The 230,454-nt window shown below is 32.5% G+C and overlaps 26 protein-coding genes, 2 long non-coding RNA genes and 7 pseudogenes across 48 annotated transcripts; 16 read left to right on the top strand and 19 right to left on the bottom strand.

Moving 5' to 3' along the window:
- The first annotated feature begins 9,597 nt into the window (after positions 1–9,597).
- LOC148213414 (GATA transcription factor 18-like) lies at positions 9,598–10,893 on the top strand. Its single transcript, XM_088125484.1, has 2 exons — positions 9,598–10,132; positions 10,241–10,893. The coding sequence occupies exons 1-2, from the start codon at positions 9,716–9,718 to the stop codon at positions 10,484–10,486; spliced, it is 663 nt and encodes a 220-aa protein (XP_087981610.1). The 5' UTR covers positions 9,598–9,715; the 3' UTR covers positions 10,487–10,893.
- Positions 10,894–12,609: 1,716 nt separating this feature from the next.
- Positions 12,610–13,842, top strand: LOC111005358 (DNA-3-methyladenine glycosylase 1-like). The gene has a single exon (XM_022276828.2). It carries the CDS (start codon positions 12,801–12,803, stop codon positions 13,728–13,730), a length of 930 nt encoding a protein of 309 aa, XP_022132520.1. The 5' UTR covers positions 12,610–12,800; the 3' UTR covers positions 13,731–13,842.
- A 9,227-nt stretch (positions 13,843–23,069) lies between these two features.
- HB24 (homeobox protein 24) lies at positions 23,070–24,278 on the top strand. The gene has a single exon (XM_088124602.1). The coding sequence runs from the start codon at positions 23,070–23,072 to the stop codon at positions 24,054–24,056; it is 987 nt and encodes a 328-aa protein (XP_087980728.1). The 3' UTR covers positions 24,057–24,278.
- A 3,860-nt stretch (positions 24,279–28,138) lies between these two features.
- On the bottom strand, positions 28,139–33,111 carry LOC111005578 (AAA-type ATPase family protein). 2 transcript variants are annotated; one of them, XM_088124593.1, is made up of 9 exons: positions 32,232–33,111; positions 31,905–32,145; positions 31,575–31,670; positions 31,233–31,343; positions 30,819–31,128; positions 30,368–30,458; positions 29,708–30,050; positions 29,178–29,326; positions 28,139–28,920 (listed from the first exon to the last, which is right to left on the bottom strand). In XM_088124593.1, exons 3-9 carry the CDS (start codon positions 31,656–31,658, stop codon positions 28,410–28,412), a joined length of 1,599 nt encoding a protein of 532 aa, XP_087980719.1. In that variant the 5' UTR covers positions 31,659–31,670; positions 31,905–32,145; positions 32,232–33,111; the 3' UTR covers positions 28,139–28,409. The 2 variants fall into 2 exon arrangements, with proteins under 2 accessions (XP_087980719.1, XP_022132820.1); XM_022277128.2 differs by having other exon boundaries at positions 31,905–33,111.
- A 149-nt stretch (positions 33,112–33,260) lies between these two features.
- TLP2 (tubby like protein 2) lies at positions 33,261–36,147 on the bottom strand. 2 transcript variants are annotated; one of them, XM_088124597.1, is made up of 6 exons: positions 35,762–36,147; positions 35,388–35,510; positions 34,879–35,265; positions 34,716–34,803; positions 34,210–34,339; positions 33,261–34,120 (listed from the first exon to the last, which is right to left on the bottom strand). In XM_088124597.1, the coding sequence occupies exons 3-6, from the start codon at positions 35,239–35,241 to the stop codon at positions 33,454–33,456; spliced, it is 1,248 nt and encodes a 415-aa protein (XP_087980723.1). In that variant the 5' UTR covers positions 35,242–35,265; positions 35,388–35,510; positions 35,762–36,147; the 3' UTR covers positions 33,261–33,453. The 2 variants fall into 2 exon arrangements, with proteins under 2 accessions (XP_087980723.1, XP_022133110.1); XM_022277418.2 differs by lacking the exon at positions 35,388–35,510 and having other exon boundaries at positions 35,762–36,146.
- A 5,656-nt stretch (positions 36,148–41,803) lies between these two features.
- Positions 41,804–44,286, bottom strand: LOC111005281 (Tetratricopeptide repeat (TPR)-like superfamily protein). The gene is made up of 3 exons (XM_022276730.2): positions 43,171–44,286; positions 42,321–42,970; positions 41,804–42,238 (listed from the first exon to the last, which is right to left on the bottom strand). The coding sequence occupies exons 1-3, from the start codon at positions 44,089–44,091 to the stop codon at positions 41,959–41,961; spliced, it is 1,851 nt and encodes a 616-aa protein (XP_022132422.1). The 5' UTR covers positions 44,092–44,286; the 3' UTR covers positions 41,804–41,958.
- Positions 44,287–47,638: 3,352 nt separating this feature from the next.
- On the bottom strand, positions 47,639–49,153 carry SYP112 (syntaxin of plants 112). Its single transcript, XM_022277429.2, has 2 exons — positions 48,740–49,153; positions 47,639–48,661 (listed from the first exon to the last, which is right to left on the bottom strand). Exon 2 carries the CDS (start codon positions 48,656–48,658, stop codon positions 47,744–47,746), a length of 915 nt encoding a protein of 304 aa, XP_022133121.1. The 5' UTR covers positions 48,659–48,661; positions 48,740–49,153; the 3' UTR covers positions 47,639–47,743.
- Positions 49,154–50,663: 1,510 nt separating this feature from the next.
- On the bottom strand, positions 50,664–53,180 carry LOC111005983 (alpha/beta-Hydrolases superfamily protein). Its single transcript, XM_022277714.2, has 4 exons — positions 52,311–53,180; positions 52,108–52,210; positions 51,347–51,555; positions 50,664–51,232 (listed from the first exon to the last, which is right to left on the bottom strand). Exons 1-4 carry the CDS (start codon positions 52,991–52,993, stop codon positions 50,980–50,982), a joined length of 1,248 nt encoding a protein of 415 aa, XP_022133406.1. The 5' UTR covers positions 52,994–53,180; the 3' UTR covers positions 50,664–50,979.
- Positions 53,181–58,768: 5,588 nt separating this feature from the next.
- LOC111005686 (uncharacterized) lies at positions 58,769–62,912 on the top strand. Its single transcript, XM_022277287.2, has 12 exons — positions 58,769–59,172; positions 59,302–60,607; positions 60,719–60,829; positions 60,932–60,964; positions 61,072–61,249; positions 61,335–61,516; positions 61,639–61,775; positions 61,861–61,956; positions 62,078–62,147; positions 62,244–62,318; positions 62,411–62,462; positions 62,556–62,912. The coding sequence occupies exons 1-12, from the start codon at positions 59,099–59,101 to the stop codon at positions 62,618–62,620; spliced, it is 2,379 nt and encodes a 792-aa protein (XP_022132979.1). The 5' UTR covers positions 58,769–59,098; the 3' UTR covers positions 62,621–62,912.
- Positions 62,913–64,150: 1,238 nt separating this feature from the next.
- Positions 64,151–67,455, top strand: PPA2 (pyrophosphorylase 2). Of its 3 annotated transcripts, none has more exons than XM_022277501.2 (9): positions 64,151–64,383; positions 65,110–65,257; positions 65,423–65,451; positions 65,800–65,865; positions 66,356–66,463; positions 66,552–66,617; positions 66,802–66,922; positions 67,027–67,108; positions 67,198–67,455. In XM_022277501.2, the coding sequence occupies exons 2-9, from the start codon at positions 65,128–65,130 to the stop codon at positions 67,238–67,240; spliced, it is 645 nt and encodes a 214-aa protein (XP_022133193.1). In that variant the 5' UTR covers positions 64,151–64,383; positions 65,110–65,127; the 3' UTR covers positions 67,241–67,455. The 3 variants fall into 3 exon arrangements, with proteins under 3 accessions (XP_022133193.1, XP_022133192.1, XP_022133191.1); XM_022277500.1 differs by having other exon boundaries at positions 64,154–64,383; positions 65,122–65,257; XM_022277499.2 differs by lacking the exon at positions 64,151–64,383 and adding an exon at positions 64,410–64,745 and having other exon boundaries at positions 65,122–65,257.
- A 5,115-nt stretch (positions 67,456–72,570) lies between these two features.
- Positions 72,571–78,943, top strand: LOC111005402 (uncharacterized). The gene is made up of 8 exons (XM_022276882.2): positions 72,571–73,121; positions 73,538–76,973; positions 77,057–77,132; positions 77,262–77,344; positions 77,428–77,493; positions 77,581–77,670; positions 78,248–78,424; positions 78,710–78,943. The coding sequence occupies exons 1-8, from the start codon at positions 72,724–72,726 to the stop codon at positions 78,743–78,745; spliced, it is 4,362 nt and encodes a 1,453-aa protein (XP_022132574.1). The 5' UTR covers positions 72,571–72,723; the 3' UTR covers positions 78,746–78,943.
- On the top strand, positions 78,768–80,039 carry LOC111005403 (uncharacterized). The gene has a single exon (XM_022276883.2). It carries the CDS (start codon positions 79,494–79,496, stop codon positions 79,845–79,847), a length of 354 nt encoding a protein of 117 aa, XP_022132575.1. The 5' UTR covers positions 78,768–79,493; the 3' UTR covers positions 79,848–80,039.
- A 3,340-nt stretch (positions 80,040–83,379) lies between these two features.
- On the top strand, positions 83,380–87,792 carry LOC111005741 (netrin receptor DCC). The gene is made up of 4 exons (XM_022277362.2): positions 83,380–83,647; positions 84,228–85,000; positions 85,408–85,842; positions 87,231–87,792. Exons 2-4 carry the CDS (start codon positions 84,232–84,234, stop codon positions 87,407–87,409), a joined length of 1,383 nt encoding a protein of 460 aa, XP_022133054.1. The 5' UTR covers positions 83,380–83,647; positions 84,228–84,231; the 3' UTR covers positions 87,410–87,792.
- A 1,599-nt stretch (positions 87,793–89,391) lies between these two features.
- LOC111005758 (uncharacterized) lies at positions 89,392–103,139 on the top strand. 10 transcript variants are annotated; one of them, XR_015792736.1, is made up of 10 exons: positions 89,392–89,749; positions 90,461–90,547; positions 92,155–92,301; positions 92,444–92,509; positions 92,586–92,650; positions 93,588–93,968; positions 96,491–96,568; positions 97,867–97,899; positions 98,000–98,121; positions 102,999–103,139. It is a non-coding gene; the product is annotated as an uncharacterized LOC111005758 (long non-coding RNA). The 10 variants fall into 10 exon arrangements; XR_015792735.1 differs by having other exon boundaries at positions 102,982–103,122; XR_015792744.1 differs by lacking the exon at positions 97,867–97,899.
- On the bottom strand, positions 103,046–104,440 carry LOC148213415 (uncharacterized). The gene is made up of 2 exons (XR_015792768.1): positions 104,300–104,440; positions 103,046–104,216 (listed from the first exon to the last, which is right to left on the bottom strand). It is a non-coding gene; the product is annotated as an uncharacterized LOC148213415 (long non-coding RNA).
- MAN7 (Glycosyl hydrolase superfamily protein) lies at positions 103,150–105,332 on the top strand. Its single transcript, XM_022276932.2, has 5 exons — positions 103,150–103,658; positions 103,735–103,929; positions 104,040–104,162; positions 104,319–104,524; positions 104,642–105,332. The coding sequence occupies exons 1-5, from the start codon at positions 103,356–103,358 to the stop codon at positions 105,069–105,071; spliced, it is 1,257 nt and encodes a 418-aa protein (XP_022132624.1). The 5' UTR covers positions 103,150–103,355; the 3' UTR covers positions 105,072–105,332.
- Positions 105,333–106,632: 1,300 nt separating this feature from the next.
- LOC111005296 (lipid phosphate phosphatase epsilon 1, chloroplastic) lies at positions 106,633–109,393 on the bottom strand. Its single transcript, XM_022276747.2, has 4 exons — positions 108,832–109,393; positions 108,241–108,466; positions 107,329–107,402; positions 106,633–106,944 (listed from the first exon to the last, which is right to left on the bottom strand). Exons 1-4 carry the CDS (start codon positions 109,201–109,203, stop codon positions 106,717–106,719), a joined length of 900 nt encoding a protein of 299 aa, XP_022132439.1. The 5' UTR covers positions 109,204–109,393; the 3' UTR covers positions 106,633–106,716.
- Positions 109,394–112,528: 3,135 nt separating this feature from the next.
- Positions 112,529–114,534, top strand: LOC148213416 (uncharacterized). Its single transcript, XM_088125450.1, has one exon. The coding sequence runs from the start codon at positions 113,489–113,491 to the stop codon at positions 114,188–114,190; it is 702 nt and encodes a 233-aa protein (XP_087981576.1). The 5' UTR covers positions 112,529–113,488; the 3' UTR covers positions 114,191–114,534.
- A 946-nt stretch (positions 114,535–115,480) lies between these two features.
- LOC111005262 (S-adenosyl-methionine 4-1-methyl-2-pyrrolidinyl-3-oxobutanic acid methyltransferase) lies at positions 115,481–117,948 on the bottom strand. The gene is made up of 4 exons (XM_022276699.2): positions 117,800–117,948; positions 116,654–117,055; positions 116,045–116,299; positions 115,481–115,974 (listed from the first exon to the last, which is right to left on the bottom strand). Exons 1-4 carry the CDS (start codon positions 117,857–117,859, stop codon positions 115,606–115,608), a joined length of 1,086 nt encoding a protein of 361 aa, XP_022132391.1. The 5' UTR covers positions 117,860–117,948; the 3' UTR covers positions 115,481–115,605.
- A 4,437-nt stretch (positions 117,949–122,385) lies between these two features.
- Positions 122,386–129,742, bottom strand: LOC111005473 (S-adenosyl-methionine 4-1-methyl-2-pyrrolidinyl-3-oxobutanic acid methyltransferase-like; annotated as a pseudogene).
- Positions 129,743–133,085: 3,343 nt separating this feature from the next.
- LOC111005472 (S-adenosyl-methionine 4-1-methyl-2-pyrrolidinyl-3-oxobutanic acid methyltransferase-like) lies at positions 133,086–135,326 on the bottom strand (annotated as a pseudogene).
- Positions 135,327–137,902: 2,576 nt separating this feature from the next.
- LOC111005817 (S-adenosyl-methionine 4-1-methyl-2-pyrrolidinyl-3-oxobutanic acid methyltransferase-like) lies at positions 137,903–140,851 on the bottom strand. Its single transcript, XM_022277451.2, has 4 exons — positions 140,752–140,851; positions 139,593–139,997; positions 139,241–139,495; positions 137,903–138,435 (listed from the first exon to the last, which is right to left on the bottom strand). Exons 1-4 carry the CDS (start codon positions 140,818–140,820, stop codon positions 138,070–138,072), a joined length of 1,095 nt encoding a protein of 364 aa, XP_022133143.1. The 5' UTR covers positions 140,821–140,851; the 3' UTR covers positions 137,903–138,069.
- Positions 140,852–142,470: 1,619 nt separating this feature from the next.
- Positions 142,471–144,099, top strand: LOC111005471 (salicylate carboxymethyltransferase-like; annotated as a pseudogene).
- An 837-nt stretch (positions 144,100–144,936) lies between these two features.
- LOC111005805 (S-adenosyl-methionine 4-1-methyl-2-pyrrolidinyl-3-oxobutanic acid methyltransferase-like) lies at positions 144,937–146,783 on the bottom strand. 4 transcript variants are annotated; one of them, XM_088124269.1, is made up of 4 exons: positions 146,656–146,783; positions 145,965–146,379; positions 145,587–145,841; positions 144,937–145,497 (listed from the first exon to the last, which is right to left on the bottom strand). In XM_088124269.1, the coding sequence occupies exons 1-4, from the start codon at positions 146,712–146,714 to the stop codon at positions 145,132–145,134; spliced, it is 1,095 nt and encodes a 364-aa protein (XP_087980395.1). In that variant the 5' UTR covers positions 146,715–146,783; the 3' UTR covers positions 144,937–145,131. The 4 variants fall into 4 exon arrangements, 3 of the variants coding, with proteins under 3 accessions (XP_087980395.1, XP_022133132.1, XP_087980383.1); XM_022277440.2 differs by having other exon boundaries at positions 145,965–146,351; positions 146,625–146,783; XM_088124257.1 differs by having other exon boundaries at positions 145,965–146,365; positions 146,646–146,777.
- Positions 146,784–150,809: 4,026 nt separating this feature from the next.
- On the bottom strand, positions 150,810–155,136 carry LOC111005869 (S-adenosyl-L-methionine:benzoic acid/salicylic acid carboxyl methyltransferase 3-like; annotated as a pseudogene).
- Positions 155,137–156,037: 901 nt separating this feature from the next.
- LOC111005930 (S-adenosyl-methionine 4-1-methyl-2-pyrrolidinyl-3-oxobutanic acid methyltransferase-like) lies at positions 156,038–157,651 on the bottom strand. Its single transcript, XM_022277630.2, has 4 exons — positions 157,537–157,651; positions 157,021–157,431; positions 156,552–156,806; positions 156,038–156,436 (listed from the first exon to the last, which is right to left on the bottom strand). Exons 1-4 carry the CDS (start codon positions 157,594–157,596, stop codon positions 156,080–156,082), a joined length of 1,083 nt encoding a protein of 360 aa, XP_022133322.1. The 5' UTR covers positions 157,597–157,651; the 3' UTR covers positions 156,038–156,079.
- Positions 157,652–168,065: 10,414 nt separating this feature from the next.
- On the bottom strand, positions 168,066–170,306 carry LOC148213417 (S-adenosyl-methionine 4-1-methyl-2-pyrrolidinyl-3-oxobutanic acid methyltransferase-like; annotated as a pseudogene).
- A 2,666-nt stretch (positions 170,307–172,972) lies between these two features.
- LOC148213418 (S-adenosyl-methionine 4-1-methyl-2-pyrrolidinyl-3-oxobutanic acid methyltransferase-like) lies at positions 172,973–175,830 on the bottom strand. Its single transcript, XM_088124965.1, has 4 exons — positions 175,731–175,830; positions 174,572–174,976; positions 174,220–174,474; positions 172,973–173,415 (listed from the first exon to the last, which is right to left on the bottom strand). Exons 1-4 carry the CDS (start codon positions 175,797–175,799, stop codon positions 173,050–173,052), a joined length of 1,095 nt encoding a protein of 364 aa, XP_087981091.1. The 5' UTR covers positions 175,800–175,830; the 3' UTR covers positions 172,973–173,049.
- A 1,619-nt stretch (positions 175,831–177,449) lies between these two features.
- On the top strand, positions 177,450–179,076 carry LOC148213419 (salicylate carboxymethyltransferase-like; annotated as a pseudogene).
- Positions 179,077–179,913: 837 nt separating this feature from the next.
- LOC148213420 (S-adenosyl-methionine 4-1-methyl-2-pyrrolidinyl-3-oxobutanic acid methyltransferase-like) lies at positions 179,914–181,758 on the bottom strand. 4 transcript variants are annotated; one of them, XM_088124250.1, is made up of 4 exons: positions 181,633–181,758; positions 180,942–181,356; positions 180,564–180,818; positions 179,914–180,474 (listed from the first exon to the last, which is right to left on the bottom strand). In XM_088124250.1, exons 1-4 carry the CDS (start codon positions 181,689–181,691, stop codon positions 180,109–180,111), a joined length of 1,095 nt encoding a protein of 364 aa, XP_087980376.1. In that variant the 5' UTR covers positions 181,692–181,758; the 3' UTR covers positions 179,914–180,108. The 4 variants fall into 4 exon arrangements, 3 of the variants coding, with proteins under 3 accessions (XP_087980376.1, XP_087980374.1, XP_087980370.1); XM_088124248.1 differs by having other exon boundaries at positions 180,942–181,328; positions 181,602–181,758; XM_088124244.1 differs by having other exon boundaries at positions 180,942–181,342; positions 181,623–181,754.
- Positions 181,759–185,784: 4,026 nt separating this feature from the next.
- On the bottom strand, positions 185,785–190,110 carry LOC148213421 (S-adenosyl-L-methionine:benzoic acid/salicylic acid carboxyl methyltransferase 3-like; annotated as a pseudogene).
- A 901-nt stretch (positions 190,111–191,011) lies between these two features.
- On the bottom strand, positions 191,012–192,625 carry LOC148213422 (S-adenosyl-methionine 4-1-methyl-2-pyrrolidinyl-3-oxobutanic acid methyltransferase-like). The gene is made up of 4 exons (XM_088118554.1): positions 192,511–192,625; positions 191,995–192,405; positions 191,526–191,780; positions 191,012–191,410 (listed from the first exon to the last, which is right to left on the bottom strand). The coding sequence occupies exons 1-4, from the start codon at positions 192,568–192,570 to the stop codon at positions 191,054–191,056; spliced, it is 1,083 nt and encodes a 360-aa protein (XP_087974680.1). The 5' UTR covers positions 192,571–192,625; the 3' UTR covers positions 191,012–191,053.
- Positions 192,626–200,952: 8,327 nt separating this feature from the next.
- LOC111005783 (S-adenosyl-methionine 4-1-methyl-2-pyrrolidinyl-3-oxobutanic acid methyltransferase) lies at positions 200,953–202,707 on the top strand. 2 transcript variants are annotated; one of them, XM_088127955.1, is made up of 3 exons: positions 200,953–201,112; positions 201,231–201,893; positions 202,117–202,707. In XM_088127955.1, exons 1-3 carry the CDS (start codon positions 201,038–201,040, stop codon positions 202,480–202,482), a joined length of 1,104 nt encoding a protein of 367 aa, XP_087984081.1. In that variant the 5' UTR covers positions 200,953–201,037; the 3' UTR covers positions 202,483–202,707. The 2 variants fall into 2 exon arrangements, with proteins under 2 accessions (XP_087984081.1, XP_087984084.1); XM_088127958.1 differs by having other exon boundaries at positions 201,231–201,704.
- Positions 202,708–213,613: 10,906 nt separating this feature from the next.
- On the top strand, positions 213,614–215,945 carry LOC111005311 (S-adenosyl-methionine 4-1-methyl-2-pyrrolidinyl-3-oxobutanic acid methyltransferase). The gene is made up of 3 exons (XM_022276768.2): positions 213,614–213,760; positions 214,219–214,881; positions 215,437–215,945. Exons 1-3 carry the CDS (start codon positions 213,617–213,619, stop codon positions 215,794–215,796), a joined length of 1,167 nt encoding a protein of 388 aa, XP_022132460.2. The 5' UTR covers positions 213,614–213,616; the 3' UTR covers positions 215,797–215,945.
- Positions 215,946–222,176: 6,231 nt separating this feature from the next.
- LOC111005489 (heavy metal-associated isoprenylated plant protein 43-like) lies at positions 222,177–222,966 on the top strand. Its single transcript, XM_022276999.2, has 2 exons — positions 222,177–222,339; positions 222,455–222,966. Exons 1-2 carry the CDS (start codon positions 222,255–222,257, stop codon positions 222,754–222,756), a joined length of 387 nt encoding a protein of 128 aa, XP_022132691.1. The 5' UTR covers positions 222,177–222,254; the 3' UTR covers positions 222,757–222,966.
- The last annotated feature ends 7,488 nt before the right edge of the window (positions 222,967–230,454 follow it).

Raw genomic sequence — 230,454 nt, forward strand, 5'->3', positions numbered from 1 at the left:
CGTCAACTATATAATTGAAAATTGTTAAAACAAAATTTTTAAATAATAAAAGATTAAAACATATATTCAACTTTTTTTTATTCAACCTTACCCTTTTAAAATGTTAAACTTTATTAATATTCATAGGTTTCATCTAAAAATCAATTAGCTATGAAAGGACTAGTCCATGTCTCGAATCCCATTTTTGGACCGATTGCTCGTTTGAACGTTTTTGGACTCTGATACCATAAAGAAGACGGTAGACGAAATAATCTGTACAATTGGAGAATAGAATCTTCAATAATAGAGAAAATGAAGAAAAGCTCATAATATAAAGTAAATGAGCCTCTACACGTGAAGCTAGAGTATTTGTTAGAAAATAACAAACTATTACACATAAGAAATAAAGAAGAATAGATCCAGAAAAGATGAGAATAAATAACATTCTATCAAACTTGAAAAAGAATGTTTAAGTTTTATAAAACAGAAAAATACGTATATCAAAATACAGCTTCTTGAATATAAACAATAAACTTACCTAAGTTGAAATTTAAGTTCAAATAACTCTTATCCATATAATCTCTCGTACTCACAGAAATATATTAAATGTAAATCATACCATAGTACTAATTTATGATGAGTAGTAAAGATCATGACACTATTTGATGTTCGAAATATTTATAAATACTTTTAAATTCAATTATTCACTCAAGATACTTCATGTCATGACTATAAAATTATATAAAAAAGGTAAGTATTTTCTAGACTATTGAACATGTTTATGTCAACATCGATGTTGAATTATAAGTACACATATGAAGCAACCATTTATTGTAAAAGTTTATTAAAATATTTAACCTTAAAAGTATATTTTACTTATTATCATCCTTTTGCATTTAATTATTTAAATTTATAATAAATTAAATTTGATTGAAACACTTTCTATGACATATTTAAGAAAATCGTATGAGAATATTAAAACATGCTACTAATGTGATCATTATTGAGTTATATTATGATATTATGATTGATACATTTAAATGGTATTAAATATTTTTAATAATACAAGTCATTACTCTTTCATTTAAGGTAGGAGGTTTAATCCTCATCTCCATATTTATTGTACTAAAAAAATATTTTTAATTGTAATGTACTTGAATTAGTATTAAAAAACTAATTTTTTTGTCGCTCACATTAATAAATATGAGATTAGCTTTAAATAAAAAATATCTTAAAATCAATCTGCTATTTTTAAATTTTTTTTCTCTCGCAAATTTAATATATAAAGGAAACAACTCGATTAAAATGAGAGTAGAGTGAAATTCAAAAAACTTGACGATAAAAAAACATTTTACTAATCCAATTCACAAGCTATTGGTTGAGTTTAGTTAAAAACTTGCTTCATCCAAAAAGAAAAAAAAAAGGGTTAAAAAGTTAAAAACTTGCTTTAATTAAGTTTAGTTCGAATAAATGGAACCTTAATCTATTATATGTTAGTTCGAGGTTCATCCGGAGGATTACACGTACACACCTTCACAAGGCTTTTTTTTATTTATTTAATTTAATTCAACAAACATTTGGGATTCAAAATTCAAATAAATGATAGTCTGGTCAGATGATAGATACCTTAAGCTATACTTATATTACATATTCCCCGAGTCTCTATAAAGAGTTTTTTTTTTTTTATCTTTTGTACTTTTAAATTTGTAAATACAATTTTATCCATAAACTTCGGTACGTAACGATATAGTCTCTTTAGTTTAAATTTTGTAACGATGTAGTCTCAATCATGAAGAATCTCGTCAGGATGAAGAAATATTGATTTTTATAATATAACAATTTAATCCTTGTAGTTCACAAACACGTTTGATCCATAAAGAGTCTTGATCAATTTACTATGTAAGCAACTTGATTGTATCTTAAGAATAATTTACTTGGTAGGGATTAAATTACTATCAATTATAAACTATAGGGACTAAAATTGTTACATATTTTTTGGGCAACGAAACAACCTTCCACGCGTCAGCATGTCATAGGTTGGAAGATATCTTGTCATTATTGTAGTCCGAAGTATAATTTATCCACTCTATGTGTCCAATATATAGATTACTTATCAACTCAACACTCAAAGTTAGCTTGGGTGATACTTCTGGCCAAGCAGCCAAGCTGATGAATGCACGTCACAATGTTCGACCTTCATAAATGAGGTCGAACCGACAAATATGTCATACAAGCTTCGACCTTCTTAAACGGTTGAGTCAAAATGCAAAAGATTGCGCCTAACCACTCATTATATCAATCCGACAACACACTTCAGATTAAACGGACTTGCTTCGCATGTTAGGTAAGTATTCTATTCCTCACCATGAGAGCAATAAATTAGCCATATACTAACTTAAACGTCATAGACTTGTTTCTTAGGTCACATAGAAAGATAAACCACATTTTTACCCGACCTATTAGAAGCTATTAGAATCGTGCTGAAACATATACTAAAATTTAAAGATTAATAAATTGTTACATCAATGTACAAGCAAATAGTATTCTTTAACCAATAATTTATGTTGAGTACATTAAAATGGTCCATAATCTTTTTAAGTACTTCGCAATTCTCCCTTAATTTTCACTTGTGTTAAGATTCATTAATATATATATAAAATCGTTATATCATAATGATTGTAGTATTCATATGTTTAGATATGTATACATGTCATTTGGAATAATGAATTTTCTTCATGGATGCAGGTCAATTTTATGTGTCAACAACAACATCAAAGTGACATGTCTTCGTATCTAAAGATGTTAATAAAACAATAATTTAAATTACAAACTAATATTCTCTCACTACATTAAAGTTAACCTTTGAAGATTTTAAAAGATTAAGAACTAAAATGAGAATGGCTTAAACACAATTGAAAATTAAAAAAAAAAAAAAGATTTATCAAGTCCAAAATAATTTTCTTTTATAGGATTTTAGTTTAACATAAAATTGAGATGCTTATATAATTATTGTCAAATATTTTTAAATGAGTAAATAGATGCTTTAGAGAATTTCACCATTATTTCTTTATAATTTATATGACTAGGAACAAGCAAAATTCAAACAAATTCAATCCATATTTTTTAGGGGCACTTGCAAATATGGCAAAAAATTTTAGTAAAATAAGCAAAATAGCAATCATATTTAGTTTTTTCAAATATAGCAATTTTTTCAGAAAAAACGGAGGTCCAGTTGTAAAATTACAAATTCACCCTTTAATATATCTGATATATATCTGTAATATATTTGACTACTGATATATATCTTTGATATACCACTGATATAATAATGATATACAATTGATTTATTTATGATATAACCATGATTATCTACTCAACTTCTAACATGTATTACCACTGATATACGTATGATAACTATTGATTTACCATGCTAATACAATACATATATATGTGATATATATATATTTGATATGTCTCTAATTTACCGTTGATATACAAATGATATACTATTCATATAACTATGGTATCTACTGATATAACTTTTTATATGATTTACCACTAATAAAACACTGATATATATTTAATATGCTTCTAATTTACCACTTATATACCTCCGATATAACCATTATATCTACTAATATAACTATTATATATGTGTTATATATATATATATATATATATATATATATATTTTGATATCATGTGTGTTGATATCATACTATTATATCCAATATCTTTTTCAGATGAAAACAATGATGCAAAATTTTTTATTTTTTATTTTTGAAATATAAAGTTATTATATAAAAGGCTTATGTGGACCATGCATGTCCAAAAAGACAAGTTAACATTTTGATGTACTTTATAAATTTAAACTGTTGATATTCCTTATATTTAGTATCTAATTAATATTAATATTGAATAAATAGTAGTGATATAGTAATCAACATTATTGATAATTTTAGTATATTAATCAACCAATTGAAATGATAAACTATAATTTAAACAGCTGATATATCACTAAAAATTAAACATTTGATATATCTTATATTTAGTATATCAGTTGTAAATATATTTATTATATCAATTGGAAATATATTTAGTATATCATAAATTAGAAGTACATCACATATATATATTATATGTATAATATGTACATTAATTTGATGTACCAGTGGTATATTTGATAATGTATATCATGGTATATCTGATACTGTATATTAGGGGTACATCGAATGTATATCGAAAGTATATCAGAGTTACATCGGATGTACATTAGATATAGATTTGATGTATATCATATACAAATTTACATAATATGTATATCAGATATAGATTTGATGTATGATAGACATTATATGTATATTATATATAAATTGGATGTATATCAGATATAGATATACATCAGATATATATTAGATATCATAAGGGTAAAATTGGAATAATAAAAAATCCGAAAATAATCTAATTAAGATTAATGTTATCAATTATCCTGTTTTTTATCATTAGATTGGATAAGTCATGATTTGTTTCATAATCTAATTAAGATTAATGTTTCAGCCCAATAAATCTAAAATTAAATAATTAAAATCAATCCGAACATTATTTCGGAAACAAGATACCTATTATCATCGTAAAAATAATGGTTAATTCCCCACCCCAGACATCGTTGAGCTCGCATATTCCATCCGAGATGTCATTGTCTAGAAACTGAATTAATTATTCCTTCATCTGATCAACTGTTTTTTGTTTTTTTGGTCCCTTTAACATTCCTTCTGAAAACTAAATAAAGAGAAGATAAAAGCTGGGCGATCTTAACACAACGAAGTCTTTGGATTCAAGTCTTAGTCAAAAAAGGCAATGGGAGATCTCAGCATTTTTCTTTTACCCTTCAAATCTTGGAGAACACATTACTTGAATATTAAGCAACTCAACTCTCAACCCGTTTATGATTGCCTCCCTAACCTATAAAGACTGCAAATCAGGCCTTAATCAAATCATATAAATTAGCCTAAGATTTGTCTAAATAATTAGTACAATATTCTTTACAATTTTTTTAGAATAGCACAGCCTTTACATATGTTCTTTCTTACAAATTTGTGGTAGGATATAAACTTAATCGATTCGTATGTATATAATACAACACGTTATTTAAGAAAAACTTATCGATTTTTTATAGTATATAGGTTACACCGGTGGAGTGGTGGAAAATCAATGACTCATTGGTGACGCTTATATTTCTGGTTTCTTCTTTTCCTTCTTGATTTTTAATAAAGAAAAATATAATTACATTTAGTAAGTATTTTTATGTTCTTTATTCGTTTTATTAAAAAAAAGTAACTATTATATTAAATTTTAAATTAAAAAAAAAAGTAAACATTTTACATGAAAATTAATTCTTTTAATTAAATATTCAAAATTTTTATGTCATTGTTGCTTTTAAATATTTAATATTAAAAATTATAAAACATTAATTTTATTTATGTTTTGGGAAAAAATTAAAAACGAGAACCAGAAACAAGAAAACTTGATTTTTTTTCTTTCTGAAATTTCTATACAATTTTGAAAACGTTTCTCTGAAAAAGAGAAATAATAAACATTAATAATTGCTAACTGCTTAAGTTTCTTAATAAAAACGAGAAACGAAAACGTTACCAAGTGAGCTTCAAATTACTCTAGTGTAAACATATGTTTAGCATACTTCTTCCAATTAAAAATATTTAAACAAAATACTCAAAATTCCGAAATCAAACTTTAAAAATGTCACTAGCCAAAATATATACCAAGTCAAGTAGCTAATAAAAGAGAGAAAATATTAAACTATCAATACCCAAAAAGAAGAGTCACAAAAACCAGCACTCTCAAATTAACAAAACACAGCCTACCTAGTTAGCCACTATTAACCTCACTAATCATTCAAGTTTAAAGATTAAGGAGACAAATACTCACTAACCATTCAACTCTTTAGGAAGCAAACCCCCCTTAAATTAATTAATTAAGTTACATGATCAATATGAAGAAATCCCATCACCATAAAAATAATAATAATAATAATAATAATAATAATAAAATGGTAAAGGAGGAGTATGAGGTTTTTGTAACAAGTTTATCCAAATCCAAAACCAAAAGGCACTGTGAGACAATGAGAGGGAGAGAGAATATCAGAGCCCAATTTAATTGGGTGACTTTACAGAAGACAAAGCGAAGTGTTGCACACATAACATAAAATAAATAAATAAATAAAAATATATGAGAGAGTGATGACAAAATTGCGTTATAAACTTACAAACTTTGGCAGGCGGCTTGTTCGGGGTTATACCTACAAACTCCCTTTTCAAACTCACAATATCCCATTTCTCAATTACCAAAAAACTTACGAAACCTCTTTATCTTTTTGCCCTCCACCCACTCCAAAAACTATCATTATTTATATATTTTAAAAAAAAATAGTACTAAGTACGATAATATAGATACTGCTGTCATTTATTGTATCATGTCAACTGTCATCCTCGTGTTGATAAATTTTTATTATAAGATAGGTATTTTTTTCGTAGGAGTGGTTCGGAAAAAGTCCGATGTGTGGAAGTATATATTGTGATGGTAGAATTAGAAGGAGGAAGCAATGATTAGTATTAGTGTGTGGTGGCTATGGGTTTTGTTATTACTTTAAGATAAGTCGGAAAAAGAAGATCCAGTCAACGTACGGCAGAATCGCCCCGAAGCCAGGCGGCCCGACTAACAAAGCTTCCCACACAGACATTCCAGTTGTGCATTTGTTGCTTTTGAGGAACAAAGAATAATATCGTGTTCTGTTCGTTTTAAAGTTACCCCCCTTCCCCTCCCAATTTCCATTATATTATATCTTCTTCTTCTTCTTTTTCCTTTCTTCTTTTTCTCTTCCTCCTATTTTTACCCTACATATGTTGGATTTGTACGGTATGCAAATAAAATTGTATGTCTTGAAAAATAGAGTGACCATGATATATAAATATGGATAAATTATCTCAATTGGTATGAGACAGTTTAGATGAAACATAAAATAAAACTGTGAGTGTTATGCCCAAAACGAATAATGTCATGTCATTGTGGAGATACTTGGAGTACCGTTATTCTTAACAACATATTACGTCTCTTTGGAGTTTGGAATTCCAATCTAATAAAGAATCGATCAAAGTCTCACATTGATTAAATAAGGGTAAGATAATGAATATACATGTGAAAGACAATCTTTCAATTGGTATGAAGATTAATACCAAACTAGATAATATAATATGGAAATATGGAAATGCGGAGAATTCGATATCTCTAATACCATCTCTTTTATTTTTATCTTTTCATCTCATGCTCCATATATTATATATATCTTCCCAAGTCTATCATTTTTACTCTTCGTTTTTTGCATGCATGCAATACCATGTATTCCACGTGCCCCACTTCCTCCCTACTGCATTGGAAACATTAATCCTCAACTCCAACAACTTCTCTCCACTACTCTGTTTTCCATGCAAAATATTACACATTTCAATAAATATTTGTGTTATTATTGCGTGTTTTCATCCATATATACGTTGTTAACGAGGGCCATCAATTGAGTATCCTTCTAAATCGCGAGACATTGTTTGATACAAATGAAACCCCATATAAATTATTTTACATTTATCCAAAATATTAAGCTTTTTCCTTTCAGGATGTTTGAGAAAATGATGCCAGACTTAATTTTACAACATTATATAATTATTTACAAAAGAAAATTCATAAGGTAAATAAAAGAGGTAGGTAGGTAACAACACAAATTTTTCCAATTTATAATTATCTAGAGTTTAAGGTTACAATTTCAACCTTAATAGGCTCTCCTAACAAAATGCCAAAATCTTATTAGATGCAAAATTACAAATTCAACGACTTCTATATCGATGTTTAATTTAACATTTTATCCACTTATCTAAATGGAAGGAGATTGGTTGCCATGAGTAGTTAGGCTGATGTGGCACTTTTTTATGGTGTCTGGATTGAGCTAATCGAAGTTTGTTTGTCGTGTCTCGTAGTCTTAGAAAGCTTGGATGAAGAGAGAGAAAAACAAAGAAGAGAGCATCTTTTGTGGTAGAGAGAGAGAGGAGATCATCAATCTCAAGATGATCTGATTATATGATCTTTCGATCTGCTTCAGTTTCTCTCTCTAGATGGATTTGTGCATATTTATTATTCATTTATTTAAATGTGAGAAAAAAGAAAATGGGGCCCAAGAGAGTTTGGTCGGGGTTGGCCATGATGATTCATGATTTCTTGTATGGGATTTGGGGAGGTTTTTATTTTTCACAGTTTTTTAAGCTGTGTGTGTATGTGTGTTTTTTTTAATAATTTTTTTCCATTACTTTGAGTTTGTAATAATATATGTTTGGACGCTTTTCCTTTTTTCGAGCTTGTATCTTTGACCCAGAATCTCTCTCTCTTACAGTCCACAAAATTAAAGGAAAAAAAAAAAATAATACCACAGAGACAAACAGTCCTTTGCTTTCATGATTGGCTCAGTATCGCAAGTATCGCATCTCCCCATTATAAGCCCTTCTCTCTCTCTCTCTCTCTCTCTCTCTCTCTCTCTCTCTCTTCTCTCTTCCACCATTTTTCAGTTTCAAACGTTAAGAATATTAATCTGAATGAAGAAAATCACGTGACAAAAGAGCCCTCTCCCACTCCCAAGTTTCGTTTCGTGTTGTGGAAGGCCAAGCCTAGGCCTACGCTAGATTAGTAATCGAAACGACATCGTTTTAATGTTTTCCTTTTTGGTCGTTTTTTGTTTTTTCCCAATCTAGATTTGATCTTGCCTTGTAGTAGCAGCCAAAGGCAAAGAAAAAATCAAGAGATGTTGAGGAATTGTATAGTAAGTGTGTGTATTTGGTTTGACTCTCATTTTTTGCCTTAACCACCTCGTGATCGGAGAAGGCAATATCCATTGAAGACTGTTCCCCCACTTTCACTTTTGACCTACCAATTGGCTCTCTCCCATTCTAATTAATTATACTCAATAAAATCTCATTTCCAATAATCATCTCACTCTATTGTATGACATCCCGTGTTGTTTGAATTCTTTATTGTCGTGTCCTCTCTATTTATATTCTTTTTCAGTTGTTGGATCTTGTTATACCCAACTGTAACATACTATTTCAAATAGTAATAGAGGAAAAAAACAACTATATCTTATTTGTAAAAAAATTAACTACGGTGAATTTGTAAGTGAATAAATAAAGAAGAGAAGAGGGGGTAAAAAGTGGGTTGGGAGAATTAGTGAAAACAACACATAAAATGGTGACACAAGGGGAGTTGCAGGGTAGCAATCAAAAGAAGCACACAAGGCCTTTATTCGAACCCTACAACTACAACCACATTGACTGAATCAGACTGACAAGACCAGACGAATTCAGACATCGTTTTCATTATTTCTCTCTCTGGAAGAACATGAATGTCGGGCCCACCCCTGTCTTTGAATTAAAACAAAGTACTCCGTATATTCTTCATTCCGACAACGTGGACTGATTTTGCTGAAGTGGCCTTCTCTTTTGCCTCTCCACTTCAAGCTTATAAAAACCTCTCCCATTCTCCTCCCTATTCTCCAACTTCCAATTCTTCACAACTCACACAGCTCTCTCTATCTCCCCTTCCAAAAACTTACTTCAAAAAAACACTTCATTTTTAGTTTTTTTTTTTAATCTTTGCTGTCTACCAAATACATATAGAAACGTAAATGATGCAGCGGTGCGGCAGCTACCAATGCTACTCCGCCGGCGAGTGTTCTTGCGGGGCGTTCTACGGGCAGCAAGGCAGCTACTACTCCATGCCGGCCTATAACGGTAATTACTACGATTCGGAAAATTACTCCTTCGAGTCATCTTCTCCTGTCGACTGCACGCTCTCTCTTGGAACGCCGTCCACTCGTATGACGGAGTACGACGAGAAGCGCCGCGAGGAACAGCAGTCGGCTAATTCCATTTCCAACTTTGGCTGGGACTTGCCTCGAGGCAAACACGGCCCGTCTTCCAAAAGTGGCCGCCGTGGTGCTGATAAATCTGCTGCCAATGGGGATCAAATGTTCGCTCGCCACTGTGCCAATTGCGACACTACCACTACGCCCCTCTGGCGCAATGGCCCTAGTGGTCCCAAGGTAATTGACCCACCCACGCAACCTATTTTAAACTGAAATTAGATTGGATTGAATTTAAAAGCTTAAGCTCACGGATTACGGGACATGGTGTTTTTTTTATTTATGCAGTCTTTGTGCAATGCGTGTGGGATTCGATACAAGAAGGAAGAGAGAAAAGCAGCGAACTCGGGGCAGCAGGCGAGTTCGATGTATAGGAACGAGGCCAGCTCATGGCTTCCCCACCATTCTCACAGCCAGAGAACGCCGCGATACCCGCACGGCATTACCAACGATATCAATCCCGGCGTCGCCTTTCTCTCATGGAGCCTCAATGACTCGGAGCAACCTCAGCTTTACTACGACTTCACAAGTTAAAATCATCATTCAAACAAAAACAAAAAAGGAATTTTTTTTTTTCTTCTTCTTCTTCTTTGCTCTCTTTCAAGCAAACTACGATGGCCAGTGGGGCAATGTGGGGGAGTTTTTTTTTTTTCGTTTTTTTCTTTTGTTATTAATATTCACTTTCTTTTTATACCGGGAGAGAGAAAAGAGAAAGAAAGCCACGCCATATTATAATGTTTGTTGAGGGATTTTTAAAAGAGGGCAGAGACGGTTTTATGGAAATACTGTCTCCTTCACAGAATCCAATCCACGATGATCATCAGTTTTTCTTTTTTTTTTTCTTCTCCCTTTCAGATTTTTTGGCTGCTGCTTAATGTTCCATTATACGTCAATGTTTGTGAAAATCGAAATATTGAAATTTTATATATATCTTTTCGTCACCTCTTTCTCTCTCTTCTTTCTCTTTCTTCATTCCCAATGGAATAGTATAGTACACTTAAATTTTGCTCTCCTTCTCCCTTGCATGCTTTCTTCTTCGTTAAGTGTCCATGTCTTATATTGTATTTAATTAGTTCATTAATCATCACTCAAACTGGTATTTTTTCAACTAATTAAAAACATGATGTGGATAAAGAAGTTAATTTGTGGGGTAGACCTTCTCTGCTAAGCTTGCTGCATGACCTGATCATTATATCAGCCCAACTTGCCTGTCTTGGACTAGGCAGGTGGGTCACTACTAGATTTGAATATTCTCTTTTAAAGGTAGATCGGAAATCGAGTTAGTACGTCTGGACTAATCTCACGAAATAAATGGATAGTCATATAAAACATTCGGTGTCGAGGAATTTGTGAGATTTTATATCATAGGTTAGTGGCTCTTAGTCCATCACTATAGGATAGTGAAAATTTTATAATTTGATAGAGATTATGACATGAATTTATAAGGATAGTGGTACGATGGGGTATCTCTCTTCCCATAGATGAACAAGTAGCTTATTATTGCCAAACCAAGATAAAGAAACGAAAAAGGAGTCAATAGTAGTAATGCTCCAAAAAAAACATACTTGTATTGGACTAATTGATAAAAGAAAAATAATTATAAATCACTAACTTTAACTATGCTCACATGCTCATATTGACGTATATGAATGAGTTGTAAAACTTATAAAAATAAATTCTTTCATCAAAATCTATTTTCATCTGGAATGAAATTGATACAAGAGATATCAATTCTATTGAAACATATGACAAAAACTAAGAATTGGGTATCATTTCTATATTTTGCAAAACATGTCATTTAGACACAACAAAATCCACAAACCACAAAACTAAAATTTATAATTACCTCTTAAGAAGCAAACCCAATACGACTTTATCATTGGTAAATATAAGAACGTGGTATTTATAAAAAAATATTCTATCGTGACTATTTTCTTTCTTTTTTTTTTTACTGATTATATCAATGTGGTCACATTCTTGAAAAAAGGAGAAAAAATGTGATCCTTATTTAGACAAATCATACAACTATTGAGATAGAAAAATATCAAAATCTATGAGGGAATATGTGTACCCCGCACCAACTGAAAATAAAAAAAAGGGGAAAAACTTCCATATAAGGAAAAGAATATTGATCGTTGTATGATTCAATTTCTGATTTGATAGGGTTTTTAAAAAAAATTATTTGATAGGAATTATTGAACAATTTAAAATCTCATATTTGAGATTCATATGAAAAATGACAAAAGTCTCATAAATGACCAAAAAAGCAATAAAAAGATGGATGCTAAAAATATGTGTCGAAAACTTGTAATTCAAGCCGGTGTTAAAAACAAATCAAATCTTATTGTGATGTCTTTTTAAAAAATTAAAACAAAAATCTTATTGTGATGTATATTTTAGGAGAAACTAAACCGTATAAAAACTTGGAAATAAGTCCAATATTCCAGACCAACAATAATAATAAAAAAACAAAGAAAAGTTTAAGTTATTTGTTTGTATTTCAATGTAGTTTTAAAGCAAATTTTAATTAAAGATCGTTCCTCCTAAATTTCGATCCTGATAGACCAATTTTGATGCATTGATTTTATGAATTTATAAATGTATTCTAAAATTTGTGCATGAACTTGAAGTTTATTAAACTCCTAATTTTTAAATGGAAGAGAAAAGTAAAAACCCAAATCATAAGAAAGCAAATTGTAGATAGCCAGTCAAAGGAAAAAACAAATGGAGTTTGACTGAATATTATAATCATTATGCAGTCGTGCAGCGCAAGATTTGAGTTGCTGACGTAGACGACATCACCTCAGCCAATGACAACGCGACATCTTTACTTCACTCCCCCTGAATCATGATTCAAAACCTAGCTTTTGCCCTCAAATCGTTCACCGCCGCCATGGCCTCCGCTTCAAATCTATCGCCTCCGATGTCCAAAAGAACCCGCCTGAAATCGAAATCTCAATCTCTATTACAGTCCCAGTCTGAAACGCTGGAGATTCCGTTTCGATCCACAAAAATACGGAAGATGACGGTCAAACCACCAATCGCCGGCGAGAATGACCCAACCCGATCAGTTCTGAACCCGGCCTATCCCGTCAAATCGTTATCGTCTACGGATGAAATCTGTACGGCGATCGATCACTTACGCCGATCGGACCCTCTCCTGATAAATCTGTTAGATTCGTGCGAAACCCCCAAATTCAAATCGAATCCCCCATTCCTAGCCCTAACGAAGAGCATTCTGTACCAACAGCTCGCTACAAAGGCCGCCGAATCAATCTACAATCGGTTCGCCGCGCTGTGCGGCGGCGAGGCGGCGGTGGTCCCGGGCGCCGTGCTGGGGCTGTCGGCGCAGCAGCTGCGGGTAATTGGAGTTTCGGGGCGGAAAGCGAGCTACCTCCATGACCTAGCGGGGAAATTCGTGGAGGGGATTTTGACGGAATCTTCGATTCTGGAGATGGACGACGAGACTCTGGTGAGGACGTTGACGGCGGTGAAGGGAATCGGCGTTTGGTCGGTGCAAATGTTCATGATTTTCAGTCTGCATCGGCCGGACGTGCTGCCGGTGGGCGATCTCGGCGTCAGAAAAGGCGTGCAGCGGCTGTACGGACTGAAGGAGTTGCCGAAGCCAGTGGAGATGGAGAAACTGTGCGACAAATGGAAGCCGTATAGGTCGATGGGCGCTTGGTACATGTGGAGGCTAATGGAACTGAAGGAGATCGTGAGTAAAGGTCGCGATTTATCAGGTAAATCGGAAACCAGAGGTGGTGTTGTACTGTAACTTGAATTGTTCTAGTGGTGGGCCTAATTTGCAATTGTGTAATTTTGAGAACTCAACTCTAAACAAAGAGTACTTCCAATTATTTAAATAACGAAGTATGGTTTAATTTCAATTCGAGCATTATTATCTAAGTTTAATTCTCATTGAACTAAAAAAAATGTTTAATAGTCATTTGTGTATAGATTTTGGTTCAAGAAATATGAAAGAATTTGTACAAGGAGCCTATTATCGAAAAGAGATAAAGTTTTCAGAATTTTTACTTTTAGATTTCTGGGTTAGAATTTTATTTTAATTCTGATTTTACCTTTATTTTTTGCATTTATTATTTGGATTTTTTTGAAATATAAAATATTTAATTTCATAAATTGTTATCATAATCTTTTATTTACTGTGGCCCCTTACTAATTTTCAATACAAATGTCTTTATTCACTCGTTCAAAACTTTAATTTACTCCATCAAAAAATTGATTTTATCTTAAGGACAATTCAAAATCACATAAACATCTTTTGAGTCTCAATAAACATATATCTGCATATTCAAAATCACAGTATATATTCACTTATATATCCGCATATATATATTCAAAATCACTATAGGATATATTCACAATTCCGCATATATATAACTTGAGTTATAAGATATATCATAATCAAATCACTATATTATATATACTCACATATACAATACTTCGAACAAAATCAGAAATTGAAAATATCCGTTGGAATGAAAGAAAAATGGAGGCGGCCGGAGATGAAGGTAGATAGAAGTTGGCGGGAGACGAAGACTTTCAAAAATGACCGAGATGGATTCTATGGATATATTAGTAATTTGTGTTATAGGTAGTATCTAAGGATTTTCATGACAAGTGTAAATTCTATACTTTTCCATCGTTTTACGTAAATAGATCATCCACGTACAAATTCCGAAAAATAGATAGAAAAATGGGTTTTGGGTGTTAATGGGTGGCGGCCCAACCCAGATGCGGAGGCCCATTAAGGTCCGTAGTGGAGATGAACCGGCCCAGAAAGGCACGTATGTTGAGTAGTGGTGGGAAACGAATTTTGTGGAGAAGAGAGAGAAAGTGGGAAGAGAGATAAAAAGGACAAAGAAGCCTGGCCGTGGCCGACAGCTACGTACGAAACCGGCACCAACATTTAGCGGTGAATAAATAAATACGAAAACGTGAATAATGAATAAAATAGTGTTGATTTATCACTACCCATCTTTACGTTAATTATTATTGAAAATTTGCAATTTATTATTTTTATTCAAACACCAAAATATTTTTCGAACGTAAAAAAGAAACAAATATTCAATATTCTGCCGCTGTGTATTAGAAATTGGATGAGTTGGTTGACTAACTCCTCATTGTGGAGCTTCCACTCTCCTTACCATGCTCCTTTTTATGAGAGAGATTCCCATCAAATCTATTATCTTTAAAAAAAAAAATAATAATAAATAAACCATTCCATTTCACATCATCAAATTACCAATTTATTCAATTTATCATCAAATACGGACATGACATATAGGTTAAATTACAAAAGTATATTCATAAATGTTATTTTATGTTTGAAAAATATCTCTTTCATTGCAATTATTATTGATCTTTCACAAACCTTTAAAAAATATATTATTTTAATATTTTAAACTGAAAGTTGACCTTGCAAAATCTAAAAAGATGTGATAATTAATGTCCCAATTTTTGGTTAAAAGTTTTATTTATCCAATGTCAAGAGAGTTTAGTTCACCATTGCCTACCCAATTTTGTCATAATTCTCCTTTTAAATATATTTCATTTCTTTTCAAACTTAATCCACTCAAGCTTCCATATTAACTGTGACATTGTTTTAGATTCAATCACATTAACTCTCGTTTCGAATATAAACGAATGTTTGCTCAAATGATATTTTTGAAATATTTATGAAATAGTAAAGACAGTATTTAAATTTAAAAAGCATAGATGTATTTTTATGACGGGAACAAAGTTCAAGAAGATTTTTGTAATTTAACCTAATAAATATTTGTGATTCTTTTTTTTCCGTAAAACTTTTGATGACATCAATATTACTATTAAATATTTAAATCATGAAGTATAATACCATAACTCGATTCGTTACACATCTAATCTAAAGTTCTAATCTTCATCCCACGTTATTAAGATTAGCATCCCACGTTATTGAAGGAGACGTAGCTGTGCTCAGGTGGCTGAGATGCTGTGGCGCCACCGGCACTGCCGCAGGGAAGGCGGAGGCAGTGGAGGCGCTGGAATGAGTATGATGGTTATGGGAGAGTGAGCCCAATAACTGTAGATTTAGTTGTCTGAAAGTTGGACCAAAAGCCCAAAAACCGTACGAATTGGGCCCTATTTTGTGGCCTCCACTTTCGTGTCTGGTTCTGTCCTTTTTCTGTTCTCACTTCTCACATACAACCACTTCACTCTTTCCTCTCTACCTAATTCCAAACCCTCATTTTCCTCTCCCAAATTTCCCTAAATAAATAAACTGAACTTTTTTCCCCCTTTTTTCTTGGTTGTCTTTTAAGGTTGAACAAATTTTTAAATAGGTTTTAAAATACCATTTTATTGTAATTTCGATATTTATTTATTTTGATTTCCATATTTTTTTTAAAAAATTGGTTTTTCTTTTTTGCCAAAACGAGCATAGTTAACAGTACTTGACATATATCTACACCCAGGAGGTTGTTAGTTCGATCCCTCACCCCCACATGTTATATTAAAAAAAATTGGTTTATTTTAGTCACTGTAGTACTTTTGAAAAATTCGTTTTGGTCTTTGTAACTTTAAGTTACCATGTTGGTCATGCAAAATTTTCACACAAATTTTATACACAATAAAAATATTTGAATACACGCTTATAACTAACGTAAAAAAAGTAGCGACGAAAGTATTATGTCAAAATTGTAATAAAAAGAAATAAGATGAATATGTAAATGAGATGACTCAAATATTTTTTTTAAAAAAATATAAAAACCAAAACGAATACATTTATAAATCAAAAGTACATTTTAAAAATGGAGATCAAAATAATAAAAAAAATTAATACGACACGTTGGAGAGGTAATTCGTGAATTAAATTATGTTTACTTTAGCTATCAAAATAAAAAATTATTATCGAAGATATACGATTGAAAAATAATATTTAAAGGTTTGAAATATTTGAAAAATGAATGGGATGGGATGGGAGGTTTAGATGTGAAGTCATGTTGGGAAATGGAGGTGGGGCTGGGCTTTTGCCACGTAAGCATTTGAATTTTAAAATTGGTTACTTGGGAATTGTTCCCTGCGGCAACCGGACGCGTGGTCCCTTTGGATAACTTAAAATATTAACTTCGAATTATTAATTATTTAATAATCATAATAAAAATATGATAATATTAATGGATGAAATTTTATGTCTGATTTGAAACTTTTTCTTTGACTTGGAGTTTCAGACAATGAATGAAGATATTAGCCGCGTGCCGCTGCCGTTCCATCAAATTGACTGCGGTCAATTTTTTTTGACAATTTTACGACTTAATGTGTACTTTTTTTTAAATTAAATAATCTCAAATAATTTCGAACAATCTAATTGGTTTGAAAATGTTAACCGTAGAAATTATTTATTTTATCCGACAACTTTATACTTGGCTGATTGATCAATTTTGAAGTGACCTGTCTAGTCGGTTTTTATTTCTTCAAAGAAATTATTTGAATTTGAGTATACAAATTCAGTTATAGAATATAGAACTCAAACATAACCAAAGAAATCATCTACTCATTCGAATTCGCATGTCTTAAAAAAGACGAGGTTTACTTCTCTTGAAAGCTTCATATTTATAACAAAATTGCAAGCAAGGCATCAAAATTATCAACACAAATTACTCAAAAATGGACAATGATTTGGCTCCTAAATAAAAATATATAAAAAAAAGGAAGACAAGAAGGTAAGAACCCACAAAGCTTTGTAAGAATAGGCCATTTGGAACCACTTTGCGGCTGTCATTTCAATCTTCTAAATTGATTCAATTGGCAACATTTGAAAGCTACTGATCTCAGCTCTCACTTTCACAACCGATAAAAATTTTTAACCTTAAAAATTAGGTGAACCGGAAAAAAAAAATAGAAAACTTTTTGAGTACCAAAACAAGTCATCAGAAGATTAAGTGAATTGAATCACAAGTCATCACCCACAGAACAGGGAGTAAAAAAAAAAGAGATAAACCCAATGGAAAATAATTAACCACATCTCTAAAAGTGCGGCGGTAGAATTTTTTTTTTAATACAAATGTTGGAGGAGGGGATTTGAACTCACAACTTCTTAGTTTTAGATATATATCAATTACCGCTGAGCTATACTCGTTCGGCGGTGGAATTAGATTGAATTAGTTGGTGCTTTATTTAAATAATCAAATATTTAATGATACATCACTATCACCCTCATCAGCCCAGCAACCCTAAAAAGTCTCAACTTCCCAACACTTGTTAATATTTTATAAGCTCAGTTAGGCAAGGTCGAAAATACCCTCCCGATCCTCCCAGAATGGGGAGGGTATGATCGGGTTTTCGCAGTGAATTAGCAACCTACACAGACAGTGGAGTTGTGGCTGCTGCATCTTAATTAGGAGTGGGGCTTCTATCAGCTATCAATGGGTTTAATTTTATTGTGACATTGTTGTTTGTATCCCAAAAACTTTTATGAGAATTTCTCCACTTTTGAATCATTTTCTTGTCATTAACATTAATAATTTTTGTCGTTCAGTGATCCAAAGATGAAGATATGGAAGTATGTGGGTTATTTGTCCTCTACTATTTTTAGATATTGGAAGATATGAAATCATGATTCATCGGTTAAAAAATCTTTGTCACTTTGTCCAATCGTGTAACAAATGGTTCCTGAATTTTAAAATTATTTTGTTCATCCAATTACAACATTAGAACATATATATCAAGAAAATCAAGCCTACCAATGAACGAATGGCATCCTTGAAAGCTGCAGTAGTGGTTTCCTCAGTCACATTATCCTTCATCGTCAAATTGGGGCTTGGTGTGTGAGAGCTGCACCTCGTCCTTGACCCTAATACTATGTCACCTTATGGTGCTGCTAAATGCATCCAACAAATCATGGATTGAACTGTCAAATTACTATCATATAGTTTTGAATTGGCTAAATTTACTAGATGAAGAAAAGCATACTCGAATCAGACATCCGCCACAAGGTAAACTACTGCCTCTCTCATACTAGACAGATTCTACCATAGAGGCCTAATAAAATAATGTAATATGTCCTCTCTAATTACTTTTATACTCAATTCCCTAAGCTTGGGCCATAGTTGAAGTTGCCTAGTAAAATAAATATAAAGGATAAAAGAGAAAATTCAACTACCAGGAAAAAAAAAAAACACAACTTGGCTCTTAAAAAAAAAAAATCCTACATATATTTTTTTTTCATACAATTACAATTACTTATAAGGAGAGACCTCCGAACCCGGACTTCAAGACTTCTTTGAATCTAAGAAAGATAAAAGTTAATCAGCCAATAATAAATGTAATACCTAATAATAAGAAATAATAAGGTCAAAATATTAACATTTAATTCTCTAGAACTAATCTGTACTGAAAAAAAAAACCTGTAACTAATCACTTAACTACTAAGGTGGTTAACTAATCACAATTATTCTTTTTAATACCAATTAATTACAATTATTTGCTAATCTAATCAGTTAGTGATTGCTGACAACCATTAACTTATAAAAGCATAGTTCCTTGAGGGAAATACCACCTAACAATTTTTTTTTAATTTCTCGAAATCGATACCGTATAGTTTATGCTAGTAGACCCCTATAACCGGAGTTCATTACTCAACACTGTGACCAGTGCAAAACTCGAATATAAGAGACCTCATAGTAAGACTTCATGTCCTAGGAGATACCAATTGTGTAACATTTATATTAATTAGCTAATTCAAACATAATCTAATTGATTAAGACATATTTCCTCTAACTATTTAATCTAAGCATAGTTCAATTGGTCGAAGCCTCAAAATTCCCATCTCCACATGATGTTGAAGTCAAAAGAAAAATATATATAGTAACTAAGAAGGGGGTGATAGAGAAGTATAAAATCAATTAGTTAATATCCAAAGAATTGCTTAATTCAAGTTAGATAATAACAATTAACTCAACAAAATAAATTCATTACCATTAATGATTACCTAATTTAGATTAACTAACAGATAAATAACTAACCATCCATTTTATTTGGACTAATTAATTAAAATAAATTGTTATTGGCAATATCTTAAATTTATTCCAACCATTAATTAGCAGTAGCCGATTGATTACCACTAATTAATTTTTTATTATTTAGTATTTGTTTCCACGCGCACACATTCAAAATGTTGCTTATTTGAAATACTAATTGAGAAAAACTGCAAACTGGCATAAAAGAGCAACCGCTAAATTATAATATCTCTAATATTATAGTCTAGAGTATTTTTCTGTAGAATATAAGAAATCTGACCAAACTTCAATCATCAAATATTGATAACTCAATAATGAAACTAGTTTATTAAACACTTGGTGATCACTAAATACATCATATCTTTTAAAGCTTATATGCACAAAGAAGACGTATTCTTATGTGAACTGTCTTTTCTGCCATAAAGCTGCACATTAGAAATTCGTTTGACAATGCTAGATAAAAATATTAATTTAAAATTTTCCACCTAAATAAATTCCCATCTTTACTCAGGTTTTAACCTTTAAATTTCAATTTCGTAAAATTGAATTCTAAAATTAAATAAATGATCAAATTAATATATTCTCAAAACAAAATTAAAATATTACTCATAAATTAATCAATGAATCACACAAAAAATTCAAGAAATCAAACACTCAAACCTAAGTATGGGTCCATTTCTTGCACCCCTTTTTATTTTAACAATTACCCCCACATGTAAATATATTAACCTAACCACACAATCAAATAAGTAAAAGAATATCCTCAAATTCAACAATAAAATGCCCAAACCCAACCAAAACACACTGTAGCCATAAAAATAATTTCGTTGAACCACGACTAAGTAGTTGAAGATATAGTACTGAAACAAAAGAAGTTGAAGATATTAATTTCTACACGTACTCAAGCTTAGGGTTTCATTCAATACAGTTAAAAAGTTAAAATAAAAGAAGGAACGATTTTAGAATGAGTAATTTTAGCAAAATAATTTTAATAGACAATTGATTGTAACCATACTAAAATTTTCCTTCCAAGCCTTAAAGTTAAAATTGGTTCGTTATGACAAAGTGCACCAATAAAAATTTTAACTTTCCCCAAATAATTCTCAAATATCTCATAGGCATGCAAACAGTACAGGGAAATTGATTTTGAAAACAGTTTTATTTTTGTTTTATTTTTCTTATTCTTTTAATAAACTAAAATCCAATGAAAGTAAGTGTGAGTAATTGCTTTAAAACTTATTTTCTTGGGCCTTTCTGCCGTCGAATTGACTTTTTAGAGTAATAGAAGTCCTTCACATGTAAAGCACACACCTGTGAATAGTAATAAGGTAAATAAACAATAACCAACATTTATTTACCCAAGCAACTACCAATAGTAATAGTACAAGCCATTCAATCATTCATCCTTCTGAAAAAAGGGTGGTCATTCATTCATATTATTAAAAAAAGCAATTATAAAGACAAATATTTCAAAAAAAAAAAAAGAAAGAAAAAAAATCTACACAAGCAACTCCATCCTTCATGTTCACTTCACAGTAACCAGAAAATTTCCCAAGAAAGGCGGAGCAACAAATCTGTTTAAAGTTGACGCTAGAACCAGAACAAAAACAAAATCAAACTTCACTTGTCTGTACAAAGAAATCAGTGAAATTGAATAGGTTGAGGTCTGGTCAAGTTCAGAGAAGTAATGGTTGAAAGACTGGGGCGTGGTTAAAGATAAACACATAGGCCTGTCTAGAATTTAGGCATAGAGAGAGAGAGATGGAAAGTGGGGTGGACCAAATAAAGGTAGTATAATGAAGAGAGAGAGGAAAGGGTCAAAAACCACAGTGTGTGTTGTACAAATTGGCGTGCAGTGTTAGATATCCACCAAATGCCCCAAAAGTTAGCGTTTGATATAAATGGTAAAGAGTGGAGACATGGCAAAGTCTTCTGTTCTGTTGGGGGATGAGTGGAGTTGCAGAAACATAAAGAGAGACCCAGAGCCAGAGCCCAGAGCCAGCCTTGATGAAAGAGAGAGAATCTGACACTACAAATACAAGTGGACCAGCCCTCCCTTCACTTTAACCCCCCTCCCTCTCCTCTCCTCTCTCTCTCTCTCTTTTGGTTATTTTGTTTGCTAATCATCCTTTATTAACAGGTATTGTCAATGAGTCTGAAACCATATTAATCCTTTGGAGGGATTTGAAGATCAGATCAGATTTTTCTATCTTTTGGCAGGGAGATTCCAGGCAAGAAAGCAGCGGAGTGTTAAAAGTCTAGTCAGAAAACCAACTTGGTTTTCCTGGCCTTTATTTGTCTCTAATTCCTCCTATCTCTTGGCTGTCTTGCAATATTTGAAGAGTTGAACGCATATTTATTAGGGGAGTGGGTTTAGGGTTTCAGAAAGGTGCCCAGAAAGGCAATTATTAGAAACAGGACCAAAGGCGCAGGGTGTGGGAGATGACTAACATGACCTTGTCGGTTGTTCTGATGGACTAGTCCCCCCCCTTCTGCACTCATCACTTTATTCTCCTCCTGCGGCTTCCGATCTTGGGTTTGGGCGGGTGGTAGGAAACACAAAACCCTCTCTTTCCCTTTCCTTTTATAACTCTCTTTCTTCTTATTGCATCGGCTCCCACCCTCCATATGTTCACTATTGCCGTTTTCCTGCTGCTTCTTCACTTACTTACTGCATATTTCTTCATATTCCACGCCCCCAATTAATCAAGGTAAGATTTTGATACCAGAAGCTGGTAGGTCCCTCTCTTTCTCTCTCTCTCTCTTTCACTAGATTTTGATATTCAAACATTATGCTCTAATAGATGTTGGAAATTTATCCTCTTTAGCCTTCCCGTCCCCAGTAATCCATTTATTTCCTGTTACCCAACAGTTCGTAGCACTTGTGAGTGATGGAGGCTGCAAAGAAAACACCAGAAATTAGCCCTACTAGCTAATTAAGATCATGATAAAGAGAGCTTAGGGTTGATAAGTCATGGAAGATCCTAATGAATCTGTCTATTGGAAATAGAAGGGTAGTGATGTGGAAGGTTTAGGTTTTTGTAACCAAAAGTAGCCTAGCTAAGATTTAATTAATTACCTTTTGAAGATCAGATATAATGGCGATGAGAGGTGAAGATGAGGATATAGGAACTCCTTCCCCTTTGTGTTATAATGCATCATCAAATAGGGAATCTTCAACCAAACTTCCTAATTCTGATCCACATCTAACAACTGCTGATAGAAGAAGAGATCACACAGTCCCCCAGCTTCATTTCCCTCATCACCAGAATCAAAACCATCACAAATTGAGTCTGCATCATTATTTACACAAACACACAAGAGACCATCCTGAACCAACCCCAGATCTACTCCAGACCTCCGCTACTGCCTCACCATCTGCAGTTACTCAGCCAATTGCTATCAGCAGACCGATATCTAAAGCCCCACTTGGAGCAGTTGCAAGTGATAACAGTGTTCCTTCATTGGTTCGGTACCAAGAATGTTTGAAGAACCACGCAGCAAGTACTGGAGGCCATGTCCTTGATGGCTGTGGCGAGTTCATGCCCGGTGGAGAAGATGGAACACCCGAGGCCTTGAAGTGCGCAGCCTGTGAATGCCATCGGAACTTTCACCGGAAGGAGACGAAAGACGAGCACACGACGCATGCTTTACCCAGTGGCTTTTTCATCTCCAACTCCATCAGAAACAATAGCCATGTCACGGATAGGACACCCATTCCACTCTCCCATCATCATCAATTGCCTGCAGTTCCAATTTCATCAATGATGATGGCATTTGGGGGAAGCAATGGAGCACCGGACGAGTCTTCCAGTGAAGATCTGACCATGTATCACCAGTGTAACAATGGATCCCGGGACCTGTTCAGTCAGCAGCCACAACTTATGAAGAAACGATTCCGGACAAAGTTCACCCAGGGACAGAAGGACAAGATGGTAGAGTTTGCTGAGAAATTGGGGTGGAAGATACAGAAACATGATGAACTGGAAGTGCAACAGTTCTGCGCTGAGGTTGGCGTAAGGAGGCAAGTTTTCAAGGTTTGGATGCACAACAACAAGCAAGCCATGAAGAAGAAACAAATGTAAGAACGTATTAAAAAGTTTTTCCTTTTCTACCTCAAACCCATTTCGTGAAATAATGCATCATCAATGTTGACTAAGTTCTGAGAAGATAGATTTACCTAGTCATTAGAGCAAGTGCGTGTGCACGGCCCAATATTATTGGGCACTGAAAGAAAGAGTGAGGGAGCCAATATTCAATCTTCAGTTCTTGAATGAATATGTATCTCATACCACTTTGGCGTGTTACCTGAGTGTTTTAAGCACTAATATTATCAAAAGCAACCCAGCACGTGGACTCTCCTTCCCAAATCGAAGCCAATAAAACTCTTAACAGGAGAAAAGTGAAAGGGATGGCCGGCATTAAAGATTGGTCCTAAGTTCATTGTACAAGAATCACGGTAGACTGTTGGATTCACAGCCATCACTATTGCGATTCTTCCGTAGGATTTCTGTGGCTAGAGTGTGGATAGACTGATGTTGTTGTTGTTGTGTTTTTTTTTTTTTTGTTTCTTTTTGTCATTATCTACAATCTTATTTAACCACGAGAAAAGTGGTGGAGGAGAGGTGAAAAACCCTCATCAAAGAAGCTCTCATTTCGTTGGAAACCTACAATTCAAGAAGTACACTATATGAGAGTGTCTTTTCACAAAAACCAGATATAATTAACGTAGTTCACTCCATTTCCATGTATAAGTGCCCAGTTGCCCTAGAAACTGATGAGAAATAATGCTGAAGTGATAATTTAAATTTTCGGATGGAGTGTGTATACACGAATTAGCTTTTCCTAACCAAATATGAGAAATCAAATATGTTCATCAATAGATTAATTTGGCCGTCTCTTCTTCAGACTACAAATTTGCCAATCTATTACATAAACCTAAATTCGTCCTTCATGTTAAAATGCTAACTTAAGTAATGAATCTATAGACCAAATTACACATAAGTTTCCATTACTTGGCACAACTTGAACTCCAATTTTTCAACCTTAGACTTTTACTTCATCTGAATTTCTTGATTATAATCGTGAACCAAACGTTCACTTCACATTACGGTCTAAAACCATCGTGATCTTTTTAAAAATACATTTAATACTGAAGGTTGTAAATTCGCTACTGAAGCTAATTTGGAAATTGGGATTCGTCTGAAATGGTACCTTGGCTCTCTATCTAAGAGAGAGAGAGAGAGAGAGAGAGAGAGAGAGAGAGACAAGAAGAAGAAGAAGAAGAAGAAGAAGAAGAGAGATCTGCGAAATTTAAGGTTCTGGTTAATAGGTGAGCCCAGACTAGTGGCAAACTAGGTGTAGACAGTTAACATAAAATTGATAAGAAAGAAGCTCTTAAATTTTTTCCGAGAACTGAACGCAGGAATATGTTTGGTAGAAAATTGAGGGAAAAGATATGTTCTTCTGTCTTTAGTATTCAATGAAATAGAAGGCTACAGCTTCTTCACATGTCTGCCTTATACACGGTATGTTCTGCAAAGAGTGTCTTTAACGTGAAGTATAATTGAAATGAACAGTATACTATTTGATCTGTACCACCTCCAACAATACAAAATGAATTTTGAAGCATAAAAAATGATAATATTGATAAAAATTTTAATCGTGTTAACGAATTCATTGGGAATTAAAAGGGCAGAATAGTTACCTTTTTTATTACGTCAATGAACTGTCTGAAAAGCATGGTCAGATATAAGATCTGCAGATGACAAGCTTTTGAATGTCTTCCACTGTCTCCAACTATGGCGATTGGCGATGCGCCATATTAGTTTCCTACAAAATCGCAGTTCAATGTCTTAATACACGCATCCTAGACCAACAAGATCCAGTTGGGACTAACAACATTCTTTCTCCTATCTAACTAAAAAGGAAAGAGAAAGGAAATTTCAACTTCCCAAGCTAAGCAGTCAGCATTTAATAACATAAACTTCTAAATCTCTCTACTACCATTTCTGGTCACGTGAAAGCAATGAAAACTAGTTTCTAATGGGTTAATGCCGTTCGTTACCTACTTCGTCTCCTCGATCTTGCAGCAGTCAAATAAATTCATTCCCTCAGATCACAGATGCAAGGTTTCTAAACCAATAATTAATAATGGGAAAAAAAGCTTACTTGAAAAGTAACTGGGAAAAAAAATGTCTCCGCCTGGTAAGAACCCGGGAGGCCTCTCATTATATATATACAAGTTCCCCATCTTTCGTTCTTAGAATTTCCGCCCATAATCTGCCTCCAGGATCAGAAGCGACTAAAATTTTCGGCAGAGAGTGGTTAATATTTTATACTATTTATCATAAGCATGAATGAAAGAAGCGAGCTTATCATTTGTGGAATGGATTGTGGGTTCAAAAGAAATGGGAGATGCTTCAACTTTACCATGCGCCAGCGGCCACTACTTCTGACAAGCACCCATAATGCCAACTTCAGCTTTATTAGAAGTCATTCTGACCCTTTTTAGAGCATACTTGTTTGAATTTTTATGTCTTTTCAAAAGAAGTTCACACCAGCAGCAGCTGCCGTTCCGACTTTTATTCCAAACTGTCCTCACTGCGGCGGCAGAATTCTCAGCTTTATTATGTCCACCGCCACCGTATAACGAGACTACTGAGCCCCTCCCTCTCCAATCTGCTTTCGGAACCAATAGAAAGCGACAAAAGTAAAAAGATAAATATCCCCAACGGGCAAAATTAAAAAATAATAATAAATAAAGCTACTCGGACCTAAAAATTTCCATTTACCTGTAGCAGTTCAGGAGCCTAAGGTTTATATTTTTTTAATCTTTTCTGCAGCAAAAGTTGATCAAATCACTAATCATAACTTCCAAAACCTAATTCAAAAATTGGAGTGAGAAGATAAATGCCCAAATCAAGAACAACAACCCTACCCACTCTATTTTCAGATTTTTTGATATCTTAAAACCCTAGTTAATGGACAAGGATTATTATATTGTCAGTTCCCCGAATAATATGATAAACTTGATAGATCTCAATTTCCAACGATTCTTGATCCAATAGCCCTAAAGTTCTAAAATATCGTTTGGTACTTAGTAAAGGAATGCGGCATGTATATCTCTCATACGCATGGCTGGAAGCCTTGAACAATACAGAGATCGAAGGATATATGATAAAATAATCAAGTACTTTCCTTGAGCTTTCATTATAATGTACTGCATTAATCAATAATAATCTTCTTTTAGAGCACATGCACAATTCGAAGAGTGCCTTTTTCACTTTTGGTGCCAAAAAAAGGCACGAGAAATCGATCAACGACGAAAAGAAAAACGAAGAAGTACAGAAAGAGTTACCGAGAATAGACGAAGAATTTCGTCGAAGAGCATTTTGAGAATCTCGATCGGAGAAAAAATGCTCACGTTTCTCTCTCTCAGGACGATCGTGCATGGCCGTCGTCTGCATGCTTCGACCTCAGCGGCGGAAATTTTCTCACTCCTTCCCTCCGATTTTCCACCGCCTGCTCAGTCTCCACCGGCGACGATTCTTCTCTCACTGTTCCGCCACCGACAGCGGGCAGAATCGAAGCGCTTCTGGTCAGAAAAAAAGTTTCACAGAAAAAACGAAAATTCTTTAGAAGCGGCGGAGATTCCAAACCACTTCCCGCGTCTGCGTTCGTTGGCGTTTTCTGTTTCGAGAGAGAGAAGAAGAAGAAGAAAAAATTAAAGAAAAAAGCGAAAGGCAGTTTCAAACCGAGACGAAAACGTGGCGAATATTTGACACAATCGAAAGCGGGCACTGGGCCACCGGATCGCCACGTGTCACCACACACGGCAGCAACCGCCCTCCATCGTCTCAGCTCGTCGCTCCACGTTAGCAACGGCGATCCGTTACCGAAAACTTCCTAAAAAGTGAAACAGTTCTGCCGTTGATCGTAATTGTGACCGGTAAGTTATCGGAACGGCAGAGCGCCGGCAATCTGTTCCGACAATACGTAAACTTGCTCGTCCTTGATCGGCTCAAGGTACGATCGAGGACACTGAACTGAATTTTTCACTGTAAAATTTTATTTTCTTCCCCATGAGACGTAAAATAAATTAAGTAAATACGTGTTCAATGTTCGAGATAAAAAGCTGGGAAAAAAAAGTGAAAGTGCAAAAAGATGCCGCAACGACCTGTGAATCGGCAGATGGTATTATCATCATCTGCGGGAGCTTCTTAAGAATCTTTATTGTAAAAAAAAAAAGAATTATAAATCAAATTCTTGCCTCAATGGGCCTGGGCCTGAAAGCCCACTGGCCCAATATCCTAATTTTAACCCATGAACTCTGGGCAACTGATTGAATATTTAACTACAGAATCGCAAGTAAAAAGTTTGGACAAAACTACATCTCTTCGCTGCAAGTGACGCGTTACAATGGACAAATACTTCAGCTAAGCAGGGTGACCACCTTCAGCAGCAAGTTTTAATCTTTGGTGATGCTCAGTTACTTTATAATCAACTATTTCCATCAACAATGTGGAGTCCAAAACACAGTCCGGCCGCCCATAAACAGCGGCCTGAACGCTTGCCATGAGCTTTGCGATCTCACGGCCGGAGAATCCTTCGGTCTTTCGGGCGGCATCTCTGAGCACATCGTCGGTTATGTCTCTCATGATTATTTGTTGGGGGCTTTTCCTGATTGAGAACACTCGCTTGGATGTGGCCTCATTTTGATTGCTTAGGTACTTGTTTAGGTAAAGCTTTAGCAGTTTGAAGCGCTCTTCCTCGCCGGGGATTGGGAACTCGATCACTTCATCCATTCGGTCAGTTACAGCACTGTCGAGATCACCTGGTCTGTTTGTCGCAAGTACAAGAACTATGTCTCTCGACTGGTCACCCGTTCGGAACAGCAATGCGTTTAGAGCACTTCGCTGAGCTTCGCTCATCCGGGTACTGTTGCGCCTGCATTGAGACAAACCAAACTGAGCTTTATAAAACGACTCCATGAAGATGATTCCTCTTAAAATATACTGCCAAAGGCATACAGATACCCACATTTCAGCTAAAAATGTACTACTTGCATTATAATCCTACACTACAAAAAATTAAAATTTGGAAAACATGCCGAGGAAAATAAAATTCAAAGACTTCTCAACAGGATACATTTTACAAGCTGCTTTTTTTTTTCTTTTTCTTGGGAGGAGGGAGAGGGGACTTACTCGCAGAGAAAAGCATCTGCCTCATCGATGAAAAGCAGTAAGCCTTTCCTTGAATTTTTAGCCCAGTCAAAAATTTGGTGAATTTTTGTAACGGCTTGAGGGCCCAAGGGTGCAACGTCTCCTCCAGTCATCATGGCATAATCCAAACCCTATGAAAACAAAAGGAATTAGGGATCAAAACGAACAACAAGATGAGTAACATTCAACCAACTGATCCTCATCATTTTATGGCAGGACACAGTTTTTGGATTACAACTGCTATGGCTGAATGATATCATATCATAGCTCTAAAACTATCAAGAAGAAACATATTCTATCGAACTTTTCAAAGTCTGGACTCATAGAACATGTAAGAATACAGATGCCTCAAAAATTTTATCCACATTTTGTTCGATAGGAAGTTGTTACTATTTGGTATTTACATAAAGAGAAATGTACACTGACCACTTTCAGAAGTCCCAAAACCAAGTGCACACATTTGTAATGGCAAAATAAGTGGAAACTAATCAAGGCATTGGTTAACATCTTACTGATTTTCGAGCTATCTCCCTTGCAACCATAGTTTTACCAGTTCCAGGAGGTCCATAAAATAGCATATTACGGAAGGGTGCCTCATGAGCTTTGGTGTTTGCAGTAGCTCTAGCAAGTTGTTCGATTCTCCATTTTAGTGAAGGATGGAGGACAATATTCCCAAGACCATTTTTATTTACTGTGAGAGCTGCAGCCCCAGCTCCAGTAGAAAATGCAACAGCTTTATTCTTTACCCAGGGTATTATCTTGGAACCTGGAATTCTTGAAACAGAGGATTCTCTAATAAGTGATGGCTGCCCCAATAACCGATTAACATAACCCCAGATAACTCGAGCACCTTCCCTGTAAGCCAGGTGGGAAAAGAAGGGGAAATGATTAGATGGCATATTGGGCTAAAATCGGTGAGGTAAAATAAGAACTAAAAATCACAGATTTGTATGTGGATCATGTGTAAATGGTTACATCTTGCAGGACAAGTGGTTGCTTTTTCACTTTTACACCTCTCTGGTGATAGAAGGGATGTAAGAAGTTTGTCAGGTCATTAGCAGATCATTATCGAGTTGAGGCTTGTGAAGGTGAAGGACCTAAAATTTAAATGCAATTATTCTACGATATACCTTACTACAAGGTATAATGTGATGAACTCATGAAACTATCACCTGGTAGTGTAAACTCCCGCAGCTAATGCAGTAGCTCCACCGACCGTCAAAACCAACTTATTGCGATCAGTCAGTAAAATCCTTACACCCCCTGCACGATTTAGTTAGGAGTAAATATATAAGGTATTTTGTGTGTCAACTAACGTCAAATATAAGATCAAACTAATACAGAAAAAAACATGTTAATCTATTACTTTCATATTGGACGTCCCAAAGCTTCTTGATGCCTCAAACTACATAAACTTTAAGGTATCCAGCGGGAAATGATAATTATCTGGAAAAACGTTCCTAAACTAGAATGTAGAAAAAGGAAAGAAACATTCATCTCTCTAAAAAATGGAGCCTCTAACGTCAACTTCAGAATTAGAACACAATAATCTGGTCAGTTATATTAAATTGTCTCCAATACCATGAACCCATCACGTGCTTATCAATTAAAATTTAATCAGACCTTCAATATGACTAAAAGTCGTGTTAATTGCAGCAAGCCACTTTTCTTTCTCGCCACTAATTCGTTCCATCAGCATTCTTCGGTTATGGTCTTCAGTCAGTTTTGCTTCATGTGCCCGACCCTCAGCTTCTGCCATAGCCTTCACTCTAATGGTTTCCCGCTCTATTTCAGCTCTCTCTTTCTCAGTCTGGCGTTGTTGTGCTTGTATCTGCTCCTCAGTTACTTGTCTTGCTTGTTCTTTTCTTATAGATGATTGTTCTTGCATTCCAACTAACTCAACATTATGTCGCCTTTGAGCTTCATGATCAGTCTGAAAAGAATAAGGAGACATCAATAACGAAACACTTACATGCAGAATCAAATCCTTTTATTCTAAAAATCCATTTTCTGGCCAATAAACAAAAACTAAACCACCTGCATTCTTTTTCTGGCTAGCTCATCTTCATAGCGCAGCATTTGTGCCTTTGCCTGTGCTTGCTGTTGAATTAAATTTCTTTGTTCTTCAGCCAGTTTCCGTTGTCTCTCCTGCCAATGGAAAAAAATAGAGTAAGGCCAAACAAGAATAACAACATAAAAACATATCGACCGTAGGAGGCTAACTTGTTCAAGTAGCTTATTATTTGCAAACCAATAATAAGTTCAGAGATTGTGGAGAATCAAATAAAAAAAAGCAACCACATTTGCAGTTTATGCCAGGAAGAAAGGCAAAAAAATTCTTGAATTGTTAGATATGTGATAACATAGATAAGAACCTACAATATCAACTTGAGCTTGAATGACTTCGTAATGGGTCTTTTCAGCGGCCACCTCAGCAAGACGCGTTTGTTCCTGCCTTTTCATCAGCTCAAAAACCTAACCCAGAAAGAACACAGTTAAAAGCAATGGAAAGTAAAGAAGTTGGATTTCACACCATACAACATGGAAAAACAAAATTTCATTGAAGACTCCCGTTATAGATACCAGAGCATGAAAATCATAATATAACACTTGATCAAGACCTCAAATATTCTTTCCATCTCTTCTTCAACTATCTGTCATAAAATCAACCAGAGAATGGGACAAATGAAGCAAGAAATGAAGTAGCACCTGCTTAGCATTGGGGGAACTATTGATTTCTCGGAGAGCTTTAGCACCCCTCTCCAATGCTTCAGCATCAAATCCGGACTTACTCGGCTCCTCAACCACAGGTTTAGCGTCTGAATTATCGTCAGAAGACTTCTCCTCCTGAGGAGACGAGAAAGGCGAGAACCGAAATGGAGAGTCGGCGTAGGCGTGGTTGGCGATCGTGGGCAAGGACGCCGCAGCCGCAGCTACGCAGGCGGATAATCTGGAGGAAGCCATATCTTCAGGAAATAGAAGCTCTGAAAATTCCGCTCAAATAAACTACTGTTAATGAAACCGTTTCAACGTCACCAGAACAGAAGAGTTGTCTTCGTCTTCTTGATCAAGCAAGAACATGGAATTAGAAATCGCGAGGCCAAGGTTTAAGCCTCCGTCTTCTTCCAGTTGCAGAGCCATAGGGTTTAAGGAAGAAAGGGCCAGACGGGTCGAAATGGGTTGCCCATAACCAAGGCCCAACAGAAGATCAATAGACTTCTTTTTATTAATAACAAAAATAAACATTCTAAAAAAATATTAAAAATAAAGATCAATACACTTCTTTTTTATTGTTCTATTTCGACTTGAATATTTACTTATTATTCTATTTCGTCTTGAATTTTTAAAGCTTTCAATGTTTCAACAGCTATAGATAATCAAAGCTTCTTTCTCTTCATCTATCAATTTCCTTTGCCACCTTAATTTGAGAAAATTTTCTCATTTCGAATTTGCTTGGAAGCAGAAATAAAGTAACAAAATAATAAAAGTATCAAAATAATTCTTTTTAATTCAATAACCAAAATAGAGATGTGATTGTTGACCTATCAAACTGGTTTTTTTTCTTAAGTTCAAGAACAAAAGTTATATAAACCCAATAATTATTGGACTAAAATAGAATAAACTTTAACATTCAAAAATAAAAGAGAATAAATACAAAAGTTAAAAACTAAAACGAGTATTTTCTTTTTCCTCAAGCCGAGTGGAGATTTAAAGCTTCCATTTAAAGAGGATCATTAATGGACGCCCTCGATATTAAATAAATAAAACTGGATAGCTTCCAAGCGACATAGATTTTTTTCCTTTTATTTTTTATTTTTAATTTCTTCTCTCTCAAAAGTGGAAATTGCTATTTTCTCACATAGTCTCTAATTTTAATATGCTGTAAAAGAGGAAGATTATCAACCTATCCGAGCATAATCTAACTAATAACTGCCTCGGATTGTAGATTCTCTACTCCAATATTTGATTTTCAATTCTGAAAAAGTAAAGTTTGCTTAGCTTGGGAGAAATTTAAGATTATAAATTAAACAAAAAGAAAAAAAAAAAACCCTGCTACCAAACAAGTTAGAAAAATAGTATTAGCTAAATTATAAGCCTTTCCAATGATGGACGGCTGCAAAGCAAAATGGAAAATATAGATGAGAAATGAAGTTTCAGTAACAAGGAGATGGGGAAAATATAGAACAATCTCTAATAATTAACATATACCAGAAACACATCTGGAGGGCCGAAAGGGAACTGCAACACAGAAGGATTGCTATTCACATGCTGGTTTGGTGTCGAAGCTGCTCAAGCAGATCACGAATGCTTGGAAGGTGGAGAGCGGGTAGCGATAATCCATCGTGAAGATGTCCTTCCCAATTTTCCCAAACTGCAATATTATCTTCTCTTGCTCTTCAACTGACATATTGAGGGCTGGATCTACATCGGCCACAAGTTGAAAATTCTTTACAGAAGCCACAGTCACACGCCCTCTGAAGTTCAAGCACCAACATTGAAGCTGTTCATGCCATCTAGGAGCCTTGTTCTTGAGAACCAAGGATTCTCCCAATTCTTGAACTGGTGCCCCTGAAATGCTTGTGGAACTGAAATCCGTGTCTGGCTCCTTCCCCTTGGAACCCGGTAGAGGGGGGTGATGGTCATCGAAACAGGATGTGAACGATGTTGGTGTTGGTGCACTTCTTCCCTGTTGAATGCAAGATGCAGGGATTGAGTGCATAACACAGTGCATTCTTCTGGGCCCTCTAGTCCGTAGAACATTAAGCTCGTAAGAGATTGCTCCTATAGTGTAGTTACAAGCTGACATTCTTGGAGACACTTGTTTCGCATGAAACCTACGATTCGATTGGTTATTTGGTTGTGATGCTGCGAGAACTGGTGGTTGGCTATCATACATGGTGAACTTTGTGCCAAAAAAGTTGGACCTACAAGATTTCGTCAAATCAAACATTAAAACTTCAATAATGATGTAATCGGTAAACAATAATAGTAGGATCAAGAAGGAGACGCTTGCCTTAATTTGCCAACATAGGTACTGCAGGCCCAAGAAAAATCATCCGCTACCAGAGATATAACAAAATCTGTACCTGTAGCCCTTCTTATTCTCTTGGCCGCTAATAACAGTTTATCACTTTCATTCTCCGCTGTCAATTCAATGAGATTATTATTAAGCGAAAACCACATAAAAACTCGAGATAGTTTGTTAATGCATTAAAAATAAGACATATTTTCCCATAAGCAGGGGGATTAAACTGGGAAGTATCAGAAAGCAGTAAATGAAGTCCAAACTAATGAACTTATCCAAAGATTTTGCCAAGCTAGCTTCTCTTTCATAATATATAACTCAGAAGCATGCATTTATACGATGCTAATCATATTAAAATATCAACAACAGGAAGAAAATCCAAAAACTATGATCAGCCATGGTGTGGTATATCATATATGGACCATCTCATCCATAACCTTGTTTTTTTTAAGGTTTATCAGGAATCCAAGTAGGAAACAGGGAACATCACCTACAAGGCACGAGTCCGGAGTATAGAAGATAGGTTGAAGTTGGTCTGTGCCTTCTAACATAGCACTGAATCGGAGAGTCCCGAGGTCCCGGCTTTTCAAAAGCACCAGAAAAAGAGTTAGCTGTAGCACAAACTTCTCAAAAAGAGGAACTGGACACACTCTCTACCTGTTTCAGTGAAATGGGAAACGTGAGCCTCCCACACTGCTCAGGAGTTTTGACAACCTCCTTTGTAATGTTCCTCCATGACCTGCACACTGAAGCACAAAAAACGACAACAGCCCGAGCAGGCCACGAGGTTTCGCTCTCTTCTACTCTTTGGATTATGTCCAAAAGCAACTCAGGAGGCAAGTTCGACCACTGCCCTTGTTGAATTGCTTCAGGCTGGGGAGGCTGAGGCAGCACTTCATCAGGTGCAATATGTGACCTCGTGCGACTTCGCCAGTTCCTCCCTTCTCCCCCTCGCTTCGGTTTGATCCCAAGTCCATCTTTCATCTCCCTTAGTTCGCGAACAAAGCTTTTGAACGACATATTTGTGTGGCATGTCAATCCTTCCTGTCCAAATTCAACCACAGCCCACTCAAATTAACAAACCAGTACGCAAAGGGAGATCAATTTAAAGCCAAACAAACAGATCAAGAGAAGATTATGTGCTTAATGTCACGGTATATAATTACAATTGGCAAGTGTCATAGTAAAGATTCGTTTTCGGAATATGATATCATAGCAGCAGATACTTCGTATCCTTCCACGTTGCTGAGTAAGAAACCAATAGACTGAGCATCATTCCAGCACCTCTCCTTATCAAAATTAAAAAAAAAAAACAGAGACAACACATATCTTTATTCTCGTCATCAGTGACCACAAAACCAAAAAAAAAAATCTTTGCAATTTGATTAGCCTTTCTCATCCATTTTCAAGCAATACCCAAGATTCCCTATCTAACAAATTTGCCAACTAAAGACCTCATATAGGCCAGGCTTCAGAAATCCAGAGAAACAGAAAACACAAACAAGAACTGAAATGCAGTTAGAAAGATAGAGGAATCAACCTGCCAAAAAATGGTAAAGATCAAGGAAATCCAGGGGAAAGAATCAGCTTAAATCCAACCAACCCCAGTGAGGAAATCATCGGAAAAAACCGGGATCACGAGACGATGTGAAATAAAACTAAGGAAACGATACGATACTCATCAGTCGGACATTAAATCCAGAAAATAGCACCATGAACAATGAGTAGACGACGGCGATTCCAAAACATAAACAATGGGCGGCTTCGAAGTTGAAACACCACAGCGCTAACAAGAAATCCACAGCTTTGTTGGTGTTCAGAAATTGATGGATCCAGGCTAGTTTTGTTTCCTTAAAAAAATTGGTTATATAAAATGCTGATGAGAAGAAGAAGATTGACGTAAAATCGACTGAGGAGCGAATCTAGGGCCCGATCGATCACTCTTACTATCCCCAACCACACCGCCTTTAGGACACGTGTTACCCAAGTTTTGGATTTTCTGATTTTCAATCGTCTATTCCCTTTTTCTTAGATTTGCTTTTTTTATTTATTAAAAAAAATTATACAAAAATACGTCTCGATTCTTTAAAAGTTTTAATTATACCTTTAACTCTGAAATTATTTCAAAAATACCATTCTGCGTACATACGCAGGGTGATAGGTAGTTTTAATTATGCCCTTTAATTTTGAGTTATGTTTTAATTATACTTCTGTGGTTTAAAAAGTCTTATCCAAAAGTTGTTTAAAAAAATAACTTTATTAGTAGTATTATCATAAAATAATGATGAAAATCTGACAGGTCAGTGAGTCGTAAAAAAGTTGAAGCGTCTTAATCACATTAGAAATATGGAAAAATAATTTTAGGAGTTGAAAGGAAAATCATTGTTTCTCCTCTTGCGATCAAAAGCTTTGGGAGAAAACAAAAATTTGTAAGGGACAACCAAACCACAAATGACAAATGAAATATGAAATCTTTAATCTTCCCACAATTAATTGATAAAACCTAGGGCTAAAGAAAACAAAAACAACTTAATCTAAGAATCACTAAGTTGCTTGATAATTAAAGTTCTTACTTGAGAGTGGTCTTCCCAGCAAAGTTCTCTTTTTAATTTTTTTATGTGGTTTTATATTTTTACCATATAATTGTACTGTACATGTGTAGATAATTTTTACAACTTACCGTCAGGTCATTTTTTTATTTTTTTTCAATGAAAAGTTGACAAAATAGAATATTTAAAAAATACATGTACTTGGTAACATGTATTTGATAACATATTTGAAAGTTAAATTTCAATTAAAAAATTGTTCAAACATCTATTTAGTAATATCCTCTCTAAACTAGTTACCAACTAAAATATTGAATTCAATCTAAATAATGTTAATAATTTATTGACATTCTTATTATACATTTTGTGGAATTATTATTTTATAATATATTAGATAATTTATATTACTATATTACTATATTTATATATTTTAATTAAAAAATAATTTATAACATGACATGAAATAATATAGTTATAAAAAATATATATATGTGTTTTCAATTTAATTCAACTTCAAATTTAAAATATGAAAATACTGAAACATAAAAAAAAATATGTTATTTTCCAAAATTTTACTTTTTAAATCACAGAGTCTCAAAACATCAAGTAAATAATTACGGAATCCACGAGTCTAGTAAATTTGAAAATAAAAAAAAAATAGAATTTGGACTGAATATCAAACAGTTCATGAACAGTTTTTAAAATTGCGATTTGAAACTTTGAAGCAACCCCAAAGTTGGCTCGTTTTGAATAATTTAAACCTTTAAAAAAAATGCCAAAACAGTCCAAACAGACTCAAAAATTATTTTTCCCCTTCCAAGGAAGAAGAAGCCGCTTATTTTCTGGAAGGATCTCTTGACGTAATATGGATTCTTTTTTCGTTGAAAATAATGATTTATTTATTTTAAAGAAATGCTTTCACTTGACACTTGACAAGTGACAGAACCTTCGTGGAAAGGAGTAGGAGATATTTTAATTGACTTATTCACGTGTCCATCACGTGAACTTTTATTCAGCGAAATTTCAAAAATCTTATGGTAAAATCACGATTTACGTTTAGTTTTAATTTTGATTTTTATAATTAGTTAAATCTCTCTCCATCAGTTTTACTCATTAAAATTTCTATTTATTTTTCTTCTATTTTTTACTAAATTTTAAAGCCTAATACTAATTACTAACTAACACAGTTATCTAAATAAAAAAATAAAAACTTACTCCCATTCATTTAATACAATAATAGCTTACTATAACAAAAATAATTTATAAGATATAACAAAATTATGAGACTAAATTCAAACTTTTAAAATTATTGAAATTAAAATAAAATTAAGCTCGAGCCAATGTGGACAAAATTACAACTTTTACAATTATAAAAAACAAAATAGTTATTAAGCAAAATTTACTTGCGATGAGTTAATTTGTTTGAACATGAGTTTTCAATAAATAATTAATAATAAGAAATAATTGTCAGCACCTCGTCCTAGATGAAACAAAGACTAAGATAAAAATTGTATCAAATATCTTATAAATGAATAAATTTATCCTAATCCATCAACTTAAATTTTTGAATTTATTAGTGGTTTAATAATATTTAATAAATTGAGACTAATAAGAGATTTGAAAATAAGTCCAGCATTTAAACGAGGATTCTTGTGGGAAAAGTACCACACACCCAGCATTGTGTTTATCTTTATTATTCATTTTAGTGTCACTGTCATGACATATTTTGTTAGAAAATAATATGCTAATGGGTCCATTTTCATTAGAAGGCTGCTAATGAAAATGAATCAGCATGCAAACCGCCATGTCATCAAATTGGCCATCAAGATATACTGTCTTTTGTTTTTCAATTTATTTTGTAGGCTAAATATTCATATTATTGTCTTTAAATTTAAAATGTCTTTTAAATTTTGTCTGGAACTGTCACATACATTCTTTGGAAATTGGATTTTTTTATAATACTTTTGTTTTAAGTTTTAAGATTTTTAAAGCCATGTTTGTTATTAATATATACATTTAAACTAAGTTTCAAAGCTAAAAAAAAAAATTGTTATTGGTCTTTAATTTAGTTAAGATTTCAAAATATTTAAAAAAAAAAACGTAAAATGAAAGATTAATCATCCAAAAAAATAAAAGATCAATTAAAGGAATGGTTAGCAAATTCATTTAATTTTTAAAAACATAACATTTAGATCAAAACAAAACCTTGAAAATATTATTAGACTAATTACTTTTAGAATATTACATCACAATTCAAATAAGATGTGAGAATTCAACCTACCACCATTTTATAGAAAAAAGTTTTTAAGATTTTTTTTTTTTTGATAAATGAAAAGAAAAAAAAAACTAAGACTTTGTTTAAATGAATTTTAAGAATTGGTTTAAGATCATTTAAATTGGTTGTCATAATTACAAATTTGTCATATAACAAAATATTGTATAAATATGATATACCATTCTATATATACAGAATTGGGATATATGATCTCAAACATTTTATTTGAGTTTGGGCTTAAAATTATGTCATATTTACAGTAATATCGAGTTTATCCTCTTATGATTGTTGTTATTTAGTGAGTGAGAGAGACGTGGACGTGGACAAGCAGGGCCCTCAATGGTGAGTACAGCTAAGAAAGAAGTGGTGAGAAAACCAATATTTTTTTTCCTTTTAAGTTCAAAACCAATCCGACGTGGAGCCAGCAAGGATGCCTGTTTTCGATAACGTCCACAGGAATATATTTCTAACCTTCATTATTTTGGGTTATGTATAATATAATGCCATTTTATCATCATTAGAATCATATGTATATAGTACAATAATAACTAAATAGTTTTTATTTTTTAAATAGTATTATTTTAAAGAATAACCAATAATACTCACCTTAACATTTTTTTTTAAAGATAAATACATGTCCAAGTTTAGCACATTAATATTCATACTCAAAACCACATTAGTTACTTGTTAAAAAAAAATTGAAAATTTGAGTCAAAATAGAATAATCTAGAAAGTTTAGATTTTTTTAGTTCAATAAATGTAGGGGTGGATGATCTAACCTCAACGTTAATTAATAATTAATAATGGACCTTTGATAACCTTCTATATATTAATGGAAAGCAATTAAACAATTTGGGAATAAAAATGAGAAGGGCTTTCGATTGATTTGTCCCAGATTTAGAAGGGTGGCTAAATTAAAGTTAGTGGGAAGAAATCGCCAAAGAAAAAGGATGCAAAGAGAAACAGCCTGGGCAGTGGGTGTGGAGAGGGAGACCAATAATAAAAATCCAAAATCCAACTACATAAACAGCACCAATAATCAATAATGGATGAATGAAATCAGGAGCAGTTCGAAATAGAAGGCAAGTTCAGCACTCCCAACTCAAACACCCAAAAGCACTTCTTCACCGAACCTCACTCGTTTGGTGACGTTTTCATTCTTAATTTTTAATAGAAAAAAAGAGAGAGAATTGTATGGCCTCCAGCACTCCTAAATTCAATAATAATAAAACAATATTTTTATTTGTGTTTTTGAAACAAATGGGAAAAAAAACTAGAAACAAAAAATTTGTTTTTGTTGTTTCGAAAATTTATATATAATGTTAAAAATAATTCTAAAAAATAAGAAACAACAAATATAAATAGTTGTTAAATGCTTAAATTTCTTAACAAATCATAAACGTTACCAAACGGGTCTTTAAATTTCAACAATTTTACTTCTTCCTACCATTTTAATTCTAAAATCTAACCGAAAATAGAGTTGTATTCTACCTTTTCATTGTTTACGATATATTTTGGTAGTATATTTGGAATATTAAAACACTAAAAATATACCGATGTTTCCCATCAAAATGCAGTCGAAAAGTTGTTTTTGGAAATATAATTTCACTAGATTTAGTGAATAAGATACCAAACGAACTCATGAGGTGCAAAGATGGGTAATAGTCATAGACTCATATTCTCCTCAAAAACTTATTATATTTATTAAGGAGATTTTTTAAATTTGTGAGATTATTGGTAATGGGAAAGATCAAAGATGGCAACAGGTTGGTTGGTCATTTCAAGGGTCAATTATACTAAAATTATATGCATGCTAAAGAAGATCCGCGTGGATTGGTATATTACATCGAATCAAGAATTGGCAGCTACTGTTACATCTTTTTGATGGATTAGGTTTTTCTTTCCTTTCTTTTTTTTTCTTTCAAATGAAGTCTGATAGAGGATTCTGGACAAGGTGATGCGTTCGCTTTAGATTTGAAGTGGATATTCAGTCGGTCTCAAGCTTAAGTTGATGTTCTGCTATCACTCTCAAACTTAAGTTGATACTTAGTTAAAAATTTTGTACTTTGGAGACGAATAGACCCACCTTTTATAGGAGAACGTTATTGGGAAGCGTCGTCAGCCATTCTAGCACCTCGTATCACGTGTCAGCGGATTTTACGCATGTGGCATCTGCATTTCTCATGTCCGTGTCGAGCTAGGCTTTTCATCGGACTAGTCATATAGGTGACTTTGCATGTCACACCTCATTCTTGATCTATTCGAGTATGGTCCAACACATGTTTTTAGATGAAGTGGTACGTGTGGCAGGTTCTGATCCTACCTACCACATAAGTAATTTGATCAAGTTACTCATCAAAATTATGTCTTAATTTTTTTATTGGTCGTTGATGGTAATATGTAGTTGTAAGTATAGAGCCACGTTAGGATTCTAGAGCTTAATTATAAAATAAGCTTCAGTCTACTTTGAAGTTGAAAGAAGAGTATCCAAAATTAACTATAGCTTATTTTAACTTGTTCTTTCTTTTCTCTCTTATAGAGTAGTTTTCAAGTTTGGGCCTTATGTTGTTGAGAAACAGAGGAAAAAAGAAATATTTTTATGATTTATATATCTTTGAACTTTTCTTTGATTTGCTTTATGCTTGAAGGGAGCTTAGATTTAGCTACCTTAAGGTCCCCAACATGAAAATTTCTCAACATTTCCAAAGGTATCTTAAGAACTTTTCTTGGCAGAAGCATGTCTTAATAAGTTGAAAGGAAATGAGATTGAACATTGCGACTATAAATCATTTAATATTAACAAGAATACATAATATGTTATATTACACATTCTGAAGTTAGAATTTGATTGTGCATAAACAATCTTTGAAAGTGACAAAAGAATATCATCAACATGGACATATAAATCTTGCCCCTCTACCAGTAATCTCTGCAAGAACATCTCCCATCTCTAAAATGGTGGAAACGAACTCTATCCCGCATTACAATGTCTCTTTTATAGATCCTAGATACGAGCTTCGCAACGTCATGGCAATCTCCACATACCCTTAGATTCTTAACAACTCGAATCGTCGTTCCTGGTTTCATATTGATCAATCCGAATGCAATCGCCAGCTTCTCACTGTGCTGCGCCATCACTGTCTCTTTCTCATCATTCTCAAGATCAAGCCATAAATCTTTAGTCACAGGTTTGTACCTGTTAAAGAATATGATAAAATTTCAAATATACCATAACTTATCGATGTAAGTTTTTGAATTCAATGGTGATTTTAGAATACCCTTCTTTGCGTAATCTCTCTGCAACCTGGTTCAACTTCTGGTGAATCTGCTTCATCTGTGGATGATCTTGATGCCCAGCTAGAAATTCATGAACAACGCCATCTAAAGTTATCAAACTCTTTCCCGGAGGAATTAGGACCCTCAGCTTCTTCATCTTCAACCTCAATTCAGCTGCTTCTTTCCATTTACCTTCTGCAGCCAAGATGGTTGCCAATTGAATGTACCGCCCGCTGTGATCTGAATCAACTTCCACCAAATGGGTTCCAATTTGGCCAGCAAGAAAAAAATCCCCATGAATCTGACAAGCCTTCAGTAGAGCTCCCCATATCACAGCATTCGGTTTCATCGGCATCATCTCGATCAACTCCTTCGCTTCCTGCAACAGCCCGGCTCGACCCAGAAGATCAACCATGCACCCGTAATGCTCAATACATGGACTCAAGTTATAGAGACTTTTCATGCTCTTGAATAAAGATTTTCCCTCTTCAACCAATCCTCCGTAGCTGCAGGCCGTCAGAATTGCAGTGAAAGTGATGGAATTTGGTCTTGTTCCTTCTCTCTGCATTTTGTTGAACCATTCCAGTGCTTCCACTCCACGCCCATTAATAGCAAAACCTTCAATCATGGCCGTCCATACATGGACATCTTTCTAACAGGGATTTAATAAAAAAAACATAGAGTTATCATCTCAGGTTGTTTTTAAATATGGTTGGTAGCATATTCAGAAATTATATCTCGATTTAAGAAGTTGCTGAAACTGTGTTCAGTACTCTTCACTTAATAAGCTCACCAACCAAATATCCACTAAGTGTAAGAACAATAAACTGATGCTGAATCTGAATTGCATACCAAAGAGGCCTTCAACTCCGCAAAAACCTGCAAGGCTTCTTCCAAGTCGCCGCATTTTACGTACATATTTACTAGAGCACAGGCAATGACTCGATCAAGATGGACTCCATTGTTGAGTACATAGAAATGGAGCCATCTTCCTTGCTCCAACGCTCCAAGATTTGCACAAGCAGTGAGCATACTCGCAACAGCAACCGCATCAAGTTCAAATCCCGCCCTCTGCATTTCGCAGCAAAGTTCCAAAGCTTCCACGCCCAGTCCTGCCTCAACTAGCCCCGAGATCATCGACGTCCACGAGACAACATTCTTCAACGGCATCTCCAAGAAAACCCCATACGCTGATTTTACGTCCCCAAATTTGATATACCCATCAACCATCGTGTTCCAAGAAACGACATCTCGTTCAGGAATATGATCAAACAGTTGGCGTGCATACTGAATGTCACCACATAACGTATAAGCACGAATCAGAGAATTCATGGCGAAAACATCCGACCCAAATCCCAATTTCACAATCAGTCCGTGGACCTGAAGGGCCTCCCCCATGGCAGACAAATCGCGGCACGATTTGAGCAAGAAAGGGAAGGTGTGAGAATTGGGCGGCACGGAAGAAGAAAGCATCTGACAATATAAGAGAAACGCTATTTTTGGTTCGTTACTGTCTGAGTACGCTCTAATGATGGCGTTCCACATGAAAGTGGTGGGCCTGGTGATTCCATTGAAAACCATTTGCGCGTAATGGAGATTTCCGAAATGAGGTGTGCTGCAGAGCGTTAGAAGCTTGGTGGCTAATTTGGGGTCTGTGGCCGTCTCTGTCTTGATCATTTGAGCGTGGATCTGCTTCAGGTGCTTCATGGTGGAACAGTTTTCGAGCAGAGACATGGTCTGAGCCCATGGTGATTCTGCTGTTAGCGTGAACATGACAATAGATTCTCATAAGTTTTCGAAATATTGGTGTTCCTCTGGTTTGAAATCCTTGTTCCTCTCGGAAAATTCTGTATGGACCACCACTATCCTACTTTATCTTGTTCATGGCCTTCAAACTTTTTAAACAATTTCCATAAGAAAGAAGGAAAGAAGAAAACTGACATTTGCTGACATAAGAAAGAAGGAAAGAAGAAAACTGGCCATTTCCTTAAGCTACAGGTCTTTTTAAGTTTTTTAATTATCTTTTTCAAAACACAAGATTTGTAGGCGGCATCACCTTCATACCAAATGACCCTCACTATCCTCCACTAATATTTTAGACTTCCCTCCTGATTTCATCTCTCTACCTCCATCTCCCTTTTTTCCAGATTTTTTTTCCTTATCTTTTTTATTATTCTCTTTTCCTCCTCAGCAAAGTTTTTTTTCTCATTCTCTCTAAAATTTTCTTGGAGTTTCTCTTTTCCTTCTTCCATACATTCTTCCATTTTTTCTAATTACTATTATTCCCTTTCTTCTTTATTAACCACAAAAAGCAATTTATTTTAAAAAAAACGGCTAAATCTTTCAGCTTTTTTTTTAAACCAGCAGCCTCATGGTTCCTGTGACTTCGCTGACGACCGCTGCATCAAAGCCGATGAAGGAAGTCATTCGCCAAAGAAAGAAGCTCAGTGGGAGAGGAATGAGGGAGGAGATAAAGAGAGATAACGAGGGTGAGCGAGAGAGCGAGAGAGCGAGATCGAGGGTGAGCGACAGAGAGATCGAGGGTGAGCGACAGAGAGATCGAGGGAATCTAAAAATAATATTTTTAATGAGATTGTTTGGAATCTAAAAATAATATTTTTAATGAGATTGTTTTTTTTATAGTATCTAAAAATTAATTTTGAATTAATGTTTATCAAATCAAATTAATTTTGAGAAAAAGGAATTTTAATATTAATTCAAATTGTTTCCCGAAATCTCTCATCAATCCCCTTAGTTTTAATTATAATTGAATTTCAAATCCCCCAATTTTACTTTTCCAATCCCCAATTTTGCTTTCTAATTAAAAAAGAGATTTTGGGAAAAATTTGAATTAAATTTCAATTTCGAATACTTTCTTTTTGTAATTAGATTTTAAATTGATATTTTGATTTGATTAAATTTTAAATTAGGAATGAAAGAGATGAAAGCAAAAGGAGGGGTTTTTAATTCAATCCTAATTAAAACTACGTTCAGAGATTTAATGAGATTGAGAATAGATTTCGGGAAACAAATTTGAATTAATATTGAGATAGTATTTTTAGATTCCCTCAATTCTCGCTCAACCTCGCTCCCTCTCGCTCAACCTCGCTCCCTCATTCCTCTTCCACTGATCTTCTTTCTTCGGCGAACGACCTCCTTCGTCGGCTTTGATGCATCCATAGTCAGTCACGGGAATCATGGAGGAAAAAAAATTACTTAAAATAGAGAAAGAGGGAAGATGGAAAAGAGAAACTCCAAGAAAATTTAGGGAGAATGAGAAAAAAAAAATTACGATAAGAAAACAGAGAGGAGGAAAAAAAATCTGGAAAAAGAGAGAGATGGAGGTAGAGAGAGGAAATAAGGAGGTAAGTCTAAAATATTAGTGGGGGAGAGAGAAGAGAGATAGAGTCTGGAAGAGAAAAAAAAAAGCAAGGAGGGACATGGAAGGTGATTTGTGTGATGACTAGAAAATTTGTGTTTTGAGAAGAACGATTAAAAAATTTAAGAGACCCTTACAAAAGGCTTATTTTGTAAAAAAAGATCAGTATTAGACCAAAACACATTTCAAAACAACATTAAAATGTTTAAATCTGAATACAAAATCGATAAATATTTAAATATTCTTTTTAAAATTAATGGTTTATTTATAGAAACGAATTAACACATATTTCAAAAGAACGTTAAAATCCGACCACAAAATCGATAAGTATTTAAATATTCTTTTTTAAAATAATGGTTTATTTATAGTAACGAATTAACATATGTAGTTATCTGGGGTGCGGATAAAAAAAGGCTTTTTTTTTTTGGTGAAGAGCGCTTATCATTTGGGAATGAAAATCCAGAACGTCTATGTGGCTCATTCGTCTTCTAATCTGAGTATACAATAAAATGTGCTGTGTGTTTTGCCGGACCTATATTTTCTGGGAGTGTAAGGTAATTAAACGGATCTGGAATTTTTTGCTAAATTCTAATGTTGGATTTTTTAACATTGACAGAAGAAGCTGTAACATGGAGGACTATTGGGCGTGGATTTTAGACAACTCAATTAAGTACGAATTGGAAGTGTTTCTGCTCGGGTCGTAGGTGATTTGGAGTCACAAAAATAACATCATTTTTAAAGGAGAACAACACAATTTTGCAATTTTGTTAGAGCAGACAAAAAAATATATTTTAGAGAACAACACGAAAACAAGAGACTCCTATGATACAAGACAAATCATATTTCAGAGTAGTGTATTAAAGGGAGTGTCAAGATGGATACCTCCTCCCCTCCATACCTAGGCGCTGAACGTTGATGCTTTTTGGTCAGTAGTTCATTAGATGGGCGTTCTCGGCTGGGTGCTTCAGAACTGGGAGGGCGCTATTATTCTTACGGGGAACAAATTAGTGGACGACCCTAGTAGCATCAAGGCATTGGAAGCCATGGCCGTTCTTGAAGGGCTTCGAGCGAATAACTATCTTGTGACTTTTTCAATCCGAGTGGAATCTCATTCTGCGGAGGTGGTATCGCTCTTGAGATGAGAAGATATCGATTTGACAGAAATTTTCTGGGCTGTTAATGAAATTCGTTATTCGCAAGATTCTGGTGGGATTTGTGATTTTGTAAAGGTTGATCCGTTGCGAATTACTTGTCCATCACCTTGCAAATATTTTCGGTTGATTAATGAAGTATTTTTCTCTAAAAAAAAAAAATTTCTAAACCTAACCACAAAACTAAACGGATAAGTAGTTAAATATTCCTTTTAAAAAATAATGGTTTATTTAGAGTAATGGTTAACACAAAATTTTAAAAGAACATGAAAATGTCTGAACTTGACCACAAAGCCAAATAAAATAGCATTTATACTATCAAATAAAATATCCAAACCTAGCTAAAAATGCAAATTAATAGGACTAAGAAAGCTCATACGTCTTTTTCAAAAAAAAATAATAATAATAATAATAATAAATAAATAAATCTCATACCATGTAGTCTTATCTAGTCAAGATAATACTCAAGAAGAGATACTCATGTGACTACCCACAAGACTTTCTAAAATACAAATATAAAATTCCATTGGATAGCAATTTCATTTTTAGTATGATGTTCCTAACATTTATGATTATTTTCTCACCGTTTTTTTTTTTCAATTAGTCAAACTCTATACCGTGCTTTTCAACTAAGTTATAAGTCAATGTTTTTCGATTCTTTAGTCTCTAGTAGAGGCATCAATACCAACTTAGTTAGTTCGCTCTTTATTTGACTACATATCTTAATTTGCTAGTTTCTCAATTTGATGGGAAGGCTTTTCTTCCTTGGAATCTTGTGATTAAGTTGAAGTTATTTCACAATATTCAATCTTTTGTATTATAAGTAAAGAAAAACCAAAAACAACGTGGTGACCACAAAATTCTCAATTTATGAGTTGAAGTCTGAGAGAGAATTCTAAGAAACCAACATAGCAATGATGCAAACAAGCAATATAACGAAAATCACACCCCAAACCCAATACACCCATTTCTTGTTCTTCCTCTTCATCTGATTCGCATAGTAAAGGCTGCAAGTTCCGCCATTGATGAGCTTCCCACCTCTCGCCACATTCTCTTCAATATCCTCCATCTTCTCCCCCTGACTCTCCACCAAAATCGCCATGTCCAGAAACACCTGGTGAAGCTTATTCAAACTCTTCTCAATATCCATCACCGACTCGTGCCTGACTCGCTCCCCCAACTCGGACTCTGTTCTTAATTTTCCCCCAAACGATTCCAGTTTCACACTCCCGGACATTATCTTCTCCATCACTTCTTCGCTCGGCTGCTCCCCGATCGCCGCGAAATATCTTCTCCTCAGATCCTCCTTGTGGTCCGCCACCACTTTCTCCCGCAACAACTGGAAATCGTTCATCATCTCTCGGAGTTTCACTCTCAATCCGCTCGTGACGGAGCTTCTCGTCCGATCGACGGTGGTGCCTTCGCCGTACGCGACGGAGATCAGGCGGTTCGCGGCGTTGGATTGGTCGAGAGAGGCCAATTTCTCTCTGAGCAGTTTTGCCCTTCGGAGGATCGAGACCATATCGGAGTCGATTCGGTCTCTCAGGCCGCGGAGGATTTTGGCGTTGTGAGTCGATTTCGCCTCTTCGTTCAGTTTCCGAAGATCGGTTAAGAGATTGGTGGTCTCTTCCATTTCGGTCTTGATTTCGTCGACTTGTCGGAAAAACAGAGACAGGTTCTGTTCTTCTGTAGGGTTGAGTTCTTGGCCGCCGGATTCAATGTCGAAGCCAGCGGCGGAGTCTCCGTCCCTCTGCGCCTGCTTCTTCAATTCCACATAACTTAAGAACGATTTCGTCATCAAATCGTTCATCTTCTGCAAAAAGAATACTGTTCTTGAGAACATTCAAGATTCCATTCCAAAAGATTTGAGGCACAAACAAAGAGAACGTACCTCGTGTGTGGGGGATGATTAGCCGGAGCAAATACGAGGAAGAAACTCTAGGGTTTGGAAATTTGAGATTTGAGAAGAGAGCGAGGGATGGTGATGGAGATTTGAGAGTAAATTTGGTGAGAGGGTTTAAAAATGGGATTGAAATTTGAAATTTGGTTTTACAATGGTGAAGTAGAAGTAGCCGTTGTTGTTTGGGAAGACAGTTACTCCACCATGATCGATCGGGCGGTTACGGCAGACGTGCACTGCAGCCGGGAGATTAAAACGACGACCACACTGCCACTCTCAAATTTATTTTCAATTTAATTTTTCTTTTTAAGAATTGTTTTGGAATTAATTCAAACTTGAATTATAAATTGAGTCCATGAATTATTTAACTTGTCTTATAATTGTAATATGGTTTTTCAAACAAAAAAAAAGAAAAAAAAAAAACATAATTCAATCAAGTACTCAAATTCTATTGTAATTCAACCTTCAGGCGAAAATTCAAATCTCCGATAAATGTGTCTTAATCAATTTAAGTGGATTGTTATTACAATAACTTGGATACTATCCTGAAAAACAAGGTTAAAATTTCAAAACTTTAGTTTGTTTGAAAAGTTTTGAAAAAATATGTTTCATTTACTATTTTTCTAGAGCAATTATTTGAAAATTGATCATTATTTTTTTTGAACTGATAGAAGTTTCTATATATATATATATATTATTTTTGTTGACTATTTTTTAAACCACGACAATTCAAGAATATTTTATGAATAAGACATTTATTATTATCTCAAAAGTTAAAAGGTTGGATCTCACTATGTAATTTGTTTTTTTTAGTACAACAAATGCGAGGGTAGAAGTTTGAACCTACAACTTTCAAGAGAATGAGCAAGATACCTTAACCGATAAACTATGCTTATATTGGACAGCCCTACCATTTTTGAAATAAAGGAAAAAAATGTATTTTTTAAATCATAATTTGTGACAAATTTCATGACGTAGCTACCATTTCAATTCTTTAAAATGAGGTCTAACAAAACAATTTTTGAAAATAAATTTTAGAACGAGTTTGAAAATAAATTTTTTTAGTACAAATTTGAAAATAATTTAGCAAACAGTGCATAATTAGTTAATTTTGAGACAACCCAAATGAAATGGTTAAATATTATACTTACAAATTTAATTTAAAATCATCATTAAATTCTTATAGTTGGTGTATTTTCTTTAAATCAATTGAGTTATATTCAAATTTGCATGGTTGATGGGTGTATTTCGAATTCTATTTTGTATCAATTTTTCCTATTAGAAAACATGTAAGACGTTATTAAACTTTGTCACAACCATTCAATTTTAAAAGATTATTTTATATATTAATTCTGTTATTCTCTTTTTAACCTCGTATATCTCATTTAAGTCTATTTGTAATAGTCGTCATTTCAATCTTTTCCGTGGGTAAAATTTTGGTTGTTTTGTTTTTGTGATATTTGCAAATCCAGATTGTTGTTACTCTATTTACAATCAATTTGACTTACTTGACCATATATGCAAGCGTCCAAATGAATAAATAAATAAAATCTTTAAAATTGAAATGAACTCCATTAGAAAAAGATAGCACTTTTCAAATGATTCATTCAACTAAATTAAAAGTACATGATATTTTTTTCGTGATTTAAATAGTGAAAATAATCAACAATCACTTTATATGAAAAATATATATACTAATTCTTGACATAGAGTATAGATAGTTTATTCAATTAGAGTAACAACTTTATTCTATTTTTCAATACTTGTATGTATTGAAAATGAAAAATATTAGCCAAAACGAACCTAGTTTAACGGTAATTGGTATATACCTCCACCTCTGAGGCGCTAATTGGTCTACATATAGATTTAGATTTTGTGATCTAACATTAAAATTTTAACACATAGGTGATAGAAATGCATAAAGAGAAGTATTTTTTATGTTATTTAAGAAAATAATAAACTGTCGAATTTTTTCAGTGATATATCAGTATTTCTAAACCAAGTATTGTTGTTTGAAAAATAACCTCTGAAATTGGGCGTCTCTTCTCACCCCTATTATGGAGCTTCCTGTTATGGAGCTTTAGCTGATCCATTTATTTGAACCCTGACGTTGAACCTAAAAAAAAAAAAAAACAAGAAAAGTTAATTATTTCCCTAATGAAGTGATCTCACTCCTTCCGGATCTTCATCCAAACACTCCCTCATCTGGATTTATGGAAAATCCACAGCAACTATGCAGAAAAAGACTCGTTCAAGAACTTGTGAAGCTGCGATGAGTATATATCAGGGTATGCTCTGTAATGGTCAACATGTGGCGAAGAACCGAAGTTGTATGACAAAACCTTCCTTCCTGTCTTCTTCCTCTTCTCGATAAGTAGCTCGATCGACTCGAATGGCACAACTTTGTCCCCTGCGCTGTACAGATAAAGCTCAGGATACAAGGGCTGGTTCTCTGTAAGAACTGAAACAAGCTTCTTCAATCTCCTGCAAGGAAATGGTCAGTTCTCAACAATTGATATGTATCGATATAATATGAGTATGGCCGTTTGATCTTCACATGAATATGGATCGATTTCTAGAAATAATCAGATAACTTACTCGTCGACATATGGCAACTTCAGAGCGACTGAGAAAAACTTCTCCAGTGTTGATAGAGTAAAGGTTTCCAATACAAGAGGTTTCTTGTCTATAGTTTTGGGCTCACTCACTTCTTTTTGTGCTTCCTTAATTTCCTCTCCATTAACCATAGTAGATGCAGACGAACTATTTTTCTTGAGAATGGCTGCAGAAAATCCAGCTGCCCAAACCTGCGAGGGTCGTCAAGATGATATCAGCATCTCTCTTCCACTTTGAATGGGAATAAAAAATGGAAAGAAAAACAGATTGGATAAGAGCAAGCAAGAAATTATCTTATTGCTATGGAGGTTCAGAAACATTTAAAACAAAATATAACAATGTAAGTTATCTAACTGGTTGTCTGCATATGTTCCCATAGTTTATGGCATCAAAAATATAACCAAGATTTGTGGTTCGCAGCTATTTAGAAGCCTTGGAAAACTGAGCGAAGAACAAAACTTCAAGGTATACAATGACTACATTCTGATATAAACAATTTTGGATCCAAAGAAAGAAAGAGAGAGAGAGCATCAAAGTGACAGATTGAAATTGAGATTCATATTTTAGTAACCAGTTCCTACTATACTTTTAACAAATGGGTTTCTTCATTATGATGTAAACTACTGTGATGAATGAAAGTTCCTTGATATGCTGATGTTTGACCCAGTAAACAATTTAGAACTCTTCAGATCAAATATATTATCGTGCAGCAGAGTTCCAAAATTTCTATAGCTATCAGTTACCTGAGGATTCAATGGCTCACCTCCTCCAGAATCAACAATGCACCCTTTGATCTTCTCTAACAAATCCTTCCGCCCCAGCAAAATTTCAAGAATGGATCCATATCTGAAAGAAGAAGAACCAAACAAAGTTAATTCTAGGTCGAAATTGAAGTCTCAGAAGGAATTCCAATAGGATACCGATAACATAATTCAATTCAACCTACACAAACCATCCCGTGTTGCTAAAAGTGTGGAAAATCAGGCACCGATCTTTATCACTCTCCTTCCCGTCCGATAACCAAGAAATGAGCTCCTCCGCCAAATCCGAAATCCGCTGCTCAACTCTCCGACTCAACGCGAACCAAAGAAACTCTCTCGGATCAACCACAAACGTCAGGGCGTTGATACCCCTAGCATTGTACCACTCCACGTACCTCCTCAGATGCTTAGTCTTCGCCCCGAGCCAACCTAGCAACACGACGGTTGCCGCTCGCTTTTCGCCCCCCAAAACCCCCACGTTTCCACCGATTGCACTCTCCGAAGCTCGATTCCATGTCCAGGCGCTGCCGTTTGGGTCGGATAGAGACGAATTGAAATGATTAGGCGCGAATTGAGAGCCTAGAGATTGTAATGAGGGAAGAGAAGAGAGAAAATCAGAAGGGCTGGAGCCGAGAGAAGAGGAAGAAGATCCAAAGGGCGAGGAGCAGCCGTGAGAAAGATTGATTGAGAGCGAGATTTTGGAAACCGATCCGTTTTGAGGAGTGGGAGGGAAATAGGTTGAAGATTGCCGGAAAATTGCGCTCCGATTGGATTCGGAAGATGAAAGGAGGCGCGAAGGAGGAAGTGTGTTGGAGAAGAGGCGGCGATTGAGAACATAGGGGCGGAATGCCCTGACCGGAGCTTCCATGGTGGAACTTCCGGTAACAAATTTGAGAAGATTAAGTGCTCCTCCAAATTTTCCGGCCAACGACACGGCCAGTTTCCGAAATTTCTGGCCGGAGTCGGGAGAGAGAATTTCCCGGAAAAGCCAGATTGAGTGCCCGAAGCTCGAAGGGTTTTTTTTTCTCACTCTTGTGACGTGTCACCTATGTTATTAAAATTCAATCTTTAATTTCGTCAATTATGATTGTAGGTTGAAATGTTGGATAATTAATTAGTTAGGTTAAAATACTATTTTATTAAGTATTTACTTTTGGATTAATTAGCTTTTATTAATTTATTAAATTGTGTTTTAAAAATTAATTAGTTATTTGTCTTCTTTTTTTTTTAAGGTTAATTGGCCACTTTTAATATTTTACCAGTAATGACACAAATGAAATTTCATAATAAAACTTTAAAATTTGGCTCCTGTATTTTACTTTTGCAAAAACTGATGCTTCTCAATATGTGCTAAGTAAACAACTTAACGCGTATTTTTAAAATTTTTACGTTTTTTTCCTAAAAGTAGTAGGCATAAAATGAAAGAAAATTTTGTTTTGATTTCTTAGTTGAGTCATGAAGAAATATATTAACAAAGAAAAAATGCAAGTGTGTCATCTTCGAGCTCTTATTTATGTAATTAAATATTTTCTATAAATACACTTATTAAAATTACATGGAAAAAAACTAAAAGATGAAGTTTATACCAAATAATCTCACTAAAATATAAGAAAATGCAAGACATTAACTAAAGGATAAAAATATACCAAATTAAAAAATAAGGCTCATGTTTTGGTAGGAAAAAATAATAAAGAAGGTAAGAAATAGCTCTTTATATAGCTGTAGAAAATAAAAAAAAAATTACAAATTTTTGAAATTTTATTATTAATTATAATTAAAAATAATGCATAACTTTTTTTTAATTAATTTATAGAAACAACAAACAAAATCTCACGTGGTCAAATTTTGACATTATTGAATAATAACAACAACAAAATAACCCTGCATTGTTATCCAATAAATAACCCATTTTTTTAATGATTATGAGAAGATTAATTTGAGAGAAAATTGATGAGACAAAATCCCGAAGAGGGAGGGTTTGTTAGTTGGAGTATTTCGAGAGATCAAGAAATTTATATTTTAATGTTAAAATTGTGTTCAAAATAATAGTAAAAAAAATTATAATAAAATAGTAAAATTAGCATAAAAATTGTACCCCTTTGTTACTCAATAATTAACTAATTTTTATGATTATGAGAAGATTCATTTTTTTAGAAATTTGATGAGACAAAATAGTAGAGAGAGTGTGAGTTGGAGGAGTACTATATAAGAGATAGATTTATGCTCCAATTACAAAATTGACTTCAAAATAATGATGAAGAAATTTATAATAAAAAGATAAAATTGATATAAAAAATTTATCCTATTCTATTATATATGATTTGCAGCTTTTTGAATATTATCTTAATAATATAACTTTATTTCCTGCGTCATTGAACTAAGAAGGGTTTTAGCTTCATCATAATTAAGTTTGCTGCATCAATTATCTTTGGTCCTCAATTAAAAAACAAAAAAACAAACGTTGGTTATGGTCCCTCTATTATCGATTAATATTCATTCAAAATAAGAAAAAGAAAAAGAATATATATATATATATATATATATATATATATATATCACTATATTTTCAACCAAGGGATATTGAATTATGTTCGTGCCATTGATAATAATTAATGGTGATACATTGATTAGATTATAAGAGAAGAGATTCATCAAAAAAATTTAAAAATGAAGTATTATCCATGGGATGTGTTTGGGAGTGATGATAGAATTAGTGGTTTTGAAAAAAGAGATTTTAGAGTAATTGATTTTCCAAAATTACTGATACTTTAAAAATAAATTTAAAATGATTTTAAGTTTTCCTAAAATCAATTCTCTAGTTCGCAATGAAAAAGTAAGTGATTTTGACATCACTGAAACACACCCTTAATCTATTTGATACATTGTCAACTTATAAGTAATCTCACGGATTTTAAGAGTAGAGTGTCATATATGCATAATTAAAAATTAGTTACTTCATTGAGATAGACCTTCTTTTAAATTTCAAAGATATATTAGATGCAAACTTTAAATATAGTAGATGTATTGTATAACTTCTTTTTTTTCCCTTTTATAAACACTTAGACATTTTTTTATTTGAAAAATTTATTAAATACAAATTATTTATAACCAACGAACATAACTGAGCGGTAATTATCATATATCTCCAATTAAAAAATGTGAGTTCGATCCCACTTCACATATTGTACTAAAAAATATGCAAATTATTTAAGTACAGAACCAAACATCCACGAAGGCGTAAATTAAAATTCAGATATATTAAGTAATTGTAAAGAATTAATCTTGACCACGAATATCTGACGATTTATCTTTTGAGAAAATAATTAAAAGATTTGTCTAAAAATAAGAGAAGACTTGGTTTACGTAGGAAGACCATGCATGTTCCTTTGAATCTTTTGGCCAATTTAATAAACTTGACTCTTTCAAATTGCAGCTTAATTATAGTTTCAACGTGATTCTTATAACTTTAAATATAATGTTTATGGTTAGAGCTTCATTTTAACTAATACTTACCATTTTAAAGTTTACAATTTAATATCATATAATTTAGTTAAACTTCACCAATCGTTTTTATCTTTGTCATTATAAATTGAGACTCTTTCAATGTACATGTGACAATGAGTTGATGTTTTCTTAAATTTTTTTTTTTTTTTTAGCTAACTTTGTTAATGGACTATATTAGAATTTTTTGTGAAGTAAAATATATCAAAGAAATTGGTTAGCTTTTTAGACAGGTAAAAGGACAACTTTATAGGTTTAAATCAAACCATATACATCAAATTAGAGTCAAAACGAACATTGCTCAACAGTAATTAACATATACTTAGTTAGAGGTCGTTGAGTTCGGTCGCCACATGATCTGTTGCAGTAAAAGTTAAACTAAAGTTCTAATACATTCAAGAAAAAAAAAGGTTACCGGTGCCTAGTTCAATAACTTTCACTTCTTTTGTCTGCGCTGATAGAAGCCAAAACGCGTGCCCACGCGTTTTGGTTCGACTCTTTTTCGCCTATTTATATCAGATTCTCACTCGGTTTTAATTTCATTTTTTTCTTCAATTCTCAGCCAAAGCCTCTCGGTCTTCCGCCATTGCCCGTTGCCCCAAAATGGCCGCCGTGTCTTCTCTTGCTCCTCGCCGGATTCCAAAACGCGGCCAAATCCTCCGCCGTGTTGTTAAAAAGTTGTTCTTCATCTTTCTCTGTTCCGTCGACCGGAATTCTCCTCCACCGCCCTGACGAACAGATTATTTCTCACTCTGAGGTTCAAAGTGCCGTCTTCTGCCTTCTCTGATTTTTAATTCATGTGGTTAAATTATCGCTTTGCTCCAAGCCTAGTTTTTACCCTTTAAAAAGTTCGATAAATTTTTAAACTCCGCATTTTTTTTCATGAATTATTTGAAAATTTTCAAAGTTTGTAGTACTTTTTTATTTTCTTATATTATTTTATTGTATTCCCAAATTGTACGTTCACTTCTTTTGTTTTCTTTTACATGTAATGTTGAAGAAGCTGAGTTGATTAATTAGTAAAATATATTTTGAAATCATATGGTGTTTGATACAGTCGGAAAACTATAAAGATTATATTTTCTTAGAAAATCACATAAAAGAAAAAAGTGGAGTATGATAGTGCTGTTGATCTAGTTTCCACGTTGACCAACCGTCGTTTTCATTAAAAAGAAATAATACCATTAAGGTTTACATCATACCACAATCATAATCCATAAAGAAAAATAATTATCTCCATTTAGTGACGAGATAATCCTCAATTATTGGAGAGATTTTGTCTATTGTAATTGCTATCTTATTATTAATAGTTGCAAATTAGATTAAAAAAACACCTTTTATTGTGTGAGCATTTCATTTACATAAAGTTACTTTGGTATGAATTTATGTTATTAATTAGTTAACAAAGGCAGGATAGATAATTAAACTATCCATAGTTGATTTTATTTAATGAACTATGTTTCGGTTGATGATTTTTTTAGTTAGATTTGGTTGCATGTTTTTTTTTATTGAATTTAGACATCTTTATTACAAAATTATAACTTTTTTTTTTTACTTGGCTATGGTTTAGTTTAGACGTTTTTTTTTTCTAGTTTTTTTTTTTAATGAATTATATATTTTCTATACGTTTGAGGTTTAATTCAATTCAGATAAAAGTTGATTCGGTACAGATAAAGGGTAAATTTGGTTTTTCGTTTTAAGACTAAACTATCAAAGTTGACGACCAAGGGATTAGAAAAAATGTTCCAATTTTATTTTTTAGTTTATTACTTTATTTTAAGTTAAAAAAAATATACAACCAGTTCTATCGTTTGGGCCACTTTCATTGCAAGTGAGGATATTTTGGTTTGGTAGCTAAGCTTTTTATGATAATTTTTTTTCCGGAAATAAAAAATAAAACAAAACCTAAATGACAAATTCCACCACGTGCCAAAAAGATTTAGTGCAATTTGCTAGTGACAAATTGACAAGTATTATTTTGGATTGTTTTTAAAAGTTACTTTCGAAAAGTACTGTGTGAAATGTGCATTACTTCAACATATATTAATTTCTTTATTTTAATGGTGAAATTTTTTTATTTACCACCTCTACTCTTTTTACGATTTATGATTTAAACTTCCCACATTTAAAGACGCATTGTGATAATAATTTGATTTAAAAAATATATATTTATTTACTAATACTTTTTTGTTTTATATAAATAATTTTTTAAAATATTAATCAAATATTAAAAATTTAAGAATAGTTTGTAAAGTATTGTTATTAAATTTTGAAATTTCGCTCAGTTTTGAAACCAATACTTGTTTTGTTTACTTTAGGCTATCCCAATGTCATTAAATGGGTCTGGATTTATTTGGAGTAAAACTTCAATAATATCAATTTAACATTGTTCCATGAGTTAAAAGATGTATATATATTATATTGAAAAGTTATAGGTTCCAATCGTACATTCTCGCATTTTATATATATATATATATATAAAAAAAAAACCCAATGCCCTCTTTGATAAATAAAGGTTCAAATTGATTTTTTAAATTTTTATAATGAGAAAATTGCACCTTGTAAAAATTAACCATTCAAAAAGAAAGTAAGAGAGAAGAGAGGAATTAACTCATCAAATATTAGGGTTAAAACATAATTTTACCTCTTTCAAATAATGGTATGTTTGAATTCTCATGTATATTATATGTAAGGTTTTTTAGTAATGAGAATGATACGGATAGGTTAAACATTCCACCTGTAGAGAATAAATAAGATGTATTAACTACTGGATTATGCTCTATCGATATATATATTTATAACGTAAAATAATAGATCCACAACTTTTAATATGTGATTGATACCGTTTTAAACTTTAAAAAGTGTCCAATAAATATTCTATCAACTCTGTATTAAATATTATTGAACATAATTTGTGTGTTTAAATATTTTTGTTTGGGATGGCAAGAAATATAAACAAAATCCCGTTGGTAAGAGGAAGAGGCAATCACGGTATATAGCCTTTTAAAGGCAAAAGCAAAGTTACGAGTTTTATATCAACGTTACCATTTAACATATATCTCCGGTTAAAACATGATGGGTCCAATCTCAATCATAAAGAAAACTGAATAATACGTTTCTTAAAATTAAAAAATAAAAAAGGTACCGCTGTCAGAAAGAAAGAAAAAAGAGAAAAAACAGGATATCAAGTGGAGCGAGAAGATGAAACACCATGAACGCCTGGAGTAGAAGAAGGCTTTACGACTGTTCTCCGTTCATTACCAATGGCCGCCATTATTTCTGTGCACAACTCTCTCGTAGAGCTCGAACTTTGCCGTATTTCACATTCTGCAGCCGCAGCCACCATGGCCAAGGAGGATAAAGACAATATCTGGAGATATCGGCAAAGACAAAGCCTAACACCTTCCTTTCTCGAAGCCCGTCTTAGAAATTTCAGGAAAACACACAGCAAATTTGATAGCTGTTTGTAATCATGCACCAGTTTCCCTATTTTGTCTTCTCCGGTTCCAAGAATTATTGTCATCGTCGCCATCGACGAATAACATAGTAAGCATCGATTTCTTGGACTCGAGCATCCATACAATTTTGCAGGAGTTGAATTTCACTTCAAATACCATTCTCTTTGTTCCCCTCATCTTTCTTCTATAATTTTTGTTTTTTGCATCGCTCATTCAGTGGCACGAGATTCTTATATTTCCCAATTGCTCAAATCGTTCGGCGAAGACCGCGACGCTCTGAATTAGGGTTTCGCATCGCTCATGCAATTCGCCCGAGTCAAATGAGTCCAGCTTTGAACCTAATGAAGCAGAGGAAGGATGGATATGAACCGTCTGATACAGAGACAGAATGGCAAGAAAGCCCTTGGAATGACCCTAAGGAGAAGAAAATTGTCCTGGATTACGATAATCGACGAACAGGGTCGGCAGTATCCAAGAAATTCAGTGCGGCGGCGAATGTTTCTCCTCCTGGTTTAAGAAGGAACGGTGGCAGAACACCTTACAGGCCAGCCAAAGACGACAGTGCTCTTGTGATGCTTCAGAGAAACATCAGCCCCATGTCGAGAGCAGAAAGAAGAAGACACGAATCTCCATTTAAAGCGGCGGCAGAGGACATCGGAAGATCTAGCATGAGGGCAAGAAAAGATGAAAAGTTGACTTATACTCATGGAGGTAACAAAATTAGTCAAAAACCAAGCTACAATAGGCGATCAGCGACTGCTCCAAGGTTGAGGATGAGGGATGAACAACCGAATACTGTTAATAATTTATCTCAAAGAAGGGAGAGAGCAGCTCCATCCTTGCAGGTGAACTACTCCATACAGCAGCAAAGGGATGTTTCCCAGGTGAACTCTATGTCAGTTGGGGAGATGAATGAAATGATTGCAGATGGGAGGATTTATGGAGGTCCCACTTTTAATGAACCGGTGGTTGAAAGCACGGGGTCGATCTCACCGGGTGATATATTCTTTTCACGGGATAGCTTGGCCATTGGAATGAATAACAATGTCTCAGCAAAGAGAAATGCCTTCTTGAACTACACAAGTCCAAAGCCTAAATTCATGTCTAAAAAGAATGGTGATACTTATAATCAAGTAAATGCTAATGTCGACCTCAATGGTAGAGGGATTTCATCTTCTGGAACTACCACGACCAATAGTGCTGCTGTAAGTAGAGAAAATAGTTATAGAATTAGCACTGAAAGTAGTAAGATCAGTGATGTGAGTGGAAGGACGAGTGAAAGTACAAGAAGGTTTATAGCCAGTAGAAGAAAGAAGAAGAATGAGTTGTGGTTTTCATGTATGAGGAACGGGACTTGCAGGACAACAAAATCGCCTGAAAAACGACCACTCGATGAAGCTTCATTCATTGAAAAGGCTAATGTTGTCGAATACTTGAGACCCTTCTGGGCGGATCAGCATCAACCGGTTTCCTTAAATGGGTTCACTTTCCATAAGCATGAGGCCCAACTTCTCAAGCAATTAGTAAGTTTTCTCAGGCAGGATGGATTCTTTAATTTACTCCTGCACACTTCAACTAGATCCCATACTTGTGCATAGTTTTGTTTTTACACTTAGATTTCAATATATTGTTAGGTTTCACAAGACAGTTTTCCCCACATTCTGATCAAGGGTCCACACGGATCTGGCAAACGACTGCTAATGATGGCTCTTCTACGTGAGATATATGGTGATTCATGTTCGAATGTATGTCTTCCATTGTTGCAACTGCTGTAGGACATTAGAAAAATCTTCTTTCTTTGACACGGGCATTGATTGAGTTGGTTGCCTCATTGTGTATCTTTTCAGGTTTCTCATGATTTGCGGTATTTCCAGATCCAGGTAACTATGAATATATAGTATAATATTGGACACGTTCTTTCTCATTATAATGAGCAGAAAGTTTAAACAGAAAGCAAGTCTCGGAGCTCATTGTGGTATCATAACAGGAAAGAAAGGCGACGCAAGTTGTTGTTCCATTAACATCAAGTGCTCACCATGTGGAACTTAATTTAAGCTCAGAAGTAAATGTTAAATATGCTTTGCTGGGATTGGCCAAAGAAATAGGCAGCGAGTATTCGATTAATGTGGAAGCAAGAAATGTCAATCCGAAGGCAAATTTCAAAGGTCCACTTTCAAGATGATTTTTATGATGAAACTTAATGAACTCATAAACCTAACACTGATCTGACTTCGATATTCTTAATTCCAGTGATAGTTCTTTTAGATGTAGACAAAGCATCTGAGGATACTCAACACTTGCTTAGGTGGATTATGGATGGCTATAAGGATGCCTGCAAAGTGGTACTCTGCTGCGAAGACGACACAGGCATCCTTGAATCGGTGATAAGCCGTTGCAAAGTTATCAAAATTAACCCTCCGGTAAATCATGAAGTAAGCACTATCTTGTTTCTGGTCTCCATTACTTCTCAGCGTGCTCCAATATGATAGAAGATTGATGTTTTGAAATTATCATGTTAAATTCATTGTTTTTGGGCTATTCTCCAACTTCCCAGATCATGGAGTTACTAATCCAAATAGCAGAGAAGGAAGAATTTGACCTGCCCATGAACTTTGCTTCTAAGATTGCTAGTAAAGCAAAGCAGGACCTGAGAAAAGCAATCATGGCACTTGAAGCATGCAAGGCACACAAGTTAGAGTTTGACACAACAGCATTTAAGTACTCAAATAGACCTTTTCCATCATCCTTAAGAACTAATAAAATTTCCCTTTTACAGTTATCCATTTGCTGATGACCAGCCAATCCCTATTGGATGGGAAGAGCCCGTGGTAGAACTTGCAGCACAAATTCTCGAAGATCCATCAAATTCAAGGTAACTCTATTTTCCTTATTGGTATATGTGGTTGGGGAAGGTGAAACAAGCTGAACTTTGAGATTATTCTCTAGCAAACTCTCTATTTGGGGTATCTCTAACTCTCCTATGTTATTATCAGATTACATCTAGTAAAAGAAAAGATTCAGAAGCTTCTCCTTGATTCGGTTCATCCGAAACTAATTCTCCAGGTTCTGCATTTAGCACGTCTGTTGTTGGGTTTTTTCGTAAAACATCCATACTACTATCTTCTGAATAAGAGTTGTGTCCCTGTCCCCAATTTGCAGAAGTTTGTGGAACAATTTCTGAAAAGAATTGAGCTGAGGTCAAGGAGGGAACTTTATTACTGGCATGCTTATTATGTTAGTTCAATCTGCTTCACTTTTTCCATTTTCTTTTCCTACTCAAGACATTGTTTGGCAAGTTTGATAACTGGGGGCTGTATCATTTGCAGAACAAAAAACTCCCAACTGAGACTGGAACAAGTGCTTTACCCAAATTGGAAGGTAAATTATAATTATATATTTTATTATTGTCAAACTTACAACATACAAAATCTGACAAAACTCGTTCAAGTTTTGACAAATTTATTCATGCAGAATTTGTAGCGAAGTTCATGAGCATGTACAGGAAGAGCTCCACCAACTTCGTTTATGATCGATAAAAATGTTGATATTGATGCAAACTTTTGAAAGGTTTACTGTAATTCACATGATTGTGTTGCAGAAAAAGGAGGAAGAAAGGAAACCACAATTTGATAATGATAAAACTTAGATGCTTTAATGGTAAGGATGTATTTCCTTTGTACCACCCCCACCACTGAAAAAAATTGATCATTGAAAGATGGACATATGAAAGAAGAGAGAAAGTAGAATAAATGGCTATCAATTTTTTAGTGGCTGTAATTCGGAAGATACCTATTTTTCCGATGACCACTTAAATATTATCATTTTCTACCTCATCGGCTTACAATAATTATTTTCCATTGTTATGATTTTCTTCAAAATAAATAACAATCATGATATGGACTTGTCAATTAATTTATACATTTCTTACATGAAAAAAAAAGACAAGAATAACTGAAGTTCATTTATATGTAACAGTAATTATTTTTACTTGATATCATTTTAAAGAGAGAGACAATAATTTGAATTGTGTTGTATGTATGTATTCTAAACTATTAATGTTAATTAAAGATAATTTTTTAGTACAACATATGGAGGTGAAGAATCGAAGTCACAATCTCATGGTTGGAGATATATGTTAATTATCGTCAAGTTATGTTCATTTTGGCCATTACGATTGGCTTGTTTAGCAAATTTTAGGTTCTGGTATCGTATAGTTATGAAAAAATAAAATGAAATAAATTGAGGATTTGAAGTATTCAAAATTATTGTAATGTGATTTAACTAATTTTATATCAATAGTTTACTTCACCCGGTTAAAAATATATTTAGTTGATGCATTTTCATTAAATATTCTAAATTTTATAAATAGTTGTTTGGAGTTTAAATTTTATAACAATTTAATCACTAAAATTTTAGTATATATCGATTTAATTCTTGTAGTCTACAATTTTTTTAATAATTTAATTCTTATAATGGCAAAATCTGTTAGGTTGTACAGTAAGCTTATTATATAGAAACCTAAAAAACTAGTTATTGTAACTAAATTATTACAAAATTTAAAGATTGAATCATTACCGTTTTAGTTAATTAAGGGTTCCTTCAGTCAATACAAACCGTTTACGGGACCAAATATATTAATCTAAATAATAAAATTTAAAATATTAAACTGAACGGTCGAGATTTTAGAAAATTAGTCCACCCTTTATTGAACCGACGAAATTATTATTTTCTTTTGAAAAGTGACAAAAATTATTTACAAAAAAACAAAAGCAAATAAATATGCCTCGGATACCAGTGGATATACCACTGGCCGCCCACGGAGCGCATCAACCCCAAGCAGGACAGAATCAGGTACGTTGATGTGACGTGTACTCGTTCTTCCGTGGCAAGATTCTATTGGTTGGCAGACAGATTCAGTGCAGCCAAGGAACAAAGACGTAATGCTTTGTGCTACGTGGAGAGATCCTATTGGGCCTTCATCGTCCATCCGTACCCCCACCCCCACAATTACGTTACTCAGATCCTCTCGCAGTTCTTCCAAAAATTCCAAATTGGAAGACTGAAAACAGAGCTTTGACACGAGTCTTCATCCTCGACCGTGGGATTGACTCCGGTAATATCCAACGACCAAGATTGACTCTGCGGCTTCGCCCATCGCCCTCCCAAAATTCTCTCCTCCTCCTGTTTCCGAATAGAATCTGTTTTGCCACTATATTTGCTGTGCTCCCATCGCTTTTGTGTGTCCGAAAATTGAATTCAAGCTTAATCTCGACGCAGCTACTGCTCTGCTAGTAACTGAGTGAGTTTTTTTCCTCTAATCGTTCAATGTTTCTGATGTTTCTCCCTTCACTCTGTTTTCTTTCATTTGTTTCGGAGCTATTTCTGATTGTATTGTAATTTGTAAGCTGTAGCGATTCAGTGCATGCCCTCTGTGCCAAACCCATTTCGCCTCATTCTGTATTTGGAGGAACTGATATTCTTTCTTTCTGTTTTCCTTTGTGGGTTTAATTTGACTCGGTTACTGTGCTTCGGCGCTGCTGTGGTTTAGTGTTTACTCTATCTTTATGTTTCGCATGTGGGTTATGAGCTTCAATGCTTGAGCCCATGGGGAAGAAAAACAGAGCTCATGTATCTCGGGAAGGGGGAGGACAGAAAAGAAGGGTAGTTTCTGCTTTTGTCCATTTCTTATGTACTTTTTTCCTTCTCCAACTGGGCAATATATTCCCGACTGGGAAGAACTTTCTTGAGTATTCCAGTTCCCGTTTCTTCCAGATTTGTCTGCTTTTTCCTCTTCTATATATAATTGCACATCCTTTTGCGTATATGATACTGGTCTGCTTTCGTTGGATTTAATTTTATTGTAATTTGTTAGGATTTGATTAGTTGGGAATAATTTCATAACCTTTATGTTCCTCTCTGATTTTTTGGTTGTGGTGTTTTTTTTTCTCTTTCCATCTTTCCATTTCAATGACTCAAACTTGTATTGTCTAGTAACAAAATCAAAATCATCTTCACATATACGAAGCTATTGTGCCAGGTGAATATGGAAAACACTGGTGGAGAAGGAAACTCCGCAAATATAGGGTTCCCTAGGATTAGTCTCAATGAAAGAATTCTTTCTTCGATGTCCCGAAGATCTGTTGCTGCTCACCCTTGGCACGACTTGGAGATTGGTATGTGAACCTTTTTTTTTCCTTTTAAATGATAGTCTGCTACTGAATGTATGTGGTCTTTTAGCTTTGTATCCTACATGCTTAAAGTTATCTAATTCTTGAGGTTGTCTGTATCATATATCTGCATTACATCTTGAGTAATAATGGTCAATTTTGTGATTTCAGGACCGGGTGCACCGACGATTTTCAATTGTGTAAGGTTTTTGGGTTTACTTAAGGCTTACACCGCTAATTGTCAAAAAAATTTCAAAGAAATTTTGTTGGAAGGTGTCAAAGAGATTGGTTCTTTGAGCTAATTGTTCAGAGAAGGAAACGGTATCTGCATGCATTCTCAATAGTTCATGGAAATAGGACATTCTTCTGTTTCATTAAGGGAGTTCCCAACTAGATTTTATCCGCTCTTTTTTTTCCCCCTTTCAAATATAGTTGATGGGAAAATGGCAATTGACTTGAGGTTTATAAAATGAGTAGTCTATTATATTAATATATATTCTATCACTTTCAAATCCAAACTCCATCTGAGTATTGCTATTATGTGACAGGTTGTCGAAATTAGCAAAGGCAGCAAAGTCAAATATGAGCTTGACAAGGCCAGTGGCCTTATAAAAGTGTGATGACCAACCCTTTTACTGTTCTTTTCTTTTATACTGAATCTATGCAGCAATGTTACAAAAGAAGTATTATAAAACTTGCGTGGTTACATTGTTTCGAGTTCTTGAGTATGATGGTCTCTCATTTAGAAGTTTGAGGGAAGTATAGATGTCTTCAATTTTTCTTCTAATGAAGAAATTTCCAAAAATCTTTGATCTTTGCATATATAGAATGATAGTCTGATTCATAACACCATAGATCACACCCTTGAGGCTTGTTGCTTGGATATTAACTCTTCTTGACTATCAAATATTTTAATTTGTAATTAGTCTCATGATTGTATTTGGCAATTATGCACAATGGGGTATATTGACATTCTTGCATTCTAATTTAATTCAATTTTTCCTTACTGCAGTCATGTTATGTTATCATATCATATATGTATACTTTGTCGATTTGTTATAGAGAAGAATGAAGATGACTGATATATAAAATTTGTGAAAATAGGTAGACCGCGTTCTTTACTCATCAGTTGTTTACCCACACAATTACGGTTTCATCCCACGTACGATTTGTGAAGACAGTGATCCTATGGACGTTCTGGTACTGATGCAGGTAGCATCCAATGAAGTCAAGTGCATTGTCTCTTTGTACAACTTCTTATCTTTGTTGACTGTTGTTCTTCTCTTTGTATTTGGTGCAGGAGCCTGTGCTACCTGGATCTTTCCTCCGAGCTCGTGCGATTGGATTGATGCCCATGATTGATCAAGTATATATATAACCCTTTTTTCTTAAATCAGTTCATGATTTTTTATGTTCGACGAAACAACTATCTTCCAACAACGGCACCGTGTTTCTTCTGCTTTCTCTACCCATGATTTCTTTTCCCCTCTTACCTACACATGATTTAGTCTTTAGAGGGGATGCTTACTATAGCATTTACCATCCTGCAGGGAGAAAGGGATGACAAAATCATAGCAGTATGTGCCGATGACCCTGAGTTTCGCCACTATAAGGACATCAAGGAGATTCCCCCACACCGGCTGGCTGAAATTCGCCGATTCTTTGAGGACTGTATCCACTTCAATGCATTTTCTTTAGAATCTCTATCACTTTTTCTTCATACTTGTGTTTGTTTCACATGCTGTTTTTCCTTGACATCCCTTGAACCTAAAAAGACAAGAAGAACGAGAACAAGAAAGTCGATGTCGAAGACTTTCTTCCAGCTGAGGCCGCCATTGATGCTATCAAGTACTCCATGTAAGCCCCCATGTTTCTTTTCTGATTGGCAAAGTTTGAGGACTTACATTTCCTTTCCATTTAAACTCACTCATGATTTCCATTTGTAGGGACTTGTATGCTGCCTATATAGTTGAAAGCTTGAGGCAGTAAGTTTTTTCTTTTTCAATGCAATAAGAGACTGGCTGTTAAGCACCAATTAGCAGCATAATTAATGAGGCTTCTGGGTTACTTATAAACTTGTTGCCTCATCCTTAACCCTTCAACTGTCAATTTTTTACTTCTAAAGATGTATAAGTGGAAGACTTGTGTATACTGCCTTTCCATATGCAATATATTTTATCCAAATTGAAGCTTGTTCTGTTTTATGAGCTGTGTCATAATATTGGTTTTTGAAGATTTGTCTATAAATAATGGATAGAGACTAAAGATGGGGATATGATAATTTTAATATTAAAGACTAGATTTTGTCATCTTTATGTGGGTTCTTTTTAGGGATATTAACCTATGATTAAAGGGTCATTGTCTCTAGATCAGCTTTGAAAAGAAAAGGGCTCTGTGTGTAATAACTGATCACCAAATGTCAAACTTGTCAGAAAAAATGATTGAGTTGAATGTCAAGATCACTTCATCTAAGGAATTTGAGGGAAAATGTTGATATTATTGTTTACCAAATTCAGATAAGCTATTTTTAGTTTTATTAGAGTTTATCAAACACCAATTTTTTTTAGATTTTACCCATTCATCATGATATCAACATAGAAAATCTCATAATCCAACTAGGGATGTACAGACACAACCTTGAAAAGGGATTTGGTCGATCAAAAGACGTCGATTTGTCGATTTTATAGACAGTTAAGTCGGAGTCGTGTAAAGTTAGTTGATTGGAGTAGCTGGAATGAAGCTTTCAACTAACTTATTAAATAAATAAATAAATGTGACTATTGTTCGTGTTGAGTCATAAATAGTATTCCGAAAATGAAGTTTGAAAAGTGCTTAATTAATATATATTTTTTAATACTTACTTAATATATAATTTTTAATACTTTTTCGGAAGACGAAGGGGCAATTGCCGAGAAAGAAAACTACACAATAGCTAAACGGGGCATGGTGGCCCTAGATAAATCTGTCATCAGCAATGGATATAACCCTCCAGGAGGTTTTTCACAAATATGAACCCCAAGAGGGCGTCGACAGGCTCTGATAGCTAACCAGTCTGCATAGTAATTGGCCTCTCTATAGATATGCTTAATCGAAACATTCCAATTCTGATCCATCAGCTGTTTTTTTAATACTTTGATACTCATTAAATATAAAATGTAATTACCAACATGAACATAGCTCAGCCGTAATTGATATGCACTCTCTCCTCTCCTCTTCGTTGAACCATACCCAACTATCTTCGACCAAGTAAAATTGAATGATCAATTTGTAGTGTCGACTGGAGTCCAAAACTGACACCAACCGACCAATATCCAGCCCTAATTCAAACTCTTACAACCTCACTTCCTCGTAATCTTCTCTTTAGAAAACGTGCTAATTTCGAATATTTCAACAACCAAAAAAAAAAATCAGAATCAACCCATTGTCATGCTATAAGTGGGCCTCAATTCGGCCCAATTGTGGGATTTGGACAATATCCGTCGGTGGCAGACTTTGTCCAGTGGCCCAACAAAAAACACACAAAAAAAAAGTCAGTTTCAAGCTTGTTCCAATGATTATTGCACCTTTAATCCCAACACAGCCTGCTATTTTTTTTTTTTTTATGCTGCTATTATTTGAATTAATCATTCCACATTAAAAAAAAAAACTTAATAATGTTATCCTCTTCATCTTTAAGCAACCACCTTCTTCCCCAATCCAATATATAATTTTTATATTACATCATAATACCAAATTTACAAAATGATGTAATATTTGGAAGATATACATGGTTATTGGACAGCTCAAAAACAACCAAATCCCATTCAATTCCATGATTGGGGAAGCTGACAAGATTGGATTAAGATTGAATTGACTATAATTTTCAAGTTAATTAAACCATAAATAATTTTTTAAAAATACATACTACAAAAGTAGCCGAACTGAGCTTGCATATATGGACAGGTTAAAGCTGCAGCATAAGTTTGACCAGTTTTCTTTGAAATTTCAAAATCCTCTCTTTGCCTCTTCCTCCCACTCATTCTATTTAATTCCATTTGTGGGCCCAAATCAAATTCTCTCCCTACTCTCTCTTTTTTTTTTTATTCTTCTGCATTATCTTAAAAATAGTACTAATGTAATTATTGAGCTACGTGATACATAAAAAATTTAAATGTCGATAAAAGGTAAGGTCTAAATTTTATATAATATATTAAATTAACAAATAAACCTATCTCGTTTTCAAATAAGTTTAAAATTCTCATTACTAATATCATATCCATCTGAGTGATATTTTATTTATTTTTTCTTACATCTTGTCGCTTGTTTTACGATATAATAAAATGTTGATTCACTCTTTGTGTCGATGTTATGAAAACGTCAAGAACAATGATATAGTTTATTTGATTCTAGATGTATGAGATTACATCTTTAGAATTGAAAAATTAATTAAATTCATGTGGTTAAGAAATGAATGATGACACATTCAGCTTTAGGCTAAGATGTGATTGTCATAAAGTGGCCAACAAACACAAGGGCCCATCATCCCATGTAGCATATAGCTCAGCTTCATGTCTCCTCTCTCACTTTTTGCTTTTTTTTTCTCTCTCTCTTTTTGGAATTATTTTTTGGTGGGTGATTTGAATGAAGCTTGTACAAAACAAAAGCTACAAGATTTTCAAAAATTCCATGGCCATGTATGGGTGTTTTGTCTTTGTAGAATGTATACATCTGCCATCAATTTTATGATATGGGAATTGTGCTTCAATGGGAAGCTTATAATAATACAACTTCCAACTCAAGGAACATTTTTTTTTTTATTTGAAAACATTGCCAATTTAAATAAGGATGAAAAATTGAACCTGCCCATGAGTTATGGTTTAAATAGGAGAGATTCTTCAAAATGCATATATTTAATTCAAATTCATTTTTGTCCTTTTAGCACACAATTGTCGATTTGTACACAATTTGATAAATAAGATATTTCCATACTATTATTTTATTTCTCGAAATCAATGTTGTGTGGTTTACGCTAGTAGATTCTTATACATGAGTTCGTTGTCTATACCGACCGCTGCAATGTAACCAGTGTAGGATTTGAACTTGAGATTTTAAGGAAAGTAGTACCTCAAAATCCCTATTACTCAGAAGAAATCCATTCCTATGATTGGTGATTTGATTTCTCACACCATTTATGTTTTTTTTTCTCTCCGCACTCTTTGTTGTTATATGCAATTATTTTTTATTTTTTCGGTTGATTATCTATTCACAAACAGCCCACAAGTTAACAAATTCAAAAACATTATAAACTAAAAGACATGTGTTTTCAATATAATATCATTGTATTGCATTGATAGGATTCTCACCCTAAAAAGATGCAAACATTGGGAGATTGACCAATTTTTATAATGCAATTTTGCTGAAGGGCTTCTCTTTAAAAGAATAAACATTGAAATTAAAGGTAGAAGAGTGATGAACACTTTAGGGAAATTTTGGATATATAGAGAATTAAAGGAGAGAGATTATATGGAAAAGTAATTAAAAGAAAAGAATAAGATAGTGTCAGTTGTGTAATGTGTGTTTGGTAAGTAATTAAAAACTAAAGATTTCTATGATTCCTTCCACATTAATAAAATATATTATTGTTCACAAACTTTTTCCTTCACTCCATAGTTTCATCAAAAGTGAGATTTCCCCACTCTCTTCACAATATAATATATACCAAAGTTCTGGTCATTCTTTCTTCTTCTTCATATTATCTTATTCTGAATCTCTTATGATTCTATTTGGTTTTGCCTTTTCATTTTATATGCTTTTGTACTTTCACCCATGGTGTTTGATTATGGTCTCCATTATTTAAGAGCGTATTATTCATAAATTTTCGAAGCTTAAAATGTCATTTTAGGTTCTATAACCTCTGTTTGGATTTATTTTGGATTATTTCCTTTTAACTTTGGTACATTATAGTTCGTTTTGGCCCTTTCATTTTATTTGTTATCATATTTTTTCAATTACAATTTCAACACGATACTTATATTTATTGAAATGTAACTATAACTTTATATTAAATGATTTTTTTTGTTGTTTGTAGAACTTGTGTTAAAATTTTGCAAACACGGATCGAAATTTAATTTAAAAAAATTAAAGATGATTCATTTATTGGCTTGTTCATATTCTAGCTTGGTTAAGCTAAGATTTTCAATGTTAGAAATTCAATCTAAATTATAGAGATTAAATTATTAAGGGTCCGTTTGGTAACGTTTCCCGTTATTGTTCTCGTTTTTAATTTTATTAAGGAACTTAAACATTTGACAACTATTTGTATCTGTTGTTTCTCATTTTTTTAAAATATTCTCGTAATTGTATAGAAATTTTAGAAACAATAACAAATTAATTGTTTATTGCTCTCATTTCCAATTTTTTCCAAAACATAAATAAAAACAATGGTTTGTCGTTATTGAACCTATGGATGTTGGGGCCATGAAATTCTATTATTTTTTTATTAAAAATGAGAAACATAAACAATAAACCAAAACGCCACCAAATGGATCCTAAAAAAACCAAAATGTTACGAAGAGCCAAAATACATGTATTTTTATTTTTCACAAAACGTTTGAATCAGTATATAGCACTAAGTCATAATTCAAACAATAAAAATAAACAAATAGACGTTATTTTTCAAGTCAAAGCGAATATAATTAAGCAATAATTAACATATATCTCAAATCAAGAGATCGGGAATTTGGATTAAAAAAAAACATTATTTTCAACGTAATCTCTCTCTATATATATATTTTGACAGCAATAAAGCGGTAGTTTTAGGATATTGATATGTGAGAGAGAGAGAGAGCGAAATGAAAATGATTGGGCATCTTATCAGAACCTTAGGCATTCAAATTTGTCTCCATTTTGGTTTCTTATCAATTATTTGATATTGTGAAATTGATTGATCAAAATTGGGTAATAAAATATATTAAAATCCAAAATGGAATGGAAGTAACTAATTTGTAATTTTGTATTTTATGGACGTAAATGGATCACAGTTGGGAGTGGTTAAGCTACAGATTTTGTCCTCGTCTTCTATCCTGACCGGTTTACCCGCTCCCCCGTTTCCTTCATATTCCCGTCTCCTCTCTTACCTTCTTCTGCGTCTCCGGGACCAGCCGGTCTCCGGTTCTCTCTGTAGCAATTAGCATTAATATTTTCAGTTTCGGTTTCTTAAACAAATATCCACAGATGCCATTTCCGCAATATTCCAGTTTTCACAAGCCCTTTCTCGTCATTCTACATTTTATTTTCTTTTTAAAAAAATAAAAGAATTTTTGTTTCCTTTTTCCTTCGTCGTCGTCTCGTCTCGTCTTGCATCACAGTGGCTCTGGTTGTCTGCAGAGTGAGAAAGCGAGAGGGAAGGAGCCACGAGGAGTGAGAAAAAGGGGAACAGCGAGCGCTATATACCACGCTTGTCGAAGAACTGAGACCTAGAAAGCTACATTTTCATGGACAATCTCTCCCATTCTCGCCTCCCCAACAGGGGTTCTACCTCCGTTTCTAAGAACATCTGCAATGGCAGTAATGGCGGTGGCGCTTTTGTACCTCACACTATCTACGACGACGTGTATGGAGGTCCTCCCAAGTTTGGGGTCTCTGCTTTGTCTCCTCGCTTCGAAGACTACGGTGAGATTTTCGGCAGCTTCCACGCCCTCCGCGCTTCCTCTATTCCGATTCTTGATCTTCCTGCTGTCGATGAAACCGAGGTCTTCTTCGACGCGCGGAGCTCAGCATTCGACTATGCGGACGTTTTTGGAGGCTTCGATGGTCTAGATTTTGCGATTTCTTACGAGGAGCTCATTGCCCCGTCCAAGGGCGTTGATGATGGTTCTTCCGACGAAGCTTGGTACGACTGCGTTTATGTTCTGCCGTAAACTTATCGGCTTTTGTTGCTTTTGTTCGCTGATTTCTGTCACATATGTTGAAATTGACCGTATCTTAATTACATTTTGTTGCGCATTCTTCTTTAGCTCGGTTTTGAGAAAAATATTCATTTTTTTGGGCATTAGTTGTGGTTACCATTTTGAAACGTCCCTTTTTTTTTTTTTTTGGTTCGAAGTGCGGGCCGTCGAAGGTGAATATGATGGTATGTTGACTCCTGAGTAATAGTGTCAATAGTGATAGGTGCCTAATGGGCTGGGTTTCCTAGTCTGAATACTATGAGAAAATTCGTCTATGAGTAGATTGTGATCTTGATAATTGACCTAATGATGCTAGAACTTTGATGGTAGAACGCGGTTGTCTTGCTTTTGTCATTCACAGGACTCCAGCTGGAACTGAATCTTTGTCAGACTGTTCGGATCATTCTGGAAATTCTCAGTGCATATCAAATGGAGACTCTAATCAGTCATTTAGTGAAAGCACTGAGTTTTGCATTTCGTATAACAAGGTTAACCGAGAAGGAAATGGAAATATATCAAATGGGAAGACACATGTAACCCAGTTGGAGATGCTTCCTGGATTCTCATACCTGGTTGATGAAGCACAGCCCTCAGCGATGGGTACAGTTGATGATCCATCACTGCAGACCAATGATGATAGCTATCTCAATATAGATTTTAGTACTGGAAAGGTGAGGGGCAAACATCCAAGGAACTCTATGCCACCCCCACTAGACAGTAATGGCTGTGGACAATCATTCAAGGATAACCTTATTTCTCATAATGGACATGGCAGAGGTGTTTGTCGACCTTACGAGGATTTCATAACTGTATCTGAAATAAGTCTTAGAACGGAGCCCTCTCAAGTGCCCCCACCTTCTCGTCCACCTCCTATGTTTGCTGCCCAAAATGGGGACTGCACTAAAATGACTTTGAATTGTAGGGAAGCTGCTTCTGAAGTGATATTGGATGGCCCTTCTCTTCCTTTGTTTGATGTGGAGGTAGATTCTAGCTCATCTGCAGCAGCCTCTGCTGCAGCTATGAAAGAAGCCATGGAAAAAGCTCAAGCACAGTTGCAAAATGCAAAAGATTTGTGGGAGAGGAAGAAGGAAGGGGTCCATGGACGGATGAGATTGGATGCAAAAAATGATATGAGGGATAAAGAAGGACATTTAACTAAGATTCCAAATCGATGTAAGAATTTGACCAATGAAAAGGTGCAGGGTATTGGTGAAATTCATGACCATGAAATGAAAGTGCCTGCTAGAGAGGAGAGGCAAAAGGATGTGAAGGCAACTGAAGTTTGTTCAACGCCATATGGAGGAGATGAATTTCTAACAGTTGCTGAAAAGTATTTACCAAATAGAAGTGGGAGTAGATTCCTTGCGTCGGACAATTATGGTTGCTGTAGTGAATGGAAAGAAGCCACTGAGTTTTTTGTATTGGCAGGAGCAGATATGCCCGAAAAGGAATTTGAATCAGTGAACAATGATGAGATTTCCAATTTTGTGATTGGACAAATGGGAGCAGAGACCAGCACCGAAGCATGGGAGAACGAGAAAAATAAAGACAAGCTAGGGAAACCATTCCATAAGGCTCATCTTGTGAACGATGAGGTGAAGAATCTGGAGAATATAGTCCTTGGAAAGGAGAAAGATAAGATTAAACCAAAACCAAGTAAAAATGAAACCAGGCAAAGAGAGGTGGTGAAATTAAAAATTCCGCAAGGTGTTTTCGATCTTGAAGCAAATGATAAGAAATTTGGAGTTGCTCAAGAGTTCGTGGAAGTAAAAAGGCCAATGTCTGGTGCTAGTAAACTAGAGAAACTTGAAAAGCCTATTGAGTTTAAACAACTGGAAAGTGAGTTAAGAGTTGAGCAACCTGTTTCACCAAAGGATATTGACGAAAAAAAGAAAAATGCTGTTAAAGGAAAGGAAAAGGAAAATATTTTTAAGGAATCTCATAGAAAAGAAAATAATGAAAATAAAATGGAAGAAACCATTGGGAATGAGAAAAAAGAGAAACTACGGACAGAGACTTCTGAAAGGGAAAAACTTGAGCAAAAAATGAGGATGGTATTCGAGCAACAAGAAAATAAGGAAAGACTGAATATGGCTCTTGAGGAGGAAGAAGACTTGAAGGAACGGATGGCTGGTGAAAGGCAACTGGAAGGAGTTCATGAGATGGAAGATCATGAGAAAAAAGAGAATGAGGCTGTCAAAGTTGGATTAAGTGAGAGATTTAAATTAGCTCATGAGACAGAAGTTGACGTCAAATGGTTAAAAGATTTTCAGTACAGAGAAGAATGTGAAAAAGGAGTTGAGGATTTATTTCAGCGGGTGAACATAGAAGGCATGCCAAGAGATGTGGGTAAGTGCAAAGAGACTCAGATGTTGGTTAAAGATTCTCAAGAGAACGCAGAGCTCAAGGGTACAAGTATGGTGCATGATGAAATAGAGAGATTGGACAGACAGAAAGTAAATCCAACAATAGGAACTCAAGCGTATATGGAAGTGGAGGATTTGGGGATATCTACTGCTGCATTTCAAATGGATGATGACGAGAACCACTTACCCACAATACTTGATTTTTCAACGGGAGTATCTCTAGAATTTGCTGTTGTAGATGAAAGTGGAGAGAGAGAGGCTAAAGTTATTATAAATGAAAGTTCATCAGAAAGTGGTGGAATTGAAAATCTGCAATTTAACAAAGATTCTTGTGCATCGAGTTTGTTCCAGGCTGAGGTAGAACATCATAAAGTTCCAGTTAAAATGGAAGATGCAAATATTCCACTTCCTTTAGATGAATGGACCAAAAAATCAGGGAAAGAAACAAGCTTTCAACCCAAACCTGACTATACACAAGAAGAAGTAACTAATTTGGAAGATGCAGTTTCATCTGAAAACTCAACAAGCATGGATGAGGGGGAGAATGAAATTGAAGAGAATGAACTTAAGATGGAAGATATGAAAACATCACTTCCCCTAGATAGAAGTGATGAGAAAGCCGGTCAAGCTGATGCTGGCATGGAAGAATTTATTGGGAGAATGAAGTTTGTCAGCAGAGTGGATTCTGATCCTGAACATCCAGAAAGGAAACTGTTTGGTTGTATGGAAGATAAAACAAAGTCCTTTCACCAGGTTGAAGAAAAGGAACAGAAAGTGGCAGCTCAGGAGGTAAATGTAAGGGCTGATAAAGGAAGTGGAATGGAGACAGCTCAGCCAACTATTTCAGAAAGGATACATAAGAGCAGCAAAGTATCCCATGAAGTCAATGCTAATCAGCCCACCGAAAGAAAGGAAAAAATTATAAACCAGAGCCATACATCTAAAGGAAAAGAGAGCGAGAGAGTGAGGAGAGAAGCTGAATTTGAAAATGATGTTCTTCGGAAATTGGAAGAAGAAAGGGAAAGGGAAAGGGAGAGAGAAAAGGATAGAATGCCTATTGACAGAATTGCTCTTGAACCACGTGATAGAGTAGGTGCTGAAGCTCGTGAAAGGGCAGAAAGGGCTGCTCTGGAGAGGATGACTGCTGAAGCCCGGCAAAGAGCATTGGCAGACGCACGTGAAAGATTGGAAAAGGCATGTGCAGAGGCGAGAGAAAACTCATTTGCAGGAAAGACAACTATGGAGGCAAGGGTAAAGGCAGAGCGTGCAGCAGTAGAGAGAGCAACTGCAGAGGCCAGGGAGCGAGCTGCGGAAAAAGTGATATCTGACAGAACTTCCTTTGGGGTGAGGGAGAGAATAGAAAGATCTGTTTCTGACAAATTTTCTGCTTCTTCCCGAAATAACGAAATGAGACAGAAGTCTTCATCTTCTGTAAGTACATGACACAAGTACTCTTTTAATACTTTATTAGTGCATATCTTGATGTGGAGTTTAAGATGGATGGTGGATGTCAGGGTCAGCCCAGCCTACAATCTCAGAGCTTTGGGTCTTCCATTGCTTCACGATATGGCTACTACTCAGCTTATGATGGTATGGCGTTTGCAGTTTTTTGTTCCATAAGAGCTGCAATGCCTTTTTTGCCCTATTTATATCTTTTGCCTTTAATCATTCTTCTGGTTTCTGAGCTGTCTGTTCTGTGCATGAAATTTTGCACTGCAGAGAGGAACGAAGGAGTTGATGGTGAGTCACCTCAAAGGTGTAAAGCCAGATTTGAGAGGCATCAAAGAACAGCAGAACGAGCAGTATGATTCTGATCCTTCAATATGATTTGTGAATGACTTGTGTATGCCTTACCAAATGACTAATAGTTTCCTGTATCTTCCAGGCAAAAGCTCTAGCAGAAAAAAATATGCGTGATCTTGTAGCACAAAGAGAGCAAGCTGAGAGAAATGTAATTCTCGATACAACAAGCAAGATTACTTTTTTGGAAGTTGTCATTTTTTAACTCGTGATATGTTGTGGACTCTACTATTTGCAGAGATTGGCTGAGACGTTGGATGCTGATGTTAGGAGATGGTCAAGTGGGAAGGAAGGGAACTTGCGTGCCTTGCTTTCTACATTGCAATATGTACGTTTATGTTTGATTTTTATCTGTAAGGTTGTGTCCTGCATTAATTCTGCTGGGTTTATTGAATCTTGTGGTGGATTTTCAAGGCGTGTGGCCGCTTTTGTTCCATGCTTGTAGACTCTAAATTGTACAAAGAAAAGAAAGAAAATCTTATGCATGGTTCTTTATTGAACTCCTGCATGCCTTGTTTTACTGTTCTTCTCATTTGCACGACTCACTGTTGAATCATTGCAAGCTTCAGCTGGCATCCCCTAGTTTTTGAAGTATCATGCACTATATTTGCATCAAATTCAATAAAAAATTTATTGGATTTAGGTTAGGAAAAGTTTCAGACCCAGCTCTTATCCACAATAAATTGGATGAAGTTATTAACCGAACTTTATAAGACTGACAGCATTTTAGTTTACTTTTCTTCGTGATGTTTGTGATGCTGTCATAGTGAGTTTTCTACGATCCCTTGGACTAATAAATTGATTCTATCTTCTATAAATGTATGAGTGACAGAAGAATCTGTTCTAATTTCGTGGGCATAAGCACTTCCATCGGTTAATGAAACTACTTTATCTGTTGCTTGCAGATCCTTGGACCTGATAGTGGTTGGCAGCCAATTCCCTTAACTGAAGTTATAACTGCCGCTGCTGTAAAGAAAGCTTACAGGAAAGCCACTCTGTGTGTTCATCCAGACAAATTACAACAACGGGGTGCAAGTATTCAGCAAAAGTATATATGTGAGAAGGTCTTTGATCTACTAAAGGTGTGTTATAAACAAGTTGTCCGGCACATTGTTTCACAGTCCTTGAATTTATATTTATTAAAATACTTAAGTGGTAATCATAACGTTTCTGCTTTTCTATTATTTTCATTCAATTTTATCCTCTCTAACCCCATCTCAGACTGATATCAACAATCTTATAACTCATGCTTCAGTTGCATTCTCCTTTTTTTCTGATTTTTTTGCTCACCTGTGGACAAGCACTGCAGTCTGCAGCGGTGTATAAACTCCCTCTAATATTCTGGGTTGTTACCTTCATGTCCTCAGGAAGCTTGGAACAAATTCAACTCAGAAGAACGGTAGTCCGAGGTCATTGTCTAGTAAAAGAAACTAATAAATCTACAACTTTTTGGCTGCAACCCGTGTAACTTCAGTAGTCCCGGTAAGTGTACCCGTCATGCTCATCAAACATGTATAGTTTTTGAATCCCACTCGTAAAGTCAAAGCAGATTCATAGTGAATCGATTCAACTGAATGAGATATAGAGTCGTCTTGTTTGAACATCGGAGCCCTCTATTCTGTGTATGAAAATGTTAAATTGAAGGAAGCTTCAAGGAATTCAAGGAAGAAAGGGAAACAGGTCAATCATTGATTCATTTTTGTAAGTGAAAATGGCCAGTATCATTTCGAAGCGCACATTTTAAATGTGGAAGTGAAGCACGTGCGAGGAAACCTCCTGCTGTTTTGTTGATCATATTATTAACAGAAAGAAAGTCAAATAAAGTGGTAGGTGAGCCCACCTTCCAAAAGAGTATGCACATCCTTTCCTTGTGTGTAACTGGAAAGATTCCAAAGTTCTTAAATATTATTAGGTGAAACCTATATTTCTTGATGGTAGTTGGTAAAATCAGGAGAAAGTCAAACTATTGGAACTTGTATGATCTAGCTAACGTAGCATTTGGCAAGCCAATCTTGACCATATGAAATCCATAAAGCTGCAGCCTACTCTCCATAAATCTCTCACAACCAACCCTCCCCACCTTCCATTCAGCAGCGCCCCCCATTTGTTCCTGCTCAGCTTGCTTGTTCTGTTTACTTTACTTGGGTAGCCATGTTGAGAGCTTTGAGTACACGGAGGTGTCCTCACAGGTACGAGCGACTCGGGGAGGATCCTACCATTAGCCTGTTGGAAGGGCGGCTGAAGAGGGCAACCAGTTTGCCTACCCGAGTACTCGGTTCTGCATCGAGGAAGTCGCCTCTAGAGATTGTATTTGCCGAGACTGCTCAAGTGAAACACAGGCAGTCGAAGAAAGCTAGCAGAGGACACCCTCTGTTTAGTTTCTTTGATTTTCGCCGCAAGAGGAAGACGACGGCGAAGCCTGAATTTGCAAGGTATCTAGAGTATGTGAAGGAGGGAGGGCTGTGGGATTTGAAGGCAAATGCTCCTGTAATTTACTATAAATGATTTAATTCATAGTTCTTTCTTCTTCTTCTTCTTCTTCTTCTTCAAGTTTCTACATGTAGCATTTGTTCAACCAGAAGGTAAAGAAATTTGGTTTTAAGTTGTAAGATGAAGATTGAAATTATCAACAGTCTTCTATCCGAGTTCTTCCCTTATCTTGATTTTGAATATGTGACAGAGATTTGAGTTTTAAAATAGAGTTGCCTCTGATATTACTTTGATTAGTTAATTGAGATTTCGTTGTATTGCTCCAACTTATGAAAACTCGAGTAAAGGAAGAAGTGAAATTGTAGAAAACAACCACACACTGCTTGCGGCTACAATTTTGCTCACAAAGTTTGGGAACATTGACATTTTCGGAGGAGTAATTCCAAATCTATTGAAAAAAAAAAAAAGAAAGACCACATCAAAAGAAATAAGAACATGAAAAAGGGAAGTTAGGCTTGGTTGGTAATGTGCTCCTTCCTCTCAGGTGGCTCTACAATAATAAGACTAAGTGTTGGACTATTGTATTTTCTTAATTATTGTAATAAAATCCATAATCTCATCACAATTTCATTGAAATCTCGTTTTTTTTTTAAAAATTGTAACCTCCTTTTTCTCTCTTCTTTGTGTTCTTTCAACTTAATTCAACTCGTTACGGGATATTTTTTTTTCTTTTATTTTTTGGGTTAAAAGACATATTTAGTCACGAAGTTATTAATATAATAACGATTTAATCCTTGAACTTTCAAAAAATAACGATTTAGTTCATGTATTTTAAAATTGATTACAATTTAGTTCCAGCCATTAAAAATTAAGTTAATTTAACGGAAGTATGATGTGGTTGGTTTAATCTTTGGTTGGTTCAAACTTGAATTGGTTTAAGCTTAAGAAAAAAAAAGGGAAAAAAATACACTTTTGGTCTATGAGATTTGGACTAGGTGTCAATTTGGTTCCTGAAGTTTCAAAATTAACATTTTTGGTCCCTGAAGTTTGAAATTTTGTTCTAAGTGGTCCCTAAGCATTCTTTGATCGTTGGTTGACTTAACAGAAAAATGACGTGGTAATTAACAACAAGGACTCATTGTAACCAATTTTAAAGTACATGAACTAAATCATTACTTTTAAAAGTTCAAGTACTGAATCGTCAACTTAATGAAACTTCAAAGACCAAATGCGTTTTTCAACCTTTTTTTTTTAAATTTTCATAATTTTAAATGATTGCTAAAAAGTCATTTAACATTATATCATTTTTTTCTCTTCTATTATTTTGTTTCGTGTCTTATTGTCTTCTAATTTTAGATGAGGACTTCAACATTTTTTTTGTTCGTAACCATTTTTACAAATGGATGTAATTGAAGAAGTTTTGGGACATTGTATTAAACGCACCACATTACCTTTCATTAATTCAGTCCAAGTGAATTAGTTTTTTAGTTTGTATATATATATTATGTTAATATTCTCATTGTTAGTTTATCCTGTAAACTTGGGTTGCATCATAGAAAAATAAAGTGGTTAACAATAGTACAAAAAGGAGAGAAAAAAAAGGAAACGAAAAATGGTAGAGAGAGGAGAAATAATGAACAAGAACCGTTAAATACCTTAAAAGAGTTTTATTAAAAATAATTTAAAAAAAAGAAGCAATATGAAACACTTATTTTGTTATTATAGGACTACATGAGAATAAGGAAATTGGAAATTCCCAGGTTTCTTCTTTTACTATTTTTACATACTAAAATAGTAATTCACAAATAAATACTCAAAATGCAAATAAACGTCCGTTAAAGTTAAATTTTAACGGCGCAGGTGAACGTCGTGTAAAATTAAAATTTAAAAGGTAAAAAGACCTTCTCAACCATCAAAAGTCAACTTTGACTTTTTCCATCCCATCAATTTTGACCCTCTTCCTCTCTTCATCTCTCGCCAGCCCATTTCGTAAGATCACTTTTCCTTTTTTTTTTAATAATATATTTAATTAGGATAAAAATATGATCTACTACGTAGCAAGATAAGATCGAGCCATTGAACTTATCTATTGTCGATCTACTATACTCACCTACTACCGGGCTTCTAAGCTCATCTACTGACAAGCTCCTAAATTCATCCATTTCCGATCTCTTAAGCTTATCTATTAATGGATTCCTAAATCCATCTACGAGTCAATTATTAAGTTTACTATAACAAAGCTTGTAATTTAACTTATACAACATCAAAATATATGAACTACATACCTATCAGTGTGTTCAAATTTATGTATATAATTAAAGCTACCTGACATAAAATTTTGGATCCACCACGTAATTATTGGCTCGTATACTTTGATGTTGGCATCTACGAGAGTTATATATATTTTAGTTTGAAACGAAATGATGTGAATGGATGGTCGTTATTTAACTAAAATAGATATTTAAAAATTTATAAACTAAAATAAAATAAATATAAAAGTTCATATACTAAAATAGTATTTTATCTTTAATCAGGTTAGAAAATGAGAAATAAGAAAAATAATTTAAAGAAGAAAAATACTTCCAAAGAAACCAGAAAAAAAAAACTGGTAATTTTTTTTTTCTTTTATGGGATGTAATACTGGCATTTGACTACTTTATCCGCCGGTCGTTATTTAACTGCATAAAAAAAAAAGAAGTACAACGATTATTGTTTGTAACTATCGCCTATAATTAATAAAACCAATGTTTAAAAATATTATTTAAAGGTTAAATTACAAGTCTCCTTTCTGTCTATCAATTTTTTTTTCTTTTTTGATAAAAACTACTAATTCACTTAAAAAATATTTTGTAGGGTCCTGAAATTTTTATTTCGTTTCAAATATATTTATAAAATTTAACTGTATTTAATAATTTTTTTAAATTTTAATTTTGTATCTAATAAATATCTAAACTTCAAATTTTATGTTCTCTTTTAGACAATTTTATATTTAATAGATCTTTAATCAATTAAAATTTATAGATTCGTATCATGTAATCTTTGAATTTTATGTTTAGATTCGTATACTTTAAAAAATATATAATAACATGGAGACTGAACAATACAAAATTAAATAGTTAAAAATTTATTAAACATCATTTTAAAGTAATTTAAATTTCTTTTAAAAGGCACCTTATTTAAAATAAATTAATAAGGTATGTTTTGGTAAAACTAAAAAGATAGAAGAGCTCGAGAGACTGCCACCTCATCAAAATTGGGCTCTTTTACACGGCACGCTATTCAATACTAAAATGTTGGACGAGGCACAATCTACATCGAAACGACACCGTACTCCACGTTTCTCTAGAAAAAAATTATATTTTATATCGGACAGGCTCTTCTTTGGACGACACGTCGGGCAAGTGGTCCAGGTGAAAAGGCGAAAAAATTCTGAAATGGAACGGCTTTTCCCAGGAGCGAGGGAGGGTATTTCAGACCTTTAACGGCGCAGGTAATGGGAGGGGTAAAAAGGGAAAAGAAGAAGAGAGAGAAAGTGGGGGCAGAAGAAATTAGAATAGATGAGAGAGAGAGAGAGAGAAGAGGGTTTCAAATATTTGCGGAGGGCGTGACTGCGTGGGCGACAAGGCGAAGAGGGAGAGGCGGTCGTTGCGAAGCGACCCGAGAAAACTAAACAAAAAAGCTTGGAGAGGAGGTTTTCAAATCTCTCTCTCTCTCTCTCACCCCCCATTGAATTCAAAATTCATCCTCCTTTTATGAAGGACGGGGAAGAGTCGAGGGGATTCAAATCCATACTCTAGAATGGGACTTTCTGTTCTCTGTTACAACTCCCCGACTCCTCCCTGATCCTCCCCGCCAGCCACCCACTCTTTTTCAAGGTATTTTCATTTCTGGGGTTTTCTTCGTTTGGTTCGAATCTTTTGCCCTGCACTTCGTCGATGCTTTATGTGCTTGTTTTGTTAACTTCTGTGCCATTTTATAGGAAGTTTTAACGAGGGGTATGGCGAATATGTGTTACTTTTTCCACCCCTTTTGGTTTTGGGATTTTTTTTATAGACTTTTTAGGGGTTGGGTGTATGGGCCATCTGAAAATGCTTGGTGGGTGGGTTTTATTAGGGATTTTTTCTTCGTTGAATTTGATTTTTTCGTACGAGCTTTTTCTGGGGGTTTTTTTCTTTTAGAATTGTTGAGCTTTGTGATTTTGAGTGGCATGATTTTTTTGTGGAATTGCTAGTTCTTAAGGTGTCTCTTACGACTATCTGTAGTTTTATTTAAACTGTTTTGTATGTTGCCGTTTCAAGGGTTTGATTTGAGCTTTAGTTTTCGAAATTTGGCTGAATGAGACCTCTTTGTGGGATGTGTTTGCTTTGTCATTGGTTTTGTTTTGTATTAGTGTAATTCGATTAGGGTTTTGACGTTATTAAATACTCATTGGGTTTGGTGCACCTTCAAATGCAGAACCATGCCAACATTTACTACAATTGCGTTGGATAGGTTGTTAGAACTTGGGACATCCAAATCTGTCGACAAGTCCCTTCCTAAACCTAGGCCTGCTTCCAACAACAGCCGTCCCCCAAGCACGAAGTTAGAGAGGAGAAATAGTGCATCAGTTGCAGACAGGAAAGTTCAGCGGCCTCAGATTAAGCCAGCACTGTATACCACTCCAGAGGCAACTCCTCTGCCGGATTCACCATCTTCGTTTCCTCCTTCCCCTTATATTGTCAATCATAAGCGGCGTGGGCCTCGTCTTTTGAAGAGTTTCTCTGAGGTTGATGTGTCCTCTCGTAAAAAGGTGAATGATAAGGAAGCGGGAAATGGGAGTGTGAAGGGTTCGGATAGCAATGATGTACAGTTAACCAATGGTGCTTCTGTTACTGCTGACACGCCCATTCCAAACAAAGGACACAGAGATGATGGTCTAGAATGTGCTAGTAGTAATAATATTGGTCTAAGTGGGAGTGTTAATGGTGATAATCGGGCTACAGCTGATCAACTTGGGAGCAATCATGGTAACTATGAAAGTAGTATTATGATGAGCAATGGTGTTGCTCGAGATAAGGATTCATTGAAGGTTGTTGTGACAAATTCAGTAACTGTTGGAGAGGCTGAAGACTTCTTTGACCCACAGGAGTCTTTGAGTGTTGCGAGTAACACAGATGGAGAGGATAATGGTTATGAACGCTCAGCTAGGTTCAGTACCCCTATGGGAGAATATTATGATGCTTGGGAAGGTAACTGACTCCATGCATGGAAAATGTTATTCCGATATATTTTTTATTGCTGTAGTTTATTCTACTGATCGTTCTTGTCTCTAATAAAAAAATCAGACTTTTCAGGGCAAAGAAAAAATTGTCCTTTTTTGTTTGTAGTTATTATTAATATATATATATTGATATTCTTTTGAAACTGGAACAAATATTGCAATTGCATGGTATATGCTTCTTTTGCAGTTTGGCTGGATATGCTATGATGAAATGCAAAGATGCAAGTTGAAAGCTTTTATAGGGAATAGACTATTGGAACTTTTTTGAATCTATTAATAAATGTGCCTATGAATAACTTCCATAACCTATGCTTTCCAACTTGAAGTCGATTTCAATATTATATGATTTAGGTTTTTTTTTTTTTTTTCCTGCAGAGCTTTCCTATGAGGGTGTGCCACAACCTTATATTAATGATCTTGAAGCTCAGTTGCGTGAAATGAGGCTAACCCTATTGATGGAACTAGAGCAACGAAAGCAGGTTGAGGAAGCACTAAATAAGTTGCAGGGCCGATGGCAGAGTCTTAGAGAACAGCTGTTGCTTGCAGGATTGACCCTTCCTTCAGATCCCACAGTTGCCACTGAAGGAGAGCAGTTAGATTCCGATCCTGCTGAAGAATTGTGCCAACAAGTTTATCTTGCTAGGTTTGTATCAAATTCTATTGGAAGGGGTATAGCAAGGGCAGAGGTGGAGACTGAGATGGAAGGACAGCTTGAAGCCAAGAATTTTGAGATTGCTCGATTGCTGGACAGACTTCATTACTATGAAGCAGTGAATCATGAAATGTCTCAGAGAAATCAAGAAGCTGTTGGTAAGATCTGGAAATTTCAATTAATATTTTGTTTTTTGGTCACTTAAAATTGATGATTTCTTCTCTTATATTTTTATTTTATTCTTCTTGGGGGTGGATGTTGAAGGTGGTGTTTTATGTAACGTCTTTAATTTCATTCTGTTTTAGATCACTTTTGCTCATTGTTCCCTTCACGTCTTACCCACTTACTAGTTGTTACTGCATCAGATCTTTATTAACCTTTTTTCTAATGAGCAGAGAGGAAAAAAGTGAGTTGTTAGGTGATTATTATTGTTATTATTTTAAAATGAAAATAGTTAGGTGAGTAAGATGACTTGATTAGATTTGTTGTGCTTGTGCATACGAATAAAGGCCTCGATCAAATTGGATTTTAGAAGGGGAAAGAGGTGTAAGATAGGAATATTAGATAGTAGGTGTGGTCTTTCAAAGGACAATGCTTACCTGCAAAAGTTAGGGTGAGCCAGGGCAGCTATTGGATTAATCTAATTGACATGATCATGGGTTCAAATCTCAATGGGTCGGATCACCCACATAGAGGATGTAACTATTTCAAACGGTATCTTGTCTAATGGAGCCTGTATGGTCAAGCTGTAGTTCGTGATTGTACTTACAGAAGCAAAATAATGCACCAGATGCAACAAACGGATGAATGAGTATTATTATTGTATACCGTTGACAAATTTATTATGACCATTCTGAATACTCCAACATTTGTTATATAGTGATCCACTGGTATTGATGTGATGTTGTGTGCTTTGCTGTTTGCCTTATCTTATTGCCTTGTAAGTTCAACTGAATAATGGATCTTAATATGACAAGAAAGGATTTGTATGTAAATCTCCATTCGTTTTCTTTTTCATGGATTCCAGTGTTCGTATATGATGTGGGTATACGGGTAAATTTTATGATACCTAGCTGAGACCCGACTTTTGCCATCCAATATGGCTTTCATGTTCCAATTAATTGTGGGTTTTAAGAAGTGTGCAAGTTGCCACAAGTTCTGTAGCTCACTTTTACTAGGAGATCCGCTGGGTCGAGATGTAGAACAGGACTCATTTAGATCCACTGGTTTCTTCCAAGTTGCCACAAGTTCTGTAGCTCACTTTTACTAGGAGATCCGCTGGGTCGAGATGTAGAACAGGACTCCTTTAGATCCACTGGTTTCTTCCATTTGGACTTGGTGCTTTTTTCTTTCACCAGTGGTCAAGAATGGTGCTTTTTTCTTTCATAAGTGGTCAAGAATGAAAGAATGTTCAGCAGATGAGGAATGAAATCTTCTTTTCAGCATATGATTTACCTTTTTTGCTTCAGCTCTCTGTTTCTGTTGGTTTATGTGTTGAATCTCTGTACTTTCGCTAAGCTGTTGCCCGTGTTTATTTGGTTTCTAGATTTGGCACGGCGTGAGAGGTTGAGGAGGAAAAGGAGGCAGAGATGGATGTGGGGTTCGGTCGCCACTGCGATCACACTCGGCACAGCAGTCTTAGCATGGTCGTACCTTCCTGCGGGAAAAGATTCATCGTCCAGCAACCATTCTAAGGCTGTGGAGCATGATGACGCAACAGATTGATAACTGCTGACACAAGAAGTAGCTGCTTATGATACCTTGTTATAGAAGGAAAAAATAAAAGGAGGCATACGTCATAGATGTGGTATAATCTGGATATCAAATGTTCATTTGCTTTTGTCAGAAGTATTCGCACGCCGAAGATGTATAGTTCTTATAAATCGTCGGCCCTTATAATTAAAGGTGATAGAAAAAAAGGGGTTGACTTGTTTTTTTTTTTCTCATCAGATCTAACAGGGTTATAACACCTGCAATTTTTTTGCCATTCTTCCAGATGCCATATACGGTCTGTTTACTGCTAACTTTAGTGGAATTCTGCGTTGAGAATCAATAATTACTTGCAGAGAGAATTTGGAGCTCTCTGTCGAACTCTTTTTTCTTGATAATTGCATGTTTGAGAAAATATTATCTTTTCAGTTTTTAGTATGATTATGATGGGTGTATCGTGTGTGCATCCATATGTGGGTTTTATGAATAAACTTTTGATGTTTGCAGATGATGCAATAAATTGAAGTTGTGATGAGTTCTAATCCAATGTTAAAGTTGGGGACGGGTTTCATGCTCCAGTCGGTCCATTTTTATTAATTAAATTTGGATATTGAAAATTGACGTTTCCAGGAGTTCCGTAATATTTTTGGATCCAACTCAGATTTTTGGTGATAGATTTCTATAATTTAGACAATCTTTGTTAAACTAGGAGGTTTGGTTTCATTAGATTTTAGGTTAAATAACACATTTGGTTATATTTTTACTGAAGTAACGATTTAGTCCTTAGATTTTAGTTTGTGACGATTTAGTTTCTGTACTTTCAATACAGTAGCGATTTAGTCTTGATAATTTAGTTCTGTAAAAAAATTTAAAAACTAAATTGTTACTAATTTGAAAGTATATGGACAAAATTATTATGAACTTCTTACTTAGCAAAAATACAGAGACCATGTATTTTTTAACCTAAAATTTAACCAAAACTTATATCGATAAAAGTTAACATTGGATATTTTTTAAAAATTATAAATTAACAAATAATCAATTTACTATTTTGAAATGAGTAAAAAACACTTGGTCTTAACACTATGTCTACACGTGCGATACTTTATTGATATGTATATACTTTTTATATTTTATCAATTTTTTTGTAATACTATGGAAATGTCAATTCATCGATAGAAATTTAATATCATCTATAACATGTGACTGTTTTGGGCATTGTTTGCAAAATTTAAACAAATTCTATACAAAATGAAAAATCTATGAATAGACTTCAAGAAATTTATTGTGTGTATTAGTCATGCAATGATTGTGATAAAGAAATGCAACCAAAAAAAAAAGAACGAAGGGACAAAATGCTCACTTTTAAAAAGTGTTTAACCAAAAATGAACTAGAATAGATAGAAATTAGGTTAAAAAATATATTTGTTTCCTATACTTTTTATAAAGTAACAATTTAGTTAACTTTAACAATTTAGTCTCTATAGTTTAAAATTTATAATAATTTAATCCTTACTGGGAAAAGTCTTATAAAAATTAAGTGTTGTTTTTTATCATATAACAATTCAAACTTTGTAAACATTTGGTCCCTCATCAATTTATTAAACTACATATATAAGAAATTTAACAAAATTTTTTACAATAGAGATTGAATTATTATAAATCTTAAACTACATAGACTATAGACTAAATTGTTACATTGTTACGTATTAAAATTTAAAAATTAAATTGTTATCAAGTATAAAGACTGAATAATTATTTCATTACATAGTTATGAATAATTACAGACTAGAGTTCAAAAACTTCAGATCATTATTTCATTACATAGTTATGGGCCCATTCAGCCCTAACTGGTAGATTATGGCCCATTAAAGAAAATAGGATTAAAAAGTAAAAGAAATTTGTAGAAAAGAGTTAAAGAACACGTAATTTTAATTTTATTACACGGGATTTGAGAAAAGAAAAGAGAAAAGAAAATATATATATAAATAAACCGATGGCTTAGCCAATACGCAGAAGGGCAAGGGACTCTGTTTAAAGGGTAAGGAGTTCGCGCGTCCTTCACAGAACTTACAACTTCGCGCGCTTTCATCATCCTGCTTCAGTCCAATTTCCCAATCCTTCAATTAGGGTTTTGGACCTTTCACAGTATTCCCGATCATCTCAAGCAACTCAGTTTCCTTTTACCCTAAATTTTTATTGCAGTTTTTCTATTCGATTCCCCAGAATCTCATCAATGATCATTCCCCTTCATCCGTTTGATTCGGTCGAATTTCCCAACCCTCAAATTAGGGTTTTGGCTCCAGTCAGCGCTAAATTGATCGATCACACAGATTTGCCCTCAAATCCCTCCGGGTAATTGTTCCACCTTGAATTTTCTGTTGCCTTTTTTGTTTCCTAATTTCTATCTGATTACATTGTCGTCGGGACTGTTCCGGTGGTCTTCGTTCGTTTGCTAATCTTAAGTTGAAACACGATGAATTTGTTTTCACGAAGGTCAAAGGCTTTTTTACGAGGCATCATCATTCAAATTTGTCAGTGTAGCATCTACTCACACATATTTATTTAACCCGTTTTCTAGTTCTAGTTCGTTGCAGTCACACCCTCATAAAGAAGCTCTGCAACGATCATCCTAGCTAGTTAGTTTTGATTATTTTCTAGTCATTTTATTTTCTCAAATGATTTTTGAGTTTTTTTTAATTTAATTTAAATTTAAATTGTAATGACGATCCTAGCGAGATAGATTGGCTGGTGTGCGTGAACGTTGTGCGGCTTTGTATCCGAATAAGGATCCTGCAACAGTTAGTGTTGGTGATTGAAGGACTAATTTTTTGCTCACAATAGAGACATTTGGGAGATAGATTTTCACTTCAAACTGTGAACCAAACTGCAATTATATCACTTTGTAACCCTTCTTTCTATTATTTTCCTCAAAATTTGATTTCTCCAATTGAAATTATTGTTAAGGTCGAGTAAGGTATTGACCTTTTGTGATCATAATTTGTTGTAATATAATATTGAAGCAGAATTGATTTTATTTTTTTTATTTGTATTTTTATTTTGTAGTTCACTAAGAAGGTCTATCCAGTACAAATAGAGAAGGCCTTGATGTTGAAAATAAGTTTCCAGTGGTTAGTAAGACTTATGAGCTAGGTAATACTTTCTTCCTTTATAACCTTCACTCGCTTAATTCACTGTTAAAACTGGATCAAGAATTTGCCTCCCTTAATTGAGAGGGGTTTGCTTTCTCCATTTCTGTTCTTGTTGAAGTATACTTTTTGTGAACCCATTTGAATTTGTCATGAGAGGTTTTCATCTCATTAGGAAGCCAATCAGTACTCTCCACGCCATATGGACTCAAAATCACATCATTCCAAAGCTCTGTCGATGAAAGCTCTTTCCTTAACTGTATTATTCTCCTCTGATTTTCTTGCCACTTGAACCAAGAATATTTGATCATTAGCCGTTTGATTTGAATATAAGAGCAGTTAGTTAAACTCATGGGTTTTCAAACACATTGATACCCTCACAAATTTCTCCCAAAGCTTCAAACATATCATTCTTCCATAAACCAAGGGAACACCACAGCACATGATCATAAATTCGATTTCCATGTTTTTTTAAATTTTATTTTAAGAATTCCATCTTTTAAATTTCAACATTTAACTTCTTAGTTCTGCTCTAATTTATCATAAGTAGAGCCACATCCACATGGAAAGGATGAAGCCTATAGTTATATAACCATCAAAACATGGTCATCCATCCGGTTTACATATTTTTTTTAGAATTTCATCTCTCAAATTTCAACTTTAACTTTTGAATCTTGTTCTAATTTATCATCTAAGTAGAGTCTCATCCACATTGAGAAGGTTAAGCATACATTTATAAAAAATTTCTTCCTTCAGAACTTTTGCGACACCATCCATTCGTCATAAAGTTTATGTTTTAAAGTTGAAGAAATTGAATCCCTTTAAATGTACTTTGGTCCCAAACTTACTAAAAAAATCCATTGTATACACTTTTGGTGTTTAACTCATTCAAAATGCTCTTAAACATGCATTTAGACATCGAACACAACTAAACGACCGTTTAAACACACTTTAGGTCAAAACTCACTCAAATCATCGCTTAACAGTAGCAGTACTATTGGGATTCACATTAATGGTAGAATGATCCTTAACGTGTACTTGGGTTCTCAATTCACAAAAAACCTTCATAACTATGTACATAGGTTCTTAACTTACCAAAAACTCCAGTAGATGTATACATAGGTGCGAAACACACACCACACACCGAAAAACTCCATTAAATATACACTTGGGTGTCAAACACACTTGAACCCTTAAACATCGTTTAGGCTCCAAGCTCACTGCTTTAACTTTTTGAAAATGCTACTTACCATGTACTTAGGTTGACAAGATCAACTAGAAGGCCCAAACATAAATATAAATATTGTTTGATTATCTTTGAATTCATGGTGGTTGGACAATGCAATTCTGTTATTAAAAAATGAGGAAATAAAAAATGAGGAAATAGAAACAAGAAGTGGGACTCTTACCAAACAGCCCTTAGTTTCTCAAGTTGGTGTTTAATTGATCTGCAATATCTTTGTGTAATATGACATGTTATTCTTTTATCAAGTAAATTGATGATGAAATTTGATCTTCTACCAGTGAGGCTAAGACTTATTATTTGAAGTGTTGTTGTTTGGCATACTTTATCACTTTCAGCTGATATGGCCTTTGATTGTTGTTTTGCAGAAACTACTGCTGCAGAAGGTGTGAAAGTAGGGTTACAAATTGATATTTTAGCCGTTTCATAACATCCACAATAGCTTTGCGATTTGGACGTGTTTGCATTTTGCCCCCAAACTGAACTTGGAATATGGGGACCTCATTGCTAAAGAGGTGCTTGCCTTTTTTTTTTTCTTTTTTTTTTTTAAATTTATTATTATTATTATTATTATTATTATATTTTTTAATGTAATTTTCTATCTCACGTTCAGATAGTAATAATGTTTAGTTTCATTTATTTGGTTTTATATTTCAGCTTTTGAATAGAAGCAAGACCATTTATCCTCGACGAGGATTTTGATTCTTACAATAAAATTGAAAGGTGGTGCCTTTGTTCCTGTTCACAAGGAATTATGCTTATCGCTCAGTTGATGAAGCTTTACCTGTATTTAATGCAGATTTTTCTTTTGGAGTTCAAGCTAAATGATAATGAAGATTGGTGAAGGAAAAACATTGATTTATGGTAAGATTTGTCGCTATGTTTACATTAAACTTGAAATTATTATACCAGCATGCCATCGAAATTATATATATGACCTTTAATAGATTATTTACAAAACTAATAAAAATATTTTATATCTGTACGAAGTAAAGGATAAATTATATATAATTTTTTGTTTATTGGACATTTTTTAATCAAGTTTCTACCATTAGGAAGGTTAAAATAATTTTACGGTCAACGGTGTGGAGACAAAAAAAGTAAAAAAAAGAGTTCATTACACTTAACTTTAGAACTAAAAAATCTTAGGGACTAACTATAGAAAATGTTGATATAAATATGAAATAATTATTTGTAGAGTGTGAGGATGAAATATGATACAAATTAACTTTAAGTCTTTAAGTGATGGTGTTTCCTTTAAATTTAATTTTTCGTTAGCCTTTATTTTTATTTTTATGTTTAAAAAATTTTCCTGCAAAATTCCAACACTTTATACAAAGCAAAAAAATGATAGGTTTGTTTGATTTCAAATTAAATATATAACTTATATATTACAAAGCATACTTTTGAGGATACGATCATTTTACTAGTTTTGAAAAACTTTTAATTTTTAATTTTTTAATTAAGGTTTTGGCAAAAAAAGAAAAAGAAAAAGAAAAAGAAAATTACCTTTTTTTTTTTGAGTAAAAGATACTTACTTTGTTAACTAATTTATAATAATTAAATTTATAAAACATCATAATTTTTTTTATTAAAAATGGTATTTTAAATTTATTATAATAATTTCCATGGTTTATTAATAACCAACCGTTCTTAACAAAATACCTAAATTGTAGATTTGTAGTTACATTTATGATATATCAAAAAAAAAAAAAACAAAAAACGACCGTTGCGTAACTCATACGCTCAAGTTTTAAAAAAATAAAAAATAAGAAAATAAACGGACGCGTATTATATGCAGAAATAGGGCTCAGTTCTCTTAACGGTCTTCTCCTTCAATTCAAGATCCCACGCCCATGAACCCTAATCTCCGAGTTCCATCTTCTCCCTCGTCAAGCTCTTTTGAACTCTGCAATCATCCAGGAGGAGGCAAAAGGAAGAAGCCCGAAATGGATTTGGCGGATCTGTGCTGTAGCTTCCCTGCGGATTGTGTTTCGCTGTCAAAATGTTAGGTTCGTTTGAACCTTCAATCCATCTACGAAACGAAAAGGTGGAGAGTAGAGCAGAGGGGCGAACTGCCGGAACTAATGCAATGCGCCGCCGGGAGACGGATTGGGGAGGTGGAAAACGAACAAAGAGGAGACCGTCGTGTTCAAGGACTAATTCGTTTATCATAATACTGGTAATCTCGAACCCGCTTCATAACTCTATGTTTTTGGGTTTTTTTCTTTTGGTTGATAATCGTTATTCGACGGGCCTTCACTTTTTTGCCTCCACTGTAACCCGCGTGAACCAAACTGCTAATTACATCCTTTTCTAAGCTATATTTCTATCATTTTACTCAATATTGGATTTGTTCCAGTGAACCAAACTCTAATTACATCCTTCTGCTTTCTGTTTTCTATTTTCTAAAATTCATGAACTTCACTATTTTGTGGACTCTTACTGAAGAATTAGTCTAACGATATGAATGTCGGCAAAAATCGATGGATGAGTATCTGCATTCTATTCTGAGAGTGGGTTGCGTGCGCCCTTCCACCCGTGCCTTGCAGTCGCCCGTCCACCCGAGCCCGCGTGACAGAGTGGGTTGCGGTCGCCCGTCCACCCGAGCCCGCGTGCCAGTGTGGGTTGCGGTCGCCCGTCCACCCGAGCCCGCGTGCCAGTGTGGGTAGCGGTCGCCCGTCCACCCGAGCCCGCGTGCCAGTGTGGGTAGCGGTCGCCCGTCCACCTGAGCCCGCGTGCCAGTGTGGGTAGCGGTCGCCCGTCCACCCGAGCCCGCGTGCCAGTGTGGGTAGCGGTCGCCCGTCCACCCGAGCCCGCGTGCCAGTGTGGGTAGCGGTCGCCCGTCCACCCGAGCCCGCGTGCCAGTGTGTGTAGCGGTCGCCCGTCCACCAGAGCCCGCGTGCCAGAGTGGGTAGCGGTCGCCCGTCCACCCGAGCCCGCGTGCTAGAGTGGGTAGTGGCCGCCTGCGTGCCAGTGTTGGTAGAGGTCGCCTGTCCACTTGCACCCCGCGCCCGCGTGCCAGTGTTGGTAGCGGTCGCCCGTCCACCCGTGCCCGCGTGCTAGAGTGGGAAGCGATCGCCTGTCCACCTGCACCCCGAGCCAGAGTGGGTTGCGGTCGCCCGTCCACCCGAGCCCGCGTGCCAGAGTGGGTTGCGGTCGCCCGTCCACCCGAGCCCGCGTGACAGAGTGGGTTGCGGTCGCCGCGCCCACCCGAGCCCGCGTGCCAGTGTGGGTTGCGGTCGCCCGTCCACCCGATCCCGCGTGCCAGTGTGGGTAGCGGTCGCCCGTCCACCCGATCCCGCGTGCCAGTGTGTGTAGCGGTCGCCCGTCCACCCGAGCCCGCGTGCCAGAGTGGGTTGCGGTCGCCCGTCCACCCGAGCCCGCGTGACAGAGTGGGTTGCGGTCGCCCGTCCACCCGAGCCCGCGTGCCACTGTGGGTTGCGGTCGCCCGTCCACCCGAGCCCGCGTGCCAGTGTGGGTAGCGGTCGCCTGTCCACCCGAGCCCGCGTGCCAGTGTGGGTAGCGGTCGCCCGTCCACCCGAGCCCCTGTGCCAGAGTGGGTTGCGGTCGCCCGTCCACCCGCGCCCTCGTGCCAGAGTGGGTAGCGGCCGCCCGTGTGCTAGTGTTGGTAGCGGTCGCCTGTCCACTTGCAACCCCGCGCCCGCGCGCCAGACTTGGTAGCGGTCGCCCGTCCACCCGTGCCTGCGTGCTAGAGTGGGAAGCGGTCGCCTGTCCACCTGCACCCCGCGCCCGCGTGCCAGTGTTGGTAGTGGTCGCCCGTCCACCCGCGCCCGCGCGCTAGAGTGGGTAGCGGTCGTCCGTCCACCCGCGACTGCGTGCCAGTGTGGGTAGCGGTCGCCCGTCCACACCTGCGCGCGTGTGCCGGTGTGGGTAGCAGTCGCCCGTCCACCCAAGCCTGCGTGCCAGTGGTGTGGGTAGCGGTCGCCCGTCCACACCTGCGCGCGTGTGCCTCCCACCCAAGCCTGCGTGCTAGTGTGGGTAGCGGTCACCCGTCCACCCGCGCGCGCGTGCCAGAGTGGGTAGCGGTCGCCCGTCCACTCGAGCCCGCGTTGCAGAGTGGGTAGCGGTCGCCCGTCCACACCCGCGCCCGCGTGCCAGTGTGGGTAGCGGTCGCTCGTCCACCTACCGCGCCTGCATGCCAGGGTGGGTAGCGGTCGCTCGTCCACCAGTATGGGTAGCGGTCGCCCTTCCACCCGCACCTGCGTGCGAGAGTGGGGGTTGCAGTCGCCCGTCCACCAGCGCCTGCGTGCGGGAGTGGGCTGCGTCCAGCTGTTATTGCGTGCGATAGTGGGCTGCGTGTGCCCGTCCACCCGTGTTCGTGTGCGAGAGGTGCGTGCGCCCGTCCACCGTGCCTGCATGCGAGAGTGTGTTCTTGTCTAATGATCTGAATATCGGCAAAAATCGATGGATCCATCTACATTCTATTCTGAGAGTGGGTTGCATGGGCCCGTCCCACCTGCGTGCGAGAGTAGGTTGTGTCGCCCGTCTAAGTTGCGTGCCAGAGGTTGTTGCGTGCGCTCATCCATGTGGTGTGTTGTTTTAGTTCAATCATTTTTTTAATCTTTGAAGGCATTTTTCTTAAGTTGAAAATTGAAATATTTTCAAACACTATTCGGATTCTTGATTACCCACTAAGTCTTCTTAACTGCTATCATTTAATAATCTCTTTCATCTTATAAGGCATCCCAAAGACGTCCCTGTGCAGAAGCATATTGGATTGGATTTCTTTGCTTTTCTCTCGTAGAGTTCTATATTGGGGTAATGTTCTATTATCCATTGTCGCATAATTCCATGGTCTTTTGCTTATAGTATGTTCTTTTTTTACTTTTATCCTTTTAATTTGATTATGCATTGTGTTATCTAATTATAAAAATAATTTTGTGGATTTGTTTTACCAGCCGACGTTGGGGCACTTTCTCATTTAGTGACCTTAGATAATCATCCGTACTAAGTTTATTCATCTTAAATTATTTTGCTTTTTTTTTTCTTATGAAAAAATTCTTAATTTGCTTATCTATACTTTGGTTTTTTCCAGCTTATCGATGGCTAGTAATGTATTCAAATTGATTGCTTGATAGATTGGGGCACTTCCTCATTTTGATATATATATTTTTTTCTTTTTAGTTCCGGTTACCTGTTTATAAAATGGTATGTTATGGATTGTAAATCTTTTTTAGATTTCCTACCATTGTTTTTTTCTCCATAATTTCTTCTTATAGTCCTCTGTTGTTTGAAAAGTTCAGAAACGGTATTTTTTCCTATTATATTCTCGTGTTTTATTGTTTTGCCTTTTCTATTTGGTAGTTTGTATATAATTTTTATGTTTTATTATTTTATTATTTTATTTTCTTTAGTCACATTATATGCTTTTAAAATGTTATGCTATGGATTATAAATCGTTTTTAGATTGGGTCATATTGTATTCTAGACTAATTTTTTCTTATTCTCTATTGTTATGTTCTCTTTTATCCTTTTAATTTCATTATGCATTGTGTTATCTAATTATAAACATAGTTTAGTGGATTTGTGTTACCGGCCGATATTGGGGTATTTTATCATTTAGGGACCTTAGATCTTGATCCGTACTGTGTAGTTAGTTTGTTCATCTTAAATTCTTATTTTGCTTTTTTTTACGTAAAAAATTCTTATTTTGCTTATCTATACTTTGCTTTGTTCAAGCTTATCAATTGCCAATCATGTTTTCAAATTGATTGCTTGATAGATTGGGGCACTTCCTCATTTTGATATCTTTTTTTTTTTCCTTCAGAGTCTTGTTTATATGTTTTCAAAATAGTATGTTATAGATTGTAAATTTTTTTAAGAGTTCCTACTCTTGTTTTTCTTCCATAATTCTTCTTATAGTCCTCTTGTCTGAAGAGTTCAGAAATGTTTTTTTTTCCTATAATGTCGTGTTTTATTGTTTTGATTTTAAAAAATGGTTGGATGCTATGGGTGGTCATATGGTTTTCTAGCCTTTTTTTTTTTGTTTTCCCCCCTAAAGTTGTTCTTATTCCCTCTTATGTGAAGTTTCTAGGAATTGTTATTTTTTTCTGCAGTTATAATGCCTCCATCAGCCCTTGATCGCCTCGGTTTGTTGGGATCTCTTTAAAAATCCTTTTTCTTCTCCTGTTTTTTCCATCGTTGTTCGTTTCATCGTAGGTTACTGATTTTAAACATAACCCCCTGCAGCATCTTTACAAATTGATTATCCAATGTTGTTTGAACTTCGAAATGATGCTGTTGAGCGAGTCTCTCATTGCGGGGTTTTGGAGTTTGTTGCAGAGGAAGGCATGATTTACATGCCTTATTGGGTAGGTCCATATTTCTCTTGCATGATATGTATCCCCGGTGTTATTAGCTCTTAATACTTTAAGAATGTTTGCTTTTTTGTATGATTTGTCAGTGTCAAATTTTGTTTGTTTCTTGGTATGTCACTCCGTGGGAAAGAAAATCAAGTGGGATGCGGTGATGCCATAATATTTTTCACCTACTTTCATTTTTTTTTTTGGTCGAGAAAAGATACAGGGGAGACCTTTGACCTGAGTGGGCTCCTATACCCTTCTTTGAGTAGTTTGTTTATCTTAGTGTTGCCCTCTCGAATCAGGTTCGCAGTTTGCTGGCGCTTTTCTTGCTTTTTATTAAGCCGCCCTATTTCTTTCGTTATTTTTGCTGTTTTAATGTTTGGGGTAGATATATGATTTGGCCGTTGTGTAAAATTTTGTTGGTTTGTGTATTCACCAACTATTTGTCATTTTATTTTATTTTTGCACCTTTTTGAATGTTTCTAAAATGGATGTTAGGGATCACAAATTGTTTTACGATTGGCTTTATCTTTATTATTGTTTTTTACCCACTGATTTTCGAAATTCTTGTTTTTCCAAGATATTTTTTACTCTTCGATTGGGTAGTTATCGTTTTCCTTTTTTCTATGGTATGTTATGGGTTGTGAATGGTTATTTTCCTATTACGTTCAATTTAATTATTCTTTCTATGTAATTTGGGTGATTTGTATTGAATTATATGACTAGTTTCCATTTTATTTTCTTCTATCTTGTTTATATTCTTTTAAAATGGTTGGATCCTCTGGGTAATTCTATTCTAGCCTATTTTTTGGTTTTTTCCCCCTAAATTTGTTCTTATTTTCTCTTATGTGAAGTTTTGAGGAATTGTTATTTTTTTCTTCTACTTTAGAATGTTTGCCTTTTTGTATGATTTGTCAGTGTCAAATTTTGATTTTTTTCTTGGTACCGCTGGAAAGAAAATCAAAGTGGGATTGCGGTGATGTCAAAATGTTCTTCACCTACTTTCATTTTTTCTTGTCGAGAAAAGATATAGGAGAGACCCTTGACTTGAGTGGACTCCCATACTCTTTGACCTGAGTGGACTCCCATACTCTTCTTTGATTAGTTTGTTTATCTTGGTGTTGCCCTCTTGAGTCAGGTTCGCAATTTGCTGGCGCTTTTCTTGCTTTTTATGAAGCCACCCTATTTATTTCGTTATTTGTGCTGTTAGGCTGATTTGGTCGCTGTGTGAATTTTTGTTTGTTTTCTATATTCAACAACTATTTTTCATTCTATTTTTTTGCACCTTTTTGAATGTTTCTAAAATGGATGTTAGGGATCGCAAATTGTTGTACGATTGGATTTATCTTTATTGTTGTTTTTTACCCACTGATTTTCGAAATTCTTGTTTTTCCAAGCCATTTATCCTAGTGTTTTATCAGCATATCATCAGCTATTTCTTTGGAGTTCAAATAGAATTTTCTGTTCTCATTGATTTGTTAGACTTCGATTTGGTACTTATTGTTTTCCTCTTTTTCTATGGTATGTTATGGGCTGTGAATGGTTATTTTCCTATTACGGTCAATTTAATTATTCTTTGTATGTAATTTGGGTGATTTGTATTGAATTTTATGACTAGTTTCCATTTTATTTTCTTCTATCTTGTTTATATTCTTTTAAAATGGTTGGATGCTATGGGAGGTCGTATTCTGTTCTAGCCTCTTTTTTTTGGTTTTTTCCCCCTAAATTTGTTCTTATTTTCTCTTATGTGAAGTTTTGAGGAATTGTTATTTTTTTCTTCTACTTTAGAATGTTTGCTTTTTTGTATGATTTGTCAGTGTCAAATTTTGATTTTTTTTCTTGGTATGCCGCTCTACGGGAGAGAAAATCAAAGACAATCAAAGTGGGAGTGGGATGCGGTGATGTCATAATATTTTTCACCTTCTTTCTTTCTTTCTTTTTTTTTTTCGGGAAAAGATATAAGGGAGACTCTTGACCTGAGTGGGCTCCCATAATCTTTGATTAGTTTGTTTATCTTGGTTTGCCCTCTCGAGTCTGGTTCGCAATTTGCTGGTGCTTTTCTTGCTTTTTGTGAAGCCGTCCTATTTCTTTCGTTATTTTTGCTGTTAGGCTCTTTGGTTTAATGTTTGGGGTAGATACATGATCTGGCCGTAGTGAAAATTTTGTTGTTTGTGTATTCACCAACTATTTTTCATTTTATTTATTTTTGCATCTTCTTGAATGTGTTTCTGAAATGGATGTTAGGGATAGCAATTTGTTTTACGATGGGCCTTATCTTTATTATTGAAACCCACTGATTTTTGAAATTTTTGTTTTTCCAAGTAATTTCTATTTTAGTTGCTTGATAATTTTTTTCCTTCTTTACTCCCGTTTTTATGCTTTTAGGATCATGATATTATTTTTCGCTTGATCTGTACTATACGTTATATTTTTTTTCCTCATCAGACCTAACAGCTAACTTTACTGGAATTCTGCGTTGAGCATCAATAATTAATTACTTACAGAGAGATTTGGAGCTCTCTGTTGAACCCTTCTTTTCTGAATAATTTTATGTTTGAGAAAATAATATCTTTCTAGTTTTTAGTGTGATTATGATGGGCGTATGTGTATGTATCCATATGTGGGTTTTATGAATAAGCTTTTGATGTTTGCATATGCTGCAATAAATGGAAGTTGCGATGTTAAAGTTGGGGATGGGTTTCATGCTTTGTTGGCATGTGTTCGTGGGTCCACTTTTATTAATTAAATTTGGATGTTTTTTTTTTGGTACGTGTTGGGGAGGGGATTCGACTCACAGCCTCTTGGTTGGAGGTATATGTCAATTATCGTTGAGTTATGTTCGCTTTGACCTTAAATTTGAATGTTGAATTGACGTTTCTAAGGAGTTTTGTAATATTTTTTAAACCAACTCAATCTTTTGGTTATAGATTTTTATAACTTTGAAAATCCTTGTTAAACTATGAGACCAACCCATTAAATTGGGTTGGGGTCGGTTTGGTTTCATCAGGTTTTAATTAAAACTTATTATCTCATAAGTGCTAGCTATGAGGTAACTTTTGAATATGATGTTTAGAAAGCTGTTATTAGAAAACTTCTAATAACTAACAAAATATATAATTTAGGTTTGGGATAGAAATATGAAAAAGCCTGAAGTATGATTATATATTATTGCAGGTTGGATTGGTTTGTTCAACATGGTGGATTCAAGAATTGAACCAATTCAATCGAGTTAGATATAATTGAGTACGATTGAACTCTGAATTAGTTTTCAACCCAGTCTAAAATATAACGGCTCGAATTTTCACTCCTAGATTGTATCTATTTGAAAGAAAAATTTTAAAAAGTTGATAACTATTTGAGAAAAATATTTTCTTATATTCAATTGAAGAACATTTTGAAGAAAATATTTGATAAAATCAACTGGCAAATATGTAGGTTTTTAACAGTAATTATAAAAATAAAAGAATAATTTAATATTACTCTTTAATTTCAGCGATGACTGTATCTTATTTTATTTTTTATTTTATAATAATTTTTTTGTTTTAATACTATTTTGATCTTTTATGTTTATTTTGATTCATTTTAGTATAAATACCAATGTCAATAGAAACGTTGAGGTTTTGATTTTATGAAAATATAATGAAAATATCAATAAATTGTTAATATCAGTAGATTTAAAAAAAATCAAACAAATAATTACTTCATTTTAAAATAACTTTAAAGTATCTAGTGTTAGTAATTTTAGTACTATGTCTATCAATGATATTTTGTGGATGTTTTAGAAATATTAATTTGTCTCCTATGTCCATGTTGAATCTTTCTTTTTTTTTTTGTTGAGAAATGTTGAATCTATTGATTGACATAAAAATGAAAAATTGAATCCTGTTTATAAAATGGTACTATTTGATCTTGCAAAATTTAGACAACTATTTACAAAATAAAATTCTTTTAATAGTTATGAATGCATTTGAGTGCAATATCCTACAAAATTTGTGATAAAGAAATGAGATAAAAAAAATTAAACAAAGCTTCAAAATCTCACTTTTAATGGGATGAAAACTGAAAGCAAATAGTGTTTAAACAAAACATTTTCAATTATTAGAAAAAAAAATAAAGTGCCTCAAAAAAAGAAAAAAGAAGATAAAAGGTAAGGATACGGTTGGAGTGGTGGGGAAAGACAAGAGTGGGGGCTGTGTGGGCAATTTAAAACATCACACCTGTCTTCTACCGCAGATTGCGCCCTAGATTTGCCATTTTGGACTGAAGTTTCTCCATTCACGTTTCTACCCACAGTAAAAGAAAAGGAAGAAATCAATCATCCATTGATTGATCATAGAGTTGCAATCATGTAACCACCACTTGAAAACTCTCAGTAACATGCAATATAATTTGACCCACTTCACTTCACCAATGATTACCAAACATAATTCATGGTTAGCTAAACATAATAACATGGTGTGTAATTGGTTACATCCATATCAAACTTCTCATGAAAGAGCAAAATTTTCCAACAGTAATTCATGTTATAATCTTGTCTTATTTTCAGATTCAAAACTTTTCTCAACCCCACTTGAATGATGACTAAGGATGAAACCTTCATAGGAAGGGAAATTTTGATAGCACTTGAAAAAAGCTGTGTTTTACTAATAGGAGAAATGTGGGGTAGCCCTTCTTAAAAGAAACTCCAAGCGTTTGTAAATTGTACATCAAAATTAAATGCTATGTCCTCCAAGCAAGATCTGGCTTTTATGGGATTTAAGCTTGCTTCCATTCTTGTACTACCTTTTCTACCAAATCTTTTGTCGGTCGATGGATTAGGGAGTTGATTAGAATCTGATTCAGCTGTGTTTTGGCCTAAATTTTCCTCAGTTAATGCATAATCACAGGTTGAAAAGTATCAGTCAAAATTTCAATGAAAACCAGACAACAGAGCTTCCACTAAGATCTTCTATTGCTTTAGCGCGTGCAATTTCACATCTTTGGCTTCCTTTTTTTGTTCTTCCCTTTTTATCTTTTTGTGGGGCTCATCAAAAAAAGCAATCTTGCCAAGAAGTTAGAAGGATAGAGAGATGAGGGAAAATACCATCTTCACTCCACCGGCGACTGTAGTTTTGGAGTTGTCTTTATATTGGTTTTGTAGCGGTTGATAAGAAGACAAATTCTCAGCTTCTCCTAAAGCCAACTACTTGAGCATCTCTACCCATTTATTCCTCGTAAAGTTGCCAAAGCTCTTCAGAAGAGTTATGAAGCGTTGGGGTTTCGCTCTGTTATTGGTCATTTTCATCCATGGCGCTGCAGGAGATGGTTTTGTCAGAACTGGAGGAGTTCGTTTTCTGTTAAATGGTAGCCCTTACTATGCAAATGGCTTCAATGCCTACTGGTTGATGTACGTTGCCTCCGATCCGTCTCAGAGGTCGAAAATCTCCGCCGTGTTCCGTGAAGCCTCGAGCCACGGCCTCACGGTTGCAAGAACTTGGGCTTTCAGTGATGGCGGATACAGACCTCTTCAGTACTCTCCCGGCTCCTACAATGAACAAATATTTCAGGTATCTTTCAGGATTTGGACGATCCATTTTCAGTCTGTTCTCTGTTTTTTGCTTTATTCATTTTTTCCTTTCACAGGGGTTGGATTTTGTTGTAGCTGAGGCCAGAAGGTTCGGAATCAAGCTGATATTGAGCTTAGTTAACAACTATGAAAACTTTGGAGGGAAAAAACAGTATGTAAATTGGGCAAGAAGCAAGGGGCAATACCTGAACTCTGATGATGATTTCTTCAGAAACTCTGTTGTGAAGGGATTCTACAAAAATCATATCAGGGTAAGTAAAATTTCCAACTTTTTTTCTCTCTTTTCTTTCGGTTCTTCGCAGAAGAATGAAACAAACGAGACCTCGAAGCCATTGCTAAGTCTCACTTGGTGTTTCTTCAGACCATTCTAAACAGATATAACAGCTTCACCAGAATCCATTACAAGGACGATCCAACAATAATGGCCTGGGAGCTTATGAATGAGCCCAGATGCACATCAGACCCATCCGGAAGGACAATTCAGGTGAGTTCTAACTTCTAACTTTCCCCTTCATTTATTGCAACAGAAAAAGGTCCACTGAAGTTCAAATTTACTGTGTCATTATCCAGAATAGATAATCTGCTCTATTTACAGAATAAGTTTGAAATCTTTAAGCTTACCCTGTTCGTTTATGTATAGGCTTGGATCATGGAAATGGCTTCCTTTGTGAAGTCCATTGATAGGAACCACTTGCTGGAAGCTGGTTTAGAAGGATTCTATGGACATTCCTCACCTCAGAGAATGAGACTCAACAACCCAGGTTTTAACATTGGGACAGACTTCATTGCAAACAACAGGATTCCTGGCATTGATTTTGCTACTCTTCATTCCTATCCTGATCAGTGGTAAGTTTCCGAGTAGAGACTTTTGAATGTTGTACGAGAAGCGTTAGAACATTGAAAAGCATCCAAGGATCTAGCAAAAATCAAGCAAAATTTCAGACCCTAATTCAAAATTCACAGGTTATCAAGCTCAAATGATCAATACCAGCTTTCGTTCTTGAACAATTGGATTTCCACCCACATCCAGGATGCAGAATTGATTCTTCACAAGCCAATTCTGCTGACGGAATTTGGGAAGTCATGGAAGGTTCCGGGTTTCAGCACGTACGAGAGGGACCTTATATTCAACACCGTATACTACAAGATATACTCATCGGCGAGACGGGGAGGCGCCGCCGCCGGAGGCCTCTTCTGGCAGCTGCTGACCGAAGGCATGGATTCCTTCCGCGACGGATACGAAATAATCCTGAGCCAAAACCCTTCAACGGCGAACGTGATTGCCCAACAATCCCGCAGACTCTATCAAATCAGAAGGATTTTCGCCAGAATGAGAAACATCGAGAGGTGGAAGAGGGCAAGAGCAGCAAGAGGCAAACGCATCGGAAATTGAAAAAAATAGAGGATCTGAGCAAGGGTTTCTCTCTTCGAGATAAATCGTCTTTTCGTCCAAGAGGAAAGCTGAAATTTTTGGTTTGGATTTCGGAAGTTTTATAGCTATAATTCACGAATGAGAAAGAAACTTAAACGTAAAATGAGTTTGCTCCATTTCAAGACTGCCAATTTCACACACTTTCTTTGCTGCTTTGTGACTTTGTGTTTCAAATTATGAGTGCTTTAATGAAAGAATATTTTAAATGTTGTTTGATTTTTATATTCTTGGTATCCATAGAAATATCATTTCAATGATTAATGATTAATGTTTACTTATAAACTCATATTTAAAGATTTCAACGGAAATAAAGTGAGATATGAAAGTAAATTAATAAATCTCGCGGTTCAATTGATTAATACATTACACTTGTCTTTATCTATTTATTTTTTAGTTCAAAAATAAGTTATGGTTAAAAATATATGTGTTCAAATAAAGTTAAGTCTATTTCTTGTACTTCAAAAAATAATAATAATAATAATAAATATAAAAGTGCTTGTAATCTCGCTCCATCAACTTTTGATGCGTATTATGCGTCGGCTCCAGTACTTGGTGTGCTGGAAACCGGAAAAGTCCACATAATTTGCATGGCCCTTCTTTAACATCATGCTTTTATTCCGGAGAAATTTAATTTTACAGTTTCGGCAAGCAAACATTTACGATGCCAAAGGAAAGTGGAGGGAAACGGCAAATATAAGAATGTTAATGAAATCAAAGGGGGTGGTGAAGGAGCCAGGATGGTCTTCAATAAAGGTTAAGGATAGCATTTTTTGCGTTGTTGCTAGATATCAGTCTCATCCACAAGGAGAAGACATATATAGTAAGTATGTCGGAGTTGTTGGCTTCGGGAATGAAAATTTATATTCTTGAACTGAAGCATTTAGTAACTGATATGGAAGAATAGTAGAAGATTGATTTGTACAGATTCTCTTTTTGGTCTTACTGGTGCATGAGAATTATAAGCATGTTGGTTTAGCCTTATATTTAGTCTTGATGATGAATTATACCTCTTGAAAAATAATCTAAGTGATTAGTGTAACCTACCAAGCTTTTAAGTTTTATATGCTTGATTCCCATTGTCTCTAACTTGTATTGTTCTCCCACACCCTGTTTTCGAAGTTTAGACTGCCCCCGAAAACGAAGTAAAATAGAACCGGGCAAGTGCAGCAGCTGGTGGAGAATATGGATTTCAAACTAGTAATTTTGAAGGATCTTTGGAGAGAAACTAGATTTTGAAGGATCTTCTATAGGCCATGAAATGAGTCAATCAGATTTCCATTCTAATGAAAAAAAATATATATATAAGGTAAAATATACTTTTGATCTCTGAGTTTGAAGATAGATTTCTATTTGGTCTCAAACTAAACTTAAAAATCAAATAAGAACTCGTCCTCAGACTCAGGGACCAAAAACGTATTTTACCAAAAAATTTATATCCCAACTAGCTTTTTATGGACACAATTCTCACCCATCAAAGGGAGACACAGCGGATCAAATTAAATTCTTGGGCACGGGTTCGTCGTCAGGAAAAGACACTGAAAGATCCCATTAAAAATTAATACTTCTCAGTTACACATACAACATAAAACTGTACATGTCACTATAATTATTTTTCATCCTTGAACCAATTGTTTATGACATAGGTAACGAAACCTACACTGAATCCAGAAGCCCCCAATACAACAACTACTTGTATCCACAAATTTACTGCAAAAGCTTCCATAACCACAGCCTTCCAGAACAAATACCATGAAAGGGAGAAGGAACCACCCAGCACTGCACCAACCAAAACTTGGCTGATAGTATGTAGTTTCTGCGAAACTCGTAGCCACGACTGTCAAATGCAAGAACAAAGGAAGAATAAGCACTTAATCCTCGTTCCATCAGATTTCGTTTTTCATAATCAGGCTATAAGACTGATTCATAATCTTTTTATTGGTTAGAAGTTGAGAAATGTAAGAGTAAACGGACACAACCATACGATCTAAATTTGTAATTTAACATTTCCCATTCAATGACATAACTTGGATTTGTCTGTTTGTTTTATTATTATTATCGTTATTGTTATTTTTTATGTTGCTTCGAACCAAACATTTAACCCATTTGAAGGTGCCAAATTGCCACAGTCCTGATAAGGACTACAGCTACAAAACACAAGTACAAGCATTATCTTCTGCCAGGTTCAACTTAAAGAAGAAGAGACGAGGAATAAACTTACAAAATATGAACCAAATATCAAGGAAAGTCCACAGATAAACAATGATATTGCATTAGCACCTAGCCATTCCACCGCTGCAACAACATCAGAAGTAGTATTAAAAATAAACCTTGATCAATTGAAGTTTTCATAACTGAGATTTTGGATTACAAGCTTTGGAGGCTCATAGCATAAAATTGGGAGAACAAGAAGAAAGATAATATGCTTGGTGTATGGACGAGGGACTGGAATGTCAGGAAATAATGAATTTCGGCAGAATGAAACCTCTTCCATTTCAGATATTAGTAAGAAAGAAATGACCTTACTAGAACAGGATCTATTTTATAGATGGTACAATTGTGCCCTTGAGTTCTAAAGATACTAATAAGAAAGAAGGATACAAATAAGAAATATGATCTTTGTGTTGGGGGTTTGTTATCTGAAGAGGGTTAGAAAGTAAGGAGAGCGGTCAAGGATGTCTCGATGTTTGAAGATACCCTTCAAAGTCATGGGTTCAAGTTCTCGAGTTGAATACTTAATAATTGAAAACTCATGTTGTGTTTCATAGTTGGCCTAGAATGGACGAGCCTCACAAGAGATTAGTGGGATGCGCCATGAGCATAATACAAGAAGTGGGTCCCGACACTCCATTTAAGAAAAAACAAGGTTAGAAAAGTGCTCTAGAAATGGAAAATGCTTGAACCATGTCTAACTGAACCATTGAATCACATTATCTAACTAGAGCTTTGAAAATTAAAGTTCTTTCGAAGTTGTACAACTTGATATCAAGGAGCAGGGCATCAATATAATATGGAAAGTCATTCCACACAATCAAACTGCGGAAGTTATAACAGAAATCATGACAAGCATTCTATCAACTTCAAAGAACCAATTTTCGACAATCCCTTGTCACTAAATGAAGGTTGAAATTACCTGACAGGGCGACATATACAACTATGAAGAATATGGATTGTGCGTGAGAAGAGGGCATTCCAGGATCAGATCTTAATGTGGCAATAGGCCGCTCTTGGTTTAGAATCCTTTTCAGAACCATAGCAAGTACAGCATTTATAACAGATCCCATGGCGGTCCACAAGGCTTCTGCATCATGCCTCAAAAGAAGTATAGCAGTAAAGAGGGCAGCTACAAGCCACTTGCTCTGTAAAGGATCAACAATGCTATTAAGCAATATGGGTAATCACAATCTGACAAATTTAATCTCACATAATCCACTCAGAAGTTGGTGAAGTTTAAAACACTGCAAGAAAGTGTAAATCGATGTTCTTCAAGTATGGCCTTAGCTTCAAAGCAAAATCATGAGGGTTTAGGCGTACAATGTACAATATGATAGCAGAGATATGAAGAAGTGTATTACAGCGTGCAACTAAGTCAGCGTGCAACTAAGTCACCTAAGTCTTTGTTTGTTCGAAGTATAAACATTAGAAACTATTTAAGAAAAAGCCTATAATCGCGTTGGCACACCTAATAGAAGAGCTTAGCGAAAGACTCGTGAAATTTACCAACCATTTTATTGAGAATTGCTTCCAACCCACCAGCTGCAATCTCAGGACGAAACTGGGATGACCCATCAAAAAACGACTCAGTCTCTAAGCTTCTAAAGCCTTCATCTCCATTGCCACACCTAACAGAAGAACTTCTGGTCATCTCAGTCATGCCGCAATGACCCAATACTCTGTGCTTCCGAAATAGAGCTTCCCCAGCGACGAACCTACGAATTAAAACAAGATTCGAGGGAGGGAATCCAAGAGACGATGTGGGTTTCGCAGATTGCAGCTTCAATTTTCTATTGGAGATGGTTTTGAAGGAAGGCTGAAAACTAAGGGCGGTTGATAACAGAGGCATTTGGGTCAAAATCCGAGAGGTTGTCAAGGGCATTCCGAGGGAAGAAGATGAACACTGCTGAAAGAAACCTTCTGGGTTCCATTAACGCGCAGTTTCTCCGTTAAGGCATGAGGGGAAGAAAGCATATTTAATTTGTGCCGCCATAGCCTCATCGTGTGGCTGCTTCTTAATACTTAATAGGACGTCGAAAGAAAAAAAAAAAAAAAAAAAAAGCGACCCGTTCAATTTCATAGCCGCTCGGCGGCTTCCGTGCCCTCACCAAATTCATGGGAATTGCACAAAATTTTACTAAAACGATGAAAATTAAATGGTGACACCGAAGGACAGTGATGGGCCCTATCAATTTCCCCCAAAAACCAATGCAGACAAGTCCTTGGAATTGAATATATTTGAGAAATTTGTATTTTAGTTCTTCCCTTACCATGAACAAGATCAATGGCATCGTGGTAATGGGACATTTTCTTTGATTTGCTCCCCATTTTTGATTTATACAAAGATGGAAAAATACAACCCATGCCTAATTTGTAACCCATTTTATACCTTTCCCAATATATTCAATTAACCCATTTTATACCCTTTCCCAATATATTCAATTACAAAACTTTACTCTCTCTCTCGGTAAAATATTCCTACTATGAAGAGGCTATGTAACACTTGCAGGCGAGGTCAGGTGAGCAAAGTGGAGGTTGGATGCACGCTTTACTTAGTTGAGCAAGCGAGAGAGCTCATCTTGATGGGGTGTAATTTAAAAAACTTACCTTGAAAATAGTATTAGCCAAAAAAGTGAAAAAATATACATCTCGAGTTAAGTTATCGTGAATAGGTGGATAGGTGAGGTGCCTAACAATAATAAAGACGATAGGTTAGTAATTTGAATATAGTTTATCCTCGCATGAAGATGAAAAATTTTGAAAGTTCAAACTTTCACGTTCACACTATATTTTTAAGTTATTAAAAAAAATAGCGCAAAGGGTAATTTGTAAAGGTTTTGGTCAATGTACTTTCAATTTTGGTTCATTTTGATCTCTATACTTTATTTTTCTTTCATTTTAATCCCTGTAATTAAAACATTTGTTTTGGTCTTTGTATTTTAAAGATCAGACATTTTGATCTCTTTATTCTCATTTTGATGTCATTTATTTCCATCAAAATTTTAGCATGACATCTCACTCACTCAATTTTTGAAATGTAGTCATAAATTTGTATTAAATGGATTTTACCGTTTTATTGTGTATAAAATTTGTGTTAATATTTTAAAAAGAATGATTAAAATTGATCACTTTTTAAAATAGAGGAATCAGAATAAATGTAGAATAAATATTTTTAAAGCACAAATACTAAAATAACTAAAGTTGAAGCTAAAAAAACTACATATATTTTAAAAGTATAAAAATTAAAATAAATAAAAACAAAAGATATAGCGCTAAAATAGTGTATATATATATATATATATATTTTGATAATACCATTTAAATTTTAGTAAAATCTTCTTCTCAATTTTAGTACATAGCAAAAATAAAGAAACAAGGAAAAATAAAACAAATCAGCTCTAACAACCAATCACCCTGCATGACTCTTCCAATTTATGTGGATTGTTTTTCGATTCAGATTCTCAAATATTATCGTCTCCTTATATGAATGCAACATTCTTTTACTTGTCTTCTAGGAATGATTCCTCCGATTACTCTATTTCTACCTTGAATTTTTAAGCGGATGATGTGTGTTTTTTATATGGAATTCCATAAAGGTAACCTATAATCCTATTATCAAGGCATTAAATAAAGTTTCTAAAATTTTTCTGTGCAAGAGGAAATTCTTGTAATTCCTCCAAAATGATGAAAAGTCATACAAATTTCATTATTAAATTGAGAATTTCACATTGCGCCGAACAATTATTTGCAGCCGAATGGGCTTTCTCCGAAAGCAGGCCCATTTGAAACTTGGAAGGCCCAGTTAGCTTTTTAGTGAAAATATCCTATGATTAATGACAATAAAAAAAGGGGAAAAAGAAGAAGAAAGAAGAAAAAAACTTAGAAATGAATTTTTTTTTAATCAAATTTTTCGCATAGCAATCGTTTTCCATATTTTTCAACTACAAAAATTACTCAGAGGGATGAGAGTGACAATAGAGTGATTGATTTTGAAAAAAAAAAAATCGGAGTATAATTGATTTTCTAAAATCACCCTTAGATGATACCTTAAACATTAATCTAAAGTGAATTTAAATTTTCTTAAAATCAATTTTTTAAATCCAAGGAAATGTGAGTGATTTTGTTGATGACAAAAATGATTTTAACAAATTATTCCGTAATATTTAAATAATTTATTAGTAGTTAAAGACATGTATGGCCGACCAAAAAGTCATGCATTCGAACTTTTCCTCCATATGTTGTTGTAAAAAAAAAAAAATTAAAAGAAAATAATTTGTTTCATTAATGAAAAGTCTATATATTAGTCAAATAAATACTTCTTTAAACATAAAAGTTACATAAATATGTATCAATAATTCTTTTTTTTTAGGATATTACAATTTATGTTAGGTGAAGATCTTAACTTCTTTAAAATAATTTTAAAGAAAGTTATATGTGAACTTGACTAATGGCGGCAATATATTAATAATGTGATACAGTAAAATTTATAAGTTTAAATCTCAATATTGAGTTATAAGAAAAAAAAAATCTCGGTATTTGGACTCTCAGGACTTTTATAAAATAATTATTTGGACTCTCAGCATTGTTACTTTTATTTACTTTAAATATATAAATAAGTTGAGTAATTTGAGCATAGCTGAAGACATATATCCCAATCAAAAGTTCGTAAATTTAAACTCACACTTCAACCCCACATATTGTTGTACTAACAAACATATAAAAAATAATTTAAAGTATGTTTTATTAAAGTACTTGATTAATAGGAACCTGTATTAAAGTAAATAGATTGATTGATTGTTCTTTTAGCATGACAATATGTAGGAGTAAGAATTCGAACCTAAGATCTTTCAAATCGGGTGTATATGCTTTAACCAATTGAGTATTCGATAAATGAATATTAGATGACAAAATAATAACCAAAGTTTGAATAGTTATTTTTTAAAACCTCAATACCTATAATAAATTTTTCTTTAAAAATTTAGAATAATAGAATAAATCCGAGATGATTTGAACCTAATTTCTAAGAGAATAATGCTTAGCAGTAAACATCTATCTTCATGTAGTTCTATCATAAAAAATTAGGCAACTTTCTATAGTTATTTATTAAACAAAAAAAAATATTTCTATTCCTCTCTTTCTTTTTTACTCGTCAAAACTTTAACTATGATTGACAAGAAATAGACATTTTTTATGAAGCAAAAATAAAATAACAATTAAACAAAAGGAAAGACAACAAATCCAGAATCCACGCAAGGCCAAGGCCATACTAACAGGAGGACACACTCCCCTCACACTCTTGTCTCGCTAAATCGTGAGCAGCACCATTCGCACTTCTCGAAATGTGATAAAATGCCTCAATTTTAGCATTTTTCGTCTCCTCAATTTATGTAGTCGACAATCAGATTTGTTTATGTAAGATCAAAAATTGCTTTAACACAATTAGATTCCACGATGACTTAAACTCCAGGGTGTTGATGATTTGATTCGGCGCTCTAAGATAGCTTCTTGAGTCGTTGGAGATAGGTCTTGATCGACCAACATCTAAGTATTCCTCTTGTTGTTGTAAAATTATACCTAGTTTCTCTCATGCATATCTAGAAAGTAAAATATATTCCAAAAAGGAAAAAAAGTAAGCAAAATAAAATGATAGTAAATTTAGATGCTCTTCCCTTTTTCACAATTTAAAGAAGCGAAAAAGGAAAGAAAAAGAAACAGAACAGCAAAAGTTTCTCCGGCGAGCTCTCCCAATATTTATTCCCTTCAACTTTCCCTCACCGGAAAATAAAAAAAAAAGTTTCTTTCCGTAATCTTTAGGAAAAGAAAAAGCTCTCTTTTATTTCACATTGAAATCTCATTCTGGAAAGTTCATCAAAAGCAGAGCAACCTTCTCATTTATTCCCAAAACGAACCTTCCCCGGAACTTCCGCCGGCCGTAGATATGACACCCACCAAACAAATTCCCGTTCTACTTCCGATCAGAGCTTTTTCCCCAAAATTTACGAAACAGAGAAAAACAATACCCATCTGAAACATTCTTCTATTAAACTAACCAAATAAAGTTAAAACGGGAAAGAAAACGGAATAAAGGAATCTCTGCGGGTTTTCTTTTTTTTCCAGCTATTTAAGAAACGATTTCTTCGAAGCCCATTGAAACTTTTCTTCTCACGATGAAAACAGAGGAAATTGGAGCAATGGGAGTGTGTGGTAATCTCCGAATTTTGGTGAAAATTTTCCGATTTACAGAGGTTTTTGTGGGGCTGGCATTTTTTTTCTGGATATTTAATCGCCTCCCTTTGGCCGTCAGAGTTTCGAGCGATTACATTTCTCAAATATCCGGCTTCTTTTCCAGCTCTGTTTTTGGCTTCGTACTCTGCAACACTATTGTCGTCGCTCTAATTGCCAACCCCGACCGTTTCTCCGGCCAAAAACTCGCCGGTGACAGTGTTGAAACCGAAATCTTTAATGAATTGGTCGAAAACGGCGCTGGAAGTTCACTGTCTTTGCCTGGAAATGAGCCAATTGGCCGGCTCTGCTCTGACCCAGAGAAGGAAGAGATTGTGTACGAGGACAAGGAGGTCATTTCCGAGGTGAGCTCGGCGGCAGCCTTAATTGAAAATATGGATGGTTCCAGTCCGGGTTTAGGTTGTCTGATGCCGGAAAACGTTGGAGAAAAGTTACGGCGGCTAGCGGTGGAGGAGAAGGAGGCGATTTGGGGAGGAGGGATTTCGGTGGAAAGTGTGTGGTACGGCGAGGAGTTGAGCAACAAGGAATTTCAGGAAAGAATAGAAGCGTTCATCGCCAGGGAATTGAGGTTTCGCCGGGAAGAGTCCGGTGCCGTCGTCCTCCGCCGTGGCTGTCTCTTGCTCTAAGGTTAATTTAAAGCAAAAAAAAAAAAAAAAAGTAAGAAAAAGAAAGAATTAATAGAACAAATGTAGAAACGAAATTCGACTTCTCTGTAGAAAAGAAGTCGGATGTTTTCAGTTGAAATGATAATGTATAAAAAGGTAAATAACTAGATAGATTTAGCTTCTACCCTTCTTTCTTGTCTTTTATGGTAGGACAACCCTTCGAAAAGTCAGCGATTAAATTTTTGATTTTGAGAGAAAAAGTATATGTCAATTACGTTGAACAATACTCATATTGGTTATTTCCACTTTTGTTAACGTGTGAGATGAGAAAAATTAATGAACGTGACTAGTTAAATTGGAGTAACATTCCGACCTCAATCTATCTTATTTTCTTAGCATAAACCATATCATTAATGAAATAAAAGTGACAAAGCGAGCATAGTTGAGTGGTAATTGACATATATCTCTACTTAAGAAGTTATAAGTTCGATCCATACCCTCACATTGCTAGATTTCTAGATTTGGACACAGAGCAATTTTTTATATTAGTAATCCTCTTTTTAAATCACTCAATCTCAACTTCATAGGATTTGTAATAGAAAAGAAAAAAAAATGCAAAAAGCTATTTAAAAAAAAAAGAAATAGGACCCTTGTGATACATACTATTGTGAGAGTGAAATCCAATCTCTCATCGATGTAATAAAAAATTAATGGAGAAAAAAGAAGTTCGAAAGGCTAACTCTTCGAGGATGACAAATTCCGTAGCTCAACATGCACAAATAGAGTAGCACACACAAACGTCTTAGATGAAGGAATGCCCCATCGAGAGCAAACCAGGTGTTGCGAATTGACGTTGTCAGGTGGTTTAATCCCTGCTAAGCATAATTTTGTTTAGTACAACAAGTAGAGGTGAAAAATTTGAACTTATGATCTATTTGTCAGAAATAAATGTCAATACTGAGTTAAGTTATCTTGACATAAATATATTGAATAATTGCAAAAAAGAAAAAAAATAATATAATAGATATTGATTGTTTCTCTCCTCTAATCCTTTGAAAAAAAAAGTTGTTTCTCCTTTAATCGTGTATCTAGATATTGATTTAATCGTGTATCTAGATATTGATTTTGTTTTTAAAGAAAACGATTGAGGATTAATAAATTGGAAGGGAATCTTGATAATTAATAATTGGGCTCAATAACTTATTATATGATTCTATTTATTTTTCTACAATATTTACCATTCAAATTCAAACGAGGAAGTGAAAATTATGTAAACAAAGTAGATGGCTATTTTATTTCAAGTAGATCGAGTAGAACAAAGTTGGACAATACATATATATAACGTCGTTTCAATCTTTCAATGACATGTAATGTTCTTTTCATAACATAAAAATATAGTACCTATTCTTTAAGGAAAAAAAACCACTTAGTTTTCATCAATTTATTTTTGTCAAAGAGATAGTGAGGTTGACGAACTCAATCTTCTCTGTTGACATGTGATCAGCAGCAATTTTTCTATATCTACAAAATAGTTCATCCATAATAGCTTCTCCAAAGTGATGAATAATAAGTGGTTCAACTACAGATCGTACACATTTCACAAAGTCATAACCATAATCGTCCATGAACATACTTGATGTGTTGGATTCAATACCATTGTCCTGAAAATTCCAATCAATTCTTGAAACTTCTAAACGGTTAATAGTGAAACTTCCTTCATTTAACACTTCGACTTTCACTTCCAAAGGAGATGGCATGTAGTTTGGAATATTGAATGAGTTCACTTTTTCCTCTTCCACAATTCCCTGTGTGAATCCACAACATAAAATAATATACTAATTATGTCTCACCGTTTAAACTATAATGATATTTTACCTCAACCACCATGCTATTGAGAGCTAAAGTAAAAAACTCCCAAACATAACTGCATTCTTTATTGGCTGGATCTCCACTCGTTCTTCCCACAATTGTTAGAACCATACGTCCACCAATGACCAATTCTTCGGCACGACATCTCAAAAACATTGAAAAGTCCTTTCGAAATTGCCTATAATAAGCTTCAAGCACACTCCTCGGACTTGTACTACCCATGAAAATATTCCCTTTGTTATTCTCTATCCCTTCAGGAACCTACATTCAACTTTACCATTATTTCTCAAGTCGATTATTATATAATATATGCAATGAAGATATTAAACTAACCCCGAAAGCTTAAACTTATGAATTATCATTTATCAATACTTTAACATTTCCTTCACTTGTGGTCATGAAAATTTTGCACAAAATCGAATAAGTGATTATCAATATTAATTGAAGCAGAAATGACTTTATAAGAGTTTAAATATAAGACCGTTTCGTGATACCATGTAGGTTAATTTGCCATTGAATCCAAAATCTTAAATTTAAAGGTTAATATAAATTTAATAATTTAACAACATTTTAACAAAAGATTATTGGTAGAATAATTAGGTTATTAAAACTGACCTGGGAGAGCCAATGAAGACTATAAGAAGAATGAAAAAAATGCACACTTTTAACGGGAAAAAGTCTGCCATAGAAAGAACCCGGCACTCCATTGAAGAAACATGGACCAAAATCAGGTCCAATTTGGGTCTTCAAGTGCTGTAGGAAACTCGGCAACGATCTAAATATGGTATTGAAGTCATTTCCATAGAGGTCATTGAAGAAAATTTGATACTCCAAAGGCCTTTCTTCACGAATATTTTGCTCCACTTGTTTGATGAGATTGGAAACAAACATGAGAGTGTTTTGTCCATAAGAACAACCTAAGTCCACCATGGTTAAGGTTGTCGGAAAGTTGTGGGTGCAGAAGAAGTCGGTGATGGCCTCCTTTGCAATTGGCCAAGTCATCGAAATTACCTTTCGCTGTTAAAAGTTGTAAACTTTAATTTGTTGAGATGAAGACAAAAAAAGGGTAAAAATTGCTGTCAATTCTCACAAACTACACACACACTTGTCACGCTTTACTTTTGCCATTAACCATATTTACTTGTCTTCTCTAGATAACCAAAAATTACGCATGCAACCATTAGAATCTGAATCTTCGTGTTTTTTTTCCGACGAAACAGTTCAGAGAAGAAACAAAGATTCAGAGGGTAGAGATTGAGCAGTATCTAGATAGTTCTAAAATCAAGGCCACTTCTTCATTAATCAGAGGAATCAAAGAAGAAGAATTCAGAGAAATACAACCATTCACAAAGAGAGAGTAAAAACGTGGTGAGGAAGAAGAAGAGATTTTGATGTTTCTTTCAATTCTTAGCTAATTAAATTTAAAAAAAAAAAAAAATTATTCCGCCTAAATTTTGAAAAATGTTTATAAAAACAATATAACAAAAGAAGATAGTAATGTTTCTGATGAGTTTAATTTAAAAATTATGCTTGCTTCTTCTCAATTTTTTTGATATATTTTTTTTTATGTTTTTCACATTTCTTTAAATACATTTGAAAGTTAGTTTGGCTTAAATTTATGAAAAACATGTTTTAAAAAGAAGATATATAATAAGAACGCAAAGAAACACATTGATAAGAGTATTGTTTAACGAGAAGTTAATAATTTGATCAAAGGGAGGGAGTGAAATTGAATGGGACAGTAATTAAATAAGAAATGACCTGAAGTAAAGAGTTGGTGGCGTAACTGGTGTCTCCCATTCCTCCATTTACATGCAACATTTTCCTCCTCAATCTCTCTCTCTGATCTCTCTTTACTGATTCTATTCTCTGTTATTGAAAAGTGGGGAAGGGAAGCACTTCTATTTATAACCCCTAGCTCTGGCTTTTCGCTTGCTAAAATATGCTTTATTCTTTTATTTTTCAATTTAGTTCTTATTATTTAAAAAGTTTAGATCAGTTCTATTCGGTTGGATTTGTAAGGAGTATTGCAAACAAAGTCTCACATTGATTGACAACTATGAGAGAAGACAACTATCTTCATTGATATGAGATTTTTTTTGGATGAAATCAAAAACAAAACTACGAGAGTTATGTCCAAAACGGACAATATCATACAATTGTAGAGGTAGCTAGTCAGGGTACGAGAGAAACCTAGTTGTGTGAAAGAAATCCTCGAGTGCAGAACAAAGAAGTGAGGAGCCTTGAATGGACGTAGTCATGGTGTGATCCGTGATTGTATATTCTATCTCGGTGTACCTTGAGCTTCGGATTAGAAAAACAAGGCTCTCGTTCTGGTATTGCTCAATGTTAATATACATGATGAATGTTAAAAATAGTTGATGATAAATTTAAATGAGGAATCCTTTTAAACACTAATAAATTTTTTTTTTTATACCATGATTTTCTTTTTGAGATAGAGCTTTTTTTTTTTAAAATAATAAAGTTAAAATTGTGATGGTTCACGTAATTATATAATTTGTTTGTAGAACCAAATATATAAATATCAAAACCACATTCAGGTGGTTGAAAATGTAACCAGAGTCTCAAGTTAGTTAAGATGAAAAGAAGATTCTTAAGAACAACATTAGTATTTAATATAGAGGTTTTCTTAGGTGAAACCTATAGTTCATAGATAATTGATACCTAATCATTCCTTTGAGATTTAAGGTTCAAATCCCATGCCCTCAATTTTTTGTACTAAAAAAAAATCTGATCAATGCTTATGTTTAAAGTGGAAATATGGAGAAGTATATGACTCGTTTGATAACGTTCCCGTTTCTTATTTACTGTTTATTTTTAATTTTCTCGTTTTTTTAATAAAGAAAAATAGATTTTTTTTGGGTTGCCCCAACACCGATGGATTCAAGAATATAATAAAACTATATTTTTATTTATGTTTTGGAAAAAATTGAAAACGAGAACAAGAAATAAGAAACCTCTTTTTATTATATCCAAAATCTCTATACAATTTTAAGAATGTTTCTAAAATCTTAAAAACAAGAAACATATATAATTGTCAAATGCTTAAATTTCTTAATAAAATTAAAAAAGAGAAACAAAGAAACGAGAACATCACCCAAGGAGCCATAGTAGTGTTGTAACATAAATACTTTTGAGCAAGTTTTTGTTTCACTAAGATGAGAGGTAAAAAAAGACGAAGAAAGATTGTTTTTAATTGGATTAGGATTCTCACCAAATGTAACGTGGTTTTAATTTTATCATGGAAACTACTAAATTAGGTAGTTTGATTGTCAGGACCATTTGTACGAAACCAAATGAGTAAATTAATTTCAATGTATAATCATACAAAAGCTTAAAATAATTATTCATCAGATCAATTTATGGTATTGATGAGCAAAGGTGAAAACTACATCTCTTTAAGGGGTTTTTTCTTCTAATTTAAAATAATTGGTAAATTAACTTTGTTATAAAATAGTATAGAACCATGAGTTTGACATACCTTTTGAATAATTTCAGTACGTTAAAAAAATATTAAAATTTCATGGTAGTAATTAGTACATTCTACTTAACTTGATATACTTGAAAAATAATATTACTTTTAAAAGTCAAACCAAACTCTTAATGGAAATTTACTTAATTCAATTATAGTAGGATTATGAACCAAAAAAAATTAGAATGAACCAATAAATAGGACTAATTTTCAAACACGCAATTATCACAAAGTTTAAAAGTGTGATTTATTCAAAAGATTATAATGGATATAAAGGGGATCTGAAACCTTTGATATCTTATAAATAGGTAAAATAAACCGTATAAATAATATGTATACACGCCATAAATTTTTCACCAACACTTCAAACTTTCCTTCTCTCATTATTATTAAGAACTAAAGCTATTGTTCTAAAAGGCTTTATAAGAGAGATGCATGTGCGTCGAATCTATATCTCGGATCTTAGGTTTGTGATCACGTTGCAGTTTATCATAATTTTACAAAGTTGAAAATAATATAGTGTTTATTATCAACAGTTGAGAATATCTACTTTTAAAGATGAAGGTATATTAATAAAATAAATAAGTTTCTTTTTAAGTACAGAATAAATAAGTTAGATGGTTATCTTTTGTAAATTTTAATTGTAACCATATTATCTTTTTATCAATTTATATCTATCCCCAAGGCATTGAAAGATATTAAATTATAACAAATATATAATATATAATTATTTAATTTGTAGATGATGCGTTTTAGTTTTTATTTTAGTTTCTCTTTAAAAATTAGTATTTTATTTTTGTTTTTATATCATATAGATGAAAATATATAACAATATATTTTAAAAAATTTTAGAAAATTATTTAAATTTCTTTTAGCTACATAAAAAGAAACTAATTACAATAAAAAATCCACTTAATATTTTTCATTTCAAACTATTATATATATATTTTGAGTACAACAAATTGGAAGATTTTATCTATATATATATAGTGGTTCTATTGAACAAAATGATATCAAGTTATATTAAATAAGCTAAGATAGGTAAAAAAAAAAGTTATATTAAACAAAGTAGGTAGCAATAATATAATGGTTTTTTTAATTGTTTTGTAATCAATATTATTTAATAGACTACCATCTAATATGTAGGTATATTGACATTTTTAACAGGGCTATGATATGATAATTAAGTACATTAATTTATACTAAATGTTTTTTTAATGAAAGAAATTTAATGGGCCAACATAGCTCAATGATAATTGAGCTAAAATTTAATGGTATTTTTTTAACTAATAAATGTGATTAGATAAAAAGGTAATAAATATAAAACTACCAACCGAATTAGATCCATTGGTTAGACATTTGTATAGTTCTTTTTTCCTGGACTAAATGTTCTTATCTTCTTCCCTTCACTTGTAATGATATTAATAATAATAAAAAAAAAACTCATAACAAATTATATATTTTGTTGCCTGACTAGTTGTTTACCAATATTTAAAAATGAATGTAAACCCTTTTCATGATTTCTTTTTTATTAAACTACTATCAAACTATATATAAAATCATATTTTCTGTTAAACAAATTACTATCAATTAGTTGTCCCCAAGCGATGACTCCGAAGCATGACAATTTGAGAGAGAGTTAGAGGGGAGGAAAATGAATAAAAACATTTGTACATAATTAAAAATAATATAAAATTTATAAAATATCTCATTCACCATTGCCACGTCAGCATTCCAGAATTACAAATGACATTAAAGTTTGACTTTAGGGACATTTTAGCATTATTTTCTAAAGGACGAGATCAAACTGTCACTTTTTCGCGCGTATCGTCGTCGCTGATAGTTTCAACGACAAAATATGACTTTTAGTGGCACATTTGCTGTGTTAGTGAAAACCTGTTTTCCTGTAGTGAAACTTAAGATACCAAATTGAAACATATCCTCAAAATCAGGATAAATAAGTGATATTTTATCCCAAAAAAAACAAGTATTGACATTTTTAATAGGGAAATTGTAATGGGCAGCAAAAATCTTTTATGAATTTAAAAAATGTTACCTATTTTTAAAATTTTCAAATATAGCAAAAAATTTCACTTATATCAGTATTATATCAAATACTCATATCAGTAGTATATCAGACACTCATATCAATAGTATCTTAGATATATATCACACACATATTACACAGACACTCATATCAGTAGTATATCATATGTGTATCACATACATATTGCAAATATATCAAACACTCATATTAGTACTATATCATACATATATCAATAGTCAGATATATTAAAAATGTATATCATTTGGGTAAAGTTGTCATTTTAAAATTGCATCTCCGTTTTTTTTTTAAAATGCTATATTTGAAAAAAAATGTGGTTGCAATTTTGCTAATTTTCTTTTAAATTATTGTTTTTGATTTATTTTGAACTGGTTCAAGTTTGAACCAACCCAAAATTGAACTACTTGTACAGTTGGACATTACTTATACACATGGATATATGTCACGTCAGATTTTTCTGTTAAATCTAACCAATTTTTAATGGTAGGACTAAATTGTTACCATTTTGAGAGTACAATAACTACGTTACTTTTGAAAATTTAGGGACTAAATCGTTACCTGAACTTAGTTCAGAGACCAAATATGTTTTTTAACCTAAATCGAAAACTACCAACCTAAATAATATTATAATGTAGTTTCATTCTTTAAATGACACATAATCTTCCTTCGTAACATCACAAAATGTAATAACCATTCTTTTAAGGAAAAAAAACCACTTAGTTTTCATCAATTTTTTTAATTAGAGAGATAATGAGCTTGAGGAACTCAATCTTCTCCTTTGACATGTAATCAGCAACAATATCTTTTTTTTTCTTTTCTTCTTCTTCTGAAGAGTAGGTCATCCATAATAGCTTCTCCAAAATGATGAATAAAAAATGGTTAAGCTAGAGATCGTATGCATTTCACACAGTCATAACCATTATTAACGAATATACTCGATTTGAGTTGGATTCGTTACCACTGTCATAAAAGTTCCAGCCAATTCTTGAAACTTCTGAACGATTAATAGTGAAACTTCCTTCATTTAAGACTTCGACTTCGACTCCCAATGAAAGATGGCATGTAAGTTGGAATATTGAATGAGTTTATTTTTTCCTCCTCCACAATTCCCTGCAGTGAATCCACAACGCAAAATAATATATATTAAAAAAGATATATACTAACGTCTCACCATTTAAATGACTATAATGATATTTTACCTCAATCACCATGCTATTGAGAGCTGAATTAAAAAACTCCCAAACATAACCGTATTCATTATGGAATGTATCTTCACTTGTTCTTCCCAAAATTGTTAGAACCATACGTCCACCACTAACTAATTCCTCGGCACGACACTTCAAAAACATCAAAAAATCCTTTCGAAATTGCCTATAATATGCTTCAAGCACACTCTTTGCGCTTGTACTATCCATGTAAATATTCCCTTTGTTATTCTCTTTCCTGGGAGGAACCTACATTTAAATGGTTTCATTTCTTAAGTCCATCATTTATATATAGTAAAGATGTTAATCGCTCCTAAAATAAAAAACTTAAACTTTATGAGTTACACGTGCAAATTTAATATTGGTTATCAACACTCCCTTTATTTGTGGGCTTGGAAATTGGTTATCAATATTGGTAGGATAGGAGAGAAAATTGAGACGTTCCAATGATACCATGTTAAATCACTATTAAAGAAATGAATATTTAATCATTTACCACCACTTTAGCAATAAACTTCTTTGTTATTGAATAACTAGGTTGTTAAAACTTTACCTGAGAGAGCCATTGAAGACTATAAGAAGAATGAAAAAAATGCACGCTTTTAGCAGGAAAAAGTCTGCCATAGAAAGAACCCGGCACTCCATTGAAGAAACATGGACCAAAATCAGCTCCAATTTGGGTCTTCAAGTGTTGTAGGAAACTTGGCAACGATCTAAATATGGTACTGACGTCATTTCCATAGAGGTCATTGAAGAAAATTTGATACTCCAAAGGCCTTTCTTCACGAATATTTTGCTCCACTTGTTTGATGAGATGGGAAACAAGCATGAGTGTTTGTTCCAGAAGAACAACCTAAGTCGACCATGGTTAAGGTTGTCGGAAGTCGTGGGTGCAGAAGAAGTTGGTAATGGCCTCCTTTGTAATTGGCCAAGTCATGGAAATTACCTTTTGCTGTTCAAATTTGTAACCTCATGAGATGATGAAAAAACAAACATGATATTGAAACATGTTAAATCATGATAAACTCACAAGATTAAGTTGGGGATTAGAGTTAATTTAATTAGAATATCTAACACTGGCTTATTTACGGACTTGAATGATCTAACCGGTAGAAATCAATATTAAATGAGAAAGAAATGACAATAATACAGCTTTATAAGGCCACATTAAAAATAAAATGGGGAAAGTGGAATTTATTCATATTCTTCCAGAATTTTTACACGTGAATGGTTCAGAACATACAACTCAATTGAAAGATATTGTCAAGGATAGGATGAATTCGAGCTCTCCTCAGTCGTTGTCCTTTGAATCTGTTTGATTCTTGTTATGTTTTTGTAATTGTTTCTCAACTTCTCTAATAAAAAATTATGTTATAGCATCAGCACATCTATTGGAAGAATGGAACAAATTCAGTCCCACCTCCTTCGAGGATGAGGTTACGGAAGCTGTTGATCTTTGTGCGTCGGAACAAACGGGACAACATTTGAAGATGTGTCAAATGTTGAGTAAGTTTCTTCAACCAGATTGTTCTAAAAAGCTTCTTATTCGCAGAGATATATTTTTATTCCGGTTTGGTTCTAAGAATTCATGCAATAGAATTATGAAGACTGGGGCATGGGCTTTTGATAAATCCATTCTTGCTCGATCTCTAGAGACCTCTCAACATGATAAAGTCGTCAGATTTGGAATTTAAACATGTGGCCTTTTGGATGTGCTTATATGATCTTCATCTAGCCGGTGTGAAGAAAAAGCTTCTTTGCAAAGCAGGCGCGGAGGACCCTATGGCTGTGGTGAAACTCGCCAGCGGCGGAAGGTGGTGGAAAGCGATATCAATGCAAACGAGAAGATTTAGGTAATGCATTTTTGCAAAGAAATAACGTGTTAATGGTGGAGATTCCTATGGCTAAATGTGTGAGATCCTGTAAATCATCGGTCACTCAAATTAAGGAGATTTTCATGTAAGGTATTTATACTTAGCATGCCAACAATTAAGGAAAATCCCCAGGAAGGAGAATTTATATTTCGAAAGTTTATAATGGGATTTTAAACCTGGAGGACCACCTATTTTTTAAGCTTGAGAAAATGGAAAAAAAATCCTATTTATAACCCTAGCCCTGGTTTTTGGCTTTCAAATGAGGCTAAAATATATATGTTTTAATCCTCTGATTTTTCAATTAAGTTCTAATTATTTAAAAAAATTAATTTAGTCCCTCATTTTTTTAATTATATCCTTTTTATTCACGATGAAGGTTAAAAATGAGTTGATGATAAATTTAAATGACATATTATTTTGTGTGTTTGAAATCGCTTTTAAAGTATTCTCTTTAATAAAAATATGATCGTGTTTTGAGATTATAAGGATTCTCATCAAAACTTATTTTTAATTCAGAACCCCTAAATTAAATTAAGTAGTTTGATGATATAGGACCATTTGTACCGAACTGAATGTGTAAAATAATTTCCATATGTAATCATACAAAAGCTTAAAACAGTTCATCAGATCAATTGAGCAAAGATGCTTTCGTTTTAAGAAATTTAGACAATAATGAAATCTACATCTCTTTTAGGGGGTTTCTTTTTTAACTAAAAATAATTGGTAAACTTTGTTATAAAATAGTAAGTTTGACATAATTTTTTATTAATTTTAGTTCATCAAAAACATTTTTCATGGTACATGCTACTTAAATTAATATTTGGGAAAATATTACTTTTAAAAAGTCAAACGAAACTCTTAAATGGCTTAATACAATTATAGTGGAATTATAAACTAAAAGAATTTAGGTTGGACCAATAAGTTTAGCCATTTATAGGACTAATTCTCAAACACGCAATCAACACAAAAGATTAGGTCTGTAAAAAAATAATAATAAATAAAAAAAAAACACACGAAGATTAGGGATTTGTATGAGCGAGAGATTTCCACCTTGCAAGTGAGAAGACCAAGGATTTCCCGTATAAGTTTCTTTTCATTTCTGTTTTGTTTTTAGATATTGTAATTCAAAAAAAAAAAAGTAGTGTGATTTATTAAAAATATTAGAATGGATATAAAGGAGATAATATAACACAAGCTAAAAATCATTAAAAAGGTGGCAAATGCATGTATCTAAATGAATTGGGTGTGAAAAGTTAGAATGTAAAATGTTTTTTTTTCCGTTTGAGAACATTTCGAATTAGGATCGAATATAGGGGTTACAAGTTGAGATATGTTCAAGACGGGGAATGTAAAATGCTTTTGTACTCTATGTATCTAAATTCATTTCATTATTAAATATTTGTATATAATTATATTTAATTATAAAATATGAAATGTTTGAAAAGTTTTGCTAACATGAATTTAACTAAACAATAATTGTCACCTAGTTTTTTCTAAGAGATCCTAAAGAGTAATTTGCACCTTTTTTTTTCTCCAAAGATCATTAGTTCGAATCTCGTATCCAAAATAAAAATAAAAGAAAGGTTTGAAAAGTTTTATAATTCTTTTCTAACTACTATTTTAAGAAAATAAAAAAGATATACAAATAGTAATTAAAAAGATTTTGATGATAAAATAAATAATAAAACATCGTTGAGTTGTAAATATATAAACTAATTTAATTTTTAATAAGATGTAAATTATATAATTATGATATCAAAGCGAACATATCTCAACAGTAATTGACATATACCTCCAATCGTGAGTTCGAATCTCCTCCCAACACATGGTACTAAAATATATATATATGATAACTAATGATGGATGGGATTCATATTTTATATTTACCTATCATTTTGGTCATTTGGTCATGGTTTAAAAGAATTGTGCGTGCACGCACACCTATATAAACTATAACTAATTTAACTAACATGAGATATTTTATACATTTTTATTTTCAACAAATATTTTAATAATAATTATTTTTAATCTCATATTTTACCACCACATTAGGTATAAATAATAAAATAAATTTATCAATTTGTAATATAAACTACCTAACTTATGAACATCTTACAAATTTAAAACGCATACTAGTTTTATTATTATAATATAAAATAAAGTAAAGAGAAAAAAAGGATACATGTTAATAAACTAGTAATATTAGTATGGTTAGCCAACCTAAACCTAGTTCAATCGACTAAAGTGCCTATCTTCAATCAGAAGGTTGTGAGTTTGAATATTTACCCTCACTTTTACTACTAAAATATGGGGAGAATTCGAATCTCCACTCTCACATTTTATATTAATTTTAAATTTTTAGAGAATTATTTAATCTATTTTAACTGCATAAAAAAAGTAATTATAATTAAAAAATTCAAAATATTTTAAATTTCAAACTATGATTTTTTTTTTTTATACAGTCGTTCTATGGGACAAAATGATATCAAGCTATATTAAACAAAAGTAGTAAATATAATGATTTTTCTATAGTTTAGTAATCAATATTCTTTTTACTTCAAAAATAATCTATCAATATTAAATAAAAAATCAATATTATTTAATATACTACCATCTAATTTAGGTATTGACATTTTTAACCGACTATGGTAATTAAGTACATTAATTTATACTTAATGGTATTTATTTAACTAATAAATATAATTAGATAAAAAGATAATAAATAAAAAACTAACCAACGAATTGGTTAGACATTTGTATATTTTCTCATGTTCTGATATTTCAAAAAAACAAAAAAAGTCGCATAATTAATTATATATTTTGTTGCCTGACTAATTGTTAACTATATATAAAATCGTATTTTTTTGTTAAACAAATTACTATGAATTACAATGCTTTTTTTATTTAGTACTACAATGTTTCATTATAGTTTAGTAGTTAATATCGTTGAATTAAATGTTATAGATTATAAATTATATTTCAAATCAATACATCTAGAGACTAGAATTATATATATACATATCGTGCACTTTTTAACATAAAATCTTATCCTAGAACCAATGTTGTACATATAGAGATAGTTTCCTTCAAAAAAAAAAGTACATATATTGATACTTATGATCATTTTGAATACGCTATATCATAATTAAAAACATTAATTTACACTTAATGGTATTTATTTGGTTAATTAATATGATTAAATAAAAGATAATATATTGAAAACTAAGTGTAAGATGAATTGGTTAGACATTTATAATTTTTTCTTCATGGTGGTAGTAATGATATTAAGTATTTTTTCCATATCTATACACAAGACGATTGCCACAAAAAAAAAAAAAAGCTACAACAAAGTTCATCAAATCCTAACTGAAGAGGAGATTTGATTAAACGTGTACTCTCCGAAAGTCTTCTTTAATATGGGATGACATTAATTTTGGAAGAATTAAGTTATGAAAACGTCTTACACGTTTAATTTGATATAAATATGTTATTCTAAAAGAAGATTATATTCAAATAACCTTAGATTCATGTAGAAGACATCATTGGAAAGAACATGATTTAATAGACCTTAATAAGCTAAACTTAAATATAGTTCAACTCATTAATTAAGATAAAGGTTTGTTTTCTCTCCCCTCCAAAGATCGAATTTTTTTAAATCAGAGTGAAAAAAGTGGGGGAGGAGGAGGTTAGTGGCCGACTCTCCCCTCCTCTCCTTCTCCTCCCTGAAAAGAGTGTGCATGAAGAGTATCCTTCTTTCCTGCTGTTGACCGTTAATTGTGCTACCAATTCTTCTATGTGCAATTGTACACAATCGTCGCAGCAAGTAATAAAAATTCGAATCCACAGAGACCAAATGCTTAAACACTCATATTCACTCAAGAAAGTACTACAACAAGCAATGAGATTTTCTTCCAAATAATACTAAATAGTGATGAGATGAAAACCTTGAAATAAGTATCTTAATGCAAACACAAGGTATGAGTTCGTTAAAAGTACCAAGCATCCACAATCACTTAGTATTATCTTGTAAAATAAAGGCGCAAGGGGGAGAGTAAGTCGACTCTTCTGGGCCACCCTAACTGACAAATATCAATAACATATACACACAGTTTTTATGACCAAGCTAGGTGATGCTTATCCCTAAGTCACCACACGCTAAACTTAAGTAGACTCTAGCCCGAGATGAAGGGTTTCGCTCCTTAACACATTTTTCCAAACATTATCAAAGAGGTATTTCAAAATGGTGATCAAACACATTGAAACTAGAATGATAAACAACTTCAACTCAAAGCACACTTCCATTAAAACAAACAACACGTTTACAGCCCAAAAACAAGTCTATAACATCTCCCCTTTATACAAGTCGTTAGCTATGCAAATCCATAGGGAGAGTTAAGCAAAATGTAAGAATGAAAATAATACAAAGATGAGAAAATGAAGAAAAAGGAGCTGAAGATCAGCTCCAAACTGCCACTGAAGAGTCTTCTTCTACTCTTTGCTTTCTCTACAGTTCTACGAGAGAGTTTCTTGGAGTAAGAGTGGACTTCTTTCAAGAATGAGTGTAGGGGAATGTTTTTTGAGGTGTGTCCTTGGAGGCTTCTCCTCTTGGTTGTATTTATACCCCCTTCAGATACTAGGGCAATAACGCGGACCTTGAGGGATTCAGCTCTCACTTTTGGGTAAAACCTCCAATTATTATGGTAAATCCCGTTGTGCAGTCCTTTCACTATCAGCTTGTCGTTTTCTACTGCTCTCTGAATCAGGATTTTTGATGCTGCAGCATCGTCAAATCTGCAGCAAAATGCACCAAAATTAGTTCCATTGCAATTGACAATACTACCATCTAGAGAGCTGGTACTTATGATCTTTTTAGCACAAAAACAGTGAATAGGGGTGCAAGTGATGCTATCTTTAACTAATTTATACCAACATTATACCCAAATAACTCTCTATTTTGAGAGTTTATCACCTGCTAGTTTCTATGATGGCGGGCGGTGACTGGGTGTTGTGGATTTCCTTGTTGGATGCTGATAATGCAGTTGCGGCTGACAAAATGAAAGCCAACATTGTTATGTATGGTCCATGGTTTCGTCATCGGGGCGTTTTGAAGAGTTATCATGCATAAAATTGGAGATAGCTCTTGCCTGTGATTGAGCGACGAAGGAGGTGCAACAATGGTCGACTCAAACACCATTGTATTGAGATATGTGACCAGCATGATTTAGAGAATTTGCCTAATCTAGATCCTAAATAGGGGTGTTATAATTGATAAGATCCGTCAAGTGTTCAGTGGACTAAAATTTGTTCATATTCCTAATTCTTTGCATAGTTGTTATCTTTCATGGGTGGGTGGGGGATTGAACTCACAACCTCATGGTTAGAGGTATATATGTCAATTAACTTTGAGCTATGCTCATTTTGGTCGAGAAAATCTTTATTAATTTATAAAAATATCCATTTTACATGTGTAAGTTACCAGCATATGTAATAACAAACCTAAGTGCATATAGAAAATATGATATTACATGAATAATAATGTATATATATAGGTCCACATAATATAGTATCATTTCTATTTCTCCCTTGTTATTATTTTACTTTAGTTAGGGAAATAGTAAGGTTGATAAATTCAAGCTTGTATTTTGACATCTCATCTTTAACAATTTTTATATATAGAGAAAACAATTCCTCAGTAATGCCTCTCCAAAGTGAGGAATCAAAGGTGGTTCAGTTACTGATCTAACACATCCTGCAATATTAAATATTGTCAATTGATGTATTGAATTCAATATTATTGTAGAAGTTCCTCGAAAGTTCAAGACGGTTAATGGTGAAGCTTCATTCTTTTAAGACCTCAATTTTCCCTTCCGAAGGGTTCCACAGTTTCCTATGATAATTTGACCCTAAAATTAATTAAATGTGTTTAAATTAAATTGAATTCGAATAACAATTTTATTAGTAAAAAAAGTACAATATTTTAGAACTGTTGGTATGTTTACCTCAACGAGCAATATTCACGACAGCTAAATTCAAAATTTTAAGAACGTAACAAAACTCTGTTTGTTGGATATTCATTTGCTCTTCCTAACATTACTTACTATTTCTTCTGCACGACACTTCAAAAACATGAAGAAATCCTGTTGAAATTGCCTGTAAAATCCTTTCATTACACTCTTTTGAACTTGTATACTATCTATGAAAATGTTCCCTTTATTATTTTCTTCTATTATTCCTTTAGGAACCTAATTAAGTTTTAGAATTTCAATAGTTAAAAGGAGAACCGTTCCTCAACTCCCAACTTTCTACTAATGTCAGATTCTCGCCGTCCTTTACACAACCTGTGTCGTGGTTAGTTAACCATTCTCTTACTATAAATACCAGGCATAACTCCATCCTGATAAGCACGAGTCTGATTGCAAAATATATCTCAATAATTTCACATGAAACTAACTTGAGTATCAAAGTGCTACTTCTATTTTGTAGATCTTATTTTCAATGAATAAATCTTCCCTTCTCCAATGAAAAATTTGGTTCCTTTTCAATATGCCACTCGAGAGCACCAAATTGACCTCTGCCATGTGAATGAATGAATGAAAAAGAAAAAAAGAAACCAAAAACACTCCACGTTACTGTACCTCCTAAATAGGTATTGACAATTTTAATAGGCTATGATAATTAGATACATTAATTTATACTTAATGGTATTTATTCAACTAATAAATATGATTACATAAGAAAACAATAAATCAAAAACTAGCAGCCTTATTCACGTGGATAATATGTTATTAAAACTATATAAAATCATATTTTCTATTAAATAAATTACTATAACAATGCTTTCGTAAGAGTTTAGTAATCAACATTATTTGAATTAAATATTATAAATTATATTTTACAGCAACACATTTAAAATCAGAGAATTGGGTAACAAAAACTTTTTATATTTCAAAATATGTCACCTGTTTTTTAAATGGTAAATATAACAAACATTTTTATTTATATTAGTAGTATATTAGTAATATATTAGACACTCATGTTAGTAGTATATTAGATGTATATCACATATATATTGCACAAACACTCATATAAGTAATATATCAGATATATATCACATACATATTTTGCAAGTATATCAAACACTCATATTAGTAGTATATATATCAGATGTATATCACATATATATATCAGTAGTCAGATATTTTACAAATATATTACAAATGAGGTAAAGTTGTCATTTTACAATTGGACCTCCGTTTTCTTAAAAAGTATTATATCTGAAAAAATTAAATATATTGCTACTTTACTAATTTTACTAAATACTTTATACATATTTACAAAAATTTATATATAAAAAATTGTGTAGATCTAGATCTGGGGCCAGGGGCACATGCTTCCCTCCCTCTCCCGAGATATATTATTGTGAGATATAAATCAAGATCACGCGTTTGACATGTTGGCTTTTCATTGGGTCTCCATCAAGGTTTAAAATGTCGATGTCGATGGAAATGTCGAGGTTCCAATTTTATGGAACATGTCGATGTCGATGGATATTTCGGGAAAAATCACGACAATTGTGTGGATATTGATGCAAATTTTTTTAATTAGTAAATAAAATTTTAATTGCAACTTAAGTAGGCTATAATTGATCACTTTTAGCTATCATATATATAAAAATATTAGTAACTTACCGATGAAAAATGTCGACGTCGAGTGAAATATCAAACCAAAATAATGAAGATTAATGAAAATTATTTGAATTGGTAAATTAAAGGTAAATGTTGTTTAATTTGAGACCGAATGAGTTGTGGATGTGAAATTGTAAGGAAGAATTGGAAGTAGATAGTATTTATAGTTGATAACAAGGTTCAAAATGTCAATGTCGATTGGACGTTGACATTGATGGAAATTTTGGAAAAAAATTGGAAATAAATTAAATTGGAAATAATAAAAATTTATGAAAATTATTTGAATTTGTTAATGAAACTATAGTAATTTTGACTTAAGTAAGGCTATATTTTATCATTTCGAATCATGTTACTTAAGATATTATTAATAGTTATATGGAAATATTGACGTTAAAAACATTAGATAAAATGATGATAAATATATAAAATTTAATGAAAATTTTTAAAATTAATTCCTATCTTATAATTGATTCTTTTAATTTGAATAGATATGTATTAATTTTATACAGATATGGGAAAAGAAATCTGGATTTAATTAATATACATAAATAAAATAAAATAAAAAACTAAAATATAGAATAAATTAAATGTGTGAATGAGATCAGATAATGATGGGAGAGCAAGAATTTGGAAGAATAAAAAACAAAGTAAAAAGTTGTTTGTCCAAATCCATTTTATATGGGTAAACAAGCATATGGAACAACAAACGAGTGCAAATATAATTAAAATATAATTAAAACTGGATACATTACTGTTGAGTTATACTCATATTGACATCAAAGTTAGATATTACATGAATAATAATGTTATACAAATATAGGTGACATAATATTATCGTCTCTATTTTTTTTCCCTTCATTTTATTTTACTCATGGAAAGAGTGAGGTTGACAAATTCAATTTTCTTTTCAAACATCTCATTTTTAACAATTTTTCTATATCGAGAAAATAAGTCCTCAATAATGGCCTCTCCAAAGTGAGGAATCAGAAGTGGTTCAGTCACCGATCTTATACATCTAGCAATATTATAACTACTATCAACAAAAGCATTTGATCGATTGAATTCAGTAGTGTAGAAATTCCAATCAATTCTCGAAAGTTCAATACGGTTGATAGTGAAGCTTCCTTCCTTTAAGACTTCGGCTTTCATTTCTAATGGGCATGGCATGTAGTTTGGAATATTGAACGTTCCAACTTTTCCCTCTTCCACAGTCCCCTGCGATAATTTCACCGTAAAAAAAATGTTTAAATTGCATTTGAACAATTTTACTAGGAAAAAAGAATAATAATACAATATTATCGTATAAACTACTTGTATCTTTACCTCTGCGACCATATTCATGAAAGTTGAATTCAAAAGTTTAAAAGCGTAACAAAACTCTCTGTTTGATGGATATTCATTTGCTCTTCCTAACATTGTGAGAACCATGCATCCTCCACTTACTATTTCTTCTGCACGACACTTCAAAAACATGGAGAAATCCTGTTGAAATTGCCTGTAAAATCCTTCCACCACACTCTCTGAACTTGTACTGTCTATGAAAATGTTCCCTTTGTTACTTTCTTCGATCCCTTTAGGAACCTAATTAAATTTTGGAATTTCAACCGTTATTGAAAAAGCTTATTCTTTGGATATAAGGATTTAGTTTTGGAAAATCACCTGAGAGAGCCAATGGAGACTATAAGAAGAATGAACAAAATGCAGAGTTTTGTTGGGAAAAAGTCTACCATAAAAAGAACCAGGCGCAGCATTGAAGAAACATGGACCAAAATCAGCTCCAAATTGGGCCTTCAAATCTTACAAGAAACTTGGCAAAGACCTGAAAATGGCATTGAAATCGTTTGCAGGAAGATCGTTGAAGAAAACTTGATATTGGAATTGCTTTTTGTGAAGCTTTTTACGAATCTCCTCCACTTGTTTGATTAAATTGGAAACAATCATAAGAGTGTTTGGTCCTGAAGAACAGCCCAAATCGGCTATGGTTAAGGTTGTGGCAAAATTGTTGTTAGTGCACAAGTCCTCAATGGCTTCCTTTATGATTGGCCACGCCAGGGATATTGCCTTTTGCTGATCAAAATCCAAACCATGAAGTCTATATATGTATGTATATATGATCCATTAACAAATCGTAGTGTATAATTGATAAGGGGAAGAAAATACAATAAAGTTTAAAACAAATTCCTATCACAAAGTATCATCTAAAATTAAAAGGAATGATTAAAAAAATAAAAATAAAGAAGACGAAGAAAACCATCATCAAGTAAACAAAAAACCAAACACGTGCAAGAAATCAACTTCTTTCCTGTTAACTTTACCAACAACTCCTTCAAGAACACAAAAAAGGTTTAATTTAATTATTATTTTTATTCGTATACTTTCAGTTTTTGTTCATTTTAGCCACTATTCTCAAAATGTCTATTTTAGTCGGTATACTTTTAGCTTTGTCTATTTTAGTTATACTTTTTGAAACATTTATTTTGGTTCTTATACTCTAAGAGGGTGACTAATTTGATTGCTTCGTTTTTCTTTTTTCACTTTATTTTCTCAATTGCAATTTCAACATGATATTACACCTAATATATTTCATGAAATGTAACCATAAATTTGTATTTAAGGATTTTTGTTAAGATTGAAAGCATGTGAACCAAAACTAAAAGTAAATCGACCAAAATAGTATTTAAACCAAAGAAGTATGTATCAACAAATAATGAAATGGAAGAATAATATACATAAGGGTTAAATAAAAATAATACCCAATGTAAATGAAAAGTATATGAAACACAAGTTGTTGTGAGGAGAAGAAGAGAAGAGAAGAGAAGAGAAGGAAAACCTGAAGTAGGGAGTTTTTGGCATAGCTTGTGGCCCCAACTCCTGAATTCATATGGAGAATTTTGGAAACGTCCATCTCTGTGACTGTGCAGCTGCAGCGGGAGACCCTTATTTATAGAAGAACCCCATCCCCTATTCCCATAAGTTTCAATGCAATATTTCAAAAATAATAATTTCTAGAAATTAAATAAATTTCATATCCTCCTAGGGATCAACCACAGCCGAAAAATTGATCCGATGCCAATTGGATGGTTTTATATAAGAGTGTCGGTCGGAATCGATTTTTCAAAATAAAAAATCGACTGGTCGATTGGTTGGCTCACCCGTTATTAATAGAAATCGACCGACCGATCATTTTGTTATAAAAAGAAAACTATGAAAGTGCTCCTTCCCTATTTGTCGACCCAATCTTTTTATTCACGTGTCAAACCGAGCATAACTCATGACGTATATCTCCAATAAAGAGACTGTGTATTCAATGCCTCGCTTCCACATGTTTGTACTAAAAAAATTTCGAATCATGTTCACATGAACGTTGACTCACCTGATTCACACAATTCTATTTTAATTTTTTGTTATAATTTATGTGATGCACACAATTCTATTTTAATTTTAATTTTTACTTATCTTTCTCTCAGCTATCTGGGTGGCCACATCTTTTCTTTTCTTTCATTTTCATTAATAGTTCTTTTCAACTATTCTCCCTCCCTTATTTCATCCATTTTTACTCTCTCTCGTTTTATCTCCTCTCAGTCTCAACTTTCCTCTAGTTTTTTTTTTTTTTTTTTTTTTTCTTCTTTATCTTTCCTTTCTTCTTTCATATCTCTCTCTCTTCTTCCTTTCTTTGGTCCGTGCCATTCTCCCTCTCACGATTCTTCTTCCGATGTTTCTGCATTTCGATCACTGGCGCCAGCAGCCAATCCCTGAATCCCTTGCCGGCATAGCCCCTGCCGCTCAGAAAACGAGTCTGTAAATTAAAAAAGAAGGTTGGTTTATTGAAAATCGACCAACTGAACCGAAATAGTCGGTAGAATCAATCTTAAACCTCGGTTTGGAACTCAACTGTATGTAGGTCTAGCGTGAAAACTAACCGATGTACACCCCTGATCCACACATCTTGAATTTTTTTAAATAATATTATTTAGGAAAAAATAATGATTGAAATAATGTAGATTAGAAACTAATTTTAAAAATAAGATGATGAAATCATAATTATTGACGGCAATTTTACGTGAAAACACAATTATTGGCCACGATATCTAGATGAAGTCGACAACGACTTCGATTTGATACGTGACTCAAAGTTAAACAATGGAACCTTAGAGACAGAAATGGCATGTATTGGTTGCGATTTTCTTCCCATATATATCTTTACTTTACCATTAATCAATAAACCTACTTGTTGACGTACTGCCTGACAAAAGCATAGTCACCCGAGTACGACTTTCTACCCCTTCATTCTTCAGAATATATATATATATATATATATTTTGGAAATCGTGTATATTGTATGTAAATCTCCTCAATTACGTCCAGCTCATATGTGACGTGTTAAGCACCTAAATCGAATATATTGTATGTGACTCTTTTACTTCGACCAACACCTTATCTACTTTTGGCAATAATTTGAATGCCTAATTCAATTTTATATTTTTCATTTAAATTTCATTTATTTTTATTACTTAAATCTATATTATTTTTGTAATTATCTGTCTTTTTAATGGTTTATTTCTCTTCTTTGTCATAAAAGTAAATGTAGGCCAATCAAGGAAAATTAGCAAAAGTTTGCAAGAACAGTCAAAACTCTAAAACAAGAAAATGAATATCAGCGCGCTAGTTAAGTCTTCTAACCAAATACGTGTAGTATTATCTAGCCAAACGGGAAAATGGGTCAACAACCCTGTGATCATAGACCATTCAAAGCATCGTCATATATTTAATGCATATAATTATAATTTGAAAGTACTTTTCTTTTTCTTTTTTTGAGAAAATTTGAAAGTACATCTTAACTGTCAAAGATATCTCAATGATCATAGACCACAAAAAGTATTCCTCTAGATCAAGATTGGATTCCCTTCCTCCCCCAAACCCTACCAGTTTCAATGGCCATTTCATTCTTGAAAATCTGTTTTTTTTAGACAATTATAAGATTTAAGACGACATTAATCAATTAAGATGACAGTGATAATTGGCAACATGTTTAGAATCTTTTAATTATCTCAAACAAAGCTTATCCCAATTTTTAATTGTTAATTACTTATTTGTCTGTCCGTAAAATATGTTAAGTCATTTTGGAAAAAGATTGGTTGGTTTCACTTGTCTTATGAGTGACTTAGCGTCTCAAATGAGGTAAGGTAGGTGACAATATTATAAATAAATCAATCTTCTTTGCAGAAGAGCATAGTTTAATTGAAAATTTTTTTCTCTTAGCTCGATAAGACAAGACTATTAGTGGTCTGATAAACTATTCAAAGCACTGGCCTAGGACGATTATGATAAGATTCAAATCGCAAAAGTTTCCACTAATTTCGTTAAGCCACTAATTTTCCACGAACTTGCGCTCTTGATTCTATGAGTTACAAATTGGATGCATTTTGTAGGGAGAGGAAGAGAGATGGAGGAAGTGAGAAAACCAAACGGAGAAGACGGAGGGAACTGCGAGAGAGAAGAGGGAAGGAGTAGGCCACATACAGAAAAATGACAGAGTTAAAAATAATATAAAATTGTTAAATTTATTACTACTAACAATACCAGCATTACATTAGTGACAATAATAGAATGTTAACTCCAGGGAGTTTTTAGAACTAATTTTTAAAAGTTGGGACCAAACTAGCTATGAAATTTTGAAACAGAGACCCCAAACGTATATTTTACCCCATTTTATTTTCTGGTGAGAGAAAGAGTGAAGTTAATATTCTCAATATTATTCTCCTTTGACATGTGATGGCTGATGATTTCTCTATACCTGCTAAACAATTCATCCATAATGCCTTCTCCAAAATGACGAGCAAGAAGTGGTTCAGCAACAGATCTTATGCATTTTGCAAAATTATTACCACTATCAATCATCCCTTTTAAGGGAATGTCATTTAGTTCAGTGTTATAAAAGTTCCAATTAATTCTTGAAATTTGGAGATATTCAATGATGAAACTCCCTTCATTCATGACTTCGGCTTCCACTTCCGACAAGGATGGCATATAGATTGGAACATTGAACGAGTCAAGCTTCTCCTCTCCCACAATTCCCTATGTTCAAAATACACATTAAAAGAGTTTAATTTTCATAGAAATTACCTTTGATTTTGTAGTATACTTGAAAAATAATGCTTTATAGCGTCGGGATCCGAGATGATTTCAAATTTCAAGATTTTAAAAGATGGAAATGATATTCAAATTCTTGATTGTATTTGGAACTAAACTCATTTCAAATCATTGAAATTAAAATTCCTTATTTAAATGTTTACGAGAAATGAAAAGAAAGTATAATATTTCGCTAATATGCCCGTATAATTTTACGAGATGTAATAATAATAATAACAGTAATATGTCATAATATCAATTATGTTGAAAGAGAGTCGATTTGTTAATCAAATGAAATCAACCTAATAAACTAAACTTACAATTTTACATTTATTGTAAAAGAAAAAACCATGCAAATATTTCAATCCAAATAAGAAATACTAAAGACAAATGATTTCAAATCTAAAACCAAAATCACATAATAAATCGAACTTATATTCAAATTAAAAAATTAAGGAAATTTTAGAGTGATGCATTTCAAATATGGAAGATTGTTGAGTGGTGATGTAATATAGTTTGTTGAGTGGTGATATATAGAGGTGTACAACTTGGATGTTCCTCATTTTTTCTCCCGATTAAATTTGGTATCAAAAGATTTAAAAAAAAAAAATCCCAGTAAATCCGAGCTATTTGAAATAAAAAATGAATTTTGAAATCGTATATGATTTTAAATTTTAAATTTTATGTTTCATCGGAAACAATTAAAATAATTTCAAATTCACCTACAAATCCAAGATTTAATTTCTCATACCTCTGAAACTATGTCATTGAGAGCCAAATTCAGAAACTCCCAAGCGTAGCAACACTCCTTGTTCACCCTTTCTTCGCATATTCTTGCTGAACTCGTTACAACCATACGCCCACCACCCACCAATTCCTCTGCACGACACTTCAAAAACGTTGAGAAATCCTTTTGAAATTGCTTGTGGTAGGCTTCAACAACTGTCTTTGGGCTGGTCTCAGATATGAAAATATTCCCTTTATTGCTCTCAATCCCTTCAGGAACCTCACAAATATTATTTAAACAAATTTCAAAAGATTAAACTAGTTTTCAATTGTTTTAAGAAAAACAACACAACCAACAAAATAGGAAGATTTATTACCTGGGATAGCCAATGGAGACTGTAAGAAGAATGAACAAAATGCAAACTTTTCCCAGGGAAAAGTCTGCCATAAAAAGAACCAGGAGCACCCACCAAGAAACATGGACCAAGCCCGTTTCCCATATCGGTCTTCAAATTTTCATGGAAACTTGGCAAGGATTTAAAGATCGAATTGAAGTCATTTGCATGGAGATCGTTCAAGAAGATTTGATATTCGATCGAATTTTTGTGTAGTTGTTGGCGAATTTTCTCCACTTCCTTGATCAAATTGGAGACGACCATAAAAGTATTTGGTCCTGAAGAGCAACCCAAGTCAGCAATGGCTATGGCAGTGGGAAAGCTGGTGCTGTAGAGTTGAGTAATGGCTTCCTTGGTGATGAACCAGGTCATGGATATGATTTTTTGCTGCATACAAATTAAGAATTTCATTAATATGGCATTGGAATTGTGTAGATTAGATAGGATTTGGAACGTTCAAATTTTAATGTTTTATTACTTATATTTTAACCGTTGATCAACAGATCTACCAAAGAAAATAATATCATTAGAATTAAGATATCTATAAAATATTAAATTTATCCTAATTCACCGACTTAAACTTTTAGGTTTATTATGGTATGTTAGTAATATTCTCGTTTCTTGTTTCTAGTTTTCAATTTTATTAAGAAATCTAATTAGCATTTGCAACTGTTTATGTTTCTTGTTTCTCATTTTTAGAACATCCTTAAAATAGGAAAAACAAAACAAATTTCTTTAAGGTAATTAAGAAAAACAAAAAATAGATATGTTACCCAACAAACTCTCACGGTCGGTTAGGCGACTTTCTTGTTTATTGTTTATGTTTCTTTTTTTTAATAAAGAAAAATATAATTGTATACCCCAAACACCCTTTGGATTCAAGAATAATAAAAAAAAATATTTTTATTTATATTTTGGAACAAATTTTAAATGAAAACAAGAAACAAGACGTTTGTTTTTGTTGATTTCTAAAATTTTTTATACAGTTTTGAGAACGTTTCTAAAACATAAGAAATAAGAAACATAAATAGTTGTCAAACACTTAAATTTCTTAATAAAATTGAAAACGAAAAACAACAACGTCAACCTAACCAAACGGAGTCTTTAGTGATTTAAGTGTTATTCAGAAAAGGAATTATACCTGAAACAAGGAGTTATTAGCATAACTCATCTCTCCAACTCCTCCATTCATGGGTAGCATCTCAACCATTTTCAGTCTCACCTCTCTCTCTCTCTCTAATGGTGTGTGAATATTATTCATAGTTCAACATTTTTATAGAAGGAGAATAAAGGGTTATGCAAGAGGTCGGTGGCAATGATTCTTTGAGGCTGATGGAGTTTGAAGGATATATATTTAATAATGATCAACAATAATGGAAGGCGGCATCAGTTTTTAATTCATAGTTGGGCCAAATGAATTTGGGTCAACATCGGGCAACACAATAAATATATACACAAAAATAATAATATATATTTGATACTTTATGATGTTTAATTATATATAAAAAAGTTTACTACACTTATCTCGCGCCTAAATAAACTTATTCTTAATTTAAAATGTGTTATATGAGGAAGCATCCGAGTATGTTAGTAGTGACCCTTCCCATGATATGATATTGTCTATTTTAAACTTAATCCCTCCTATCAACGAGAGGTAGATATTCGTTGGACCGACCTTGAAGTTTTAGAGATATGGAATTAATATATAAAATTTATTACTACATATAAAACTTTTACCTATGGCTTGGTAGCAATCGCATGCACCAACCTAATATGAATATCCCCACGTTTAAACAATAATTTATAGATATAAATAATATGAAGGTAGACCAACTCCTTTTGTTTTTCTTTTTAGTTATTGATGGAGATTACTACAAATTATTTGGTAGTTGCCAATATAAGCCGAAATTAATAGTTTATTAGATTTCTATTACTCATAGAAAATCCCCACGTTTGTTTAACTAAAAAAGAAAAAAGAAAAAGAAGAAAATCACTCTTAAACATTTAGAACAAAAGAGAAAAAAAATCATTTGTTAATCCTATATTAACTCAACGATTTATATCTTAAATAGTTAAAAGTTTGATTTTTTAACCCTAAATTTGATTTATAATCAAAATTAATACTCTCAATACGGCAAGTTTACCTTTTTTTTTTTTTCCTTTACAAAGATTTGTGGTTTGGTGCAAATATTCTTGTGGCCGACATAATACTACATTTATAACAATTCATTTGTCTACATGTTGGATGGATTTTAGCTGTATTGGGCATCTTATTGTCGAATTTAAGCATTTTTTAAACTAGATTAATTAATTTTGGAGCCATGTTCGAGGATTTTTATAATTCGATTATATTCATATTTGTGGCTTTATTCGGAGTTATTTTTTGTTGGTTTTATGAGAGTTTTTTTTTAAATATTAATTAAGCCACTTATTTAAGTTTAAAAGCTCGCGATGTAATGAAATTAAAAGTTTAAAATTATAATTCACATATGAAAGTATATAGGTCAATTATTTTTTCCTAAATAAATAACATCCTTAACTTATATATCGTACTATTGAATATATTTCTTTTTTGGTATAACAAGTGGGGGTGGAAAATTGAAATTCGAGACAGATGTCAATTATTGTTGAACTAAATTTCATGTTGACGTATCATTAAAATTAATGCAATTCGATTGCTGTACCAGAAAAATAGGTTAAAAATATACTAGTATTTTTGTGGCTGATGGCACTTTTAAGTTTTATATTGTAAGATTAATGTAAATCTATTTGTAATCTTCTTTTCAATTTTATTTTCATAATCAACTCACTCTAGAATTGGACCTGCTGAAAGAGATTATTGCCAAAATGGAAAGAAAAGATGTATGAAGTAAATACTACCGTTTACCCACCCTGGTCTGGTGTTAGAAACATGTATGAACTACTAATATCATAGGTATATGCGAGAGAAAATATCTCTATTGTAATAGAGGATTTTTGTTCTGCTTCTCTGTCAACTTGCATGATCTCTTTTAATTCAAATATAGTGGTAATTCGTTCATGTACCTTTCTCTCTCCTTTCGAATTATATGTACACATGGACAAAAGATATTATATTTGATAGTTTAGATTGATTCGGAACTTTAAGATCTTTAATTAATTTTTTTAATTAATTACATAGAATTCTCATTAAGCTAAAAATAATTTTAATTCAATGTTATTAATAATGTTATTATTTTTGAACAGGGACATAAATGAAAGCAACAATAAAAAAGATATATGGAGAGGAACTCCACTCGCGAAAATGGAGAAAACACCTCCAACTGGTAAGTAAATAGCTCGAAGTTTGAATAGCATCATCATCCGGAACTCTTCCATCCAACATCTTTCGATTCCTCGTTCCAACGCCAATTTTTATGGCAGGCTTTTCCCTTCTACAAGCTTGCATTTTGTTTATTCTTCCTACAGCATCCATTGGCTTAATTCCCAGGTCAAATCTACTGTCCTAGCCTAATTAATTGGGTGTAATTAAAAAATAATCCCATTTAAAAAATAAAAGACCTGACAAATATTTATAAAATACCTAGATTATTCATCTAATTGCTAATTGATTTTGAGATATAAATCCATAATATTAAAATAGTATCCGTGTCCAACAAGTTCTTCAAACGAGCATCTAGTCAGAAAATAGGATATGAGTTGAGATTGGATCCATTCGAGAGTATGTCAAAGAATCTCACGTTGAAAAGAAAAGTAATCTAACAAATGAAAATGGAATCATATCATTGCTAGGTTCCCGAAGGGGCTTGAAAGCAATAAAGGGAGCATCTTCATATCGAATGCAAGCCCGAAGGCAGTTCTGGAAGCCTACCGAAAGCAATACCAAAAGGATTTTTCAGTGTTTCTGAAATGTCGTGCTGAGGAATTGGTGATTGGTGGGCGTATGGTTCTCATAAGTACAGTGAGAAAAAGCGAAGATAGATCCAACAAGGAGTGGTGCAATACTAATTGGGAGCTTCTCAATTTGGTTCTCAATTCCATGGTCACAGAGGTACAAATTAAACTTCTCGATTAATCCCATCTTTCAACATTCTTTTGAGTAGAATTTTGAACCTCCTTTTGCATTGGTTTGTTACAGGGAGTTGTGGAAGAGGAGAAGGTTGACTCGTTCAATGTTCCAGCCTATATACGCCATCTATGTCAGAAGTGAAAGCCGAGGTCTTGAATGAAGGAAGCTTTACCATTGATCGTCTTGAAGTGTCAAAAATTAATTGGAACATATCTGATTATATATTCTAAACTAAACGTTCAATCACATAACATTATCGAAAGTGACTATAATTATGGGAAATGCATGAGATCTGTGTTTGAACCCCTTCTCGTGCGTCATTTTGGAGAAGTTGTTATGGATGAATTGTTCCATAGATATGAAGAAATTATTAAAGATCATATGTCAAAGGAAGAGACGGGGAATATCAACTTCGCTATATCTCTCACAAAAATAAAATAAGAAAAATAACCTTAGCTTCAAGTTCGGTGTTCTAAATAATACATATTCATGGTACAAGGATTTGAAGATTACAAAATTTCAGTCTCATTCCTAGTTTATATGTAATAATTTGATTTGTTACAAAATGCTATATGGATAAGAATATTCAAATATAGCTACAAAATTGGATAAAAGGGCCTAATTTGGCAATAAACGTAAAGGGGGAAAAAGACAAAACTTTGTTAGGCTTTTAACTTAAAAATTTAAGGTTCACCGTGGATGATATATTGAATAATTGGTTAAAAAAAAATGAAAACTTTTCCAGTCAGTTACATCGTTTAGGAATCTGATATTAATTTTTTATTGTCACCAAACGTTAAAATTAACTTTTAGAAAAATACACTTTATTCATTGAGTACAAAAAAGTTGAAAATATTATATGTCTTATTTTGATGAAATATATACATCATCCACCAATAAAATAAAAAGCTTCCTCGTCTTGATCAACTTTCATTCCCAGAAGATGGGCACTTTTTTACAGTAAAAATGCCCTTTTTATAGATGTTCCATATGATTTCATCTACACCTCTCTGTCTGGGAAGGGAAATCTTAATGATAGTCTCTAACTTCTTCTCCTCTTTTTAAGGATAAATTTAATTCAGTTATTGGATACTTTGACCATCATATTAACAATTAAGTGGTACATTATGGTCTATTACTTTATAGAAAAACGGCATAGCAAAATTTATATTTTAAAATGTCACTGAATTTTTATTGTGAATTTTTTAACGATGTAAAAGAAGTTTTTAATTAGTTGAGTTATGCGACACGTAACAATGTTAGAGAAAAATAAAAAAATCTAAGGAAGCTCTAATAATTTATTTCAAGTCGCATAGGCACTCTTTGCTATAATTTATTATTAATGTTTCAGAGAGTGGGTACTTCTTAAGCTCAATCTACACGGAAAAGAAAATAAATTATTACATATAAGTTAGAGAGAGGAGATCACGCAACATTATTCTAATATTTATATTCTTTCAACGAAGAATCATTTTATTTTTTGGTGAGGGAAATAGTGAAGCTAATATTCTCGATGTTCTCCTTTGACATGTGATCATTGATAATTTCTCTGTACCTACTGAACAATTCGTCAATAATGTCTTCTCCAAAATGACGAACAAGAAGTGGTTCAGCAACGGATCTTATGCATTTTGCATAATTATAACCACTGTCAATTATCTCATTTGATGGAATGTCACTATTGAGTTCATTATTATAAATGTTCCAATTAACTCTTACAACTTGAAGATGTTCAATGATGAAGCTCCCTTCATTTAAGACCTCAGCTTCCACTTCCAATGAAGACGGCATATAGATTGGAACATTGAACGAGTCAAGCTTCTCCTCTTCCACAATACCCTATGCAAATGCATGTTCAAAATACACATTACAAAATTCTCTTCAAATTTTGTAGCTAGTTGAAAAAGAAATGCTTTAGTTTCTTATACCTCTGAAACCATGTCGTTGACTGCCAAATTCAGCAACTCCCAAGAATAACAACACTCCTTGTTCACCCTATCTTCGCAAGTTCTAGCTGAAATTGTTAGAACCATACGCCCACCAGCCACCAATTCCTCTGCACGACACTTCAAAAACAGTGAAAAATCCTTTTGAAATTGCTTATGGTAGGCTTCGAGTACTGTCTTTGGGCTTGTCTCGGATATGAAAATATTCCCTTTATTGTTTTCAATTCCTTCAGGAACCTAACAAATATTTAAATTAAACAAATTTCACATGCTGTAAAGAAAAAAAACAAAGATTAAATTAGTTTTCATTATTAATGATTAAGAAAACACTACCAAATTATCTAAATATAGATGAATTACCTGGGATAGCCAATGGAGACTGTTAGAAGAATGAACAAAATGCAAACTTTTTCCAGGGAAAAGCCTGCCATAAAAAGAACCAGGAGCACCCACCAAGAAACATGGACCAAGGCCATTTCCCATATGGGTCTTCAAATTTTCATGGAAACTCGGCAATGATTTAAAGATTGAATTGAAGTCATTTCCATGGAGATCGTTCAAGAAGATTTGATATTCAATCGAATTTTTGTGTAGTTGTTGGCGAATGTCTTCCACTTCCTTGATCAACTTGGAGACGACCATAAAAGTATTTGGTCCAGAAGAACAACCCAAGTCAGCAATGGTCAGGGCAGTAGGAAAGCTGGTGCTGTAGAGTTGAGTAATGGCTTCCTTGACGATGGACCAAGTCTTAGATATTATTTCTTTCAGCACAAAAATAATTAGGTTTGTTAATATAGGCAGCGAAAGAAAGGTCTGATGCATCGTGTTCAATTATTGGTTAAAATTCTTTAGTAACACTAATAAATCACCACTTAATCCAAAAACTTAAACTAATATGTTGGATAAATTTAATTTCTATATATGAATTTGCAACCCTGTATAAAGTAAAGATACAAGACAATAGAAATACTTTGTTTAGTTAATTAGTTAGCAGAAGCTTCTACTGGTGGGTGCATAGACGAGTATGGAAATAAGAAATACCTGAAAGGAGGAGTTATTAGCATAACTGGTGTCCCCAACTCCTCCATTCATTGGTAGCATTTCAACCATCTCTCTTTCTAGGTGTTGTGTGGTGTGTAAATGTAGAGATTTGGTTGGCCAATTTTATAGAGGAGGATAAAGGTTTGATGGAATGCAAGTGGTATAATTTGGTGACTATATATATAGACACACACATATGGTTGAAAGGCTGAAGACTGCAGTTTCGTATGCATGTGAATGAATAACAATTTCCGATCCAGGTGGGACAGCTCGAATCATGTCAATATCAGCCAAAGATTATATCTATATATCTATATGTATTATATTAGAATCCAGATTTGGCACCTGATGGTCATGAACTCTTTTGAAAATCTAAACACGTCACCTGCTTGACTTCTCATCTGAAAATTACTAATTTCTAAGGTAGGTGGTCAGGCCATCATAAAGGTTTGAATCCATTGCCTCTTAATTAATTCTAAGTCAATGAACCACACATATTAATTTTAAAGTTTTATAATTGAATTATTGAAAAAAAAAGACTTTCTTGATACGTAATTATTATCAATTTTTTTCTATATCTTCCTTACTTTAGAAATGCGACCTAAGTCCCACGTATTATGAGTATTTATTTGAGAGGTAATATCATCTTATTGGTATATATCATATAATTGTAAAAATATAGAAGGTTTTTGTTCGAATGCTTCTCTTGCATGATCTGAAGATCATTTTCATTCGAATATAATGTTGGTTCATTCATGTACTTCTCCCTCTACTCTTACATACAGACAAAGATATTATATTTGATAGTTCAGATTGACACGTAACTCAAAAGATCTTTAATTAAATATTATAAAAATTTCACCACAATCTCGTGCCTAAATAAATTCATTACAAAATTAAGGGGACAATCAGGTAATCCAAAAAGTTTAACAAATCCAGCTGTATCTCGAAAAATAAAAATGAAAAAAATCGTCTTATATGGGAGTAGAGATTCTTCGTGGAATTTCGAAGGGAATGAACAGGGTCCTTGCAAGATTTTTGTTATGATTAATTAAATAAAATTCTCATTAAGCTAAAAATAGTTTTAATTCAATTATAATAAAATGCTGTTATTATTATTATTATTATTTAGCATCATCATCCGGTAAGTCTTCCCATCTTCCATCCTCCATCAAACATCCTTGGATTCTTCATTCTACCGCCAATTTTAGCAATGCACGAGCCATTTTGTTTGCAGATCTCTTGCATGAGGGGAAGGAGCAGTTCTAGAGATACAAGCTATAAAATATTAATTGACGTGTCAGAGATATTTTCATACGTTTAAAGAGATTATAAGGTGTAAAATGCTAATTCATGAGTATTAAATATAAGGGTTCAAAATATTGAATGATACGTAGATATGAGTTAGACATCAACTTATAATTTTGATAGATTTTTTTTCCTTTTTTTGTAAATCATTAAAAATGTCGAAAATATTAACATATAATATTGTTGAGAACATAGTACTACTAGTAAATATTTTTAGCTAAATATCTTTTATGAATCTTGATTTATATATTTTTTTTCAAAAAGCATTCATTGTAGTCTTGATGTATATATTTTTTTTCAAAAAGCATTCATTGTTAACAAGATGAACAAATTTAATAAAATTGATGGAATGTATGAGTTATTTCTTTCATTGTCGATTAATTTTGAAATAAAAACTCCAGTAATTTTATATGTTTCTTTCTAGGTGCAAATTATGTAGTCCTACTTTATTTGCTAGGCTAAAATAAATAAATTTGTAGGTCAAAATGTTACAACTATATATATATTTTGTGAGAGTTTAGAAAATATTTGGAAAAGTTAAAACGACCATAGTTCAGCGATAATTGACATATACTTCCAACAAAGAGGTGGTGAGTCTAAATCCCTTCGAAAGAAGCTATCAAGATGAGGCTAATATATACATTATATTGGAATCCAGATTTAGTACCTGATGGTCCCGGCCTCGCGCTACCTGCTTGATTTTCTTCTCACCCACGTGAAAAACTTCTTTCAAGAAGTAACTCAACTTAAAGATTAAACATGCTTAATTTCGAATTTAAGTTTTTCTTTTAACTTATTAGAAATGCGGCCACAGTCCCAATTTAAGTTTTCCTGACTTATTAGAAATTGCGGCCACAGTCCCATATATGGACAATATCTCAATTCGTATATATCATATCATTGCGAGGAATTGTCTAGGATTTATAGATTTAAACCTTTTATTAATCCAAGATTGCCTATAATTATTACTGTTCTACTCAATTTGATTTTTTTATTTAAATTATTAGATTTGATTTTTATCCACTTTTTCCATATTTGGATTTCAAATCTCTCGTTCAACCTAAATAATTTTATATTTTTCTCACCGCGTTTTTTTTCGGCATCTTTTTTCCCGATATTTTTTAATAGTATGTTAACTTATACTCCTAAAAAAGATTATGTAATATATATTTTTTGTTGATTTATACTAAACTATTAGGTTATATGAAACGAGTACTATATACGATATATTTTCCATGGTTTTACTATTATATAAGTTATAAAGATTTAAGCTATTGTGTAATTATATTCTTTAAAGAGGCTATATGTGTACATATCTCTCTCTGTCATTGTAGAAATGTAGATGATTTTTATCGCATGCATGATCTCAAGATCCCTTTAATTCAATAAAGAGATGGGAGTAGAGATTGTTGTCGGAAATTTCGAAGGGGATGATCAGGGCTCCTTGCAAGATTTTTTTTAATAATTAATTAATAGAATTCTCATTGAGCTGAAAATAGTTTTAATTCAATTATAATTCAATGTTATTATTATTATTATTTAGCATCATCATCCGGTAAATCTTCCATCCAACATCGATAGTTGGATTCTTTCATTCTACCGCCAATTTTTCCAATGCAGGAGCTTTTTGCTGATCATAAGTTTTTTTCTTTTTCTTTTTTTTTTTAACAGCATATAAAGAAACAAAATTAAGGGAATTCAGAGTCTACAATATTCGATTGCTGATCGTAAGTGGAAGGAGCAGTTCCACAAATATAAGATATAAAATATTAATTGACATGTTGATATTTTCATACAGATTAAAAAATGTAAAATGTTAATTCATGAGTATTAAATATAATGGCATAAAATATTGATTGATAGGTTGATAAAGAATTGGATATCAACTTAAGAAGTTTGTAGATTTTTTTTTTGTGCAAATCGTTAAAATTTTCAGATAAAATATTGAAAAAAATATTAACAATGTATCACTGTTGTGTGTTGTTGTTGGGAACATAATACTACGAATAAATATTTTTAGTTTAGGTAAAAAGCATAAAGTGGTTATTTATTGATTAAATATTTTTATGAATTCTTTATTTATATATTTTTTTTCAAAAATATTCATAGTTAAGGACCTTATGTCAAAAAAATTTAACAAGGCATGAGATATTTCTTTCATTGTTAATTAATTTTGGGATAAACATTCCAATGACGTGTTGGAGAAAAGAAAAATAAGTTATATTTTGTTTAAAATTAATCATTTACATGATAAATTATGAAAAAATCTTTAGATATTGATATAAAAATGAACTACTTTGACCTTTCTTTATTCTAATATAATTAATTTATTAAATTTTTCTTGTTTGGAGATTTTTTTTAACATTCAGTATGATTATGATTATTTAATGCCGAATCCTTTTTGACAATAATTTCTTAAATGATATATTAAGCAATAATTAACACCTGTATTTAATTAAGAGATCATAGTTGGAATCCTTCATCTTATTTATTATATTAAAAAAACTTCTAAAAATATAACTTGCGAGAGAAATTTTTATTTTTTTTCATCCAATTAATCAATGTATCATCCACAGTGAACTTTAAATTTGAATAAACAAGGTAATCAATACATTTAGTTAGATTTTTTCCTTTAATTTGTGGCTAGTTAAAAATACTTTTATTTGATAAATTAGGGCCGCTTTATTCAATTTTGTAGCTAATTGGAATATTCTTATAATTCGATATAGCATTTTAAAACAAATCAAATTATTACATGTGGGGATGAGATTAGACAAATGTTCTAATCTTCAAATCCTTGTACCAAGCTTATATATTATTTAGAAGACAGAACTTGAAAAAGCTGGTTCATTTCTCTCATTTTATTTTGGTGAGAGAAATAGCAAAGTTAATATTCCCAATCTCTTCCTTTGACATCTCATCTTTAATAATTTCTTCATACCTATGGAACAATTCATCCATAACAACTTCTCCAAAATGACGCACGAGAAAGGGTTCAAACACAGATTAAATGTTATGTGATTGAACGTTTAGTTCAGAATATATAATCAGATATGTTCCAATTAATTTTGACACTTCAAGACGATCAATGGTAAAGCTTCCTTCATTCAAGACCTCGGCATTCACTTCTGACATAGATGGCGTATAGGCTGGAACATTGAACGAGTCAACCTTCTCCTCTTCCACAACTCCCTGTAACATGTTAGGTTTTGGCAAAATATTGGAATTAAAGTTGTCCCACATTGGAAGAATACAAGGATGGTCTCCATGTGCTAGAAGTTGTCCCACATCGGAAAAGTACAAGGAGGAGATGTGTTTCAACTACTATAAAAGGAGCTCATGGGCTTGGGTTTTAATCATCCCAATTGAAATACTTTAAGCCTGATATACTAGTTCTAGTTAACTAAGCGGTATTTGCTTTGAAAGAGTGTGTTTTATGTAATTTGGGTCGGGAAGAGAAATCTGTGTGATTGTAATAATTTTCAACAAGTGGTATCAAAGCTTTAAGTTGTAGTTTCTAGAATTTATGAGTATGCTCTGTGGTTGCAGCATTGTCTGAACTTCCACATCAGAAAATACGGTTCTGTGAATAGTGTGTTGCTAGGAGTGTGAAGCAGATATGTCATTCTTTATGAGTCCAGTGAAGATTGACATGGATAAATTTGACGGAAGGATCAACTTTGGCTTGTGGCAAGTGCAAGTCAAGGATGTGCTGATACAATCTGGGTTACACAAGGCATTGAAGGGAAGACAGAGTGAAGGTGCTTCGAAAAAGCTAAGCGGTGATGGTGGTTCAATGAAGTTCAGTGGTGGTTCCAGCAGAGGTTCTAAGAAGTCTAGCATGAGTGATGAAGATTGGGAGGAAATGGATTTGAGAGCTGCAAGCGCGATACGAACAAGTTTGGCTAAGAATATTCTTGCGAATGTGCATGGAATTTCGACAGCCAAAGAACTTTGGGAGAAGCTCGAAGCGTTGTATCAGGCAAAGGGTATCTCAAATCGGCTGTACCTGAAGGAGCAGTTTCACACGCTGCGAATGGAGGAAGGTATGAAAATTTCAGATCATTTGAGTAATCTCAATAGCATCATCTTTGAGCTGGAGACGATCAAATTGAAGATAGATGACGAAGATAAAGTACTCAGGCTCATCTTATCACTTCCACCTTCTTATGAACACATGAAGCCGATCTTGATGTATGAGAAAGATACTTTGAATTTTCCTGAGGTACTAGTAAACTCTTGTCAGAGGAAAGAAGGCTGAAGAGTGAAGGGCGTACTTCACATGAAGATTCGGCACTGGTAGCTCGCAATTGGAAGAAGAAAGACTCCGTACAAAAGAAAGCTTGTTGCTGGGGATGCGGACAGTCTGGACACATGAAGAAAGATTGTCCCAACAGAGCCGGTTCGTCAAAGGGCTTTGGGTGGGATGCTGACAATGTTTCTCTCATCAGAGGAGACGATGATCAGTTCCTTTGAATAGAGAGAGAATTTATCCTCATGGTATGTCCGCTTTACCATGATAGAAGATGTGATGTTAGCGGTTCCACAAGTTTACACATGGGCATTGAATTGGCGGTTATGCAAGGGGTGTGTGGTGGAAGTTATGTCGATGGCTGAAGAACTTCCAAGTGAGCCAAGTAGGTGGAAGTTGCACCATAAATCTCAGCAGGATTTATCGACATGTGACGAGGAAGAAAACTCTTGGACGGTGACATTCCAAGTGATCTACTTTTATGGTGGAGTAGGCTATAGTTCTCTGAATTGAGAATTATGATTATTGTCGGTGAAGACAATGAGTGCAGTAGAAGCTGTGAACTTTTTTCAATATCTTGCCAAGGTGGAATTTGTTGGGTTTTGGCAAAATATTGGAATTAAAGTTGTCCCACATTGGAAGAATACAAGGATGGTCTCCATGTGCTAGAAGTTATCCCACATCGGAAAAGTACAAGGAGGAGATGTATTTCAACTACTATAAAAGGAGCTCATGAGCTTGAGTTTTAATCATCCCAATTGAAATACTTTAAGCCTGATATACTAGCTCTAGTTAACTGAGCGGTATTTGCTTTGAAAGAGTGTTTTGTGTAATTGGGGTCGGGAAGAGAAATCTGTGTGATTGTAATAATTTTTCACATAGTGAATTTTCCCTTGTGGGCCGTGGTTTTTTCTCCTGTTTGGAGTTTTTCCACGTTAATTCTTGTGTTTCTTTATTTTATTGCTTTCTTTAAATTTCTCAGTTATTTTCTGCTTATTCCTGCGATAGAAGTAGAGGATTTTTCCCAACATAACAAACCAATGCAAAAGGAGGTTCAAATTTCTACTCAAACGAATGTTGAAAGATGGGATTAATCGAGAAGTTTAATTTGTACCTCTGTGGCCATGGAATTAGTATAGCACCACTCCTTGTTGGATCTATCTTCACTTGTTCTCACTGTACTTATGAGAATCATACGCCCACCAATCACCAATTCCTCAGCACGACATTTCAGAAACACTGAAAAATCCTTTTGGTATTGCTTTCGGTAGGCTTCCAGAACTGCCTTCGGGCTTGCATTCGATATGAAGATGCTCCCTTTATTGCTTTTAAGCCCTTCGGGAACCTAACAATGATATGATATTCACGTTCAACAAATTTTATATATATTTCTCCAACTTTACGGTTCTGTTTATTAGGTATCTTTATCTTTTCAATATAGGATCTTTAACATGCTATCGAATGGACCAAATCTTGACTCGGATCTCATTTTTCCAACCAAATACTCATTTGAATTTGTTGGACTCTATACATAATTATGTTAAACCATCGTTAAGGGAATTGACTCATACTTCTTAACTAGACCTAACTTACAGTTAGTTTGCTAATTGCTTTTAGTTCCATTGTTGGTTAGCAAACCAGAAGAGGATTGAACTTAAATACCTGAGCCTAAACACTATTATGATAGACTGATATAGTAGTGTGCTTTGTGAATAGTTTCTTTTGGCTCTCTGATTACCCGTGGAGGTAGATAATTAAAGTCCAACCACTATAAACATTTTGCCTTCTTCTCTTCTTCTGCCTCTTTTTCCATTTGTGTTACTTGGGAATTAGTTTGATTCCGCAGAAGATACCTTGGAAAGCCAATGGATGCTGTAGGAAGAATAAACAAAATGCAAGCTCGTAGAAGGGAAAAGCCTGCCGTAAAAAGAACCAGGAACTCCGGCCAAGAAACAGGAACCAACGCCATTTCCAATTTGGGTCTTCAAGTTTTGCTGGAAACTTTGGCAAGATTATAAAGATGGAATTGAAGTCATTTTCATGGAGATCGTTCAAGAAGAGCAACCCAAGTTAGCAATGGCTAGGGTAGTGGGAAAGCTAGCGCAGTAGAGGTCTGTAATGGCTTGCTTGGTGATGGGCCAGGCCATGGATATCACTTTTTGCTGCCTCACATCCAAATTAAAAAGTTGATAGAGTGTGAAGGAAAAAAATATGTCTTCGTTAACCTACTTGTTTCTAATTTTTTTAGAATTGGAAATAAAAATATGTTTAATAACTATTTTCTATTTCTTATTTGTATTTTTAACTTTTTTCGTAAAAAACTTGTGAAAGTGGAGATTCATACGGACAACCTCTTGATCTTAGATATATGTTTTAACTCATGTTGAATTATTTTTAATTAACATAAAATTCAATAGTTATATTATAGAAAGATTTAACATGTAAATTTGTCTAAAAAAATATTATTTACAATATGTAAATTTTTTTAGAGTGAAAATTATTAGCTTTAAACAAATAATAAAATTTAATTTAAAAATAGAAATTTTTTTTTTGTTTTAAGTAAATATAATTGCTTTAAATAAGGAATAAATCTTCAAAATATTTTTATAAAAAAATAGCCTTTTAACGAGAATCGAACTTGAGCTATGGAGGGAAAACTGAAACGACAAAAATGTTTAATCTATGCCGCTCTGGACGCTAAATTAAGAAAAAAATGGAAACGGCAAAAACGAAACTACTAGTTTCCAAAATTTGGTACCTCCGGTTGAAAATATTTCTCAAAATTTAGAAATAAGAATTGAAAAGATTACCAAACGCGACTTAAAAAATAGATTAATACCTAAAAATAGATTAATACCTGATAAAGGGATTAGCATAACTTCTCTCTCCAAGTACTCCTGCATTCATGGGTAACATTTCCACCCTCTCCATATCTCTCTCTCTCATATCTCTTTCTTTTTGGTGTGTGAATATTATGCAACTGATCAACTAGTTCGCCAATTATAGAAGATCAAGATAACGTGTATTATGCAAGGAGTTGTTGGCAATATTTGATTCTATTCCTGCAGCCTAAGTTTGGTGTCGTTGTACATTAATTTATGCTTAATCGTATTTAATTTAACTAATAAATATGATTATATAAAAAGATAATAAATCAAAAACTACAAACCTAACTAGACCAAGTCAAACACGCTTAAGAAATGTGCACATTGTCAGTATAGGTAGTAACTATTATTTCTTTCAAGCTTTCTTAACCATGCTTCTATGGTTTCAGGATCTCTCTCATTCGGATGTGGTATTGGTTCATTCATGTATCTCTCCTCTTTAGTCGGGCGTTACAAAGCCTTGGTCAGACAATTAGTTCCGATTATAGATATCCACTAAACATAAGCTACACGATATGGATTCCAGTAAATCAAATATGCACATAAAATTATAATTTTATAAATTACATTAAAATAGAAAAGATACGAATGCCGACCTTTTTACTTGTTTTGGTATAACTATTAATATTCTATTAAATGAATTATATAAATGTAGATTATTTTCTATTTGAACATGGCTTTATTTGCTTTCAATTTTTTGACAATTATTTTCCTAAGTGAATAGAAATATTAACATCTTTAAGTTTGGACGCCACATTCTTGAAATGGAAACACCTGACATGACATGAATAAATATTCTTTAATTTTGCAGTCCTAAAATCTAGTTTAAACATGCATGGTCACTTATACGATGTGTATCATTTAAACTTATCCATTTTTTTGCAGGTAAGGATTAGAACAATTATTGAATATATTACGATTTTCCAAGAACTGACATTAATTATAAATAGCATTCACAATACCACATAACAGTATCATTTTTTATCGATTTATTTTAGTGAAAGAGAAACGGTGAGATTGACAAACTCAATCTTGTTTTTTGACACGTGATTATCAATAATTTTTCTATATCGATAGAAAAGTTCTTCGATAATGGTTTCTCCAAAGTGACAAATTAGTAGTGGTTCAATTACAGATCTAATATTTTGAGTAATATAGTAGCCACTGTCAACAAATATATTTGGTTGGTGTGATTCTGTATCGTAGAAATCCCAATTAATTCTCGAAACTTCAAGACGATCAATAGTGAAGCTTCCTTCATTTAAGATTTCACCTTTCATTTCCGATGGAGATGGCATATAGTTTGGAATATTGAACGAGTCAACTTTTTTTGCTCCAACAATTCCCTGCAGTAATTTAGATTGATCGAGAAATGCATCAATATCCTTTTCTTTTTCTTTTTCTTTTTTGTTAATCATCAAAACTTGGGGAAAATATTGTATATATATATATATACTTTACCTCAGCAACCATGTTATTGAGAGCTAAAGACAAGAAACCCCAAACATAACAATACTCTTGGCTAGACGAGTCTTCACTTGTTCTTCCTATCATTGTTAGAACCATACGTCCTCCAATTGCTAATTCTTCTGCACGACTCTTCAGAAACATTGAAAAATCCTTCTGAAATTGCTTGTAATAAGCCTCAAGCACACTCTTTGGACTTGTACTGCCCATGAAAATCTCTCCTTTGTTATTCTCTATCCCTTTTGGAACCTGCACTATGCAAAATTAAGATTTTGGAAAGAAATTAAAATATTTGCCTACACACCAATAACTAGTAGGAGTTAGGATCCCTAATAACTTGAAAATTGCTAAGGATTCCACGTAAAAGAAATGGACTTTACTATAGTTTATAATAGACATGAACTACTTCTCTCATTACCAATTGATTTTGAGATGTCACTCCATGAATATTAATAAAAATTACCTGAGAGAGCCAATGAAGACTATAAGAAGAATAAACAAAATGCAAACTTTTGGTAGGAAAAAGCCTGCCGTAGAAAGAACCCGGAACACCATTGAAGAAACATGGACCAAGACCACCTCCAAGTTGGGTCTTCAAATCCTCCACAAAACTTGGCAAAGATGTGAAAATGGCATTGAAATCATTCCCATGGAGGTCATTTAAGAAAACTTGATATTCTAGAGGCTTTTTGTGAAACTTGTGACGAATGTCCTCCACTTGTTTGATCAGATCGGAGACAAACATGAGAGTGTTCGATCCTGAAGAGCAACCTAAATCTGCTGTAGTTAAGGTGGTCGGAAAATTTGTGGAGCGACAGAAGAAATTGGTTATGGCTTCCTTCACGATTGGCCGGGTCATAGATATTACCTTTTGCTGCTCAAGGCAGAATCTCATATAATGAACAGATTAAAAGTATAATTATCAAGAATAGTGTTATGTAAACTTATTTCATAAATATATATATATATATATATTTACCGGGAGCAAGGAGTTAGAAGCATAGCTCGTGTCTCCTCTTCCTCCATTGACATGAAGCATTTCTACCCTCTCTCTCCCCTATGCTCTGAAGAGAGAAGACGAAATTCTATTTATAATGATTTAATGTCCCATAAATTGTTGAATGAAGCCGAAATTTTGTAGATTAAATTGATGGATTAGATAAATTTAATTTGATATCTCAATGTTACCTAGTAATTATTAGATATAGATTTAAAATATATTTTATAATTTCTCTCTCAGTTCACTTAATGTTCTCTCTGTTGTAGATCCAAAATCTGTCTATTCTTTAATATTCATTGAAAAAGGAAGAAAGAAATAAAAAAATAAAGCTGAGGCACTATACAAAAATGGTAATTATAAATTATGGCATGTTTTTCAAATATAGCTAAATTACAAAAACTGCTTATCATATGTAATAAACAATAATTGCCTCGATAATATGACTCAAAAGAAAAAAAAAATTGCCTCCATAATAAACGCACCTGTGTATCTGTAATCTGTATGGGTTGATTTTAGAAATGATTTTGAAATACGTTTGCAAGGAAATGACCAAAATAGGTAGTTTGACTCGAAATCGTGGGTCAAACTAACTATTGTCCAACTGGACAAACATGTGGCAAAATGAATTAATTTTTTATTATTTGTTTTTTGGGCTTACGTGGCTCTTTTGTTTCTATTTTTTCTCCTTCTTCTCTCTTCTTCATTTTCATTCTTCTTCTTCGACGATGCTTGTTAGCCCCACCACCGATGTTTACTAGCTTCATTTCAAGCAATGATCATCGCGGCCGTGACAAACGAACCGTTACTTTTTCTCTCGGTTTTCCTCTTTTCTTTTCAGACTCCCTTTTTATTCCCAAACTAATAGTTCTATACTAAAAAGATAATAGAAATGTAACATAATTTTATAATAGATATAGATTACTCATCTCCTTCTTAATTAGTTTGAGACAAAACTTCGTTGATGTTTATAAGGTATCATCTCCCAGATTTTGGTAAGCTTGTGGACATTCTTACCAAACCGTTATCAACTGTCAATTTTATTTGGTTATGATTTAAGTTCAACGTTCGGATCCAATCTCCATTAATTTCCATAAGGGGTACTGATACATTAAAATTACGGATTATTCACGTGCTCTTCCCTTGTTATTTAGATGGTTAAATTATTGGTTTGCTGAGTTAGGTTACATGTAGACAATGATTGTCCATGCATTTTTTTTCTAAGGACTCATGGGGTTATATTAGATGTGAATTTAATCGTTTTCTTCTGATCAGAAAATAATACAATAACGTTCTTTAAATTATTAGATATTTTACTATATAATATTTGTTGTGCATAAAAATCAAGAAATTAATTAAGAACTTCGCTTTGACATGCACAAATGCAATCTGATTTTTTAGGAATATCAGAAACTATATTGTTCCTTTAGATCATTTTATCGACAAAAATTTTACAAATCTAAAAAAGATTAATAATTTTTTTATAATTTTAAAAATTATTAAAATTTAGTTGCCACTTAAATTATCCAAAATTTTATTGAAAAAATAAAATTTATTTGGGCCGACCTCTTAAAGCGGATCCGAAGGCCCAACCGACGATCCAATTCAAATCAAAAGTATGGAAACTAATGAATTGAGGATGAACGTCACAGTTGATGACCTCACACAAGCTCCTCGATCAGTCCTTGCATTTTTTTTAACACAACGTGCCCAGATTAAAATTTGAATACACGATTAGATCGGTAATATTCCAAGTCACAAGTTCTCTAACATATTTAATTTATTATGATACTTTTAAATGTTAGTCCACGGAAGTTACATTTACTATCTTTGTCTAAATTAGTAAACTTTGTTGTTCTAATCGTAAATATTAGAAAATATTAATGGCAGTTTTCATTAGATAATATCCCTCTCATCAAGGGATATGCTATATTATCTCCCAATGAGGTGGAATAGTTTCAATTTTAAATTGATTATACTTTAGTTTAGGTTGTAAGTTCCATTTTTAAATGAGCATAATGTTCTTTTATTACATGTATAATATAAAATAAGTATATTTATAAATACGACAGAAAGAGTTTTAAAAAAAAAAGTTAGGTATGTTTCTCGCCATTTATTTTGGTATGTATTTTAACATTTTAAAAAAAATAAAAAACAATATTTTATTTTTTCAATTTAAAAAATTTAGCTAAGATTTTGGAAAAGTTTTTAGAGAATTAGATTACAAAACAATGTAAAAGTAGTATTATAAATAAATAAATAAATAATAAAAATTAGTATTATAAGCTTAATTTTCACAATTAAAATGATAATCAAACAAATTTATAGTTTTTAAAAATTTGTCTTTATTTCTGATAAATTTGGTGAAGAAGTCAAATCAATCAAACTACTCCTCAAACAAAAAAAAAAAATTAATAAAACTAATATTCTAAAAGTGATAGAAGGAGTGAATTTGAAAAAATATATTTAAATGCGATTGAGTTTCCAAAATACCATTCAAGTGTGGTACCTCTGAAATCAAATTTTTAATTAAGCATAATTATTGAAAAGAGAAGTGATTTTCATAATAACAAAATGTCAAAATCACTCTCAAACATATGCTGAAGTTATTTTTAGCAACTCTACCACCATGTCAACATTTTGTTAATTGACTAAGGGGAGAAATTAAGGGTCCGTTTGGTAACGATTTTTTTTGTTGTTTTTGTTTCTTCATTTTTAATTAAGAAAAAATTAATTGTATGGCTCTAACATCCCATTAATTCAAGTATGACAAAACATTCTTTTTATTTGTATTTTGGAATAAATTGATTGTTTTCAAAATTTCTATACAGTTATGAGAATTTTCCAAAAAAAAAAAAGGCAAAGTTAGTTGCAAATGTTGAGATTTGTTAAGAAAATTGAAAGCGAAAAACAAGAAACCGTCGCATTATCTAACGAGTCCTAAATTAGATAGGGATTTACAATTCTCCAGTGGAGGGAAAAAAAAGAAGACTGAATTTAATAAATTTAAGGGCACAGGAGAATGAGAGAAGAGACAGTCTTAAGAGTGTAAACCCATATCATTAGAGGTCAATAACCTCCTACTCCAAAGGATTATTTTTTTTACCAAAAATAAATTAAATAATTCCTGTTAAAGTATAAACGTAAATATATTTTCAGATGTAGTTATTAATTAGCAAGTCAACAATTTACTAGCTACCAGGGAAATTAATAAATTAAAATATTTAAATACAACAAGAATGCAATAGTTTATGAACCCTACAATATCTGACGAACTTTGGATGATGAAACATTGCTAACGTCACACTTGGTGACCTCCGCTTCCTTAGTTCTTTTCTTTCAAATCTCAATATATTTATTAATTATGATAATTTTTTTAACGTCAATCAGTGAGAACTGAAAAGTAAACTTTATTGCCATAATTTTCAAATTCCTTTTTAAGAAAACTCATGACATTGTTGGATAAGTTTACAAGCTGATGAGGTGGAATAGTTATAATTCTGAACGTGTTGTCATCCTGTGATCTTAGTTTTAAATTTGTTTCATTTTGGTTCAAGTTTGAAGGGTGAATATGGTTTTTTTAAGTAAAATATGTGGAGTCGGTTTCAAACTCGTGATCTCTTTGGAAATATATGTTAATTATTGTTGAACTATTTTAAAGGTAATTTACATACCCATTAAATAAGGTGAGATGGTGATATCTTTTTCTTTTTCCTTTTTGAAACAAGATGGTGATGTCTTAGAGTTACAAGAAGCCTCGATGAAGATAAAAGCTAAAAAAACTCCATTGGTTGATTTTTTTTTTAATCGTTTTTCAAAACTAATATACTTTCTACTAGAACCACTCAACGTGAGAGTTTGAGATATGTAGTGAAATAGTACCAATTTTAAAATATTAAAGTAAATTGTCTTTGTTTTAGTCTTTTTTAAAGAGGATGATTTATTGATCAAGATAAGAAATGATTTTATTTTTAGGAGTAATTTATCTTCCACAACAATGATTTGAATCATTTATGTAAGATATTATTTATCTTAAACTTGAAATTATTTTAAAATCCATCATTTTCTCAGCTGTCCTTTTTTTTTTTTTTTTTGAAAAAAGAAATAGCCTATTTGTTCAAGTTGATTGAAAGAAAGTTAGTTTTTATTTTTTCTAATTTCAAAAGAAAAAGTTAGTTAGGAAAATAATGATATGTTGGGTGAGCTTTCCTTTTCTTAAAAATATAAAACTGGAGATAAGAAAGTTGGTTCACGTCTGCCACTTTTCTTAATTGAAATGATAACCACCGTTTTCTAATATGCAAATATAGCAAGATAAAAATTAAGGATGCTAATCTACACAAAAAGATAGAAAAGTTGCAAAAAGTGGGTTTTTAGAAATGGAAAAAAACTCATCGATCATATTAATAACATATACTCCATACTTGGCATATCATATATATATCTATGATATAATATACTTAAAATTAGGGACACTAATTACATCAATAATATATGTAAAATGAATTATATATTACTTAATTAATATATCTATATCCATGAGAGGTAGCGGTCGATACAGTCCATATGGTGATCAGTATGCATTTGTATGTATCACAGCCTACTAAGAGAATCAAATAATAATGAAAATACATAGCCTAATACGATGATGATTGGTCTAAAAAAATAATCTACAACATACATCCACTCTGGTAAAATAAAAATAAAATTTTGTTTTTAAGGCATTTTTCAATTGTTCAAAACTAAGATTCTACGAATTTATAGGAAACATACAAAACACGAATTAATTCAATCAGTTGGGCAGAAAAAATTGTCGTAAAACAGGACACTTTTTGTTGTTTATTGATCAGGATATAGAAAATGAATCTGTAACCAATAATTCAAATCTGACCAGATTTTGTCCGTTAAAATCTAATAAATGAACCACAACCACATAATTTCATATAGATAGAGATGGAAAAAATAAATATTCAATTTTAATTCCATTTTTCAATTATTTTGTTCTTTTAGGGTCGGTAGGAAACTGTGTTATGTTCACACGCCGATCTTAAAAAATCTACAAAAGTATGTCATTAGATGTTCTCTGTCTATCTGATACATGACAAACAATATGCATGCATGTGAATTTTCATGGCGATGGGTCCATCGATCATCATCATCATCAGCTTTTTCAACAAAACAACAAAACAACAAAATTCATGTACGACAAATAATCAAACAAAAATGCATGTAAAACAGAATCATTTTAATTGCGAAATTCACTACTTGAGTGGCTAGTTATTAGAATTTAGGTAAGAAAAAAAAAACAAAATAATTGAAAGATTTTTTTTTTTTTTTTTTTGAAATGAAATCTACTTGGTTAGGTATGCTACAAACACATAAAAAAAGAGGTGGCTTATAACAAAGTGCTCAAATTCAAAAAAATGGTAGATACATCATAATTACAAAATAATTGAAAGATAAATATATATAATTTTTTAATATAGTGTTGGAGGCGTGTGATTTATTTGAAAATAAACAACTCCTCTTGTATTGAACTTTCTCACAAAATACACCTGGTTATTCAGATAAATTTCATCCTATGAATCTATACATACATGAACCATACGATTAAATATTGTAAGATCAAATAATCGTCTCCTGAAATTAAATACTTCAAGTTAAATAAATCTCGCTATTTAATAAACTCTCGATCTTTCATACTTCTAGGTTTGAAGAGGAAAACAATTCGACATATGTATAATGTCACCCTCATGACGTGAAATTTCATTTTTATTTTTTTCTCTCATGCCTTTTTAAATGAGTCATATTGATTTTCTCGAGATGAGATATCTTTCACCGCATGTTACTTGATATATATATTTTTAGTTCCTATTTCCAACTCTCATGATATATATCTTCTTTTTAGTCTAGGTCTCTTGTTTGCCTCTTTTTTTTTTGTAAGAATTTGAAATTATAATATCGTTGTTGTGTGTTTTTCTAGGAAAGCCGATCTTCATCCTTCCATATATATTTCTTAGTAATAAAGAAAAGCTTAATGTAACGTAGGGCCAGTAGAGTCTTTTATATTTTTGTGATTGATTGGTGACAGATCAAACTAGTAAAGTATAGTGAATTTATTTCTTTACAAATTAAAGATGATAAGGATCAGGCTTAAAAGAATATATATTTTTAAGTAAAATTAATTTTAACAATTTAAAGTAAAAAATCAAAACTTAAAAGCATGTATTACAAAATAAAAAATAATAATAATAAATGTTGGGGTTGTAAGGGTATAATGCAAACAAAGTCCGGTTAGGGGAGGGTGTGATCCATGGTATACAAATGAGACAATTATATTTCGGTTGGTACGAGGTCTTTTGGATGAAATCAAAAACAAAATCGTGATAAAGCAAAGTCATGAAAACTATATTCAAAACGGATAATATCATACGATTGTGGAGATATTCAGAATTAAAGCAGCATTATCCTAGAGGAATTTAATAGAGTAGGTTGAGAACTAGAGTAGCATTCTAACTAGAGATAGTAAAGTAGGTTGAGAAGTATGGATGGCTTTCACACAGATCATATCAATCTATCTCATGAGTTTTCACTATCGCTACTTGGTTAGATAATTAAAATAGCCTTGCCCCACTTGGCTTTTGTACAATTTTTTTAATTCTAATTTTTGTTTTCCTTATCTAGTGATAAACTTTTTTCCCTGTCAAAAAAAAAAGATAAATTTTTTGGTATTCTCTCTCTATATAGAACGATGGATTAAATGATTGTTCAAGTTTATCAACCAGTTTTTACGTGTAGACATATTTAATTTCTTTTCAAATTTACTTAATGAAATGAATTTAGTAAATATCTATTTGGTAGATTGTTTTGGAATCATGTGATACAAAAAGTAGAAATTTTGAAAACAAAATTTTTATATTTTCAATGTTTTCAGATTTTAAAATCGAAACTTTATAATGGAGGGATTATATTAAAAATGATACTTTACTAAATATATTATTTCATATTATAAACTCATTTTATTTTATATTTTTTGTTAAAATTAAAATAGGTAAAACTTGAAATATTAAAATTTGCATAAATATTGTAAAATAATAATGGTACAAGATTATAACATATATGTTAATAATTAATTAATATTATTTTAGTTATTTTGTTGGTAAGTACAATTAATTTATAAATATATTAAAATACCTTCAACCATTTTTTAAATTGAGAATCGATTTTCAAATATGTTATCAAATACATATAAAAATATTGAAACATGAAATACAAACTCAACTTTTCATTGAATCCGTTGTTTTCACATTACCAACTAAAAGTACCCTTACTTTCTCTATCAACACAGTTCTAACCCATCCATGGATAAAATCAACATCATCCAACTAACAACATTTTCATGTGTTCATATATATATTAATAAAATAATAATGGAATGATCCAACTTTTTTGTTATCAAATTTTAAGAATTTTTCCTAAAGCAATACTGATGCAACAAGGGTAAGTAAGACAATTAAACTTCAATCCTGTTTACAACTTAAAACCCCATTTATATTTCAAGGAGTTCTTAGGGGTAGGCAGTCGTCAGATCGTTAATTAACTAATATAAAAGTAATTAACTAAGTTACTACATAACTAACTAATAAAACTAGCCGTTGGGCTGTTTAAAACAAAAGTACGCGTTAGGTCTTATTGAACCATGTTAAGACTAAGGATATATTTGGAAGTGAGAGTAGAGTGATTGATTTTGAAAAACGAGGTTTAAATATGATTGATTTTTCAAAATCATTATCCAAATAATATCTTAAAAATCAATTTAAAGTAATTTTAAACTTTTCTAAAATTAATATTTTCATTTGCCAAACATGATTCGGATAGAATTTAAGGCAAGAGAAAAGATCATCATTGTCTCATTAATTATCAAGATCAGAAATATGTACAACTCTCCAAGTACAAAATAAGAAACTCAGTCCGTCACGAATACGGTGCGACTATTAATAACAACAGAAAGTAACTAATTGATGAATTAATAATTAGTTAAAATACTAGTTTCGTCGATATTTTTCAATTTTAATTTGCTTTGATTTTTATTCTTATACTTTTAAAATGTTAGTTTAGTTTCCTATATTTTTAAAATATAACTATGACTTTATATTAAATGATTTTTGTTGGATATTCATTTGCTCTTCCTAACATTACTTACTATTTCTTCTGCACGACACTTCAAAAACATGAAGAAATCCTGTTGAAATTGCCTGTAAAATCCTTTCATTACACTCTTTTGAACTTGTATACTATCTATGAAAATGTTCCCTTTATTATTTTCTTCTATTATTCCTTTAGGAACCTAATTAAGTTTTAGAATTTCAATAGTTAAAAGGAGAACCGTTCCTCAACTCCCAACTTTCTACTAATGTCAGATTCTCGCCGTCCTTTACACAACCTGTGTCGTGGTTAGTTAACCATTCTCTTACTATAAATACCAGGCATAACTCCATCCTGATAAGCACGAGTCTGATTGCAAAATATATCTCAATAATTTCACATGAAACTAACTTGAGTATCAAAGTGCTACTTCTATTTTGTAGATCTTATTTTCAATGAATAAATCTTCCCTTCTCCAATGAAAAATTTGGTTCCTTTTCAATATGCCACTCGAGAGCACCAAATTGACCTCTGCCATGTGAATGAATGAATGAAAAAGAAAAAAAGAAACCAAAAACACTCCACGTTACTGTACCTCCTAAATAGGTATTGACAATTTTAATAGGCTATGATAATTAGATACATTAATTTATACTTAATGGTATTTATTCAACTAATAAATATGATTACATAAGAAAACAATAAATCAAAAACTAGCAGCCTTATTCACGTGGATAATATGTTATTAAAACTATATAAAATCATATTTTCTATTAAATAAATTACTATAACAATGCTTTCGTAAGAGTTTAGTAATCAACATTATTTGAATTAAATATTATAAATTATATTTTACAGCAACACATTTAAAATCAGAGAATTGGGTAACAAAAACTTTTTATATTTCAAAATATGTCACCTGTTTTTTAAATGGTAAATATAACAAACATTTTTATTTATATTAGTAGTATATTAGTAATATATTAGACACTCATGTTAGTAGTATATTAGATGTATATCACATATATATTGCACAAACACTCATATAAGTAATATATCAGATATATATCACATACATATTTTGCAAGTATATCAAACACTCATATTAGTAGTATATATATCAGATGTATATCACATATATATATCAGTAGTCAGATATTTTACAAATATATTACAAATGAGGTAAAGTTGTCATTTTACAATTGGACCTCCGTTTCTTAAAAAGTATTATATCTGAAAAAATTAAATATATTGCTACTTTACTAATTTTACTAAATACTTTATACATATTTACAAAAATTTATATATAAAAATTGTGTAGATCTAGATCTGGGGCCAGGGGCACATGCTTCCCTCCCTCTCCCGAGATATATTATTGTGAGATATAAATCAAGATCACGCGTTTGACATGTTGGCTTTTCATTGGGTCTCCATCAAGGTTTAAAATGTCGATGTCGATGGAAATGTCGAGGTTCCAATTTTATGGAACATGTCGATGTCGATGGATATTTCGGGAAAAATCACGACAATTGTGTGGATATTGATGCAAATTTTTTTAATTAGTAAATAAAATTTTAATTGCAACTTAAGTAGGCTATAATTGATCACTTTTAGCTATCATATATATAAAAATATTAGTAACTTACCGATGAAAAATGTCGACGTCGAGTGAAATATCAAACCAAAATAATGAAGATTAATGAAAATTATTTGAATTGGTAAATTAAAGGTAAATGTTGTTTAATTTGAGACCGAATGAGTTGTGGATGTGAAATTGTAAGGAAGAATTGGAAGTAGATAGTATTTATAGTTGATAACAAGGTTCAAAATGTCAATGTCGATTGGACGTTGACATTGATGGAAATTTTGGAAAAAATTGGAAATAAATTAAATTGGAAATAATAAAAATTTATGAAAATTATTTGAATTTGTTAATGAAACTATAGTAATTTTGACTTAAGTAAGGCTATATTTTATCATTTCGAATCATGTTACTTAAGATATTATTAATAGTTATATGGAAATATTGACGTTAAAAACATTAGATAAAATGATGATAAATATATAAAATTTAATGAAAATTTTTAAAATTAATTCCTATCTTATAATTGATTCTTTTAATTTGAATAGATATGTATTAATTTTATACAGATATGGGAAAAGAAATCTGGATTTAATTAATATACATAAATAAAATAAAATAAAAAACTAAAATATAGAATAAATTAAATGTGTGAATGAGATCAGATAATGATGGGAGAGCAAGAATTTGGAAGAATAAAAAACAAAGTAAAAGTTGTTTGTCCAAATCCATTTTATATGGGTAAACAAGCATATGGAACAACAAACGAGTGCAAATATAATTAAAATATAATTAAAACTGGATACATTACTGTTGAGTTATACTCATATTGACATCAAAGTTAGATATTACATGAATAATAATGTTATACAAATATAGGTGACATAATATTATCGTCTCTATTTTTTTTCCCTTCATTTTATTTTACTCATGGAAAGAGTGAGGTTGACAAATTCAATTTTCTTTTCAAACATCTCATTTTTAACAATTTTTCTATATCGAGAAAATAAGTCCTCAATAATGGCCTCTCCAAAGTGAGGAATCAGAAGTGGTTCAGTCACCGATCTTATACATCTAGCAATATTATAACTACTATCAACAAAAGCATTTGATCGATTGAATTCAGTAGTGTAGAAATTCCAATCAATTCTCGAAAGTTCAATACGGTTGATAGTGAAGCTTCCTTCCTTTAAGACTTCGGCTTTCATTTCTAATGGGCATGGCATGTAGTTTGGAATATTGAACGTTCCAACTTTTCCCTCTTCCACAGTCCCCTGCGATAATTTCACCGTAAAAAAAATGTTTAAATTGCATTTGAACAATTTTACTAGGAAAAAAGAATAATAATACAATATTATCGTATAAACTACTTGTATCTTTACCTCTGCGACCATATTCATGAAAGTTGAATTCAAAAGTTTAAAAGCGTAACAAAACTCTCTGTTTGATGGATATTCATTTGCTCTTCCTAACATTGTGAGAACCATGCATCCTCCACTTACTATTTCTTCTGCACGACACTTCAAAAACATGGAGAAATCCTGTTGAAATTGCCTGTAAAATCCTTCCACCACACTCTCTGAACTTGTACTGTCTATGAAAATGTTCCCTTTGTTACTTTCTTCGATCCCTTTAGGAACCTAATTAAATTTTGGAATTTCAACCGTTATTGAAAAAGCTTATTCTTTGGATATAAGGATTTAGTTTTGGAAAATCACCTGAGAGAGCCAATGGAGACTATAAGAAGAATGAACAAAATGCAGAGTTTTGTTGGGAAAAAGTCTACCATAAAAAGAACCAGGCGCAGCATTGAAGAAACATGGACCAAAATCAGCTCCAAATTGGGCCTTCAAATCTTACAAGAAACTTGGCAAAGACCTGAAAATGGCATTGAAATCGTTTGCAGGAAGATCGTTGAAGAAAACTTGATATTGGAATTGCTTTTTGTGAAGCTTTTTACGAATCTCCTCCACTTGTTTGATTAAATTGGAAACAATCATAAGAGTGTTTGGTCCTGAAGAACAGCCCAAATCGGCTATGGTTAAGGTTGTGGCAAAATTGTTGTTAGTGCACAAGTCCTCAATGGCTTCCTTTATGATTGGCCACGCCAGGGATATTGCCTTTTGCTGATCAAAATCCAAACCATGAAGTCTATATATGTATGTATATATGATCCATTAACAAATCGTAGTGTATAATTGATAAGGGGAAGAAAATACAATAAAGTTTAAAACAAATTCCTATCACAAAGTATCATCTAAAATTAAAAGGAATGATTAAAAAAATAAAAATAAAGAAGACGAAGAAAACCATCATCAAGTAAACAAAAAACCAAACACGTGCAAGAAATCAACTTCTTTCCTGTTAACTTTACCAACAACTCCTTCAAGAACACAAAAAAGGTTTAATTTAATTATTATTTTTATTCGTATACTTTCAGTTTTTGTTCATTTTAGCCACTATTCTCAAAATGTCTATTTTAGTCGGTATACTTTTAGCTTTGTCTATTTTAGTTATACTTTTTGAAACATTTATTTTGGTTCTTATACTCTAAGAGGGTGACTAATTTGATTGCTTCGTTTTTCTTTTTTCACTTTATTTTCTCAATTGCAATTTCAACATGATATTACACCTAATATATTTCATGAAATGTAACCATAAATTTGTATTTAAGGATTTTTGTTAAGATTGAAAGCATGTGAACCAAAACTAAAAGTAAATCGACCAAAATAGTATTTAAACCAAAGAAGTATGTATCAACAAATAATGAAATGGAAGAATAATATACATAAGGGTTAAATAAAAATAATACCCAATGTAAATGAAAAGTATATGAAACACAAGTTGTTGTGAGGAGAAGAAGAGAAGAGAAGAGAAGAGAAGGAAAACCTGAAGTAGGGAGTTTTTGGCATAGCTTGTGGCCCCAACTCCTGAATTCATATGGAGAATTTTGGAAACGTCCATCTCTGTGACTGTGCAGCTGCAGCGGGAGACCCTTATTTATAGAAGAACCCCATCCCCTATTCCCATAAGTTTCAATGCAATATTTCAAAAATAATAATTTCTAGAAATTAAATAAATTTCATATCCTCCTAGGGATCAACCACAGCCGAAAAATTGATCCGATGCCAATTGGATGGTTTTATATAAGAGTGTCGGTCGGAATCGATTTTTCAAAATAAAAAATCGACTGGTCGATTGGTTGGCTCACCCGTTATTAATAGAAATCGACCGACCGATCATTTTGTTATAAAAAGAAAACTATGAAAGTGCTCCTTCCCTATTTGTCGACCCAATCTTTTTATTCACGTGTCAAACCGAGCATAACTCATGACGTATATCTCCAATAAAGAGACTGTGTATTCAATGCCTCGCTTCCACATGTTTGTACTAAAAAAATTTCGAATCATGTTCACATGAACGTTGACTCACCTGATTCACACAATTCTATTTTAATTTTTTGTTATAATTTATGTGATGCACACAATTCTATTTTAATTTTAATTTTTACTTATCTTTCTCTCAGCTATCTGGGTGGCCACATCTTTCTTTTCTTTCATTTTCATTAATAGTTCTTTTCAACTATTCTCCCTCCCTTATTTCATCCATTTTTACTCTCTCTCGTTTTATCTCCTCTCAGTCTCAACTTTCCTCTAGTTTTTTTTTTTTTTTTTTTTTTTCTTCTTTATCTTTCCTTTCTTCTTTCATATCTCTCTCTCTTCTTCCTTTCTTTGGTCCGTGCCATTCTCCCTCTCACGATTCTTCTTCCGATGTTTCTGCATTTCGATCACTGGCGCCAGCAGCCAATCCCTGAATCCCTTGCCGGCATAGCCCCTGCCGCTCAGAAAACGAGTCTGTAAATTAAAAAAGAAGGTTGGTTTATTGAAAATCGACCAACTGAACCGAAATAGTCGGTAGAATCAATCTTAAACCTCGGTTTGGAACTCAACTGTATGTAGGTCTAGCGTGAAAACTAACCGATGTACACCCCTGATCCACACATCTTGAATTTTTTTAAATAATATTATTTAGGAAAAAATAATGATTGAAATAATGTAGATTAGAAACTAATTTTAAAAATAAGATGATGAAATCATAATTATTGACGGCAATTTTACGTGAAAACACAATTATTGGCCACGATATCTAGATGAAGTCGACAACGACTTCGATTTGATACGTGACTCAAAGTTAAACAATGGAACCTTAGAGACAGAAATGGCATGTATTGGTTGCGATTTTCTTCCCATATATATCTTTACTTTACCATTAATCAATAAACCTACTTGTTGACGTACTGCCTGACAAAAGCATAGTCACCCGAGTACGACTTTCTACCCCTTCATTCTTCAGAATATATATATATATATATATATATTTTGGAAATCGTGTATATTGTATGTAAATCTCCTCAATTACGTCCAGCTCATATGTGACGTGTTAAGCACCTAAATCGAATATATTGTATGTGACTCTTTTACTTCGACCAACACCTTATCTACTTTTGGCAATAATTTGAATGCCTAATTCAATTTTATATTTTTCATTTAAATTTCATTTATTTTTATTACTTAAATCTATATTATTTTTGTAATTATCTGTCTTTTTAATGGTTTATTTCTCTTCTTTGTCATAAAAGTAAATGTAGGCCAATCAAGGAAAATTAGCAAAAGTTTGCAAGAACAGTCAAAACTCTAAAACAAGAAAATGAATATCAGCGCGCTAGTTAAGTCTTCTAACCAAATACGTGTAGTATTATCTAGCCAAACGGGAAAATGGGTCAACAACCCTGTGATCATAGACCATTCAAAGCATCGTCATATATTTAATGCATATAATTATAATTTGAAAGTACTTTTCTTTTTCTTTTTTTGAGAAAATTTGAAAGTACATCTTAACTGTCAAAGATATCTCAATGATCATAGACCACAAAAAGTATTCCTCTAGATCAAGATTGGATTCCCTTCCTCCCCCAAACCCTACCAGTTTCAATGGCCATTTCATTCTTGAAAATCTGTTTTTTTTAGACAATTATAAGATTTAAGACGACATTAATCAATTAAGATGACAGTGATAATTGGCAACATGTTTAGAATCTTTTAATTATCTCAAACAAAGCTTATCCCAATTTTTAATTGTTAATTACTTATTTGTCTGTCCGTAAAATATGTTAAGTCATTTTGGAAAAAGATTGGTTGGTTTCACTTGTCTTATGAGTGACTTAGCGTCTCAAATGAGGTAAGGTAGGTGACAATATTATAAATAAATCAATCTTCTTTGCAGAAGAGCATAGTTTAATTGAAAATTTTTTTCTCTTAGCTCGATAAGACAAGACTATTAGTGGTCTGATAAACTATTCAAAGCACTGGCCTAGGACGATTATGATAAGATTCAAATCGCAAAAGTTTCCACTAATTTCGTTAAGCCACTAATTTTCCACGAACTTGCGCTCTTGATTCTATGAGTTACAAATTGGATGCATTTTGTAGGGAGAGGAAGAGAGATGGAGGAAGTGAGAAAACCAAACGGAGAAGACGGAGGGAACTGCGAGAGAGAAGAGGGAAGGAGTAGGCCACATACAGAAAAATGACAGAGTTAAAAATAATATAAAATTGTTAAATTTATTACTACTAACAATACCAGCATTACATTAGTGACAATAATAGAATGTTAACTCCAGGGAGTTTTAGAACTAATTTTTAAAAGTTGGGACCAAACTAGCTATGAAATTTTGAAACAGAGACCCCAAACGTATATTTTACCCCATTTTATTTTCTGGTGAGAGAAAGAGTGAAGTTAATATTCTCAATATTATTCTCCTTTGACATGTGATGGCTGATGATTTCTCTATACCTGCTAAACAATTCATCCATAATGCCTTCTCCAAAATGACGAGCAAGAAGTGGTTCAGCAACAGATCTTATGCATTTTGCAAAATTATTACCACTATCAATCATCCCTTTTAAGGGAATGTCATTTAGTTCAGTGTTATAAAAGTTCCAATTAATTCTTGAAATTTGGAGATATTCAATGATGAAACTCCCTTCATTCATGACTTCGGCTTCCACTTCCGACAAGGATGGCATATAGATTGGAACATTGAACGAGTCAAGCTTCTCCTCTCCCACAATTCCCTATGTTCAAAATACACATTAAAAGAGTTTAATTTTCATAGAAATTACCTTTGATTTTGTAGTATACTTGAAAAATAATGCTTTATAGCGTCGGGATCCGAGATGATTTCAAATTTCAAGATTTTAAAAGATGGAAATGATATTCAAATTCTTGATTGTATTTGGAACTAAACTCATTTCAAATCATTGAAATTAAAATTCCTTATTTAAATGTTTACGAGAAATGAAAAGAAAGTATAATATTTCGCTAATATGCCCGTATAATTTTACGAGATGTAATAATAATAATAACAGTAATATGTCATAATATCAATTATGTTGAAAGAGAGTCGATTTGTTAATCAAATGAAATCAACCTAATAAACTAAACTTACAATTTTACATTTATTGTAAAAGAAAAAACCATGCAAATATTTCAATCCAAATAAGAAATACTAAAGACAAATGATTTCAAATCTAAAACCAAAATCACATAATAAATCGAACTTATATTCAAATTAAAAAATTAAGGAAATTTTAGAGTGATGCATTTCAAATATGGAAGATTGTTGAGTGGTGATGTAATATAGTTTGTTGAGTGGTGATATATAGAGGTGTACAACTTGGATGTTCCTCATTTTTTCTCCCGATTAAATTTGGTATCAAAAGATTTAAAAAAAAAAAATCCCAGTAAATCCGAGCTATTTGAAATAAAAATGAATTTTGAAATCGTATATGATTTTAAATTTTAAATTTTATGTTTCATCGGAAACAATTAAAATAATTTCAAATTCACCTACAAATCCAAGATTTAATTTCTCATACCTCTGAAACTATGTCATTGAGAGCCAAATTCAGAAACTCCCAAGCGTAGCAACACTCCTTGTTCACCCTTTCTTCGCATATTCTTGCTGAACTCGTTACAACCATACGCCCACCACCCACCAATTCCTCTGCACGACACTTCAAAAACGTTGAGAAATCCTTTTGAAATTGCTTGTGGTAGGCTTCAACAACTGTCTTTGGGCTGGTCTCAGATATGAAAATATTCCCTTTATTGCTCTCAATCCCTTCAGGAACCTCACAAATATTATTTAAACAAATTTCAAAAGATTAAACTAGTTTTCAATTGTTTTAAGAAAAACAACACAACCAACAAAATAGGAAGATTTATTACCTGGGATAGCCAATGGAGACTGTAAGAAGAATGAACAAAATGCAAACTTTTCCCAGGGAAAAGTCTGCCATAAAAAGAACCAGGAGCACCCACCAAGAAACATGGACCAAGCCCGTTTCCCATATCGGTCTTCAAATTTTCATGGAAACTTGGCAAGGATTTAAAGATCGAATTGAAGTCATTTGCATGGAGATCGTTCAAGAAGATTTGATATTCGATCGAATTTTTGTGTAGTTGTTGGCGAATTTTCTCCACTTCCTTGATCAAATTGGAGACGACCATAAAAGTATTTGGTCCTGAAGAGCAACCCAAGTCAGCAATGGCTATGGCAGTGGGAAAGCTGGTGCTGTAGAGTTGAGTAATGGCTTCCTTGGTGATGAACCAGGTCATGGATATGATTTTTTGCTGCATACAAATTAAGAATTTCATTAATATGGCATTGGAATTGTGTAGATTAGATAGGATTTGGAACGTTCAAATTTTAATGTTTTATTACTTATATTTTAACCGTTGATCAACAGATCTACCAAAGAAAATAATATCATTAGAATTAAGATATCTATAAAATATTAAATTTATCCTAATTCACCGACTTAAACTTTTAGGTTTATTATGGTATGTTAGTAATATTCTCGTTTCTTGTTTCTAGTTTTCAATTTTATTAAGAAATCTAATTAGCATTTGCAACTGTTTATGTTTCTTGTTTCTCATTTTTAGAACATCCTTAAAATAGGAAAAACAAAACAAATTTCTTTAAGGTAATTAAGAAAAACAAAAAATAGATATGTTACCCAACAAACTCTCACGGTCGGTTAGGCGACTTTCTTGTTTATTGTTTATGTTTCTTTTTTTTAATAAAGAAAAATATAATTGTATACCCCAAACACCCTTTGGATTCAAGAATAATAAAAAAAAATATTTTTATTTATATTTTGGAACAAATTTTAAATGAAAACAAGAAACAAGACGTTTGTTTTTGTTGATTTCTAAAATTTTTTATACAGTTTTGAGAACGTTTCTAAAACATAAGAAATAAGAAACATAAATAGTTGTCAAACACTTAAATTTCTTAATAAAATTGAAAACGAAAAACAACAACGTCAACCTAACCAAACGGAGTCTTTAGTGATTTAAGTGTTATTCAGAAAAGGAATTATACCTGAAACAAGGAGTTATTAGCATAACTCATCTCTCCAACTCCTCCATTCATGGGTAGCATCTCAACCATTTTCAGTCTCACCTCTCTCTCTCTCTCTAATGGTGTGTGAATATTATTCATAGTTCAACATTTTTATAGAAGGAGAATAAAGGGTTATGCAAGAGGTCGGTGGCAATGATTCTTTGAGGCTGATGGAGTTTGAAGGATATATATTTAATAATGATCAACAATAATGGAAGGCGGCATCAGTTTTTAATTCATAGTTGGGCCAAATGAATTTGGGTCAACATCGGGCAACACAATAAATATATACACAAAAATAATAATATATATTTGATACTTTATGATGTTTAATTATATATAAAAAAGTTTACTACACTTATCTCGCGCCTAAATAAACTTATTCTTAATTTAAAATGTGTTATATGAGGAAGCATCCGAGTATGTTAGTAGTGACCCTTCCCATGATATGATATTGTCTATTTTAAACTTAATCCCTCCTATCAACGAGAGGTAGATATTCGTTGGACCGACCTTGAAGTTTTAGAGATATGGAATTAATATATAAAATTTATTACTACATATAAAACTTTTACCTATGGCTTGGTAGCAATCGCATGCACCAACCTAATATGAATATCCCCACGTTTAAACAATAATTTATAGATATAAATAATATGAAGGTAGACCAACTCCTTTTGTTTTTCTTTTTAGTTATTGATGGAGATTACTACAAATTATTTGGTAGTTGCCAATATAAGCCGAAATTAATAGTTTATTAGATTTCTATTACTCATAGAAAATCCCCACGTTTGTTTAACTAAAAAAGAAAAAAGAAAAAGAAGAAAATCACTCTTAAACATTTAGAACAAAAGAGAAAAAAAATCATTTGTTAATCCTATATTAACTCAACGATTTATATCTTAAATAGTTAAAAGTTTGATTTTTTAACCCTAAATTTGATTTATAATCAAAATTAATACTCTCAATACGGCAAGTTTACCTTTTTTTTTTTTTCCTTTACAAAGATTTGTGGTTTGGTGCAAATATTCTTGTGGCCGACATAATACTACATTTATAACAATTCATTTGTCTACATGTTGGATGGATTTTAGCTGTATTGGGCATCTTATTGTCGAATTTAAGCATTTTTTAAACTAGATTAATTAATTTTGGAGCCATGTTCGAGGATTTTTATAATTCGATTATATTCATATTTGTGGCTTTATTCGGAGTTATTTTTTGTTGGTTTTATGAGAGTTTTTTTTTAAATATTAATTAAGCCACTTATTTAAGTTTAAAAGCTCGCGATGTAATGAAATTAAAAGTTTAAAATTATAATTCACATATGAAAGTATATAGGTCAATTATTTTTTCCTAAATAAATAACATCCTTAACTTATATATCGTACTATTGAATATATTTCTTTTTTGGTATAACAAGTGGGGGTGGAAAATTGAAATTCGAGACAGATGTCAATTATTGTTGAACTAAATTTCATGTTGACGTATCATTAAAATTAATGCAATTCGATTGCTGTACCAGAAAAATAGGTTAAAAATATACTAGTATTTTTGTGGCTGATGGCACTTTTAAGTTTTATATTGTAAGATTAATGTAAATCTATTTGTAATCTTCTTTTCAATTTTATTTTCATAATCAACTCACTCTAGAATTGGACCTGCTGAAAGAGATTATTGCCAAAATGGAAAGAAAAGATGTATGAAGTAAATACTACCGTTTACCCACCCTGGTCTGGTGTTAGAAACATGTATGAACTACTAATATCATAGGTATATGCGAGAGAAAATATCTCTATTGTAATAGAGGATTTTTGTTCTGCTTCTCTGTCAACTTGCATGATCTCTTTAATTCAAATATAGTGGTAATTCGTTCATGTACCTTTCTCTCTCCTTTCGAATTATATGTACACATGGACAAAAGATATTATATTTGATAGTTTAGATTGATTCGGAACTTTAAGATCTTTAATTAATTTTTTTAATTAATTACATAGAATTCTCATTAAGCTAAAAATAATTTTAATTCAATGTTATTAATAATGTTATTATTTTTGAACAGGGACATAAATGAAAGCAACAATAAAAAAGATATATGGAGAGGAACTCCACTCGCGAAAATGGAGAAAACACCTCCAACTGGTAAGTAAATAGCTCGAAGTTTGAATAGCATCATCATCCGGAACTCTTCCATCCAACATCTTTCGATTCCTCGTTCCAACGCCAATTTTTATGGCAGGCTTTTCCCTTCTACAAGCTTGCATTTTGTTTATTCTTCCTACAGCATCCATTGGCTTAATTCCCAGGTCAAATCTACTGTCCTAGCCTAATTAATTGGGTGTAATTAAAAAATAATCCCATTTAAAAAATAAAGACCTGACAAATATTTATAAAATACCTAGATTATTCATCTAATTGCTAATTGATTTTGAGATATAAATCCATAATATTAAAATAGTATCCGTGTCCAACAAGTTCTTCAAACGAGCATCTAGTCAGAAAATAGGATATGAGTTGAGATTGGATCCATTCGAGAGTATGTCAAAGAATCTCACGTTGAAAAGAAAAGTAATCTAACAAATGAAAATGGAATCATATCATTGCTAGGTTCCCGAAGGGGCTTGAAAGCAATAAAGGGAGCATCTTCATATCGAATGCAAGCCCGAAGGCAGTTCTGGAAGCCTACCGAAAGCAATACCAAAAGGATTTTTCAGTGTTTCTGAAATGTCGTGCTGAGGAATTGGTGATTGGTGGGCGTATGGTTCTCATAAGTACAGTGAGAAAAAGCGAAGATAGATCCAACAAGGAGTGGTGCAATACTAATTGGGAGCTTCTCAATTTGGTTCTCAATTCCATGGTCACAGAGGTACAAATTAAACTTCTCGATTAATCCCATCTTTCAACATTCTTTTGAGTAGAATTTTGAACCTCCTTTTGCATTGGTTTGTTACAGGGAGTTGTGGAAGAGGAGAAGGTTGACTCGTTCAATGTTCCAGCCTATATACGCCATCTATGTCAGAAGTGAAAGCCGAGGTCTTGAATGAAGGAAGCTTTACCATTGATCGTCTTGAAGTGTCAAAAATTAATTGGAACATATCTGATTATATATTCTAAACTAAACGTTCAATCACATAACATTATCGAAAGTGACTATAATTATGGGAAATGCATGAGATCTGTGTTTGAACCCCTTCTCGTGCGTCATTTTGGAGAAGTTGTTATGGATGAATTGTTCCATAGATATGAAGAAATTATTAAAGATCATATGTCAAAGGAAGAGACGGGGAATATCAACTTCGCTATATCTCTCACAAAAATAAAATAAGAAAAATAACCTTAGCTTCAAGTTCGGTGTTCTAAATAATACATATTCATGGTACAAGGATTTGAAGATTACAAAATTTCAGTCTCATTCCTAGTTTATATGTAATAATTTGATTTGTTACAAAATGCTATATGGATAAGAATATTCAAATATAGCTACAAAATTGGATAAAAGGGCCTAATTTGGCAATAAACGTAAAGGGGGAAAAAGACAAAACTTTGTTAGGCTTTTAACTTAAAAATTTAAGGTTCACCGTGGATGATATATTGAATAATTGGTTAAAAAAAAATGAAAACTTTTCCAGTCAGTTACATCGTTTAGGAATCTGATATTAATTTTTTATTGTCACCAAACGTTAAAATTAACTTTTAGAAAAATACACTTTATTCATTGAGTACAAAAAAGTTGAAAATATTATATGTCTTATTTTGATGAAATATATACATCATCCACCAATAAAATAAAAAGCTTCCTCGTCTTGATCAACTTTCATTCCCAGAAGATGGGCACTTTTTTACAGTAAAAATGCCCTTTTTATAGATGTTCCATATGATTTCATCTACACCTCTCTGTCTGGGAAGGGAAATCTTAATGATAGTCTCTAACTTCTTCTCCTCTTTTTAAGGATAAATTTAATTCAGTTATTGGATACTTTGACCATCATATTAACAATTAAGTGGTACATTATGGTCTATTACTTTATAGAAAAACGGCATAGCAAAATTTATATTTTAAAATGTCACTGAATTTTTATTGTGAATTTTTTAACGATGTAAAAGAAGTTTTTAATTAGTTGAGTTATGCGACACGTAACAATGTTAGAGAAAAATAAAAAAATCTAAGGAAGCTCTAATAATTTATTTCAAGTCGCATAGGCACTCTTTGCTATAATTTATTATTAATGTTTCAGAGAGTGGGTACTTCTTAAGCTCAATCTACACGGAAAAGAAAATAAATTATTACATATAAGTTAGAGAGAGGAGATCACGCAACATTATTCTAATATTTATATTCTTTCAACGAAGAATCATTTTATTTTTTGGTGAGGGAAATAGTGAAGCTAATATTCTCGATGTTCTCCTTTGACATGTGATCATTGATAATTTCTCTGTACCTACTGAACAATTCGTCAATAATGTCTTCTCCAAAATGACGAACAAGAAGTGGTTCAGCAACGGATCTTATGCATTTTGCATAATTATAACCACTGTCAATTATCTCATTTGATGGAATGTCACTATTGAGTTCATTATTATAAATGTTCCAATTAACTCTTACAACTTGAAGATGTTCAATGATGAAGCTCCCTTCATTTAAGACCTCAGCTTCCACTTCCAATGAAGACGGCATATAGATTGGAACATTGAACGAGTCAAGCTTCTCCTCTTCCACAATACCCTATGCAAATGCATGTTCAAAATACACATTACAAAATTCTCTTCAAATTTTGTAGCTAGTTGAAAAAGAAATGCTTTAGTTTCTTATACCTCTGAAACCATGTCGTTGACTGCCAAATTCAGCAACTCCCAAGAATAACAACACTCCTTGTTCACCCTATCTTCGCAAGTTCTAGCTGAAATTGTTAGAACCATACGCCCACCAGCCACCAATTCCTCTGCACGACACTTCAAAAACAGTGAAAAATCCTTTTGAAATTGCTTATGGTAGGCTTCGAGTACTGTCTTTGGGCTTGTCTCGGATATGAAAATATTCCCTTTATTGTTTTCAATTCCTTCAGGAACCTAACAAATATTTAAATTAAACAAATTTCACATGCTGTAAAGAAAAAAAACAAAGATTAAATTAGTTTTCATTATTAATGATTAAGAAAACACTACCAAATTATCTAAATATAGATGAATTACCTGGGATAGCCAATGGAGACTGTTAGAAGAATGAACAAAATGCAAACTTTTTCCAGGGAAAAGCCTGCCATAAAAAGAACCAGGAGCACCCACCAAGAAACATGGACCAAGGCCATTTCCCATATGGGTCTTCAAATTTTCATGGAAACTCGGCAATGATTTAAAGATTGAATTGAAGTCATTTCCATGGAGATCGTTCAAGAAGATTTGATATTCAATCGAATTTTTGTGTAGTTGTTGGCGAATGTCTTCCACTTCCTTGATCAACTTGGAGACGACCATAAAAGTATTTGGTCCAGAAGAACAACCCAAGTCAGCAATGGTCAGGGCAGTAGGAAAGCTGGTGCTGTAGAGTTGAGTAATGGCTTCCTTGACGATGGACCAAGTCTTAGATATTATTTCTTTCAGCACAAAAATAATTAGGTTTGTTAATATAGGCAGCGAAAGAAAGGTCTGATGCATCGTGTTCAATTATTGGTTAAAATTCTTTAGTAACACTAATAAATCACCACTTAATCCAAAAACTTAAACTAATATGTTGGATAAATTTAATTTCTATATATGAATTTGCAACCCTGTATAAAGTAAAGATACAAGACAATAGAAATACTTTGTTTAGTTAATTAGTTAGCAGAAGCTTCTACTGGTGGGTGCATAGACGAGTATGGAAATAAGAAATACCTGAAAGGAGGAGTTATTAGCATAACTGGTGTCCCCAACTCCTCCATTCATTGGTAGCATTTCAACCATCTCTCTTTCTAGGTGTTGTGTGGTGTGTAAATGTAGAGATTTGGTTGGCCAATTTTATAGAGGAGGATAAAGGTTTGATGGAATGCAAGTGGTATAATTTGGTGACTATATATATAGACACACACATATGGTTGAAAGGCTGAAGACTGCAGTTTCGTATGCATGTGAATGAATAACAATTTCCGATCCAGGTGGGACAGCTCGAATCATGTCAATATCAGCCAAAGATTATATCTATATATCTATATGTATTATATTAGAATCCAGATTTGGCACCTGATGGTCATGAACTCTTTTGAAAATCTAAACACGTCACCTGCTTGACTTCTCATCTGAAAATTACTAATTTCTAAGGTAGGTGGTCAGGCCATCATAAAGGTTTGAATCCATTGCCTCTTAATTAATTCTAAGTCAATGAACCACACATATTAATTTTAAAGTTTTATAATTGAATTATTGAAAAAAAAAGACTTTCTTGATACGTAATTATTATCAATTTTTTTCTATATCTTCCTTACTTTAGAAATGCGACCTAAGTCCCACGTATTATGAGTATTTATTTGAGAGGTAATATCATCTTATTGGTATATATCATATAATTGTAAAAATATAGAAGGTTTTTGTTCGAATGCTTCTCTTGCATGATCTGAAGATCATTTTCATTCGAATATAATGTTGGTTCATTCATGTACTTCTCCCTCTACTCTTACATACAGACAAAGATATTATATTTGATAGTTCAGATTGACACGTAACTCAAAAGATCTTTAATTAAATATTATAAAAATTTCACCACAATCTCGTGCCTAAATAAATTCATTACAAAATTAAGGGGACAATCAGGTAATCCAAAAAGTTTAACAAATCCAGCTGTATCTCGAAAAATAAAAATGAAAAAAATCGTCTTATATGGGAGTAGAGATTCTTCGTGGAATTTCGAAGGGAATGAACAGGGTCCTTGCAAGATTTTTGTTATGATTAATTAAATAAAATTCTCATTAAGCTAAAAATAGTTTTAATTCAATTATAATAAAATGCTGTTATTATTATTATTATTATTTAGCATCATCATCCGGTAAGTCTTCCCATCTTCCATCCTCCATCAAACATCCTTGGATTCTTCATTCTACCGCCAATTTTAGCAATGCACGAGCCATTTTGTTTGCAGATCTCTTGCATGAGGGGAAGGAGCAGTTCTAGAGATACAAGCTATAAAATATTAATTGACGTGTCAGAGATATTTTCATACGTTTAAAGAGATTATAAGGTGTAAAATGCTAATTCATGAGTATTAAATATAAGGGTTCAAAATATTGAATGATACGTAGATATGAGTTAGACATCAACTTATAATTTTGATAGATTTTTTTTCCTTTTTTTGTAAATCATTAAAAATGTCGAAAATATTAACATATAATATTGTTGAGAACATAGTACTACTAGTAAATATTTTTAGCTAAATATCTTTTATGAATCTTGATTTATATATTTTTTTCAAAAAGCATTCATTGTAGTCTTGATGTATATATTTTTTTTCAAAAAGCATTCATTGTTAACAAGATGAACAAATTTAATAAAATTGATGGAATGTATGAGTTATTTCTTTCATTGTCGATTAATTTTGAAATAAAAACTCCAGTAATTTTATATGTTTCTTTCTAGGTGCAAATTATGTAGTCCTACTTTATTTGCTAGGCTAAAATAAATAAATTTGTAGGTCAAAATGTTACAACTATATATATATTTTGTGAGAGTTTAGAAAATATTTGGAAAAGTTAAAACGACCATAGTTCAGCGATAATTGACATATACTTCCAACAAAGAGGTGGTGAGTCTAAATCCCTTCGAAAGAAGCTATCAAGATGAGGCTAATATATACATTATATTGGAATCCAGATTTAGTACCTGATGGTCCCGGCCTCGCGCTACCTGCTTGATTTTCTTCTCACCCACGTGAAAAACTTCTTTCAAGAAGTAACTCAACTTAAAGATTAAACATGCTTAATTTCGAATTTAAGTTTTTCTTTTAACTTATTAGAAATGCGGCCACAGTCCCAATTTAAGTTTTCCTGACTTATTAGAAATTGCGGCCACAGTCCCATATATGGACAATATCTCAATTCGTATATATCATATCATTGCGAGGAATTGTCTAGGATTTATAGATTTAAACCTTTTATTAATCCAAGATTGCCTATAATTATTACTGTTCTACTCAATTTGATTTTTTTATTTAAATTATTAGATTTGATTTTTATCCACTTTTTCCATATTTGGATTTCAAATCTCTCGTTCAACCTAAATAATTTTATATTTTTCTCACCGCGTTTTTTTTCGGCATCTTTTTTCCCGATATTTTTTAATAGTATGTTAACTTATACTCCTAAAAAAGATTATGTAATATATATTTTTTGTTGATTTATACTAAACTATTAGGTTATATGAAACGAGTACTATATACGATATATTTTCCATGGTTTTACTATTATATAAGTTATAAAGATTTAAGCTATTGTGTAATTATATTCTTTAAAGAGGCTATATGTGTACATATCTCTCTCTGTCATTGTAGAAATGTAGATGATTTTTATCGCATGCATGATCTCAAGATCCCTTTAATTCAATAAAGAGATGGGAGTAGAGATTGTTGTCGGAAATTTCGAAGGGGATGATCAGGGCTCCTTGCAAGATTTTTTTTAATAATTAATTAATAGAATTCTCATTGAGCTGAAAATAGTTTTAATTCAATTATAATTCAATGTTATTATTATTATTATTTAGCATCATCATCCGGTAAATCTTCCATCCAACATCGATAGTTGGATTCTTTCATTCTACCGCCAATTTTTCCAATGCAGGAGCTTTTTGCTGATCATAAGTTTTTTTCTTTTTCTTTTTTTTTTAACAGCATATAAAGAAACAAAATTAAGGGAATTCAGAGTCTACAATATTCGATTGCTGATCGTAAGTGGAAGGAGCAGTTCCACAAATATAAGATATAAAATATTAATTGACATGTTGATATTTTCATACAGATTAAAAAATGTAAAATGTTAATTCATGAGTATTAAATATAATGGCATAAAATATTGATTGATAGGTTGATAAAGAATTGGATATCAACTTAAGAAGTTTGTAGATTTTTTTTTTGTGCAAATCGTTAAAATTTTCAGATAAAATATTGAAAAAAATATTAACAATGTATCACTGTTGTGTGTTGTTGTTGGGAACATAATACTACGAATAAATATTTTTAGTTTAGGTAAAAAGCATAAAGTGGTTATTTATTGATTAAATATTTTTATGAATTCTTTATTTATATATTTTTTTTCAAAAATATTCATAGTTAAGGACCTTATGTCAAAAAAATTTAACAAGGCATGAGATATTTCTTTCATTGTTAATTAATTTTGGGATAAACATTCCAATGACGTGTTGGAGAAAAGAAAAATAAGTTATATTTTGTTTAAAATTAATCATTTACATGATAAATTATGAAAAAATCTTTAGATATTGATATAAAAATGAACTACTTTGACCTTTCTTTATTCTAATATAATTAATTTATTAAATTTTTCTTGTTTGGAGATTTTTTTTAACATTCAGTATGATTATGATTATTTAATGCCGAATCCTTTTTGACAATAATTTCTTAAATGATATATTAAGCAATAATTAACACCTGTATTTAATTAAGAGATCATAGTTGGAATCCTTCATCTTATTTATTATATTAAAAAAACTTCTAAAAATATAACTTGCGAGAGAAATTTTTATTTTTTTTCATCCAATTAATCAATGTATCATCCACAGTGAACTTTAAATTTGAATAAACAAGGTAATCAATACATTTAGTTAGATTTTTTCCTTTAATTTGTGGCTAGTTAAAAATACTTTTATTTGATAAATTAGGGCCGCTTTATTCAATTTTGTAGCTAATTGGAATATTCTTATAATTCGATATAGCATTTTAAAACAAATCAAATTATTACATGTGGGGATGAGATTAGACAAATGTTCTAATCTTCAAATCCTTGTACCAAGCTTATATATTATTTAGAAGACAGAACTTGAAAAAGCTGGTTCATTTCTCTCATTTTATTTTGGTGAGAGAAATAGCAAAGTTAATATTCCCAATCTCTTCCTTTGACATCTCATCTTTAATAATTTCTTCATACCTATGGAACAATTCATCCATAACAACTTCTCCAAAATGACGCACGAGAAAGGGTTCAAACACAGATTAAATGTTATGTGATTGAACGTTTAGTTCAGAATATATAATCAGATATGTTCCAATTAATTTTGACACTTCAAGACGATCAATGGTAAAGCTTCCTTCATTCAAGACCTCGGCATTCACTTCTGACATAGATGGCGTATAGGCTGGAACATTGAACGAGTCAACCTTCTCCTCTTCCACAACTCCCTGTAACATGTTAGGTTTTGGCAAAATATTGGAATTAAAGTTGTCCCACATTGGAAGAATACAAGGATGGTCTCCATGTGCTAGAAGTTGTCCCACATCGGAAAAGTACAAGGAGGAGATGTGTTTCAACTACTATAAAAGGAGCTCATGGGCTTGGGTTTTAATCATCCCAATTGAAATACTTTAAGCCTGATATACTAGTTCTAGTTAACTAAGCGGTATTTGCTTTGAAAGAGTGTGTTTTATGTAATTTGGGTCGGGAAGAGAAATCTGTGTGATTGTAATAATTTTCAACAAGTGGTATCAAAGCTTTAAGTTGTAGTTTCTAGAATTTATGAGTATGCTCTGTGGTTGCAGCATTGTCTGAACTTCCACATCAGAAAATACGGTTCTGTGAATAGTGTGTTGCTAGGAGTGTGAAGCAGATATGTCATTCTTTATGAGTCCAGTGAAGATTGACATGGATAAATTTGACGGAAGGATCAACTTTGGCTTGTGGCAAGTGCAAGTCAAGGATGTGCTGATACAATCTGGGTTACACAAGGCATTGAAGGGAAGACAGAGTGAAGGTGCTTCGAAAAAGCTAAGCGGTGATGGTGGTTCAATGAAGTTCAGTGGTGGTTCCAGCAGAGGTTCTAAGAAGTCTAGCATGAGTGATGAAGATTGGGAGGAAATGGATTTGAGAGCTGCAAGCGCGATACGAACAAGTTTGGCTAAGAATATTCTTGCGAATGTGCATGGAATTTCGACAGCCAAAGAACTTTGGGAGAAGCTCGAAGCGTTGTATCAGGCAAAGGGTATCTCAAATCGGCTGTACCTGAAGGAGCAGTTTCACACGCTGCGAATGGAGGAAGGTATGAAAATTTCAGATCATTTGAGTAATCTCAATAGCATCATCTTTGAGCTGGAGACGATCAAATTGAAGATAGATGACGAAGATAAAGTACTCAGGCTCATCTTATCACTTCCACCTTCTTATGAACACATGAAGCCGATCTTGATGTATGAGAAAGATACTTTGAATTTTCCTGAGGTACTAGTAAACTCTTGTCAGAGGAAAGAAGGCTGAAGAGTGAAGGGCGTACTTCACATGAAGATTCGGCACTGGTAGCTCGCAATTGGAAGAAGAAAGACTCCGTACAAAAGAAAGCTTGTTGCTGGGGATGCGGACAGTCTGGACACATGAAGAAAGATTGTCCCAACAGAGCCGGTTCGTCAAAGGGCTTTGGGTGGGATGCTGACAATGTTTCTCTCATCAGAGGAGACGATGATCAGTTCCTTTGAATAGAGAGAGAATTTATCCTCATGGTATGTCCGCTTTACCATGATAGAAGATGTGATGTTAGCGGTTCCACAAGTTTACACATGGGCATTGAATTGGCGGTTATGCAAGGGGTGTGTGGTGGAAGTTATGTCGATGGCTGAAGAACTTCCAAGTGAGCCAAGTAGGTGGAAGTTGCACCATAAATCTCAGCAGGATTTATCGACATGTGACGAGGAAGAAAACTCTTGGACGGTGACATTCCAAGTGATCTACTTTTATGGTGGAGTAGGCTATAGTTCTCTGAATTGAGAATTATGATTATTGTCGGTGAAGACAATGAGTGCAGTAGAAGCTGTGAACTTTTTTCAATATCTTGCCAAGGTGGAATTTGTTGGGTTTTGGCAAAATATTGGAATTAAAGTTGTCCCACATTGGAAGAATACAAGGATGGTCTCCATGTGCTAGAAGTTATCCCACATCGGAAAAGTACAAGGAGGAGATGTATTTCAACTACTATAAAAGGAGCTCATGAGCTTGAGTTTTAATCATCCCAATTGAAATACTTTAAGCCTGATATACTAGCTCTAGTTAACTGAGCGGTATTTGCTTTGAAAGAGTGTTTTGTGTAATTGGGGTCGGGAAGAGAAATCTGTGTGATTGTAATAATTTTTCACATAGTGAATTTTCCCTTGTGGGCCGTGGTTTTTTCTCCTGTTTGGAGTTTTTCCACGTTAATTCTTGTGTTTCTTTATTTTATTGCTTTCTTTAAATTTCTCAGTTATTTTCTGCTTATTCCTGCGATAGAAGTAGAGGATTTTTCCCAACATAACAAACCAATGCAAAAGGAGGTTCAAATTTCTACTCAAACGAATGTTGAAAGATGGGATTAATCGAGAAGTTTAATTTGTACCTCTGTGGCCATGGAATTAGTATAGCACCACTCCTTGTTGGATCTATCTTCACTTGTTCTCACTGTACTTATGAGAATCATACGCCCACCAATCACCAATTCCTCAGCACGACATTTCAGAAACACTGAAAAATCCTTTTGGTATTGCTTTCGGTAGGCTTCCAGAACTGCCTTCGGGCTTGCATTCGATATGAAGATGCTCCCTTTATTGCTTTTAAGCCCTTCGGGAACCTAACAATGATATGATATTCACGTTCAACAAATTTTATATATATTTCTCCAACTTTACGGTTCTGTTTATTAGGTATCTTTATCTTTTCAATATAGGATCTTTAACATGCTATCGAATGGACCAAATCTTGACTCGGATCTCATTTTTCCAACCAAATACTCATTTGAATTTGTTGGACTCTATACATAATTATGTTAAACCATCGTTAAGGGAATTGACTCATACTTCTTAACTAGACCTAACTTACAGTTAGTTTGCTAATTGCTTTTAGTTCCATTGTTGGTTAGCAAACCAGAAGAGGATTGAACTTAAATACCTGAGCCTAAACACTATTATGATAGACTGATATAGTAGTGTGCTTTGTGAATAGTTTCTTTTGGCTCTCTGATTACCCGTGGAGGTAGATAATTAAAGTCCAACCACTATAAACATTTTGCCTTCTTCTCTTCTTCTGCCTCTTTTTCCATTTGTGTTACTTGGGAATTAGTTTGATTCCGCAGAAGATACCTTGGAAAGCCAATGGATGCTGTAGGAAGAATAAACAAAATGCAAGCTCGTAGAAGGGAAAAGCCTGCCGTAAAAAGAACCAGGAACTCCGGCCAAGAAACAGGAACCAACGCCATTTCCAATTTGGGTCTTCAAGTTTTGCTGGAAACTTTGGCAAGATTATAAAGATGGAATTGAAGTCATTTTCATGGAGATCGTTCAAGAAGAGCAACCCAAGTTAGCAATGGCTAGGGTAGTGGGAAAGCTAGCGCAGTAGAGGTCTGTAATGGCTTGCTTGGTGATGGGCCAGGCCATGGATATCACTTTTTGCTGCCTCACATCCAAATTAAAAAGTTGATAGAGTGTGAAGGAAAAAAATATGTCTTCGTTAACCTACTTGTTTCTAATTTTTTTAGAATTGGAAATAAAAATATGTTTAATAACTATTTTCTATTTCTTATTTGTATTTTTAACTTTTTTCGTAAAAAACTTGTGAAAGTGGAGATTCATACGGACAACCTCTTGATCTTAGATATATGTTTTAACTCATGTTGAATTATTTTTAATTAACATAAAATTCAATAGTTATATTATAGAAAGATTTAACATGTAAATTTGTCTAAAAAAATATTATTTACAATATGTAAATTTTTTTAGAGTGAAAATTATTAGCTTTAAACAAATAATAAAATTAATTTAAAAATAGAAATTTTTTTTTTGTTTTAAGTAAATATAATTGCTTTAAATAAGGAATAAATCTTCAAAATATTTTTATAAAAAAATAGCCTTTTAACGAGAATCGAACTTGAGCTATGGAGGGAAAACTGAAACGACAAAAATGTTTAATCTATGCCGCTCTGGACGCTAAATTAAGAAAAAAATGGAAACGGCAAAAACGAAACTACTAGTTTCCAAAATTTGGTACCTCCGGTTGAAAATATTTCTCAAAATTTAGAAATAAGAATTGAAAAGATTACCAAACGCGACTTAAAAAATAGATTAATACCTAAAAATAGATTAATACCTGATAAAGGGATTAGCATAACTTCTCTCTCCAAGTACTCCTGCATTCATGGGTAACATTTCCACCCTCTCCATATCTCTCTCTCTCATATCTCTTTCTTTTTGGTGTGTGAATATTATGCAACTGATCAACTAGTTCGCCAATTATAGAAGATCAAGATAACGTGTATTATGCAAGGAGTTGTTGGCAATATTTGATTCTATTCCTGCAGCCTAAGTTTGGTGTCGTTGTACATTAATTTATGCTTAATCGTATTTAATTTAACTAATAAATATGATTATATAAAAAGATAATAAATCAAAAACTACAAACCTAACTAGACCAAGTCAAACACGCTTAAGAAATGTGCACATTGTCAGTATAGGTAGTAACTATTATTTCTTTCAAGCTTTCTTAACCATGCTTCTATGGTTTCAGGATCTCTCTCATTCGGATGTGGTATTGGTTCATTCATGTATCTCTCCTCTTTAGTCGGGCGTTACAAAGCCTTGGTCAGACAATTAGTTCCGATTATAGATATCCACTAAACATAAGCTACACGATATGGATTCCAGTAAATCAAATATGCACATAAAATTATAATTTTATAAATTACATTAAAATAGAAAAGATACGAATGCCGACCTTTTTACTTGTTTTGGTATAACTATTAATATTCTATTAAATGAATTATATAAATGTAGATTATTTTCTATTTGAACATGGCTTTATTTGCTTTCAATTTTTTGACAATTATTTTCCTAAGTGAATAGAAATATTAACATCTTTAAGTTTGGACGCCACATTCTTGAAATGGAAACACCTGACATGACATGAATAAATATTCTTTAATTTTGCAGTCCTAAAATCTAGTTTAAACATGCATGGTCACTTATACGATGTGTATCATTTAAACTTATCCATTTTTTTGCAGGTAAGGATTAGAACAATTATTGAATATATTACGATTTTCCAAGAACTGACATTAATTATAAATAGCATTCACAATACCACATAACAGTATCATTTTTTATCGATTTATTTTAGTGAAAGAGAAACGGTGAGATTGACAAACTCAATCTTGTTTTTTGACACGTGATTATCAATAATTTTTCTATATCGATAGAAAAGTTCTTCGATAATGGTTTCTCCAAAGTGACAAATTAGTAGTGGTTCAATTACAGATCTAATATTTTGAGTAATATAGTAGCCACTGTCAACAAATATATTTGGTTGGTGTGATTCTGTATCGTAGAAATCCCAATTAATTCTCGAAACTTCAAGACGATCAATAGTGAAGCTTCCTTCATTTAAGATTTCACCTTTCATTTCCGATGGAGATGGCATATAGTTTGGAATATTGAACGAGTCAACTTTTTTTGCTCCAACAATTCCCTGCAGTAATTTAGATTGATCGAGAAATGCATCAATATCCTTTTCTTTTTCTTTTTCTTTTTTGTTAATCATCAAAACTTGGGGAAAATATTGTATATATATATATATACTTTACCTCAGCAACCATGTTATTGAGAGCTAAAGACAAGAAACCCCAAACATAACAATACTCTTGGCTAGACGAGTCTTCACTTGTTCTTCCTATCATTGTTAGAACCATACGTCCTCCAATTGCTAATTCTTCTGCACGACTCTTCAGAAACATTGAAAAATCCTTCTGAAATTGCTTGTAATAAGCCTCAAGCACACTCTTTGGACTTGTACTGCCCATGAAAATCTCTCCTTTGTTATTCTCTATCCCTTTTGGAACCTGCACTATGCAAAATTAAGATTTTGGAAAGAAATTAAAATATTTGCCTACACACCAATAACTAGTAGGAGTTAGGATCCCTAATAACTTGAAAATTGCTAAGGATTCCACGTAAAAGAAATGGACTTTACTATAGTTTATAATAGACATGAACTACTTCTCTCATTACCAATTGATTTTGAGATGTCACTCCATGAATATTAATAAAAATTACCTGAGAGAGCCAATGAAGACTATAAGAAGAATAAACAAAATGCAAACTTTTGGTAGGAAAAAGCCTGCCGTAGAAAGAACCCGGAACACCATTGAAGAAACATGGACCAAGACCACCTCCAAGTTGGGTCTTCAAATCCTCCACAAAACTTGGCAAAGATGTGAAAATGGCATTGAAATCATTCCCATGGAGGTCATTTAAGAAAACTTGATATTCTAGAGGCTTTTTGTGAAACTTGTGACGAATGTCCTCCACTTGTTTGATCAGATCGGAGACAAACATGAGAGTGTTCGATCCTGAAGAGCAACCTAAATCTGCTGTAGTTAAGGTGGTCGGAAAATTTGTGGAGCGACAGAAGAAATTGGTTATGGCTTCCTTCACGATTGGCCGGGTCATAGATATTACCTTTTGCTGCTCAAGGCAGAATCTCATATAATGAACAGATTAAAAGTATAATTATCAAGAATAGTGTTATGTAAACTTATTTCATAAATATATATATATATATATATTTACCGGGAGCAAGGAGTTAGAAGCATAGCTCGTGTCTCCTCTTCCTCCATTGACATGAAGCATTTCTACCCTCTCTCTCCCCTATGCTCTGAAGAGAGAAGACGAAATTCTATTTATAATGATTTAATGTCCCATAAATTGTTGAATGAAGCCGAAATTTTGTAGATTAAATTGATGGATTAGATAAATTTAATTTGATATCTCAATGTTACCTAGTAATTATTAGATATAGATTTAAAATATATTTTATAATTTCTCTCTCAGTTCACTTAATGTTCTCTCTGTTGTAGATCCAAAATCTGTCTATTCTTTAATATTCATTGAAAAAGGAAGAAAGAAATAAAAAAATAAAGCTGAGGCACTATACAAAAATGGTAATTATAAATTATGGCATGTTTTTCAAATATAGCTAAATTACAAAAACTGCTTATCATATGTAATAAACAATAATTGCCTCGATAATATGACTCAAAAGAAAAAAAAAATTGCCTCCATAATAAACGCACCTGTGTATCTGTAATCTGTATGGGTTGATTTTAGAAATGATTTTGAAATACGTTTGCAAGGAAATGACCAAAATAGGTAGTTTGACTCGAAATCGTGGGTCAAACTAACTATTGTCCAACTGGACAAACATGTGGCAAAATGAATTAATTTTTTATTATTTGTTTTTTGGCTTACGTGGCTCTTTTGTTTCTATTTTTTCTCCTTCTTCTCTCTTCTTCATTTTCATTCTTCTTCTTCGACGATGCTTGTTAGCCCCACCACCGATGTTTACTAGCTTCATTTCAAGCAATGATCATCGCGGCCGTGACAAACGAACCGTTACTTTTTCTCTCGGTTTTCCTCTTTTCTTTTCAGACTCCCTTTTTATTCCCAAACTAATAGTTCTATACTAAAAAGATAATAGAAATGTAACATAATTTTATAATAGATATAGATTACTCATCTCCTTCTTAATTAGTTTGAGACAAAACTTCGTTGATGTTTATAAGGTATCATCTCCCAGATTTTGGTAAGCTTGTGGACATTCTTACCAAACCGTTATCAACTGTCAATTTTATTTGGTTATGATTTAAGTTCAACGTTCGGATCCAATCTCCATTAATTTCCATAAGGGGTACTGATACATTAAAATTACGGATTATTCACGTGCTCTTCCCTTGTTATTTAGATGGTTAAATTATTGGTTTGCTGAGTTAGGTTACATGTAGACAATGATTGTCCATGCATTTTTTTTCTAAGGACTCATGGGGTTATATTAGATGTGAATTTAATCGTTTTCTTCTGATCAGAAAATAATACAATAACGTTCTTTAAATTATTAGATATTTTACTATATAATATTTGTTGTGCATAAAAATCAAGAAATTAATTAAGAACTTCGCTTTGACATGCACAAATGCAATCTGATTTTTTAGGAATATCAGAAACTATATTGTTCCTTTAGATCATTTTATCGACAAAAATTTTACAAATCTAAAAAAGATTAATAATTTTTTTATAATTTTAAAAATTATTAAAATTTAGTTGCCACTTAAATTATCCAAAATTTTATTGAAAAAATAAAATTTATTTGGGCCGACCTCTTAAAGCGGATCCGAAGGCCCAACCGACGATCCAATTCAAATCAAAAGTATGGAAACTAATGAATTGAGGATGAACGTCACAGTTGATGACCTCACACAAGCTCCTCGATCAGTCCTTGCATTTTTTTTAACACAACGTGCCCAGATTAAAATTTGAATACACGATTAGATCGGTAATATTCCAAGTCACAAGTTCTCTAACATATTTAATTTATTATGATACTTTTAAATGTTAGTCCACGGAAGTTACATTTACTATCTTTGTCTAAATTAGTAAACTTTGTTGTTCTAATCGTAAATATTAGAAAATATTAATGGCAGTTTTCATTAGATAATATCCCTCTCATCAAGGGATATGCTATATTATCTCCCAATGAGGTGGAATAGTTTCAATTTTAAATTGATTATACTTTAGTTTAGGTTGTAAGTTCCATTTTTAAATGAGCATAATGTTCTTTTATTACATGTATAATATAAAATAAGTATATTTATAAATACGACAGAAAGAGTTTTAAAAAAAAAAGTTAGGTATGTTTCTCGCCATTTATTTTGGTATGTATTTTAACATTTTAAAAAAATAAAAAAAACAATATTTTATTTTTTCAATTTAAAAAATTTAGCTAAGATTTTGGAAAAGTTTTTAGAGAATTAGATTACAAAACAATGTAAAAGTAGTATTATAAATAAATAAATAAATAATAAAAATTAGTATTATAAGCTTAATTTTCACAATTAAAATGATAATCAAACAAATTTATAGTTTTTAAAAATTTGTCTTTATTTCTGATAAATTTGGTGAAGAAGTCAAATCAATCAAACTACTCCTCAAACAAAAAAAAAAAATTAATAAAACTAATATTCTAAAAGTGATAGAAGGAGTGAATTTGAAAAAATATATTTAAATGCGATTGAGTTTCCAAAATACCATTCAAGTGTGGTACCTCTGAAATCAAATTTTTAATTAAGCATAATTATTGAAAAGAGAAGTGATTTTCATAATAACAAAATGTCAAAATCACTCTCAAACATATGCTGAAGTTATTTTTAGCAACTCTACCACCATGTCAACATTTTGTTAATTGACTAAGGGGAGAAATTAAGGGTCCGTTTGGTAACGATTTTTTTTGTTGTTTTTGTTTCTTCATTTTTAATTAAGAAAAAATTAATTGTATGGCTCTAACATCCCATTAATTCAAGTATGACAAAACATTCTTTTTATTTGTATTTTGGAATAAATTGATTGTTTTCAAAATTTCTATACAGTTATGAGAATTTTCCAAAAAAAAAAAAGGCAAAGTTAGTTGCAAATGTTGAGATTTGTTAAGAAAATTGAAAGCGAAAAACAAGAAACCGTCGCATTATCTAACGAGTCCTAAATTAGATAGGGATTTACAATTCTCCAGTGGAGGGAAAAAAAAGAAGACTGAATTTAATAAATTTAAGGGCACAGGAGAATGAGAGAAGAGACAGTCTTAAGAGTGTAAACCCATATCATTAGAGGTCAATAACCTCCTACTCCAAAGGATTATTTTTTTTACCAAAAATAAATTAAATAATTCCTGTTAAAGTATAAACGTAAATATATTTTCAGATGTAGTTATTAATTAGCAAGTCAACAATTTACTAGCTACCAGGGAAATTAATAAATTAAAATATTTAAATACAACAAGAATGCAATAGTTTATGAACCCTACAATATCTGACGAACTTTGGATGATGAAACATTGCTAACGTCACACTTGGTGACCTCCGCTTCCTTAGTTCTTTTCTTTCAAATCTCAATATATTTATTAATTATGATAATTTTTTTAAACGTCAATCAGTGAGAACTGAAAAGTAAACTTTATTGCCATAATTTTCAAATTCCTTTTTAAGAAAACTCATGACATTGTTGGATAAGTTTACAAGCTGATGAGGTGGAATAGTTATAATTCTGAACGTGTTGTCATCCTGTGATCTTAGTTTTAAATTTGTTTCATTTTGGTTCAAGTTTGAAGGGTGAATATGGTTTTTTTAAGTAAAATATGTGGAGTCGGTTTCAAACTCGTGATCTCTTTGGAAATATATGTTAATTATTGTTGAACTATTTTAAAGGTAATTTACATACCCATTAAATAAGGTGAGATGGTGATATCTTTTTCTTTTTCCTTTTTGAAACAAGATGGTGATGTCTTAGAGTTACAAGAAGCCTCGATGAAGATAAAAGCTAAAAAAACTCCATTGGTTGATTTTTTTTTTAATCGTTTTTCAAAACTAATATACTTTCTACTAGAACCACTCAACGTGAGAGTTTGAGATATGTAGTGAAATAGTACCAATTTTAAAATATTAAAGTAAATTGTCTTTGTTTTAGTCTTTTTTAAAGAGGATGATTTATTGATCAAGATAAGAAATGATTTTATTTTTAGGAGTAATTTATCTTCCACAACAATGATTTGAATCATTTATGTAAGATATTATTTATCTTAAACTTGAAATTATTTTAAAATCCATCATTTTCTCAGCTGTCCTTTTTTTTTTTTTTTTTGAAAAAAGAAATAGCCTATTTGTTCAAGTTGATTGAAAGAAAGTTAGTTTTTATTTTTTCTAATTTCAAAAGAAAAAGTTAGTTAGGAAAATAATGATATGTTGGGTGAGCTTTCCTTTTCTTAAAAATATAAAACTGGAGATAAGAAAGTTGGTTCACGTCTGCCACTTTTCTTAATTGAAATGATAACCACCGTTTTCTAATATGCAAATATAGCAAGATAAAAATTAAGGATGCTAATCTACACAAAAAGATAGAAAAGTTGCAAAAAGTGGGTTTTTAGAAATGGAAAAAAACTCATCGATCATATTAATAACATATACTCCATACTTGGCATATCATATATATATCTATGATATAATATACTTAAAATTAGGGACACTAATTACATCAATAATATATGTAAAATGAATTATATATTACTTAATTAATATATCTATATCCATGAGAGGTAGCGGTCGATACAGTCCATATGGTGATCAGTATGCATTTGTATGTATCACAGCCTACTAAGAGAATCAAATAATAATGAAAATACATAGCCTAATACGATGATGATTGGTCTAAAAAAATAATCTACAACATACATCCACTCTGGTAAAATAAAAATAAAATTTTGTTTTTAAGGCATTTTTCAATTGTTCAAAACTAAGATTCTACGAATTTATAGGAAACATACAAAACACGAATTAATTCAATCAGTTGGGCAGAAAAAATTGTCGTAAAACAGGACACTTTTTGTTGTTTATTGATCAGGATATAGAAAATGAATCTGTAACCAATAATTCAAATCTGACCAGATTTTGTCCGTTAAAATCTAATAAATGAACCACAACCACATAATTTCATATAGATAGAGATGGAAAAAATAAATATTCAATTTTAATTCCATTTTTCAATTATTTTGTTCTTTTAGGGTCGGTAGGAAACTGTGTTATGTTCACACGCCGATCTTAAAAAATCTACAAAAGTATGTCATTAGATGTTCTCTGTCTATCTGATACATGACAAACAATATGCATGCATGTGAATTTTCATGGCGATGGGTCCATCGATCATCATCATCATCAGCTTTTTCAACAAAACAACAAAACAACAAAATTCATGTACGACAAATAATCAAACAAAAATGCATGTAAAACAGAATCATTTTAATTGCGAAATTCACTACTTGAGTGGCTAGTTATTAGAATTTAGGTAAGAAAAAAAAAACAAAATAATTGAAAGATTTTTTTTTTTTTTTTTTTGAAATGAAATCTACTTGGTTAGGTATGCTACAAACACATAAAAAAAGAGGTGGCTTATAACAAAGTGCTCAAATTCAAAAAAATGGTAGATACATCATAATTACAAAATAATTGAAAGATAAATATATATAATTTTTTAATATAGTGTTGGAGGCGTGTGATTTATTTGAAAATAAACAACTCCTCTTGTATTGAACTTTCTCACAAAATACACCTGGTTATTCAGATAAATTTCATCCTATGAATCTATACATACATGAACCATACGATTAAATATTGTAAGATCAAATAATCGTCTCCTGAAATTAAATACTTCAAGTTAAATAAATCTCGCTATTTAATAAACTCTCGATCTTTCATACTTCTAGGTTTGAAGAGGAAAACAATTCGACATATGTATAATGTCACCCTCATGACGTGAAATTTCATTTTTATTTTTTTCTCTCATGCCTTTTTAAATGAGTCATATTGATTTTCTCGAGATGAGATATCTTTCACCGCATGTTACTTGATATATATATTTTTAGTTCCTATTTCCAACTCTCATGATATATATCTTCTTTTTAGTCTAGGTCTCTTGTTTGCCTCTTTTTTTTTTGTAAGAATTTGAAATTATAATATCGTTGTTGTGTGTTTTTCTAGGAAAGCCGATCTTCATCCTTCCATATATATTTCTTAGTAATAAAGAAAAGCTTAATGTAACGTAGGGCCAGTAGAGTCTTTTATATTTTTGTGATTGATTGGTGACAGATCAAACTAGTAAAGTATAGTGAATTTATTTCTTTACAAATTAAAGATGATAAGGATCAGGCTTAAAAGAATATATATTTTTAAGTAAAATTAATTTTAACAATTTAAAGTAAAAAATCAAAACTTAAAAGCATGTATTACAAAATAAAAAATAATAATAATAAATGTTGGGGTTGTAAGGGTATAATGCAAACAAAGTCCGGTTAGGGGAGGGTGTGATCCATGGTATACAAATGAGACAATTATATTTCGGTTGGTACGAGGTCTTTTGGATGAAATCAAAAACAAAATCGTGATAAAGCAAAGTCATGAAAACTATATTCAAAACGGATAATATCATACGATTGTGGAGATATTCAGAATTAAAGCAGCATTATCCTAGAGGAATTTAATAGAGTAGGTTGAGAACTAGAGTAGCATTCTAACTAGAGATAGTAAAGTAGGTTGAGAAGTATGGATGGCTTTCACACAGATCATATCAATCTATCTCATGAGTTTTCACTATCGCTACTTGGTTAGATAATTAAAATAGCCTTGCCCCACTTGGCTTTTGTACAATTTTTTTAATTCTAATTTTTGTTTTCCTTATCTAGTGATAAACTTTTTTCCCTGTCAAAAAAAAAAGATAAATTTTTTGGTATTCTCTCTCTATATAGAACGATGGATTAAATGATTGTTCAAGTTTATCAACCAGTTTTTACGTGTAGACATATTTAATTTCTTTTCAAATTTACTTAATGAAATGAATTTAGTAAATATCTATTTGGTAGATTGTTTTGGAATCATGTGATACAAAAAGTAGAAATTTTGAAAACAAAATTTTTATATTTTCAATGTTTTCAGATTTTAAAATCGAAACTTTATAATGGAGGGATTATATTAAAAATGATACTTTACTAAATATATTATTTCATATTATAAACTCATTTTATTTTATATTTTTTGTTAAAATTAAAATAGGTAAAACTTGAAATATTAAAATTTGCATAAATATTGTAAAATAATAATGGTACAAGATTATAACATATATGTTAATAATTAATTAATATTATTTTAGTTATTTTGTTGGTAAGTACAATTAATTTATAAATATATTAAAATACCTTCAACCATTTTTTAAATTGAGAATCGATTTTCAAATATGTTATCAAATACATATAAAAATATTGAAACATGAAATACAAACTCAACTTTTCATTGAATCCGTTGTTTTCACATTACCAACTAAAAGTACCCTTACTTTCTCTATCAACACAGTTCTAACCCATCCATGGATAAAATCAACATCATCCAACTAACAACATTTTCATGTGTTCATATATATATTAATAAAATAATAATGGAATGATCCAACTTTTTTGTTATCAAATTTTAAGAATTTTTTCCTAAAGCAATACTGATGCAACAAGGGTAAGTAAGACAATTAAACTTCAATCCTGTTTACAACTTAAAACCCCATTTATATTTCAAGGAGTTCTTAGGGGTAGGCAGTCGTCAGATCGTTAATTAACTAATATAAAAGTAATTAACTAAGTTACTACATAACTAACTAATAAAACTAGCCGTTGGGCTGTTTAAAACAAAAGTACGCGTTAGGTCTTATTGAACCATGTTAAGACTAAGGATATATTTGGAAGTGAGAGTAGAGTGATTGATTTTGAAAAACGAGGTTTAAATATGATTGATTTTTCAAAATCATTATCCAAATAATATCTTAAAAATCAATTTAAAGTAATTTTAAACTTTTCTAAAATTAATATTTTCATTTGCCAAACATGATTCGGATAGAATTTAAGGCAAGAGAAAAGATCATCATTGTCTCATTAATTATCAAGATCAGAAATATGTACAACTCTCCCAAGTACAAAATAAGAAACTCAGTCCGTCACGAATACGGTGCGACTATTAATAACAACAGAAAGTAACTAATTGATGAATTAATAATTAGTTAAAATACTAGTTTCGTCGATATTTTTCAATTTTAATTTGCTTTGATTTTTATTCTTATACTTTTAAAATGTTAGTTTAGTTTCCTATATTTTTAAAATATAACTATGACTTTATATTAAATGATTTTTGTTATAGGTGAAATTTTTTATAAAAGTCCAAATGAATTGAAGCTAAACTACACGTAACAAAACTATATTTAAACCTAAAAAATAACTCTCGATTGGTCTCTTTTAATCAAAATAATAATAATAATAATAATAATTCTCCAGTGGTCTCTTAATTAAGCGTTAATGTATATTTAGCTTATTTTTTATTTCACCAAAATACATGCACGTTTATTAATGATGTCCATTCTTGCAATTAATCTCGATGGAGTCTATAAATAGAAGAGCCTCCTACGAAACATAACCACACAACTCATCCTTCCCAAAAAGAACACAATTTGTCAACAAAGAAGAGAAAGAGAAATGGAAGTAGCTCAAGTGCTTCACATGAACGGAGGAGCTGGAGATTTAAGCTATGCTAACAACTCACTTCTTCAGGTTACCATTATATTCCTCTCTCTTTTTTATTTTCACTGCAATCGGTTAGTTTAAATGTTTGAGTTTAGTGATAGTTTAAAATACGATCTAATGAGACTTGTAATGTTGTCTCGAACAGTTAAAGGTGATATCAATGACGAAGCCAATTGCGGAGGAAGCCATTGACAAACTGTACGGCTCAACTCTCCCAAAGACCTTCACCATTGCTGACTTGGGTTGCTCTTCTGGGCCAAACACCTTCATGGCAGTTTCCCAACTCATTAAGGCGGTGGAAAACGCCCGTCGAAAGCTCTGCAAAGACCCAATTGAGTATCAAGTTTTCTTGAACGATCTCCCGGGGAATGACTTCAACACCATATTTAAATCGCTGCCTGGTTTTCTCGAGAGTTTCAAGATGGAGATTGGGTGTGACGATCTGGGGCCTTGTCTCTTCACTGGGGTGCCTGGTTCGTTCTATGGGAGGCTTTTTCCGAGCCGAAGTGTGCATTTTGTGCACTCTTCTTATAGCCTCCATTGGCTGTCTGAGGTTCCACGAGGGTTGGAGGAGAATAAGAGAAACATTTACATGGCGGAGACGAGCCCAAAGAGTGTGGTGAGTGCTTACTATAACCAATTTCAAAAGGATTTTTCGTTGTTTCTGAAATGTCGTGCAGAAGAATTGGTGGAGGGAGGTTGTATGGTTTTGACGCTTTTGGGAAGGCGAAGCCAAGACCCCACTAGCAAAGAGTGTTGTTACATTTGGGAGCTCTTGGCTCTAGCTCTCAATGACATGGTCTCTGAGGTAATTTAGAGTTTAGACCTACTACAACTTATTAAAAATATGAATTAATAATCAAATTTACTGTAAATCATTAGCTTAAGTCGGTAGATTTAGTGATAGACCGTTAAAAGTATGGTATCAAATCAAATGGGTCGATATAAGTTTGTAACTATGATGATTTACGAAGAAAACTTTCGAGTTGAATGGTAGTTTATCTATTTGATTTTGCATGGGCAAATTACAGGGAATGATAGAAGAGGAGGAACTAGAAAGTTTCAACCTACCAAAGTACATGCCTTCAGCTGCGGAAATGAAGATTGAGATAGTGAAAGAAGGATCATTTGTGATTAATGGCATCCAAGTTTCGAAAGTGGATTGGAATATTGTGTATAATGACAAACAACTCGACACACTGGAAGAAGTAAGGGATTGTGGGTACAACGTAGCCAAGTACATGAGGGCAGTGGCTGAACCGATTGTTGTAAGTCATTTTGGAGAACATATCATCGATGAATTGTTCATCAGATATGGAGACATCATTGTGGATCGCATGGCGAAAGAGAAAACTGAGTTTGTCAACGTCACCATTTCCCTCACTAAAATGAAGTAATCGTATTGGTCAAAATAAATATAAAAGTATGAAGAATATGAATTTGGTTTTTGTTTGTGTATTGTCTCGTGGTTTTATTCTGTATGTATTAACTTTTTACATTAGTTGCCAAAGTGGGAGAATATATATGCATGTTGTTATCATATGTATGTCTCTGTTCATGTACCCAAAATGATGAAGATTTTTAATTTTACAAGAAAGTCTTCTGGTTTTTGTTTGCTTTAATTTACTACTTGTGGACCTTATGAAAAAGGGGCAGACTCGAGATTTGTTTTCTGAACTATTAAGGTTAAATTGATAACAAAAATGAAATGGAAAAAAAAAATACTAATTGGGCTTAATATAGTCCACATTTCCTTCAAAAAGATATTGAAATGACAGTTTCCTCTGTCATTTTTCAAAGTCTCTTTTTATTCTTTCCAAATGTCTCAATGCTCATATGCTAATTATGATAATTAATTGGACCAAGATTTATATGGAACAAAAAGAGAGACACAGTTGTGGGCAATGAAATGTATATGATAATCCAAAGATTTATGATAAACCACAAATTCATGTGTAATAAAGACTGTCTTCATACTTAATTATCTTAGATCCCACTCTTGGTGGAGCCGAGGTAAATAGGATCTTCAGGGTCGACCTTCTTAAAGACCAATCCGACCTATGAAGCATTTAGTCATCAATCTTTCAAAAGGCTAAATGGAAGTACATAAGACTGTGTCTAACTACTCTTCAATAATTTTTTCGATAACACGTCACAGATTACGAAACATTTGCAACTGTCACGTGAGTGTGGCCCACCTAGTTTTCACCTATAAATAAAAGGACCCCTGTTAATGATCTCACGTAGTCTTCAATTTATCTACTAGATTGTCTCCTCATACTAGTAACTATTTGATATATATCTAGTTTATTTAGCTGAACTTTTTTGTCCATGAATGATTTGATGATGAACTTGTCAATGTTCCTTTTGCTCTTTTATCGTTCCCAGCAGAATGGAAATGTCGTGAAAGTGCATCGCTTTGATGTAATTACTTTTAATCAACTTGCTTTTCAACAGAAGTTACTTCGTAACTAAGATCTCTCTTTCAAATTAAAATTCTTTATTTTAATTTCAATTTATTGAAACAAATTATTGGTTTAATTAATTCGTTCTTTTTTTTTTTCAAATTTGTGTTCAGAGGGAGAAAAAGACCATGGTCCAGTATAAAAAGAACTAACCATTTAAAACCTATAGAAGAATTCATTCTTCTTAATTAAGTTTCCTAAATCTAAACCCCCTCTTGCAAGGGGAAGGGAAACAAACCATAAACAAATTCTATCTCCCTCCCTAAGAAAGTTACTCCCTCCAAATGAGTCAGTGATTTAGGATTTCCTTCCAAAGGTATCTCAATTACCTCTATTCTAACACATGAGCATTTAGTTGCTTTATTTGCTTCCTCCAACTATCATAGTTGATGTCCAACGGACTAATTTCAATAAGTTTTTTCTCATTCTAGAAGTCCAATAATAAGTATTAAGAAATTGGAGTAAATTATGTGAAAAAATTTTCCACGAGTCTAGTGCCTCTCTCAATAAATCAACTCAAAGTATTGAGAACAAACACAGAAGAAATGGAGAAAAATCTCCTTGAAGCTTTTATTCTCACATGAGGTTTTCGCTGAAGAAAATGAAAAAGGTTGGAATCCTGATGCAGCTTGTTGTGCATCTTCCCCAAGTTAACCCAAAACTTTTTCTTCCTCTAAGCACAGATTGGGATAAAATCCACGCTAATCATATATCATGTTGCTTTCTCCAGTACAATTTAAATTACCTATCCTGTTGGCAGCCTAATAATAGATTAATGTTTGTACATATCAAACACCAACTCAAATTCTTCAAATGGATCCCTAGCTCAGGCCGCATCAGTTACATTAATTACACATCTTAGTTTAATTAATTTGTTGTTTTTTTTCCTTTGGAAGATGGTTCGTGGATTATGTGGAGTGATTCATTTTTATTTTGGTTTCTTGAATCCCTAGTTCAGGCCGCATCAGTTACATTAATTACACATCTTAGTTTAATTAATTTGTTGTTTTTTTTCCTTTGGAAGATGGTTCGTGGATTATGTGGAGTGATTCATTTTTATTTTGGTTTCTTGAATCCCTAGCTCAGGCCGCATCAGTTACATTAATTACACATCTTAGTTTAATTAATTTGTTGTTTTTTTTCCTTTGGAAGATGGTTCGTGGATTATGTGGAGTGATTCATTTTTATTTTGGTTTCTACTTTCTAGTACAATTTCTTTGTGGTTTTCATTACTAATACGAGGGTAAGATATTATCTCCTGCAGTCCTCTCTCTTCCCCATCTCTTTATCTCGAGTCATTTTGTTTCTTACTTTCAAGTTTTCAAGTGTCTAATATAGTTTTTCCTTCAAAAATCTGGATGACAAAGAAAAGTTGAGGCACAAGGACTCAAATATCAAATTATTGAGTTATAAAGTCGTTTTGAGCATCGATTTCAAGCAACGATGGCTGAGATGACGCTAAAAATAAAGAAAGTAAGGGTTAGAAAATTTTGTTGTTTTAGGTATTTGAAGTATTTGAATTATTTGAATTACTTTTAGAAATATGGTGACTACTTGTGGATTATTTTTGCAGTAACTATTAGTTATAGTAAATAATATTTTGCTTGGGTTGAATATAGATTTGAAATTATAAATTTTAATTAGGAAAAGTAATTTAATTTTTTCAAACAAATAATATTAAGTTAATATTAATTTCAAATGTTATCATTCTATTTGATTTGAAAAATAATGAAAACCTTCGAAAAAAGTAATTGAAACTAACTAATTACGACAACTAATTTAATAATTATCGAAGGTTTATAACTTTTGAAAAATATAAATTTTTGATGGTTAATAAAACTTTCGGAAAAAGCTTTTTCGACGGGACCTATTTCGACACTTTTTGAAGTTGAGTAAACCTTCGAAAAAACATTTATCGAAGGTTTATTTTATACTTTTTCAAAGGTTGTGACCTTTGAAAATACTTAATTTTCTTGTAGTGTCTCATTGTCAATTGGTTTTGAGATGAACCTCATTAATATTGATTACTATATCACTACTATTTATTCTATATTAATATTAATTAGATATTAAATATAATGGATATCAACCCTTCAAATTTAAAAGTATATCAGATTTTTAACTTTTTTTTTTGGACGTGCATGATCCACATAATAACTTTATATTAATTTTTTTTTTGCACCATTATTTTCATATGAAAAATATTATTAGATATAATAGTATTATATCAACACACATGTATCATAATTATATTAGTAGGTATCATTGTTATATCAAAGATATATCAGTGGTAAATTATAAGCATATTACGTATATATCAAATATATATCAGTGTTAGATTAGTGGTAAATCATATAATCATATATATATATAAGAAGTTATATCAGTGGTATATCAATGGTAAATTAGAGATATATCAATTATATATCACAGATATATAAATGTTGTATCGGCATGACAAATCAATGGTTATCATATGTATATTAGTGGTAAACCATATTAGAAGTTCAATAGATGTCATAGTTATATCAAAAGAAAATCAATTGTATATAATTATTATATCAATGGTATATCATAGGCATATATCAGTAATTAGATGTATTGCAGATATATTACAGATGTATATCAGATACATTGCAAGGTAAGGTTGCAATTTGAAAAGTTGACCTCCGTTTTTTTGTTGAAAAAATGCTATATTTGAAAAAACTAAATGTTGTTGCTATTTAACTTATTTTATTAAATATTTTTGTCATATTTGCAACTGTTCGTAAATTAAAATATGAAACTTTAACTTAAGTTTTTTTTAGTTCAAGTAGAACAAGAGGTTGGAGGGATTTGAACTTTCGAGTTTTAAAGAAATAGATAATGTCTTGACCAATCAAACAGCAGTCTCATGTCGACGAACTTAGGTACAGTTGGTAGGTTATATATAAATTTGAGATGTCTCATATCAAAGTTTCTCAAAAAGTAGAAAACAATATATAATTTAATATATATTATTAAAAGTGTCCAAAAAATGAATTTGTTTCTATTATTTCATTACTTGAAAAACTACTCACTAGATAACAAGATGGATTCTGTTATTCATTATAAAGAGAAAATATTGTGAAAATATCGTTATCCACAATATGGGACCACATTCTTTGCTCACATGATTCACAATTTATTTTTTTTATTATTTTCTTTTTTATTTAACATCCATAGTCAAGTTGATTTGAACTCAAACTAATTTTTATTTCAGAAAAAAAAAATGTTAGTTAGGATTTCCATGTGGTGGTTGAGGTTTTGTTTTCTTCATCTTTTTTCTAGGAACGTTTTCTTCCTTCTTTACTTCAATATCATATTCCTTTTCTTTATCTTCTTCTTTTAATTTTTTCATGACAAGAAAAAAATAACAAGAAAAAAATAAAAGTAGCTGAGAAAATTTAAATAAGATGTACCAGATGAAATTTAGCTTGATCAAATTCAAATGAAGTGTCACAAATCAACTATCAAAGCGAGCATAACTCCATGGTAGTTGGTATATATCTCCAACCGTGAGTTCAATCCCTCACCCCCATGTTATGCTCTAAAAAAAAGTCAAATCAACCCATATATTACAACATATACCAAAGTCTATCATAAAGATTACAGTATTTATAGAAGTTTAAGGTTTAATCTGATGAAATTAAAAATTAAGTGAGCATATAAATTTATGGAGGACAAGTTTAGGGATAAAAGTTCTTTCTTTTTCAAGTTTAGTATTCACAAGTGAGAGAAATTTGACTTCACTGCAATTATGTTTCAAACTAATTTTGAACGTTTTTAAAAAGAGAGAGAAAAGGAATGAACTGTCACCATAATGAACATCCGATTGCATCAACCACCACCAAAAAGTTGTGGATGACATAATGTTCTTAGAGATCCTAGGTCAACAAAACCTAAAAAGAAAAAAGCAAGAAAGGAAAATATCCTAATTTAGAGTTTTAAAAAATACATGATTACGGCAGTTCCCGACCTAATTTCAAAAATAGGATAGATAGATCAACAAAACCTAAAAAGAAAAAAGCAACAAAGGAAAATATCCTAATTTAGAGTTCTAAAAAATACACGATTATGGCAGCTCCCGACCTAATTTCAAAAATAGGATAGATAGGTCAACAAAACCTAAAAAGAAAAAAGCAAGAAAGGAAAATATCCTAATTTAGAGTTTTAAAAAATACATGATTACGGCAGTTCCCGACCTAATTTCAAAAATAGGATAGATAGATCAACAAAACCTAAAAAGAAAAAAGCAACAAAGGAAAATATCCTAATTTAGAGTTCTAAAAAATACACCATTATGGCAGCTCCCGACCTAATTTCAAAAATAGGATAGATAGGTCAACAAAACCTAAAAAGAAAAAAGCAAGAAAGGAAAATATCCTAATTTAGAGTTCTAAAAAGTACACGATTATGGCAGTTCTCGACCTAATTTCAAAAATAGGATAGATGAATCATATGCATTAGATGTGAATTAGGTGCTTCTGAAGCCAAGTGGACTTGGCCGACAAATCTTGTGTATTGCACATTGACGATATAATCTATCATACATCACACATCAATATGCATCGATCTTGTCGTGTAGGGTCGTGCGAGAAAACGACCGCCGTGTGTGGTAAGCTTTTATCGATCTTATGTAATATTTTGAAACTTGTTAATATTTTATGTATAAACTAATTTACTGTAATATATGTTAAGTTGGGACAAAATATAATTTTTGATGTCTAAAGTTTGAGATTGGTGTCTATTTAGTCCAAGTGTTAAAATAAACACTTTTAGTCTCTAAAACTTGGAAAATGTTGTTAAATGTTTCTTGAGCTTCATTGATAGGTAGTTGACTAACATAAAAATGATGTGACTAAGCCCTCTACATGCAGGGGTCGAGTATGGAGATAGCGGTCAAAATCCTTCTGAGTTTAGGTGATTTTGTTGGAGAAAAAATAGACGGTCGAAAAAGGATCCCTGAGAAACCTTTTGCACCAAGTTAAGGAATGGAAATGAAAAACTCGACTTGGATCAAGGATGGGCTCTTGACACGAGCCTACATTTTTTTCCCACTAACCATGACTGGTCCAAACCTTTATGGTAATTTTAAATAACTTACAAACTTATACTAACTTTTTTTATTAATTTTTTCTAGCGTAAGAGAAATGTAGGGGGAGAGAAAATTAAAAAAAATGCCACATAAGAAAAAGTTAATTAAAAAACTAATATAAATCGTCACATCATTTATAATTGTCACATCATTTTTCTGTCGGTCAATTACTAGTCAAAGAAGTTCAAGGATCATTTAAGAACATTTTCTAAACTTATGCACTAAAAATATCTACTTTAAAAATTTATAGATCAAGTAGACATAAATCTCTAAGTTCAAAACCAAAATTGTATTTTGCTCTAAATTAATGTAAATGTATTGCATTTAAAATTTTGAAATTGTTCTAATTTTATTAGGTAGGGAAAGGGGAAGTTAGATAGGATTTTCTTACAAAAGAAAATAGAAATAAAAATAAAAAATTTGTCAAAAAAAAATTTTTTTTTTTAAGAATTAAAATTTAGGTATGGTTCATAATACATGATTTAGACTTACTTAAATCGCCTACATCATATACAATTTACCTATTGACTCAGCTCCGATTTCTACACATCAGATTATACGTGGCACATCTAACACTTAAAACGTACACTAGTTTTGACTTTGACTGCAACTTATCATATTTTTATCAATAATTTTATAATTTTTATTTTTATTATCTTTAAAAGATACTCTATTTTTTCTAATTTTTTTAAAAAATAATATTTATGAAATTTCTCCTCTGATTTTTATTATAGAGGAGCTTAGAATACTATCTTACGTCATTACTACGCTTAAGTGATGGGTATTAAAAAACTCCATAAACTTTTTTAGTTGAATTGAGTTCAAATAAACGAAAATTTTATAGATTTGGTTGGTTCAAGGGTTCACTTAAGATGCATTTGGATTGAACCGATCTAACCCAAATTTATTATTAATTTTTAAAATATTTCGTTTGCTCAACATAAAAATTATATTTATTTTAATTTTATTTCATTCGATCATTTTTTAGTAAAAAATATATTTATTTTAATTTTATTTCATTCAATCATTTTTTATAAAAATTATATTTATTTTAATTATATTTCATTCAATCATTTTTTTTATAGATTATTTATTCTACGATGGCTTTTGAAAACAATTTTTTAAGTTTTTGGAGTATTTTTTTTCCATAAAAATAAAATCAACATACAAATTGTGATGTAATGTTAGACAATATATAAAAGATATTTAAAATACTATCATTTTCTTTTTTTTTTCTTTTTTTGTTATATAATACTTTAAATAAGTGACAAGAGTAACCTAAATCGATCTAATTTAAATATTTCATTTGGATAGGATTTATATTTAATAAGAGTTATTTGGATTTCCTAAAAAAAATAATAATAAGGGTTATTTAGGTTGAAGAAATTTTCTATGGGTTAAATTTAAAAAGTACTTCAATCCAATTCAACCTAACTAATTCATGAAAGTGATTTAAATAATAAAAAAGTATTTATTAAAGAAGTCAACACAACAAAATCTATAAAAAAAAAAAGTTATTTATTTATGTGGTAATCATAATTTCTTCGTGACTTCTCAACTAAGAAAAAGAAAGCATATCGTTCCTTTGTATAAGTTATATATAAGCATATAGTTGGAGGTCTTTCGAAAGTTAAAAGTAGGCATAAAAATAATTGAATATATTATTAAAAGGTAATTTTGTTTTTATTTCAGGACTTAAAAAATTACTCACTAAATAACAAAATGGATTATGTTATTCGTTGAAAAGGGAAAAATTATGAAACTATTTTTAATTTATTCACAAGTCTCATAACATTAATTATTAAGATAATGACGTGCTTCCCAATGTTTAAAATAATAATAATATTTAGGTGTTCTCTGCTTGTTAATTACCGTTAAATCTTTTTTAATTTAAATATATATATATATACAACTGAAATAGCTTTTCTATTTTTCAAAAAGAATTGAAAAATTTAGTGGCCGGTGATCAACATGAAATCAACATGTTGTTGGAATTGGTGGCGCCAAATCGACATCAGAACGAATCAGGGACGAGTTGAGACATGTTGTTGGGCACTACAGGACCATGTTGGCCGAGAGCACAGTGCCGCAATGCTGCCACGAAAATCACATAAAAAAATAAAAGGCTGCAATTTCTTTTTCACGCTATAGATTCCGTAGCATTGAGACGTCGAGGGTAGCGTCTCAACACTACGATAGGAATCCTTTTTAAACCATCTTTTTCATTAGGTTTTTCGTGGGGCGTGTGAGCTAGTCGTGAATCAAAGGCCAAGGTAGCCGATGAGGGTTTAATCAGTAGTCATTTTTAGGGCATATCAGAGGCAACAAGTCAGGTGTTGGCAGCACAGAAATGGTTAGATCGATATCGTTGTTTTTAGGTAATTAGATCTTGATTATTCTGTGAATGGTTTTCATTCATGTACTAAGTATGTTTAAATATTTATAAGTTATGAGGCTTTTGTTGGGACCTCTAGAGGATGAAGATATATTGAGTGCTTGTATCCAATCTTAATTTTAATGGAACTTGCATCTGAGCATAAAACTAGACGTAGCGCATAAGCGGTTGGGGTGAATAAGTATAAATTCTTGTCTCGTTTATTGCTTTTCCTATATTTCTCTCGTGTGTTGTGTGATTGGCTTAAATAACTGGATACAATAGAGGAAATTGTCTGGTGTGCTTAATTTCCCAACCCATCTAAATATTGTTTTTCAAAATAAACTTTTAAAACCAAAATGATCATAGGTCAGCGATACTTAACATATATTTCCAACCACGAGACTCTGAGTTCGAATTCTTACTCCCACGTGTTGTATTAAAAAAAAATAATAATAAATAAACCTTTAGAAAGGCAATATGGTACCACTTTTTAGGATTTCCACTTATTCATTTTTCTTCTTATTTATCTTATTTAACACGTGTGGGTTGAGGCTTTGTTTTCTTCATTTTTAGGAACGTTTTTCTTCATTATTTACTTCAATATCATTTTCATTTTCTTTTGTATCTCTTCTTTTGATTTTTCTCATGACGGGATAAAAACAAAAGTATTTCAGATCTTTTGGAACAAGACATATGAGAGGTGTACTTTGGAACAAAATTGAATTGTTATTGATGGGTAGCTTATCAAGTTAAACACAGCTGTTATTGAATCATTATTTTATCGAACTTAAATGAACTACAAATCAACTCATATATATATTCTATGGTATTACCAACATTTATCAAAATCTGAGGTTCAATTTGATAATTTCTTTAACATAAGCATAGTTCATTAATTAAAGTATTTTACTATTCTCCTAAAATTTGGAGATTCAATCTCCCATCCACACATTTCTCCGTACTAAAAAAAGATTGATAATTTGATTAATTCAAAGCTAAAAGAATAAAAAATTAGGTGTTGATCAAGTTTAGGGATAAAAGGTTATTTTCTTTTTTCAGTTCTTTGAGGGGAAAAGAATGAACGGTAACCAACGAACCAGAGTCCCACAGTGCAACAACCACCAAATTTATATATATATATATATATATATATATTTTTTTTTTTATTAAGTACAACCACCATGAAAATTTGTGGATGCCATACTTTCTTATAGATTCCATGCATTATTTAAATAAAACATAATATAAGAAAGGAAAAAAAAATTAAAAAGGCATCCCAAATTCATATTTCCATTATAGGAGCATATGAAACAATCTCACGTACTTACTTCGGTTAAATAATTTAAAATAATTTAAAAATCTCATTTTTTATTATTATTTCTCTGAGCTGTCAAAGGTACCGTAAAAAAAACAACAGAATCTAAAAAAGAAAATTTTGCTCAACTGACTAATATATTATAAATCTATTTTAGGGTTAAAAGTTTCAAATTTCTATCTCATCTTAAAAAAAAAGAAAGAAAAACCAAAAAATGGATACTTTTTAATTAATTAATGATTTTATTTCAATAAGTTCCGTTTCAGTATAGTTTTTTAGTACAATATACTAAGAAATAAAACATCGGATAAATTAGTTTAGTATAGTTGTAATTTGTTTGATACTTTGTGATTAGTTTTTCTTTTTTCCATTTCACACCTCGGATAAATTACTATCGAAATAGGTCATTCATAAAGGGAGTTGATTTTTTATTTCATGGATGTGGATCTACTTCATCAAATTAAAATATGGATTATTTCGATTTCCCACTTAATAAATAAAACATATTTCAACATCACATCCCAGTTCGCCATCTTGTCAACGCAATCAAAACTTGTTTAAAAATTGATGTCTTAAAAAAAATAAATTAATTAATTACGAATTAAGAAAAAATAACTTCAATTGTATATTTAATCTAAATGTTTGATCTATTAGAATATTGCACTGTAGCCGTAGATTCTTCTTATCGTAAACGCCTGCCTGAAGCTAAGATCGCATGTGAACACATCTATGCCATGATGGGCGGAGGGGTCCATGATCATCACCATTTTTTTAGGAAGAAGAATTCAAGAAATTAAAGACCTACGTTTGCTTTCATTTTCAATTTTATTAAAAATTTTGATAACTATTTATATTTCGGTTTCTAATTTGTTTCAAAACATAAATAAAAATATTTATCCATCATTATTAAATCATGCGTTGGAGGCTATGCAATGTTTCTTTTATTAAAAGAGAGGAAGAACGTTATCGAATTGGCCTTAAAAGATCGATTCTAAATTTTTAAAATTTAAGTTTGTGTCCTTCAATTATTTAATGTTGTAATAGTCTTTGAAAAAATTTAATATGCGATTAAACAGACAATATGGAGAGTTCATACACCAAAAACTAATACTAAAATCAATTTCCAGATAAACTCAAACAAAAAACCACCATCTGTTTGAATTAAAAAAATTGAAATGGCAAAAAACGTGTAGGTTGATTAATGAATTCAACTTTTGGTAGTATTTGACTTGGGCCTCGCAAAGGGCTCTATAAATATATGATCCCACCTCCTCAATATAACCATTCCAAGAACACAGGAGAGAAAAAAAAAAAGAGAGAGAGAGAAATGGAAGTAGTTCAAGTGCTTCACATGAATGGAGGAGCTGGAGATTTTAGCTATGCTAACAACTCCCTTCTTCAGGTCTCTTCACATTCTTAAACCTTTCTATATGTTTTTTTTTTTCTCTTTTACAACAGGTAGGGTAGGGTGGGGATTCGATCCAAACATTCTTAAACATTTCTACTATTTCATTGTGTATATATATATATATATAATATATTTGTTTTACAACATGTGGTGAGAGATTCGAACTCTTACCCTCATAGTTGAGGATACGCCTTAGTTGGACTATGCTCTACTGACAAGACACTATTTCATACATATTTTGTTTTTATGATATTGTCTTTAAATTTATCCAATTCATCCGCTTAAATTTTTAGATTGAATGATGGTTTATTCATTCTTAAGCTTAAGATATCAGGTGGGAGGTTCTTCGATATAAATGAATTAAATTTATCTCATTCATTTTTTGGGTTGGATGGTGATTGATTGATGTTTAATGTTTGTTAACTAATCTGTCCATAATTTTGAGTCTACAGTCGAAGGCGATATCAATTACAATGCCAATAGCAGAGGAAGCCATTGACAAACTGTATGGCTCAGCTCTCCCAACAACCTTCACCATTGCTGACTTGGGTTGCTCTTCTGGGCCAAACACCTTCATGGCAGTTTCCCAACTCATTAAGGCAGTGGAAAACGCCCGTCGAAAGCTCTGCAAAGACCCAATTGAATATCAAGTTTTCCTGAACGATCTTCCGGGCAATGACTTCAACACCATCTTCAGGTCGCTGCCTGGTTTTCTCGAGAGTTTCAAGATGGAGATTGGGGGTGACGATCTGGGGCCTTGTCTCTTCACTGGGGTGCCTGGTTCGTTCTATGGGAGGCTTTTTCCGAGCCGAAGTGTGCATTTTGTGCACTCTTCTTATAGCCTCCATTGGCTGTCTGATGTTCCACGAGGGTTGGAGGAGAATAAGAGAAACATTTACATGGCGGAGACGAGCCCAAAGAGTGTGGTGAGTGCTTACTATAACCAATTTCAAAAGGATTTTTCGTTGTTTCTGAAATGTCGTGCAGAAGAATTGGTGGAGGGAGGTTGTATGGTTTTGACACTTTTGGGAAGGAGAAGCCAAAATCCCGCTAGTAAGGAGTGCTCTTACATCTGGGAGCTCTTGGCTCTGGCTCTTGATGACATGGTCTCACAGGTGCTTCTATATCTTCGTAAAATCAAACATTTCATACGGGATTGTTTTGTCAGGACCGTGATCGATAATGCTTTTGTTTCTAGTCTTTTGCTTGTATTTTGTTTGTAAAGTGTTACAGAAACATGGTTGGTAATTTTTTTGTTTCTGATTCTAAAGTTTTCAATTTAAAAAAATGTCGGTTGGGGGATGGGGCAAGCGCTTGGGGCGCATAGGGCACCACTGTCTTTTTTATATCTTGTTTAAAGTTTTAAAAAAGAAGGGGAAAAAATATGTCGGTTGGATGGGACAAGTGCTTGGGCATTGAGTACCACTTTCCTTTCCTTATTTATTATGCACTTTATAAAAAATAATACTTTTATTTACATTTTAGAAAAAGAAACTTTGTGTCCGTTCTAAAAGTTCTACACAATTTTACTTCTCAAAAATTAAAAATGAAAAAATTAGAAACAAAAAACAAAGAACGTTATTAAATAAGTACTTAACGTCTCTCATCCTTTACTTTTTGTTTAAGATTTTTTATTTCTTATTTTACGTTTGCATCAAAACAAATGACAGGGAAAGATAGAAGAGGAGAAATTAGAGAGTTTCCACATCCCAAAATATATGCCTTCGCCCAAAGAAATAAAGATTGAAGTGGCAAAAGAAGGATCCTTTGGGATTGATTGCATTAAAGTTTCAGAAGTGGATTGGAATGTGTACAACAACAATAATCACTCCAACGATGGGTCAAAGGGCAGTGGGTACAACGTAGCCAAGTGCATGAGGGCAGTGGCCGAGCCAATTCTCATATCTCATTTTGGAGAACATATCATCCATGAATTATTCATCAAATATAGAGAGATCATTGCGGATCGTATGGCAAAGGAGAAAACTCAATTTGTCAATGTTACTGTTTCTCTCGCTAAATTAAAGTGATAGGACAACAATTCATGTGGATTAGGTCAGGTCGGGTCGAGTCGGGTGTCGTCTTTCTATGTTTAATCTTATATTTGTTATATGCGTGCTTGTTAATTATGTACCGAATCAATGAAAATTAGTAAGATGTCATCTTCGTTTCTAGTTAACTTACTAATGTGGGGGAGGAAATAAGAAAATAAAAATACAACGTATTATTAAAGTCAGTAAAAACTCTGAACTCATATTGATCGATTATCATTTGTTTAAAATATGAATAATTTGAGATTTATTTACCAGAGGTAATGTTCCTAGAATTTACCTGATTGATTTTTGTACTGCCACATATGAGCACAGTGGTGTCCATGGATCCATTAATTTATGTTCATACACAAATTTGTATTAATAAAGCTAATTTTGAATACATTTAGATATCAATAAATAAGGGTTGAAAAGTCACCGATCACCACTAATTTCTTGGCTGTAACCACCGTTAAATTGTTAACAAATACTAGAGATAAATACAAAAAGAAAGATAATTTTTCTACTTTTTAAAAAATTAAAGAACTGTCAAATTTTGAGTGGTTGTAAACGTTAAGATACATGATAACCTATTATACACCTTCCTTTTTTGACTTATTATTCACATTGATATTATATTCGTGTTAGTTTATATATTTGATACTATCGTAAATATATAAAATAATTGCTTTTTTCTCTTTATAATAATTAAGAACAACGTGTCTTGTTCGCCATCCGAGAAAACGTCGATATCACATCATGTTACATATTATGATACCAATAATTCAAAAGTTGAGGAGGACCCGAGTTTCTGTATCTGCCACTACATATAAATAGATATGAGAGTTCCGCTTTTGTGAAGGAGAATGACAAAGTAGTATGTACACAGTTGTGTGATCGGGTTCCACCACTTAATATCTTATAGATCACAATTCAACTACGAGACAACAAACTTTCAGTGAAGGAACACTGATCAGTTTTCTTTCTTTGTTTCGTTTTTTTTTTTTTTTCTCTCTTACCAAATTTTTTTAAGATTGTTATATTTAAAATTTTCAATTTTCATATGTTTATTTTAGACCTCATTCGACTCTATTTTTTATTTTAAAAAATTAAGCTTAGAAATATTACTTTCATATATGTATGTTTTGTTATACACTTTCTGCAAACATTTTATAGGTCAAAAAAATAGTTTTCAATAAATAGATTTTATTTTTAAAATTGAACTAAGAATTCAAATGTTTTCGAGGGATCAAGGTAGAAAACTTACTAATAAAATTGTATAAAAATAAACATAAATTTTAAAAACAAAAAAATTAAAAATGAAACCGTCATTAAAAGCAGCTTAGTTTTTCTAATTTTAAGTTTACACAATTTTGATTTCTGGAATTTTAAAATTTATATTTTGTTCTTTTAACTTAAAAAAGTTTTCATTATGATCCTTATGATATTTACTTATATTCTTGATTTTTACAATTTTTATTTTTGTTCTTTTAATTAAAAAAACAGTTACCATTATGATCTTTTATTGGTATTTTACTCTTACCATAAAAATAACATGACTTTGAGTAAATATATTAAATTGTTGGCATGAACATGTATTTAAGTTCTCTTGGAGTATTTAATCTCTATATATACATAGAGATGATACTAGGTGGCAAAATAGCAATGACTAAAACTATATTTTTTTTAAGAATTTAGGAACTAGAATTTAGAAATGGAATTTAATTTTTCTTTTTCTGATTTTTATTTTAACTCCTAACCTTTGTTAATTGTTTTGTACTTTAATTTAAATGTTTAGCCTTAAAATGTTATGTTGTGTTTTAATCTTTAAATTTTTCATAAAAAAATATCTTTTAGTCTGTATTATTAACTTTTTTATAACAATTTAATAAAAATTGGAATTCATTTCAACACCATAAACTTACTACTACCTATGATTTCAAATACTTATCAATTAAAATACATTTTTCATCAAATAAATCAACAAATGGGGTGTTCTTATCAAGTCTATGTTAAATAATTTATAAAAAAAAATAACATAATATACTAAAATAGTTTTTGTGTTAAAAGCAATAGAATATCTAAAAATTCAAAAACTAAAATAAATTAATAAGCGTCAAAGTTTAGAAATAAAAATATTCTTTTTATTTATACAAGAAAAAATCTCATTCCAGTAAAAGGGAAGATTAAGGGGCATTTACACAAAAAAGCATTTATGTAAGGTTAAATAATAGTAAAAATGTCGTAATTTTACAAAACTACCATAATCCATCCTAAACTCAAATTCAAACTCAAAAGTATTATAAAACATAACATACTAAAAAAGTCACATTTATACTATATTTAGAAAAATTAAAATTGTGATATTTTTTAGAATATATATTAGATTTGCTATGTAGTGAAAATTTTCAAAAATAATTAAAATTTAGCCCTTTTACCCACTTATTTCAAATTTGAAATACTAGAAACAGCAATATATCATTTTTAAATTGTTTACCTTATTTGAAGTTAGAAAGATTCCAAATGAGTGTAATTATAAAAAATTATTCAGATTTTGGTTGGAAAAGAAAATTAAAATTAAAAAATTTTCCTATGACATTTTAATCCTGATTTATTAATTATAAACTTAAAATATTCCATAAAATTTGGCAAAATCAGACTATTTTAGTCGATTTAAAATCCCTAAAATTATTAATGAGGGAGTCCCCGCTGTGGACGGTGAAAGAAAAGGGTTTGTCGCCTTCCCTGCACTGAGATTTGTTTGAAAAATAATATATGATACTGAAAATCTGAATTTTAGTACCCATTAAAAAAAATTTTAAAAAAAAAAGAAAAAGGTGTCTCAAGTTCAAAACACAACTCTTTCCTATTTTACTTCGTTATTTATTTTTATTCTTCATTAATTAGAATACCCTCTAATTTCCTATGCTATCTTAGAATTCATACAAAATTTTTTTTTTAATAATATATATATATATATATATATATATATATTCTTTAAAACAAAAAACGATAATAGAAAATGCTCCGGTGATTACGTTTTATAAAATAACTCTTGTTTTGTTTTTTTTTTTTTTCCTTCTATGATTGGTAAACAAAATTGCAAACAGAAGTCCTGGAAAATTGAATTTTTAAAAGCGACAGTCGTATTGGGCCTGGTTGGTTCTGCAGGCCTGTCTATATTATTGGGCCGAAGCAGTCATTTTCCCTTGAATCATGCAAACAAAATTTTCAATTAAGATTTCAAAAATTTTAAATTTTTTTTTGTACATTTCTAAATTTTAATTATCGTTTTAGATTTCAGACCAAAAACAAAAACTTTAATCATCATTTTAACTTATTAACACGGAGTTATGGTCGCTTTCGTCATATATCAATTAGGAGTATTAATACATACTATAATATACATGATCATATATCTAATATAAATGCTGATATACAAATGATAAACTTGATATATTGCCAAAGCTAACATAGCTCAGCAATAATTAACGTATATCTCAAATCAAGAGATCGTGAATTCGATCCCCAACCTTCAGATGTTGTACTAAAAAAATGATAAACTTGATATATTACTTCTCTTTACTATGTCAGTTTCTCTTATTGAATTGTATTATATTATTTATAGATTTTAGATTAAATACATGTATGTTTTATAATCTAAATAAATATTTTATGCCTGATATGAATGATGATATACCATAAATATATCTTATTTATATTATATTATTAAAGGAATCAATAAAAATACATTGATTTACTTAATCATAAGAGCTGATGTACCAACAAAGAATATAAAAGTTTCCGAACTTACGTTTTCCAATAAAACTAAAAACAATAAACAATAAAGAAATGTGCTAAGGAAATAGCAAATATAAAAACCCAAAAATATATTTTATAAAAAAAGAGAGAGATGTTATCCATATACATTTAAACAAGGGAATTTGTAATGGGTAGCTAATGTATTTATCATATTTGTAAATATGACAACAATTTTATTTCTAGTTTTACAAATATGACTCTTTTATTTTGGTAGATCTATTTTAATTCATGGCCTCTACAAAAATAATCATTTTAATTTTTTCAATTATTTTATTACTTAATATGAGCTCACTCAACCAACTTATGTGTAAGAGTACATGCATTTTCAAACTTCTTTGAAAGAAAGAATACGCGCACTTTTAAGCTTCTATTTACTTTCTAACTTATTTTTAGTTTTAAATTTTATTTTTATTTTATAATTTGTTCATATTTTTTTAAAATATATTTTGTTCGTTGTTGAAATATTTAATATCAAGAAAATGTTTCGTTTTGTCACTGTCACAAATATTTTTGAAGTACTAAAAATTATAAACAAAAAACAAAAATGATTTATGATTATATGTAATAAATAATAAAAATTATATAAAAATAATATATTTTTTAAAGAATTCCTGGACACACTTTAAATGGAATTATGGAAGTCAATTTCTTGGTCAATTATTTATTTTCCGTCTTCCGCGTTTTGAAAGCTTCAACTTCAAGCTATCACAAAAAGAAAAATCAACATACAAATTAATCTAGATTTTAATTAGTTATTTAATGCTAACCATATAATTGATCAATTATGTGGTAATAACTTTTATTTAATTAGCTAAATACGAGCCTAAATAATTGACAAAAGATAAATATGAGCCTAGATTCATGACTAAGATATTTCTACTTCCTTCTAGAAATAGATTAGTGGGACATTATAAACTTTTAGATCTGCTATGATCCCACATTGATAAAATACAAAACCTAACCGTAGTTTATAATATAAATTTTGTTGTTCTTCGTAATTGATTTTGGGATGAAATATCATAATATTTAAAACAAAAGAATCTGGATTAGTATTGATAAACCAAAAAGAGTCCCCATCTTATACTGATTTTTTTTTTCATTCAATACATATACAATTGTAAATTTATAATACATTTATTGATATTTTATATATTTTAAACATAATTAAATGGAGAACTTGCCCCCGAGAAGATCCCCACCCCTCAGCGGGCCCCTTGCCATTGCCATCAACTGTCAAGTATTTGTCTTTGATATACTCTTTTTCAGATAAAAAGAAAGGAAGTTTTAATTACATTTCTTCAAACATTAAAATAGTAAAATAAATTATTAGTATTTTTTTTCCTTCACTATAATTTTAAAATATCACTTTCTTAAAAAAAAATTAAAATATCACCAAAAAATATAACTGACAATACATTTTAATGCCATTATAATTAAAATAACAATTTTTTTATAAAATAATATTCAACAAGTATCAAAATATTTTCAATAACAATCGTTATTAACAATTAAATTTTATTCAATAAATTATTTAAGTATAGCAAACCGAATATAGCACTAAAATATTATTTTGGTTATCTAAAAAGAAAAAAAAATATTATTTTAGTAACGATATATTCAAATTGCTAGTTAAAATGACATTTTCTTACATTAAGTATTAAATAGGTGTGATATGTGAGCAGTTTAATACATGAACTGCTCAACATTTATTACTAATATTATGTTTCAATAAGTTGTTGAATTTCTTTCCATAATTATTAAACCATGTTATTGAATTTTATTCAATACTTTTTTACATCATGCATGTTATTTAAAAGAATTCGTTAATTGTTTAAGACTACGACCAAGTAATAATAAAGATATTGTTATTTTTCTATATTTGTCCATATACCACTAATCAAAATCTTTAAGTGAAAGATCTCTACCAATTTTTTTATTATCTAAAAATTGTAATACAACACAACTTGTCAGTAATATTTACCTCCGATTCATTTTTGTTTGATTTATTTATGTTTTATTCATATATAGTTTTTTAAAACTCATTAACATTAACATTTGAAATCTAATAAAAACAAACGTTGAATATAACCTCTAAAGATGACATCATCATCTTCTTGGGCCATGATTTCTTTTTTGTTTTTTGTTCTTTTTTTTTTTTTGTAAAGTTTCTGGTTAATAATCAACCGTCCAATGACTCCAATTGATTCAACAGGCGATGATGTTGAGAAAATCACATACAAAAAAGACCAAGTTAGCAGTCTGGTGAAATAATTAATTAGCCCAAATACAACGTCAAATTTATTATTTTCTTTTCTTTTTCGTATTTTCTTTTTTCAAAGCAACATACGCTGACTTTAGGGTTATAAAATGGCTAAAGTCGTGATTCTCACGACCGTCGGATTAATCCGGTTGATCGCAGATGGTGAACTGCTCGATCTGACCGTTGAATCTTCTTTCAACCCGATCCCCCTCCGTCTCTATCATACAACTAATAATATTGAATCAAAACCCCCCGATCAAAAAAAAAAAAACCAACCAACTCAAAGACACAGAAAGACTTTATAAAAACGTGTTCATCGAGCTGTGGCTTCATAATATTCAACCCGAATTCCTCCCTAATAGCTAAGTTTGCTCCCATGGCGCAGATCAAAACCGTCCTCAAAATTGATATTGCCTGCCAAAAATGCAAGACCAAGGTCCTTAAAGCTGTTACTATAGAAGGTATTTTATTTTATATAATTACTTTCTTCTTCTTATTATTATTATTGTTATTTTTTTTATAATTATTTAATATTAATTCCGCCATTGAAAGTGCATGCAAAAAATGATTTTGTAGGCGTGGACAAGATCGAGACGGACGAAGCCAAGGGAACGGTGGCGGTGACGGGGACGGCGGATCCGTACGACATAATTGTACGGGCGAGGAAGGCGATTTCTTGTGCGGGCAAGTACGCGGAAGTGGTCAGCATCGGACCGCCGCCCAAACCGGACGACAAAGAAAAAAAGCCGGACGACAAAGACAAGAAGCCGCCGCCGCCCTGCCCCTGCCCCTACCCATGTCCGCCCAATTATTGCCCTTCCTACGGATACGCCGTCGTTGTGCCTCGTGAGACCTATCCTCCATGCTCCATCCTTTAATTCACCACAACACTATTTGAGAAGGCTGGAACAATTTGACCGTCCATTGTATATGGATATAATTTAAAAGAAGTTTTTGTTGGATGGTTAATTTGGACAAGTCGCATTGAATTGAATAATTTTTTATTATCAATGCGGTGGAGATCATTTTCTTTTGTATTTTTTTAGTTAATCAATAATGAATGGAAATATAAATTGATTAGTTTTGTACGAGTGCGACTTTTAATATACATATGTATATTATATATGAATTTGAACTCGACTTCGAACTTCTATACCATCACTGTAAATGGTATTTCTTTTTTTTTAATATAATTGCTTACATATTAGGGATATTTATCTTGACCCTTTCATAAAAATTGTCATATTTTATGAATAAATTGAATAATATTTTGAAACCGAATCGAATTATTATTTGAAGAAATCAAGGAGCTATAAAATTTTGAGTTAATTTAATCAATAATGAATAGTAAAGAAGGGTTTTTTTTTTCCGATGAATTAACATCAATTTAATATTTTTGTATGAGCATGACTTGTAATATACATTATTTGAGTTTGAACTCCGCGTAGAACAAGTTCTATAGCGTCACTGTAAATGGAATTTTTGAATAAAATTATATACATATTGGGGAGGTTGACCTTGACGCTTCCATAAAAATTGTCATATTTTATGAATAAATTGTTGTGGTTGTAGCAGTTAGCGACGAAGTTTTCGTTTTCTAGTAGGCTTGTGAGTCTGTGACTCGCACCATCCGGCCGGTCAGTAGTTGGGCGGAAAACGAATGTGCAAACATTATTACGTGGCATGCTTTTTTTTTTTTTATTTGTTCTAGATTAATAAATTGATTAAGCAGTCTTAATGAACAAGTTTCTAAACCAAAAAATTGGATTTAAATCTTATTAAATTTTTATGTTTATTTTATAAACTCATGTATTTTAATTAGGATTTGAATCTTTTGAGTAAGAAATTATTTAAGTTCGTTGTCATTTATTTTTTAATAGATTATTTAATGGAAATTTATCATAACATTTTTTGTGGTTAATTTGTCTAATCAATATGATTTCTCCTATGAATAACCATGTAGGAAAGACACTAATAAGCTAATTAATGATTTATTTGCTATTTTTTGTTCCTGATTTTTTATTTGTTGTCTTCTTTTTTTTAATAAATAAAATTAGAAGGGTGTCTAATAATTGTTTCTTTTTTTTTTTCTTTTCCTCAATTACAAGTCATTCTCAATTAGATTGTCAGTTTTTTCTAGTAAACCTTCATCTAGTTAAACGAATCAAGAAGACAGTGTTGAGTTAGAAAATACTTCACTAGATTACAACATCAACGACCATTTGTTGATTCTTAACCTCTTAACTGAATCAATTTTTCAAACTAATACAAGTATGTAATTAGTTTTTCTTTCCAAGTAAATTCTTGCACTTATATTATCATCTTTCCAATCAGCACGAATATTACTACCATATCAGAGATACTTATACAAGAGAACAAGGATGAATACTCGAAGTCTCAGATGCAATGAAGAATTTTTCTAAGATGTTTGGCAAGCATGTTTGCTACTGGTGATTTGGTGTGGAGGACTATTGCAGTGAGATTTAGCGACGATGTGCCTAAGTCCACGTTTTTTCTTACCTTTCACTCTTGCCTCCTTGCAATATCACCTTGCTGAAAATAGAATAACAAAAGACGACAATGCATAAGAGTCAAATAAACTTTATCAAAATGTTTTTGTTAAAGTAATTTTGTATGAAGTTATAGATGTCACACGGACATATCTTATGTATCATTAAATTATTTATTTTTGTTTGTATATATATATTTTTGTAATAATTTAGTTTCTTTTTCAAGAGCAGATTCCTTTGGATAGATATATCAGGCATGTCATGTCGATTCATCCTTATATCTACTGTATTCAACTATTATTTCAAATTTGCGACACGAGTAAAAAATCATCAAATATGAGACAAAGTTTATCAATGGTAGCAATTTAGATAGTAGATCAAACATGAAGTTCATATGCTTTATGAAAATGAAGTAAGAAAGTCCAACCAAAGCTACTCTCAATAATTCTATGACAGTCTGAAATAACTCATGTCGCAACGTCATCATCGATAATGTAGAGCGATCGACGTTATTCCTTGAAGGATCTCTTTCGAAATAAGGGATTGGAGTCGCCACTAATCATCTACGAGGTGTGACGATTGGTCACCTATTTTTAAAATTTGGTCTGCGAAAAATAGATTTTGGTTCGGGAGTCGACTGAGCATAGGGAAAATGTTAGCACCCTACGACACCTGTTCGAAAACGGTACGGCATTTTATCATAAATTATCCTATTATTTTATTTGGTCCAAGAAAGAAAATATTTTGTGTTTTGATTGAAATGTCTCATGTTATATTAATGCACACTCATGTTATAACACATGAATTAATAGGTATAAGTGGTACGAAGACCATTAGAAAATTAAGCACCTCGAGAATATTGGAGAATTCCAATCTCCGTCATCATAATTTTTGAAATAATTATTTAAAAAATAAAAAAAAAATTAATATTTTCAAATTTAGGACACATTAAGATTGAACTTGGGATATGAATATTGATACTCAAACCAATTACCAATGGACCAACAAACACTCAAACTTGGATCATGTATGTCAATACCCAAGTGCATTGTCAATGTGACATCATCGTAGGATACAAGTTATGCTCCTTTTTTAAAATACAAACTTTGTATTTTTTATTTTTATTTAAAAAAAAAAGAAAAAAAACATAAACGAAAATTTAAATAAAAAAACTCTTTATTTTATTTTGGATTTGACATTAGTATAAAACTGTAAAAAAAAAATTATTTAAAACAAACTTATTTAAAATATCTTATTCAAAATTTTCAAATTTTAAATAACACGATGTTTCAAAAACCAACTTTACTTACTTTATCATTTGAGATTTATTAACTTTAAAACAAAATTTATTTAAAAAAGAATAAATTTCCTTTATTTTAAAAGAGAGGGAGGAACCAATTTAAAAAAAAAAATCAAAAGAGACAAATGCGAGACGAAATAGATAGAGGCGGAGAGGATGTGAATTGAGACCATCACGGAGTATCTCTATTTCTCTGTTAAACTGAGTGAAAACTCAATAATCCGTCCCACTAAAACTTGCCTATTCTATTGCAAAATCAGGGATTCATCCTCTCTTCCGTTCCCAGTTTGTCATCCACTTGCAACAAAAGCACAAAGAAAGAAGGAAAAAAAAAACTTTCATAGTTGATGTAATCGAAATAGGGTGGGATGATTGAACTTACCATGGAACACATGGATTGGAATTTTGAGAGATTTCCACAATGAGAGTGAAGTAAAGTCAGATTTGACGCCCACGCAATTTCTCGGAGTTAAGTAATGCGCAAGGAAATTTGAATTTTCAAAGTCAATTTCTATGAGATTTGTGCTGCCACCTACTCTCGGGGTGTGTTCTATGTGTGTCCTCCCTGTTTGTACTGAAGAAGCCTGTTTAAATACTAGAAAGTGGTAACGGTAACTTAGCATGGCCAAAAAAATACTAGACAAAAAGAGGGAGAAGAAGAAGTAAGAAGAAGAGCCATGCGTTGAGTTTTGACGAAGGAAAAACTGAAAAATAGGATCGATATTTTAAAAACAAATCATTTATTTAAAACAAAATCACTTTTTAACGGAATGAAATCTGAGTTTATTTAAACAATTTTTTTTTAATTTAATTTAATTAAAACTTGGCCTTAAAACTTTATGTTATTTTTAATTAAAACAATTATATTAAAATGATTATTCAAACAATTAAAAATTAAACTTAATAAAAAAATAATAACTAAAAATCAACCGACCAAATATTAGGTCTACAACTCACTTGTTGAACAACCTTAAAAATCAATGAATTGGTTTCACATCTTTTTAGAAATATGGAAAAGCATCATTAAATACAAGTAAAATTTACTAAAAACAGTTCTCAAACGATGAATTGAATTACAGACATATGATCTCACAATTGATCATAGCAATTCAGTATATTTTCCTAATCGAGTACGGGCCGAATTTAGAGCACGTGAAGAGTTCAATCTCTCATCTTGATATATTGTACTAAAATAAATATCGAGGTTCAAATTAAAATCAATGGTAATCTTTTCCCCTTTGTCATCGGTTGACTTGGACTAGTCTAACATAGGACATAACACGTTATTTTCAAGTTATTGTAAAAAAAAAACGCGTTATTTTCAAGTTACTTTCTATTGTAGAAACTTCAGTGCATTTACAACGTTAGCTGCAAAGTCTCTGTCTATTTATAATTATTTTTAAAAATATTGTTTGGAGGGAGAATACCTTGGACACGTGAAGGACCCCTATTGGTACTCCAAGATGACTCATGAGTCATGCCCAGCTCGGACGCCCGAGATCACCACCGCTAGCGTTGACAGATGCTAAGTATGAGGGTCGAGGTGAACCTGGCCGAGATCCGACCTACCGGGAAGCTCGGCGGGGGCCAATGTGAACTACTGTCAGCAGCGTGATTATCGGGTGTAACCGTCGGTCCCGAGATTACCGGGTGTAACCGACGGTCCCGAGATTACCGGGTGAAACCGTCGCGAGATTAGCGGGACTACCACCCATAAGTAGAGGACTTCACTCCACGATCAGGTACGATGATTTCTGACCTCGAACTGAACTGGGAATCCGACCTATACTGACTTGATCGTCGGAGTGCTCACCTTTTTGTGCAGGTCCGCCCAAGTATTCAGATCGGTCCGGAGGCCGAGCTCGAGCTACAATCAGAAGTACACTGTTGTGCACATCCTTGCCTAAACAAATATATTTTGTTTATTTGCCCATGCCCTTTTCTACCCTGAGAATGAAGTTCATGGCGTTGTTTTCACCCAATAAAAAAATAAGTAATAATAGATCCAATAGACTAATAGTATAGATCGTTTTTTTTCTCTTAATTGCAAATTTGGTTTTTATGGCTTTGGCTTAATTTTAATTTGGGTGGTATGATTTTAGATTCAGTTTAATTCATTTGGTTTGGTCAATCTTTGTGGATTATCCTTAAACTATTTCTATCTACCTAACATCCACTTGTTTTTTTCTTATTTTTTACTCCATTTTGAACTCTAGTACAGTGAATTAACATAATCAACTAAATAAAAAAATACAATTTAATTATCATTTAAATGTGTGATACGTATTTATTATGGTAATAATAAGAACGAGAGTGATATTTGATAAAATCGTAGGATTAAATCATAACTTTTAAATCCATAAGATCTAAATTGAAACTAGATTTAAACTATAAGGACTAAGTTAAAGGGACAAAATTAAAAATCACTCCAAAATATAAAGGTTAAATTGATAATTTGATCTCAATTTAAAAAATATATGTGGCAGTATGAGAGAGTGATATTTTGAGTTTTCTTTTATTTATTTTTCTTTTTTATTTTTTAATGAATTGAATTTGCTAACTTATTAAGTAATTAAGATGGATATAGAAGTTTGAACCACTGAGTCACGGTTACATATAAATCATTAATTCTCTCAATATATTAAAATGTATAATATTGAAAAGATATTTTTTAATAAGAGTAGAATAATTTTTTATTGAAAGAAAAATTATTATTTATACAAATAAATAAAATAATAAAATAAATAATTTAAATTTTATGAGCTTTCATTAATAAAGGACAGAAAAAAAAAGATAAAAAATCGTAAATTAATTATTGAAAAATGTGTGGGCCTATGAAATTAAAAATGAGAATAGATAGGAATGAAATTATGTAGATGAGAGTGATTTTCAATATATTTTAGAGAAAATATAATAGATTATTAGCATAAACTATTACAATCAAAAAAAGATTACTTTTTTTTAGTAAAAAATATGGGGATGATAGATGGAACCTCTAATTTTGAGAGAAAAAATATGATGTTTTAACCGCTGAACTATATGTTTATGTTGGCAATATATATACATATTTTTTTTAATTAAAAAAATAAAAATGTTGGCAAGATTAGAATTTAGTTGTCTTTCAATATTTTATTGAATATCGATTATTTTCAAAGTTATTGGTTAAACCAACCGTGCTTTCTACTGGTCTAATAAGGTAGTTCACACATAATTAATTTTCTAATAAATTTGGTAGGTTATTGTACGTTGAAAGTTAGACTTAAAAGAAAAATTTATAGTTTTATAACCTGAGTTTTATATATTAATTATTTTTATAATATGAGGTGTTGTATCTAAATTAATATATATTTCTTTTAAGAAATATAAATCAATTAATTATGCATTGAAACGCAATTCTTTAAGCAAAATGCCATTTTCCTCTAAATTAAAATAAAAGACAAACTTTTAAGTGTTGGAGGATGAATTCTATGAAATCATAAATTTTATTTTAACATAGGAGGCATATAATAAAATCTCGTAAATAGTATTTAAAATGCTTAGCTTCTTTTATAATATTTTATGGTGATATACTATTTTGGTGACTAAATGAATTTTATTTACTCTAATGGAAATATATCATTAAAGGGAAAAAAAAGAAAAAACTTTTTTTTTTATAATAAAAAAGAAGAACTTAAGTTGGTCAAACTACAAATGGTAATGCCATAAATGGGTATGTTAAATTGGTAGTGGTTTAAAAGCACATGTCAAGGCTCTTAAAGATAATTATTTTATTCATACAAATCAACAAATTAGTAAAATAAGTTGACCTAACGAAAAAAAAAAAAAAAACTATTCAAAGTCATCAGCGTAGGACAGTTCAATTTTGGAAATTATTGGCCTCCAAAATTGAAGGTATCAATATTGGTCAATTGTACGTTAAGTAATTTCTATTAAATCAGCATACTTATCATAATCTTTTGTTTTTTTTTTCTTCACTCAATAATTTATTTCAAAGAAATAATCTTACAAACAAAAAATGTGATATGATATATAAGCTAACTACAGTATTTGTCTCTAATATTCGGATATTTTTTAAATTTAATCTCTTTGTTTAAAAAAGTTTTAATTTATTTTTTTATGATATAAATGTCGTTTTTTTTAATATTGTTCTAAATGAAACTTATTTTAATAATATAGTTGTTTAATTAAAAATATTAAAAATATTGTAGGTTTTGAAACTTATTTTAAAAATATTGTACTTTTAAAAAACAGAAGGTTGGTCGTCTCTTCCGATCGGTTATTTTTTGAAAAATAAAATAAAATTTGTTATATTATATATTATTTAGTAGTTTAAATGTAAAAAACTTTTTAGTGGTGCAGTGGATGTACTGTTACCTAATATCATTTCCATCCCAAGTTTAAATTCTGGGTCACGCATCTTTTTTTGTTAACCATTAATCATCTCTTTTCTCTTTTTTACTTCATATAAATAATAGTATATAGAATAGAAATAATAATGTATAAAAAAAAGTTTGGATGGAAATGGTAATATTAAGTAAAAAAGAGAAAAATAAATAATAGTATATATTATATATACAAAGAGATGATTAATGGTTATAAAAAAGAAAGATGCATGACCTAGGATTCAAACTTGGGATGAAAGCAATATAAGGGTAACAGTACACCCACTATACCAGTTTTTTACATTTAAACTACTAAATAATATATAATATAACACATTTTATTTTTTTTCCAAAAATGAACCGACCGGATCACATGGTCGTCTC

The sequence above is a fragment of the Momordica charantia genome (assembly GCF_013281855.1).
Source record: "Momordica charantia cultivar OHB3-1 chromosome 1 unlocalized genomic scaffold, Mcharantia_2.0 BLBB01000001.1, whole genome shotgun sequence".
Classification (NCBI taxonomy): domain Eukaryota; kingdom Viridiplantae; phylum Streptophyta; class Magnoliopsida; order Cucurbitales; family Cucurbitaceae; genus Momordica; species Momordica charantia.

What these genes read in the sequence shown, in the direction of transcription:
- LOC111005817 (XM_022277451.2), bottom strand. Translation starts at nt 140,820, where the DNA reads ATGGTTGAGATGCTACCCATGAATGGAGGAGTTGGAGAGATGAGTTAT. An exon ending in CTAATAACTCCTTGTTTCAG is followed by an intron (nt 139,998 to 140,751) that starts GTATAATTCCTT and finishes ATTTGTATGCAG; the next exon opens with CAAAAAATCATATCCATGAC. An exon ending in TCAATGACATAGTTTCAGAG is followed by an intron (nt 138,436 to 139,240) that starts GTATGAGAAATT and finishes TTTTGAACATAG; the next exon opens with GGAATTGTGGGAGAGGAGAA.
- LOC111005783 (XM_088127955.1), top strand. Translation starts at nt 201,038, where the DNA reads ATGGAAGTAGCTCAAGTGCTTCACATGAACGGAGGAGCTGGAGATTTA. An exon ending in CTAACAACTCACTTCTTCAG is followed by an intron (nt 201,113 to 201,230) that starts GTTACCATTATA and finishes TGTCTCGAACAG; the next exon opens with TTAAAGGTGATATCAATGAC. An exon ending in TCAATGACATGGTCTCTGAG is followed by an intron (nt 201,894 to 202,116) that starts GTAATTTAGAGT and finishes GGCAAATTACAG; the next exon opens with GGAATGATAGAAGAGGAGGA.
- LOC111005311 (XM_022276768.2), top strand. Translation starts at nt 213,617, where the DNA reads ATGATCCCACCTCCTCAATATAACCATTCCAAGAACACAGGAGAGAAA. An exon ending in CTAACAACTCCCTTCTTCAG is followed by an intron (nt 213,761 to 214,218) that starts GTCTCTTCACAT and finishes TTGAGTCTACAG; the next exon opens with TCGAAGGCGATATCAATTAC. An exon ending in TTGATGACATGGTCTCACAG is followed by an intron (nt 214,882 to 215,436) that starts GTGCTTCTATAT and finishes AACAAATGACAG; the next exon opens with GGAAAGATAGAAGAGGAGAA.
- MAN7 (XM_022276932.2), top strand. Translation starts at nt 103,356, where the DNA reads ATGAAGCGTTGGGGTTTCGCTCTGTTATTGGTCATTTTCATCCATGGC. An exon ending in ACAATGAACAAATATTTCAG is followed by an intron (nt 103,659 to 103,734) that starts GTATCTTTCAGG and finishes TTCCTTTCACAG; the next exon opens with GGGTTGGATTTTGTTGTAGC. An exon ending in CATTCCTATCCTGATCAGTG is followed by an intron (nt 104,525 to 104,641) that starts GTAAGTTTCCGA and finishes CAAAATTCACAG; the next exon opens with GTTATCAAGCTCAAATGATC.
- LOC111005686 (XM_022277287.2), top strand. Translation starts at nt 59,099, where the DNA reads ATGCACCAGTTTCCCTATTTTGTCTTCTCCGGTTCCAAGAATTATTGT. An exon ending in CCCAACTTCTCAAGCAATTA is followed by an intron (nt 60,608 to 60,718) that starts GTAAGTTTTCTC and finishes ATATATTGTTAG; the next exon opens with GTTTCACAAGACAGTTTTCC. An exon ending in GAAGCATGCAAGGCACACAA is followed by an intron (nt 61,776 to 61,860) that starts GTTAGAGTTTGA and finishes TCCCTTTTACAG; the next exon opens with TTATCCATTTGCTGATGACC.
- LOC148213416 (XM_088125450.1), top strand. Translation starts at nt 113,489, where the DNA reads ATGAAAACAGAGGAAATTGGAGCAATGGGAGTGTGTGGTAATCTCCGA.
- LOC148213420 (XM_088124248.1), bottom strand. Translation starts at nt 181,691, where the DNA reads ATGGTTGAAATGCTACCAATGAATGGAGGAGTTGGGGACACCAGTTAT. An exon ending in TATTTCTTATTTCCATACTC is followed by an intron (nt 181,329 to 181,601) that starts GTCTATGCACCC and finishes ATAATATCTAAG; the next exon opens with ACTTGGTCCATCGTCAAGGA. An exon ending in GTCTCCATTGGCTATCCCAG is followed by an intron (nt 180,819 to 180,941) that starts GTAATTCATCTA and finishes AATATTTGTTAG; the next exon opens with GTTCCTGAAGGAATTGAAAA.
- SYP112 (XM_022277429.2), bottom strand. Translation starts at nt 48,658, where the DNA reads ATGAACGATTTGATGACGAAATCGTTCTTAAGTTATGTGGAATTGAAG.
- LOC111005983 (XM_022277714.2), bottom strand. Translation starts at nt 52,993, where the DNA reads ATGGAAGCTCCGGTCAGGGCATTCCGCCCCTATGTTCTCAATCGCCGC. An exon ending in GTGAGCCATTGAATCCTCAG is followed by an intron (nt 51,556 to 52,107) that starts GTAACTGATAGC and finishes CGACCCTCGCAG; the next exon opens with GTTTGGGCAGCTGGATTTTC. An exon ending in AAGTTGCCATATGTCGACGA is followed by an intron (nt 51,233 to 51,346) that starts GTAAGTTATCTG and finishes ATTTCCTTGCAG; the next exon opens with GAGATTGAAGAAGCTTGTTT.
- LOC148213414 (XM_088125484.1), top strand. Translation starts at nt 9,716, where the DNA reads ATGATGCAGCGGTGCGGCAGCTACCAATGCTACTCCGCCGGCGAGTGT. An exon ending in ATGGCCCTAGTGGTCCCAAG is followed by an intron (nt 10,133 to 10,240) that starts GTAATTGACCCA and finishes TTATTTATGCAG; the next exon opens with TCTTTGTGCAATGCGTGTGG.
- LOC111005296 (XM_022276747.2), bottom strand. Translation starts at nt 109,203, where the DNA reads ATGCCCTTGACAACCTCTCGGATTTTGACCCAAATGCCTCTGTTATCA. An exon ending in TGTATATGTCGCCCTGTCAG is followed by an intron (nt 107,403 to 108,240) that starts GTAATTTCAACC and finishes ATGTTGTTGCAG; the next exon opens with CGGTGGAATGGCTAGGTGCT. An exon ending in TGATATTTGGTTCATATTTT is followed by an intron (nt 106,945 to 107,328) that starts GTAAGTTTATTC and finishes TGCATTTGACAG; the next exon opens with TCGTGGCTACGAGTTTCGCA.
- LOC111005402 (XM_022276882.2), top strand. Translation starts at nt 72,724, where the DNA reads ATGGACAATCTCTCCCATTCTCGCCTCCCCAACAGGGGTTCTACCTCC. An exon ending in CTACTACTCAGCTTATGATG is followed by an intron (nt 77,133 to 77,261) that starts GTATGGCGTTTG and finishes TTTGCACTGCAG; the next exon opens with AGAGGAACGAAGGAGTTGAT. An exon ending in AGGTCTTTGATCTACTAAAG is followed by an intron (nt 78,425 to 78,709) that starts GTGTGTTATAAA and finishes TCATGTCCTCAG; the next exon opens with GAAGCTTGGAACAAATTCAA.
- LOC148213422 (XM_088118554.1), bottom strand. Translation starts at nt 192,570, where the DNA reads ATGCTTCATGTCAATGGAGGAAGAGGAGACACGAGCTATGCTTCTAAC. An exon ending in CTTCTAACTCCTTGCTCCCG is followed by an intron (nt 192,406 to 192,510) that starts GTAAATATATAT and finishes TGCCTTGAGCAG; the next exon opens with CAAAAGGTAATATCTATGAC. An exon ending in TCAATAACATGGTTGCTGAG is followed by an intron (nt 191,411 to 191,525) that starts GTAAAGTATATA and finishes AAATTACTGCAG; the next exon opens with GGAATTGTTGGAGCAAAAAA.
- HB24 (XM_088124602.1), top strand. Translation starts at nt 23,070, where the DNA reads ATGGCGATGAGAGGTGAAGATGAGGATATAGGAACTCCTTCCCCTTTG.
- LOC111005281 (XM_022276730.2), bottom strand. Translation starts at nt 44,091, where the DNA reads ATGTTCACGCTAACAGCAGAATCACCATGGGCTCAGACCATGTCTCTG. An exon ending in CGGAGTTGAAGGCCTCTTTG is followed by an intron (nt 42,971 to 43,170) that starts GTATGCAATTCA and finishes AATCCCTGTTAG; the next exon opens with AAAGATGTCCATGTATGGAC. An exon ending in GAGAGATTACGCAAAGAAGG is followed by an intron (nt 42,239 to 42,320) that starts GTATTCTAAAAT and finishes ATTCTTTAACAG; the next exon opens with GTACAAACCTGTGACTAAAG.
- LOC111005358 (XM_022276828.2), top strand. Translation starts at nt 12,801, where the DNA reads ATGATTCAAAACCTAGCTTTTGCCCTCAAATCGTTCACCGCCGCCATG.
- LOC111005741 (XM_022277362.2), top strand. Translation starts at nt 84,232, where the DNA reads ATGCCAACATTTACTACAATTGCGTTGGATAGGTTGTTAGAACTTGGG. An exon ending in ATATTATGATGCTTGGGAAG is followed by an intron (nt 85,001 to 85,407) that starts GTAACTGACTCC and finishes TTTTTCCTGCAG; the next exon opens with AGCTTTCCTATGAGGGTGTG. An exon ending in GAGAAATCAAGAAGCTGTTG is followed by an intron (nt 85,843 to 87,230) that starts GTAAGATCTGGA and finishes TTTGGTTTCTAG; the next exon opens with ATTTGGCACGGCGTGAGAGG.
- PPA2 (XM_022277499.2), top strand. Translation starts at nt 64,677, where the DNA reads ATGCTTGAGCCCATGGGGAAGAAAAACAGAGCTCATGTATCTCGGGAA. An exon ending in TTGGCACGACTTGGAGATTG is followed by an intron (nt 65,258 to 65,422) that starts GTATGTGAACCT and finishes TTGTGATTTCAG; the next exon opens with GACCGGGTGCACCGACGATT. An exon ending in AGGCCAGTGGCCTTATAAAA is followed by an intron (nt 65,866 to 66,355) that starts GTGTGATGACCA and finishes TTGTGAAAATAG; the next exon opens with GTAGACCGCGTTCTTTACTC.
- LOC111005403 (XM_022276883.2), top strand. Translation starts at nt 79,494, where the DNA reads ATGTTGAGAGCTTTGAGTACACGGAGGTGTCCTCACAGGTACGAGCGA.
- LOC111005262 (XM_022276699.2), bottom strand. Translation starts at nt 117,859, where the DNA reads ATGTTGCATGTAAATGGAGGAATGGGAGACACCAGTTACGCCACCAAC. An exon ending in CCACCAACTCTTTACTTCAG is followed by an intron (nt 117,056 to 117,799) that starts GTCATTTCTTAT and finishes AACTTTTAACAG; the next exon opens with CGAAAGGTAATTTCGATGAC. An exon ending in GTCTTCATTGGCTCTCCCAG is followed by an intron (nt 116,300 to 116,653) that starts GTCAGTTTTAAT and finishes AGTTGAATGTAG; the next exon opens with GTTCCTGAAGGGATAGAGAA.
- LOC111005578 (XM_022277128.2), bottom strand. Translation starts at nt 32,159, where the DNA reads ATGGCTTCCTCCAGATTATCCGCCTGCGTAGCTGCGGCTGCGGCGTCC. An exon ending in TTCAAGCTCAAGTTGATATT is followed by an intron (nt 31,344 to 31,574) that starts GTAGGTTCTTAT and finishes TTCCATTGGCAG; the next exon opens with GAGAGACAACGGAAACTGGC. An exon ending in GACTTTTAGTCATATTGAAG is followed by an intron (nt 30,459 to 30,818) that starts GTCTGATTAAAT and finishes TAAATCGTGCAG; the next exon opens with GGGGTGTAAGGATTTTACTG.
- TLP2 (XM_088124597.1), bottom strand. Translation starts at nt 35,241, where the DNA reads ATGTCGTTCAAAAGCTTTGTTCGCGAACTAAGGGAGATGAAAGATGGA. An exon ending in TTCCCATTTCACTGAAACAG is followed by an intron (nt 34,804 to 34,878) that starts GTAGAGAGTGTG and finishes GCTTTTGAAAAG; the next exon opens with CCGGGACCTCGGGACTCTCC. An exon ending in ACCTATGTTGGCAAATTAAG is followed by an intron (nt 34,121 to 34,209) that starts GCAAGCGTCTCC and finishes GAAATCTTGTAG; the next exon opens with GTCCAACTTTTTTGGCACAA.
- LOC111005805 (XM_022277440.2), bottom strand. Translation starts at nt 146,714, where the DNA reads ATGGTTGAAATGCTACCAATGAATGGAGGAGTTGGGGACACCAGTTAT. An exon ending in TATTTCTTATTTCCATACTC is followed by an intron (nt 146,352 to 146,624) that starts GTCTATGCACCC and finishes ATAATATCTAAG; the next exon opens with ACTTGGTCCATCGTCAAGGA. An exon ending in GTCTCCATTGGCTATCCCAG is followed by an intron (nt 145,842 to 145,964) that starts GTAATTCATCTA and finishes AATATTTGTTAG; the next exon opens with GTTCCTGAAGGAATTGAAAA.
- LOC111005489 (XM_022276999.2), top strand. Translation starts at nt 222,255, where the DNA reads ATGGCGCAGATCAAAACCGTCCTCAAAATTGATATTGCCTGCCAAAAA. An exon ending in TAAAGCTGTTACTATAGAAG is followed by an intron (nt 222,340 to 222,454) that starts GTATTTTATTTT and finishes ATGATTTTGTAG; the next exon opens with GCGTGGACAAGATCGAGACG.
- LOC111005930 (XM_022277630.2), bottom strand. Translation starts at nt 157,596, where the DNA reads ATGCTTCATGTCAATGGAGGAAGAGGAGACACGAGCTATGCTTCTAAC. An exon ending in CTTCTAACTCCTTGCTCCCG is followed by an intron (nt 157,432 to 157,536) that starts GTAAATATATAT and finishes TGCCTTGAGCAG; the next exon opens with CAAAAGGTAATATCTATGAC. An exon ending in TCAATAACATGGTTGCTGAG is followed by an intron (nt 156,437 to 156,551) that starts GTAAAGTATATA and finishes AAATTACTGCAG; the next exon opens with GGAATTGTTGGAGCAAAAAA.
- LOC148213418 (XM_088124965.1), bottom strand. Translation starts at nt 175,799, where the DNA reads ATGGTTGAGATGCTACCCATGAATGGAGGAGTTGGAGAGATGAGTTAT. An exon ending in GTCTCCATTGGCTATCCCAG is followed by an intron (nt 174,475 to 174,571) that starts GTAATAAATCTT and finishes AATATTTGTGAG; the next exon opens with GTTCCTGAAGGGATTGAGAG. An exon ending in TCAATGACATAGTTTCAGAG is followed by an intron (nt 173,416 to 174,219) that starts GTATGAGAAATT and finishes TTTTGAACATAG; the next exon opens with GGAATTGTGGGAGAGGAGAA.